Raw genomic sequence first — 279,414 nt, forward strand, 5'->3', positions numbered from 1 at the left:
ACAAGTTAAAGGTGCCGTGGTCTTCTGGAATTTACTGTGTCTGACGATCGAGGCAGAAAAACATCACTGCATTGGCACCCTTTCGGGCAGTTTGATTTCAATTGAATTGCAGGTAATCTGTTGTTGGCGATGAAAAAACGAGTCCTGTCTCAAAGCAATGCAAAGCACAACAAGACCGCGCTAAACAGATGAGCATGACGACTATGGCTTGTAATTAGTCAAACAGATTAAACACTTTTTAATCATTTGAGGCCCAACAAGTCCACTCAAGTAGTCATCAGGATGTATTCTGCTCCACAAAAGGGCAGAGACGTACAAACCTTACCCACAGTACTGTTAATTGGTGGGGATGTGGCATAAACGGTCTGCATGTCTCCTTGATTATATGATCCAGTTTTCCTTGGATCAGTTCCCCCCACCCACCCAAACGAATAAATATTTTTCACCTTTGTAATGTGCAACCCATTATTTTTCACTACTCTGATAGGTCAGCACTAGTGGCAATTATCTTCATGTTGTATATACCAGTGGATTTATAGCAACGAGTCCATTTTCTTCTCAGAACATGGAAAGTGACTTAATAGGCCCCGAAACTGTGCAGTGTAAAAAATAAGGGGATAAACACGCTCAAGTCTGCGTAGGTGGCGTTTTACAACATCTATGAAATGTGAGTCCACCAATAAGGTGCTGTCCATAAAAAAAAATATACGCAGTGAAATTTATTTATGTAAATGATGAGAGGGTTTCGAGTCACCTTAAGACATTGCGTTTCATGACTTTCTCCCACCCTCCACGCACTTTGACATAATTGCAAGCTCTTAAATCTGATGATGGCCTTTATGGAGAGAAAAAGTAGAGTTTCATTTTGACCTCCAGACAACAGCAAGCAAAGATTGGCCTGAATGTATGAAAAGCTACAGGATGAAAGTGAGGATTTAATGAGGACTTTTTTTTGCTGCTGTCAAAGGATGAAGACGTTCCAGTAAGAATTTTAACACTCCAGCTGAGGAGGTAGACACATGCGCGTAGAATACCTCCATCTTTAAATGATTTCACTTCACGCTGCACAAGTGCCGTAGTAACATGGTCATTTGAACTGACAAGGCGAGGAAAGGTGATCCAGAGATCATTTGGAGCACATTACAATGAAGCCAGGGGAACAAAATGCAACCAAACATATAACTCTGTTGTGTTGCTGGAGATTGTGTTGGGGGGCGTGTGATGGTCTTGGCAGAGCTATTGGAGCAGCTGGAGCATCTGTGAGCAGAAGCAGCAGCAGTGTGGGAACATCTGTCTTTGCCGCGTTGCCCTTTCCAAGCCCTCCACCACAAGTGTCCCTCTGAAGCGCTCCGATCCGAGCTAACTCCAACAGCGATGTGGCCTAATGGGATTATTCTGCAATGGTTCGACGGCGCTAAAAAGCTATCAACCTTATTGATAAGAGCGCACCGCAACAAATACTTTTAAGAAATGTCTCATGAGGGTGTGCATTTGGACCTAGTGCAACAAGCACAAAAACAAATTATGTTCTGAGTTTAGATCCCAAAAGTGCAGACAAATAAGATTTTAACTCTTTATTCGCCTAACATCGAGGGGCATAGAACAAACTTGACTAGACGAGAAAGAATGAGAATGTATCGAGAATCACGAGACGCCAAGCCCCCTTAGGCTGTGTAGATGCACAGAGGAACAGAGGTAATAATCCGACAAACACACACTTCTCGGTTTGGCTTTGAAGGGAGTTGGTGTGAGAGCAGAGGATGCAGAGGACAGGGTTAGATGGAGGCAACTGATTCGCTGTGGCAACCCCTGAGGGGAAAATCCGAAAGAAGAAGAAGAGACAATGAATTGATCGGATTGGCTGTGGCCAGACATGTGGCTAACATGACTAAAATGGAATTATCTGATTGTCTGTTGACCAGAAAAACATTAAAGATTCTTGACATCACATAGCTCATGACATCACATATTTTAAAACCAGTTGAAGCTAGATGCCGATTACATCAGTACAAAACAAACACTTGACCTCACTGTCCTGAACCCAAACTTAACCCTGGCGTGACCCAGTCATGACACAAATGAATATCCTAAATGTAACCTGATGAGAAGATAGCTGTTTCAATGTATTGGAAAGGAAAGGAAAAAATATGTGTGCATAAGGTGGAATTCTATTGTGCATACAGCTCAGGTCGCTATGTGTTGCTGTGATGTAACGCCACCATGTCAGTGTGCATGCGTAAAATATCCATTCATCTCTGTGTTCTACGTGAATGATCTGCGCTGCAAAAAACAAAATGATGTTCCTCTGTTCAGTAACAGTCGATGAACAGAGTCTGTAAAATTCTTTGAATGACTTCTGTCGGGTTATTCAAGATAGCCTGGCAAAGCCACACCCACATTCTTGAAAGACAGTGGGTCTGGACAGGCTTCCATTGAGCACTCTTCGGTCCGCTTCATAACCAACCGTGCAATCAAATTTGTTTATTTGCTGTCATGCATTATCCATGAGTAATGTCACTCTCTGGTGGCAGAAGCCCATCATGTATCATTCAAAATATTGTGCAAGAGAGACGATAATTTTCAATCAGCATTAATCTCCATTTGAAATGACCGTCGACCGTCTTGCCGTCATGAGAAGTCAAGCCACTGGTGGCCATTTTACATTGCCACTCGCTAAAGTTGCCTAACTTGAATACATTGATTTGTCTGCGGTGTTTTCACATTATTTCCTGCCTCTGTGGTGAATATGCCACCAAGAATGGCATATGATTGTACTAATAAGATAAGGAGAAGCGCGACATACCAAATTTGTTCGACAACTACAGCAACTACACTAGGCCAAAATATTTAGGAAGCGCCCACTCACTTTTCTAACATCCTGCCCGCTGCCTTTTAATCATCGTTTAAAAAAGGCCCAGTCCTGCAGTACAGCATCAGGACATCGCGGGTGACATATTTTGACGTAAATCAAACACATCAGACAAAATAGTTCATTCAACATGTATTGGTGTGAAAACCCCTTCTGAGGCCACGGGTCTTAGTCGTGGAACTTATTGACTTCTTAATTAATTTATTGAAGCATCCAGATCTCATTAGACTGCTTCACTTCATTGGAACACCATAAAGTCCAATGGCGCATTCCAGGTGTATATTTCTTGAGGAAGTGAACGAGCCAGCCTTCAGCAAAAATATTGCTTCTTTCTTTCTGTCTGTGGAAGAAATGGTTCCACTAAATTTGTAGCGGCGACCACATGAGTCAGAACAGCAGCTCGTTAAGGGTACAAGCTCTGTGAGGGGATTTGGGCCTCTCACGCGGCGCTTACTCACAGGTTACGATTGTGGTCATTGCTCAAAGCTTTTTTTTAGGGTGTGACAGTCTTGGTGGGAGGCCAGCAGAGAGGAAGTGCAGCTGGTGTCAGCAATTCCCTCGTTTGTACTTTCATCTGCTGTTGAACTCTCTTTGCAACAGGCAAAATCCTAACTATATATCTCTTCCATAGCAGGGTAGGTCAAAGAAATGTAATAGGAAAAATACATCAGACACACTAGTGCTTTAGAAAGGTATACCCTGGCACTTCTTGGTCAGTTTTATTGGATTAAGAAAAAAAAAAACAAGCGTGGCTCCAAAGCTTCCGGCTCTGTTGGCACACTGCATATACTGTGTCCTGCCAAAACATCCACTTAGCTCTCCAAGTGTCCCATTATAGAAGCGAGGCACCTTTAAAGTGCTATTTCAGTGTCACTTCCGCCAACTCTAAAAGTCGCTTCGGTGACTCTGGATGCAGTTGGCGCTGCAATAAATGATCACACTGCTTCCAAGCTACAGGTGTGTGCATCTTAAACATTGTCAGTGGAGGATGTACAGTAGAAATCAATTCTGGTAAATCAAATGGAGCTCTTTTTGGATTTTTATTCAAATTCAATTTTTTTTCATTTCATTCTTTTAAAAAAAAAAAAAAAAAAAAAGATGAAAAGGGACAGAAAGAAGTAAAACTTACGATATCTGCCCCTGATCAACACAATAAAATGAACAATGCAAAAATGACAGCAGCCAAGATGCTTTCACTATAAACAAAATTCGACAGCATGACCTTGTGCTACATTTTTCCAGTAATTGTGATTTTATACATTTTTTTAAAAATGCAAATGGACAGATGATTTAGTTTTATAATCCAGATTGTTCCTTGTGCTCTTTTTTTTGTTTGTTCTGTATTTAGGTTTGAAAAAATATGAGTCCCTCTTTTTCTTTTATGATGGGCTTTATACATTATTTTAAGGTGGTTAAACTGCATCAATTTTGTTTTTCTTCATAATATTGAAAACAGCTTTCCCCTCTGATTGCCACTAGGCAATCTCTACATGGACGCAAGCCTGGATGAAGTTTTTTGTTTGTTTGTTTTTGCCTTCCAATGTCCATGTGTACCCGGTGTAAGTGGCTATCCAGAGGAGCATTTCAAACAGACGACTGAAAACATCTTGTGAGTACATACCAGTACCAGTAGCAAGAAAATAGAGCTGGAATTATTGGCTCAATCGGTCTGTTTTAAGAGAATGGCATGCATCACTCATGTACATTTTGGCGACAATTTTAAAACCCGGAAGTGTATTTTTTGTCAAGTTGAAAAGATAAAAAGCAAGATCAAAAAGAAAAAAAAAGGCTTCTTCTAGAAGAGCTCTCCTTTCCAGGCTATTCCGCACCTGCCCACCACTCCGGGGCATCATCTGCCTCCCCTGCTGCCCCTCTTGTGCAGTCATCCTCTTTGCTTTCCACAAGAACAGATGTTCAGGTGAACATTTGCTCCACTTTGCCTTCTGGATTCATTTTCTGCTCTGACAACTTTCTCATTTACAATTGCAATTATGGCACTTTTTTTTTCTTTTTTTTGTTTTTTACTGTGTGCTGGGCATATCTGGCTGTGTGGGTCTTGTTTCATACCCTTGCCTTCCATTGCGTAACCTTTGCCAAGCGATCCTGGGCAATGTTCATGCATGATGTGTGTGCTGTGCCATGGAAGTGCGATAGCAAGTGTGATTCTGACTGTGAAGAGGCAAGGCAATTACAACAAAGCAACGTGAACGACGCAAACAGTGTTCTGTGAGAGCAAAAATGCAGGTGAGCGCTGCGAGAGTCTGGCGGTTAAATACAATTATCAGCGTGTTGTTCTTAAAAAGCTTACAAAGGCCAAATCTGTCTTTAGCAGTTATTGATGACAGCCTTTCCACATATGCAGTGCAAGAAAGACTGAGCCAATATCCAAGCTTAATGGAATTGTTACAAGACTACACTAGTTTGCATTTCACCAGAGCAACATCTGGCGTCAAAATACAAATAACGTGAGTACCGGTAATAACATTCCTGAAAATGTTCAACTCAAATATGACAGAAGCACGCACATTGTGGCACCGCGACTATGACAGAAGCACGAGCACTGTGGCAGCTCAGATTGACCACACTTCAAAAACCTACCACCAATTCTTATTTTGCATGAGCAAACTATTATTTTTGTGAGGGACGGTGACTTGGCAGACGGTGTGAAGCCCCACAAGTGACGCCGAAAGACCGAGGGAGCCGGATTGAGCCGGAGCAGCTAACAAGAGTGGCTAGCAGAAGTTAGTTAAAAAGCTAGTAAAAAGAGATCTTGAATGCTCACTATACTAATAACCAGGAGACTGCATATTCTCAGTTGAACTATTTACTTGATGCCAGCAAGAGCAAGTAAACAACTGTGGAGCCTTATCTGTGGAATATGGAAGAAGGTCTAATCTATTAAAATCGTCTCAACTGTTATACTATCTTGGTCGCCAACCCACACAGGGGATGGCTCAGCCTAGCCCATGTGAAAATGTTACCTGATGGTCTAAACTGGTTTCAACTGAATAAGTGTGCCAGAGTGCAGATAGATAGAAAGGCGCCAAGCCAGGACAGGTCATAGCGACACAACGGCCTATAGCTCAAGTCACCTTTCTAATCATTAACAGTCCTAATCTAATAGGAAGGTGACAAGCGACAGGCTCGAATCACAGCCTCTTGTGAGGTGAGATTACAACCATGTAATATAATTTGTGATTACTAGACACACAATTACAGTATATTAAAAAAACAAAAAAAAGTAAGTTGATGTGTTGGAACATGTTTTTTTTTTTTGCATATTATTGAAATCAGTAGTGGGTTTTTACATTGAATGAAATTTTAGTTCACCACTAGATGTACTACAAAAATACACACTGGGGCTTTAATGTTGATTGCTGTTCAGCAGTTTTACACCTTTGAATGATATTTTTTCCTGTGGTTATTTTTTATTTGGTTCAAAACCTCTGTGTTCAAGAATTGATACTTTATACTTGCATTTCAGATTTAAAATGTATTACGATGCTGTTGGCATATTGGTTCAATTAAAAAGGCAATATGCACATATTTTGTCTGGATCTGGTTGGGATTTGCGTGGTCCTACAGTATGTGGCCCCCAGTAGTGCTGATGAATAATTGTCCATCATTTAAGTTGCCCATCCCTGAATGAGGGTGAGGAATGAGAATTAATTAATTGGTTAAGTGCAATTGTGTGTTTGATCAATCATATCCCGATTCAATCAAGGCAATATGGAGTGCACTACTTTGGAGTGATTGATGGTTCATTTTCACTGTAGTCGATCAAGGACAATGCCATCCCAGCCCTAATTTATAAACATAATTACACACTCAAAGTAATCACTCACTTTACGCCAAAAGATTTGTTTGGTAGTTGAAGAAACTTGCTAAAATATGGCAAGATTGTAAATCTGAGTTTTAACAACCCTTTAAAAATGTCATGAATGTGTCCCAACTAATCAAAATAATATAAATCTACGAATCCAATTTATCATGAATTTTTATGTGCATGTTTATACTTTGTCTCTGTGTACGACTATTTATTATGGCAGTTCTCATTTCCAAGTTTTTCGTCACCCCTTAAATACACAACAGCACATTTTCAAGCATCCTTAGTAGTCCTGACTGGATTCAACTGCCATTCTTAATTTGTACTTCTCTCGTCTTGATCCTCGGATGCAGTCTTGCGCCGAGATCATTAAGGCTGCACCTGCAAGCCTGTGTGACTGACAGTCTTATAAGTGTAATTATAATGCAGAATTACCGCTCGCTCTGCCGTGAATCAATACCCCACCCCTCTCCGACCGCATTCATCCTCGAGCGGAGCAATTAATGTGGGGGAAATCAAAGAGTCCATTCCATGATACAGCCTACCTGTCAAAGCGGCAGTGAAGGTTCAGAAGCTGACTGACATGAAAGATTACATGTATCAATAATACATTCAGACAGAATGATTCAGTAGGGGGTGGGGGTGCGTCTAAATGAGGCGTCAGTGCCTTGTCACATTAGGGAACAGGTGTGCCGGCGCAGAAGCTCCTGTCCCGTGGCATAAGGCCCTTATATTTGGCATGTCAAACGAGCAGGTGTTGTGTATAATTCATCCGTGTTCCATTTTTCATGCTCGGGAGCAGGACAGAGGCTCTGGGAGTCAGCATTGTGAAAACGCTCAGTGTGGTGCACTACTGAGGCGAGGTTCATAAGCCCTCGAAAATCTTTCAAATGCACGGCAGCCTTTGAAGTTATTCTACAAAAAGACGCTACATGCTAATGCTAACCTGTCTCAAAAGGGCGAACCCAGTCATATTGCGGCTCGTTGCTCGCAAGCAGACAACAAAAGATAAATATGCTGTGTTTTATCGAACAAAAAGGAGGCAAACATACGTGAGATACTTACACACAAAAAACAACAGTAAATATCAATAAGAATAATAAATCGAACAAACCTTCCCGGTTACTAAAGGAGAAGGACTACGGAAGAAACAGAACCTTAATATAAACTAAACGTCAAGAGGAAATGAGGAATATCAAGATTAATGGTAGACCGACGGCCGTAAACAAGTACGGAGCTGGAATGAAAACGCCACAAAGCAACACTCACTGAAAGAAGCTATGGTGAGGTCAGTAATAGTAACTAAGTAAATAGGTAAGTCAATAAAGAAAGAATTCTGACGTGGAATCATCCTGACAATTTCAGATTTTGTTAGAATGATGCAGAAACTTCTGAATACAGTTTTCTTTGATTAGTCCGTTTTTTATTTTTGGTAACAAGCTAAGAAAAGCAAAAAAAAAAAAAAAAAAAAAAAAAAAAAAAAAGGGCTCACACGCTCAAATGTTTTCTGTATCCAGCCTTTTAAGGCTGGAGAATGAATATCTAATCTTACTTCTACACACTTTTACCAGTCTTTTTCCTGTGTATCCAAACTTCTTGCTGCCCGAGTGATCGTGAAACATTTAGAAACACTCATTGGAATCGTACGTACATATCTGCTTGGCTTCTGAAGCAGTTCAGTGAACCGAGAAAACTACAAACACTACACTTGTCAAATATTAATTCATTTCATAATTAAAGAAATCTAATAAAATATTGAGTCACATAAATTATAATGTATCAAATAAGAAATCAACAGTCAACTTTCCTTCCTCTTTGGCCAAACTCACCCACTTGAATGATACCAAACATATTTTAATGTTTATACAGAAGGCTAGTTAAGCTAGCAGATGTACATTAGATGACATTACATTGTTTAATTGAACAATTCTAACAATAACAATATTGATTCAACAAATAAACATCTTTGTGTGTAAGTAAGTAAGTTTAAAGTATGTGGAATGGGTGAAACTGTATTTAAAAAAAAAAAGGTCTATTATAAGTGGGTCGGTAATGTATTCCCACAACTAGCAGGGGTTCACTGTAATTCTAATTACAATCATGTATTCTCTGATTAAGCACTCCCAAAATTTACAAAGAGCTGCAAATTGTGCTTGAATTGCTTGGCATTGTGATGACATAACACGAATCTCCACTTTGCATTTGGAGAGCGTATATTGTCAAACGCACGCACGCCTTCATGGAGGCGCTGTGATTTCAATGGGATCAGACATTTACACAAACAACAATTAAAAGCTTAGTTAAGTTTGTTCTCTCTGATTACCAGTGAGTTCGCCGCGTGCATACAAAGCAGCGCTCTGCTGATGTGCATTTGTGATGATCAAGGCTTCATTGAAAAGGCTCGCCATCAATACAGCTCAGTCAACCAAGGACTTTATAAATGAGACCCGCCGTCACTTTCCACTGACTGATTATAACTCAGCAAGTCAGGGTCTGTTCAATGTTGCCACACTATACAGTTAAATGAGGTGATACAGTTTGATTGGTTGACACCAAAAGGCTGCCAGGGATCTAACGCATCATCTGGAAGATAAACATGGTCGCCCTCCTCCGCCAGTCACATCCATTCTTCACGCTTCCACGAGAGATGGGTCACTGTGATTGTGTCGCGAGGTGCTGCCGATGAAGACAAATGGAAGCCTGTGATAGGTTACGGTTGTTGCCGAGTGGCGCGCTGACAGGGACAGGCGTAAATGTCAAAGAGGGTAAAGGGACCCACTTCACAAAATGAGGACCGTTTGTCATGTGAGGTACAAAATGTGGACCCAAAAGCGGACACGACGCCTAAGTTAAAAACAGAGGGGCCTATTCACTAAAGGTGTGCGTCGTCTTTGCACGGCACTAGCCGGTAAAAATGGAGCAATCCGGGAGTGCCAAATTCACTAAACACGCGCAGATGGGGAAATCCTTCACTAAGTGCGCTGCCAACCAGATTGTGCACTGGTGTTATTTGTGCATATGTAAATTAGGTAATTTGCATACATTTGACGCAAAATATGTCCACCTCAATGCAAATGAGACTCATTGATATGCAGCGTCTAATTCACTAATGCCAGCGAAAATAGCCACACGGAGTTTGCGTGACGCAAATAATGTTTATGGAAAGCATGTATTAACCTGCCGCAACCACGATCCCGCGATCATGACAGCAGTGCACGTCCCCTGGCTGATCACGCAGAGCGAGAGAGCGAGAGATTTTTCTATGTTGGTTTAGGACAGATAATGTAACCCGGGCTGATCGGCAATGGCGGGAGGCATTTTACGATCATTTTTACGTTCCAGGTGCATATTGGACGCCCACGCCAGCCTCTGAAAATATATTTTTTTTAAACGATCGCACCAATAATTTGTACTTTATGAATGAATGACGTCGTCATCCTCTCTGCTCTGTACAGCTTAATGGCGCTATAAACGCTTCCTCTCGGTGCAACCTCGCTTTCTGATCATGTCATCTTTCTCGCAACTGTTACTATAACAACCATGTTCTTGACGAAAATCCATTGCCATGTGTGATAAATCAGGTGCAAATTTGCTCCTAGCTGTCAGTTTTGTGGGCGTGTTTGCGCCGGTATATGATTAGAGCAATACGAAGTAACAACAGTGAGCAGGGCTGGATGCAGATGGCCTTGAAAAAAGAACTTGACAAAGAAACCTCAACATACAAATGTTTGACTGAGCAACTCCACCTAGGGAACTACTCAGTTCTATATGACAGAACAAAGGTGTATATGACAAAATAAAGGTAACACAGGACTAGAGCAACAGACAACATGACAAGGACCCAACCCAAAACACAGTCACAATGATGTTTCTGATACACAATATTGTGCAAGCTGTTTGGGATCCAAGAAGTTGTAATTACTGCTCAACATGCAACATTAAGTCACCTTCGCCATACCTGGTCTTGGGCTTCCTCTACTCTTGTGTCATTTACCTTTAAACCACTATGGTGGAGACATTAACAAACTAACAAAATAGTTGAATATGCATGCTAAAAGGTAACAGTTCATGTCATTTCTTGTCTTGAATTCATGTGTGGGAATGAGCAAAATGAGATGTTTGGTCTATCAACATTACAGAAAATAAGAGTTTAAGCTTTTATTATTGGCTCAAAGCTTAATAAATGGTAAATGGTACTTCATTTTATATATCGCTTTTCCACTTTACAAGGCCCTCAAAGTGCTTGCATTCGACTATTCGCCTACTGATGACGCAGCATCAGGAGCAACTGGGAGTTCAGTATCTTTGCTCAAGGATCGTTCGACGTAGACACAATGGCATGGGATCGAACCCACAACCTCTGGCCACTCTACCAATGATCCACAGACACCCCCCCTCACACACACAAACTTAACTTCAGTGCCACAGTAGGAACGCACCGCTCTCGCAAAATCAAATGATAACAAAAACTTAATATGCAGTGTGATATGTCAATTAATTGAGTTTATGATGCTCTTTGACGGTGTATTGTAAACTGCAAATCGACTTTGTGTCCTGACGCTGTTGCTTGTAAACTGTTAATTAGCTCGCCGTGACCCCGGGGCCTCGCTGGCCGTGACTCATCTGCCTGGAATCGTAAACACAATTCCAGCGCCATCTTTCTCTGACACAGCAATGAGCGTGTGCTCCCTTGCTATGATGTGAAAATGGTGCTGACCTAACACTGCAAGGCCTCGGATATTATATTAAACAAACAATGCTATCCAATTTCTGGAAACGGCACACTGATCACTTTGTGCGTGGTCAGAAATTGAATTTCTCGGGAATGGGATATTTGATGTGGCGGGGAGCGTCCATAAATCATTCTTTGACATTGCTGCTTCATTACCCAAAACCACTTTCTCCCAGCCTCTCTCTGTCTCTCATCAAAAGTCTATCATCGCAGTCAAATCTGTTTGAATTGTAGCTTTAAAGTCGCTCACAAACAGGGGGCGATAGACTGGCAGAAGACGTCAATTATTTCTTTTTGCATGAGCTCCACACACTTATGATAATTACGTCTTGCTCTTAAGCAAAGGTTCCGCGTCTCCTTTATAGGTGCTGGAAGCGTGGAAGGGTGCAAATGGAACAAGCTCTTAATTCTAATGAGTCCACGAGCAAAGCTGAGCAGATGGGAGAGATGATCACAGGATATTTCTTTTTTTTTTTTTTTAAAGCTCATGTTCATCATCCTGATGGATTTAAGTCAAGGTCATGTCATGAAAGCGCAAAATAAAAGTGCAGTGGCTCCAACACGGGAGAGCAAAAAGGTGCATGGTGCCATTTCTTATACAAAGAATCTGTTCGGTGAATATTTTGTATCTGTAGGAAACCAAGTAACCGGCCCCCAAAAAAACATGCATCCATCCATTTTCTTAACCGCTTATTCCACATAAGGGTTGCAGGGGGGTGCTGGAACCTATCCCAGCTGGCTTTGGGCAGTGGGCGGGGGACACCCTCGACTGGTTGCCAGCCAATCGCAGGGCACACAGAGACGGAGAAGCACTCATACTCAAACTCACACTCACACTCACAAGCACACCTAAGGACAATTCAACCCAATCAACCTGCCAAGCATGTCTTTGGAATGTGGGAGGAGACCGGAGTACCCGGAGAAGACCCATGCAGGCACAGGGAGAACAACCAAACTCCACCCAGGAAGGCCGAAGCCTGGACTTGATCTTGTGTCCTCAGAACTGGGAGGCGGACATGCTAACCACTCATTCACCGTGCCCCACCCCCACAAAAAAAATAAAATAATAAAGCAGCTATAGGTAGACATGTGCAGCCACCTTTTTAGTCCAAAACAGGTCGCAAGACAATGCAAGGGAACACGACGGGCAAAGAGATCTTTAAATAATCAAAACTTTGCCATGGCAGTCACAGTGTGGATGAGAAACTGAATCACCTGTAGAAAAATGTTGTACACATGCGAAACTAAACTCAATTAAAATATTCAAATAATTCTGCTGAACGACAAATCAAAAGGCATGACTGTTTTTTAGTGATTACATTTCATGATATTTGTACAATATGTTTTCTTACTTTTGCCAGATTCAAGTTATTTCTGTCACCACACTGGGTACTAACAATTTGTTCCATGTGTGTATATGTCAAAATAGTTTGATTTTCTCCATAGTAGGTATTGCAACATTTACTCATTCAGCAATTTGAGAGGGAACTTATTTTTATATGCTGAATGACATTTTCTGCTACTCACAGCTAGATTTGCATGTTATTACCTAATTTTGATGGTTATTGACCTCATTTGCCAACAAGCATATTGATGGATTAGAAATCACTAGTTCCTATTAAACAATATAATGGGACTTCATTGATATTATAGAGATCATTCCAACCAGTTTGCTTGTTTGAGAATCAGAGAGAAGATCAGCTGAAGTGTGGAAGTACCTATCCATGGTGCTGAACCCATACACAGTATCTCTCCCATGACTCCCCCAGGCCGACGGTGTGAGCACACATTGCCAATATCCCACCAAACTGTCAAAGCAAGGATGTCTACCTGCACCCCATAGCTGCTTTTCACACAGCAGCCTGGTGAAATATAGGCACCGGCCGTCGATACGTCCTTTTTACTGTTTTAATAAAACCTGTAAAACTATCTTGGCAGGAGACGTACGACAACACAGCCGTGACCCATTCAGATGGGTGTCAGATCCATTGGCGCAAACATTGGCCTTTCCTATCAAACGCATCTCCCATCTTGGCGTGCGTGCGGCGGCTTATTCGATTGGGGGTGTCTGTTAAAAGGAAGCAGCTGAGTGACAGCCCGGCACTGTGGCAATCTGCGAGATATATTGTTCCATCGGCTCGCTGCAGTCAGACTGGGGAATGAAGACTTGAGACCTTTTAAATACGGCAAACAGACCAAAGCAGGGTTTGGAAAGAACAAAAATTCTCCCTCTGGTACAAAACACAGAATGCTAATAAAGCAAGCAAACCTGCCATTGTAAACTATGATGTGATATTCAAATAAATCTATGAGTTCCATCATATTTTCTATATAAAACTTTCCAACACGAGTGAACCGAAACCACAAGTGATAGCAACTTGCTGTATGCTTTTTCCATTTTATTCATAGCTGCACACACTTTTTTTTTCCTCAGCCATATTTTTTAAATAATTGAATTTTACTCTGCACAACTGCACATCCACTACTGTTGATTTTATCCCCACTGATTCATTAACTCGTCAAGAGCTTTCTCTTCCTGTCGTTCGCTGGAAAAAAGAAGGATGTTTTGTTTTATCTTTTCTTCCACGGGAAACAACGCTTTGTATTCATGGCGTGGAGGAACAATCATAACTAATGAAGTATTGCTTCACCACAGAGAAGAGAGTGGACTGATTTTAATTTATAGAGTGTCAACAGTTTTTGAGAAGCACGTCACAATGCGGCATCAGTTTAGCAATAAACAAAGAGGCGTTTTCTTACACTGCATGATTTTACATGTCACTTTAAATGTATGCCCGTTCCTATCAGTAATTCAATTGCATATTGCTTCACTAAGGACCTTTTATGCCTTTATATAATATTCATTTCACACATTTAAAAGGAGGCCCACGGCCTTTGACTGTTCTAACAGTGTGTTCCGCAGTTTTGAATTCTAATTCTCATCTTCACTGACTTAAATGAATCCTAAAATGTCCCTCTGGTATACTGGCATCAATTAAAGATGGCTGCGAGTTCAGTGCTCTATGCTCCGGCTTTTTAAGCAAGCCACTTTTCAAAGTTGACATGCGGCACAATAACTTGCACTTTTATGTGAACGTTGGATTTTCTTTGGTCAAGACTTGCATCCAAAGTAGGCAGGAAAGCAGCTCTGCTTGTGAAAGACACATAAGAAGAGTCAGATCCAGACTTGCATGGCATTGGCTTGCCTTTGCTCACAAAGTCCATTAAGGTAACGTGAGAAATAAGAATGAGCGCAACTCAATTATACTCAGAGATGTCCTGGAAGTACCGACAAATTGAACATCGCTGGAGTTGATTCAGGTAAATGGAGCGAATCTCACTGAAGTATTTAGGGGGGAGAAAACATCAGGAGGTAGACCATGTGTCCCTGTTAAGGGGGTGCGGCTAAAATTTAACGGTGAACGGGAATAAAGCACAAGAGGCCACGGGAGCGTTGCCGCAACAGCGTCCTCCTTGTCGGTGAAACAGGAGCCAGCCCGGCCTTGAATTTGTTCCACTCCTGAGGCTTTAGAGCCTTTGTTCACAAAAGGGAGATGACAGCTTTGATGTTGGGCCTTGTCTGCCTTCAGTTACGCTACCTACTCACTTGAATGTAAAACCGGCGCTTTTGTCACGGACAAGCCCAAACAATTCAGCAAAGCTCCGCTCCAAACTTGTGTCTACATGGACAGCAGAGGACTTCTCACTGGGAACGCAAAAGTACACGCGTGCCGTGCACACACATTGAATTAGATGGGTTGATTTCGAGTTGAGCTAAGGAAGGGTTCCAGCTCGGAAGGAAAGATGATACAGAGACGGAGGAGAATCTTATGGCAAGGAAATTGACGATGGATGGCCGGACTATAAAGAGGACTGATGTCAGATGTATGGAAGGCAGTATGGGTGGTCGGCCTGAAGAAATGATGGATGGATGGTCTCTGGAAGGCAGAAAGAATGGGAGGGAGGAAATAAGGGAAAGCACCGGGAACTGATTGATAGTGGAAAGACAGATGGATAGAGGGCAGGACAGGACAGGACAGGACAGGACAGGAAGTAACGGTGGATGGAAGACCGGAATGAAGGATGGAAGACAGGACTAAAAGAATAGTGGCTGAGTAGATGGAATGAAGGATGAACAGATAAGTGGATGGAAGAAAAAAAAATGCACCGGCAGGAATGACGGCTGAATGGGTAGATGGATAAATGGGGAGGGGAAGGAGAGAAATACAAAAAGATTGCTTGATGCAATAATGAATGACAAACTGATAAATGGCTTACAAGTTGAATATTTCTTTTAATATTTATTTTTATTTAAAAGAGGTGTGTGTGTCTATATTGTATGTATATAGAAAACACGAACACCACAAATGAAGATAGCATGCAGTTGAATGGCATAGACAGCACTCTACATATTGTCACATCCACTTTATTAGTGGTGCCGTGTTCCTGTGGGGAGCAATTTACTTGTTTTCCTCAGGGGCCCCAGCAGCAGGAGCACCGCTGATACCTTCCAGAGCACCCAAATGAAGAGGCCTCCGCTGGGGAAATCACCTCTCATTTCGGCTTTGCCACTCCCAGATCCCTCATCTCCGCGCCGTAACCTCTAAAAGCGCCCGCCGTGTGGCCATTACCCAGCTACTGAGGCTTTAAGCTGGGCGAAGATGGATCTAAAGGATGTCCCCGCCACCAAAGCCCCCACATATCCCTCGTCTGTATTCCACAACGTCAACTGCCTGCACCCGGCTTCCCGGATGTCTTTCACTCCCTCAAAGGCTTTTGCTTTGTTTTGGTGACCACTATGGCTGTAAAAAGATATAAATATCTTGAGGCGTGAGCCACATCCAATAAAGCAAACCGATGAGAGGGGCTGTGACAGGCGATCACACCATTTTGAGGAGTGTGACGGCAATTTATTCGCTCAGTTAAGACTCAAATCGGCCCACCGGAACCACATGACAAATGGTCATGGACTTCGGGGGGCGCTCAGTCTACTTTCACCATAAAAGTGTTTTGTTTTTTGTTGTTGTTGTTTTTTAAAGCAATTGATCATGTGACCAAGTCCTTAAAAATAGCAGTCAGGAACTTGATAGATACATTTAACAGGCTGCTAATTGCACAGCATCAGATATTTAAAAAAAAAAAAATGTGACTGGTGTTCTTTGGTATGCCAATGAGGTAGGTGGACTCAAATTTCAACGCCATTGTCTTATCGCACGATTTCCAATAGCTGCCTGACAACAAGACACCAAAACATCACTTCTCAAAAGAGGGACCTTAAGTCTAAACAGTGCAATTAATGAAAAATGTTCTTGCTTCAATTCCTTTCTAATTGTCACAATCCAGAATCTTCCAATGCAACCGTATGTTTATCGACTCAAATGAACCTGCACATCTTTCTGTGGATTCAATAGCTTTCCATTGATTTTGGTTGATCACATAATATCCCTGTAATACGCTGAGCAGCTTTCCTCATAAGCCAACAGTTGCTGCATGATTGCAAAGATACCGTCCGTTTCAGCTCTTGGTAAAGTCGGCGGAATTATCCCAATCAGCAAATGAATCACACAATCATAGGACATTATCCTCTTATGAATATAATTGTCCACACCAAATCAGAGTGAATTAACAATCCAGTGCTAGAATCTAACTCGCGCCTCTCTATGAACATCTAAAAATGAAAACTCAAAAGTTTGAAGCAAAGACGGGACCTTGTCCGATGTTTGGCACCTTCACCTGATTCCTCTGCGAGGAACAAAACTTCCACTCGTCTGACTCACGAAGCAGACACTTTGAAGAAGCTCAAAGCTGCAGACAAAAACACTAATGAAGGAAGTCAGGGGGAAAATGTAAGCACTGTACCACTAATTGACCTGACACACACCTCCAACGTGTCTCGCTGGAGACAACTGGTGGCTTAGCATGGCAATCTGCCGAGCTGAAATCTCTTCTCACAGTTTACCTTGCTTTTTTCACAACTTTCTCCATTTTTAAACACCATTTTCACTCTCTATTCTTGTAATTTAGTCCCACTTTTTTTTTAAACACATAAGCTCACATGCACTGCCCCATTTCAGAGGTTAGCATTCTGACCAGTTCCCTGGAGAGCTGTCCCCAAAAAGCCTCCTCCATCACACTGCGTTGAAGTGCTGGAACTGATGTCAGAGTGTGACGCTTGACCCTCAAAAGTAACAACAAAACCCGCAAAACAAAACCAGCAGTCTTGTGCAGATAGAAGCAATTGTCATGCATGCAAACCTGAGGGCAAACATTAAAAAAGGCAACAATAACAAGCAAGCTGTTAAAAGGGAAGTTAATTGACTTTGATTTATGTTTAAGTCTGCACTTGGCCCATGTTTTATGGAGAGATCAAGTTCCTTTACCTTCCATATTTCGGAAGGTATTGAGAACATTCATCAGGAAACCAACATCTGCCCCTGACACTTTTTTTTTTTTTTTTTTTTAATATTTGCATATTCTAAGAGGCCTTAGCTCACAAGACTGAGGGATGGCGTACTTTTGCTCGTGCATCACCACAGCTCTCGGGGCATAAGAGCAACGAGATGGCAGTAATTGGCTTTGATTTAATGCAGTAATGTATCCAACACAGCTGCCGTGCTCAACAAGCGTGTGCATAGAACCGCCGAGTTACCTTTGGCGTCAACGCGTTACCTGGGGGTCGCTTGTTTTATTTTCATTCAGTGATGTAAGGCATTGTGAGAAATTAAGCGTGGCTACATTTAAATTTAATGTAAGGATGACCTTTGTGGTATGTGGTAAACTCTACATGCATGCATGTTGTTTTTCACATCAAAACAATACAACGGATAACCATGCTGCTGATTTTTGCCAAAACAACAACAAAGCTCTATATTTACCCTGCTGCATGTACCAAGAACTATGAAAACTTTTGTCCAAAAGTGGAGACTGCAGGGTTATACAGTAGAATGTTTTCAACCAATGAGCAATCAAACAGTAATTTGCATGACACTGATTATTATGAATACTCAATTAAATAGGGAGTACAGTATGCTAACGGGCAGTAAGTTTCCAGATCTGAGCCTTCAGTGGGGACCTGGGGTAGGCCAGGGGTTGTTTTCGGGTGCTTAAAAACCCTGATTGTATGAAAAAAGATCTAACAATACTGGAGGCTAGGCAGCTAAGACACACTATGAAATGAAGATATAGGCAGCTAGACATAAACTGATATGATTTCATGTATTTATAAATGGATCTGGTCGTTTTTAGGCCAGCAAGGCAAAGCCTTGAAGGGCTGACTGCACACCACTGCATTGTAGCTACTGTGCAATGGAAAAAGTGGCACATGAAAGCACAGAAAAGTGATATTTTATTAAAATATGCTTCTCAGTCTCATCTGTTTAGTTGCAAGCACATCTCATGTACTACATATTGGCCGCTCTGAAATCCATTGTTAAAATAATCATGGACAGGAGTATGTTTAAAAAAAAAAAAAAAAAACATGCAGCAGCAATGTGATTACAGGACGATACGGAGAAGCTTGTCAGGTGGAATAACATCATCCTCAGCCCATCCTGAGCCACGAGGAAGTCACAACCCATCTAGCCTCTACCCGGTGAGACGCCACGTTAAAGAATACATCACGTCATGTCACGCTAGATATCCGCATCGGAGGGAGCGGACCTCTCGAGTGGAAATACACTTACTAAAAGTGTCGAGAAGCATCAGCAACAAAGCCCGTACCATTCATTTCCCCACCAAACAATGAATTTCATTTTGATATTTCACGCTTCCATTGCTCAGGTAGCTCCCAACGCTCAAGCGGTTCACATCAAATTCAGAAAAACAGGTGCATAAATGATGCGTGAGCTGACCTTTCAGCATTGGTAACGTGTAGTCACTTGACTCATTTGTATGTAGCGGACCGTAGCGTATGTGCAGGATTTTTAATCATCTTAGAATTACTACTGGGAAAAGCATGTAAATGTCTGCATGTGCAAATTTAATAATTTGGTTTGACCAGTTCCACACGCATAAACATTAGCACAAAGACAGAAAGCATGACACAGTCATTTATGGCAATTTTGCAAAAAAAAAAATCATTACCAAAGAAAAAATAGCATCTATTGTTTCTCCAACTGGCTGATTTTGGCCACTCTTTACCAAACTGTTGGATTCTTTTGGAATTCTTTCATGTAAAATGAGTGCAGTCCTTAGTCAACTTCCGCTGTGAAAAGGGGCTACATAATTAAAACCAAATTGGAACTAATAGGATGTGGTCATTTATTAAAGTCCGCCATGTTTTGCATTTAACAGTGCTCATTATCGGAGCTCTTCATTAAAGCCGTGCTGAAAATCAAGAGTTTGAGACAATGCGGGTACAATCAGAGCTGGTGCAAAACAGTTTGCACGTTGACGACCCGACGCCGCAAATAGCAACGGGTCCCCTGCTGATTATGGAAATAGCATCAGATCCTAATCTACAAAACACCATTAATCATGTCCATGTGGTGTAACCGTGCGTTTTGTTTTTTTCTTTTCAAGATCCTTGTGAGGGCCTGAATTGTGCATCATTATCACCATAACAAGGTAGACCTGCAACAAATATTTTCCTGTAAGGCAGAGCACGGGGTAAACTGCTGTGCATATTTGACCACACTTGTCAATGGAAATGATTAGGGACGCACGAATACCGGGTATCAGCATCGGTGCTAATGCCAACATTCTGTATTGGTACTCGCAACGGTGGCCAATACCACTATTGGCTGTCCTCTTGTGGCCGTTTTACGATCAGAAACTAGATTTTAGATATTCGAAAAATAGAACATTTACATTAATTTCATGCAATGTTAAGGAAAAATACATTATTGTGATAGGCAGGTCTTTCTTTTAAATTATATGTCATTGTTTTTGTGGGGAATTTAATGCATTGGTGGTATTGATATTTGATATCCTGACTACTCAAACATTGATTACTCATACTGGTATGAGAAAAGAACAAAAAAAAAGTGGCATTGAACATCCCTAGTTTTGATGACTCATACTGGTATGAGAAAAGAACAAAAAAAAAGTGGCATTGAACATCCCTAGTTTTGATGACTCCTTTATCCAAAAGGTGCTAAATAATCACTAGAATTCAAAGAGTTTCTTGAATTTTCATTCAACATCTTGTTTTTTGAATTTAGTTAATTTTTAGAGCAGGTTTGATATTTTTTACTCTTTGTAAATGTTTTGTTTTAGTTTAGTTGTATTAGTTTTGGTATTAGTTTGTCAATATATGGAATACTTGTCAAGTGCAAGATAAAAAAAAAAGGTATTGTGGAAGTAAATTGAGATTTTTTGTTGTTGTTTTTTAAAGAATTTTCATTTTTATCTTATTTGATTTAGGGAATGTTTTTGTTGTTGTTGTTGCTATTCGGTTACCGGTAGTTTTGTTAACTATAACTACTTCGTGTGTCTGTGCTTTGTGCTCAGGGCTTGGTCAGTCAAAACAAGCTCATATTTGGTGGTAAAGTTCATTATGTCAGCAAAATTTGAAACCAATAACGCATGCTTTCTGCATTTTATTCATTGTTATCTATAAATAAAAGTTAGCGTCATTAAATTAATTTGAACTAACACTTGTTTTGTGCATAAATCAACACAAGCATGGTTAAACACTGTTTAAATTAGAACAAGAAATAAATGTTACATTGGGCCAATACTAATGACACTTTTTCCTGATAATTGTGCAGCTATTTTTTAATTATAAACTGCTGTGCAGCATGCTTTTAATGGCTGTTTTAATAGAAAGGCAAATTAATTGTGTACACGTTGCCGCCATGCCACATCGGAATGATCCCGGGAATTGGAATAATGAAGAATCAATGGAGCAACATATTGGATGTAGATGTTCATCAATATGGATGTAACCAAGGAGCATGCGTGCTGCTTTGACATTCATGTCACAGCGACTGGAGTTTGTGTTTTTCATTAAGCTCAGATTTCCCATAATAAATAACAGCATTTATAATCAAGCTAGTAGGGCAAAAACATATAAAATAAACTCATGCTTTGCAGAGAGCTACTTTGCATGCATATTATGATTGCAACACATCCTTTGGCACTAAAGTCAAGAAGAGTGCAGCGTCTGGACGCAAATTATTCACATTTCCTATAAGACGGCCCAGGAGAAGAACATTTGGCCGCTTATCGTCCAGACATGTCTTCCCATTTCTCAGCCCGCCGATTGCTTCTCTCTTGATGGACAGCAAGGCCCACGTGTGAATTTACATCTAATCCGTCGCCTTGCAGACGGGCTAATTCAAAAACACGCGATTGGTGACATAGACGGAGCGAGCATGAAACGTCGTCTCAGGGAAGGCGGCATTGAAAGCTGAGGATTCCTTTGAAAAACATAGAGCGAGTGGGAGGAGATGCAGCTTTGTAGTGTGTATGCATATTTAAATTGTATACAATTTATAAACGAGTGATATCGTCTGCTATATTTTCACACTTGGACAGATGGTAATCGGTCATATCCTCTTATTTCACACATTTTGTGTCAATTAAAGACAGGATGTGCTCCCACTGACACGGTAGAGAGCCAGGAGACTTGGCACAGTTTAGGTATGAAATCTGACGGGCATAACAGATAAAGTGCAAAGAGGTGCATGTGTTACATTACTCACATCAGGCGGATTACTATGCCACGGGCGGTGACGGGGGGGGGCGGGTTGCCCGCATCTGCAGGGGCATGTGACACGGTGCGTGCTGCCTGCCTGCCAAGTTTGGGGGGGAAAAAAAAAAAAACATCATCAGGAATGAAAATGAATGCAGCAGTTGGTCATTTCAGCACATTAACACACGCCAAGCCCCAATCATATTTTCTCTGACTTTAATAACGAGCCTCTCTTAAAATGTGCCATTGTACTGCCAAATAGTTTACACTTGGATATGACCTGATGATTTATGTGATGTGAGCATGATGAAACTGGCATGCATAAATGGGTACGCCACAACCAGGGATGAGGTGAAATCACACAGTGTTAAATTATCTTGATGTGCAAATGAGTTTCATTAGTGCTGTAAAAAGATATAGATTTGGAAATAAAAAAATGGGGTGGTTGTGAATATAATCAGTTTTATTTGTCTAGATCTATGCTAAATTTTAAATCAATGCCGCTCTATTCTTTGTGCAGATACCTGTCATTGATTTGTCCATATTCGCACTGAGTATGCATTAAAAAAATAAATTCCAACTCATTTGCTGCCTAAACAGGCCCCAGTAGAAAAAGGAATCAAATTTTGACCATTTTGTCTTTACATTATTTATTTATTTATTTATTTTTGCTGTTGTCAGCTGTTGCCTTGAAAACAATGACTTGGTGACCATGGTTATACACAGTAAATCCATAAATTGCTTTTAATAAAGTACAAACCCAAATTTCTGTTACGTTAGGTTGCTAACTAAAATGTTCATTTCATTTCATTTATTTCAGGCAGCACCCAACAACAAGATAGAATTTTTCCCAAGCAATACTCAACTAAATCTAGCCTGAAAAATGAGTGGGAGGGAAGAAAAACTTGTAAAAAATAAAATAAAAATAAATAAATAAATACAAAATAAAAAGAACAGTTACTGATTTGCAAATCATTTTCAATCTATATTCATCCAGCTATCCATCCATTATCTGAACCGCTTATCCTCCTGAGGGTTGCAGGGAATTTAATAAAATTCATCCATCCATCCATTTTCTTAACCGCTTGCTCCTCACAAGTGTCAGGTAGTTGCTGGAGCCTCTCCCAGCTGGCTTCAGGCAGTAGGCGGGGTATTCCCTGAACTGGTTGCCAGCCAATCGCAGAATTTAATATAATTACAAAGATAAGGTATTTAATGTTCAAAATGATACATTTTTTAATTATGCTAATATTCATTCATTTTGAATTTGATGCTCGCTTTTTTACCACTGTGTTGCTGTACATCACCTTCCCTTTTAACAACACCCCAAAAGAGTTTGGGAACTAATGACGGTAATTGTTGAAGCTTTGTTGGTGGAATTATTTCACATCTTTGCTTTATGACTTTAGCTGCTCAAACGTCTGAGGTCTCCATTGTCATATTATGTGCTTCATAATGGGCCACATATTTTGAACTGGAGACTGGACTGCTGGCAGGCCAGTCGAGTACTCGCAGTCTTTTACTATGAAGCCACACCGTTGTAACACTTGCTAAATGTGGCATGGGACATCGCTGAATTAGAGATTGCTTCCATGGCAGGAAATTTTGCTTAAAACGTGTATGTAGCTTTAAGAAATTACTGTGCATTCACAGCTGTGTAATTTTAGAACTTTGCGCTGATAAACAATAAGTTTGCTCCTTTTCCTCTGTGGCCCAGAGGACACGACGTCCATGATTACCAGAAGAAACAATTTGAAAGGTGGACTCATCAGACCGCAACCCTCTTTTCCACTGCATAAGTCCATCTCAGATGGGCTCAGGCTCAGAGAAGCCAGCACATTTCTGGCAGATAAATTTGATGAGGTTGAACATTAAACATGATGTTTTTGAAGTTTATTCAATTGTATATAGTTTGAAAAGGATTTGGAAATCATTGTATTCTATAACATCCCAACTTCATTGCAATAGGAGTTTGTCGACGAGTGAAATTGAATACAGTTCAGTTCACCAAGATGATAAAGTCAGTGCACAATCCCTGTAACCGAGCCAAATTTGGAATATTTACATAATAGATTTCACCTACTTGTAGTGTTTTGACATGTGCTGCTGTGGCAGTGCAGATAAAGTTCATAGCAAAAACAAACAAACCAAAAAAAAGGCAGTCGTTAGTTGTCCCAAAATAAAACATGGTGGTTTGCATGTTCGCTGATGTGCTGGTAATCCTGTTTCATGCTCTCCTGGAGAGCAGTCCCACCATCATCCCGAGGCATGACAATCCCACCTACAGGAGTGTATCAGCAACCTCCGCAACACCACTATGACTGATGTGTTTACGCCTTTTCTTATCACATTTACCCCTCAGTACTCATGGGACTGACTCCTCAACATATGCAGCCAATGAGTCACAGCACAGCGAGAACAGGGTCGCATTATTTGAAAATGTCAAGCCGCTCATTTTTCTTCATACAGTGGCTACCAAGAAAGAAATAGCAATAACCTAGATGTGGATATTTACTTACCAAATTGTGGGCCTAAATACTCAAGAGGGGCGGTTTAAGTCAATCACACCTACACTCGCCCATTTGGTGAAATGAGAGGGGGGGAAAAATGGCAGGCCGGTCGTCATTTCTTACATTGTGGTAAGTGTGACTTTCAGTGCCACTTGATAGCCTAAAAATGTACAGCGACGAGATCAGCCTGCAGAGTGAGAGAGGCGATGATTTAGGGGATGCTCCCTCTTCCTGTCTCTACTGATGTACACTCTGAAAGAAAGGCAGAAAAAGATGGAGAGACGAGATGGAGATGAAGAAGTGGCGGGGGAGAGAAGGCAGGGAGTAGCTGTCTATTGACGCTGCTGCAAATGTTCCCCTGGCCGCCTCTGACAAAAATGGATGATTTTTATTAAGAGCCTTGGCTTTGTATCTTCCATCTCATATATCTCCTCTAACAGAGGAAGGCCATCTCGGAACCCGACATGGAAGACAAGTGGTGCAGGGCTTTTATTTGGAGGGCTGTGAGTGTGTGCGTTTAAAAGCATTTCACTTCCATTTAAAAGAAAGAAAGAAAAAAAAAAAGAGGGCAGTCGTTTTGGACAAGAAGTTTATAGACTTGCAATCAAAATGAACGGAAAGTAAGGAAAAAGTTAGAGAATATGTAAGCCCTTGCACCAACCCAATACTAAAAGTTTGTACCGATTTAGGTTGCCTAAATAAAATGTCTGGATCCCTGTGACTTTGCTTACATTTTCATTTTTAGGTCATCAATTCACCTAGTTTGTATTCAGTTCAGGTGAGCTCCAAGTAGATATGCAAACCCTTGCACCAAAGCCGAGCTGAAGACTAAACTCCGCTATGTCACTACTGTAACATGTTAAAGTAGGATTGATTTTATTAAAAACAAACAAACAAACAAAAAAACCTCAAACAGTGAGAAGAAAGTCCTCCAAAAATCAAGATACAAAGTAAGAAAACACTCACCACCAAAAGGTAGAAAGAAAACTTCAAATGATGTAAAAAAGCAGTAACATTGAACCACCACACCCATGGAATACAAACTAATTAACAAAACAAGGCACACCTGGGCAAGGAGGACTAATGAGAACAGGTGGAAACAAAAACCAAACAGGCAAGACATGAAATGGGAGAAAGGGAAAGCAAAACAATCGTGATAAAGTCAACAAAACAGGGGGTAGCCAATGGGGTGGCCGGAAAGCAGCAAATGGTTGGCGCCACGTTATTTCCGTCCAGCAACCAAACATGCCATACATTTTTTGTTTTGGTTTTTTTGCCCTTTCAACTAGCAAAACCACATTATTAGTGTGAGAATAATTGATATTGATTTGGACAGATTCGTCTAAATTTACAAAGTGGTCTGGGGAAGTAATATTTCCTCCAATTGACATTTTGCTGGAGCATGCAGGACTAAATATCACGACAGCTGTTGTCCTTTTGACACTTTGACCAACTCATCAATACAGCGACAGTGGCTACCAATTGTAACTGATTTGCCCTGTTACAACAACAACACTTCATTTGGGACCTTCCATTCGTGTTTGCAAAAGTGGAAGCTAATTAGTCTAATCATCATCACCTTTTGTCGTCCACGCCTGGCTCGTAAATCATCAGCAGGTGCACAAACTTCCGTGTATTTGTCTGACATTCCAGCCACCAGAGGTGTCACGAGTGCGAGACATGCAACCACGTACGGATTGCTCAAATCACTCACAGCAGCCACTAAAAATGTCGGCCCACACCGGCTTAACCGCCTGTGCGCATTTGTCAGCTTAACACAAATTGATGCAACTAATGCCCCGTTTCCACCATGCTGGATCGTACAGTTTACCACGGCACAATCTGGAGGGTAAACCGTCAGCCTGCCACCAAGGTGTGTAGGCAGGATGGACAATCAACACTGTTTTGTTTTTTTTAACATTTTGTACTGAGATCATCCCAACACAAAAACAACAACATGACTTGCACGAACACCCCCAATCTTCTTTTATTTTCATTCCTTCCTGAAGTTCTTAACGAATTGTTCTACAACCAGCCAGCAACCTTTGACACCCACCTCAACAACTCATCCTTCCCAGGGGACTCTTTGGGCTCAGCTTCTTGTTGTGGTACGCACTCCTCCGCATACCAATGACAGGTGCCATAAACCACAATCGAACAAGAAAGCCGAAGCACTACACACACGCACATGCGCGCGCACGCGCACTGGAGGGCGTGTGCAACTGCCACCGGACAACAAACAGGGACAAATCGGGTCTTGTGCTGATCAATAAATTACTCTCTGCGCCATCACTCTGTCACCTCCATTTCTATAAAAAAAACAACAGCATGAATAGCCGAGACTAGATTTGTTGCATCCAGTGAAGGATAATAGGTGATAACGTCGCCTTGGCAACTGTTCCGCAGCGTTCACACGCATGCCATAAGGGGCTCCGGCACTTGCAATTCACACCTGAATGTTTATTTTCATATTGGCAGACTGTCAGTGTAAACATCCTATGGATGAAGATAGATATGTTGAATGTTTCATTTCTACACAAACGCACGCAAAAAAAAATCCCTGCTTAGTACACGCAAATACTGTCAACGTTATTAGATTATATTGGAGGCTTTGAGGAGGGAAATATAATAGCATCACTCCTCTCATTTGTATGAGTCATCCAGCATGTCCCTGTGTCCCACATCTACCAGAGATGACACCTTGAATGCAAGAATTCCACTTGCTTTAAATGTTATATACACCTTGAGTTGAAAAATAAAATTTTTAAAAGTCTTTCAAGTCAATCAGAAATAGCATAATTAGATGAACAATTAAACAACAACAAGCATAAACAAAGTGGGGTTTTTTGCCATTATTATTCTAACTCAAGTCAAATCAAATAAATTCTCGCACTCTTATTTTAGTATTTTATCACAAACTATTTTTTTTGTATTAGCTTAAAGGAACGGTCTTCCGTTTTCACTCAGGAAAATGCACTATATAAATGCAGGATTTATACCCATGAACTTCTTCTCCATCTACACCTCTGGGCTTCTGTTAATGTGTGGTGGTGATTTTTTTTCCTAAACCAAAGCCTGTATTTTGCCATTTTGTGTTTGTTTTGTCAACAGCGGGACATTTCTGTGGACAGACAGTTGTTTACCCCTCCAGCCAATCACAGAGCGGGGGGGGTGGCGGGTGGGCGTGTCGCAGACGGGTCGGGTGAATTTGTTGGCTGCATGACGTCATTCCCGTGGCAACTTGACAGCACGCACGGATTTTTTATTTTTTTTCCCCCACTCACTCACTCACTCACTCACTCAGTCACACAGGCAAAATACAGGCTGGGAGGGTGTATCGGTTTAGGACAAAAAAAAAAAAATCACACACAAACAGAAGCCCAGAGGTGCAGATTGAGAAGGAGTTCATGAGTAAAAATCCTGTATTTATATAGTGCATTTTCCTGAGTGAAAACGGAAGACTGTGCCTTTAATAATCCTTTTAAAAATTATGACTACTAATCAGGTTTATTGTATGTACTTACCAGTTCCAAAATACTGTAGAGTCAGATTGGATGCTTTGTTTACTATACTGGTCCGATGTCATCCCAATGTTGTTCTATTAGGGAGCCAATTTGCTCCCTGGAGATGGTTATAAAATGCTGTGTTGTACCAACTAAAGCCCACGCCTTATCTGTCTACACTGACACGCTGTTTTTGTTTTTGTTTTTTTTTAGCAAATTGCTATGTCTGTGTGTGTATAAGGGACTCAGGAGGGGGGACGCTAATATGTGCTCTATGTGGATGTAGACAGCCCACCCAAAAGACAAAATGTCAAGCAGCGTTACACTGAAAGCAAATCAAACAGAAACGTGCATTTAGCTTCCCGCGGCGCTGCCATGCCTGGGAGAAATCAGTCACGGACGGCTCTTCCGGAATGCTTCAGGGACTGCCTGCTGTCAGCCTGAGACGAGCACTCAGAGAGACGTTACCTACAGCTTCCATGTGACTTGCTGTACCTAAAGTGAACGTTTAGCTGTCTGCCTGTTGGACAGGAAAGGGCAGACAGAAATAACAGACAGAAATGGGCCTATTAAGCTCGGCGTGGGTGTGGAAGCTGGGAGAGCTTTTTCTTTTTGTTTGTTTAGATTGAATCAAGTTCAAGTGGTGTTTGAACTTTTTCCCACATGCGTTTATATCAGTGGTTCTTAACCTGGGTTCAGTCGAACACCAGAGGTTCAGTTCTCCGGTCTCGGGTGTTTGGCGGACGTCAAGACACATACCTGACTCAAATCATTTGTGATGATACATACCGCTTGGCCATCATTGGTTGCAGGTGATCACGCAACATTGCTTGGCCTATCTGTGCTGTAGGAAATGTTGTGCGCTCAGTCGTCAGCTTGTCATGTGATTTCTTTATTATTGTAATCCCTAATATTATGTCGAGCAAAAAAAAAAAAAAAAAGAACATAGTCGGATGAATATGTGCAATATGAATGCACATGTATAACACAACAAATGGTGTTCCACATGGTTCAATTTGGGGCCTCTGCTGTTTTCATTGCATCTGGGTTCCATTTTAAGAAAACAGCAGTGGTTGGTTTTATACTGCTCTATAAATATAAAGTTGAATTTCTGGTCTGCTCCATGTACTTATGTTTCAAAGGGGAAAACTAATAGTTTGGACTGGAAATATATATTTTGTAACACCTGTCCTCAAGTTGTACATTCAGTTTTTTAGCTTTGGGCAAATAGACAGACTTGTTAATTATCATGTAAAAAAAAAATACTCTCGAACATCACCAAACAAACAACTAAAGTCTCCCTCTCCTTCTTATGATTAACTCATTGACTGCCATTGACGGAAAAAGACGTCAAATAATGCATTTTTGCTGGGCTGGCAGTGAATGTGTTAAACACAATGTGCCAATATATTTTGTGATTATATTGCAGCATCCTTTTTTCCTTTTTTCTTTTTTTAAGGAAAATTTTGCTTAGAAATCCGTCAATTTTGGTTACATCTCATCTAAACTCATTGACTGCCATTGACGGAAAAAGACGTCAAATAATGCATTTTTGCTGGGCTGGCAGTGAATGTGTTAATTCATTCACAGTTTGGACATCAAAAAATAAATCTGTAATGTTGTATTATTTATTTGGTCTGTCGGGGTGAGCCTCCATTGCAATGACTCCAAAAAACTGATGAAGTCCACTTTAATCAAAACATTATTTATCAGGAAACTGAAACAAAAATAGTAACTGTACATAAAGACAACAGCTCCTAAACAATTAGGCAATAATGTTTGAAAACAAGAAGGAGAAAAAAAGTGTTTGTTGTGTGTGAACATACAGTATCTAGTTCAGAAAACAGCTTGAAAGCAATTCTCCTGCTGTGCATCGCATCACAGCCGCTTGATTTGTGTTGAACATTAGATGTGTCTATAGCTCCAAAAATGAAAGTGAGCCCTCCAAACAGAACTTTGCTAAAGTGATTTTCCACAAGCCTTTTTAAAAGATCATCCATATGCTTTGAATGGGAGATATCCCCTGAGTGACTCATAAAAGTGCTTAATTATTGAACAGCGCCGGAGTACGCTGTTCAAACACGAGCGCTGGATTCACATAAAACTTCACAGACAATGCTCTCCTCGACAATTTCATTATTTTGCACAGGAACTCTTCAAATTAATTAGCGAAGATTAAAAACAATGAAGTCGGAATCGAGGAAAAGGAGCTGTTTAAAAAAAAAAAAAAAAAGCCAAGTTGTGTGGAATTCATCAACATTGTCAGTTCTCTTTGTGCATGAAAGTAGCTGTAAAGGGGCTAACTAAGCCTGGCGTCGAATAAGACGAAAAAAGGTTCTCCCCGCTTTCTTGACAGTTAAATTACTTGAGAAAATAATGAGTTCTAAATGGCCAACTAGACCCAAAGCAAAGAAATCGCTCGACTTGATCAGTCGATGGCGCCAGGTAAAAGCCTCAAGGACCAATTACTGAGCTGGTCACCTCACACACGTTGCTTTGCAATTGTTGTGCCTCACACTTCCTCTTGGCTAATATGCTCAAACTAAAATCCAGTTGGAATCAGCTTTAGCGCTCCAGACAAATTGATAGGAAAAAGGGTGTGGTGGGTATAGAGAATATCCACGCGATGGTCCAAGGAAGTTTGCACTTTAACTGCCACTTCTTTTTGGCTCAAGGACAGCGCAGAATAAGATCAAGTTGAGCCTAGAAAAAAAAAAGGACAGAAACAAAGATGGCAAGAGTACCAAAGGGTCGCGGGGGCTCAGAGAAAGAAATGAAAAATGTAGAGAGTTAATGGAGGTTGAGAAGAGGGATCAAGACAGAAGAGGGGAGAACAAATGGATTCCACGCCGTCCATTACAGCAGCCGCTGTGTGGTGGAGTGCCACAAGCCAAATGCCCTATTTATTCCAGGCATAATTACACGCCAATGAGGCCCCGCTGACGCCCGACGTGAGGTTAAGTCGATAGGTGACCCACATTTAAAGCAGCCGTGTCCTGTAATGGCATCTCCAGTCAAAAGATTCCAATAAAGCATCTCATCTGTCATCATAAAAATTTTGCTTGCCATTTGTGCGGCCCACTCTTGCACTGCTCACCATCCCTCCGACTTCCCTACATTACTTTGACTTACATGCAATTCCCGGTGACTTAATATATCCCTAAACCTTTACCTTACCTTAACCCTGAGCTAAGCCTTCACCTTGAAATGCGATTATTTACACAACTCCAATTGCTTTCCTTCCCCAAAAGGAAGGCAGGTCCTCCTAATGTACAACAGATTTATGTCCACAAATATATACACCATGTAGTTTTACTTTATGTCACCGGGCTCATATCGATTGCAGAACTGTACCCACCAATTTAATTACCCGTGCTGCATATAAAATAGCCCGCCAACTAATCATTAAACTGAGCCAAGTGAGCTTGAGGTATCTTTCCGAACAATCCTGTTAAAGCTTAAAGCTTTTAGTGCTTTGGACGACACTCCAGAATGCCACAATCCTTGACCCACTCGTTTGTCTTTTCTCCATCACCGCCCATTTTTCCATTTTGATCCATTACTTCCAACCGCAAGAAAACATCTGCACAGGGAGACTGGGCATTATTTAAATGCAAGTTTATGGAAAGTGACATTTGCGCTGGTCATTTAAGTAATTGGTTTTATTTTTTTATATACATTACAGTATGGAAGTATGGCTTTTTGTGTGGCCAGAGAAGCATCAGGCCAAGCCTGGCGAACAATATTTGTGTTTTCAAACCAAATAGAGTGGAACCTTGATTTAACGGACCAATTTGGGAGAGGGGTCATCCGTTACAGCCGATTGCCAGTTACATCAAAATACTTTTTTTCATGGCCTAAAAACACCAAATACAGTACATTTTAGATTTGAACTGTAGCCTACAAATGTCCAGCACAGTGCAAAATAATTGTAAATAAATGTGGAAAAACGGTTTGAAAAGATTATCCAAACTGACCTTACCCTCATTCCTTATACGATTTCTGTACCAAAAATAGCTTGTTCAAGAGACGTATAAACAACAGATAATTTATATGGAGATAAGACACCTGGTCATGGTCACCACCACTAACATGGCCGCCACATTGTTTTAGCCTACTCTAATTGACTGTATGACATGTCTGTTTATCTAAAAAGAGCACAGTGCAACTTGGAAACATGTGACCAGTTTCTGTTCAGTGGTGCCATCAATTGCAGCCAAAAGTGGTAAGTTTTTATAGCTGTATTGCACAAAGGGTGCAAAATGGCAACTAACAATGTTAATCATGAACATATCAATGATGTTTTCCATTGTACGTTAGCATTACGCTATTGGGGCCGTTCTTTAGTCAGTTGTTTTAAATATGTACACAATGTAGTTCTCTTTGTGGTTTGACACTAAACTTCGATTGCCAGTGGAATGGAACAGCAGGAAGCATTTTTGAAGAAGAAGAAGAAGAAGAAGAAGAAGAAGAAAGAAGAAGAAGAAAGAAGAAAGAAGAAAGAAGAAAGAAGAAAGAAGAAAGAAGAAAGAAGAAAGAAGAAAGAAGAAGAAGAAGAAGAAAGAAGAAGAAGAAAGAAGAAGAAAGAAGAAAGAAGAAAGAAGAAAGAAGAAGAAGAAAGAAGAAAGAAGAAGAAGAAGAAGAAAGAAGAAGAAGAAAGAAGAAAGAAGAAAGAAGAAAGAAGAAGAAGAAGAAGAAGAAGAAGAAGGAAGAAAGAAGAAGAAGAAGAAGAAGAAGGAAGAAAGAAGAAGAAGAAGAAAGAAGAAGAAGAAGAAGAAGGAAGAAAGAAGAAGAAGAAGAAAGAAGAAGAAGAAGAAGAAGAAGGAAGAAGAAGAAGAAGAAGAAGAAGAAGAAGAAGAAGAAGAAGAAGAAGAAAGAAGAAAGAAGAAAGAAGAAAGAAGAAAGAAGAAAGAAGAAGAAGAAGAAGAATTGTTCCTAATTTGCCAAAGTATTGTTTCTTGTGGAATTGTACTCAGTTGAGTTGATTTCACTACCACCATACTTTGCCCGTATCTGTAAGTTGGGTGCTCGTATCTCAAAGCGCCACAGTAGGACATTCCAGTCTGGTATCTTAACACGAGCTGCTATTTAGTTTGAATTATAAGGGAAACTAGACCACATTTCGCATAGCCATGTATCCAAGCAGACTGATGGCTTTAAATGTGTGAGCTTCCCGATTTAGTAGCACCCTAATTGTTTGCGTCCAGGTGTACTTTGTACTTTCCCCAACACCTAACTACCTTGTTAATCTCAGTCATCAAATGCAAAGTCATCACGGGCTAATGATGCACGCACAGCCATTATAAGCCAATGAACAAATGGGGCCATGATTCTTAACAGAATTCTCCATGCCAAGCTTGCAATTCCACTCACTCATGCAACCATCATTCCTCAAACTTTTTTGAGAAAAAAAAAGATGTCTGCGATTTTGCCAGTCAACATTTGACCAAACCAAACACATGCCACATGCACCAAATTCAGGCAAGAATAAATGTGACTTACTGCACCAGAATCCAGATTGGATCAGCAGAAAGGACCTTCATTGATTGAAAGATAATTATCTACTTAACCCGACCCAATCAAGGTGCATTTGCCTTATGAATATTTATGATGGCAACATCTTAAATGGGTTTTTCAGACTTTGTTCAAAAGCAGTACATTTTAAACTTTTACAACATTGATTTGTGGACAATTTGTGCTTGCATTGTATTTTGTTTATTTATCTGCCGCCTGTAGATCCGACTCATCCTTCTTTGCCTTTTAGAGCACGTTAGGAAGGGGGATGACAATAAATCAAATCCGCCCGTTACAGCTTTAGAGCTCCACAGGTCCGCGAGGACAGTGCCCACTTCCTTGCATTAATCTTTTAATGGACTCTCCTCCCTTCTCTTTGGCAGATGCACTTCCCCCGACAGGTCAGCAACGATCGCCGGGGTCATTAGTCCTGTGATAGGCTGAACGATAAGATCAGCAACAATGGGGACAAGGTGTGGGAGAGACAGCGCTGAGCAAGCTACACAACTCCGGGTTATAGAGGGGGAGGTGAGAGTCTTTGCAAGGTCGTTGCCACAGCGCGAGACGCTCCATTTAGTATCCAATGTTTGGGCTGGTAATGCAGTACTCATATTTCTCTTCGTGAATGCTTTATTCTAAAAATAGCAAGGGCACCACTGGCAGAATGTTTGTTGTTGTTGTTGTTGCAAGGTAAACCCGACTATTCAGCGTAAAACTTACATAACATGCTTTCAATATGCATCTGATATCAAGTTGATATCTTTTATATGGTCTTTATATGAAGGCTTCTCAGTGTTCCAGTTCATCTCACGCCGCATGCCAGACTTCGTCTTGACGATCTCACACCGATGTATTTCATAAAACAAAGGGCACACGCTTGGAGAACATTCATTCATCTGAGGAAAGGGGGGGAAAAAAAAGTGCTTGGTGCGTCCTCTGAGGCGGTTCATGCTCACCAAATTAACTACAGACAAAAGCAGTTCAATCCACGGTGTCCGAAGAGAACAAATGGCGTGGAGTTGATAGTTTGATAGCGGCGAGATGTATTTCTTAATCAAGGCTGGGGTGGAAGGCTAACACAGTAAATGTGGCCCACTACTCACAACAAGTCCCTTGAGAGATTATACCAATTGCCTTTTCAGAAATGAATTCAGTGACCTACTGTAATATGAAATTCATTTGCACACTGCCAGCCTCTGCCAGACAACTGTGTGTGTGTGTGTGTGCTTTCATATGTATTTGTGAGATTGCAATGCATTCTTTGCATATACTGCAATGCCTATTGAAACTCAACAATGAAAAACACCTGAATAGCAGTGCACATAACCAGGATTTATCTTTTTTATTTTGGCAGAATGATGACTTATTGAGAATTATATTATTATTTTTTTTCTGTGAATGTGATGTTTTTGCACCACAGTCCATAATATATTCAATTGTTTTTGAAATTGTGATGTTTTCCCTCAGTATCACCATTGCAATTTAATATGCGAATATATTTTAAAGGTCCATTTCCCATGCTTTTTTTTTTTTTTTTTTAACAAAGAAGCAATAAATTAATTTATATTCCAATAAACAATATCAGTTTTATTATGTGTATAAGATTCGTTCTTGCAGGTTAGGTTCATACAAAATATGTACTTCAACTAGAGTTACTTAGTTTCTAAACACTTTGACTTGCACTATTTTATACCGAAGTTTGGCACTGCCAGTATGGAGCAAACTGGCGAGTATATTCAAACGTAAATGTGAGAGTGCGTTTGTATGTATTTGTGAGAGTACATTTGAGTATTTAAATATGTGCAAACATACTCAACAATACGTTCAAATGTACTTGTAGGCTAAATGCTACAAACAGCAGATTTTCCCATAATGCCACTGGGTATTACTTGCACATGTCGTGTGCTGAAGGGTTGGAAACCAAAGCACAGACACAAATAAGGTTTTAACTATATATTCATATAACCTGACTAAACGAAAAATAACGAGAATGTATCGAGAATCACGAGACGCCAAGCCCCCATGGGCTACGGAGAAGCACTCAGGAACAGCGTTAATAATTCGGCCAGACACAAATTTCTGAGACAGCTGATATAGACAGTGAATCGATCTCAAAGATTGTGGCTAGACATGTGGGAACCACAACTGACATGGAATTATGTGATTGTCTGTTGACCTGTTGACCCAGTAACGCGATTAAAGATTCTTGACATCACCTAACATCACATAGAATTAAAGATCCTTGACATCACATAGCCTAACCCCGGGTTTTCACCGGATGCGGTTGCGGTGCGGTTGCGGTGCGGTGCGTCTTGACTGCGTGCTCCGGACGGGGTCAATTTTTTTGTCAATCCACACCGGCTCCGCACAGCTGCGGTCCGGCAGCTCCCTCGCCGCCCACTTCCCAACGTGTCTCGCGGGACATCGTGGCATTTCACAACGACAAACATACAGAAAGTCTGTGCTCAACAGAGAAGCAGAAAGAGAGGTGGACTTCTTTTGATTTAACCTTTTCTTCTTCTTCTGCTATGAGATTCCATGCAGCATCCTTTTTTTGGTTGTCCTTATAAAAAGGATGTGCCGTGTCATATATTATTTTGTGGTTTTCCACCTCCAATATAAACCTCTCCTCGTCCATGTTCGCTGGCGTCTAAACCGTGAATGAGCACATGGCCCGGCGACGCCCACGTCACGTTTTGCTGAAAAGCTTGCGAAATAGGAGCTGGCGAGTGTTTTATTCTGAAAGGTAACCGGAAATTTATTTTGAAACTGCGTCGGTCTTCCTGTCCCGCTCGATGTGTTTTGTGCTAGCTTGCCATTTGCCGGAGGCCTACCGCTGCGGCGTCCGGCAAAAATAGAAAATAGGTCTATCCTTGCGGAAGGCCTGCGGCACGCCGCAGCTGAGACGCAGTCGACACGCAACGCACCCGCAAGCGGTGTAAACTGCACCATTCGAATGAATGGAATCTAATTGCTTGCGTCGCCGGACCGCACCGCAACCGCACCGCAACCGCACCGCAACCGCACCGCAACCGCATCCGGTGAAAACCCGGGGTAAAACTAGTTGAAACAAGATGATGGTTACATCAGTACAAAACGGACACTTGACCTCACACCAAACAGGTCATGAACTCAACTCAAACTTAACCCAGGCGTGACCCCAGACATGAGACAAGGCCCAAACATTACTCCTGCATGACCCGAGTCATGACAGCACATGCACAAGTGAACAAAACAAAAACATAACAACATTAAGCATTTGGCCCACATTATAGCAATACGTAAAAAACATTGTTTATTTGTAACTTTTATGATTTATTATGATGTCTACAGTGCATGATTTAGGGTTTGGGGTATTGACCCCACGGCATTATGGGAAAATATGCAATGTTTGAGGCATTGAGCCGACAAGTACTTTTGAACATTCTCCTGAGTATGTTCAAACATATTTGCAAATATGTTCAAAAGGAGTTGCTCTTGAGCGTACTTGCGAGTATGTTTGAATTTACTCTGACAACTTTGCACAATTCTACCAAACAAGTGTGGTGTAAATATAAGCCAGGAAGACATAAATCCGATTATTGTTGGGGGGGCATACGACCAAAGCTAATTAAGGTTTTTATTCCCTCCACAACTGCAGCCTTTGTGACTTGAAATTTGCATTCCAATACAATGTGGTGTTGATTTTAATTTAATTGTTCCTCCCGACAGAGTTGCATGCAACCTTTTATCGTAAAGCGTTGCTATACCTATGAACGTCTTATCAGTAGCGGGTAGTATTTTGCAATTTGTAAGGACAGAACGATTTTTTGGAGAAACAGTAAAGCTTTCTCTTTTGGTTCATTTGGTAGCGTTTCAATTAAATCCCCTTCACAACTGTAATAGGCAGATCAAAACAAACCATCCATGTCGCAACTAAACGAGCTTGAGCATGGCTTGTTGAACTCTCACTTGAGCATCCTTGCAATGGCGTTATTGTTTTAGACGATACAAAACATTTGGACTAATTAGCCCAGGGTGTGAATGATCGCTAATTAGAATAAGTGCTTCAGAGGGAATATTTTAGAAGACGAGCAAGCCCCAAAAGGATCTACACACAAAGCAGGAGAGGGAGATAAAAACACTGATTGTTGTGTTTAGGCGAATACAGAGAGGCTTAGATACAAGGAGATTCCTGATGCATCCAAGAACAAAAAGGCTCCTGACTCATACAGTTAAGACTAAGAAACTATTAGCTAATAGCTTGGCAAGTTCAATACCACTTTTTTTTTTTTCAAACCAAGCCAAACCTGACACACTTTATAAAGAGAATTTACATTGAAATAAGCTGCTGTCAAGACTTTTGGATATCTTATCATAGATTAATTCCTTAACTCTTTAACTGCCAAAAACGTTTAATAACGATTAGTAAAATCACGATGTATGCTGCCATAAATGTGAAATGACGTCATCTACGTTTTTGTTTTTTTCGTCAATGGACGGAGCAACGTCTAAATGCCCGGTCAATGGGTTGTGGAATCAAAAACACCACCTAACTATGGCCAGCAGATGGCAGCATTGTGTCTCTTTTCAATGGGCTGCTGGTGTATGGAATTATAATGAAATGTGACGGAATTTGATGGAATCTGATGAATGCTCGTAATCAGCGAAATGGCACTGGGTTGGATTTTTATTTATTTATTTATTTTCATAACGTGTGGCAGTAAAAGAGTTAAAGGACAAATTTTAAAGAATCTTTAAGACTGAAAATATGTACATGTAGTTCATTCATGTGGGTTTACTGTATTATGTTCTTAAAGAGGTAGGCCTTGGTGTGACAAAACTTCAATTTCAAAGAAATATGCTTTCAGACAGCTCCATCTCCAAAACCGCCATTTTGTTTTACAGAGAAGACATGCTCCAGCTGTTTCCTGGCATATACTGGTTTAAGCTCTTAAAGCTTTTCCTACTGGCTTCAGAGATGGAGTAAATTGTTGACTCAGCCAGCTGAGCCTCTGCCTGTTGGTCCTCTTTAACCAAGACTCCTTTATACATCAAGGCAAGCGAGGGTGGTTTATTTATCTTGTAAACACACACGCACACACATTACTAATTACACCACATATCACGTTAAAAGAATTCCACCTCCGTCAAAGTCACGGCGGCTCGATAGAGAAGGATTTTTTTCCCTCTATTCTTTTGCCAGGACAGGATTAAAAGCTGGTTATCGTTCAATCCCTTTAATGTCGCCTCTCTCTCCGCTGTCGTTTCAAGTTAATTAAATTTCTTCCGGGGCAATGGCATATTGGCTGCCTGACAGGTAACATTATAAAGCATGACCTTCCCAGAGTTGTTATCCTTTTGACAGCACAGATACTCTGCGGTTGGGAATAGCAGCAAGATGCAAGCGGGACGGTCTGATATTATCTGTGCATCCTGTCCTGTCCAGAGAGACGTCTCTTTACTGCAAATGTCACTTTCAAACTACAGATTATATCACAATAGCATGTGAGTAGTATTAGGGAAGCGCATTTGAGCAAAAATGTCCTCAAGTAAAATGGCGATCTTTTTACAATTACAAATGGTCATCTGTCGTCATTCAAACATAGTCTTCTGCCCTTTGCCTTTTATCGCGGCCTTCTCTGCCGCCTCGCTGAGTGATCTCAGTTGCCTTGTGCATGTTTGAGTGCGATGTGTGAGGACAAGCGAGCACCATGTTCAATTGTCCATTCACAGAGCTCAGCAGGGTGTGAAGGCCCAGTGGCCAGAGCACCAAACAATGACTGAGTGTCACGCTTCTCTTCAGATCCTCAAATGATGTGCTTTGATGCTCCTTGTGGACAGCTGTCGCAATGACCAATTTGGTTTTTTTTTTAATCACTGCAAGAAAATTGTTTTAAATCATCAGTCAGGAATAATTTTCTTTGCTCCAGGGATCCCCCCCGACAGCTAAGTCACTGTGGTTAAAGCAAAATCAAGGGCAATAAATATGCTGTTTTGACACGTTTTGATGTATATACTGCTTGTGGATAGAACTGTTCCCAAGTAACTAAACAGAGTTTTTTTATTATTATTTTTTTTTTAATAGCCTCTGCGGAAAGGCGTGTGAAGCGGTTTTCGGGGCAAAGATGTCCATGAAGTGGAACTACAAGCCAAAAGGAAGCAGAAACAGCGTTGCTGCCCCAAATAAGGAGCTACAGCCGAGGGTTTTGAACTCAGACAAACCCCAATAGGCTCCATCCAAGCGTTCACATCATTTTAAAGGCACTTGATAACACTGTGTGACTGCAGGATGGGGGACTGAGAGAAACAACACGTGCGATGGATGCAAGATGTGAGAGAAAGGCAAAAAAAAAAAAAAGTCTGACAAGTCCGACAGACAACTTGGCCCAGGTTTCATTGCTACAGACTATTTGTTCCTGTGCACACATGACAACTGAATGTGATGTGTTCAGCAATGCCGCCTCAGGTTGATGGCTGAAAAAATGTAACCCAAAGTATGAAATTGTCTTCATGCTAAATTGCACATTTCACAAACCTCACTAGCCACACTGGCTCTCAGAGTGACTTCCTCGCAGCTTAGCCAGACAGACTTTATAATCCTTTCTCAGTTCTTTTACAACTTCAAATAGAAGAGTTTAGTTTGGAAACCTTTTACATACATTAACCTTACAAATAAATGGATGAAATACGACTCTCCATCGCCAATAATAAACGGATTATGGACTCAAATGTTATGGTTTTTACTGAAACGTGGCTAAACAATAGCTACCCGGACAATGCTATTGAGTTAGCAGGACGTCATTTACACCGAGCTGACAGGACAATAGACGACTCCGGCAAGACCAGAGGTGGAGGTTTGTGCATTTACACTAACAAAGCTTGGTGCATGGACTCTGCCACGATCGAAAGATATTGCTCACCTAGTGTAGAGTTTTTAATGGTCAAATGTAGACCTTTTTATCTTCCTAGAGAATTCACTTCCATTATACTCACTGTAGTATATAGCCCCCCGGATGCTAATGCTAAAGTAGCTATGAAAGAACTTTATGCTGCTATTAGCAAACACCAGGCCAAACATCCCGAGGGTGCTTTCATTGTTGCTGGTGACTTTAACCACTGCAATTTGAAGACAGTCCTCCCCAAATTCCATCAACATGTCTCCTGCCATACTAGAGGGGACAAGATCTTGGATCATGTTTACTCCAATTTGGCTGGAGCATATAAAGCAACACCCCTCCCCCACATCGGGCAATCAGATCATCTCTCCCTGTTCCTCACACCTCGGTATTCACCACTCATCCAACGTGTGAAACCAATTGTAAGGACAATAAATGTATGGCCAGTTGGGACAGATGCTGTGCTCCAAGACCGATTCAAAAACACAGACTGGAATATGTTCACCAACGTAGATTTGAATCAGTACGCCTCGTCTGTACTGAACCACATCTCCACCACTGTAGACAGCGTCACCACCCAGAAACAGATTACTATGTACCCTAATCAGAAGCCTTGGATGAATAGGAATGTCCGACTCCTGCTGAAAGCTCGCAACAGCGCCTTCAGGTCAGGGGATGCACAGGCCTATAGCACAGCCAGGGCTGATCTGAAGAGGGGCATCAAGAAGGCCAAACGCCACTATAAGGAGAAGGTAGAAGAGCACTTCTCCAACTCCAATCCACGTCTCATATGGAAAGGATTACAGACGATCACAGATTACAAGACCACCAGACCTTCCCCCGCTTCCTCTGATATCTCATTTCTCAATGAGCTCAACAACTTTTATGCTCGTTTTGAGAGGAAGAACTTAACAACTGCAACCAAGGCAGATGTGACTCCGGACCACCAACCATTGACTCTCTCCTCCAACGATGTAGGAGAGATGTTGAGCAAGATTACAGTATACAAGGCTGCGGGTCCTGACGGCATTCCTGGACGAGTTCTTAGAGCGTGTTCTGGTGAGCTGGCAGGTGTACTTACAGACATATTCAACCTGTCCTTGGCTCATGCTGTGGTACCAACCTGCTTTAAATCCACCTCCATCGTACCAATACCCAAAAACTCCATCCCATCAAGCCTCAGTGACTACCGTCCGGTAGCCCTCACCCCGATCATTGCAAAGTGCTTTGAGCGGCTGGTCTTGGCACACCTCAGATCTTGTCTTCCCCCCACCTTGGATCCCCACCAATTTGCCTATCGGCAGAACAGGAGCACAGAGGATGCCGTCTCCATAGCGCTGCACTCTGTTCTCTCACATTTGGATAATAGAAACACCTACGCTAGAATGCTGTTCATAGACTTTAGTTCTGCATTCAATACAGTCAGCCCCTCAAAACTCATTGCAAAACTTATGGATCTAGGCATCAGTCCCCTCATGTGCAACTGGTTACTGGATTTCCTGACTAGCCGGCCTCAACATGTCCGACTAGATAATTATTGTTCATCTACCATCACTATAAATACCGGCGTGCCACAAGGCTGTGTGTTGAGTCCCTTCCTTTATTCTCTTTACACCCACGACTGCAGACCTTTCAGTGGTTCCAATACCATTATTAAGTTTGCAGATGACACCACGGTGATTGGCCTCATCAAAGACAACGATGAGGCTGCCTACAGGGAGGAGGTGGATCATCTGGCTGAGTGGTGCGACTCCAACGACTTGCTGCTCAACACTGAGAAGACCAAGGAGCTAATTGTGGACTTCAGGAGGAATGCAGCCCCACATACACCCATCCACATTAAAGGGATGGTGGTGGAGCGTGTGAACAACTTCAAGTTCCTGGGAGTCCACATCTCTGAGGATCTCACATGGACAACTAGCTGCTCCAAGCTGGTTAAAAAGGCTCACCAACGGCTCTTCTTCCTCAGGGCTCTGAGAAAGAACCATCTGTCCTCACATCTTCTGGTGAACTTCTACCGCTGCACTATTGAGAGTATTTTGACCAATTGCATCACAGTTTGGTATGGAAACTGCTCAGCTATGGACCGGAAGGCTTTGCAGAGGGTGGTGAAAGCCGCCCAGCGCATCGCCGGTGCACCACTCACCTCTGTTGAGGACATCTATATGAGGCGGTGCCTGAAGAGGGCGAAGAAAATCACGAAAGACTCCAGTCATCCAGCACATGGACACTTTACCCTCATGCCCTCTGGAAGGCGTTACAGGAGCCTCCGGACTAAGACCACTAGATATCAGAATAGCTACTTCCCTACTGTTGTTAGACTCCTGAACACTGTCTCCTGATCATAATTGCACTACTGTAAATAAATATCTGTAAATACTGTAGAGACAGTCATATACAATTATTTAGCTGTTTATCAATATTATATACATATTCATATCCTGCCATAATGTGTACATACTAAATCGATCTTATTTTTAAAATATATAATTTACTCTTGCTAAAGGACTTCTGGATGGATGCAAACTGCATTTCGTTGTTCTGAACTTGTGACAGTGCAATGACAATAAAGTTGAATTCTATTCTATTCTATTCTACATCAAAAGCTTGTTTAATGCAATTTGGCCAGTTCATTCAAGGAGTCCCTGTCCTAAATGAACCAATATGATATTCAACAGTTTATTGTATCATTCTCTATGAACCCAGCGGGGGGGAAAAAACAAGATGGATAACTTGACCTTGACAATAACTTTCATGAGCCACTGGTTTTAAAACAAACCATGGTGGCCAAGGTTGAACATCCTGGTATGAGAACAGAGGAAAATATGAATGAATGAAGAACTTTATTGTCATTGCACAAGTGCATGGCAACAAAATTAGACCTAACAGGCTCAAAATGTCCAAGAAACATGAAAACCGATGACAAAACAGATGGAGGCAGAACAGAAAGGCCTGAGAGCACTCCGAGATCTTCGAGGGAAGGAGGAGACGTGAGGAAAAAGGGGACGGGGGGGGGACAAAATTCGAGCCATGTTCCTTAGGGGAGCAGAGTCATCAAGGGAAAAAAATCCAGTTAAGATGTTTTGGGAGCAGGATGACAACAATTTGGTGTGACCTATTTAGCTGCTAGCTTGTGAGGAATGTAAGGGTCACAGCATTTGACATATTATCTGAAGGGGGTGAAGTCCTTAACTACTGACATCACGACTTGAATATGATTCAGCACTTATCTGATATACATGTATGATAAATACAGCAAAAAGTCAGATACATTGTCTTTGCTATGAGTGCAATTCTACACCAATACATGCAACATATTCAAAATATTGCTGATTTAATCCATTTCTAATATTTGATCTAGCGTGGAAGTGTGAAAAATGACAAGATTCTTGACACTATGATACCCTTGGCACATAATCTGCTTCCTTCACAACTATGTCAGATTGCTGAAGTTAAAAATGCTTGCGTACGAGGATATCACGACACACTCGCAAGTCACTGACAAATTGAAACAGTATTGTGCTACACATACTAGACTCAAAAATATGAATAATTCCCTTTGCGGCGGCGGAACGGCGAGTGGAAATGCTTCAATCTCCAATCAATCTTGCACTATCTGAAAGGCCTCTAATATAAATAGATGGCTGCATATCAGCATTGGCGGGGGGAACACGTTAGAAAGCGGCGTACTCGCAGAACAGCCCGCTCACCAAGGAGAGCTGCGCATTTAAAAGGAGGTCGAGGCTGCCTATTTGTTGTCACGTCTGATCTTGCTGCGCATGCAACTCCCGACAGACTCGACTTTCGCTTGTCTGTAAACTTCTGAACTTGGCGTGAGGTTCGCTAATTAAGCAGGTAAGTAAGAGCATCGTGGAAAACACACAGCAGGCTGTCCTCTGAGAAATGAATATGATTAAGAACATCAAATGAGGTACACTACATGAATAAAATTGATCAATAAAGGTTTTAGTTCAGTAGTTCTTAACCTGGGTTTGATCGAACCCAGGTGAGTCAGTCTCAGGAGTTTGGTAGTCTCTCCAGCGTGTGCTGGCTCGTCGATACAGAGCTGTAAACACAACCCCAAGATACTTGATACTTGGGGTCGGATCTCAGCCCCAACCCGGAGTGGGCACACCACCCTGCACTGACTGTTCTGATTCTCATCCTAACAGAACCTCATCAGCTAAAAGCAAATATGTGTTTGTTATTTTCAGTGAGGGTTTACTTCGGCAAGGCTTCTCTTTGTCACAATTTTGTTCACGACGAATTTAGAGTTCAATGTACAGTTTTATTATGTTCAGATTGTCACTCAAAAACCGCTCCCCTCGCACACAATACTGAATCATCACCTTACTATTTATAGTCGCCCTAACACCAACCATTCATATTTCCCTCTCGATGCCCTGGCAGCAAGATGGAAGCATATTTTTGGCATCATGCTCCTGAAACACAATTCTTCCCCTGTCGACATGCCGTCGCCTGGCTCTCTCCATCGCACCACCATCCATCTGTCTTCCCTGTTTCCAACCACTCCCCCCTGTGGTCCCTCTTCTATCCTGTCCAAGCCACCATCCTCTTGGCTGACTCATCTGTGGCCAAGACTGTGCATTGTGCTGACTACAGATTCCACCTCTCCCTTTGACGCCCCCAACCGCTGCTTGACCATTATCCAATTCGTCTCCTCTTTGCCCCATCATTTTCCGACCCTTTTTTTTCCTGCATTCACCATGTTGTCAGGCCAATGGCGCCTTGAGAGCTCTTGTGGCCACTCACATGCACTTTGAACAACTTGAGCACCACCACACAAGCGCCCGGACGCTGCGGACTGGCAACAATGCCAATAATCACCTGTACTAATCCATTTAGCATCATTGTCATCGGTGCAAGCATGGAGAGCGAGGATTGAGTGGGATCACTCTGGCAGCCCCTCAATGCAACAAATAGTGAAAGGGAGCTGGCAAGATATGTCAAAGTCAGCTTACAAAACCTTGTTAAACAAAGCTAATCTTCGCCCGTGGATTGATCCGAATCGAGGCGACGCACGCCAGAAGTAAACACACGCCACACAACATTAGCGTGGCGCGACCTTTGGCGGCTGAACTGCGGGATGTCACGTCTGACCTTCAAGACTGCAAAATTAGCATAAGGTAGATGAAGGCAAGGCAAGTTTATTTGTATCGCGCATTTCATGTACAGGGTGACCCAAAAAGATGCGTACCCATATTTTATTCGATAAAAAATCCATTTTTTAACGAATGTCTTTTCTGTTGCAGGACGTGAAAGGTGAACCTATGGATGATCATTTGCAGCTATAGTTGCCCTGAAAATGTCTTGGACAAATCAGCAGAAGATATTCTCCCTGGAGACCTATTTTGCGACAAAATCATACCAGAGTGTACAGATTCAGTTTGGAAAGCGTTTCCATTGTCGCAACTTTCCATCAAAATCAACGATTGTTAGTTGGATTAAGAAGTAATCTTAGAAGTAAGCTTAGTTTTAGTTTAGTCAGTTTCAGTTTTATTTTTTTTTATTTTTTTTATGTGTATTACTTGTGCACAATATTTAAAAAACACCGTGGTTGCAACGTCATTATTCCGGTTTATATCAAAATAAATCTACTAAAAATCACATTTAAAATCATCCCCAAAGGCTCATGCATGAAATTAATTACCAAAGACTAAAACAAAGGACATTTTTGCTATAATTATAGTTAGTTTTATTTTTAGTTAGTTTTGCAAACATAAAATGTAGTTTAAGTTAGTTTTTTTTTTTTTTTAAACATCTTTGTTTTTATTTTATTTCGTTAACGAAATTGTAGTTTTGAATTTTAGTTTTTTGTTAGTTTTAGTTAACTAAAATAAATTTTAATAGCACCTGTGATTTTTTTTTTTAAACTGAGTCAAATGCCATTTTTTAGCATATGTCGCGGGCCACTAAAAATGGATGGCGGGCCGCAAAAGGCCCCTGGGCCGTAGTTTGGACACCCCTGATGTAGACTGTAGACACCATTATCACTTGTCATTTCAGTAGAGAGGCACCCTGACAGAAAAAGTTCTGCCCAAATGCAGGCCCATCTAGTGGATAAACATAAAAGTTAAAGAATATAATAACGTCCATACATTACAAAGACCTAATATTCGACATGCATTATTTCGTTTCCTACTAAATGGATTTCGTAAAGGCACACAAATCACACTTCGCTCGGAGTACTGTAATATTGATCTTTATTATTTCTAATTCTAACATTAATCACACACACTTCCCACTGCCCAGTTTGTTCTCAATGCTGCTTCGGCAAGCGTGATCAATAGAGTGCCACTGGCTTTGTATCCATCAACAAATAACAATGCAAATAAAAATCAATGGCCCAGCAACAGCAAAGTACTGGCTCGCCAATTAAAGCCAACGTAGCCCACAGGCTCCTTTAAAGAGGAATCATGGACTGACAAAAAAGGGGTGACAAGTCTCACAGTGCTCACAAATGATTGTCATTACAAAGTGACAATTTCAAGGACCATAATGGAACCGCCGGAGCAAAAATACATATTTCCAATTGATGGCTGGAAATATGAGGCGGTTCTGCGTGCTCTTAGTTGCTTTTACGAAGCCTTTATTCTATCAGCGTGATCCTTATCCTCCTAATCCTAACACTTGTCTATGTTCTTGTTCAACCAGCGTTTTTCTGTTTGCACAAACTGTGCAGCGCACGTCTTTTCAAGAGGTTTGCAAGCCATTAGGAGACTCTCTAATATTCACACGGTTACAGTCGACAAGGAACGGGAAGCACACGCTTACACACACACACACACACACACACACGCACAGATTGGCGCATTTGATTGAACCCGTTTCCCTGGCAACCACATGAAAAACGGCCACCGAGGTCTGTCATTTAGAAAGCCCTCTGGAAGGTATTATGACTTAAAGACTCTCTGCAGAATCTTTTCAACGCAATATTAACATAATCAAAGCATATTGTAAAAATACACATCTTTCCCCAAGCAATGTTTAAAGGTATTGGCTATAAAAAGCACAAATGGAAATGAACACACTAGGAAGGAAATTAGGCAAAGGGGGAAGGCATCAATACAGCCACATTTGTCACGCCGCTTTCATCACCAAAGAGGCAAGGTGTTTCCCATATATCACCGCACCCAAAGTGTTGTGACACCCGCTCAGCCGAAGATCTACAGTGCCGCACATACATAAACAGCAATAAAAAAATAAAAAAAATAAAAATAAAAGGCGGAGGGAAGGGCGGTGGGTGGGGTTGGGGGGGGGGGGGGGGGGGGGGGGATAGCGCCAACTCTCCCGTCAGACCTCAACCCCTAACGGGGAGGAAGATTTGCGATCGGGTTCTGGGATGCAGGGGTCCCTCTCCCATTAATCACTGCAAAGATCAACCTCGGATAGAAGACTGCAGGATCCAGCCTGGGGAATGAGAGGGGCCAAAGGTGAGGGCTCCGGAGATGAGATGATGGAAGTTGGAGGGGTTACACTTGCAGGAAGGCCGACCTGGGCTCTTGTGTTTAAGCACCCGACGAGTTCGGAATAGGATGAGGATTGGCGGTCGTGCGGTCTAAAGGTTGGCGGTCAAGGCTTCAGGGCGCTTGACCCATTTTTTAATAAAGAGTCAGCCGAAGGGAGTTGATCCAAGAAATGAGCAGTAAAGTCATGATTTGCACTGAAAATATGAAACATTTTTCTGGTCTAATGTAATAATGTATAACTTATCCTGAGCTCTGCAAAGGAATCAAAGCACACGGCTGGAAACAGACACACCCTGAAAGACTAATGTGTGAAGTAAGGAAGTCTGTTTTATGCCTCTTAAACAGCTTCTCAGAGCTCACCATTGAATAGAGATGTGTTTGATTGATTTGATGTCCAATTGCTATAAAGTCTGAAAGGCATGACAATGACACCAAATGGTGATGGTCCTGAAATACACTTCTACACAACAGCTTTATAAAAAAAAAAGTGAGTTGCCAAGTTGTCATGTTGCTCTTCAAACTGCGGATTCAAGTGCAGAAATGATCCTAACTACACATTAACTCATTCACTCCCAGCCATTTTCACAGAAGCAATCCCGTTCGCTCCCGGCTGTTTTACTGGATTTTGACTGATTTTGAAAGACCCACAGAATATTGTGTTTAATTGCTATAAAAGCATGGAACCTATCAAAAGAAAGATTTAAGTCTCTTCTTTCATCAGGGAAAAAAAAAGTATGTTTCTATCTGTTTCCGTTTTGCAGCAATTAGCATTAGAAGAGAGCTAAGTTTCATCAGTTTTCACAAATCTATTCAAAATTGTAAGTAATTTAGCTTTTTTGCTACATGGCTATGGTTGATCTCCTTTGCTATGCTGCCACGTGCTGGCCGTTTGTGTAATAACTACCATTTCTGCAACAGTTCTTTGCAGTTGAGAGGCTGCATCAAAGCCTTCTGTCTAGCATAAAAAATAATAATAAAAAAAAAAAAAGACCAAAAAAACGTATAAATACGTCTTTGGGACACTTAAAACATTAAAAAACAACGTATTTACACGTTATTGGGAGCAAATGAGTTAAACCCATTGCACCCCGTGTCTTCATATAATCGTAATAACTGTAAAGACATGCGATTCTTTCACAAATTAATACAGTACATATATCTGAAATAGTTTATATAGTTTTTGATGCTAAACAATATTAACTAGAATAGTGTGAAAGTCCATTTAGGAAGTTGAAGCACTGCAAGAAGATGTCACCAGGGAAGCGGGTCTTCATCCAAATCCAGCCCAGTAGGTGACAAAGGGTCTCCCCAGAGGCAAAAACAGTAACGACAGCTTGAGTGAAAAAGAAATGTGTAATTTGTAAAAGCAGAAAGAAATTAAAAAAAAAAAAAAAAAAAAAAAAAAAGATACTATGAAATCACTATGATGCCTTTTTTTTTTTTCATGAAAAATGCATGTTACACAAGAAAAATCCTACATATGTGTACAAAGCATCTTCAGAAAACATGCAAATCATGAAACTTCATTTGGAACACATTGGAAAAGACATTTTGACATTAAAAATGTTAACTTTCCTTACTTCTGAATAACTGCCTATAATTGTCATGTGCTGGAAGTTGGATCCCAAAGTGCAGACACAAATAAGGTTTTAACTATTTATTCACATCGAGAGGCGTAGAACAAACTTGACAAGACGAGAAACAAAGAGAGGGACAGAAAGGAATAATCCGGCAAGCACAAACACTTCTCAGACATTGAATCGATCTGATTGGTTGTCACTAAGTAAAGGATTAAAGATTGACATCACATAGGTCCTGACATCACATAACATCACATAGCGTTCCAGTTGAAACCAGATGATGGTTACATCAGTTCAAAACAGACACTTGTTACATCAGTACAAAACCCAAACTTAACAGGTCATGAACTCAAACTTAACCCAGGCGTGAACCCAGACATGACAATAATATATATAATATAACTTTTGAGCTTTGTTTGTCACTTAATTCATTTTAAAGATAAGAAAGCCATATGCAAAAAAAAAAAAATATATATATATGCTCAAACGCAAATCGTTAATATGTATGCTTACACAGATGGATACAGGACAGTATTAATATTCACACAGATGGTGACCTACTCTACAGATAATATTTTATTGCTTTAATGAATATCTGCATCTGCAACCAACAAGGGAGTATAAGAAGCTCTTCATAATAATGTGTGTAGCACACACACTCTCGCGTCCTTTCTTCTCATCTATTTGCTCCTTACTTTCCACAAAGTGGGAGGTGGTGTTGGGGTTTACTAAAGCGGAGCGAGGCTAGCATTGGCGTTCCCGCGGGAGCTGGCAACATGATGGAGCCATTATAGGGAAATGGGCTGGCGCTTTTAAGGGCCAAAAAGGGCCATGCTTAAGCAAAGATTATCCACAATGCACTTCCACGGCGCTCCACACAGTCTTTTGAAAATAAACAAAAAGACAGTGTCACTCCACCACCATTCTAATTTTATCAAGACATAAAAGTGTTTCACAAAAACTAGTTACCGTTATTCAGGGGCAAATTCAAATCAGCATCAGGTATTCTATTTCCCCCTGCACCGCTGTTTAAGGACTGAATGGATCTGTTGAGTGAAGCCATTTTCATTATTCAGAGCTATTGCGCGTCCTGAAAATGGCCCGGTGAGTACATTACGCGGGGCCATTCTTGCTTTCAAGCGGCATCGCTCTCAACACCTGTCGCCAAATGGAAGGTTTGTTGTACTTCAAAAAACGGAGTATTAAAATTGAATAATTTATCCAAGCACCTCAGCATCTCTTTTTACAAGCAGGCAGCCGAGCCGTACGCATGCAGCTCATTTCAACAGGCGCCCTCACCACGTTCCCTCTCCGAGCTCCCTTCACTGAGGCTTATATTGGACACAAAATGGACCAAATTAATGCTGCTTTACGGTTCACTATTTTAGAGCCATGTATCATACTTTCGCCCTGACATGATGGCCCATAATAAAGTTGTGATCTACTGGGAGTAATGAAGCACTCCGAGGCCGGGCCACAGTTGACCGAGTTCATTACTAAATAACCTGATGATATGCAGACTATACTCCAGTGGACACCATGCAGCTTATTTACACTCACTGGAAACTAAACCGGTTCTGGCTCTTATTTATATACAAAAGTATTGGGCCAACTTGCCATTACACAGACAGATGCACGGAATTGTCCGAGCTGAAGAATTCAAATAAGCTGCCCCATCACTTAGTGAGGGAGGACTCAAATAGTGGCTTGTGGTGATTCTGCGAGGATGGATCTAACCTTCAGTGACAAGACTGCAACTTTAGAGACAGTGGACCCTCACCATTCGCAGGGGATTGGGACCGGGCCAGCCCGTGAATAGCAAAAATTTGGGCATAAATGACACCCACTGAAATATGGATTTAAAGCCCAAAATAGGGGAGGGGAATAATTTATGCACGATATATATATATATATATATATATATATATAAATTTTTTTGTATTTTTTTTTTTTTTTTTTTTTACTTAATCGGCCAATTAACTCATTCGTTCCCAGCACATTTTCACAGAAGCAATCTCGTTCGCTCCCGGCTGTTTTACTGGATTTTGAGTGATTTTGAAAGGCCCATAAAATATTGTGTTCTATTGCTGTAAAAAACATGGAACCTATCAAAAGAAAGATTAAAGTCTCGTCTTTCATCAGGAAAGAAAAAAAGTATATTTCTATCGGGTTCCGTTTTGCAGCAATTAGCATTAGAATATAGCTAAGTTTCATCAATTTTTGCAAATCTATTTAGAATTGTGAGTAATTGAGCTTTTTTTTCAGCATGGCTCTGGTTGATCTCCTTTGCTCTGCTGCCACCTGCTGGTCGTTTGTGTAATAACTACTTTTTCTGCAAACATTCATTGCAGTTGAGAGGTTGCATCAAAGACTTCTGTATGCTCTAGCATAAAAAATAAAAAAAACGTCTTTGGGAAACTTAAAACATTTAAAAAAAAATAATATTTAGAAGTTATTGGGAGCAAATGAGTTAACTGGTAATGGACATTTTTTTTTCCCTTGCCAAAAATTGGTATTGGTATTGGCATCAGAAAAAAATGTATCAGCATTGGCATGCATGCTGTATATACACACATATGTATACACAAACTCATATATACAGTACATACTATATCTATACACTCACATATAGACATGTATGTAGGTGTATGTAAAATCCACCTTAATATCATGCAATGAATGGAAACAAATGGTCAGTGCTGTAAATGCCAAATGACCATGACAAATGTGTGCATACAATATTAGAGCTTATCTTGAGCAACAGTGCTTAGAGCGAGGGTCTGTCGGCAGAGGTTTGTTTGAACCCGGGACATTTTTCCTTGTCAGAAGTACGAGGACCTATTTTTATCTTTGCTTCTTGTTTGATGAAGCCAGTGGGAGAATAGCAGTTCATCCTTGATCCAGGCAGCTTGGGAGCTTTAAAGGAATTACAGTCCTTTTCCATATCTAATGGCATATTCAAGGTGACCTTGACCAACGTGCTCCATCATTTGTTCCAAGTTCCAACCAGGCTCCGTGTCTATAATATTTTTACTGGTGTACTACTGGCTCCCATCATATTTAAATTGAAACACTTGAGCATTAAAGTGAATTCCTGGGCCCCTAATAGCAGATTACAGCCCTCATAGACATGGCGCTCAGATGTGGAAACATAATGTAATGCAATGCAGCTTGAAAAGAAAGTAGCACACTTGCAAAGCACGACCACTGGGGTTGGAAAAAAACACAAAAAACGTCCAATGAACATCTCCCAACACAACATTGTGTATTCACAAAGGATTTATCTCACTTTCTCCACAGCCCCAAGTAGTTCTCTATTCCCTAACCCTCTCTTGGGTTCTCCCCAAGCTCCAGGGTGCATTGTTCTTGGATACGAGCATCATACTGGAGATTTAGAACTTGGTGGATTCAAGCAGACAGTACAGTCCCCGGTGGCTAGCGCCTTTTGTGCAGCCGTCCCAAAAATAAAGGTCCGAAGCCACTTGAGGATAAAGGAAGCAATTCATCATGCAGTGGTCAGTTCAATTCCTGCCTGAATCCTCCCGGACAGGCGTCGTGCACATTAGGCTAAAAGTGGGTACATAAGGGCTTTATTACAACAAGTCAGCAGTCATTTTCCCTCAACTAAAATGTCAAGGTGGCATCATCACCTTGGAACTGATTGCAGCTTGTATATCATTGCACTAAATATTATGCAGAGTGAGAACTTGACTTGTTTTTTATGTAGCATGTGCTCCATTCAAACGTGGCAAACAAGTGGTGCGTCTAAACACAGACCCTCACACTCCTCCATAACAGCATCCGACCTGATCACGCCACTTCAAGTTGTTAGACCCATAAACAACAATCACAGATACGCCAACCGCTGATTTTCGGAACAAATGCTCGTTTCTCAGCAAACGCAAAATAACATCTTGCTCAAGTGTCTTCATTCACGCACACAAACATACATATTTCAATGTCAGTGTGAATTAGTGTTGCCAACTTTCTCATCCCGAAACAAGGGACAGGTGCACGGCATGGTGTCATGGTGGTGTGAGCATGATGTGTGAAACAGTGTATATTCTGATTAGATTCGAAATGCACAAAGTTTGTACATTCCCTTTAATCCTTACTGCAGGCCATCATTATGTAACCTCATACTAAACCTCAAAGAAACCACAATTTGCCTCTTTACCAAAAAAAAAAAAAAAAAAACAGGTACAAAAAAAAAAGAAATGCAAAAGAGGAGCGTGACTCACCAAATTTACTTTTCCATGGAGACTTTTCTTTCTTTTCTTTCTTACAGGTTTATCCATTCTGTCTTCCTAACCGACCAGACAACACTACACATTCTTCTTCTTATTATTATTATTATTATTATTTTCTAGCCACTTGTGTCGTATAAACCGCTACAACAAATGCATGTGACGATGCCTGATGCCTGTGATTGGCTGCAGGTGGCGTTCTTTGTGACATTGCCGTTTTAGCTGATCTAGGACCTGTAGAGTGCGGTTTGCTGTGTTAAGCACTGATTGCGAAACTTGCCAGAAAGCTAAATTCTCACAGTATTTGTTCATAAATAGTACGAGAATACATCTTGTATTGCTCCCGCTGATACGTTCACAGCCGACGTATTAAGATCAGTGTTAAGAGTGTAGGCGACATGAAGCTGTGACGAAACCAGGAAGTGCCTCTCTCTCTCTCTCTCTCTAGTTGCCTCTCTTACCTTGCAAGATCTCCACATAACGTCACACCCAGCGACTCATTTTATTGGCTACGAGCAACTTCTTTGTCACTTGTCAACCTACGGGAGCAGCCATGGTCCAAAAATGGCAAAGATGCCGTTTGCTGCATTTCGTGTAAGAATTGAGATTATTTTATGGGACTTTTGAGGTCCTGTAAAGGGCATAACTATTTAGCCCAAAAAAACGGGGCGTCCCGGATAACACGGGACAGTTGGCAACCCTACTGTGAATGTCTGTCTCTCAAAGGAAATGTGTATTACTTCTGACTCAACACATTTTGTGAATGCTGCTCAGAATTTACACAGTGACCTTTGATAGTCTCTCAGCATTTCCATCCTGAAGCGTGAATGCTAGTCTTGCCACATTTACACGTCACATTTGAACATGTTAAAACGTGTTTTAGGCGAGAAATGCAGTCTTAGTGAGCGCTTGTCTCTCAGCATTTGCACCATAACAAGATTGCCAACAATCTCTCAGCACATTTTCATTGGAGTAAATGCTTGTCTTTCAGCATTCACACAATCAAAATGGCTTTTTGTTCCCTAATGATGCATGAGGCTAAAGTTAACATGCAACATTAGTGCAGTATCTCAGCATTTAGAGACATTCCACCTAAAGAGTGTTTCCACATTCCAGTCAGCTGTCATCTCTTGTATCCTGCACCTAAGCTGCTTTCCTTCCAAGAGTCGGGGATTAAGAATTTTGCTTGAGGCCCCTTCAACACATTACTTTGGTTATGGTTATTACTTTGGAGGCTGAGAACATTACTCATTTACTTCTCTGCCTGTTTTCAGGGCTGAAAAAGGCAATATTCCAGTATTTTTCAAGGCTGGCTGGCGCTGCATTTAAAAAATAAATAAATAAATACAAAATACTGGACTTGAGTATTTTTAGACACCCAAGGTATCTATTTTTCAAGTTGTTTTCTCACTCCATCACAGAAACGCAACATCTTTCAAGCTTTTTTGTGTGCACTAAAGCAAACAGGAAGTGGGTGCTTTCAGGTGGCACGCCACACGCAGGGAGGCGCATGCAAATATGTAAACAAACACAGGGCCAAAACAACTTGAGGTGGCAGGCAGCGCACCACAGGAAACGTAAGCACTATTCACAGGGGATGCTGTCATTCAAAGTGGCGTGAGGCAAAAGAGAACGAAGTCTGTGCTTTGAAAATAGATCCAACTAGGCAAACGCAGACTTGCGCGTCCTGTTGACGCTCACCCGCAGCACGTGAAGACAGTAGGGCGAATGGGGCGCAGCTGAAAATGTAGTTTGAGGCAGCGCGGGGATGAGTAATGCGTATGGAAGGCTGTCTGCGAAAAGAAGGATGTGCACAGTGATCTGCCTTGTACTGTCGAGGTTTGGAAATACCTGACATGTGACTGCAGGACAGCACCTGGACGGAAATCATGACTGACGTGCACCCCGGTGGAAGTTTTACCAAAACCATGTCAAAGAAAAGTCGCGCCCAATTTCTAACCATGCTACTCTAAAAGGCATAAGCATAAGAGGTGTTATCTGTAGAGGCAGGACAAGCAGTTGGAGAAAAATGAGAGACGCAATTGAATAAAAACTTGAATGCAAGGTTATAGTTCAAAAACAACAGCTGCTGCTAAATGCTCCCATGAAAGAAAATGTTGGTCAACACACCTGTAATACAAACAGGAACAAACTTTAGCAAAGAAAAGCAAGGTACAATTTTAAAAAATTAAGAAATGGTGACATTTTGTTTCTTAGATATGATTTGAATGAATGTGCCATGGATCACAGTTATGCAAAATGGTTTTGCCCGTCTGTTACAGTTTAGCATTATTATTTATATTAGGCAATAGCTAATACGTTAAGCTAATAAATTAAGAATGAAACATGTTTGTTTAATAATAATAGGATGTCAGAACAGTTAGGAACAAGATGACTTCATTTTTTTGTCTTCAAACTAGAGGTCATAAGATAAGATGTAATTTACCAAAATATAGTAATCTCCCTCCCTTGTGCATTTCTGGTTTACTGTTTTTGTTGTTGTTGTTTGTTTTGATTTTTTGCACAATTTGTTGTTGTTTATTTGGTCTCCCGTCTATTTTTGGTGTAATACCACTGTTGACCACTAGATGGCGGCACACCACTTTCCTTGTCACAGTGTAAATAATAATAAAAAAATAAAAATAAAATAAAATGGAGGTACTACTAGCTCAGTTTAGCTTTTGTGGAAGACGTATGTGAATGTCAATGTTTGGTTATTTGAAGACTCTTAAATTGTCCGCAGGTGTGAATGTGAGCATGAATGGTTGTTTGCCTATTATGTGCCCTGTGATTGGCTGTCAGCAGTCCTGCATTTCTGACACTAGTCTGCCTTAACGTTTTAAAATATATCTACTATACAGTGCTTTAAGGCAGTCGGTGGAATTTGACTGGGAGAAAATTAGGAGAGTTAATTAGCCTCACTTTTGCACCCACTGTGTCAATGCATTGGCTTAATTGTCTCATTGTGTCATTACCGACGTCGGCGTGATGAGGCGACTGACTTTATGGGCGCAAGCAGGGTGGAAGAGATGTCAACTGGTGAGCTAAAAAAATAATAATAATAATAAAAAGAATCACAGTACATGGTGGTGCTAGCAACATACATCAACGCTTGACTGGTTGGATTAATACAATAGAGTTTTTGTTTCTGATTTATCTTCATGTTGCTGCCCAACTTCTCCCAACAAAACTTTTGCGGGAAATTAAAATTACAAGGCTGAATAGACTGACTCCAAGCTATAAAAGTTCAAGTACCACTGATTGTCACACCCGCCTACGTTGTATTGTTTCTTTCACATCTTTCGCACAAACTAACACTATGCTGAAAATAAACAGTGCGAGGGAATATGCTTAAGCTTTTTACAGCATAACATGAAGTAGAAACAATGGCTGTCACTAAATTAAGTGTTAAAGATTACAAGAATTCTTTGCACAAACAAATCTTTCCACTTGCACAGTCTGGAACTTTGTGCATGTGTTAGGTATGTGTTACTTTGAGTTTGTGTCTAATTAAATCACTATCATGGATGCTTTGTTTTTCAGCTAAAATTCATTCGGTGTAGGACTGTAACTAATCAAATTCAAATAGACATTGCAATAAATAGTAGATAAATAAAAGTAAAGAATTAATCGACAAGATGATGAAAATGTACTTATGTATAAAAAAATTCTGATATTTTTTATTGTACTATATATTAATTTATGTTTCAGGGAACTATTCAGCAGTATCAATAATTGTTGAAAATTATTTATATAATAGAAAATATAAATTTCAGTTCTGTTTTCCACATATTAAAATAAGACATAGTACCTTAGAGTTGTCTTCCAGCAGCCTGTTTGCACCCTGAGCAGTGTTAATTTTGCAACCAATCACTCTTGAGCGCACCGCCGAGCACTTAAAAAAAAATCACTTTAATCAAACTTGGCTTCTAAATTGCTGCATTACCACTTTTAACACGCTCCATTTTATAAAAACCTTCAAGAGTTGAGAATCATGCAGAACATTTTGCATTTTCCATGAAAGTCTCATTAAATATTTAATACAGTTCTCAGTATAAATCTGAACCATGATGGTAACTCGAAGATGCAGTTTCGGGAGGGATTATGTGTGATTGTTGGAATGCTGAAAGGAAAAAAAAAAATATCATGACACAATATGGAATAATACTGAATGAAATTGAATCATATTGAATGATATGGAATGACATTGAAAGATATGGAAAAATGTGCAACTATATAATGACATGCAATGTTACTGAAAGATGTGGAATGATACTGAAAAATGTGCACTATGTTGGTGAAAATTGTGGAATGGTATTGAATGATTATGGAATAAAACTGAAAGATTTGGAATGATGTGGAATTATATTGATGAAAAATTTGAAATATGTTAGTGAAAAATGTGGAATGTTTGGTATGTGGGACTTGTGGGAATATTAAAAATCATTCCTAAGGTGAATTGGATGAACTGAACATTTGAAATTTTGAATCAAAATGATGTGAATCAGTTATGCTGAACGGGTCATTGGGAATGAACAGTGAATTTTTGCGTTAAAAATGTGGATTTGTGGAAAAATCTAGAAAATTAATAGCTCACACTGTGTGAATTTTTGGAATGTGTTGAAGTTGGAATGGAGGTAATTGGTTGAGGAATGTGGAAAGAGAAGCACGTCAAAATAAAATAGAATATCATGAAGTTAAATGGTGTATGATAAACTATAAATACTTCCAGCATTAATTAAGACGAAAATTGCACTATGTTGCCCACATGAAACACAAGTTGTGTACACATCCGTCATTTTTTTTCTTCAGGGATATGTAGAAATGTGCACAGGCTTTTAGGTACTAAATATTTCATTGGCGATAAACATTGCAGCAAAAAAACGTCAAGCTGAGTCAGAGAAACAGAGACGAGAGATAATGACTTAAACTGAGAGGGGAAGGTTAAACATGGAAAAAAAAAAAAAAAAGGATTACAGAGTGCATGTGTGGATTCCGTTTGTCATGTTGCTACAATAATAGAGGTTTAGAGGTCAATTCATGATTGAAGTGAGAACACTTTAATTCAACACTTTGGGGACCGCTTTTATTCTTAATGAGGCCCTTTGCCTCGTAATGCCAGCCACGCTAAAGAGAGGGCGGACGTTATAGCGCTGCAGCACTCACTCCTCCATTGGGCTGTTTAATCACAGCAATCAGGAGAATCAACAAAAGCAGCTTCGCTTAATGTTTACTGTGTGTGTGTGCAAAGAGAAAACATGGCTTTGTACTGCTTCCATTGTAATCATCTTATCAAGCCTTCTCAATGGGTAGAGAGGTCCTTGAATGCAACCCTGGTCATTTTAACGCTTTTGTTCAATAGTGCCGGCTTGAGAATGAATAACAACACAAAGCGACTTCCTTTTAAAGAAGGTTTGCATTCCAATGCGAGCAGTCTTCGAGTTGCTGCGCACAATTAAAATGATCATGAAATATTTCATGGAGATAAGCACTGCTGTAGGAGTCTGATAAGAAATACCACCTAAAAAGTGGAATATAGAGCATGATGGATTACGGTTTTACAGAAACACATTTACTACGATTATTCTTTCTTGTCAAAATAAACGGACGGAAATAAACAATACATACCAGTTAAACGGTATACACTACGGAAGCATGGAACTGCAAATGTGGTGTAAAATTTTGGACTGGGGAGTACGTTCGAACGTACTCGCGAGTATGTTTGAACGTATTTAAATGCGTTCAAACGTACTCACAAATATCTTTAAACATACTAGCAAGTACATTCAAACACATTTATTTATGTTATTATTGTTAGTAGTAGTAAGAGAAGTAGCAGCATCCTAGAGTAGTATTATATCCATCCAGTAATAAAATCAATAACATTTATTTCAATATACCGGTAATCGGCCATTAAACTGAAGTTTTTTGGCTAACCAATAGTTGTCATGTGCTGAAGGTTGGATCTCAAAGCACAGACACAAATAAGATTTTAACTATTTATTCACATCAAGAGGCGTGGAAAAAACGTGACTCGACTAGAAACAAAGAGAGTTGCACAGTGATAGTGGGAACAGAAGTAATAATCCGACAAAGACACAGACTTCTCAGGAGGCTTACATAGACAAGGAATCGATCTGATTGGTTGTGGCTAGACATGTGGGTAACAAGACTGACATGGATTTTTTTTTTTTTTAATTATCTTAAAAATAAAAATAAAAAATAAAAAAAGACTGCCATGGAATTATCTGATTGGCTGTTGACCAGGTAAAGGGATTAAAGATTATTGACATCACATAGCCTAAAACCAGTTGAAACTAGATGCTAGTTACATCAGTACATAACAGACACTTGACCTCATGGTCAAGAACCGAACTTAACAGGTTATGAACTCAAACTTAACCTTGGCGTGACCCCAGACATGACAACAGTGAAAGCTAAAGTGTACTAAAGGGAGGACCTGGATGATAATGTGTCAGGGGGATGGTTTATTTTACCTTTTTTTTTTTTTTTTTTTTTTTTATTTAAACAACGTACAAGTAGTTGTGCAACTGGGAAACTGCACTTTATTGACATACTGTTCTCGCTTTCTTGCAGTTTTTTTTTTATACATAAAAGAGCATTTTTATTTTTATGGAGTGGAAATAAAATGGAGCACTTCCACCTTGGATCATACATCATAAGCACATCCTCCACGTTATCAATCCCTTCAAAATTTATGACGCAGGAATGCGTGAGCCTCAACTCCGACTAGCTTTAGTGTATAGTCAATTCCGCCGATCGATGGGTTGTGTGTGGAGCATCCCGACTTCTGAACTCCCTGAAAAGCTACGAGATGAAGCCAACCCGCCCATGCGGACGCTGAACACCGTGGCTACTTTTGATTTGTGTTGTTGTTAATATTTGCATGTCTGCTCAGGCACAAATAAATAAATATAACGCAAAGTGAGAGTGAGCGAAAGAGAGACAGGGAGAGCATTATTTATTCATAAAGTCATTATGTCCAGTCAAATCACAAACACTTTAGGAAATATAAATATTAGCCCCTTTTTGATAGTGGAGCACTACGTTCATCATTGAGCATTAAATCCACTGTATTTTTAACACAACTAGTGGGAGTTAATACGCAGCATAGAGTGGAACTAGGATTGCCAACTGTCCCTTATTAGCCGGGACGCCCCGTATTTGGGCTAAATTGTTATGTCCCGTACAGGACCTCAAAAGTCCCGTAAAATAATTCTCAATTCTTACACGAAATGCAGCAAACGTCATCTTTGTCATTTTTGGACCATGGCTGCTCCCGTAGGTTGACAAGTGACAAAGAAGTTGCTCGTAGCCAATAAAATGAGTCGCTGGGTGTGACGTTATGTGGAGATTTTGCAAGGTAAGAGAGTTAACTAGAGAGAGAGAGAGAGAGAGAGAGAGAGAGAGAGAGAGAGAGAGAGAGAGAGAGAGACAGAGAGAGAGACAGAGAGAGAGAGAGAGAGAGAGAGAGAGAAAGAGAGAAAGAGAGAAAGAGAGAGAGAGAGAGAGAGGCACTTCCTGGTTTCGTCACAGCTTCATGTCGCCTACACTCTTAACACTGATCTTAATACGTCGGCTGTGAACGTATCAGCGGGAGCAATACAAGATGTATTCTCGTACTATTTATGAACAAATACTGCGAGAATTTAGCTTGCCGGCAAGTTTCGCAATCAGCGCTTAACACAGCAAACCGCACTCTACAGATCCTAGATCAGCTAAAACGGCAATGTCACGAAGCACGCCACCTGTCAGCCAATCACAGGCATCAGGCATCATCACATGCATCTACCTATTCATATCAAGGGCTGGTCGTTGTGGACAATAAACATTTGTTTATGATTAAGGCCTTATCAAAGGCATCTAATTGTAATGGAGGTGAATCAAGGAAGCGCTAACTTTTGGTGGTTTATGACCGCAAGCAGCTGCACTCAAACATGCTCCACAAACTTAAAAACTTTTGAAACAATTCCAAACTTTTGTTTAAATGTATTTACATATATTCGGTACTGTATTCTGTATTTTTAGGCCATGAAAAATACTACCTTGATGTAACGGACAATCAGCAATAATAACGGTAAAAAAAAATGACTTGGGCAATTATGCAGTAAAGCAAACGGTACAGTATTTAATGCATGCAGTTCAAAAGAAGTCTATTAGGGTATATTGTTTCTGTTGTTCATCTTCATGAAGTGAAACATGAGTATACTATAAGGGCTTTAATCGAACTTTTTCATGTATTTTAATCACTTCCTTTCAAATTGCACGCGTTTACACACCGGTGCGTGTGTGGCCCGTCCACCTGACAGATGAGAACGAGAAGGCCTACCAGGGACCAATTTCCCCCCAGTCTGTTCCCAAGGCCTGTTCATTACCACGAGCAGCAGAGAACAATACTCCGCCGCCCGCCAACTTCATTTGCTGCCATTTTCTCTCATTTTTCACAGCAAAGCACAACAGAGTGCCGCCGTGGCTCCCCGCAGTGCACCAGTGCACGCCTGCGAAGGCGAGATTGGTTGAGGCGAGCTCGCACGCTGTTTCAAAGTTAAAGCTGCCTGGAATTCGCTCCCCAAACCTCCATTTTTCATATGCCATGTTTCTTAAGAGTGAGGAAATGAGCCAGATTGTAATTGTAAAAGTTAAAAACTACATTTGAGGAAAGCAGGAATGTTCTACTCTGAATGTCACTAGCAAATACGTACCAATCAACCAATATACAGTGGAACCTCGATTTAGTGAACACAGAACCGACCATTAACTCATTCACTGCCAATGGCGACTATAGACGTCAAAAATCCAAGCAAACAGCCAGTGCAAATTTTGACAGGAAATTTGAATTTAGTTTTAGTTATTCATTGTTTTCATTCATAGTTATTAATCATTGTTGTTATGAATAACAACGATGACAACAATTTCATTGCTAAGTGCTACCATCGTGCGTAGAATGGATTCCTGTTACCCTACAACACGGGCGTTGACGTTCTTGTGATCGGTCTTGGTCTTACTGAGACCACATACTGGGTCTCGGCCTCCAAGTCCATTTTAGTAGACTAAAATTGCTCTTAATTTTTGTTGACTAAAATTGGATTAAAACTAAAATACAATCAGGTGACTGAGTTATGACTGCTCCTTTAATTAAATTTAGTCAGAAGACTATAACTAAAACTAAATTACAATTTCTTTTTCTTCTTTAATTAAAATTGTAATTTTAAAAATTGTCTTTTTTTTTCTTTTTTTTCAAAATTAACACTGGCTGTTTGCTTGGATTTTTTACGTCTATAGTTGTCATTGGCAGTGAATGAGTTAAACAGAAATTGATCCTTTGTGTTACAGGCTGCTCACATTCTGTCGGTGAGTCAGAGTGAAGCTGACTTATAATGGCTTCTGAAGCAACAGAGGTGACGTAGCACTTTTTTTTGGTAGCAAAATATATCTGTGTATGTTTTGGGGTTTTGGCTTGTGCTCACCTTTCCAGCATCAGGCTGTAGCTGTGCTGAATGGCAGATTTCCGAGGCTAATACACATCAGGAGCATTAGTATGCCTCGGAGGAGCCGTGTGCACTTTGTCAGGAGGAGAGGTGGTGATGTAAGGGGGGGGATAAATGTTTGCAGTTTGCTCACTGACCTGGAGCGCACCATCCCCCCCACACAGTGACACAGTGCCCCCTCTGGGCTGGAAATGAAAGCATATACACGCACAATAGAAAACACAGAACTGAATTCATCCAGGAAGAAAACATAATGAGGACTCGCGTAACAAGTCAGTATCAGACACTAATGAATAAACAAGACTATTTTGCATTTAAGGAACTAAATGAACACTTCCTTAAGATATATGGAGATGGGGGAATACGTGAACACAGCACTTTCTGTATTCAAGATGAAGACAGCCAGACTCATTAAAAAAGGCTATGCTCCCTGTTAATTTTGTTCACCAGTAAACTGTTACCTAGTCTTGAATTTGGGAGGGGAAGGGTTTGGTGAATGCACATCACAAAATAATGGGGCTCAGTGCCTCCAATAAGGTCAAGAACCACTGTTCTATATTTTGAAAAGAATAACAGGATGCCGTCCAAGTATATCAGGAGGTCGGAAGAAATGCAGCGTTTCATCCACAGAATTATCTAGCAAGCTGAAGAATTTCTGTACTCCCCGATAAATTGACATGCTAAAAAGTTGTGATGTGTCCTCAGTTAAACTCATCTGCAAATATGGCAAATGTTATTGCATTAGATTTAGATGTTCTTGTTGGAACGGAAAGAAAAAAAAAAAAGTCTGTGTTATGCTATAAACACTCCTTGGAACATATCGAGCTCCTTGGAAAAGATTTGAACAGAGAAGAAAGGAAAACAACTGGCGCAATCTTGTTTGGATAAGACAGATAGTTATCCGACGGCTTTGCTCCAATTTTTAAATGAGTCCGGTTTTTCAAGTCTCCCCTTGGGGGAAACAATAATCCGCAACTTTGGTTTTCATGAGAAAGCAACTGCATATAACATGCATGTAAAAACGGACATGCTGTATATATTAACCTCAAATTCCTTTCTGGTTGAAGAGTTCATGTGTCCTACCTGGCAGAGTCATTCTCACCTCAAGAGACGCTCATGTGTGTACACATATATGTGGTTGTGTATGTGAGTGTGTTTGCACCACTCCAACTGCCTCTTCACATCCATCCACTCTCTGATGACTGAACTTCACAGCGCATCGTTGCTGCGAGCGCATACCTTCCACCCAAACAGACGTTTCAAACAATGCTTCCTGGCACCGGACCCACAGATAGACACAATGAGAGGGAACGTGCACAAGGGAGTGTGTAGCGTTCACACACAACCAGGCTTCATCGCTGATACAAAAAGGACATTCTGCGGCTTTTTCCAAACAAATGTCCATCCACATCGTAGCGATTGCAACCTCACCAATAAATAAATAAAATGAAAAATAACATTTTTTTTTTTTTTGCACACAATAGCAGCGGCCCCGGAATTGAACCCTGTGGAACACCATATGTTGCATTATACACGTGAATTCATATTGCACATTCCTCCAGCCACGAGTCCACTACTGAGCGCACCAATTCCCAGCCAATGACAAATGATTTGAGTCGGGTGTGTGTCTTGACCACCGCCGAAACCCTGAGACTGACTCACAGAACCTGTTTTGAACCTGAATATTATCGCGCTGTTTCTATATTGATGAATGAAATAAGATAACATCCGTAACTCACGTCCACGGAGCTCAGGATCTGTCTGCCGGTGCCTCCAAAAAACCATCAATGTCGCATTCCACCACCTGCGCCACAATTTAGACCTCCTTTTCGCTATGCGTAGTCTAAAACGCAGACTACTGTCATGACCCGAGTCATGCAGGAGTAATGTTTGGGTCTGGTCTCATGTCTGGGGTCACGCCTGAGTTAAGTTTGAGTAGAGTTCATAATCTTGCCCCAGAGTTCACGACCCGGTACGTGTCTGTTTTGGTTCTGATGTAACAGCATCCAGGTCAACTGTTTTTTTTACTATGTGACAGTTTGGTGATGTTAGACCTTTGTGATGTCGCCCTTTCGTCTTTTACTTGCTACAATCAGATCGATCTGCAATCTGAGAATTGTGTGTATTTTGCTGGATTATTATTTCTTGCTCAACTGTTCCTGTGTACAGCTCTCTTAGGTTCTGCCTCTTAATGTGAATAAATAGTTAAAACCTTATTTGTGTCTGCTCATGTAAACATGTAAAAGAATACGCCGGTACCAATACTGTATGTACAAATCACCTCTGCTTTTCTCTGAGATAATGAATTAATTTGAACCCCCAAATACTTCCAGGTAATATTTACAAGGATATTTTTCAAGTGCTAATAGGCTCACATGATCTTCTCTGTGTGTGTGATGTTTGCAACTACACAAAATCTCGCCAAGTGTAAACCTGCGACTTCCCAGACCTTTTTGAGTATTCTCGTAAAGGAAGTGTTGACAACCTAACGTGGGGATTGAGCGGGTTTATTAACAGCCACCTCCCACCCACCGTTCTCAGCTTCCCCGAGGTGCCTCGACGGGTGGCGGGTGGGCGGCTGCTCGTGATATGTCGCACTTGTACGACGCGATAACTCTTGTGATGAATATGCATCATTACACTACTAGAGCTGTTTACGTGCCTTTGTGTGTAAAACAAATCAGAAAAGCAATATGTTCAATAAAGGCCTTGGTACTATTTAAATGGATTCAAATGTTTCTACATGGTTGATTTTTTTTGCCGCAGGTCTTCCTGATTCTGCTGTACGAATGCTATTGTTGACAGTAATAAATTCATTTCCAAGAGGTCGACCAATTGGGGCGCTGCCTAATTATAGCTGCACAACAAACTGCAGCGTTGACAGCATCTCAGTCCACAGCCAGTGCTTTAATTGGCCACCCGTCAAGTACAAGTGATCTTTGCACTTGCAGATCTCTGTGTGGTACTGCCGCATTTCTCCAACCTGAAGATAAGTCAAAGTTTTCACTTTCATTTGACTCGTCAGCATCTCTAATTGGAGCTCACGCGAGGTCAGCCGACGTGATGCTCCTCCACTTGAGCCCGCAAAACAACATCAGCAACCAGGCGCACGTCTTTAATGAAAAAGAAATCATTTTATTTAATTAGGCTGCACCTCTCGGGCATGTTATCGCGCTGTTGATGTTTAATAGTGAAAGTTACCGAGGCCTCGCCTCACTCGCACTCCACAGACTGTTGCATTTGAATGAACCCTTAGCGGATGACCTCCATTAGGCATGAGGGACTGTTTATAACCAGAATTACTTTCATGTATTGGATCATTCCACGGTGCATAATTTACATGAAATTTCAGTCATTGCAAGACGAAATAGGAATTTGTCAGTGGTGTTTGTTACGATGACAAAATATGTTACAGAGAACAGCTTTTTACTCAATAATCCAGTGATTTCTTATGATGAAAAATTCAGTCAACATGAGATGAACTTAAAACTTAAGAAACACGTCACATCACAGCCAGTATTTGAGCCTTGACTGATTCAAGTAATTCCGTCCTTGCAACTTGACATGTTTAACTTTATTTAAACTGATTTCAGAAGGTGAAGCAAACCAATTATTTCAAGTGGTTTGACATTGAAATCATTTAATTGGCTTGATCAAGCTATCAATTTTCGGAACCGCTTGCTCCTCACAAGGGTCGCGCGGGGTGCTGGAGCCTATCCCAGCTGGCTATGGGCAGTCGGCGGGGTACACCCTGAACTGGTTGCCAGCCTATCGCAGATTGGCTTTATAACTTAAACCAAATAATCCTTTGAGTTTAACCTGAAAGTTTCTACTTCATTTAAACCATTTTTTTTTTTTACTTTTGAAACAAAAAATATATTTAATTTGTCTCCAATAAAGATCTTTTTCAGTGTATGTTAGAAGCAGAAATTATCTATTTCAAACGCAAACAACAATACGCTTTTTTGAAGTCCGTAGTTACCATTTTAGTTGTGCTTCCGTTTATCTTTCCTTACTTATGTAGTCTTTAGTTGCCATTTATTGTTTTCCATGTCAATGTTTTATGGTGTAGTTTTTCATTTGCGTTTACTATATATTATATATACACTATTTATACATTTGTGGTTTTCTGCAATATTCAGTGTGCTCATTCATAACATTTTTTTCCTTCAATGTAATTGCCCAGAAGTATATTAACTGTGACCTTTAAACTTTGTTCTCCATGCTTCTAGAACCATATCCTTATTGTCAGGTTGTCAACTAATGAGCAGAGTGGTTGACGATAAGAACAATGAGACCAGATTTGCTCAGGAGAGTCATCAGTGGATCAGAAATCAACATAATTGTTGTGTTTTGGCCATCACACACTGGCACATGCTTCGACCCACTTTTGAGACTCAAAGATGAATTTCACCTCACATTAACTCCACAACAGATTTTTTTTATGTTTTTAACGTGTCATTTTCAGCTGCTGGGTCATGCAGAACTGTGGGTGGGTATGCCTTTTTATGCTGGACCAGTTTTTCTGTGCAATAGTTGGAAACGCTCCGCAACAGAGTTGATCAATCTTTAAACAGGCTGTGATTTAAGGATGGGAAATATTCCTTTTTTTTCTCTCTCTCTCCTTTTTGCAGCCACATGCGGTGCAGCATGATGGCTCTTTCAGCTCTCGCCAGCAATCAAGATTCTAGAGTGGAAAAGGCAACAAGCAACAAAAAAGGCCTGCTGCTAGCAGCATGGGGCGAAGGAGACCATGCATGCTACAGTGCAAATGATCTCCTCATGGGAACCATCGTGCTACTACTGCTCCTATTATGAGTACTATTACGACGACTACTACTATAAATTCAATGAAATTGTAACGTCGTGTAATATGGAAATAAAAGCACACAATTAATACATTGTTGTGCAAATCATTTTCAACCTACCTGTATATTCAATAGGGATGTAACGATATCCAAACATCACGATACAATATCACGATTTGAAGGTCACGATACGATAATTATCACGATATTGTGGGGGGCTTGGCGATAATTATATATTATATTAACAATATTGTTAAAAAAAAAGAACTCATACTAAAAAAACAGCAATGCATATAATCCACATACAATCTCTAATAATATTGAGGCACTTACTTGCTAATGCAAGCACACATTGACCACTTCACAAGCAAATTAGGTTTCCCATCATCTGACAATTAGCATAGATTTTAAACATAGAAGGCCAAAACATCCCTAATGAAAATTATATTGCACTAAGAAACTAGCCACTAGAGGGTGCTAGAACTGCATGATGCAAATCAACCAGACTTTTTTAACAGATGTGCTCCTTTTAAATATTGTGAAAATGACGACGACCATATTGTGGAATATAATATAATATAATATTCAAGAAAGGCAAGATAAGACAAGATATTTAATGTTCAAATAGCTAAACTACTGTTTTGTGAGCCGAGCCATATCTAATGAAAATCCCACAGAGTCGACCTGGATGGAATCGTTGCACTTTCAAATTGAACCGTCCTTGAATGGTACCACATGTGAGCGATATGAGATACAGTATGTATCGACACAAAGGATCAAATATTTGCAAATGCTTGATTTTCTACTGAACTTTCACATTCCCGATGTGAGAATACTACAGGGAAGCTGCCTTTAATGTCAGCCCAACGCAATATAAATAACGCTGAGCGGAACAACAGCTAAATTTAGGCAGAGCGTCGTCTCCGATGAGTTTACGCAAAGTACACCAATTAACATTTTAAAGGTTAGCGTTGCCATTGAATAACAAGTGTCAACCTCAGCAGGGCACGCTCACACGCCTCAGTCGCTTTCCTGTTCTTCATCACGTCAGTTTTGTTCAGTGCACGTCTGACACACGCTGGCTTCACATTCTGGGACCTTGGTGAAGTAGGTGGAAACCCCCCCCCAGAAAGATTAGAAGAAAATGATGAAAAAGCTAGTAACAGAAAGGAAAGCGGTGTTTCGTCAACATTTCAACATACAGTAGGTATAGAGCCATGGCTGTTCAAATGGGCATTTGGCTGGAGCGGGTCCAGTCAAAGAAAAAGAAAGTGACTGAGTAATGCTTGAACCAACACTCGTTTCATCTAATTCCAGTCAAACCATTGAAAGACGAAAAGAAGCACATTCAATGTCGCCATTTAGAGCGTAATGATGCATGTAATTCTATACAAGAGACTGTTTTATGTCTTAAGACTGAAAAATCTTTTTGGGCTATACTGTGTTATCACAATTTGGACTACATTACATTACCGAGATGGTAATCCAGTGTTGCCATGGCAATAACTGTGATGCAATTTTCCTCATTGCAAAGGATGTGAATTCACACACGCAACCGTGATAAGAGTGACATGACACCAAACGCGAACACCTGCGTCCCTTCATCTCCGCCACCCGCGGTTTCATGCCTCCTTACGACGGGCCAAGATGGCCACCGGGACATTTTCCTTTTGTGACCTGCCAGCTAATGTCTCACACACATGTTACGGGGCGGCCAACTCGTCCGCGAGCTGCTGAAAGCATCAAGACCAAAGCAGGGTGACATTTTATTATTTCCATATGATGAAGGAGATGGTAGCCAAAGGCGTGCAGTTTATTATTTTTGAAGATGGGTGTAAATTGAGGATATGTTTAAAACGCTTTTGTGGTTTTGGTGTTTGTAATCTTTCTTTCTTTTTTTGTCCTTTAAAGCAAAATAGTTTGTATTTATATTTGTTCATGCATTTAAACTAGATGTATCCGCAATGTGCCTTCAACTTCAACTTTAGCCCTTCATTCACGTCAGAAAAAAATCGATCATAACTTTTTTTTTTCTTTTTTTTTTACTAAGTTTTTGTTTTTTTATATTACGTTACCCTTATTGTTGGAAATCTATATAGATTTTTACTATTTTTACTTACTTTTCTATTTTTACTTAACTAATTTTTTGAGAGTAATTAGACTGTTAACCACTAGATGGCAGCACACTTATTCAGTTCAACAGTGTATATTTGAAGGAAGAACAAAACTGAAATATTTGAGCCTGGACTTTTGTGTATATATATATATATATATATATATATATATATATATATGTATGTATATATATATATATATATGTATATATATATATATATAATAAATGTCTTCTACTGTTATCCGCTCCTTTATAAGCCGACAGAAAATGACGACTGTAAGTCAGTTTTATATCGTGCATTTCTGGGTATGATTGCTGATGTCTATTGTGAGATTAATTGATTATTGAGAAATTACGGTAAATTTGTTCGTTTGGAAAAACATGATTTGTTTACTGTAAACAAAGAGATCAGTACACTACAATATCTTTATGTTCTCTATTGCTCCTTCACTCTCTCAATATATTGTTTAAACGTGTTTGTATTAAATTCAAACACGTTTTAAGACCCAACAAATTGAGTTTATGTAACACACTTGCTGTTCATTGTGCTACCGCAAACAACTTGCAAAAAAATGTACTTTGAATTCAAATTAGGCTACAATGAGTTGAAAGAATGTCTTTTATGTACATTTCCACAACTTTATACTCACTTCACGTGCATTTCCAATACAAAGAAACTGAATAAGAAGCTTGTAGGTGGGAAAAGGAGAAACAGAAGCACATTAGTGAGCACTAATCGCATTGCCATTTAGACCGTAATTGATTTCACTGGAATGAGAAGGACTCTTGGCTTCAGGGTTTCCACCAGGCTGGCGTCATCATTCGGAGCTCATGGTCTTATTCGATAGAACGCGACAGTTTAGAGGAGGACAATTAGCGTCAGGGCCTGCTAGGGAACAGCTTGTCATCAAATCAATGCAGTCACCAAAACACATGCGAATGGATGTGTCGGTTCGATACGCAATGAAAGTCACAGTCGGAGGTGGATTCCACCTGAAATCACCAGTGAATGATTGATGCGTTATCAGAAAGCTTTTTGGGTGGTCTATTTTTTTTTTTTTCCCAGTGAGAATTGGTGAAAAAGACTAAAATTACTGCCTCAAGACCTGGGAGACCCTCCGGTCTAGTTTGACTGTAAATATGTCCCACTCAGTGGGAATCAGCTAGCAGCTGGTGCTTGGCGGGATCCTGCGGGCCCCAGCCAGTACACGCCCCCAGCTCACTGATGAAGACAGATGGATCGGACGCGGTATGCCACAGACACCCCTTCCCCAACCCTCACACGGACCACTACCACCATCCTCTCAAAAAGATTACAGCCAAGCTTCCGATAGTCTTATAGCATGGTGAGAAAACGCGACTGAGAATTGATGCGAAAAAAAAAGAAGACATTTTAGCTGAACTTTTGAACCCATCATCCCCCACAGTTACATCACAGGTGATCGGTCAAAATTCCAGTTTCGGATAGATTCGGGAATAACTCGTTTACATGTGTGAGTAGGTAGCGCGACTCGATACAAAATTAAAGTTAATATTAATTATATTATCAACCTTTACTTTCAGAACTGTGCGTGACACAATCACACTGTTTTTGACTTCCAAGTGAATCTTAACTCATTTGCTCCCAATAACATGAAAATCCGTTTTTTAATGTTCTAGGTGTCCCAAAGACGTATTTATACGTTTTTTTTTGTTTTTTTTTGTTTTTGTTTTTTTTTTTATGCTAGAGGATACAGAAGGCTTTGATGCAGCTTCTCAACTGCAAAGAACAGTTGCAGAAATGGTAGTTATTACACAAACGGCCAGCAGGTGGAAGCAGAGCAAAGGAGATCAACCAGGGCCATCTAGAAAAAAAGCTAAATTACTTTTTTTTTCTGATGAAAGAAGAGACTTTAATCTTTCTTTTGATAGGTTCCATGTCTTTATAGCTATTGAACACAATATTCTATTGGCTTGCAAAATCAGTCAAAATCCAGTAAAACAGCCGGGAGCGAACGGGATTGCTTCTGTGAAAATGGCTGGGAGTGAATGAGTTAAAGATGATTAAGAGGAATACAATTTAGGGCTTTGAGTGAAACAGACACATAATTCATTCAAACTGCAATTTATTGTCTTAAAGGGATACTTTATTAATTAGACATTTTTGGCAGTCAAACATTAGTATTTTGCCTATAATAAATTTGATATTTTCAGTATTTTTCATGTGCAATTAGTACCTTTAAAAATAAAAAAAATGTTTTCTAGGTTTGGTCATGTGACATTCACAAGCTGAGCTGTGATTGGTTACCTGAGCCCTTGTGATGTCATTTTCAGTCGACAGCAAGTTGCAAAATGTGTTTTTAAATGTACTAATTGTACGTGAAAAATAATGAAAGTATCAAATTGATTATAGACAAAATATTAACTTTTTATTGCTATAATGGGATAAATAAGTGAAGTATCCCTTTATTAAATGTCTTGCATAATGTAGTGTAAAGGTTTAAAAATCCCTTTTACAAATACTTCACTGAATGCAATATTTTTATATTAGGTGTTGCATTTTCTTTGCATTCTCTGCAGTGTCCCACAACACGACAGTATTTCTCTCCTAAACAAACAGTTGCCACTTTTATAGTCAATTTCTTCCTCAACTTAGAGCAAGGAGCAAAAGAGACATGTCTATCCAGAAAAAAGCGAACACAACGCATTTGCGCATATCAATCAAAAGACGCGAATGAATAAAATTTTATCTTGATCATAAATCGAATAAACACGTAAACAACACAGTCGGGCATGAAAGTAATGTCCGACTAGGGCGTAAATGTGATTACGGAACGGATACGGTATATTGTAGAGTAAAGGAGTTTTCTAAAACAATTAAAAGAAAAAGAAAAAAACATGGTTTAAACGTGTAAAAGACCTTAATCAAAGGTACAGGAAAAAAAGAAGTTTTTAAACTGGATTTAAAAGCATTTACAATGACTTCACTTCTGTTGGCAGCTTATTGTGTGTAGCATAACAGCTAAATTCAGCTTCTGTTATGTTCTGAGGTTGGATCCCAAACACGCAGACACAAATAAGATTTTAACTCTTTATTCGCATAACATCGAGAGGTGTAGAACAAACTTGGCAAGACAAGAAACAACGAGAATGTATCAAGAATTACGAGACGCTAAGCTAACTGTGGAGGTGCACAGAGGAACAGAAGTAATCGACAAAAACACACATTTCTCAGACAGCTTATATAGACAGTGAATCGATCTGATTGGTTGTGCCTAGACATATGGGTAACAGGATTGACATGGAATTATCTGATTGGCTGTTGACTAGATAAGAAGATTAAGGATTCCTGACATCACATAGCGCATTACCAGTTGAAACTAGATACCGATTACATCAGTTCAAAACAAACACTTGACCTCACGGTCATGGCAAACATAACCCTTGCATGACCCTAGTCCCAGTAAGCATAACCCTTGAATGAACCAAACATAACCCTGGCATGACAGCTTCACCATGTTTACTTTGAACTCTGGGTACCACTAATTGACCCACGTCTGCATATCTCAGAGTTCAGTATTCAATCAGCACATGGGTATCAAACTCCTGGTGAAGAGGAGGGTCCATCAGGAAGTAGAATCTCAGATTCAGGAGGAGCAGTGTGAGACCAACCAGTCCATATATGCTTGAAGGACTTTGATAAGGCGCTTGAACATGTTCCTCAGGGGGTCCGATGGAGAATTCTTCGGAAGTATTCAGAATCGGCATCCCTTAAACAAGCTGTTCAGTCCCTGTACAACTGGTAGCAGGGTTTGGTCTGCATGACTGAGGCCATGGTCCTCACTTGAAAAAGGGTGGAGCTCGTCCTTTCCAAATCAAGGCCAGAGCCACTCAACCCGTGTTTATCTGCCACGTTGTTATACCAAAGGTGGAATTGCTCTGGTTTCCAATAACGCCTTCCTACGCACGAATACAGTATATGTCATCCAAGAGTTCCCATCCGCATAACAGCATTTCCCTGCTGCCTTTTTTTTTTGTCTTGATCTGCTTTCAAAGCGCTCAAAACAAGCTTGTCATCTCTCCCGTTTGGGGGTGAAGCGACGGCCCCTCTGAGGACTTGCGCCAGTCGAAAAATTAAAGTTTGCTCGCAACGCCGTTAAAAACAAGCGGTGGCGTTTGAAGCTGGCAGGTGAGGGGTGGGAAAAATCCCCCCAATAATCTGCAAGGAGACAACAGAGCAAGTCTCCGTGAGTGGAGAAGTCAGATAAGACATTTTCCATTCTCCCCGGAGAGATTTGCAGAACGAGACAAATACCTTCGGGTTTCTCCGCGGATGTGTGTTCTCCAAAATTCACCCCGGGCAGCACAGCATTAATACCCGGCGCCGTCTTCCTCGCACCTCTGATAATTTCGTATCATTATCCGTGAATGCTCTAAATGGAGGATGTTTAGCGCTTGTATAATGGTGCTGCAAAAACCTCACGCTGAATGTAATGAATGCCCTGAGAAAAGCGCTGAATGTGTGTACAATTACACGAGCTCTGCAAGGCTCATAATATTTACATGCTATTATGGCACCATACCTCGAGTCATAGCAACGCTTCTCTCTGCAAATGTTACCTGGTGTCCTTTTCTTTGGGCCTTTGTCAGTGCTACTCAGCAGCCATCCCTTGATAATGGATCCAATTGGACAGACGACTCCCCTTCGCTGCACAGAATAATTATTGTTAAAACAGGTATAGGATTATGATGAGCTTTGACAGGTGTGTCTGTTTACACACGAGACAAACCAACACATGCATGAAGCCCTCAAGCCAGGTTAAAAGTACACTTTGTTACCAAGACAGACATTTTGAGTTTAACTAAACTCTGGTGTGTTAATTTGTTTGAATCTAACCAGTGGATTTACAATATTGTTCACTTCATTTCACGCAGGAAAGAAACCACCAAACAAACAGATGAGAAAAGCAGATCAAGAAAGTAAAAACCCTGCCAGAGTTTGCCTTTAGCCAATGACCTCATGCCAGTTGAGTATAAGCAACTGTAGCTGAAGTCAAACTGTGGCAGTGTTTTTACTTTGCAGAACTGGATTTCCCATTGCTGCAAACAACCAAGTACAGTCATAGTATGATATAACCCGCAGCACCCACCACCACCCCAGTTCAGCCATGATCCTAGTAAGGATAATAAGTGGTACAAAAATGGGATGAATTAAGGCTGGAGATTTCATCCATACCGAAATAACATACCTTTGTTTGCTTGTTTGCTTTCTTCAGGTCGTTTGGCGGCCATTTTGGAATCATTTGGGCACACTGTGGCCAAATAACTGCCCACAATGACCATAATTTGAACGTTTTATTAATTAAATACAATAAAAACCGAAGAATGATAAGATGTTGATATATTTGACTTTATATTTTTAATTTAATAATAATGGCTGAGTTGTGAACTTCATCCTGTAATCACTTTCTACTTCCTGTCAAGACAGGAAGTAAGGTAAATGCCAGTGGCCAATTTAAAATTGGGCAGTCTAGCCAACGCCTGTCAGAAATGTCTGCTGTGACAATCTACTGCTTTTTTATTCATTAAATTTAAAAAAAACAACAAAAAACTAAAAATTATATGTTTACATATTTAACATAATTTTTTTTCAATAACAATGGCAGAGTTGCCAATTGCTCTGTACAAGGAATTAATAACCAGTGTCAAAATTGCCCTCAGTGTTGATCTACTTTCATGTTTTTATTAATTTAAAACATCATTATAATACTTTATATATTTTCTTTTTTTATTGAATAATAATGTAATTTTATGAATTAATAATTTTATGTTTTCCTTCCGGACAGGAAAGTAGGTGCTGGTCCTTTTGGAAATCATGCTTATTATGTGATTTAATTAATAAAGTATATACGCTATCATACATTTTTTTTTTTTTTGGAAATCCATTTAAAACATAATTAGTTCAAGTTAATTGAACCAAACCATTGACAAGCCGCTTGGGAGCAGAGAATGCAGGCTCTTTATAGGTAGCAGAGTCTAAACCATTTTTTTTTTCTCAGAAGCTTGCTTCACACTGACATTTATTTAATTTTAATTCAACGTCTAATAACACAACAAGCAACATTTACAGTGGGCAGTTTATTGAACTTGTAAATGTGTTAGGCGTCATGAAAGCATGACCTTTTATTTTTCTACACTCACAAAAACCATAAAAGTTTGCACAATTATAATAATCATTTGCTGCTTCAACATTACATTCAAAGCTGTAAATTGTTATAACTACATTTTGTTAAAAACACACTATTTACATAAATTGCAATACAATTATTTTTTTGTTTAATATTTGGCTTACTTACATTAATCTCATCACATAATTTACAGGCTCTCCATAACTGATTAATAGGAATATTTCATGTAAAAAAAAAAAAAAAAAAAAATCACAACTCAAACAACTACAAAAATGAGACATACAAACAATACTAAAGCTAATCCCCTCCCAACCCATACTCCAAAAATGTATCAGTGGACTCATGAATTTGATGCTGAATGTTCTCATGTGTATCCGAATGGACTGGCCATCAAGCAATAGCTCCACAATACGATGCCATTCAATTGGATCATTTGCTTAGTGCAGTCAAGAATCGTCTGCTTTTAAACTTTACAGTGAGTTCTGCTCCAATTATTTTGTCCAATAGAGAATACATAACAGTACATGTCGGGTTAATGACATCATTTTAGAATTGTGCTTAAAGTTACATATGATCAGTAGATTAGAGCATTTGGGGTCTTCAAAAATCACCTTTCTGACTCTGCTAGGATGATCATTTCCTCGGCTTATGGCACTAGTAAAAAAAATAAAAAATAAAATGCTCCATTGTGCATTATACTTTGGCACAATACTTGTACCCCACCCCTCTAAGGTCATGCAATATGGTCAAGGACAAGCCCAGGCTCTAAAAGCATGCAAAATGCCAATATTTGTTTGGTCCGACTTCCTGTTTTAAGTCTTCATTGAAAAGTGCAAAGCTGATTGGGAAAAAAAAAAAGTCTACAGAGGGCAGCGGGCGGTCAAGTCGACGAATGGCCTCGGACTAAAAAGTTGCTGGTCTTAAAACATTAAAGTTACCTTTGCTAAAAGCGCCCTGGTGAGGAAATGTCACTTTGTCGTACCATTGCTCAATGTGGATATGATTATTGATCTTTGTTGAACTACACTTTAGTCCAAGTGCATGCTCCTTCTCAAGCACCATTTTAGCCATACAGTGTACAAATGTACAATTGTCATAAAAGAAAAAAAAAAAAAAAGCGTGCAAGATTGACGGTTTCCAATACTTAAGGCAAAAACAATCCTCATACAGTATATACCAATATACATATATGCGAAATGATGACACCTATCAAAACTGTCGTTCTAAGTGTAAACACATGTAGTCAAGCTATATAAAAACTATGTTCAGTTTTTAAAAACGGCCTGTCATTTATCGGAGTGGAGGTACGGCATTCTAAGCTGAAAAAAAAAATCAACGAAAGTTTTGTGCCCAGTAGAAAAGTGCAAATAATGCCAGTGTGTTTTCTTCCCGCCACATTCCAGTCTTCCTATAGCTGGGAGACCTTCCGGGGCAGAGGCCTCGGTCTGGGCACGCGAGGGTCCGACGTCGCGTCCAGCTTCATGCTGCCCGTGCGCAGCTGGTGAGGTTTGGGGGGCAGGGCGGGGGGGTCCACCTGCGGGGGGATGGACAGGCTGTGCGGCAGCGGCACGGGCCTGCCGCGGGGGTTGTTCCTCTCGTAGACGCTGTACGGCGGCGGCGTCTTGTTCTCTCTGCGGACGGGCTCGTCGGGGGCGGCGGCGTTGGGCGTGGTGGCCGCCAGCGGCTCGCCGGCGGGCAGCTCGGTGCCCGACGCCTCCGACACGCTGCAGCGGCTGAGCGAGGAGATGCCGCTGCTGTAGCTGCCCGAGAGGACGGGCGAGTTGGAGACCAGGCTGGTGGAGTGGCACTCGGTTGGCGACGGGGTGAAGGGCGGCATGGTGGCCTGGCGGGTGCAAGACAAACACGCAGACGTTACTTCTCCTCTTCCCACTCTTGTCTCAATCTAATTCGATTTTCACTGAATTGACCACAGGGAATTTACGACCACATTCTGTTACCATTCGTCTTAATGTCATTTCGACAGCGGTTGCCACCAAACATCTGGTGATATGTCATTTGCAATCCTTTAAAGAAACTCTTCGAAATCTTTATTTGACTAGACATGCTGGATTGTTTCCCAACATTTATTTAGCTGCAGTGTGCATAAGTGTCTACACTCTAAAAACAGTTAGGTCAAAAGTAACCCAATAATGGATCAAAAATGGACTGATCTGAACATTTTTTTTTTTAATACAAAGTGACCCAAATTTTTGACCCAAGTAAAGGATCTGACCAATATTTATGAGCTGTTTTATACTAAAAGACCAATTTCTTGACTCAAAGTTAGGTCAAATAGACCCACGTAGAGGATCGCTCCATTTTTGAACCATAGTTTTTTTTTTTTTTTTGTGAAAAATATTTTAGAGAAATTGTGATATTGTGTGTGGAAGAAGTTTTCGATCTTTGAGTTCATCATAAAAAATGGGAGGAAAAACAGAAGTGTTGCGTTTATATTTTTGTTCTATATTAGAAAGCTATAAGGCAACATTTTCTCAAATTGCTAGGTAATGTTCTCAGACATCTTATATAGACAGGGAATCAATTTGATTGGTTATGGCTAGACGTGGGTAACAGAACTGACATGGAATTATCTGATTGGCTGTTGACCAGATAAAGAGATTAAAGATTCTTGACATCACATAGTTCCTGACATCACATAGCTTAAGACCAGTTGAAACTACATGCCGGTTACATCAGTTCTAAACGGACACTTGACCTCACGGTCATGACCCAAACATAACCCTTGCATGACCCAAACTTAACCCTGGCATGACCCAGTCATGACAGGTAACAGAGGCTTGTCGGGCGTCGTCGTCTGATTGGGCAGACTACGACGACACTACGAGTGTGCACTCCATCTCGCTGCAGACACGCCACCGGGTTGTGTGCAAACATACACGCACAGCTGTGATTGACAGCGCACGAGCTGTCACTCACACTTGCAGCGACGCTTTTTCCCTTTTTTTTTCTCCTCCCCGCAAGCCGTCACCTGCGACAAAAGCGGCACGCTTCGCGCTGTCGCCTGTGACGAGCACACAAAGACGACAGAGCGCGAGGAAAAAAAGTCTTTAGCCTCATTAGGAGCGCCGTCTGCGCTTCCTAAAGCTTTACAGGACATCTATTAAACTACTTAGAGGACTCCCTGTCAATAAACAGGGCTGAGGTATAAAATCACAATGTTTATACAGGAATTCCCAAGCATATTCATGGTTCAATATTTGGAAACTTTTTTTAGAGGCAACATATCGCTGAAAAAAAAAATATCCCCTATTCCTGTTTTTTTGTTTGCTTTCTAAAATGGCCATAAATGCTGTCTAAATAGCAAAGCAGTAGTCTCTTTTGGACAACTGCTATCACACTATTCAACGCAACACCTCAGTTGGATATTCAAAAGACTCGCAAAACATTGGCAAGACAAGGTCAAAAGAAAAACAACCAACCTTTTGCGGCGACCTGGACATGAGAATGGGGGACTGCGACCTCATGTTTTTCGCCGAAGAGCCTGCGTGGCGAGAAGCAGAGAGGGAGAGGAGCCGATGAAACGGAGGGCAAATTCAAATAGTTTGCGCCCACCAGCGGCGCGGCGTGACGCGGCGTGACTCATGCAAACACGGGTCGGCCCCCGTGGCTTCAACCGTGAATGAATCAAATGGTTGCCCATGTCGTGCGGGTCCTTGGGGTGGCCTTAAATGCTTTTTAGACGTGGAACAGCTGCTGTCGCCTCTTGCAACTCAAGCATCTGTTTATTACATTGCCGGGCCAAATAAGTAAATAACGGCTTCTCACAGGGGACTGATAAAATAAATATGGGAATCAGTTGAGTCTGGTTAACAAAACGACAAAAAATGGAGTCACAATCCTGCCACATTTGCATGTTCTTATATATTTCTGCTATTCTAATACTGTATGTTGGAATACATTTGGATTTTATCAAGCTAATGTCACATCTGATAGAAGTGTTCATTTTTTATTTAAGGTTAGTCAAGTTCAAATATGCAATAAAAATGCACAATCTGGACAAAAGTAATGAGACACTTCTAAATAAACTGATCCATCAATCAGCTATAGACGCCAAAGTTCAATGTTATTCTACATTAATCAGTCATTTTGGATGCAATCATCTCATTTTCTTGTTTTCTTTGTTACAGTTGAAAAAGCAATTCCAGTTAGATATAAAAGAATGTCTGCAAATATTTGTCCATATGTGCGTGTGGATTTTCTGGAATGGAATGGAATGTAATACCTGTGTAAGGTGGCCTGGGAGGGATGGGAGGGACGAGCAGCTTGCCAACAGGGTCAGAGAAGGACGGCACGCCCCCTTTGACGCTGTCCAGGCTCCAGCTACTGGGCGTGGGTCGCACTTTTGATGGCACACGGACACGTCACAATCACCACGACAACCAAGACAACAACAACAAGATGGCGAATGCATGCACAAACGTGACACGTCATGCATGTTGGGGAAATGCAAACACCATGCAAAGGAAGCATTGGGGATTTGTGTAACATTGTTGATATTATTAGCATTGATAGCAATATACTGTAAAATGTATGTTTTACAGTATAAAGTGTGACTATAAAAAAAATATAATAATGCACAATTTGCATAATCTAAAATTAAAGTAAAATGACATGCATATCAAATAAAATGATATTAAGTAGAATTACATTAGTGTACTAAAATATATATATATTTTTTAAATGTACACAACTATAATAAAGAAGAAAATGTTAAAGTGGAAAATATAACTAGAATTGCATTAGGACATAAATCAAAAATAACCAATGGAAGTAAAATTGCATGAATATAAAAATTTAAAGTATAACAAAATAATAATAAAAAAAATAAAAATAACTACAATATATATATATATATATATATATATATATATATATATATATATATATATATATATATATATATATATATATATATATATATATATATAATATATAAAAGGGAAAAATTAATGAACAATTATGTAAAAAAAAAGTAAAGAAAATGTATTTGTGTATAATAAAATAATCTAATAATATTGTAATGATAACAATAATAATGGAACATTTAGGAAGAATTATTGGAAGTAAATCAAAATAAATAGAGCATTATATTAAATTATATGTGCATAAAAAAGGAAAATAAGTATACATTTTTTGCACACGTTAAATATAATAATATTAATAATAATAATAATAATAATAATAATAATAGAAAATTTAAGTAGAAATATTTGTAGATAAAACAAAAATAAATAGAAAATTGAAGTAAACTTCATGTGTATAGGTGTATAATAAAGAGAAAAACATGGAAAATGTATTTATTTATAATAAAATAATCGAATGATGGTGATATAATAATAATAATAATAATAATAATAATAATAATAATAATAACAACAATGACAGAACAAAACAAAATTATACAAAAAATAAACAGAAAACTGCAGAAAAAAAAATTAAGAATAATTACACCATTATAAAATTTAAAAAATTAATTTAAAAAATTAAGGGGGTTTACTGAATGCGTAATATTTTCCCTTAAAAAACAATCACAATGAAAAAACTTTACTTTGGACATTTGACGTGACTGTTTTGCATTACGACATTGCGTAGTGTACCGTATATTGTTATTAGTTGGATGAAGGAAATAACGCATAATCAACAATAATTTTTTGTACTAATTTATCACCAAATGGATGATGCTTGAAATGTTGTTTTTCATTTGAAGCCAAACCATTTGAAGCTCATTGTCTGAAGTAAAACTAAAAACTGTCTACTGTAATTGCTATCCACAATTAGAAGGTGTCATTTCACACAGAACATGCGATCACAGATTTCCTGCAAATTGTCACGCGTGTGTTCCTTCATCGGAATTGCGGCATCGTGTACCAAAACGTGTCAAGTTAGCATATTGTGGCGCCGCTTCCTCATTTACATCCACAAACGCCGTCACCCAGGAAAGGCGAGGAAGCAACCCGGCCTCATCTCGAAACAACGCTTCCGCTGTCGTCGCTAATTATTTCACAGGCTGTTTCCTAGTTGTACTGTTGGTTTGTTTGTTATGAAAGGAAAATGCAGAGCTAGTTTTGTGAAACTTGTGCATTTAAAAATAAATAATTGTGGAACACAGGAGATTTGTATACTTCTGAGCTTATGAAGAAAAAAAAAAAAAAAGATAAGCCGGGTGCTTTTCTGAGAGATACGCATTTATATTTATGAATTCCACGCACATCAATCAGCAAAGGCTGAGCCTGCAATATGACTCATGCAAATGCCCACTCTAATTAGACATGCGGCTTCCAACACAATCGCTGTGATGTGCCTGATACAGTCAGAGAGCAATTCCTTAATTGAACATTCGGGAGGATCATTCCAAGAAACACGGCTCGAGTTCGATGAAGCGCGTTTGCGGAAAGTTGTGCAGTGTCAAGTTCTGCTTTTTACCTTTGTCTGGAGCTGAGAGGTTGGGGTCACTTCGGGGTAACGTGGTGTCACCTATCTGATGAGGAGCAGCCCTCTGCACACACACGCACAAACAAAGAGAGGAATTGGGCATGACACAACCTCCCCAGTATTAGGGATGTAACGATATACAAACATCAAGATACGATAATTATCACGATACTGTGGGGAGGTTGGCGATACTAATAAAGGTCACAATATTGTAAAAAAAAAAAAAAGAAAAAACAAAAAAAGAAAAGAACTTATACTAAAAAAAAAAAAAAAAGCCCACAAGATTGTGCTTTTGTAAATTACAGCAATGCATATAAACAACCTACAATCTCTAATAAGACTTAATATTGAGGCACTTACCTGCTAATTAAAGTTCCTCCACATATTGACTCGGTTAACAAGCATATTACATTCCCTTCACCTGACCATTGGCAGAGATGTTAAACATAGAAGGCCAAAACATCCCTTATGAAAATTAAATTGCACTCATAAAGTAGCCACCAGAGGGTGCTAGAACTGCACAAATGGAAATCAACCTAACTTTTTTTAAACTGATGTGTGCCTTTTAAATATTGTGAACATGACAGCGACAATATTGTGGCAGTTTTAATCTCACGATATCACGATATTGCCCATATTGTTACATACCTACACAGTATGCAAAGAATGCACATTGTGTACATAAAGTTGCCCTAATTACAGTAACCTGTGAGTTTTTTTTTTTTTTTTTTTTTTTAATCAATAGTGCATTAGTAGCTAATAGCTACAAGCAAGAACATGAAGGCCCTGCCACTATTTTTTTTTCCTGCACTTGTATGCAGGTGAAGTGCGGGGGAGTTAAACGGCCTTGCGAAGCAAACATATTTATTCTGCTGTTTTGTTTCTTTTCTTTAAACAAAATGTGCCACCAAGGCTCAAGTGTGCATACGCTGGCCTTGGGTGAGAACAGCAAGCACAACATGCTTTCCAAACGCTTCGACGCTCACTGTCACTTTTCAACAGCCTTTGGTGAAGGCCCACCTTCATAAAACATCAATAACGCTTTGGAAAAACTCATTTAAAAATCTGCAGCGTTCCTGTTTTGCCATAGATAAACGATGCCTGAATATTTCTTAACCACTAAATGCTAGGGACGTAACAATAACAGCAATATCATGATATTGTGATATTAAAACTGCCACAATATATCATCGTTGTCATGTCACGATATTAAAAGCAGCACATCTGTTAAAAATGTTGGGCTGATTTCCATTTGTGCGGTTCGAGCACCCTCTGGTGGCTAGTTTTTTTTAGTGCAGTTTAATTTTCCCAAGCCATGTTTTGGCCCTTCTATGTTTAAAATCCACACTAATGGTCACATGGCGGGGAACATAATATGCATGTGAACCGAGACGAAATGTGTAGGAACTCAATGTGTGCTTGCATTCAAAAGTGCCTCAATATATATATTAGGGGTGTGAATTGCCAAGTACCTGCCGATTCGATCCGTATCACGATTCATAGGTCACGATTCGATTCGATACCGATTAATCCCGATATGAATTTACAAGTCGATTGTTGCGATTTTTTTTTACTCAAATTTAGAAAATACCATTCAGTAAATTTGTACATGTATACTGTAAGATTTGTATGAAAATGTATTATTCATTGATCTGAAACTTCAGTTTTATAACTGTGAGCCAGGTTGTAACCCTTTTCATGTTAGAACAGCATTGAAATTAAATATTAAGGCTTAGTGTTCCATTAATATAACAATCTTCCATGCTTAAGGTATGAAAGTTAGACGTTTTGTTGAATACTTTTCCATCAAAAATGGATGTTAAAAAATCGATTCGGCTGCCTACTGAATCGATTCGAGAATTGCGAGCTGTAGTATTGCGATATATTACCGAATCGATATTTTTTAACACCCGGAATATATATTTTATTTATGTTTTTAATAATTTAATCATATTTTCCATTGCTGTATTGTACAAAAGCACAATATTGTGTGATTTTTTATTTATTTATTTTTTTTTTTACAATATTGTGACCTTTTTTTGTATCGCCAAACGCCCCAAAATATTGTGATAATTATCGTATCATGACCTTCATATCGTGATATCGTATTGTGATGTTAGGATATTGTTACATCCCTACTAAATGCATCCATAACATCTAAGATCCAATGCATACATGTAGTTGTTATGTGCGTGCATGTGTTAAATTAACCTGTGCAGGATCCAGAGGGTTGGGGAAGATGGCGCTGACGGGCCTCTCCCTGGGCGACAGGCAGGCGTTTTCTCTGGAGTGCTTGTGTTTCTCGGCCATCTGCGGCGAACCTGCAGTGGGCGGCCATGAGTCAGCGCGGGAACACACGCAGAGAGCGGCGGGTGGGAGGCGCGAGACTGTTACATGGCAAGACCCGGACATCGGCTGACTCCAATTCCCCTAATTCAAGCCTCCGCAACATGATGAATAGCCCACGTTCTCCTTCAGAGTGGACAAGCGCGACGGGCGGCGCGGCGTCTCTCAGCGTTTGGTGGCTGGCTCGCAGCCAGATAAGAACACACAAGCGATAAGTCACAACGGGCTTTACGGCAAGCCACGGGCCGCGTTTATAAGGGCGCCAGCTGCTCGCCAAAGAGGAGCGTATACGCGTCCATAAACGTCGCCGTATATTCGGTCTTTTTATGATTTGGATCAGGAAGAAATATAGCACGATAAGAGGAAGGGCGAGAGAAGACTTGAGATATTCAGCAGAGACTGTAATGAGGTCCAAGAGGTTTTGCTTGGAGTTGTCCTCTTTTACTCCAAGTTGCTCAGGATCTGCTCATTTTCGCTTTGCATTCAGACCATTTCTCAGTCCCGAGCTTTCCATTCTCCAAGCATGTCGCAGTTAATGCGCTACGTGCGGACTGAGCTGTCTGTCTCACCTCGAAGCGCGACAGTCGCGATGACATCGACGTTCAAGAGCGTCTGTTTCCTACACGTGGCTTGAAAGATAAACAATCAGCAACCAAAGCCATGTTTTTTATTCTATTCGGTTTGGCTTTAGAGTCACATTCAAATTCCATCACTATTTTGCCAGGGTTAACTTCAATGCAATCATAAACCAATGGACCCCTCAGTTAATGAATGAAAATCTCACATTGGTCATAGAAATAGCTTGAATCTGTAAGTAGTAATAATGAAGAAAAATTGAATGACAATTAACCAATTAAAATCAGACACTTCTTTTGAATTTGGTTCAATAGAATCATTTAAAAACAAACACAAAAAAAACCTAATCAAACAGGCCTGGACAAAAATGATACTGCTCCTAGAAAATATTGAAAATAATGACATTTTTAATGCACGGCGTGTACCACATTAAACATGGACCAGAGGAAACAAATGAGCGAGTTGTTGCAGATTAGAAAGGAAATTATAGACGTGGTGGTTAAAAGTAAAGACTATAAGATTGACAAGTATTTAATAATCGAGTAATCGTTGGGAGCCATTTTTTAATTTAAAATTGCCCAAATCTTCAGCATATCAATAGTAGTTCACTGATTTTTGTAGTTATTTATGAAAGAAGGTAGATTATCTTCTGTGTTTAATCAAAGTAAGATATGTGCAAACAATTGTTTCATCACGCTGTCCCTTTTTTTGTTGTAATCACTATACAAATACAAAGTACGAAATAAACACCAAAAACTGGTTAATAAGAGGTAATCAGTAGGGATGTAACGATAAGCGTGATATCGTGATATGAAAACTTCCATAATATCGTAGTCGTCATATTCATGATATTTAAATGCAATACATTTGTTCAAAGAGTCAGGTTGATTTCCATTTGTGCAGTTCTAGTACCCTCTTGTGGCTAGCTTTTTATTGCAGTTTCATTTTCACAAGGCATGTTTTGGCCATTCTATGTTTAAAATCTACACTAATTGTCAGATAACATAACATAATAATAAAACATAATAATAATAATAATAATAACAACATAACAACATAACATTGATGTTATGAACAAAAGCAGAATATTGTGCTTTTTTTTTTTTAGCATGAGCTCTTTTTTTTTTTTACAATATTGTACCCTTTTTTAAATATCACCAACCTTCCCACAATATCGTGCTAATCATATCGTGAGCTTCATATCGTGATAACATCGTATCGTGACGTTTGGATATCGTTACATCCCTAGTAATCAGTGAAATTGCTTTTGTAATACACTAATACAAAATTTAAATTAATCTGATAAGTCAATTAATCGATTGAATAATTGCTAGATTAATCGATTCTAAAAATATTTAATAGTGACACCACTAAACCTATTCAATATCTGTGGAAGTAGCAAAAAAATTCGGTCTGGAGAAAAAAAAAATCAAACATGGAGCAAAAGGAGCAGTTCAGCTTAACGCAGCATTGAAAGACCTTTTTCATTGCAGGAATTGCTTGAAAAAGTTGTGCAACGAAAGTGTTGCATCATTTTTGTCCTGGCCTTGCGGTGCAAAAGTTTGGACGCAGTTTTAGAAGACGCGACTCTCACCTCTGGCACTGGAGGGTGCTGAGCTGGTGACATTGGGCGAGGCAGAGTGGTTGGAGCTCAGGCTCGAGGTAGACGGACTGGGCTGGAAGACGGGATCCGAAAAAAAAAAGAAAAAGAAAAAAAACAATCACGCTATCATCATGAGCCATCAAACCAGTGTTCTTATATCCCCGAGATTGATGAGTCTTGCGAGAGAGTGCGCCTGACGTCAAACGAGGCCATCTCGCCTCGTGTTCTCCAAAAAGAACAAAGTCAAAATGGCTCAAGAGGCTTTAACGGCCGCAGAAAGGCACTTGAGCCCCTCGCCTCGTGCCTTGACGAGGGCTTTGCCTTCAAAGGAGGACACGACTGCGGGGCTCAGCGGCAACCGCATTCGCTCGTAACTAAAGAAATTGCGACAAAACGTGAGCAGTAAACCGAGGTTTGATTCACTGAAAACACTTCTTGCTCAGCGTTCGAGCTGATAAATGAGGCTCAACTGTGAAATTAAAACATGATGGCGAATGTAAACCTCCACCTAAGCTACGGGATGGTGCAACATGAGCCTACACTTGCTGCAGTATACGTGCATCCATGGCAACAGCTGTCAAAAAAACATTAATTTTTCATTTTACACTTTTTTTTCCAAGCAGCATAAAAACAAAGAACATTTTTTGGAGCGGTCTTATTCCCTCAGATCTGTCCGTCTGCTGTCATGCGATACAGCCCTCATTTGAAATGTTTTTTCCAAGCTCTAGGTGCCCTATCAGGAGTTTGATGCGGCAAAATGGGTTTCGGAATCTGCAGATGTGAATTCTTCGCATGGTGCGTTCAAGTACCTGCATGTTGAAGACTTCATCCGAGCTCTCCGACTGCCCCGTGATATTGCTGACCTCGTTGGACGCCTGAGAGGACAGCGACGACGACGAGTAGCGGTTCACCGCCGGATAGCTGAGGAGACTAGCGGGGATGCAAAATTGTGTGTCAAAAACCAGGAAAGAATAAAGAAAATAATAAACTGTTTTAGCTATTAGAGTGACTCACCGAGATGCAGCGAGAGCCGCAAGGAGAAAGAGGAAGAGGAAGGAGGACAAAGAGAGACATAAATGGGAGGAAAATGTCAGATTTGAAGATAATGACAGCTTCCTCTGATGGAGGAAACACAAAAAGGTTTGTTTGAAATCGCCACAAAAAATGAATAAATATGAAATTCAAAACTCAAAGTGACGAGAGGGGAAATGTCAAGAGGGAAGCGGATGCGACGCAGGCAGCATCTTCCTGTGTGCCGCCGCCACCGCCGCCCCCTGGGATCAAACTGTGGAGTCAGAATGTCGCAAGGAGACAGCGTGGCAGGGTCACTGAACACATCAACTCACACACACGCATGCACACAATTTAACTGCCTCTCAGACATTCATCGGTCGACCCCTCGGCGGCCGACTGCATACTCAGTTGCAAGGCAAGATGAGCGCAAGGTGGCGTTTGAGGTGAAGAGAAGACGTGGACAAGTTTCCAATAAAACAGGGAAGATGAAGTGACATTTTGACAAAAGACATTCATTATTAAAGTCACGCTGCCACCGAGCACTTCAGTTCACAATTCGGTTTTCTTAGTCCTCCCTTTGTCAAAAGTCTTAAATCGATGCCTTCTTAAAATAAATCGCCTAAATCATGTTTTTTCTTCAAAATTTTCAGAAAACACAAAAAATTTAACCATTTGCATCACGAGGAGATGATTTTGGTCAAAAAATAAATAAATAAATAATATTTTTTGGAAAAAAATGACTAAACTCATTTGCTCCCAATAACATGTAAATACGTTTTTTTTAATGTCTTAAGTGTCCCAAAGACATATTTATACGTATTTATTTTTATTTTTTTTAAATGCTAGAGCATACAGAAGGCTTTGATGCAGCCTCTCAACTGCAAAGAGCGGTTGCAGAAATGGTAGTTATTACACAAAAGGCCAGCAGGTGGCAGCAGAGCAAAGGAGATCAACCAGGGTCATCTAGAAAAAAAGCTCAATTACTCAATTTTAAATAGATTTGTGAAAACTGATGAAACTTAGCTCTCTTCTAATGCTAATTGCTGCAAAACGGAAACAGATAGAAACACTTTTTTTTTCCCGATGAAAGAAGAGACTTTAATCTTTCTTTTGGTAGGGTCCATGCTTTTATAGGAATTGAACACAATATTCTGTGGGCCTTGCAAAATCAGTCAAAATTCAGTAAAACAGCCGGGAATGCTTCTGTGAAAATGGCTGGGAGTGAATGAGTTAAGAGGATTTTAAGAGAGTGATGAAATGGTACCTAAATATTACATCCATTTTTATTTTTTTTATTTTTTATTTTTTTTAGTATTCAATTAAAAGTAATTGAAATAAATATATACATATTCAGGGTTTTCCTGGCTCAATTTGAGGCACAAGGTGGTATCATCCTGACTATGGGCAACTACCGATATCAGGTATCGGTATCGGTGCCAATACCAATCTTTTTTTAAAGTATCTGTACTCGTGGTGGTGACTGATACCATTATCGGTTGCCCTCCAGCTGTTTTACAATCAGGAACTAGAAATGATAAATTATCTGAACATAATGTTGCAATTAATCTCATGCAAATATATTAAAGAAAATTAATTTATTGGGGTATGTAGGTCTTTCTTTAAAATTATCTGTCATTTTTGGGTGGGGAATTTGCGAGCGTTATCGGTATTTGGTATCAGTATTGGTGACTACTCAAGAGTTGCGTATCGGCCTGGAAAAAAAAAGTGGTATCAAACATCCCTAATCCTGACCATGCGCCATGACGTGCATGTATTCTGAAAATTATTCACTGTTTTTTCGTTGTTGTTTTTTTACAGGCAACATATAATACTCCAATGTTTGAATAATAATAATAATAATAATAATAATAATAATAATAACAACAACAACAATAGTTCCAATAAGAATATGACTATTATCATGTTAAAAGGGTTCTGTCATAACATTTCACGAGGGTTCAAAATATGAATTTGCGTTGCATGATGTGGCGACGTCTTAAAGTACGGCCCATCAAAGGCACAGAAGCTTTCATATATAAATGAAAAATGCATTCCAGCTTTATCAGCAAGACAACCCAGACGCCCGACAGACAGCCAGCGTCGTTGTCAAAAATGCACAATATATACAAACTGCAAATATTTTGCATTTCCACCGTGGATGAAATATTGACATCATTAATTTCGCTACAGGCACGCAAAACTCACCGCAAGTGCTCAAACGGAACAATGAGCGGAGACTTCATGCTGGATGGCCCAGCTGCAACACGCTTTTCTTTTTTTTTTTCTTTTTTTTTTTCAAATATAGTTCAGTGTTAGACAGATATTTATGGGTTTGTTCACCTTCGCCTGGCGACCCCTCTGCTGCCATCTGGGCTGATGATGCTGGGCACCGAGTTCCTGCATGTGCGTGGGCTTCCATTGGTGAAGTGCACTGGGCTCGCCCGCACATAAGCTGGAAACTCCTGGAGTTTGGATCAAGAACAAAATAAAAAATACATTGAAGCCGTGTTTAATGAGGGTAATAGGGACATTCATTCTTGTTAATTATTTGAAGAAAAATAGCATTATGCAAGTGACCTTCATTTAATCTTGCAAATAAAATGAGTCGTGATCGTGACTAACTGTCTGTTGAAGAAAAATGGAGGCAGCACCAACCTGTATGCCCAGACTGGATTTCATCAAATGGAACTGGTCCACTAGCTTCTTGTGCAGAGGCCTCATGTCTTGAGGTACGACCTTTTCGTGCACCGCCAAGCCGTATTCCAGAATGTGTGCCTGCAAGACAAAAAACAGCTGCTTTATTTACGTGTTCAGAAAGACAGAGTGGCACGTGTCGATTTCTGGGGGATTTTGAGCCGCAGCAAGCACTCAAGGTGTTTCATCCTTCACCTCCGCGGACTTGATTCAACTTTTTTTTTCTCCAAAGTTTCTACCAAAGAGGTCATGACGATGCGCAGTCAAGCGTAGCGAGCACCGCGCCGCTTCCTTTCTCCTCCTTCCTGCCTCGTTTGTTTCTTTTCCACGTGACCTAGCCGTCCTCCCCTGTGGCCATTCTTCAAACACGTCTTCTGCCCTTGCCAGCCGCCTATATTTCAATATTCATATTCAACATATGCCGCCTGCGCATCATCATGCCAACAGATGTGTCCTGTTTTTATTTCAGCGCTCTCGGTTTAGTGCACCTTTATTGGAGCAGTCAGACATCCAAAGCGGCGGCATTCAAGCAGTGCAATGTGCCTTGTTTTGTTTGGATGGTGTCCAACGTGGCTTTTTGGCCGCTTCTGCTCAACATTCACACAGTCATGTGTCACTGCCATTATAGTTTTTTCATTCATTACAACCACAGCTTAAGGTTTGATTTAAATCACCCCCTCTGGAATGCAACCCATTGTCACCATTTTTGAGAAACTGTTAAATGACACCAGTAAATGTTCAGAAAAGACAATTTTTTATGTACAGAAACAGTTTTTGGTGTTAACTAGTGTAAATTGATGGCTATTTTAAAATTCCTAGTCCAGGTAAAATAAATGTAGAATAAATTGGTGGACAAGTCTCGACGTTTAAAGTGATATTTTTCAATCAAGCTTATTCTTATTTTGACTATTTGATTAAAACACATTCAAAACATTCTTTAGAAATTAAAATTTAATCTCCTGACTGTTTGAACCTCACGACTCTGGCGAGACTCTGAAGTATCTGTTTAAGGTGAAGGGTAATGGGATTTTTATTAGGTTTTAGGTGAATTAATGAGTATAAATTTATACGTATAAGCACATACGCACACACGCAAAAAAAAAAGAGAGAGCAATGATGATAAGACGTTGAATCGGTAAGACTACCAAATGAACAATTCTGAGCTCTCTATTGAAAAAAAAATAATAATAAAATAAAATTAAATTTAAAAAAAAAAAAGAAGAAGAAATTAAAATTTAGTCCATTAAAAAATATTTAATTAATTTTTTTAATTAAATATTAATTACCAAGTTAGTTTTTTTTTCCTTTTTTTTTTTTTTAAATAAATTTGTATTTGGGTTTCAATTACAATTAAAATTAAATATTACACGGTTTAATATTTAGGTATTATTAAAGTTATTTAACAGTCATTTTTTTATATACAGGCCAAAAAAAACAACAAACAAACAGTGCTGCCTTGACAGACAAGACTAATTTGTTAAAAATTATAATTGAATATAATGTAAAGAATTCAACAGTTTGTACATCAAGATTTCTTGATCAAATCCAATTGGCAACCATAAGGCAGTTAATACAGTAATGCACACAAAGACAAAAAAAATAGTACATCTTGCACCGCCATTTGTGTTATACCCATTGCTTCAAAAATTGCAATTGTCGATTCAATGATAATTGCTAACATGTCAATGACGGTTTACATTGTTTGTTAGCATTAATCTAAGTGGGCTTTCCTAGGGCAAAGTAGTTAAATGTTGTCAAATAAGTGCTGACTGAATAAAAAGTTGCCTCCTGTGGTTGGTGGACAAGCCTGGAAATCAAGCATTTAGCATCCACGCTAATATTTGTGTTCAGAGTTGTGGTCAATGTTTGTAAAAAAAAAAAATTGTCTCACGTGAAAGAAAGCAATGTTTACTTCTTTTTCAAGCTGTTTTGTTTGCGTAGGGGGAGCCAGGGACACCGCATAAATAAACAAACAAAAAATACCTTACTGTGGCTTTAATCTATTGTTACCAACCTGTTCAAACATGAGTTCTCTCAGGCGCCCGATTTTCTCCCCGTCCTCGGGGTGATTCATCATGTAGTCCTTCACAAAAAAGGCCTGTGTGAAGACAAAACATCTGTTAGGCACAAACATGGAACAGCAGGAGGGTTTTTGTTTTTTGTTTTGCCTCCTTTGCCTTGTTACCTGAATCCCCACTGGGCCGACACATTCAAAAATAAAGTTTTATGAGCAAACTGACAAAGGAAATAAACATCCCAACTCAAACGGAGAACAAAAGTCCAGTGTGTTCATTGTTTTATTCTATAATTAACAAGTTCACGGATCAGAATTAAACAAGTGCAAGTTAAAAATAAATATGAAAAAAGGCCGAAAGCTCTTGATTTGTGCTAATTTGGTCATCGATGTCGCTCATTAGAAGACTGTGGTTCAACAAAAAAAATAATTGAAAAGAGGCAGCAAAAATAATCAATAGACGATGAGGTTTAATGGGAATTGCAAGGAGTGAGTGAGTGAGCGAGCGAGTAGCTCAGTCAATCATGGGAAAAAGTCCAATTAGAAATGGAACGAGAATGGGGAAGAGGTAAAATGAATCAGACAGCATCTCCTCCGCCGCCTCCCAAAAGGGCTCAAATTAAAGCAATAAATCTGAATATTAATAAGCACAATTTTGCCTTAATTTGTCGTGGAACGAAACTCCACAGCTGTCAATCGGAATCACGCTGGGAAATTAACGTTTTTTTTGCACGGCAAGGGTGGGCGGCACTTGCCGCGGGGTTGATTCAAGTTCCCGCAAAAGAACCTATGGTGAAAGCGCCGCTTATTATAAAAGTTTTCCCTCACTGTAAACATCTACGCGAAGGCCGCGCGCGCTCGGCACAAACGCCCGCCCGCCGCCGTGCCTCTCTGTGAAAAAGCCGGTTGCTATGCGACACCGTGAGTGAGTCCACTCGCGGCGTTGAGGATGAAAAAACATTTTCGAGATGGTCTTTTTCCTCCGCCTTGTTAAAAGACGGCACGCTGCGGCTCGAGCAATGAATGTTCCCTGCAGGATGATGCAGTACAAATGCTGTACTTCACTGGATTCATCCAGACCTCCATCTCCCCCTCTGGCCCCCATCTATCCATCTGCCGGCCTTGTATGCACTCATTTTTCTATATTCTTGGACTGCAGCTACGGAATAGAGTAGAACCTCCAATGGACCTGGAGCCAACAGACCTCTCACAGTGTCCAGCCCACTCTAAACAACCTCGAAGTAGCGGTTAAAATATGTTAATTCTCTCATTGCCGCACTTTGCCACTAGGCCAGTTAAAAAAAAAAGAAAAGAAAAAAAAGAAAAAAAAAAACGTAACTGGTCATGTTCCCAGATTGTACTGTTCTCATCATAGTTTGACATAAAACAGACTAGAACAGGATAAACCACACGTCAATGGGGCAGCCATGTTGGCAGAGGCAACTTTCCCATCAAAACAATAATATATGGAGCGACATGGCGGCTATGTTAGCAGGAGAGAGAAGTCGTGTGCATGTCTCTCGACCATGTTATTTTTTGGTAAAATACAGTTTTGTTTTGTTTTTTGTATCTATGGAATCAAATTGTAACGGAGGTGAAACAAGAAAACGTTAACGTTGTGGCTAATTATCCTACCCCCAAGCACCAACAAGATAATTAGAACTAAACATTTTAAGAAAAACGTCCCCTGATGCAAACGACAATGCGCTCTAATGGATGAGCCCTTGCTCCAATGAGTCTGATAACTGGCGGTTCCAATATTGGTGAGATTTTGCGCTATATGGCTATTGTGCAGAGTCATTTTTTCCTTTTAAACTGCCTTTGATCTCTAGACTTGAGGCAAAACCTTGATGCAAATACGTCTCAGGAAGAAACTAAAGCAGCGATGTCATCTATGCGATCAAGGAAGTCGCCTGGGCCTGATGGGTACTACCTCCTAAGTGTTATCAGGCCTGTATCTGTCTGCTGTCTATGGAGGATAGGACCAATCTTTATGAAACACTAATCAAGTTTTTGGCTCGACAATTTGAAAATACACTTCCTTGTTTTATCTCAGACAAGTCAACCCAGTCAGGAACAATTTGTGACTAATTTGACTTGTATTCTTGACAGTGTACACCAAACAACGGGTACCCAAGGCAGAGAATAATCCTCAAGCATTTTTTAAAATTGAGGTATTCAAACTATTCGAGGACTCATTTCACCCCTCCTCCAGTATATTCCCAGCTCCTATCACCTCCCCTCAGTCCAACCTTCATCCATCCATCTGTTTATCCCCCACTCACGCATCAATCAGCGCTCCATATGGCACCGCCACCCTCAAACCCTTCACCTTACATTCTCACCATCCATCCTGCCATACCTCTTGGTAACGGGCCAGCCCCCCGTTGACGGCGGCGTCGATGACCCCATTGAGGCACATGGTGAGGGGGTTGACGTTCTGCATCTGCCGGCTCTGGCATTGCGTGATCAGCGTGCGCAGCTGCAAGTTCTTGTTCTCGATCACCTCGATGGCGTTCTCCAATGGGCTCACCTCCACCTGGAATCACAATTACATTTTTCAGATCTGAGGATATGTTACATAGTGACTCATGTGACTGGAATCTCCCACCTCCACTGTTCCTATACAGTATATGCCAGCGGTTAGACTGAAGTTCCTTGTGGGCCACTTGGGTGCAGTAGTTGGAAGCTATCAATATCCTTAATGTGGCCTTTTAGGTGGCAAACAACTACTTACACTCAGCAAATTGAAGTCAGCAATTACTTGAGGTTCTTTAATGTGTGATCGTGTTGCTAATTTCCAATTTGAGCTCACTGCGCCTTATGCTCACAGGCTAATTGCTAATATGTCCTGGAAGCAGAGGTGTTTTTTTTTAACCTAGGCTCCATTTTTGGCACATTTTGTGGGCAATAGTGGGTGTTTACTTGAAACGTGCTGCTGTGCAGTTGCACATTGCAGGGTGTTTAAAGTTGGTTCAATTAAAAAGCCAACTGCCTGCATGTATTGTTAACAGAGGAGTCATTTGCGGGCCGCAAAACCAACACAACGTGCTTAAAGACGATAAAATGCCTTTCATCACCTTTTGCATTTATAATCTTTATATTTATTGTGTCTATAAAGAGCACAGCGGCTTTGAGGATGAAGTGCAATGTTTGCAAGAGCTAATTAGTATTGGGTCACTCTTGAATATGGTGCTTAAAAAAAGGTTCTTCCACTCACGCCGCATTTATTTATTTTTTATTCCCGTCACAACGATGCCTTAATCCTCTTTAATAGAGCTTTTGCCAGTGCCATATTTCATGTGCTATTGCACCACCGAGCTGTCATTGCTGCTTTTGTAATCCACAATTTCACACCACACTCTTAATTGTGCATTGGATATATCAGCACAGACATATGTTTCAGTTTGCACATGCTACTCACTAAGGAAATGCATTTAACAGCAGCCGTTGAGCGAGGAAAAGCTTTTTACAGGGAGGAAAAAAAAATAAAAATTCTTTCCTCTCAAAAATTGGATATTTGTCATGATGAAAGAAAAGCAATTAAATGTTTAGTACGGGATCCAATAGAAGCCGAGATGATTAGATGGAGCCAATAAGACCCAACTCATGACTGGGGTCATTACTGTTGTTCGGATCAATACGGGGGCTGTGCTCTAAATGGCAACCTGCAAACTCAAAAGTAGATTACGGGCGTCCTCTGAATGAGAACATTGTTGTTGTTGTTGAAGCTCACCAGCTCTCGTTTATCCACTTCAAACCACCGCGAGATGCCGGGAAGGCTCTGGACAAGCGTCAGGGTCGTCCTCTCCACCCACAGGCTCTGCACCAGCACACAAAACCACCGCCGTGATTGGCACGTGTGCTTATGTACAGTGAACATGGCATTTATGCACGTGCAACATTAGGAAATACACTTCTCGCCGGCCAAGCATCCACTTAAAGGGGTAGGTCACACGTCTCGTCTTATATCTGCGACCATCAATTGACGTTGCAGCACTTAGCTCGTCGGCTAGCATGCTCGTCAATATGTCAAGGTCGCTGTGACAGCACCGATTGCTATGGAAAAGCTATAAAAGCAACAGCAACTGTAAAAGCATAAAAAATAATGGCGATAATAAAATGGCAAAAATTATGGTAAATAGTAACTGTAAATATTAAACTGTACGATAAATCATTTATAACAGTAACAATTAAAAATGAGTTAATTTTAATAATAGAGAGAGAGAGAGAGAGAGAGAGAGAGAGAGAGAGAGAGAGAGAGAGAGAGAGAGAGAGAGAGAGAGAGAGGAGAGAGAGAGAGAGAGAGAGAGAGAGAGAGAGAGAGAGAGAGAGAGAGAGCTTAATTGAGCATAGCGCGTTTTGCTCAAGGACACTCCAGTAGCCAGCGCTGTGGATCAATGATGAAGGAGGCTCTCCTGACTCACTAGACAACCCACATGACCTTCATTGATTTTGTGCTTTTTAAGGCCACAAAGCCTCAATATGAAGGTACACGAAAACAACATGTAATAAAGCACGGCTGACAAGTACAACATGACCTTTGGCCGTTTTACCACCAACGATTGAAACATCTTAGCTCGTGCAGACTTAATCAAGGCTGATGGAACTCCATATAACTTGCGCGAGCAGCTTTTGATGCACTAAATAAGATAACATGCATGTTAATTCGAAGCGTGTGCAGCTGCATGCTCGTGCTCATCGTTGCTAAGCTGCACATGACCGCTCCATACTATAATTAGTTCAACAGGAGTCTGGATGAATAATACATATGCAATATACACACTCAATTAATACCGGTGTGTGCACATTCAAGCTGTGGTTGATGAGCAAGGTTTTAATGGAGGGAAATAGAAGCGTCACATCAGTGGGCAACACAAAAAGGACGCATTATCATAAAAACAGATATGACTGGGGATATAAATTCATATCATGTTTCATAGTCAGTCTGTCTCACTTCTTTGATTAGTGTAAAACAAGGCAAGGCACATATTTTATTTTACATTTTAAAAAAATCTCACGGTACGCGACAAAAAATAAAAAAAGTATATATACTGAAACGACACCCCTGAATCAATTTACTCACAAATTAACTTCCTCAATGCAAAATATGAGTGTTAAGTTAGCTATTGTGTTTTTTGTTTGTTTTTCAACATGTGGATCCACTTAACTCATTGACCGCCAAAAACATTTAATAACGATGAGTAAAATCATGACGTATGCCACCATAAACGTTAACTACGTTTGTTTTGTTTGTTTTTTAATCAATGGGCAGTGCAACGTCGAAGTGCAGCGCTGTCTGGTCAATGGGTTGTGGAATCACAAACACCCACTAACTATGGCCATCAGATGGCAGCATTATATCTCTTTTCAATGGGCTGCCGGTGTATGAAATTACAATGAAAAATGACGGAATCTGATGAAATACAACATTTTCAACGACGACGTGAATGATCAATGCCTTTGTCACATTAAACCTAATTCACATATTTTTCGGCACTCAACGAAAAATATTAGTGTCAAAGTCACTGTTGTGGAGAAAATGTATCTTTTCACAAAAAGCTTGTTTTTTCCTTATTTTTTCAATTTTTGCTCAATGTCACTCAAATGACCTCTTTTCAAATGGTAAGTACTAAAGAACGGAATAAGGTAGGTACCCACATTGTAAATATAGTAAAAGCTCACAATATTCTGTTTGCCTTGAAAGAGGAGTTAAAATGCTCGAAACTGGCTGGCACTGTTTTTTTGTTTGTTTTTTTTTAAATAACGTGTGGCAGTAAAAGAGTTAATGATTCTGTCATTAAATAAAAAATAAATAATCATTTGTGGACCAATTATGTGAAACTGGATCATTTTCCTCAGCATACCCGAGATCGCAGCGAATCGCTGTCGTATTAGATTACCTTGAACTCGTTCTCCTTGTCTTTGGTGCCCTTGTGAAAGGGCCGATCGTAGCGAAACCTCCAGATGTGATTGAACTTGTAGAAGCTCTTGATGTTGTCGGGCACGCCGTCACGCTGCAGCACGTCCTGGCTCTCGGGGATCGGCGTCACGGCGTAGATCTGCAAGTCTGCAAGCGCCGCGTTTTAAGGGAGACAACTCAAGACGGGAAGCAATAGCATCATTGTTAGAAGAGCTTCGCAGACTATCTGTCCAATCAGATTTCATCTCACCTCTTCAAATCCATCCAATCATTTTCTACTGCCCTCTTTTGGGTCACGGTAGCCAAAAGCCAAAATCAGACGTGCCCTATCAAAGCTGTGTCAGAATAGTTCCAAGACTTGTGTTACAAAAGTTGTATTCGTCTCAGCCAGGAAGTGTAGGATGCTCAGCATTTTAAGAGTAAAGTGGGATACTAAAGAGTGAATGTCTAGAATGTCTAAAGATGAATAAATAAATAATTAAACAGTATGCTATACATTTAATGTAAAAGTGCCATCTTGGTATTTCTTTTTAAACTGAAACAGCAAAATGAAAAATAATTTGTAGTACAAGAACAAACGCAACAAAAAATGCAATGACTTCAAAGTAAAACAATACAAATTGTCAACCCAAAAAAATAATGATGTAATTAAATAGAGGTCCTTGAAAAAAATGTGACAAAACTGGTTTAGGAAACAAATACAAACTGAATAATTGCCTCTTAAATCTAGTTAAAAATGTAAATAAATTACGAACTTTAATCCTAACATTGAATTGTTTTAAGTTAAGGAGTAACTTAAAATAATAATATTTTTTTCCCCCAATCTTTTCCAGGAATATAATCATTTTTGTGCAGACCTGTGTCAATCTATTACGAAACAATTCAGTCTACATGTGAAGGCCGTTATGTCAGGAAATAGTAGTCGCAATGCATGCAAAAGCAAAAGAGATAATTTGGAAAGGATACACTGCGCATCCGCCTGGTAGATGGTCTGGTCCGGCTGGTTGACGTGCTGCATGGCGATGGCGTGCGGGAACTCATTCAGCATCCGCTGCTGGAAGGCCTCCAGCCTCTCATAGTCGTGGCCACGGCACACAAACTCCTTGTTCTGAGGAGGGACAGCATGCGGTTAGATTGACATCTGGTGGAGGCATGCTGCTACTGCACAGCGGGACACTGAACATCACCTCACACTCAAGGACGCTCCTCTTGGAAAACGGGATTGTCCCTTTGGGCTTATTACTTCTTTGGGGACTCAGGAGGACAAATAAATGAGGAGTTTATAGTTTTTTTTTTTTACAGCTTTTCCAAGGTCAAGCATTAGTTCTTAAGATTTTGCAACACCTTGGAGCTGCAGTAAACATATTTACGGCACACGGGTTTACATACATTTCCACCTCATAAAAGATTTTGATTGTCCTATGAATAAAGTCAAATATGTTTCAATTATGTCAATGCGAAATGCACAGTTAACCCAATTTGCATAAGACAGTTTCCCAAATTTTACTGAGCCAAGGCACATTTTGCTTCAGAAAAATGTCAAGGAACACTACCAAACTAAATTGTGATAAAAAGTACAACAGTATACAGATAATGACATTTACATTATGATATCTATGGAGGACTTAAAAGCGCCCAAATAAATAAATACATAAATACACTCTGCCCTCACATTTATTTATTTCATGGTGCAGACGCTGTCAGCATGAAATGCGACATGAAATGTTATTCAAATGAGGGGGCGGTCCAAAGTGAGTCTTGGGTTGGACTATATATAGTAAATTTCTATCCCAGCACACCAGATGATTTCTGATTGCACACTAATGTGTTGTGGGTGGGCAGTGGTTGGAAATCACTTTTTTTTTTTTTAAATGAAACTGTATGAGTATTACTAATTTACTGTATTGAAAACACTTTTTTTTTTCTTTTTTTTTTTTTTTACCCGTAAGAAAAAGGGGAACTTCTTTCCATAGAATCCGACCCTGAAGAATTCTGGCTCAAGCCGTTGCTGGTCCATGATCTTGTCGTATAGCGACGCTTCCATCATCTAGCGAATCAAATGCAAATGTATGAATACCAAAAAAAAAAAAAAAAAAGACAATTCAAAGCCAATCTAATCATATTTGGCATGGGTTTCTCACCCTCATCTTGCTGAGGTTCCTGTAGTCATAGTAGGACTCGTACTGGTCAGCCAGCTCTCGGCATAGGATGATGCCGTTCTCCCAACACTGATGACAACAAACACATCGACCAATCTTCAACTCATTTGGTTGCACAGCTGAACTGAGTGCACTAGGAGGCACTAGTGGGTCAACTACAAAGCAAGGGAGCCAAAGTCTGTGCAGGGTCACGTTACATCTTGCTTATTAAATGGAAAGCTCTCCTTTCCGCTGCTGACTAATCCCTGTGCACGGGCAGCCTGCATCGAGCTAATGTACGTCTTTCTATCAGGGAAGTTAACAGGATTTATTTTGTGTGCGCCAAAGTTGAAGAGGTTCTTACTCCTGCCCTGATCATACTCGGCAGGGAAAGCGGAATTCAAGGTCAACTCCAAGTTGTTACCAATGACAGTTGCTGCTTCTTTTTTTTTTAACAGAAAATGAGATTAAAAAGAAAACAACAACAACAACAACATCAACCTGGATAGTAATGAAGGTTTGTACCGCTCACCTTGCCTCTGTCAAAGTTCTGGACGATGGTGAGGTGCAAAAACTCCTTCCTCTGCCACTCGCTCTGCATGGGGTAGTTGAGGAACTCCCGCAGGGGCCTGTCCGACCACTCCAGGAGCTCATCGTATAGCAGCAAGGTGTACGACGCCTCTGCATCGGTTAGGGGTCAGGGTTATTGTAGTACTTTACGAGCAAAATAACAAACTAAAAATTGAAAAGAAAAAAACAAAACAAAACATAATACATTTATAAAAAATGAAATAAAAATGAGACAGCTTTTGAGTATTAGCTCTAGCTATAACCTCGATATGCATCACATCAGCTGCAAGTTTGCAACTATGTTTGACTGCATTGTCCCTGTCAAATAATGATTTGAATTTTGAATTTCAATTTAGTTTACTTATAATTAGTGGCAGTTCTTGCAACTCAACAAATACACTATAAATAAAAAAAAACTAAAACTAAAAATACAACGAATAAAAACTAAACTAAAATACTAAAATGAAACATTTTCTAAAGAATAAAAAACAATGCTGATTTTTTATTATTTTTTTTGCTGCAGGTATAATTTGATTGATTGTAATCCATTCTTACTATGTCGAGCAAAAAAAAAAAAAAAAGGAAAGTGGTCAGACGAATGCGTGCAATATGAATTCACATGTATAACGGAACATATGGAGTTCCACAGGGTTCAATTATGAGGCTTCTGCTGTTTTCATTGGGTTCCATTTTAAGAAAACAGCAGTGGTTGTTTGAATGACGCATGTTTTGTAATGTTGAGCAATTCAAGTCTAACGAAATAATTCAACTTACGAAACACTTCTTTTCAATAAAGAAAGGTTGGGCGACGGTGTAGAGGAAAATGTTGGGGTTTAGTACCTCCAAGAAGATTAAGAAGCACCACATGAGAATATTTGGCAATATGCGCGTTAAGTTGTTACCTGTGTAGTTCTGTGCCTTAAGATGCAAGTCATACAGTTTATGGATGTAACGGATGTACATTTCCTCCTTGTTCAGTTCTGTTTTGTAGAAGTTCTGAGCAGAGATAACACATCAACCAGATTTCTTGTAATCACACAAATCCCAATCCAGAGTTTCACTGCCGCATACTCACCAATAAACTGACAGTGCATCCAATTTTCTTGCCATCCACTTCCCCCAGCTTCATGCAGTCCCTGACAAAAGTACCAAAGCAGGGAGGAGTGAAAACCCCCCAACATTCATTAACTTTGATTTAACGATTTGAACCGATCAGGCCCTTTCACCTGTAATCCAGCAACCGCTCCATTAATCGGGTGACGGTGGCGATGAGGGAGATGCCGCTCTCCCGCCACGTCTCGCGCTCAATCTTCTTCAGCAGGCTGTGGAAAGACAGATGTCAAGACGAATGAGGTCAGAAAATGCAAACGAGCGGACACGACGACACTCGACCCAACAACAAAATTCATTTTGGACCACAACGTCCTCACAAAGACGACAGCGAGAGAACAGAAGTGAAGAGCGTCTTACCTAGGGTACGGACCAAACAGAGGAATTCTACTCCAGGCGGGAAAGCATAGGCGGGATAAATTAATACCATTAATAGTATCACACACACACAGTGGTTAGTTTTGGGGTTAGTAGCGCGCGGAGTAGGAAATATCGCTGCCGTCTAAATAATAACAAGAAACCAAACACTAAATATGAGATGCTATTGCAACCAGGCTAAATTAAAGCAATTTAGAATGAAGGACATTATATATCTACTCATTATTCTACTACTGTATATATCGTGTTTAACATGAATAACGTGTAAACGGCTCACTCTTGAGGACTGACCATGAAAAGACTTGCGATGCTGTACAGGATGCACAATTTTTATTAAAATTACACCGAATGGAAGGCGAAATCCGTTAAAAGAGAACATAATCAAAGAAATGGGATGTACACGCACACACGCACACACACAAATTAGGCATGCAGGAGCACAAACCTGGAAAGACAAGGACGGAGTGGACCAAGACTGGACACAGACGCGTGTGTGAATATGAACACTGACCCAGACTCACCTTTGTATTAGCGACCCATAAATACATCAACAAGTCAATCAAACCGAACAAAGACTGTGTTTTTTTGTTTTGTTTTTTTTTGCTGTGGTGGCACGCACACACTGCTTTCTAGCAAGGCTTATTGTTGCTAGGATACCAAAGCTGTCTTCACACATCTCTTTGTTAGGCTTGACAAAAAAAAAAAAAAAAAAAAAGAATCATTTTGTGACATTGTTATAACTGTAAACGTGAGATTAGCGCATCGCTACGGCTGACAAGTCTCCGCTCCTTCTTGAATTGATCAGTTGATAAGACGCGAGCGACCCAAAAAATAATAACAATCCCATTCATGGTTTTGAGGACATTTGATGTTCTTTGCATTCAGCTTATGCAAGGATGACACTTGCACAATTTTGTGGCACGAATTGGCACGACTCGAGTCATGCCAGTGCGCGAACTAGTCGTAAAGTGGCGTGAAGTGTGCGTAAACCCGTTGTGACTGCGTGCCATGAAAAATTTTTGTCACCACAAAATTCCGCGACCGGGTCGTGACCTATGCGCAAAGTCGAAAACTGTTCATGAACTCGTCAGGATGATGTGGGAACGATGCACGCAAGTGCGCGCTAGTGCTGTGGCAGTGAGCGGCATGCCACGACTGTCACGAAGTGCCACGAATATATTTATATGTCATGCCCTAGGGATGTAACGATATCCAAATGTCACGATACGATATTCTCATGCTATGAAGCTCACGGTACGATAATTATCACGATATTGTGGCGGAGGTGGGCAATATTTAAAAAAGGCCACAATATTGTAAAAAACATGAGGTCATACTAAAAAAAGCACAATACACACCATTGTTATGTTATTATTATTATTATTATTATTATGTTATTATGATTATTATTATGTTATGTTGTTAATGCATGCACACATTGAGTTCCTCCACAGGCATATAATGTTCCACTCATCTGATAATTAGTGTAGATTTTTAAACATAGAAGGGCCAAAACATCCCTAATAAAAATTAAATTGCACTAAAAAACTAGCCACCAGAGGCTGCTAGATCTTCACACATGGAAATCAACCAGACTTTTTTAACAGATGTGTTGCATTTAAATATCGTGAACATGACGACGACGATATTGTGGCAGTTTTAATATCACGTTATTGCGCTTATCGTTACATCCCTAGCGTGCCCAATTCAGCACGACACCGTCCGAATCGCGCGAACCCGTCGTGCAAAAGTGGGAAGTGCGTAAACTATGCTCAAAATATGCGTGAAGTCGTCGTGCCAATGTGGACACGAATGGTTACGTATCGTGAACTATGTGTTGAACAGTGTGGGAACCTCCCAGTTCGTGCCCCAAAATGGCACAACTGGCCACGGCAAGATGGTGGCCAAAAGTCATGCATGTGTCAGCCTTAAGGTCCATGTATTGTACTCATATGCTCCTCAGTTGGAAAACAATTCAGTACAAACAATTTTCTAGTATCTTTTTTTTTTTTTTCCCCCCACAACTTCCACTTATATCTGACATTACTGAACACTAGAAAGGCAACTTCAGCATACTAGTAGGACGACTACATGATGTTACTACACTCCTAAAACTGTGTAACCCAAATCAATAAAATAGTGGTCCAAAAGAGACCAAGACAACGCTGGGTTATTTCTACCCAGTTTATTAGGTTGAGGATTTGATCTACCATGCTGGAAAATGCAAATTTTATTAGCAACATTTTAGAAATGAAGCAGCAAGTCAGGAATTGCCACATCAAGTCGCTCAAATGATATATTTTCCATTGTTGGGACATCTTACCCAGAGTGGGACATGAACCGTGATCCCACTTTAAAAAGTCTGTCGCGTTACCTTCTAAGCCATCCAGCCGACACCAACATTTGCTGACAATGTTACATTAAATTTACTTGAAATTCTTCAGTTTTTCCACAACTCACATGCTGTTGAAGAGCTCCCTATACGTCTCATCTCCTTTGCCTTCTGACATCAGGCTGTCCAGCTTGTCGATGAGCTTTGCCTCCACCTATATTTAAAAAAGATTTAAAGCTTCACCTTGCTTTTATTACTCAGCTTTGCGGGTTCAAGTTGACTTTATAAATGTGTCCCCACTTGGAGTTTTTCCATCAGTACCTGTTTAAAATTGCCGCTGCGCCTCTGCTCCCAATCCATCATGTCGTGGAAGATGGGGATCATGACATTCCTCAGGTCGGGCTGCGGCACCAGCGTCACCTCCAGGAAGGGACCAATCATGGCCGGGATGAAATTCAACTTGTGCTCCCCTGCAGAAGGCGTAGCCGTCAGCGGGTAGGGGGCAAGCACTCCATCTCACAACACTTCCCGGGATCAGCTCACCTAAATTCTGCCACATGCTGAAGATCTCACAGCCCATCATCACCCTCATGTCGCCGTACCTGCGCGGTGCAAGAACATGACGTGACAGGATGTTGGCGTGCCACTTGTCCACGCGAGACTTACTTTTCCAACGTCTTCTTCCTCTTTGAGGGAGAGAACAACTCCAGCTGAAGGCAGGGCTGGTTGATAAACAATACTGACAGGTAGAAGTACGAATCCCACACCTGAGAATCACACAAAAACTCAACAGACAGGCCGACAGTGAACATCAGTTTGATTTAAGGCCCATAAAAAAGCTTCTTAGTGAGCTTTTTTTTTTTTTTTTTTGGGAATGTATTTTTACTTTACCTTGTAGTCAAACTTGTCATTGAGAAAGTTTTTCCTCAGGGCTTCAGAGAGGTAGAGGACAGTGGTGATAATGACGCTGGAAGAAGCACCACAGAGAGTCACTTACAAGAATGTGTCACCTTGGAGTACAAAGTGCATCTAGACGAGAAACTTCTAGAGCGGGGATGGGGAACACTCGGAGTGGCCCCTGATTTATTTTTGGAAACAAAAATGTTTACTGCCGGGAGCTGTTTAAAGATGCAGTAACAGTGTTCACCACTAGATGGCAGACTGCACTTCTCCACCAGAGAAGACACTAGCAGGTCTGGTAAGAAGCCAGGGACAAATTGAATAATGTGTCTTTCAGGCAAAATAACAAGCAAATGATATTTTCACTGAATTTAAACTCAAACCTATCAGCCTAGCTTGCTTTAAGATGCTATCATCTATGAAAGCTTTCAACACTACAACACGGATCTCAAAAGTACATATACAGCATTTTTATTTTCTTCCCCAAAAACTATTGACAGTTCATTTGAAGCACATGAGTTACTAAATTTGTGTCCTCCAAAACCATGGATACATTTAACACTCAAGAGCGTATGGTGGCTTAACTGGACAAATGACATGTTTGTTATACTGTAAATCTAGTTATGAAGTGCACAATCTTGCAAGTGCTAATGGAACATTATGCTCCTCCAAGTTGCCTAATCCTGCTTTAGAGAACCAGAGGGATTCAATTTAGCATTAAACATGCACAAAATAGAGATTTGGTTTATAACAAGCAACAAGGCGGGCACGCTTACTTGTTGGTAACCAGCCTCATGACAGTCCAGTCTTTAGGGAACATCTCCGGTCGGATGAGAATCCTGAAGACCGTAAAGATCTGAAGGAGGAAGTCCTGGACACACCGCAAGGAAACATTCCAGTCATTAGTAACTTGTGCTACCATAGTACAGTCAGTACAGTAAGTTTCAAGCTTGGAAACAACTTTACTGATGCAAAATCACCAGTAGATGGCAGCACCGTTTTAGATATAAGATCAGGCCACTTTGTGTGTCCACTGGAAGAAATGACAACATTTTGTCAAACCGACCATACTGCACTATAGTCCTTTATGAAACGAGTGATATTATAAATAAATAGAATGTAAAGTAAATCATGATTGCTGATGTGCACAACTTGACCACCGGGGGCAGTATAATCACACAGACACAAATAAAGACATTGAATCTCCTCTTCTCCTACTAGTGTAAATAATTCTGTTCCACAATATTAGTAATTAGGCATCAAACAGCTTGAAGCCTCTTTTTCAGCTAGAAATGTTCACAACTTGCTAAAAATAAAAATAAAAATAAAATACAGTTCTGGAAATCTGAATTTGAATCCATTTTTGACCCACATGAAAGCGAACTAAACGACTGCCATTTGGTATTCCACTCAGCATTGCTGGTTTAATCCACCACTGCAGTACTGTCTGAGTGAGTCAGGGATGCGGAGTGAGCGCACGTACCCTCAAGTCGTCTTTGCTGCCGAACGCCTGCAGCAGCTGCTGGTAGTGTCTGTCACTCATCTGCCGCAGCAGCGCCAACAAACACGCCACAAACTCCCCCTGGCAAGATGACACGCACACACACGCACGCGGTCATCAAGTGTCAGTGTTGTAGCCTATACAGTTTTGTTGTTGTTCATTTTTTTTCTGCAAAGTTGCCAAAATAAATGAAGTATTTATCAAGTGTGCCCTTAATTAACTTTGTTGGACAGCTGCAAGATATGTGGAGACATGAGTGCCCCTCCCCTTCTTCAAGTATCCTTCAGGACGGAGTGATGATGAGCTCATCGTTGCACATCGCATCCCCCCTCTCCTGTGCGTTGCATTATAAATCTTAATTACTGCCATTTGTGTTAATGATGTTGGCACAATTATAGTCGCCACTGCAGCAACTTCATTTAAAATCTATAATTACTTGCCAAAAAGGAGAGCACGCCAACACACACACGCGTACACACATACATACAGTGACATCCTGGAATTGAAGTCTCATGGCAGGACCGGCAGGCTGCGGCCGGTTGCTGATTTCCAGGATGGTCCTTAGCAGCACTCCCAGCAAGCTTTCCACTATCAGGTCCACTTCTTCCGAGACCAACGCTTCCTGCCAAGCAAATGACACTATTTGCATTGTTGACATTTCGGGACTGAGTTTAAAAAACGCAAGTTATGTAGAGAAGGTGACAGTGGAAGTTTAAAATAAGCTTGCAATGTGTGTGCGTGCGTGTGACAAGAGAGACAGGTGACAGGTTTTGGACAGAGTGATAATGAGAAGAAGCTCTGGGCAGGCCCATTGACTGTCACCGCTGTCACGTTGCTTTAGATGTGGTGCCTATCTGCTGCGTGTATGCGTGTGTGTGTGCGCTTCACCACGTTCCACTTGCCCCATACGCACACGCATACACACACAGCCCGAGTGGCACAGCGCCCACTTTCTAAATGGATGCTTCTCATTAGCGGAGTGCGCGGCGGCCAGCGTGGTTCTGACAAACTGACCGTAAACGAACAAAACAAAGCAATCGGCTAGTGCAGCCTATTGGCCGGGAAATTGCCGAAAGACTAATTCCTGCAGCTTTAAGGTTATTTTTTCCACGGTTATGATGGCCATAATTCACTTGTGCACTCTTTGAACTGAATAGCAAAGGCAATTCACTGCTGATTTACAGCATAATAGTGTGTTGTTGCCTGTATGAAGATATAGAAAACGACGCTACTCTCAAATTGTTCGGGATATTTGGCTTTCGGGTGAATTTCAGAGTCAAGCTAAAATGTGCTTTACAAGTAAACTTCATTTAACCTCTGCTAAACTTCTTTTTTTTTTTTTGCATTTTAGATCCATCCTGTAATTTTACTCAAAAGCACAAGATGTCTAAAATTTTGTATATGTGGTTGAATCAGTTGAACGGACTTACAGGCTGTTTGGAATCACCCACTCATTCCCAAATCCCTAATCCCTCATCAGTCAAATGAAACATTATTTCTAAACAAAACTTGGATCATCTTATAGACCTTCCATAAAAAAAATATTGAACAAATTGTGTAAATTATGTAAATAATAAAACAAATACAATTAACTCATTCGCTCCCAGTCATTTTCACAGAAGCAATCCCGTTCACTCCCTGTTTTACTGGATTTTGACAGATTTTGCAAGGCCCACAGAATATTGTGTTCTATTGCTATAAAAACATGGAACCTATCAAAAGAAAGATTAAAGTCTCTTCTTTCATCAGGGGAAAAAATAGTATGTATCTATCTGTTTCCGTTTTGCAGCAATTAGCATGAGAATATAGCTAAGTTTAATCAATTTTCACAAATCTATTTAGAATTGTGAGTAATTGAGCTTTTTTTCAACATGGCCCTGGTTGATCTCCTTTGCTCTGCTGCCACCTGCTGGCCGTTTGGGTACTAACTACAATTTCTGAAACCGTTCTTTGCAGTTGAGAGGCTGCATCAAAGCCTGCTCTAGCATAAAAAGAAAAACAAAAAAACCATAAATATGTCTTTGTGACAATTAAAACATAAAAAAAAATATATAAGTTACTGGGTGCAAATGAGTTAAACAACCCAGAAGGTTGGATCAAATTCACCCAAGTATTGGACTGGTCAATTTTTGTTCCCAAAATTGGCTCATTTTACACCCGACTGCTTTTAGAGTGAGTGATTTCAAACCCAGCCAGAGATTGTCAAGGCAGTAAACATTCCCATCCAACTTCATTTGAAGTGTGAAACCCTCACAGAGGTGCCGTTCTCCTCCTTCTTGATGAGCGACAGCATGCTGGTGAGGATTCGTGCGCACATGACCAGATCTCTCTGCTCCTGCATGTGAGCCTGAAGAATGCGCAGCACCACCGGCAACAGGATGCACCTCGATTCTACAACGAGCACAAACAAAGTCGGGTTGTTGCTCTGAGGCGGCAATGTGAAGATGAGTACTCTGAGAATGTGTTCACCTGGGTTGATGTACAGTTGGCTCTCCACCGTCTTGGCAAGGCACTGCAGCTTGACGGCCTCCAAGGGGCAGTCGGCGTGGACGATGGCGGGCAGGCTGCCCAGCGTCTCCCGGACGAAGGCGGCCACTTCGCGCACCGTGAAGATCTTCAAGAGCTCACCGTAAACGGCCGGGAAAGTTCGCAGGAACACCGCCTGTGTGCAGAACCACGTAATGTTAAGTATGCATGCAAAGGGAAAGTAAAGATGATCTTTCCATAAAGACTGAGCTACAAAGCCTGAAATAGGTATTTAAGCGGGGGGGAGCAGACTGAAGATCACAGATGACTATTTCTTTTTGTAAATTCATCATATTAAGAGTTATTCCTTCAACTGATTAAAAAAAATGGATTCTTTATAATCAGAATGTAGGACTGCAACAACAACAACAAAAAAGTGATTTAGTGGCAATACATGTGATTGTTGCTTGGTGCTTGCCTCATCCCGACATCAAGTTCACAGAAGTTGGCTTCTCTTTTTTTCTTTTTTAGGCTTGATGAAAAATGCTGCCTTACTGCTGTCCTAAATGTTCTGATTACAAATCTGCATGTATTGGCCCCATGTGCATTACAAGAAACCTGAGAGCGTCCTCTAAGAGCGAAGAATAACAATTAGGAACTAGAAAATGCCATTTCTGCAAAAAAATGCGTATGGATGCTGAAAAGCTGAACAGAAAAATATGGAATAATCCGACGTGGAATGGTACTAAATGAAATTGAATGAAGATAAGCGGTTCTGAAAATGGATGTATGGATATTATTTGATATCGAATGATAGCAAAAAAAAAACAATGAATGATGCTGAATGATATGTAATGATGTGAAATGATATTGGTGAAAAATGCGGAATGACTGAATGACATGGAATAATATTGCTATGGAATAATGTGGAACGATATTGACTGTGATGTTATGATACAGAATGACGACTGTACAAAGACATTGAATGATATTGAATAATGTAATGGTGAAAAATGTGGATTGATGTTGAAATATAATGGAATTCTATCGAAATGATGTGATGTGGATTTGAAGAAAATGGAATGATATTGAATGATGTGGAATGATTCCGGTGAAAAATGTGGAAGGATATTGAATGAATGAGAATGAGATTAAAGTTATGGAATTATGTAGACTGATGTGTAATTACATTCGTATAAAATGTGCAAGATATTGGTGTAAATTTTGTTTTGTTTTTTTTGGTGGGAATTGTGAGAATCTTGAAAACAAATCAGGTGAATACGAATGAGCGGAACATTTTGAATTTCGAATGTGAATGATGTGAAACTGTTATGATAAATGAGTCATTAGAAATGAAAAGATTTTTTTGGGGGGGTGAAAATTTTGTATTGTGTGAAAACTGAATTGTTGGAATGAGAAATATATATTAAAGTTGGAATTGTGACAAACAGTGAAGATGCAAAAGGATAAGTATGTTAAGTAAGTTGGATGAATAAAATATAATAAATAAATATGTTTCCAGCACAACAATAAGTTGAGATTAATTAAGGGCCGATGCAGCACTTTGAAGAGGCCACCACTGGAATAGCCACGATCATTTCAGTGCCAATCATATTCTCATGGTATCTCACTCGCTAAGGGACGATTTAGGCCACACGATGATACTAACAGAACACACACGGAGCGGAGGCAATCATTGGGAGAGCTGTTTGGAGTGTGTAATTTCCATTATCACTGGCGTCCTCATCCTGTTTGTTTTGCTCTTTCTTGAAATCCGTGAAGTCGTCTATTTGCGGATCTCCCAGCAGGGAAAAGGAAAGACGGTGCAGCGCAGTTTGACTCCAGACCCACTGGGAGCATGAAATTATTCAATTACAACTGCATCGAGTGTGAATCCCTGAGCGAGGAAATGCGTTTGTTTTTGATACGCATTCCACGCGCACTGACATATTTAAAATGCACATGCCTGTGTTTGTGCCACCGGGCTGGTGCCCTTGTTTTCTTGCGAGAGGAAGAAGCGAATGGACATGAAGAGCTCGTGGATGCACACGCGGAACTCTTCCTCGTTCTGGCCTCCCGTTGCCAAGGAGAAGAGGCGGCGAGACTGGATGATGTACTTGAAGATGTACTCGCTGGCCTGGAAAACAGCAAGGCCAAATCTTTATCAGGAAACTGTCAGTCAGAAAATACAGAGAGAAATTCTGGTTGCTGTGGGGTCAAAAAGCAAAGAAAAACACTGAGATGCTTGTGATACGCATCTAAATCTAAATACTTATTAAAATATGACACTCGTCCTCCTGTCAAGCCAAGTGTCAATCAATCGATGGCGTCTCACCTTGAGCACCTGCTGAATATGTTCCTGATGCTCGGCATCCACAATGCGGTCCACGTACCACTTGAGAACTTTGATCAAGTCCCTTAGAAACACAGCACAGCACAGCACGCTTAATGGCTGGCAAGGTTAACGATGTGATGTGTGTGAAACGGCAACATCGGCTCAATCTTAGCAGGTACACCAAGTGTGAAGTCGACAGCCAGACGGAACAGCGGGTGAGGAAATGGAGTGCACCTTTTTTTATTTATTTTTTCCTTTGTGTAGCCACAAAGGGGCGCTAAAGCATTTTGCAGGCATTCTCGGAGACTTCTCGCCCCACCTGCTTGACTGTGATGAGTTCTGCCAGTGGAATACAACATTCCACTGGTTTTGAAGTACACACCTGTATGACAGAGCTCCTGCAAAATGGCTCTCGATGTACGTGTCCATGACTGGCTTGAAGTGCTGAAATTTGCTGTCTTGGAGAAGGTTGATGATGTGGACCTGCAGGGAGACACAAGATGACAGAAAGGACACTTTACAGGAATTCGACTCATATTTCCAGTAGAAATTAGAATGATATTTTATCATATACAAACGTATTGATTTTGTCAGACCATTTGGGTTGATCTAAAAAAAAAAAAAAAAACTGAATCGAAAACTTGACAAATGCGTCACATTGGCAGATCTTTTCATCACTCCGAGCACCTTGCCGAACACGTGCTCCAAGACAAAGATCTATCAGCGCAGCGTGGCGTGACGGTGGCGAGATTGCTTCATGGAACTCTCATGTATTACATCTCTCCATCTTCCAACAGCAGGTGCCTTTTTATTCTTGTGTTTGTGAACCAATGCCATTTCGAGAAAGCACTTACCAGGGAATCAAACACTTTCAGTCCGTATCTCTGGGAGCTCTCATCTAGAATTCCAAAAAGTGTGTCCAAAGTGTCTTGCAGAAACTGAAAAAAAAAAAAAAAAGGGGGGCAGAATTTTTTGATGTGAAAGGTCGTCATCACGACATGAGCGAGCAATCAAACAGTTGTGATCGGAGGCCTACTTTGACAATCTCTGATCCGTCAATCTCCTTCAGTTTAGAGAGGCTGTCGTTGATCCGCTCGGGGTGCGCTCGCCACTTCAACAGGTCCAGCATATCACCTGAGGGCATATATCAGCGGTTCTTAACCTAATACTGAAACTAAACTAAATCTAAGCATTTTTAAATTAACTAGAACAAACTACATTGAAAAAAACAAAACCCAAAATGAAATAGAAACTAACTAAAATGAAAATTCCAAAACTATAATAACCCTGGACTGAACACCACCAGTTAAATGTACCTTTTAAATACAGGATTTAAACAAACAAACTACTTCTTAATTTACAGATGTGGGCTTCTCTTAATTTCTGGTGGTGCTTTTGTCCTAAACCCCCACCCTCCCAGCCTGTATTTTGCCATTTTGTGTTCGTTTTGTAAACAGCGGGACGTTTCTGTGGAAAGACAGTGTTTACACCCCTCCAGCCAATCGCAGAGCGGGGGGGGGCGCGTGTCGCAAACGGGGCCGGGCGAATTTGTCGGCTGCGTGACGTCACTCCCGCGGCAATTTGAAAGCACGCAGGGATTTATTTTATTTTTTTCACCCACTCACTCACTCACTCACTCACAGAAGCTTACATGTGTAAATTCGCCCAGCCCCGTTTGCGACACGCCACCCCTCCGCTCTGCGATTGGCTGGAGGGGTGTAAACACTGTCTTTCCACAGAAACGTCCCGCTGTTTACAAAACATGCACAAAAGGGCAAAATACAGGCTGGGGGGTTGGGGGTTTAGGACAAAATCACCACCACATGGTAAGAGAAGCCCAGATCTATAAATTGAGTAGTAGTTTGTTTGTTTAAATCCTGCATTTAAAAAGTGCATTTTCCTGAGTGAAACCGGCAGACTGGGCCTTTAATAAAAAAAAAATGTGACTTTTTTCCAAATTTAAGACATATGTAACTTAGCTATATTTATAGAGCACAACCCCCCGCCCCCCCTCCCTTTTTTTTTTTTTTTAAGATGGAACCAAGGGTACAGCAGATACAATAAAAACAGCAGAGGCCCCAAAATTGAACCCTGTGGAACACCATATGTTTTGTTATACATGTGAATTCATATTGCACATGTTCGTCCGACCACATTCTTTACATAGTATTAGAGATTACAATAATAAAGAAGTCACATAAGTTGACTACTGAGTGCACAAAATTTCATAAGCCAAGCAATATGGCGTGATCACCTGCAGGCAATGATGGCCAAGCAGGCCGTATCATCACCATCATTTGAGTCGGGTGTGTGTCTTGACCTCTGGCCAACCCCGGAGACTGACTCGCCAAAACCCCGGGGTTCAATCGAACCCAGGTTAATTAAGACCCGCTGGCATACTGTATACACTGTACATGTACGTACACAGTTAAACTTGAGATTTTTGAAAAAGCTACATGTGACAAGATGCGAAAAGCAAAGCGGAGTAATGAGAGCGACATTGACAACAGCGCCGTCTTCAATTACGTAGGCACAACCAAACAAATGTTGACGTTTTCAAGTTAAGCCGCATAGAAGAGATAAGAAGTCATTTCCCGGCGTCTCCAGACGTACGCATGAATAAAACATAATTCTGCTGGAGTCTTTTAGCTGTCTCTTCAGATTGGGTTTAAACTGAAGCATCTTTTTTTTTTTTTTTTCTTGTCGCACTTAAGCGTTGTTCTGTACATAAGACGTTTACCTTTATAGTCTGTCAAAAGTAGTCACCATTCTTTGTGCATCTTTTAAAGTGAAATGATGTAAGAAGTGAAGAGCGGGGGTCAGTAAGTGGGGTCCAGACATACTGACATATACAAGCACAATTACCTTCAGAAAGCAACTTTACTGATTTTGAAAGTAACTAAGTTACATTACTAGTTACTTTATTAGACTAAGTTTCCACAGACGCCAACCACCCTGCTATACAAAACCGACAACTGGTTTTGCCAAAACTTTACTGGTAATGTTTAAGAATATATATATATATATATATATATATATATATATGCATTTTTTTTTTACTAAAAAAATAATAAAGACAACATATTTGACTTGACAAATACTTGTTTTATATTAAAAAAATAGTCTTTCTGGATTTCATTAAAAAATAAATGCCATAGTTGTTTATTTATATATATATATATATATATATATATATATATATATATATATATATATATATACATATATATATATATATATATATATATATATAACTTCTTTTTTTAACTGACATACTGAACTGTTAATACCATAACAGTAAAACTCAACATTTATAATTGTTTACATTGTTTCTAAATAGAACTACAAAAAATAAAAAAAAATGTAATGTGCTGCCACGCCAAATGTTTCTTCAAATTTTATGTTTTTTTTTGTTTTTTTTAAAGCTAGATATTGTTTCCATTATTGTTTTGCCACCATTTGGGTGCAAATATCCGTTGCTTTGATTCTCTTTGTTCTGTTTAGTTTGATAGTAAGCTTCAACTACCAGATGACATAATATTTAAAGGCACCACTGATGTATTGTGTGAGCATTTTTATATGAATTTCAAGATTCAGTTCAGTTTCCCAAAATAAGGAAAACCAAAGCAAAATGTTTATTTCAACCCTTTTTCCAGCTTGGAGAATATAGTCACTTAGTGATATAATTTCCAGTCCTTTTATTTGTGACTATTAAGTTCAATGCAGACTGAGCTTTACCACAATTCATCAGGCAAAGTATAAAATGTGGAGGGAAAAAAATACAAATAAATAAAAAAGCAAAACCCTAAAAGGACTTTTTACCGTTTTGTGTGAGTTTGGTGGAGCAGAGGAAGCTGGTGATCCAGAAAGATTCCTTGGTGCCTTTCAGCGTCTGGTTGTTGGATGGGATGGCGGCCTTGGAGAAAGGCAGCTTCATATAGCGCGCGTAGTCTGCCAAGCTAGCGTTCTCTTCACACTGGACACATTAGGCAAGAACGTATTAAGTCACATGCAAAAAAGAAACCTTGCTTGGCCTGCTCCTTACAAAACTATCACAGTCCAAATTACACCTGTCGGCCTTCTCACTCATTTGCTACCTGATGGTTTCATTTAACGAAAGAGGTTACCTTGCTGGTTGAAATATGGATGAACCTTTGATATGGACGGACTTTTATGTCGTTACATAACATAAGTGGATGTCAATCATGTGGCTACGATGATCATGATCAACTGGTTATGTCATTACTCTGCTGCCTTTTTTTGGGTTTTCAATGCTGCCAGTTGGAATTACACAATCACAGAAGGGGGCTGTTGTTGTTTTATTGATTCAGCGTGCAGCCGCCTTAACGCTCGGCTGAGGCTGCTTGAGCTCCCAAGCTCGCACACACTTTGGACTGCTGCTTCAGCATCTGTTTTGGGTCTGACGAGAAACTAGGCCATGTAAGTTTTCATTGAGCTCTTCAGCAACTTTCATCTGACATTAGCCCCCCCGCTCCCCAACACCCAACCAAGGAAGGCAAGCAAATGATCTGACAATGCTACTGATGGCCTGTAGCGAGCAGAAGGGTAAAAATAAATTAAAAATCAGACGTCGGGTGACTGTTGTGCCCGATGGCTGACAAATGAATCGATGCGCTGTGCGCGTCTTTGTGCACGGAGCCTGAGGTTTGCGCACACACAAACCCTTTGCCTGCAGCTGAGGACACAGTCTGCAATTACAGTCGAGCAGGACGTTTTTAAATGACCATTTTGGCTGGGTTATTTGCTCCGGGCTTTTGATGTGTCACGAGCAAAAGGTTTGAAGCGATGAGTACGCGTCTCTGCATGTCTCTAATATGGTCAAGCAGGATACAGACAAGCTTTTCAAAGCACGTCGATTCAGAATTATGTGCTTATCACGGTTTTAAAAGTCGTCTGTGTGGACATTGGTTGGCTTTCTGACAGCCCGTGGCGCCAAATAGTGAGTGAGAGGACAACACGGATGCTCTTTGAAGGCGTCAATCACATAATCATACACTGTGTGATCCCTTTTGGGAGGAAACCTGCCAGACGCACACAAATAGCTTGTGTGCATAAATAAGCTGGAACCAAAAGGAAGTTGGAAATTAAATTGCTGCATGATTTCAAAATAAGATTCAAGACAATTATAGAAGCTTTGTCAACTCGGTCAGGTTTTTTTTTTCTTCTTCAGAGGGCAAGAAGGCCAGTACCTTATGGATAATGAGCTCATGGGTGCCATCTGGCAGAGTCCTTCCGTTGTCCTGCATCAGCGGTACAAAGGAGTAGCCAAACAGCTTCTTCTCTCCCTTCTCTTTCGCTGCAGAGAGGCCGACATGAACGAAAACATGATTAGATATTCTCTTGCCGTTGCGCAGAATACATTTGCAAGCTCAAATCAAGCATTTAATGCAGCATCACTGCAGGAGGTGGAAACTAAGATGTCAGGGGGCAGTCAACACACCACAAACACACAAATTATGCCAAACAGCAAACAAATCGATCTCCGATGCTAATTTTTGTCATCCGTTGACAATGTTTACCACTATAGATGACAGTAGTGCACAATGTGCTGCATCATACTGCAATCTTCAGACCGTACATCATCAAACAATGGGCATTGTATTTTGTTTTAATTAAATGCAGCAGGTTTTGTACTTGGCAGTTTGGTGTCAACACAGTCCTAAATTGGGCTCCTAATGAGAAGCCCATGGGTGGCGCCAAGAGTAATAGGGCTGCAGTGGGATAAGCTCAACTTCTTAGCAGGCGTTTTCTACCCCCAAAGCCTGAAAATTGGGGTCCTCATTAATATTTCATCTGAATAGTAGGTAAAAATGTGCAAAAAAAAGTATAAGAAAAAGACACATTTAGGCACTACACACATCTCGCCACTTACTGGAGCAATGTCGGAACTCAAAGCGCACGTGCGATCCCCGGAACATGTCCACAGGGATGGGCAGCTTGATCTGCTCCACCCAGCGTGGACTGTTGTTGTGGTACAGCACCAATGAGTGGTACTCGTCCCCGCCTGGTTCCCCCGAGCCGGCGGCCACGTGACTCTGAAGGGAAGGAAGAAAAAAAAAAATGCATTGAAATGTGAATTGCGTGGTTTCCATGCGTTTCTATTTTCTGTCCGATATGGAAACCACACAAGCAGAAGCACTGAAGATGAGCAACATGCTGGAGGTACTACTCTCATCTGGGTCAGCCATATTTAAATGACAAGTTTAGCTCGAAAATAGGATGCTCTAAAAATAAGAATCCATTAAGGGACAAGCTAAGTTAACTAAGGACTTAAATTCAAGATGTTTAGTGCTTAGTAGTCTGTATTTCCCATTGAAAATTACAAAAATGGTCATACACTATGATTCGGTATGTCAACTGGAATTGTCTTTTATACCTTGAGGATTTGTCCATCAATGTCCAGCAAGTAGATAGTGATCTCCACATTCCTGGCAACGCTCTTCCCACCCTTTTCAAACTCTCCTTTCTCCAGTGTGACGTAAAGGTCATTCCTCATCTCTCCTAAGGTAAAAAAATAAATAAAATAAATAACAGGCATTGATTATGTAAATAAGCACATAGTTGTAAATGACCTCCCAACAGCTTGGACACTGGTGCGTGCACGCATGTGTGTGTGTGTTAATGTATTCTGACAGGGTGCGGGCAGCATTTACATTAGTAGCACTTAGCGACAGCACAAAATGTGTCATTAAATCAAAGCCAGTGACCTGACATTTAGCTGCTATTATGTCCATTTGAGCTGAGATGTCAGCCAATCCTGCATTAAAATAAATAAATAAATAAATACATTAATTAATTAAAAAACACTTCATGTCAGTTTTATTTGCCCTTTTATATTTCATTACAAGATGAGGGACACTAATCTAATAACAGACCTTATAACGTCAAGTATAATTTCAAGGTTAGTCTGTTGTCGTTGCCCTTAGAATGTTGACGAGCTAATGCAGCCAATCCAAAAGGCTCAGAAATAAGGCTAATTGCCTCCAAGGTAAGTAAGGTTACTGTTTAAAGAGATTACTTGTACTCTAATGTTCAGAAAGGCGATGAAAATTGGAATAAATTAACTGATCCTGGAAAACCACCAAATATGGCTTTCTTCTACAGTTCAATGTATGTTCGCTAGCTCCACTATAGGTGTGCATGGTGGTTCATAACGCATCTCTAGGGTCAACATTGATTTCCTGCCCTGGACAGTGGTAACCATAGCAACAAAGAGCATACTATAGACTCCCGTACTGTAACCCCACACACACAAATGGGGGGATTTTTTTTTTTGGGGGGGGGGGGGGGGGGGGCGTGCAGGTAAGTATAGACTCAATTATCTTGGGTACAATGGCTAAGATGAGCAAAAAAACAAAAAAACAAAAAAACAAAGAGAGAGAGAGAACGAGAGAGCGAACGATGCAGTCATTCACAGAGCAGTACGCGAGACGGTTTCCTTTGCCCAGGGGCAGACTTTCTTGGTCAGAAATGGGGAATGAGAGAGAGAGACAGTGAGTGTAAAGGGTTTTGTAGTGAGACGGAGACAAAGAGAACGAACATAAATCTGTGTTAGTGAGGCGCTGGGGGACCTCCAGTCTGCGCTTGCTCTTTATCTGTGTGACCAGACAGTGCACCTCGCTTATGTCAAAGGGAAGCTTTACCAAGGATTTTACACGGAAAAAAATACTTGTCCCTCATGTCCAGCCATGCTTAGAAAAAAAATACTATTTAAGATTACAGCATTTTTTTTTTTTATGATATCGTATTCATGTAGTGCATGACAATACGGGCGCTGTACTGCTGAGGCCTGAGGCATTTGCATCATTTGACAGGCACCTATCTACACTTTGTGCACCTGAGAATTAATATGAATATTTCATCAAGAATGTCATTTGCACTCAAGCAGAGGATGTTACCAGGCTACTGTTGTGGATTTTAAGAGGTAGGTGAACATATGCAAACAGAGGAGTGACTATTGTGTACAGTAGTCACTTATAGGCAAAAGTTGAAATATCAGATGTCTAAATCATATTAACATGTAATTCTGCACACTATAAACATGTAGTAAAGTATCTGATGTTTTTTTGGCTGCTGTTCAAACCTGAAGCCATGTGGTAAGTAGCTCTAAGTGTATTTTAGAGGCAGTGGTGTGCAGGAGACACAAAAAGCAACACAAGCAGACGTCCAGAAGGGAAAACATTTAACCACAGCGGCCCTTCCCTGAGCACGCAGACACAGTGTCATGCTTGAAAACGGACGTAAGACTAATTTGTGTGCTCCTTTTTGGCGGGCTTGGTGGTATCCCACCTGGCATGATGACATCAGAGAAGCCAAGTTTCCTGGTGATGGACACGCCACGTGTGAAGAGCACCATGTACTCCCGCCTCAGCTGATCGATGTCACCGTGGAGGAGCTGGAGAGCCACCGCCAGCCCTAAAAACATCACACATGGATTTCTCTCGCTCATATATTCAATAGAATTTTAAAACAGGGATGTTATTGGCAGGGTGCGGGTTCACTGCAGCCTCACAGACCAGCAAACTTGACACCTACATTAATAACCACAAAGCGCTGCGGCTGTGTGTGCAACCAAACACCCACTGCACACATGCACAACAAGAGAACAAAAAAAATGCCTGTGATTCACTAGCAAGTCTTTTTATATTAAAAATCACACTCTATACGAAGCTGCCCTTATGGGATAACTTAGAATGTCAGCATGAATAATAGCACATACAGAAAAGGTCACGCTTGAGTTTTTTTTTTTTTTGTTGGCGAGATAAAAACGGTGACGCTGAAAGAGACCTCTGAAGTCATGTGACGTGACGGCAATATTAGTAAAATACAAGAAGAAGGAAGTAAGTTGCGAAGTTACGGAAGCGTATTGCATTCAACTGAAAAAAAATAAATAAATCCTGTTTTTGTGTCTAATTTTGTTGGGGTGCTTTGTTTTACTTGAGGGGGGGGGGGAAAGTGCTCAGAAAAACAGAAAACTAATCAGAAACACAGGGGGGAAAAATATTTAAAAAAAACAAACAAAAAAATTACTCAGGAAAAACAGAAAATTAAAAAAAAAACAAAAAAAAAAACAGGAAAACAGAAGCTGGTGCACTGTTTTTCTGAGTATTTTTTATTTTATTTATTTTTTTACCTCTGAACTCCAAGTGACTTGTTGCAAACTCGCTAATGGCGGACACTTTTACGCATGCCTCCAACGTACCTTCAACTATATCACTTACTGGCTCAGTACTGTATACGAACATGTCAATCGATCCGCATGATTTAAGCTAACAGTTAAGTTTCTACGGTCCATTAGCGAGTCTGCAATAAGCCATTTGGAGATCAGAGGTCAAAAACAAAATTTACTCTGAACATTTTTTTCTCTGTTTTTTTTTTTGAGTAATTATTCCCATTTTTCAGATTTTTTTTGTAATTTTTCCTCCTGTTTTTCTGCACATTTTTCCCTGCTTTTTTTATGACAGATAAAAAATGTGCAGAAAAACAGAAAAAAAAGTACATACAAAACAAGGCTCCCCCAAAAAATTGCTAGAAACACATAAGTTTTGTTTTGTTTTTGTTTTTCAAGTGAATGCAACACACTTGCGTAAGACGTAAATGCAAACAAAAACATTTTGTAGACAGTTCTTGTAAAGTGCCAATATTGTGTATTATTTACTAATGGACAACTGCACCATTCTAGCACAACTAGTGAACATGTCAACAGGATCTGCCTGTTTTATATTTTGAATGTAGTTGTGACTCATTTTTCTGCAGCACTTCAAGTCAACAGGCAGCTACACAACAGTTTACATAAGAGTATGTCGAATAGTTTTCTCTGTGGCACTGAAGCTTGATTGGGAATTCAAACTAAAGGGCGAGTCATTATTTTCCCGACACGCGGTGGGCTCTAAAAGCGTTTGCGGTGAAACATTTAGGCAAGCGAAGCTCATTACTATTTGGGCTGACAAACCGCTGGCCTCAGCCCACCCGGCCCGCCTCCTCTTCGCACAAACACAAGCCGCGAGTGTGTCGAGAAGTCCAAAACAAAAGAGATGAGCTGTCGTAGAAATCGCCGGCTTGCTTGTGCCTACGCTGGCATGGAGGTGAGAGCTGAAGTAACTACCTGGCCTGACTCATCGCTTGCACAAACACTCTTATGAAACCTCTTTCAATGTCATCTTGTCAATGTGATGGTCCCACAATAATGCGTGGCAACATCACTCCTGGCCTCTTGACATCCTGAACAGCCCTTTTCTCCATTTGACAGGCTTTCTAATTGGCCACTAATAAGAGGCTCCTGGTGCCGTGCCAGGTCTGTTTCAAGCAAAACAAAGATGACACACACGCGCAACATTTTCTCACACCGTTGCACCCTGTTTAATTGTCTCCCTGGCATTAAGTGTTATAAATCAAGGGTCTTAAATTATGCATGGAGTTCCGCAGTTCCTTTGTAGAGCCTCTGTGTCGAAGGAGACTGAGAGAAGTTTCACATTTTGCAAAGCATTTTGGGTCCGGAAATTGCCATGTCCAATTATATCAATACATAGCTTGAGTGGGAGTCCTTTTCAGAGGATAAAGAATACAGTATATTGCTGTGGGTGCTGTTATATTGTCTTTCTACTTGTGTTGCTGCATGTTTTGTGTGCGTGTTCAAATTTACCCTTGCATAAAGGATTACAACTTTCTAACTGTACTAAGATTTGAAATTTGCATATAAGCTCATACACTAAAGTGTCATGTCACACGCCCATTAATGAATAAGTACACCACAGAATCTTGTGACAAAAGACATAAATCTGCCCTACTAATGCACTTTGAAAAGGAAAAGCGCCGCAAATAGGTGCCCCTTGGTTGCTTTCAACGTCTTAATGCGACATCTCCTTTCATAACTGCTCTGCCGCTTCAATAACTGTAATCACAACCCTCAACAATGCGGTAAAATAATTAACTTGTGTGCAATCAGCATGCGTGGGAACAAGACTGCCTTGTGAAAGTCTGATGCAAACACAACAATCTGTGCTTCTTATTTGGAGACGGGATAATAGATTAGGACCCACCTTAATGGTCATTAATCTACAAATAAATCAAGATAAGCAATCTAGATTCCCACTGCGTCTTTTTTATATTAGGCAGCGAGTGGCAGCGAAGTCATGCACAAGTCTGTATGCTGCGCTTCAACAACATCAGATAACGCACCGACTGTGGCTTCCAGCATAATTGCCGCATCCCTCAGATCCAACTGAGGGACGGCTCATGATAAATTACCACTCCGCAGTTCTTGTCAAGTCATTATTTGTCCTCTGGGGAAAGGTGGAAAGAAATGCTGACTCAGTACATTCGTCGATTGTGAAGACAGCTTCCCCTCGCGGGTGTCAAACGTCTCCAGTGAGGACAACGTCCTTGTGTTTGAGGATCAACTACTGCAAAGTGCACATGTGCAATCTCAGGTCGAGTGAATGTTTGTGAGGGCTTGCATTTGACACGTTTTTTTTTTTTACATCTCTGGCCAACCTGTTGCCATGGGAAACCGCTGATGCTGTTGTTCTCCGTCTGCGCATACGCGGCTATTTATATCAATGGTGCGAATGCGTTTTGCAACCCCTTGCAGGCTTCCTGTGGAGACGGCCACGTGAGGCTTTTAAATTGCTCCTTTGGAAAGAAGAACTTCATGTGCACCATGAAAAATAAATAAATAAATAAGAATCACTGAGACTCAGACAGACAGGAAACTGACTGATCTCACGGCAACAGACTTGTGATGACACAGGCTGAGGCAAAGCTTGATGATGGAGACAAATTAAATCAATTAGTGCTGTCACAATTTGAATATTTTTTAGAAACTTACCTGTGTTAGATCCGGATAGATTATATCTGGAATTGGCCTTTTTGATTATGTTGTCGTGGATTTGGTACCACTCACTTTCTGTGTTGCACCTGAGACACCAGAGAAAGCAATAATCACAAATTCAGAGTTAAAAATACAAACAACACGAATAGTGAAATGAAATAAAGTTGTGAAATATAATCATTCTCTCTAATTGGTCTTGCAGTCTGTTGTCCTACAAGTTGTTCAAGAAACAGGTGGTGGCGCGTCGGCTGTTTACTTACGCATAAACCTTGAGCAGGTGGTCGTCCTTGGAGTCTGCCGTGAGCAGATCGGCGATGCTGACGACAGCGCACCCGAACGGACGGCGGTACTGAACGCTACACTGGTTCTTCTTCTCCCCGGCGCCCATTCTCCCTGCACAAGAACAATGACATGGAAAGCCGTTTGAGCATTCATTCAATATTCTCCATTATCTTGAGCTTGATGTCAATGTATTACTAGTATGCGCTTTGTTTTCACGAGTACATTTTTCCACTACTAGTGCCACTAATGTTGAACTAGCAGCATTATAAAGTAGCCACCTAAGCCCCACTTGTAGCACCAATAATTTACTGGTAGTTTTGTCTCATTAATAACATGTACTGTAGCTGTCCTACTAGTAGGGTTGCACGATATAAGTACTGTGGTACCTCGTCATCAAAAAGTGAATATACCGTGTGTGTTTTTTTAAAGCGTAGCAGACCCCTGCAGCACTTCACATATACAAAACATTTTTATCAAAAATTATTTTTATATATTCGAGAACCCCCTCCCCCATTTTTTGTGGAAAATGTAAGTTAAATATTTCAGTATTTTTGAAGAATTTTAGAGGGCTTGCCGCCTTGTCCCATAATGCATTTCAATGAATGTTTATATTCAGATTTTCATTTTTCCGATAATTATAGTCCACAGACAAGAAATGGCAACCAAATTACCTGTAAAATAATGTATAAAAAGAAAAAAAAGGAGAGAAAAAAAACCACACACAAAAAAAATATATCTCAAATGTTCAATAGTGTTGTGTGTGTCAAATGGTCACAATATTTTTTAATCCAGTGTATCCTAATTATTACAATAATATTTTTCATTAATAAGAAGAAATTAAAGATGTTTTTTTTTTGTGTGTGAACCATCTTTTATGATTAAGGGCTATATAAATAAATTTTCACTTGACTTGTTATTGTGACATTACATACCATTAGCCAAAGTTGTCCTACTGTTTCTGCAAATGTGCCCCGGTCATTATACTAATGCGTTAACTTGTGATGCCCACCTATTCTTATGATGTGCACGACAATGTAGACATCTTTCCGTAGATCGCTGCTTCCCAGATCCTGATGAAAACATAAAACAACATTTTGACACACTTTAGGGATTTATGACAATGTGTGGCATTCAGCACTTACCACAAACAGTGTGCACTGTCTCTCCGTCTTCTCCGGCGACTTGGGCAAGCCACTCTTATTCAGCCTGACAAAGAACCTTTCACTGCACCAAATTGGAAGACAAACACGATCAGCAAGCGTCACTGTGAAATTTGAAGCACTCGTTCAGAGCAAATAAATGAGTTGTTAATGTAGAAAAAAAAATCAAATGGAGTGCTATGAAAGAGAAAAGAGAGAAAGGATCATTTTTATGTGCATTGGACATTGGACAAAAATAACTAAAAAGTGCAGCGAGCTGTACAACACGAGCTGTGACGCTGCTGGAAAATGCGAACTTCATGCTGGAAAAACACATGGGATCATATTTCAAGTCAGTACAAATGACCAGAACATTAAGCGCATGACGGACAAAAGCAGAAAGGACGGCTCACATTTGCACTGCCGGCTGAAAAAAAAAAAGCGGCGGAGGCGTCCTGCTGGGCCCTGGCGAGGCCGCGGGGCTAATCCAGTTAGGTGACTTTCACAGTTGGCGCGATAAGCGCAGAGAAACCCTTGTAATGCACCACAGCGCCTGACAAGCAGCCAACTTGCTGACGAGTCGCGCAAGGGCACAACGCACCAAAAACTGAAACTTACAACTCTGTGCTGTGGCATCTTCAACAAGTTTTCTATTAACGCTCATGTTTGATGTCAATGATGCCAAAATCTCAACAAAGCAATTTCAAACAAATGCACTTGTTGCCCATCAAGGTTTTCGGATGAACAGAAGGTTCGTTTAAGAGTTCTTGCCTTGTTTTATTTTCTTCCAGCTCATTCCCAGATGGATTTTTGGAACCAGCACTTTGGAGAACCGAACCAGCTGGTGTTTTTGGTTAGGTTGGCATGCACGTTTAAATGAATTAGCCATCAGATGATTTATTGTGCTGAAGGCATTTACACGTTATTCCTATTTTTAATTCAGCCCACCTTATTCACACACTTCTTCTTCAACATTATTCATTCGATTCACATCATTACAATTTCAACATATTCATGCTATGGATGCTTCAATATTCCAAAAATTCACAGTTTATCCATAATTCAACATTTTTCAGCTAAAAATTCCTCATTCATTACAATTGAGGCCAAACGTCCCCCAAAACGTTCCATTGGTAAATTCAAAGTAAGAGATTCAGATAGCTCCCATTTGAAATGGAATCATTCGACTTATTCAATTTACCTTGTGAATGATTTTCAGCATGCCAACATTAGGACATAGTCTACGTTATTCACTCCTTCCTCAACATTACTTGACTGATTCAGTCTATTCCAACTTCAACATGTCCACATCATTCAAGCCATCTCATTTATTACTCACATTCACAAAATTTTCTACAACCCAAATTCCAAATATTGTCATATTCACCTCCATCTTGCACGTATATTGACCGACTAAATCCATTCCAATTTCGACATATCAGCTCATTCCATGTCATTCTGTATTATTTCACGTCAATTTAATATCATTCCAAACTATTTCACATGCTTCAATGTATTATTTTTTTTTTAATTCAACCTTTTAGCCTTCAAATGCAATTCCTCCAGAAATTGCAAATGTCTAGTTAAAATAAAAATCCAAAAGAAGCTTCAATGTCAGACTAGATGTCAGATTTCTTACACGTATTCCTTTACTGGAATATATTCCCTTCTTTTATCTTCAGTTGGGAATTAGATGTGAATGCTTTTTCTCCTCATTAGCTGCTCCCTGTAACTTTCCACGCCATTTATCCGACCATACAGACAGATTCCTGTGCATCAGACACCATGCTCTCCTCCACCTTAATTAGCAGTCTATTGTAAAAAAACGGCAATTAACAGCTACTCATGCACACCCACACACATGTCCTCTCCCCGTCCCTTGCCAGCCCTCTCTCACAGCTCTAGTGTGTTGATCACCCGAGCTTAGAGAGCTGGTGTTTACCCCCCAGTGGGACCTTATCTGGCTCAATCAGCTCTCGTATTAACACAACATGAACGGCCGGGTTTCCTTCCCTCTGGGCCCGCTGAGCACTCGGCGTTCCCTCTCCTGATATCGATAATTGCATTTGGAGCCGTGCGCTCACCCCATGGAAGAGGGAATGGGGCCTGTTGGGTAAAACATTGGTTCTTTTAACTAGCGCTACCGTGATCCACTGGAGACCAAAAGAGTAGTATAGTGAGAAAACGTTGCTATTAAAAAGAGAAAAGGTCACAGTTGTGCATTAACAGTACAGCACTGTGCTCCCGAGGCCGCGTTCAACACAAAAGAAAACGTCGCGGTGCAAGGGAACGGTTGGTGTTGGCATGGTGCTGAGACAACGGGTCGGACCCCCATCTGGTCGACGACACACAGAAAGCACCAGCTCCGGAGTCAAGCAGTGAAATGGCTCTCTGCCAGGTGGCCAGTGTAAATGTGTGTGTCTGTTTACTTGCGCCGCCAGACAGTGAGAGACAACGTTGGCAAGGTGCCATGGTGGGATTTTTTTTCCCCCTCCTCGAAGACAACTGATGCAATGGTCGCATCGACACAAACTTCATTCGTAGCTGAATGCATCACCCATGACCCAAATACTAGCCCTAAGTGGAAACCTAACCTACATAATTTCTATCAATGAGTTTTACAACACTCCATCCATCCATCCATCCATCCATCCATCCATTTTCTGAGCCGATTTTCCTCACAAGGGTCACGGGGTTACCAACACTCCATAAAACCTAAATTCACCAAACAACACACAATTACAAATGTGTTTCTGAAGCTGCTTTAATGCTGCGTTCTCATCAAAACCGAAAAGGCGAACTGAAATGCGAGTGTTTCACCGTTTTTTGGAACGATTGCCGCTCATTCGTGCTTTCGTGCACACCGGAGCGGAGGAGGCGTGTCCCTTGGTGAACAAGGAAGTGGAGCACTTTAGCGAGTCAACAAAAAGTGAGCACCGCGACTACTATTTTCTCCTTTTTTGAGGTACGTGATAGCACTTTCGCTTTTTTAGCGGCAATCTGGCGGCCAGCATTTGCGCAAAAAATAGCTTTGGCATGGATGATAAACACTACTGCTACCTTGGTACAGTTCAATAGCAAGTAAACAGACTTATCAGCACTTCCTTGCTCATCATTCTGTCCCAGCTGGCCATGTTGTTGCGCTCGGGGTGACAATAGAGAGGACGCTGTGTGTGATGGAGCCCGTACTCGAAGCCGAAATGCGAAAAAAAGTTTGGCGAATATGCGAGTGGGCGGATTTTCGTCACGAATGTGCGGATTTTCGCTGCTGCGCACCGCGTCCCAGTGGGCCAAATGCGTCCGCGCCACCCCACGCACTTTCGTTCCGGTGCGCACGAACTCCATTGACTACAATGCGCCACCGAACCGCCTCCACCCGCTTTTGGTGTGAACCCAGCATAAGACATTTTGATAAGAAAAATGATATATAATTACTATATGGGTTGTTTCAGATGAATGAAGAACATATTTTGTGTAAGCCCTAAAAAATAAAAAATAAAAAATAAAAATAAAAAGTTGTCCTTGGCAAACCGTGTGTCGCCTTGACAACAGCATTCAAAGAATTAAAAGGTTTTGATAAATAAGATTTTAACTCTTTATACGCATAACAACGAGAGGCGTAGAACAAACTTGACTAGACGAGAAACAACGAGAATGTATCGAGAATCACGAGACGCTAAGCTAACTTGGGCTATGGAGGTACACAGGGGAACAGAGGGAATAATCCAACAAAAACACACCCTTCTCAGACAGGCTTATATAGACAGTGAATCGATCGGATTGGTTGTGGGCCTTGTGGCTAGACATGTGGGTAACAGGACTGACATGGAATTATCTGATTGGCTGTTGACCAGATAAAGAGATTAAAGATTCCTGACATCACATAGCTTCTGACAACACATAGCATCTTACCAGTTGAAACTAGATGCTGGTTACATAAGTTCAAAACAGACACTTGACCACACGGTCATGACCCAAACATAACCCTTGCATGAACCAAACATAACCCTGTCATGCCCTTGCATGACCCAAACATAACCCTGGCATGACCTGGCATGACATGGTATGTAGTACCTACGTGAAATGTAAAACTGAGCTTTACAAAGTTTCATGAGTTTTCACTGATAAACCATGAATCAAAAATATCAACAACATATGGAAATTTTCTTTTGCTCAATATATCTTTGAGCCACAATGACTGAGTTCACTCTATAGTGAAAATTCAGCCTTGTGTCCTGTGTTTGACTTGCGAGAAAACTAAAAGGAAAAAAAAAATCCTCTTCAAATACCTGTGAAGCCCTCAAGGTGTAATTATGTTTTAAAGATGAAGGTAGTCACACCCTCGAAGAGCAGCAAAGAGAGAAATCAACAGATAATGGAAATGGTGGAGTTGAGAAAAACAAAAAGGCTTTTAGCAGACTAGCGCTGCATTCTTATTACTTACATCGTGGAGATGCATTAGGAAATCAAGACATAGCCACTTTACATACTTATGTATTCAGTGTATACCTGCGCATAGTCAGCCCATACCTAAGTGGTCGGTTCTCCCGCCCGTCATATATGTGGAAGAAGACCTCAAGCTCCTCCCCCAGATTGGCACTCATCAGACTCTTGACGTGGACGAACAAGTGATGGGTGCTGGCGGGTGTCGGCGTCTCCTTCTTGCGATGCCGATGCTCCATCTGCGACGGCGCGTGAAAGTAAAACAGGGGAAACGAAATCAATTTTGGAGACAGGCGTGGGAAAAATATTTAAGTATACAAAGGGATGGATTTGTTGAGGCTAACAAAGCTAAATCTATAAGCTGTAAATCCTCAAATACAGGATGAGAGCAAATCAAACAGAGTTAATCCGATTGAAGGGACAATCTCGACAACCAGCCAATCACATTTGAGAAATGTTGTATTTAACAAATGACTTGTGCTTAAATACTGTATGATGTATATGTACTGTATTATGTGTGTGTGTATTACCTTAACAGAATACACACCATTACTGCCCCAAAGGACACAAATTGACACTGGTTGCATAACACTGGCCGAAAAAGAAGCGCTACCCTAAAATTCACACTGAATATTTGAAGAAATGAAACACTCAAAATGCAAAATGGAAGCCTCCTCACATCACTGACGAGGTGATGTAACATCTATTTGGTTATCGCTGCCATTCGCTCAACTCTTTGAGCGGTTCGTCTAGATTCTGGACACACGCAAAGAGCAGCAGATGGCTTCATGGAGCTGCTGCCAAAATGTGTATTCCACATTCATTTGTGTAAGAGGATGCATAGATATGGTGAGGGGGAGAGTAAAGTAAAGTAAGGAGGACCAAAAAAAAATACCAAAATAAAAATAAGTAAATAAATAAAAATAAATACATAAAAACGCATATAGAAAATATAATTCAAAAATTAAAATTATACAGCAATTATTTATTAAAATAAAAAAATAGATAAATGGAATATATAACATACAGTATAATAAGCCTGATTTGCTTTTATGGTCTCCTCTATAATCTCTAATCATTCCTAGAAGCTAGAAGCAATACAGTCATCATGTTCCCACAATAAGACCCCCCATAGACCTTTGTAGCACACGTGATCCCCATCTCAATTTAATTAATCCACTCCACTGTGGTGCGGACCACAGCAGAATTGTTCACTAAAACAAGGATTTCAACTAGCGAGCTGTTGACTTGGGCGCGGGCCATTGTGTCTGCATTTCTCTGTGGGCGAATGCCAGGTCCCCATCCCGCCTTAGTCAAAAGTGTTCATTTTGTGAACGCCATTTCGCGGGAGGTACACCGAGGCTTGCATCCTGCTGCGCTTGCTTTTGTTTGCGCAGACGACAACAACCAAAAGAAACAGATGGATGAAGCGCTTCAATTACCCCTGCGAGAGGAAAGTCATCTCACTTGTGTGTGTGTGTGCGCGTGTGTGAGCGCAAGATACAATTTTCCCTACACTGTATCAGAGAGGTGGTTGTCATGGTAACAGCGCTCTCAGAAGATGTGAAGGAGAAGCAGGGGAGAACGCAGAAGTAAGTGTAGTACTCGCGGAAGCTTCAAACCATGCACCGATGTGATTTTTCCGCTCAAAGGCCGCTGACAGAATTCTTGAATTTTAAAGGCAGCTACATTTTGTCGATAATCAATTTGATAACGATTTTTCATGTACGATTAACACCTTTATAAACACGTTGCTACTTGCTGTGGGCTGAAAATGACATCACATGTGCTCAGGGTTCAGGTAGTGACCAATCATGGCTCAGTTTGTGAACATCACCTGGCTACACCCAGAAAACCAATCGGCCATGATAGGTCGATTTTTTTGTACTCTTAAAATAGCATTTATTGGGGGATTAAATTGGTCATTGAGAAAATGTCTTATTTCAGAAGACTGTATCAAACTAGTAGCCTTTTACATTCTCAGCATCAAAAAGGTTGGTGACCCCTGCAAACAGTCAGAGCAAACATCGTGTGCTCATTAAAAGCAAACTTTAGCCAAAAATGTCCGCCCTGTCATTTTCCTCCCTGTCAGCAAGCTCCCTTGTTTGCTGTACAATGGAAAATGACAACGTTTTGGGAAGAAATCGGGATGTTTCAAGGGCATCCGACGATGATATTGACATAGGAAGCACTCACCAGTCTGTAGAGCTCCGTCACACTGATTTCATCTGGGTCCACCATGCTGAACTCTTGTCTTGGGACCAGATCCAAACCCAGTTGTCTGCAGAGAGGAAGTGAAACAGTGAAGTGTTTTGGCCAATATTATCTGCTCATAGTCTTCCAACTGCCTGAGAATTCATTGGACAGCGTTTCACATTTGCAGATGGACAATCACCCCAAGCATGTAAACAAAGGTGAAGCACTTTCCCTTTTGTTTCATTTTATTGGTCTATGTCCCAAAATGTATGGACCTGACTGTACTTGTCTAAATCTAAAGTTTTCCTGTTTGCTGTTCTTCCACATTCACAGCAGTTTCCAACTGTTTCTTACCGTTTATCCTCAAATGTCCCAGAAAGGCCCAGAAGGGCTGTCACTAAATATAGAGTGAAGGGTCCAAAGAGAGTCACAGAAGTTTTTTTCTATCATTTATTTAGCGCCCTGTGGCACTGAGGGGAGGGCAATTTAAAAAAAAAAAAAAAAAAAAAGACAGGTGGAAGACAGGAGCGTGCACACCGAGGAGTTTATGTGACAACAAAAACAAAGAAAAGGCAGAGCGAGTGTCTTTGAACTCACTCGTTACCCCAGTCCAATCGGGCCGTGATGTGCTGCTTGACGTCCCTCATGCGGTCGTGGGTGAGGTGGCCCACCAGAACCTGCCTCCTCAGGTCCAAAATTTCATTCATCACATGCCAAAGCCGGTGGAACAAATCCCCTTCGTTCTTCTGCGGCATGGGATAAGAAGCGAGAACTCTTGTTACATCAAACACGGCAGATCGTGGGAAACAATCTGCCGCAAAATATGAAACTTTCATGTGAGCGAGTGACTGAATCCAAAACGTACAACTTGGAAGGGATTTGTGCAAATTAGCCTCGGTGTCCTGCTGCTTTTCAGCCTCAAATGAACGCGCTCTGATGTGTAAGTATTCATCAGCTCAGTTTAATCAGCGCCCCAGATAACTTAATGGGTCACAAACATAATCAATCCGCCTAATGAATGTGCGTAAAATCGCTTTTGGTGATTGAAATGAACAGGGTCAAAGAAAAACTCCTTTGTGGGAATACTGAAGCAAAATCGTTGCATGTTTGTGTGTGTGCGTGTGTGTCTGTGGGTTGGAAAAGGAATTTCTAACCACATAGAGCTGCTTCCACATGGCCCCCCAGTCTCGTAGCGTCGAAGTCATCTCGGTAATGACCGAGTCCTCAACGGGGATGACGGTCTCGAATTGCCCTTTATTCTTGACGTGGGCATTCTTCAGGTGGATGTAACTGCTTGGGAAGATACCCTGTGGGCACGGAACACGCTTGGTCACAACATCAATTATCGGCCATGTCAAGGGTTTGGGTTAGGGTAGATGACCGGTAGTTCAATGTTAGGCAGACGAAAAAGAGCCCACAAAGACGACCTACCTTGACATTTGGATTCTTCAAGATGAATCCTCGGTACCAGCCTGCAGAGACCAAGTGGCATTTGCTATTAACTCATTCATATATAAGCTGCCTCCCTCTAACGAGAAACTTTCTCGTTGGGATGATAACAGTCCATTCCATGGTAATCACGGGAGACCCTATATCCACATTTTGGTTTACATTTCTGTGAGAAAATGACAGCGCAGGAGCTAGTTGGGCTATATTTTCACCTGGGACTTTATTACAGGTATATCCTCATATAGCCATTGCTGCTTTACTTGCAGTCATCAGCATTATGTTGTGTCTGGGAAATATTTAAAACATCTGAAGTGTTGAAGTTTGCTGGATAAGCTACCGCTCGCAGGTAAAGAAGATTCTCATCCTAACTAGAAGGTTTCTCACTAGGATGAGAAACAGGGAGAAATACTTTTTTTTTTTCCCTCCCATGTCACTTTAGTGGTTACATAAAACATCAAATAGACCAAAATATTGGAATGCACAACTTCAGATAATTACTGTAACTACAGCGATATTAAATGAATCCTTATCAAATAAAGAAATGAAATCATTTGTTTACTGTACACTCGTAAAACAGCACAATAGGCTTACCAGGTAATGATTATATAGAAAAACAGGAACAAAGCAGCTCAGGACATGTTTTTTGGGGGGGAAGTTGTAAGGTTAACAGGTGTTGTGCCTTTTTTTGACTAAGTCGCACAATGTGTATGAAAAAGTTTTATGAAATGTCAAATGTAAAGGTTACTGAGGTTCTTGTGAACGAGTAAATGAACACGTGTCAAAAATTTTTATCGAGGATCGCACTGGAGTTACGTTTTCCTGCGGAGGGCCATTAGAAATGTTTAAGTACATGGTTGTATTCGTTTCCCCTTTTGTTTTGTGTTGTTTTGTTTGCTGTGTTGAGTAAACCTCCGTTTTTTTAAGGAAAATGTATATTGGTGTCATGTATGGGGTCACGCCAGTGTTAAGTTTGAGTTTATGACCTGTTAAGTTTGGGTCTCATGACCGTGAGGTCAAGTGTCTGTTATTTACAGATGTAACCATCATCTGGTTTCAAACGGAAGAACGCTATGTGATGTTTCAACTGGTTTTATGCTATGTGATGTCATGAGCTTTGTGATGTCAACCTTTAATCCTTTACTTAGTCACAACCAATCAGATCGATTCACTGTCTGTAGTAGCGGTCTGAGAAGTGTGTGTGTTTGTCGGATTATTACCCACTGTCTCTCTGTGCAACTCTCTGTTTCTTGTCTAGTCAAGTTTGTTCCATGCCTCTCGATGTGAATAAATAATTAAAGTCTTATTTGTGTCTGCGCTTTGGGATCCAACTTTCAGTACATGACAATTAGAGGTTTTTCAGCCTTATTTTTAGACTAGTTGACTATTTTAATGGCCATCAATTATACACAGATTTTCACTATTCGCGGACCAGCCCAGTCCCTATCCCGCATGAATAGCAGGTTTCCACTGTATAGCTTTAAGTTGTAATATTACCATTCACCACTAGATGGCAGTCAGCGTTGTGCTTGCACCAGATCTTATACCACATCCTATGTCATCCTTGAATAGTATTTTTTTTTTAATTGTTCAAACCCTTTATTGATGAACCCTGGATCTTTTATACATTGAGAAATGTTTTGTGAAAAATGAAAAACAATGACAAGCATGTCTGCATGTACTTCAGTTGCCCTTCCCAGATCTAGACAGCAACACATCTGCAAGCGACAGCTGACGATTTAAAAAACTGCATCAACGTTGTACTAAAACGCAGCGAGGGAGCGCCACTCAAAGTCCAAATGACGCCGCTGATGCAAGTAGGCGGGGGACGCGCGTCAGCGTCAACACTTTCGCGGTGTTTTGAAGTGTCGACGGCGTCGTCGACATGAGGCAGAGCCATTAGCCCGTCTCGGTGAGTGTGGCGCCGCACGTCACTCAGCATCCTCGCTGCTGCTGATCTTGCGACTGCCTTCTGGGCAAAAGGCTTCCACTGGCTGGGCTACTGTCAACTTCCTACCGATGTGTGTGCACTGTGCAGTTCCGCATCCCTCAGACTGGCTGCTTTCTCAGTGTACAAACAGGAAGGGAAAGCGTGCGCGTGTCAAGAGGCAAATGGGTAGAATAGGTTTGGTTGACCTCACAACTTAAAATAGTCTACCCACATTTATAGTGTCATGCTGATAATTCTGAGAAGAAAATTGTGTCACCATTTATTATAAATTAAAAAAATGAGGGAGTATGGTACCACAATAACAATAATATTATTATTATTATTATTATTATTATTATTATTATTATATTAAAAATTTATGAAAATTAACCAATGAAAATCTGATATTGTTCTTGTTGTTGTTCAACGGAATTTTTTTAACCGTCCTGTTATGTTTGCTAGGGTCAATCTAAGCCATGGGGTATTTTATCAACCAAAAATATCAAACTCAAATCCAATTCTTAAAATTATTATCCTATTATTATTATTATCCTATTATCCTAATGCTATTGTTTTTAGAAATATATTTTTATTTCTAGATTTTGTGTCATAGGAATATCAATGTTGTCTCTGGTTCAATTTGACCTCGGGTATATTAAAGGCACAGTCTGCCGTTTTCACTCAGGAAAATGCACTATATAAATACAGGATGTTTACCCATTAACTCCTTCTGAGTCTACACCTCTGGGCTTCTGTTAATGTGTGGTGGTGAAACAAACACAAAATGGCAAGACACAGGCTGGGAGGGTGGGGGTTTAGGAAAAAAATCATCACCACACATTAACAGAAGCCCAGAGGTGTAGATTGAGAAGGAGTTCATGTGTATACATCCTGTATTTATATAGTGCATTTTCCTGAGTGAAAAAAATCTGAAACAAGTTTTCCCCAACTTTAAAATGGGTCAGTTTGAATCAGACATGTTTAATAATTAGCCATAAAGTGTCAATAATAATAATAATAATGATAATCAAAAACACAATAATAATAATAATAATAATAATAATAATAATAAGGAATACTGCAAATGCAAATAAGGCCAGCAGAAGCTTTATTCAAATTAAGTTAAAAAAAAAAATGCAAAAATTCTCAGGTGCAGGTATGACGTTTGCGGACCCAAACACATTTAATTGCCCCAAAGTGGGCAACATTAAAAAAAAAAAAAAAAAAAAAAAAAAACAGCTTTCCAGCCTTATTTATTAATTAATATGCTTTAAAATGGGTCAATTTGACCAAGGTCATGTTAAATGAGCCAAAAGTATCGGGAAAAAAATTTTTCAAGTTTTTTTTTGTTTTTGTTTATCACATGATTAACTGAATGAGCAACCATTAGAATTCAAATGTATAGTTGATTACACTTAAGCCCTTACACTTGTCCTTTAACTCTTTGACCGCCAAAAACGTTTAATAGAGATTAGTAAAATCACGATGTATGCCGCCATAAATGTTAAATCACGTCAACTTTTTTTTTTTTTTATCAATGGGCCATACAACGTCTAAGTGCAGCGCTGTCTGGTCAATGGGTTGTGGAATCAAAAACACTCAGTAACTATGGTCACCAGATGGCAGCATTGTATCTCTTTTCAATGGATTGCCGGTGAATGAAATTACAATGAAACATGACGGAATCTGATGAAATAGAACGTTTCCAGGAGGACGTGAATGATCAAAGCCTTTGTCATATCAAAGTTTTTTGATAACATGTCTAAATTGGTCTTAAATGGGTCTTTTTGGTCCAGGGAATTTTTTTCCTCCATATTTCAAAGTAGAGATAGTGTTCTTTTCTTGGTATGCTTCATTTTTGCATCTGTGAACACAGCTCCCCAAAAAAAAAAAAAGTCTTGCGAAAAACTTTTTTCTCGTTTTTCCATAGGACGTTCTCCCACTTTTTTTTAATGATTTATTTTCAACAGTGGTGTCCCACTCGGTCGTGCGATCTGACACTGGTGTGCCTTCACCACCAAAGAAATACAAAATTAAAATGTGACCATGCATCATGACATGATGATGCAGCTGAAATTGGAATGTCAGCAAATCAGCGTGGGTGTGCATGGAGGAGAAAAGCAGACTCGGCGTGGGCCGCATGGCTGAAAAAGCATTCAGCTCCCTTGCAAGAAAGCAGCAGCGGGTGCGATTTGATCCCAGCGCTCATTTTGTGCGCCGTCCACCAAGCAAGTCCCTCAAGAAGCTTCTCCGGCGAGCTGTGTGATATTAGCTGGAGTGGAGGTCCTCCGGGTGCAAAAACACACGTTGGAGCTTCCGTGCCAGGATCATGCCCGAGCGCGTTTTTGCTCGTGTGACCCTTCAACATGAATTCATTTCATTTGAGGACATTTGGTGCACGCGGTATTTGCGAGGGGCCGCTGCCCAAGCAGAACCAATTTATTTTCCTTCCTGCATTAGTTCTCACATCATTCCCGTAGAGAGACACTACATACAATATGTGCTAACAGGCAAGACTATATGACAATTACACATTGAGGAAGTGAAAATGAGAAGAGCTGCAATAAGATTGGGACACGTGTGGGAATTGTCACCCATTCATCCAGACGATGAAAAAAAAAATCCAGGCCAAGCCTCAGTTGAGTCATTATTGATTAGGAGGTGTGGCCCACAAATTGCACCCACATCATGTATTGCATCATGTTGTATTATTACCTTCACATTTTTCCAGGATCTGCACCGTGTCGCCAATTTCCAGCGGGAGGCCATGTTGGACGGTGCCTCGGAAACTGGCCAGCACTGTGAACAACAACAAAAGCGTCTTCAATTAAATATATGCATCCTCTTTATGGTGCAAGCATAACCGCACAAGATGATCAAGAGAATGCGCACGTAAGGAGAAAAGTGTTGTAATCTTTCTTCAGCTCCAGGGACCACAGAAACAATACCAGCTAATGGGATGTAAATGTGCATGAGTAGGTCATGATTACAGTATATGCATTCCTGGAGGTAAACGTGGTTAGAATGAAAAGAAAGGAAGGACAAACGATTTTGAAAAATAATTGTGATGGTGCTTACACATTTTAAACCAGCATGTCCGTCAGGGCAGCCTAAAGTTCACGCAAACATATGCTGACAAGTCTGGCCAGACACACAAACGCACACACTGTTAAACGTGTCCATGCGGGTGTTTTGCAGCACTATAGGGTACAAGTGGGCTGATTCAAAGTGAACATTAGCACCTGGATGTGCAGGCAAAGAATGGACGGCTTCACTCTTGATTTTGGAGTGTCACATGACAGATTCATCCAGTTTACCTCAACACACACTCCAAACAGCAGTAAACAGGATTTGCATGTATAGAAATGGGATGTAGAGGTGTACAGTGGTAGCTGCCGGACACTTAAAAATACTTGGAATGGGTTCAAGTGAATCATAATTTGTATATATTAAACCATTTTTACTTTGGTTTAGTGTTTAGTTGGTGCTGGATTTCACTTTGATTTATCTTTTTTTTCTTTGACCTTTCCACTGGTCTGCTGACCTTCTGAACTTCACGACTCTGGTGAGACTATGAAGTATCCGGTTAAGGTGAAGGGTAATGGCATTTTTATTAGGTTTTAGGTGAATTATAAATATAGACAAATTCACACGCACACACATACGCGCGCACGCGCGCACGCACACAAATAGGCCTAAGGAAAAAAAAAAAGAGAGAACAATGATGATAAGATGTTGAATCGATAAGACTGCCGAATGAAAAATTCTGAGCACTCTTAAAAAAAAAAAAAAAAAGAAAACTAGCAACTAACATCCACATTCTAAAATCAGGTTTAAGTATTTTCATATTGCTTGACACTATATTTAGAAGTGTGCCAAAAAATTAAAACATTTGCATCATTTTCGACTCGAGATACCCATTTACTATGATTCCGATATAAAATGTCACAAAATCAATTTATTTATTTATTTTATACTATAAAAGCTATAAAATTGATAGCTAGTTGTGGCCCGTGCTGTTTTGGTGGGGAAAAAAATGCACTTTCCTCTTTACAATTCCAAACTTAATAAATGTAAAATAATAAATAAATAAAATAAAAATGACACTTTGATGTCTCCATTGGTCATTCTGTCGTGCAAAGCAGAACATGACGGAACGTCGGCAGATTGAAGCAGAAATCATTTGTTAAATCATTTTGAATCGAAAATCGCGTCTGAATCAAATCGTGAGACAGTCAAGGATTCCCACTCTTACTATATTTACAATTGTAGCAAAAAGCAGATGAACAAATCAGTTCAGGTTCCGATTAGAATGACTGCTGAGATTGCTCTGAAATATTTCTTTATTTTTGTGTTAACATGTTGTCCCACTTTTTTCCCCTTCTGCTTCTTTAGCTTGCTTGCTATCCTGAAGCGCTCCTTTCGGATTTTTCTTCGTTGCTGTCACCGTGTACATCTGATTTTGTAATCATTCAGAAAGAGCAAGTGCTTTCACGTGTAGTACACACAAAAACACAGCCTGTTTTTTGTTTTTTGTTTTTTTTTAACCCAACCAAAGCACACGCACCACAGCAAATGCTTTATCACTTGCAAAGCGTATGAATTAACCACTTTGCAGTGAATTATTCAACTTTGAGTCTTTTTTGAAAGTCTGCTGCATGTCAATCCACGGCGTGCCCTTAAATGACTGCTCAGCATCAAATGATGCACCGAGCCAACTTTTCGTCCCATCAGGGTCCCAAAACAGAAAATAAAAACCACTCGGGCCACTAGCGAGCACATTTTTGTCTTGTGAAAGGTTGCGTTTCCATTCTTGACCACATTGCGACAGGTACTCTCCCGTGGGAACAAGTGAAGCAATAGATGCTGACAAAAGTGTCAAGAGAAGAGACGGCAGAGATCCAAGAAGCTTGAATAAAATCCGACGGGTCACAAGCAGGGAGGGGGACGGTGGTCTGACAGAGATGCGGCTTGTCGCAGGGGTGCGCGCAAGGTTCACATGTCAACATTTATCCTCATCACGAGCCGTCACCACGTCACTCGGGCACTTCATGTCAAGGTTGCCACAAGAGATATGCTGAACTTGTGAAGGAAAGGACGGTCGACCATGACTCGGGTCTAGCAACAAATCACGTCCAAGCTTATTAAATATGCATGGTAGGTGCTAGGGGTGTGAATTGCCTAGTACCTGACGATTCGATTCGTATCACGATTCACAGGTCACGATTCGATTCGATACCGATTAATCCCGATACGAATGGTCACGATTCGATACCGATTAATCCCGATACGAATTTATAAGTCGATTGTTGCGATTTTTTTCCATTCAAATTTAGAAAATACTATCAGTAAATTTGTACATGTACACTGTAAGATTTGTATGAATATATTTATCTAAAACTTGAGGCTTATAACCGTGAGCCACTGTACACAAACAGTTTGCAATCTGTTTCACATTTGAACAGCATTAAAATAAAAATATTAAGGCTTAATGTGCCGTTCATATAACATTCTTCCATGCTCAAGGTGTGAATCCTAAAAAAAAAAAAAAAAAAAAAAAAAAAAAAATCGATTCTGCCGATTATTGAATCGATTCGAGAATCGCGCGATGTAGTATCGCGATATATCGCCGAATCGATTTTTTTTTAACACCCCTAGTAGGTGCCAACGTCTGCACTAACACCTCAAGTGTCAGTACTGAGTGTGGTGGTTTATTTAAAGACGATGTGTTGAGGCGGTTAATATATGGCGTCGTTTTTTCAAAGATGAATGTGTAGCTCAGAAATAACAATTTGCAATATTTTCCCGTGTGCTATTGCGTGAATGAACATCCTGGCGCTTCACATCACAGATCCCTCTGGTGTACTGCAACAGTAGAATGAGGTGCCCTCCAGTGGCAATAGATGGACCATTTGGAAAAGAAACAAAAAAAATGAGTTTATTTTTTCTATTTTTCATGGAAAAGGCATATTTAAGTAATAGAAGAAAATCCTATAGATATAATTTCATTTGTGAGACATAAGATTAGTCGACGGCTACTTTAAATAGTGGACTAGTTTTGCATAATATATTTGAGCTTTATATTTGTCTTTTCTTCCAAAACTGCCTCAACCACTCGTTTGACTGCCTGCCGCTCGTCCTCCTGCCTGCCGCCTGCTCTTACTGGACGCACATGCGCAGTAGCATTAATCCGGGCCAGATGTGACGTCGCCGGAAGCTATATACTCTTAGCGCCAGCTGTACACAGTATGCTATCATGGCTAACCGACGTTGGACTTCGAAAGTTTGGGAACATTTCTACAAAGACGCTAAAGCGAATAATGTTCAATCAATGTAAAATATTCAAGACCGACCTTGCCTTCTTATGGCAGCACATCGGCAACGCGTGAGCTTCAAAATTGCATTCAGGGTCTTTACCCTTACTGATCAAATTATATGAATATAACCCCTAAAGATGGCTTTTATTACATTCTAAACCCACTACTCTATTGAGACATATATCCAAATACAAAATATAAATATGCAACATTTCTTTGGTGTGAATGCTCAGATAATGGAAGCAATTGTGACAGTAATAAATAATGAAAATAGTCATTAACTCCGTATCCAGAAATGGAATATTTCAATTGTACTCGCATTTTGACCCTGTCAACGTGCTTCTCACTGCTCGCGACTGCGCAGAGGAAGTGGAGCAGGCGACGAGGCCTCTTGTCTCAAATGGGTCTAACAGGTGTTCTCCACTTCCACGCTGAGTGCAGGCTTGTCAAACCGCATTAAGCTGGGCTCGCTCGCAGTGCGTTGACGCTCCTTAGAAGAACAAACACAGCCGGGGGCTTGGAAAACGCGCGACATCAGCTCGCCCCCTTCGCAAAGAGCAAAAGAAACTCTTCAAAGCGCATGAGGCAGGTATGAGAACCTAATAAAACCTTCGTATTGTAACTGCTGCTAAACTGAATTTGACAAATTCAGTGTTGAAACGTACAGTATTTTAAAAGCTAACATTCCACTCAAAGTGTATATTAAGCAGCATTTCAACCTAATCAGCTTGACTTTCTTCCCCCTGACTGATCTGAAAATGTTTCGTGTGCATAATCCACTCCCATGTGTTCATTATACAGCATTTATATCATTAATATGGTAATTTGTTAACGCAGCAACTGGTGGCACTCCCCTCGCCTGCATTGCTGCCAAATGCACGCTTCATGAATATTCAACTATTAAGTGGGAATATACATGTGTGAGCGTTATGAAACATGCCAATAAATGCTTGCAATGACGCATTCAAAATGACCATAAAACGGCAGAAAAAGGAAGCTGCACTTCTTTAACACTGTTTCACAAGATTAGTTTTTGAGAACAAACAGATTCAGCTAATGAAGAAAAAATATATATCTTCAGTTCCTCATATGCTGACGTTCTGTGCATGTTCATTGGCCACATTTTCAGTCGGACCTGACACGTAAAAGCAGCCGAACCACGAACACATTCCGACTCAAACCAAAACTAGCTGAGCTATGTTTTGTCTTCGCCAACACTGCAAACACTGTTTCCCGAATCAAAGGCACATGCACATTTATCTCGCACTCTGTGGTCAAGTCAAAAAAAAAACTTTAAATACATGCCACAACTGTAATCGCCTCATGGATTCGAGGCACTGAGTCAGGGACTGCGGTTAACGAAACAAGGACTTACTTCACGTTCAAAATACAAACTGCATGACACACTCGATTAACATGTTTATTGGTGTTTAAGGCACATCGCAAAGGTGATTTTTTTAATATTAATCCAAGTGTTGACATAAACTCTTGTAGCAGCAATATTGCAGCGTTAGCGTGACAAGCTGCCACCGTACCAGTCGGGGGTGGAAAGCACAAATATTTCCATCAAGAAAAGCATTCTGTGTTGCTTTTTGCTGTTATTTTGCATCCTGTTCTACACTCACTCCTCTAAGGACACCATTTTTTTTTTCAACACATTTCTTAACCTTCCACAATTGAATTAGCCTGACGACATGCGTGTGCTCTTGCCGCAAGGTTACGGAAGGTCGGACTCGGTAGTGAGCTTTGCCTGGCGCTAGGAGAAAAGTGGAGGCAGACGTTGGCGCGGCAGAGACCTTGAACGCCGTTCAACTTGGCACACATGAGATTAACCAAACCACTGGCGAGGAAGCGCGATAGGCAGCACGTACAAAAGCAAAAATGGTGGAAGCGAGCAGCGGAACGAGGCTTTCATCTGGCCTTCTTCATTGCCAGCTGCTGGGATCTTTTCACCTCGCCTCTGCGTGCTAAGATAGCGACCTGGCTGCCATCGTGCCAGCCACTCAAATCACAACAACGGGTGCGAAATCACACTGCAGAAGCGCAACCTTTGAAAGCAGAGTGGTGCGAGGAAGATGACTATTTGGAAACTGCTGTAAATAGCATTCTGGCAACTGCAAGACTTTTTTTTTTTTTTCTCGCCTTGTGAATTTTACGTTTGAGTGACTTTACTGATTCAATGGAATGATGAGGTGGCTTCCCTCTTTTACACAAGAGGTTTGAACATTATCAAGTGAGATTGTATAGAAAAAGAAGGGCAATGGTGGGGTAGTGTTATACAGTGAAACTTTGATTGAAGACTATTGAAAACTGAGACTTATAGGGGGACTGATCGTCTGTGAGCCATCCAGTACAAAATTATTTTGTACTTTTTTGTGGCCCAATTATTTAAATAAATATTACCCCCCCAAAAAATCAGAAAGTTTCGCCAAACTTCATCAGAGGAAGTCCAATGGTGTGGATCCAGTTGAGTTAATGAACCACGATTCTAGTGCTTCCTTTTGCACCTCTGCTACAATAAAATCTCATAGATTAGGGCTTTACAGTAAACCAACTGTGTACTGCACCAAAAATAGCATGGTCGAGAGACTTGGACACTACTTGCTCCAGTAAAAACAACAGGCAATGGGTTGATACGATACTTTTATGCTAGCTGTGTCCCTAAGGCAGATGCTAAGCTAACATCCAAGTTCCATTACAATTGAAGGGGCTCCCTCCCCTACTAACCACATTTACTCACTTTCTAGCCTGCTCTAGTCCAGTGTAAAGTGTGCTTATCTATGACGAGAGAGCAGCACAAGTCAGAAGTCAAGTCTCTGTTGATGGCACCATAGCGCTGTTGACTGCCGATCTTTGAAAGGTATTGTACAAAAGTTGTGTTCTGAGCGAATGGGACACAGTTTTCTGTTGGATAAATCTGGGGTCCATCGGTTTGTGGTTCGGTCAATCAAGGTTCCGCTGTATATAGGTCAGTGAAATGGATAACATTCATAGACGTTAATCTGATCGTGCATGTGTTCTAAAAGCATGTTGAATTTACCAAGATTCCTAATCCCCCATAGCGTGAAATCATCAAGTTGCTTTCAAACATTTGTGGAAAAAAGCATCCAAAAAGGAAGTGTGAACCAATAACTGAGTCTGGACATCATATGGCACATGATGAGCATGTGTTGCCTCTCGTTCATACGCTTGCAGATGCTCCCACCGGGGAGTTGCAGCTTTGCAGTTTTCGGGCCGAGGTCACGCTGACACCGGCGCCTCCCCACCTTCCCACCACGCGGCGAGCGTGATGGAGGTGAGGGAGAGAGAGGAATTAAGATGGAAGAACGAGGAGGCTGTCAGAAAGCAAAAAGACGCAGACAACTGAACATCTGCCTCGCACTGCCACCCAACTGTTAAAAGTGGGCGTGTTGATCCAAACCCACCGCATTCTGACTCACAGAAAGCCTCTCCACTTCCTTCAGCAAGTAGGTGGCACCAACCTCTATCTGCACTTCAGGCTCTCTTGAATCCAATTAAAACAAATTATGCCTCATGCAAATATAAACACACATACAGGCAAAACAGTGAACAGAAGCCACCTCTGTGAGTGTGTGACCTGCCTTCGTGAGCGTGCGCAGCGCACACACAAGCAATCTGGCAGGCTGTATATTTCACCGTCGGCAGGACCTGTGAACGCTTGCCTTACATCCCGTCTCGCCGATTTAACATCACCAAAAAGCATACACCCGTCACTGGCGGAGGGAAACGCAGCCACTCATGTTTCCATCGCCTCAGGCCATAGCAACACAAGTCAGTATGATGAAAACACTGATGAGAAAATGATGAAACAAATTTTACAAAGATTACAGCCCTGCAAAAACAAAAACTATGGTCAAGCAGTTGAAATGCAATCAGGCAATCTGAAATAGTCTATGATTCCGTATATAAGACGCAATGAAAAACAATACAGTCAAAGTACATGCCAATGGCTGAATAAGGATTCTCATTTAGACATATAGTGTGCGTTAATGTGCCGGTAACATGCCATTCCATTATATCAGATCGTTGTGGACAGCTGGTGCTTATCACCTCATTATAAATCCATCCCTACCCCATTCTGGTTCAAAGCATGCAGCCATGCGCAGCATCTAAACATGAACAACCAAATAGCATTCTTCTCTCGGTCGGAAGTTGCAGGTTGTGTTGAGATAGCCGACTGATTTTTTTACAGAAACCTGACATGCTAACATCGCCATCACACTCTCAATTGTGGCTTGGGGAGGCTCAACACACAAGCTCACACTATGAGGTAGACCACAAACACATCCTCAAGCTTATTCAAAGCAGAATGACCTAAGTCCATTTTGATGATGTGGGTGGACATGCAAAATGTTACCATGCATACACGGATAATAACAAGGCCTTTAGAGTTTGATTTATAAGAAAATTCAAATGTCCCTGGTAGTTAAACTTTCGTTCAGTCTTGACCACTTCTAACAAGTCTGGTTAGGTTAGCATTTAGTAAAGGACTGTCAACCCAGCTCAAAAGTTGTTAAGTTCTGGCCGAACGTCAGACAGATCTTTGTCTTTAATGCTTGTATATAAAGGACCAGAATTGAGAACCAAGAATATATAAAAAGATGGATACAAGAATGAGCGACACACAGCTGTGGAGCTTTACCAACCACACAGATGCGGAAGAGTGTCTACCGGGTCCAAAGGCCCAAATTTCACACTAATTACATTTGTGTGATAAAGAAAATCACATTTTCTTGTTTGTTTTTATTTACTGGTGTTCTGTGAAATCTTTCTCATGTAAAACATGTGCCTTGGCCCAATTAGGGTTGGGAGCCATTTCTCAAAAGACTTCCATCCTTCTTTCAGTCAAGGACAAACGCCGCTAAGCCTCCCACAAGTTCCAGTAGAGTGCAACAGCCGAGACAGAAGTCGCTGAGAATGCAAATGAGAGGAAGACAGCCATTGCCAAATTTTTTATTTCATGTTTCCATGTCTCGTCAAATTTGGCACGTCTACCGCCAACCACCAAGAGTCTTATTTAGCCTAGTTTGCCGCAAACAAGCTCAAACACAAAAAGGGGAGGATGAAAGAAACATCACAGACAGCGGAGAGACAGCACACTGGTCCCGGAGGATGAGAATCCCAAATTCTGTGTAATCGTTACCCCATACATTCACTTCACATCCTGGCCCAGTAGCCTTCATTCAGCGCTCCTCCCGAACAGATAAAACAAAGCACTCAGTGAGAGGCAGACTGTATAATTGTGTGTGTGTGTTTTCGAGACAGTGAATGAAAGGACTGCAGTGTTGGCGGTCTGCGTTGAGCTGGAGGGGCTGCTGGGTGCAGGTTCGGATGTTAAATGCGCACTCGGATTCGCCGTGGGAGGCCGAGACGCGGAAGGAAGTCCCGATTGAAACAACCGCACGCAAAGTGATAAGGGTACGCTCGCTCTGACAGACGGTGGTAGCCTCAGAGCACAGCCAGAGCCACTGAAGACGTTTCACCTATGCACACACAAACATGGGCTCCACTCAAGGACACGCAGATGGCAGGTGCTTCACAAATACAAGCCAGTGGAGCGGGCCTCATTATCAGCGAGGCCCGTCGGCCAGTGAGCTCACAGGGGCGTGCTAGAAACTTACAGTTTCACTTTGACTGAAGAGGGCTAGCGAGGCGCTCAATGCCAAACATGATGCCGAGAACATGACTACTACCAAAAATCAAATTTCTCAACTTTATGTACCCTTGAAAACAAGGAGTTCCCTTGCAAGAATGAAATGGAATTTGGCACACTTTCACTTTTGAATGATGTTTTTCTTTAGAAATACGCCAAACTCCAACTGCTTCAAACTCTCGAGATGAGACCATTTTGAAATGAAAAACAACACTGACGGCTGGTGGAGATAGCAAGACCTCTAAATGGACTGCAGTGCGCGTTTGTGGTGATGTGTAAAATCACCTTCAAAAGGTCAACCCCCTTTTAACGGTTAGTCAACCTGGATCATCAAAAATTAATTGTATCCATTTTACACGAGATTTAGTGCTTTTTAGTTTTATGTCTTGAGTATCTGTATGGCGACAAGGTCATATTTATACAAAAGTAAGTAATTAAGCAAGGACCACAGCCTCTCATAAACTGAGAGAAACTACGTGGAAGACCTGACCTGAAGCGAGGTATTCAGCAAGTGAACTAAGAAACACAGAGTGGACCCAGGCAACAAAAACACAATAGCCTGAGTTCTTGCCGTGTCTCTCATCTGAGAACACTGTGACTCCTTCCGAGCTCAGGAGGGCTATTTCTTGTCAAGACAACAATGGAGAGATGACAAAGTAGTGCCAGTTGGAGACGGATGAGCAGAGCAGGACCGCTCTGACCGCCAGCCCAAGCCTCAGAATAAAAATAAAACGTTTTCATGTGATATGCATTTGCCTCTTCATGAGCCACAACATATGGAAAATGAAGGAGTGAGTGTGCAGCTCTGACTATACTGGCACTGATTCTCATTCTTTCCTATAAAAAGGAGCCTCATGGGTTGAATTTTGTGGTTTGTCATCTTGCCAATGCTACCAACATCTGCAAGAAGTGGAGATCAATAGACTGACACGAAAAGTGCACAACACAAGAATGACTTCCGATGGCCGGTTGCAGTGTTTAATGCATTTGAAAGAGACAAAAGTGCATGCTTCCTGGTCAGTTCTTTAGTTGTCTTGAATGTTGCTTACTTTCAGTCGACAAACTTGCAGGCACGTTCAGCTCAACCGCGAAAGTGGTTGAATGATTCCTGATCAGCAAACGTACAGAGTGAACCAATGCTGTCTGCTTGTATGTTTGGATGTATGGCCTTCATGTGTGCACGTACTCCCGCATTCCAGCAGGATAAAGGGGGTTCAGCTGTTGTCTAGGCTATTTTGCTGTACCCGGCATGCCACTCGAGGATGGTGGAGGATTGTTCCACTGGGGCGAGGAACTTCTGGCATGGCGGGGTGGATGATTATCGCGACAATGAGGTATTGGAAAGCTTCTTCCTAGAATCCCAATGGATTGCGGAACATAGCAAATTGCACAACCCAGGGAGAGTAAGGGAGATGTCACTCAATCCCTCTCACAGTGTAAAAATAATTAACCAATACTAAACCATCACATGGCAACATCCCCCGTGTCTACTTTGAATTTTGCTCCGACTCGAGGAGCTGCTCCACACTAAATCTTGCCCATTACCGAGTCGACATATGCGGCAACAAAAGAGGCTGCTCTCCAATTTGTTTCATAATGGCTCTCTTCCTGTTACGCACCCGCAAATGCAAGAGAATCCCAATTCCCCGGCACGTCCGGCAGATTAAATTGGAGGAAGTGGCGCACAGCTCCGTGCTGGTTAAACTAGGCTAATGCAGCATCAGAAGCAAGACAGACCAGCAGGCTGGGTGGTTGCTAAGATGATACCTCTGCTCAGCTAATTTTCTCTTGCTAAAGTCCAACACAGACAAAATCAATGCAGTAGAGTAAGACATTTGTAGGGGTGAGGAAAAACAAAACCGTCCCAGTTTCTCGATTTAGGTCAGTGGCAGTTGTGCGCTTGCACCAAGGCTGTCGGTAATTAAATAAAACTATTCCGAAAAAAAGTCTACAGGAGGGAGATGTAGATGAGGAGGAGGGACGCACAAGGCTGGAGTGATTAATTTCTTCTTTGTTTTTCTCCTCCCACCATTGTACGAAGCAGAAAACGTAACCTCATTTGTGTGCCCATTCCACGCTTGGCGCTAGCTTGAGGGAAAGAAAGTATAAAATACGCTAATGAGCTGCGGAGAAACACAAACATTGGGATGCTGTTCGGCCGCCCGGCTCAAAGGAGGGATACTTTGCGGGACATCCATTGACAGCCCATCACATTACTGTCTCCGCAGTCTCCTTCCCTTGTTCTCTTTGTTGATTGCATGGAATCATTTACAGTCTTGCTCCATCCAGATGCAGTGATATGAGCTGACTACACAACAAAACTCATGAATTGTCAGTAAACCAACAGAGAAATGTTTCTACTCTATCAAGACATATTTAACTCATTCAATGCCAGCCCAGTTCAAATGAATAGTTTGACGTCTATAGCCGTCAATGGCAGTCAATGAGTTAATCAATCAATCGTGGGAGAGAACCCTCTGACACCTGATGAATATTCATTCCACAGAGTAGTAAGACAATTCTGTCATTTCAGCTTTGTCGGCACTTGACTGACCCACACAGTCATGACTTCATCCCCATGAAATAAAAATACCCACAGACGCACTCCAAAATCTTGTCGGAAGTTTACATGGCGGAGTGGGAAGCTGTTCTAGCCACAAGGTTTTCCATTCACCATTCTTGCAATGGCATGTATCCCAAGCCCAATAACTCAAAAAGCGCAAAATACTACGGACGGTACCAGTAAGGTTGATTTCAAGACTTCTGGTTCCCAAGCCTATAGACTGTAATTTAAAAGCAAATAAAATGTGGTAAGCCCAGTAAGAGATCACCACTCAAGTCAGACGGTGCACATTTCAACTGATGATGTTTACGGAACGAAAAGACTCAGTGGAAGGGATCAGAGGAAGATATGATATACCCAGGTTACGTTTCTTTAATAAACGAGCAACCTACATAAAAGCTGTATTTAAAATAAAGATGAAGAAGAATTACTCATGAAGACATTAACAAATCTGTGTCACTTCATCAAATCTTCAGACGAAGAGAAAAATCAATATAATCGGCCACAAAAGTGGCCCACTGGCCCAGACCCTGTATTCCTAGGTGGCAGTGGTGATGGTGAGGTTATTGGTGCATTAGGGCAAAGAGGATTATGGCTGCAGTCCAAATCAGGGTCCCGAGGGAGCTTACGGGTGATGCATCATCACTGATGATGTCTGGAAACAGTCCCACTCCAAATCAATGGCTGCTTCCTGGCCATTTCAATCATTCCCATTATTGCCGTCACAGGTGATGTCAGGAGATGCCGACAGCTAAATCTAACAGTAATTGAGGATACATGCATTCCATGCACTAATACCAACTACATTGTACAAGAAGAAGTGCAGTATCATCAATTTGCGGGTCACTATTTATAGATTCTCCACACTCATTAGGTCAGCATGGCATAGCAGTGGGCCCAAAATGGCCCAAATAAGCAGAAAGACGGAATAAGGGCATGATCCAGCAATACCAGAGCTTACATGCGCAAAATATGAACAATTATAAATGTTTAGCTGAACTATTTCAAAGAGTGACAGAAAACATATCAGTCTCATTTCATGGCATCGCTTTGAACCAACGAGCCCTTATTGTGTGAACAATGTCCATGAGGGAAGGAGTCCAGTTTCAAAGACATAAGGCACAAATCACTGACTTGACACTTTTTCTGCGAGCTTTTTCAGTGAGCATGAAAGCAATGCTCAAAGAACTGAAAAGTGATACAGAGATTTGCGACCATCAAGGTCAAAATGGACCCACTGACAGGCCATTACGCGCCAGATAAATAACTACGGACCATATGAGCCAAAAAGATTTCCATTATTGATCCATTAACAGTGAAGATTACTCAATGTGAAGAAGTGCTATTTTTACATTTCCAGTCCCCTCAGGGAAGAAACCCCCACAACACGATCTCTCTCGCTTGATCAACAAAGCCATCTGTCGTCAAACAGAATCTGGCCATGAATCCCAGTGAAACGTGGACGTTTGCTAAGTGGCACATGCTGGATTATTTCCATGCTAGTGTCTGTATATATATTATCTGGGGCCAGCTCTCAACACAAATTGCTTGTTAGCAAGAATAGCCAAGGGGACTCACAGGGAATGTGAACCATCTGACGGTGTAGGTTCCTGAGTTGTGCTGGTGTTGTGGTTATAGCATGCATGCAAATACGGAATTGTTTGTCATATTTTCTGCCTTATTGAAGTCTCCATGTGCCATGCTCTGGCCAAACAAAGGCTCCCACGGTGATTTCCTTCCCCTCTCGTCCACACAAAGGGGATATGTTTCGGCTACTTTTAGAAGCAACACTTGACGCTTAGAGGTCCTCAGACTCCCTCCCCTGAGGGTGGAGAGTGATTGAAGTCGGAAAATAAAGACGCCAGGTGGACGCTCGGTGAGGTTAAGCTTGTGGCGAGCAGGGGCCACTTCAAGTCAAAGTGGATGGATTTTTCAGTAACACCAAGTAGGAGAAAAAAGGGTACTGACATCATCGTCTTGGGTGAGATTGCCACTAGATTGACATACTGTCTGGGAGTTGTGCAACATTACTTTTAATAGCATGTGATTCAGTTTATATTTCAGCTGAAACAAGGGAAATACGCTCATTTATAACACCGACCGATCATGACGATGTCCACAAACCTGTTTTAGGAAAAAATGTTACTCAACAAAGCTCACAAGCCTCTCGAATCTGTCTATATCTGCTAAGTCAATGTAAAAAAAAAGGAATGCAAACTATTGTGTATTTGTGAAGCTCCTAAAAAGACCACATTCAATCTAGCATCAGACGAGAGACGCTCAGACACTTCTTCCCAGAGACAAACAAAACTTCAAAAAAAAAAAAGAAAAAAAAAAAAAGGAAAAAAATCCAGCCCGGGGCTTATTAATGCAAATATTTAACTAACAAATCTCTTTTTATCTCTGTGTGGTTTGAAGGCTTTCCTTTTCACAAGATAAACACTTTAAAAAGGGGGCAATCCCTGCAGACAGGTTGGCTTGAATAAGCAAAGTGGGTCGCAGCAGGAGGTTTAGTAAACCTGATCAATTAAACAGTCTAAGCACTCCACAAAACCAATACAATTAATTTAGAAATGTGAATGAAACATTCAGCGTAGGGTAAGTTGTTTACAATCATATTTTGGTGCTTTAAATTCATCTAATTTCAGAGTTACAGTATCTGATAAAGGAATCAGTGCAGGGACGATGCATAAATCTATAGCTCTTTCTTCTTCAAGTCAAACTATTTCAATGAGTTGAGCACTCATGTGTACCAAGAATCAATTGCAATTGGGCTTAACATTCTTCAGATTGACTGGGAGGGGAAAAAAAATGAGGCGTGAAAAGCCCTTCTTGCGCAAAAGGTTTGGGGAGGAACTGAATGCAGCGGGCAGAGAGGAGATGTGAGGTGAGGCGGGCAGGCAGAGTGCCAACCCGAGATCGACCATCATCAACAAAGAGGAGCACGCAAAGGTCAGAAAAGCTGCTGCGCTGCGAGCTGTGATGGAGACGAGAAGTCCGCCAAATCTCAGCTGTGATGGAAAGGTGAATTAGGCCGATCGATATCATCGTCACAGCTCTTGAATTTACAGTCAATGTACACAAGCCGGTACGGCAGCCATTTAGTGGGAGTGTGCAAGGGCAAGACAGAGAGCTGAACCAAGGATGCACTTGTTCTGCAAAGCAGCCAATTTTAAAGTCCCTCCCTAACTTAAAGAAGCCACTTCTTGTGGTATATTTAAAGTAATCCCCATATTGACAGTTAACACCTTTCTGTGTGGTGCTCTGTGTTGAGTTTATCGGAGCAGACCACACACAAAACGATGAAGAAAAATGCCTGATTTGAATCCTAGAATTGTCGTACTATTCATCTCAAATGTATCCCAATGAGCATCAGCCAATATTCTTAAGATACTGTGTAGCTTTACTGTAACTCATAACAATGTGTTTGGTCCCTGCACTGATGATTCCAATGAAAAACTAATTAAAAGCATAAAATTGTAAATGTGCAAGTTGAAAAAGGAGCTAAGATTCATTCATTGCTAATCCTATTTAACAGCATTTGTATACTCAAAAAGGACAATATTACATCAGAATTGCATAAAAAAGCAGTTTACAGCCTTTTTCAAATCTCATTGCAGCGTAAAACACGCCTCCAAAGGAAGCATAACATGGTTTGTAAGATTTGACAGGAGGCAGAGCAAGTCGCACACCAAAGATCCTCTGTGGTTAGAGCTGCTCTCCTAAGCCCGCCGAGCATCTGTAGTGCTTTATCATCTCCAAGACGTGAGATCCACCGAGGCTGCCGCCTGCACATGCATGCGAGCTACAAATAAACACATTATGCAGAGGCAAACACACACATAACACGAGAAAATCTGGGACAGATGAGTATGGATAGAGATAAAGAAGGCCGAGGCTTGAGAACAAAACGTATTGGGCGAAGTCAGGAGAGTCAGGTGTGGGGGAAAGAGGCAGAGTGTGAGAGAAGGGTCATGCTGGTGTAGTCTTCTAGCTTGGAACACACAAGACAGAGGCAGGAACTGGGACAGGAGGAAACAAGAAGCAAAAAGGGGCAGATCAGAGACAGTAATGTCTTCTACATACTACTGTATGTGGAAGGGAAAGGATACAAAATCGGAGCACATTTTGGATTTCTGTCCATTTACCGAAATCCTTGCTTTGTGAACTTTCCCCTGTGTATTTTTTTTGAAGAAAAAGATCCAACAACCTTCTCCACCAAATTTGAAAACGGAATTAAGGGTTGAATGACAAGTCAAGGTCAAACAGCAGGTTTCTTAAGCGCTATCAGTACGAAGACCTTTCAGGCCTTTCCTCCATCCGTCTTACTCTGAAATTAATCCTGGCAAACCCAGTGACCTAGCTGCACCGGAGGACTTGCGAGTGAAACTGAACTTCCACGCTGACCTCATGCCATTTCCTATTGATGTTATTTGCCCAAAGTGTCCATTTAGGTCACATCCACTAAAGCAGGATTAGTATTCTGCACATCTAGTTTTTCAGATACGCTAAGTAGGTGATGTATATGTGATCATCTAGAAAACACTTCTAATATTGGGCTTTAAAGCATGCTGATTTGCATGAGAGTTACAGTTTACATTGTACAGTGGAGTTTTGCATACATATCTACATATTTCAGTATACTCTTTGTGTCCACATTGAAACAGCTTCTTGCAATAAGACATTTAAAGCATTTAAGGGTTGGGGTTAGCCTATACTCTAGGACCTAGGACCAGAGTTTGAGACCTATCTCGGTCCTCGAGGGCCGTAGCCCTACAGGTTTTGGATGTTGCCCTTCCCCAACACAGCTGATATATGATCCGCTATCAGCAAGCTCTGCATTAGACTGATAACGATCCCATTGATTGGAAACAGCTTGTGTTGGAAGAGGGAAACCTGCAACACCTTCAGGCCTGCGGCCCTCGAGGACCGAGATTGCCGATCCCTGATCTAGGATCTTGAGCATTAGTCTCAAACTCCGACCCTCAAGCATCGCAGTCCTGCATGTTTTCAATGTTTCCCACTTCCAACGCGTCTAATTGAAAGGATCAGCTCATCAGCAAGCTTTGTTGAAACCTGATAACGATGCTAAGTTTGAGACCTAAGGCCTAGAGGAGAGGGGCAATGCCAGTCCTCGAGGGCCGGAGTCCTACATGTTTTCTAACACACCTGAATCAAATGATCAGGATTATTATCAGAGTTCACAGAGGTACTACCTCATACTTGAAAAGTCAAGGTTCAGCAAACAACAAAGTTCTTGTGGGAACACAATCCCACAATCCCAACTCCAAAAATGTTGTTTTAAATTGATCAGCAAAAAAACAAACAAAAAAAAACAACAAAAAAACAAGCAAGGTTATAAAGTCAATTGGAACTCCGAACCCCTGTTTACGCCACAAAAACCTCTGAGGGAGGTCCACAATTGCTGGAGTGTGCATTTGTGACAGCCACCTTTTATGGCCAAAAGTGTCATTTTCACAGCAAACACACATTTTTCCGACACCCTCTCATTTGACTGGATGGATAGCATCACTGCTGGATAATTTTGAACTGACAAACGATTACAAAGAAGACACGTAAAGCCAAAAACAATGGCAACAATTTATAATGTCACATAATCACAGGACAATTTGGACTTTGGAAAGTCAATCATAACAAGGTTTTGTTTGTTTGTTTGTTTTAGAATCTAAAACATTGTCCAAGCTAGCTGGGGCATCTATCTAAAATTTAGATAGATGCCCCAGCTAGCTTGGACAATTGTATTAGCCATCAATTATTACCACATCTCTCCATTTTCACGACCAAATTAATAATGAATTTAAAACAACGGCTGAAGTAACTTGAGGCTGAGCAGAAATAGCTTTGACTAAAACCAGCATTGTGGGCAAATGGAAGCCTTGAGGTCATTACCATTACACTGGGTCACACACAAGCGCTCCCACAAATCAATGTACACTTCCTTTATGGTCAATATGGGCTCGTCGGGATTATGGCCACAGGGAACAGAGAACTGTCACTCCACCAAGCCTGTGCAATCTTTTTTTTTTTTTTTATACAATGTATGAGCACAAAAAAACAAGTGTCTCCTGGCACATTAACAGCGCCTCTCACCTGCCAATCACAATGATTGTCATGGGCAGGCACCCCTGTTTTGTGTTTTTTTTTCTTTTATGAAAATTGCACGCCAGTCATATTTCCCCCTAGTCCCACACAGATGACAAACACTTCTGCTGGCAACACTGCAGGAGAATTACAGACCAGTTAAACCGCCAAATTCTTAATAGGACACATCCCAAACTCAGAGATCACTCATTGATATTAGGAAGCCGGTTTGGAACTTCCTTGACATTTTTATGGTTCTTTTCCAGGCCCATTGTCTTCATCCTTTCAAAACGCAACACGCAGATGACTTCACGTCAAAGCAAATGTGAAATATCCCCAGAAAACACGCAGGGGAGAAGCTCCCGCCACTGGAGTGGAAAAGCAGGAAAGCCCTTGTCGCCGCCGCTGCCACCAATATACGCCTGCCCCCACCCCCGGTGGCCTGTCATAACATTATGCATAGCTGTGGACTAATGCTGCATGTGGGCTTGTCTGTGTTACCAGCAACAATGGGATAAGCTAGCGAGAAGTGGCAAAGGGGAGAATTTAATTCCCCACAATCCATTCATCTCCTTCTCCTTACATCTTCGCGTTTACAGATCGAAATAACCAAGCTTGTTGATAATATCATTGAAAGTGCAGGCTGAAATAAATAGAGCATGGCTTCATTGAACAATGAACCAGCAATGACATTTTCACACATTTGTGTAACAATGCCTTCATATTATTCCATGTGTGGCTCACGTAATGTCTGCACAAGGGACAGCTATAGTGAACAGAAGTGGGCAGGGTGGTTAACGCTCACTTACTCTATTATTTTAGTTTTCATCCATTGTCTTCAACATCTGTTCAACTCACAAGGGAGCCGCCTACATGCTTGTGCTCCATGTTGACGACGACAACAACGTTGGTGAAGGGGCGCCATCTTTGCAGATTGAGATGAGGCGGCGAGGCGAGGAAGCAATTACAAGCTGGTAGGCTTCACCTCGACACACACCCTCCCCCAAACCTCTATCCGTATCTCACCCTTGGGTTTGCTGCCTTATGGAATCATGGCTATAATGGTGGAATGGGCCTTTGGGGCGCCCCGCTCCAAAACAACCTGCTAATCCCCTGTGGAGTGAACTGGGAGAGTCTGGAGGTAACAGGGGAGGGCGGGTGCCCCGTGACAATGAACCCGCCCCTGACACGCGCCATCACCCACGGTGACATCCCCCACGGGAGGAGGGGGTCATGGGAGTGAAGGAGGGGGTCTCGACATTGGTCCTCCTTCCCACAAGAAATAAGCCAGTAAGCTCTTGTGCCACTCCGATAAATCACAACTTGCATGTCTTTGATACAAACCAGCTCGTTAAAATAGTCTAATTATGTGCCTACGTTGTGATGAGCAATGACACGCTTGATTGGTTTTATCAAAGGGTCTTAATGAGGAGAGGAGGAGTCTGTCTGCGGCATAATATGTGACGCTATGTTGCCTTGAGTGACTTATGGAGCAGATTGCTACTTATTTTCATTTTTTATCTGATCTCATAAATTACTCTTTGCATTCAGAAACAGCACAGACTGTACCATACCACCCCCCACCCCCCCAAACACACCCACACACACACACACACACACTCTTGGCTTAAGTCACTTTAGGTATCAGATATGAACATCTTCTCATCTATCTTCTAAGCGTCTTGCTCCAGGTTAAAAACCAGTAATCACTCAACTGGTGGGTTAATGGGCGCCTGAATACCAACTCGCCTGGAGTCCATTCATATTTCATCATTGGCGGCGGCCCGGGCTTTCCTAAATGAGTACGGCTACGTCGGTGAGATGAATCGACATCAAACAAAACCGCCGCCGTCCAATTAAGCGGAGAGCCATTTTGATCTTTATCTAACTGGTCCGACATCAAATGAAACCCGAAGCACTCAGAGTCGCTTCCCATTAGCTAACCTTATGGTCAAATGAGGATAAAAATGGCTAACAAACTTGTTCAAACACAGCCTTGTGTTAACAGACCGAGAACCAACGGGCCCCGGATTCAACATACAGAAAACAATAGTCCAGTCCAACAGCTGTTCTTCCTGGTATGAATAATTTAGGATTTCTTGTTATTCTGTGACCACCTAACCCAAGGATCAAAGTTCAACTCGCGATTCGTCGGATCAGAAATTGTTGAACCAAGTCCCACGCACAAGCCCAGAATTAGAAGACCTGTAAATCACCAAATTCCTTCATCAAATCTGAATGGCTTCTTCCACAGCGTAAGGTACTGGTGCGGGATGAGGGATTGAAATCAACCAATCAATTTGACGTAAGATGATGTAGTATCAAAGGGGCCGGGACCTCAATGTGAAGTTTCTACCATAGAATCACTGCCCACTTTGCTTTTTCTTAAAAGCAAGTGTTGCTGGTGTTGACATCGCCGCAAATCTAATTATTTGAATGAAGGAAACCATAACATTGTCGAAATATATGTGGAATACATTAAGTTTTACTCCAATGGTCCACCCACAACAACAACAAAAAAATACAATACAGAAGTAAATAAACGTGTGCTAAGCAACAATAAATGTTAAGACGCTAACGACAATACATGCTGCTAACACCAAAATGTCTTCATGTTACCATGATATCACTGAAGTAGATATTCCAAGTTCCCATGGCAACCATATGTTGTTCAACGACAGCCTGTTATTTAAAAGGTCAAAATCCACCTGTGAGTAGAGTTAGACACAAAACTTACTGAGGATTAAATTCAATTTAAAAAAATTTGCACTGATGCACGACACAACTGTGCACCTAGACTGATGTCATGACATCATGAGAGAAGCCAGCCTCTTTGTGGTTTGGCATTTCACAACAGGAACACATTGGTTCCTTCCTCGAAAAAAAAGAAAAGAAAAGAAAAGGGGGGTACAACAAAAGACAAGCTCTGCTGCCAAAGAACGTCTTAAAAATTAAATCGCACTTACTGAGGGGAAAGGGATACAGCGCTTTTAATCCAATTAACAGCAGTTTGGGGGGGACAATGGCGACTATTGAGCTTTTAAAATAAATATCCTCCCTTTAATCCAGCCCAAGTGGAGTTTGAAATTGGATAGACTGCAATTAAAATGTAGATCCCTTTGCCCGGATCAAGGATCTCTGACGGGTGACACAGGACAGGTTTTTGGCACTGATTCCAGGCCAAGGAAGTTGACGCTTAGGGGGAAAATCTAACAGGAAAAAGTCCCGCGACCAGAACGTAAGCTGTGACAAGAGGAGGCCAGGGGCTACTTCCTACTTCCATAAGCTTCACTGATTTTAGGTCACGGTGGAAAGGTGGCCTCCAAGTGCATAAGCAGGGCAGGATGGTGCATTTGGATGAGGCATTAACACCAGCACAAAATGTGTTGAGACGACACAAAAAAAAAAAAGAAAAGACATTGATCATGGGGGATTTAAGGAGGCTGGAGCATCAATCCCACACTGCAGATTACAACCTCAAGGGAATATTATTATGAGACGTTTAACATGCTCACAACTCAATGATCATGTCATTGTGAGGAGGAGGAGGTGGAAGAGGAGACGTTGGTGGAGGGGGCAGCAAATAGGAATTCTCACCACACAAGCAGGAATAAAAGACTGTGTTCCAACACCCCCTCTTGCTTCCTACATTCGGTTTGTTGTGGCTTGTTTGTCTCACTTTTCTATTTCACAACCCTCGACAACCTGAAACAATGCACTAGGATAAGGATGCACACATATGAAAGAGAACTATGGCATGGTTCTTCCCTGAAAACAAATCATATAAAATATTAAAAACAAATAATAATAATAATGAAATTTAAAAAAATGAAATAAATATGAAAAAAGGTGTCAAATCCTAAACAACAAAAAGGGACAAATAATTAAGATGCTGTTCATTTAGCAACCCGTGGGGGGCGGGGGGGGTCACAGCGACAACACTGCTTTGCAATGTGGCAGTCAAGCGCTCATCATCAGCTCGGATGCTTCCTATTGTTGTTAAGGGAGAGAAAAAAACAAAAACATCCCTAATAGTAAACAATCAATTGCGGCTTAATTCCTCCAACACAAACAACACTGTGCCAGTGAACGCACCGCGTGTTTTCCACTTTCACACATTGAACAACAAAAAAATGCAATAAACTTACCGACGCCGTATTTTTCCTGTTCCGTGGGTATCCACATGTTTACGGCGGGTGCTTTTAAGTTTGGCGTGGGAATAGCGGCGAAATTAGTGCCGTTAGAGTCATTCTACTGGCGTGCTTTCCTCCGCTCCGTAGTAGGAGTCATTGTTTGGATTTCCGAGGCGAGAATGCGCCACAGCTGGGAGCGGGACGGAGACATGCTGCCTTCATGGCTTGTCGGAAATGAAGATACTTCGCCACATCAATTCACATTTAAATTCGAAAATAGACGACTTGGTGCCGATGACGTCTTCCATTTGTCCTCATTAATTTATTGAAATTTATTTCTATGTGAAAGATGGCTACTGGCCAGTCAGTATTGTGGCTTGTTCAAACTTAGTGGTGTTTTTCGAGGCGTGGCTAATGAAGCAATTAAATTTTTATACAATAGAAGACATTCAAACACGAACGGTGATAAATTAAACAGGATTTTTCTACTTTTACCAAGAACAAACCGAAACATGTTCATAAACGTTAGCGCGAAAAGACGGGCTTTCTAACAATCGGATTGTTGTATGTCCGAGGTGTCATTGAATGCTACTACAAGGCCAACGCAGCCTGAAACAATCGTGTTGCATTGTGGGGGTTGTAGTCACACGCGGTGACGTCAATGTGGTTAGGAAGTGATCCTTTTCGTGATTCGAAAGAAAGAAAGAAAGAAAGAAAGAAAGAAAGAAAGAAAGAAAGAAAGAAAGAAAGAAAGAAAGAAAACCCAAGCTCTAATTTATTGCTTGAGGTGTACAACATGACCTTGACCAGGACCATACAGAGCTTCAAGTGGGACAAGTGATGCATGAAAAATGTATGAGCCTGTATGAAGAAGGAAACTGAAAACTGGAGGGAGTTGCACAGCGTGGCTGTACACGCACGTACGCATCTCTGTGTGCATAAGTGTGTCTATGTGGGTGATGTGCACCAAATGTCACACATTTTTTATGAGCAGGCTGTGTCCTCACTCGCTAATATACCCAATTTCACTCAATCTCTCTCTCTCTCTCTCTCTCTCTCTCTCTCTCTCTCTCTCTCTCTCTCTCTCTCTCTCTCTCTCTCTCTCTCATCATCTGTTTGAATATGGCTCAAGGTGCGTTTGAGTCCGAAGAATTGTGGTTGAAACCTGTTCTTTTGAAAGTGTCAGATGTGCCGTGCTGTCCCATCAGCGCTACCACGTCCGTTTACGCATCTCCCTTGTCGTTTCCAAGGTGAATTATGAATGAATATACCATGGAAAAAATTAGCTGTTGGATGCTCAGTGTATCACAGCTTGGTTGTCAATCACCTGTCTTTTGCAGTATACATTTCTTGCACAGAAAGATACCACAGGGCATTTTTAATTAAAAGAAAACAGACTGAATGGGATTAGTAGTACAGAAGACGTTGCCGAGCTTCAGTCATTCTGATTGGTGCTGTGGGGGTAAATTGTTGGATTGTAGAATGTTCTACTCTGCATATGAATAAATCATAAGCCGAACAGGGGGTGGGGGTATTGGGGTGGTTGAGCACAGTAAAACAGAAACCCCGCAGATTCATCCCTTGGAGGACCAGAGGTGGTCTTGTTTTACAGCAAGTGCCAAACGATGTTTTGCAACTGTGAATGAACGCGCTGTCAACATAATGGCAGTGCAATAGAAGGGTACAAATATAAACATGTGAAACAGAAGCGGGACATGGTACTGCTGAGAAATAGGAGTGAGAAAAATGTTTGCTTTAAAAGCCTTCTCTCCAATTGTCATTTGTTTTTCTGCCTGTTGATTTGCCACAAAGCAGGAAGTGTTGGTCAGATAGTAAATGAGTATAAACATCCACCAGCTTAGACACAGCAGGCAACATCCTCACCTACAAAAGCAGCGGGCTTTGAAATATAGCCATGAACAAAAACATCTTCGTAATGGATTACATTAAAGACACACAGTTTTGTGTGTGAAAATAGGCACACAAATAAGCGCCTTTCAACTGTTTCTAGATCCGTAAACTCTTATTTCTGATTAATAATAATAATTTTATGCTTGTAACTGCGTGGGAAGAATTTGGAAAAGGCAAATCTGCCTGTGTAGCTGCCAGGATTCCCAACACTTCATGTCAAACAAGGCATTTCATCTAAAACCGTGCCCCACTGAAGGATGCGTTACCACCGCCAAGCGCAGATGAAGTTTAAGTCTAAAGAGTGTGAATGCAAACGCTCATGTCGGATTATGCACATTCCTCGTTAAGCCTTTGAGCTATTAAAACATATAAAAAGATTTCTGGATCATGTGTTTTAGCGTCAAATGGAATGTCATTTTTAGTTGACAGAAAGCAGATTTTCCCCACTGGTCATCTTGTGGTGGAAAAACACCAGCGCGGGGCTTTTTCTGCATGGGACTTCTAAGTAAACAGGAACAAATGAGTAGATTTGTGGTCTGCGAGTTCATGGTGAGCATTTATGTCAGAGAAATGGGCTAATGAGAAACTGCAACCGGACCGGTCAAGTGTTTTCACTTGTGTCATATTACCACTTAAAAAGTCATAAAACCAGAAGCCTTCTTTTTCTAAGGTTACATGGTTTGCTTGGTGACAAGCAGGTCCAGATTGAGAGTGTTTTTATGACTCACATGCTCCGTGCTGTTGCACTCTGTGGGTGCAAAATTACAGTATACAACCACCTGGACCCCCTAACACCCATCGTCAAAAAACACGATTGTGCCCGCAAGTGTATTACCACACACATACACACATGCCGGACAGATGGCAGTCATAAATGGCTTTGCTTTATCACATTGAACGTATCCCGTCCCATCCCTACACCAAGCCAGTAGAGCTGAACGATTCTGAAAAATAATTTCTTTTTTTATATTACGCTTGTCATGACTGGGTCATGCCAGGGTTAAATTTGGGTCATGCAAGGGTTATGTTTGGGTCATGACCGTGAGGTCAAGTGTCTTTTTTGAACTGATGTAACCATCATTTGGTTTCAACTGTAAAAACGCTACGTGATGTCAGGAGCTATGTGATGTCAAGAATCTTTAATCCCTTTACTTGGTCAACAGCCAATCAGAAAATTCCATGTCAGTCCTGTTACCCACATGTCTAGCCACAGTCAATCCGATCAATTGACTGTCTATTTAAGACAAACCGAGAAGTGTGTGTTTGTCGGATTATTACCACTGTTCCTCTGTGCATCTCCACAACCCAAGGGGGCTTTGCGTCTTTTGATTCTCAATGCATTCTCATTGTTTCTCGTCTAGTCAAGTTTGTTCTATGCCTCTTGATGTTATGCTTTTGGGATCCAACCTCAGAACCTAACAACCCTAAAATAGAGGCAAATGAACTATGACGCAATATAAAAGAAACCATTTATCGTCCTTATAACACACTGTAAACTTTATTGATCTCTATATAAGGACAACCACCACGACCCCCCCCCCCCCCCCTCCCAGTCACAACTCTTCCAAGAAACATGAAAACAACAAAACAACAATGACCAACAGGGGGGAGACAGAACAGGAAGCCTGGCTGGTCACAAGAAGAAGAAGAAGAAGAAGAAGAAGACAAAGAAGAAGAAGAAGAAGACAAAGAAGAAGAAGGAAGAAAGAAAGAAAGAAAGAAAGAAAGAAAGAAAGAAAGAAAGAAAGAAAGAAAGAAAGAAAGAAAGAAAGAAAGAAAGAAAGAAAGAAAGAAAGAAAGAAAGAAAGAAAGAAAGAAAGAAAGCACAAGAGGGCACAGTATGAACCTGGAAAAAAACAAAAACACTAAAACTATAAAATTTGTACGTGTGGTCGGGTGGGCGCATTGGTTAACACTGCTCTGAAGTTATGGAAACATTAAAAGTTATAACAAATTTAGAAAATATATTGGATACAATGTTTTCAAATCATCATTTTTTTACCAGACCAACTCCTGTATAAATGAACTAAAGTGTATCTAAAGAAAAGAGGAAACACTGAATTATGCGTTTTCCTTTTTTTTTTTTAACTTCACTGTACTTGTGGAATGAGCGATTGCGCGTCGTGAGCAGCGTGCAGACAGGCAAAGTTTTGTTTCTCGGATTTAGTCACGAGTCTTGCTCATATGTGTAAAAACCACAGAGAGTGGCGAAAATGGCCGAGCGGCTCCCCGTGGCACACTTGCTCTTTATCTGCCGAGGCCGTTCCATCAGCACGTCGGCTTGTGGGTGTTGGTGTGAGTGCCACGAGTCACCCTACCTACCGGCTGGTGTGAGTTGATGTGTTGAGGCCTTCGTGAGCATCTCAGCCTTCACTAATGCCATAAACACACGAATAACTACTGTGCTGTGATCTCATCTTTTGGTGCCTGCGCAAAGAAACTGTAATTTCTAAGGCTTCGATTCAAGTTGAAAGCAGCAGTTTGGCTGCAGGAAGGATGATTCATGTATTTACACTTACTGGCTAAAACACGACATAGATGCAGTTCAGCATAACATCATTCTGCCTTTATGAAGAGTATCATAGTTAATTTATGAAACTGTCAAACAGTTCTTCATATTTCATTTTGTTTGACGGAGAGATAAGCCAAGCTGGTTTAATGAAATCCTGCTGGTGATCGCAATCTGTCATTTCCTTCCTGATGCGATTAGCTTTGTCATTATATTGGGTTGATGATGATGCTGATGGTTTGGTTAGATAAGTCAACGAGATGGCATGACAAATAGTAGCCGGATGCACGCCAGTCACGAGATGACTTTACTGTGTGCACTTATTAACAACAGAAAACAAGAATAACCCAATTTGTGTCAATTATACATTTAATCCACTATATCCAACTTTTTGGGTTATCAATTTGATCCAAAAAGTTGGGTCAAAATGAATAGGATAGTCAATCTTTATCATGAGAATCTGGTTCGAAAGTGTGCGATCCTATTGATTACCCCCACCCCCCCCACCCCCATCCCGCCTCCGTAGCATTGATGCAAAATTGTGGCCTACTCTGCAGCATTTATATTGCCCATCACTGGGTTTATTGAATAACCCAAAAAGCTGACCCATATTTCACCCTACTGTATTTCAACTAAAATACATTTGTGGACATAAGTTGTTTACATCAGGGGTGTCATTTGAGGGCCACATACAGAAAATCAGAAGGACGCAAGGGCCACATAATGTTATGAAGAGAAATTGTTTAGTCCTAAAAATTGTACAAATAATTTATTTGTGCTTTTGCATATTTAAAAAAATGCTACAGTATATAAACCCAATTTATTTGTAATATGGCAGTAGGGTTATTACAGTTTTGGAATTTTTCATTTTAGTTAGTTTTTATTTGTTTTCAGGGTGGTTCTGTTAGTTTTTATTAGTTTAGTTCTTTAAAAAATGCTTAGTTTTAGTTTAGTTTGTTAGTTTCAGTATTAGTATTTTATTTTTTTTTAAATATGTGTATTACTTGTGCGCAATATTTAAAAAACAACATGGGAGCAACGTCATCTGAAGGTGCTTTTCTATTGGCTGCTGCTAGATGACGTCACTTCTGTGTGGCATACTTTCAAACGTCATTATTCCGGTTTATATAAAAATAAATCTACTAAAAATCACATTTAAAATCATCCCCAAAGGCTCATGTATTAAATTAATTACCAAAGACTAAAATGAAGGACATGTTTGCTATAATTATAGTTAGTTTCAGTTAGTTTTTGTTTTTTAAAAAGCATTTTCGTTTTTATTTTATTTCGGTAATAATATTGTTTTTTTTATTTTAGTTTTTTCATTAGTTTTAGTTAACAAAAATAAATAACCTTTAATGGCGCCTGTTTTTCGATCCCCTCCCTTCTTACTTTGACAAACATTTTTGTTCTGTTTATTTTATTTGAACTGATTCAAATGCCATTTTTAGCATATGTCGCGGGCCACTGAAAAATGGACGGCGGGCCGCAAATGGCCCCTGGGCCGCAGTTTGGACACCACTGGTTTAAATTGTTTATAGTAAATTGTATGCTCTAAGCGAGCATGTCCTAATGGATGACAAGTGGATAGAAATTCAGTGTAATTCAGTGGAAACGCTATCAATGAGTGGTGGCTTTCTTGCGGACGATGAAAGTCAGTAGAGGGAATGCATGTGCTCAGTGGGAGACGCACTAGACTTTACTATGATAACCCCCCATAGCGAGGTGAAATTTTCTTTTTCTTTTTATATATGTGTATATGTGGATAGCAGATTCGCTCATAGCCAACAGCGGTGCAAGCCTGTGATATCTCCACATAAAAAATGCAAACAGTTGGATAGGTGGCAGGAGAAGGCAAAAAAATGAGAGAAAGAGGAGCAGGATGATGACACTGACAGATAAGGAGGCGCAGCAAGAGAGATGGATTGATTTGCAGCAACACACAGGCAAGGCAAACAAACAGAAAAAAAGTCAAACTCATCTCGCAAATGTCAGACCATCTGATTGGAAACTCAACCAGAGTGTGGTTATTTTTGTATTTTGTCCATATTTGAGCACAGATGAATGGCTTTACTCTGAAGGATGAGAGAGAGGCTCCATTTTCATATGGATCAAACACTGTCAATCAAAACTGAGAATTATTATGGTTGTTAAATTATCAGGGTTATAATCGTTTGGGATTTTTCATTATACTGTACATAGTGAGCGCTGACCGCTGCAAGCTAGGTCTCTATTGTTTTTAAAGAAACTATTATTATTATTCTCCGAGGGCCTAAATATGTCAAACTTTGCACACACCTGTCCTGGTGGAAAAAGTAAGTGTATAAATGACACAAAAATGGCTCTGTACTGTAGCACGCCCTACAGAGGTCGATTTCATTTTGATTTTTGTTTTTGAAATTCTGTTAGTATAAAGGATTTTTTTTAAAGCAGGTTTGTTAGTTTTATTTTCAAAAATGCTTTCTTTTAGTGCACTGAAATTATTTCCGCCAGCCCCTTCCATATAAATTGCTTTGATAACGTTACGTTCTGGAGTTGGATCCCAAAAGCGCAGACACAAATAAGATTGTAACTATTTATTCGGATAACATCGTGGGTAACATGTGGGTAACAGGACTGACATCGAATTATCTGATTGGCCGTTGACCGAGTAAAGAGATTAAAGATTCTTGACATCACATAGCTCCTGACATCAGATAGCATTTTTCCAGTTGAAACCAGATGATGGTTACATCAGTTCAAAACAGACACTTGACCTCACGGTCATGACCCAAACATAACCCTTGAATGACCCAAACTTAACCCTGGCATGACAGATAAGTGCAGTGTGAAAAATGCCTTCATTGTAGTCTTCAAAGGCAAAATCCAAATGTGGAAGTTTGTGAGACTGTCATGTTCCCGTTTTCTACCTGTCCGTTCTGACATTTTGTTTGCGTTTCTGTAGCTTCCTTTGTGATTGTTGGTGGGCGGAGCCTCCTGTATCACACTTGTAGTCCATGACAATTAGAAGGACGGTGCTGGATTATTGTCTTGTATAGCTTGGATCTGGGGAGGTTTAGTTGAGGAGGGGAATATTAAGCTAATTAGCATATTCAATGATTGTCCTATGTGACATTTTGTCGCGATTCACCTTGAAGCTGCAGTCAAACATACGTGAAGACTCGGCAACGCCCTCCGCCCCCGGCCTATTCGCAGGCGCTTTTGAAGACTGTTAGCAGCTTCACGTACATGTGCACACACCAAAATGCACTCGAGGTATCTTTGATCTTCGACCGTCTGCATACATTACCAGGTTGGAATCATGAGGGAGGGGAGAGGAAAGATGCAAAATTATGAATTCTAGAGGAATCCTCTGAAGACAGTTTGAGGGTAGACTATAAAATCATGCGTTTTCATTTTGTTTTCAGTTCAGACAATTGCTGTTCCCTTAACCAATATCTGGAATTGAAATTGTTATTCTTCCAAGGTTGTCTGAGTGTCTGACCTTGGTTCTTTGTGACTTTATGTGTCAATTAGAGGCTTCTCAAGCCTGGCACCCCAAGCAGCAGCCAGAGGTCATATATAACAATCATCATAATAATAATTCCCAGTCAGACGTTGCACACACTCATTTACATCCCACTCACTACGATTTTTAGCTTTTGGCATTATTGCGCTTCTGCTCTCACTTGTCCACATGTTTCTACTATTTTATTTTTTGTAGTTTTGTTTATTGCTGTATTAACTTTGTATTCAACATTTTACAGGATTCTGATTGGCTTTATTTTTGTTTGTTTAGCATAAGATCCATGAATGTTGGGAACAAGTATGTCTCATACTTCTGATAGATTCCCCAGGCACACTATTAGGTACACTTCCACAATGACGACTGTTCCAAATACTCTTCTACTCTCATCTATTGATTGAGTGCAACAGGTAAATCCATCAACGGGCACCCGCGGGGTCTGTGTTTATCCGCAGCTCTGAGCCCAAAAGGCGGGCAGGCGAGGGAGAGTAGAACCCCCCCCCCCCCCCCCCCAGCGTGCCTCGCTACAGGTTCACAGGAGCTTCCCATGGCTTCAGTGGGCTGCACCCCCGCAGAGCACAGTGGGTGGTGACCTATTGCAACCAAAATATCACCATGGAAGAGGGAGGGCAGAGATAAGAGCATCGGATTTGATTGCCCGTTTGTGCTTGAAGAGGAACGGTGAGGCGAATGTTGCCAGAGAGCAGAGTGTGATTGTGGTGGAGCAAATATTACTTTCTATGTATTACCTGCCTGATTTCATGTTATGTTGTTTCTATTACTTGTAGCCTTATGCAACCTGTGCTTACGTAAGGTATTCATCAGTGCCAAACTTCCCCCTCTTTGTGGCCTCCAAGGTTGCCAGGCAACTCAACAAGGTCTACTTATTGGTGTCCCAGCAACTTTTTGTGCCAAGACGCACACACATTGAAACCCGTAAAATAGTAGAGATAGACCGATAAGGTTTTTTCGGGCCCGATACCGATACCAATTATTAGTAGTGAAGGATGCCGATAACCGATATTTGGAGCCGATATTCATTTTCACTAAAAAGGGACATCAAAATTTGGAAAAAATACAAACTCCAGCTCTTATCTTTTTTTTTTTTTTTTTTAAAGCATATGTTTATTGAGCAACTTTTAGGGTTAGTAAAATATTTTTAAGGGGTTTTTTTTCTACACGAAATAAAAGTCTTCCAAAATTTAAAAATATCCAAAGTATTAAATTTTTACTTATCTCAGTTTTAATTTCAACCAAAAACAGAAGGTGCAGAGAGTTCCCAGGGTCGACAAAAATGAAAATAAAAACATTTACATTTAAATTAGTTTCCTGAAGTTAACACTTAAAAAAAAAATGGATCTATTATCGGCCATATGATTCGTCAAAATGGCCGATGCCGATATTTCTCAAAATGCTAAATATCGGCGCCGATAATCGGCCCAGCCGATAATCGGTCTATCCCTAAAAATACGTTGGATCATTTTGAGATTGGTTTCATATTGTTTGGTTATCAAGTTGCTAAATAATTGCTCAACAGACACAACGGATCCTGATTTTCGTCTCATTTGGCAGACCGGTCGTTGCCAAACTTAAGCCTGCACAGACCATGTCTAAATATTGGCGCAGAGATTTTCGTGAATTTGATCAGGCGCAGGCAGAAAGATTTCGAGCTCCGCGAACATGCGTGCTGTATGTCAATTAAATTAAATTAATTAATCGTATGTATATATATACTTAAATCATATGTATGTCATCAATATGTGAACAACAGGCATCAAACCCTCTGAATCATTGGATATTTTTTTTTTAACCCTCTTGCTAGGTTGGTTCCTCAGGAACTACAATAACAATGCTCCCGGGTCAATTCGATCCAGGCTATTTTTAATGATGAAAATGCATCCCATTAAAGGGATACTTCACTTATTTAGCCCATTATAGCAATAAACAGTTAATATTTTGTCTATAATTCTGTCATGTTGCTGGGCTCTCACCCCGGGTTTTCACCGGATGCGGTTGCGGTGCGGTGCGTCTTGACTGCGTGCTCCGGACGGGTCAATTTTTTTGTCAATCCACACCGGCTCCGCACAGCTGCGGTCCGGCAGCTCCGTCGCCGCCCACTTCCCAACGTGTCTCGCGGGACCGCGCGCGCGCGATCATGTGGCATTTCACAACGACAAACATACAGAAAGTCTGTGCTCAACAGAGAAGCAGAAAGAGAGGTAGACTTCTTTTGATTTAACCTTTTCTTCTTCTTCTGCTATGAGATTACATGCAGCATCCTTTTTTTGGTTGTCCTTGTAAAGTATATTAATAACGAGAGTCGGGTCAGTGCGGGTCCACTCTTTATTTCTGTCTTCCCCGTCCGGCTGCCGCTCAGTACGGCAAGCGAGACGGGCACAACAAGCAATCACGAACATCAAACTCACAATACATTACAGTCCTTATAAAAAGGATGTGCCGTGTCATATATTATTTTGTGGTTTTCCACCTCCAATATAAACCTCTCCTCGTCCATGTTCGCTGGCGTCTAAACCGTGAATGAGCACATGGCCCGGCGACGCCCACGTCACGTTTTGCTGAAAAACTTGCGAAATAGGAGCTGGCGAGTGTTTTATTCTGAAAGGTAACCGGAAATTTATTTTGAAACTGCCTCGGTCTTCCTGTCCCGCTCGATGTGTTTTGTGCTAGCTTGCCATTTGCCGGAGGCCTACCGCTGCGGCGTCCGGCAAAAATAGAAAATAGATCTATCCTTGCGGAAGGCCTGCGGCACGCCGCAGCTGAGACGCAGTCGACACGCAACGCACCCGTAAGCGGTGTAAACTGCACCATTCGAATGAATGGAATCTAATTGCTTGCGTCGCCGGACCGCACCGCAACCGCATCCGGTGAAAACCCGGGGTCAGTGTGTTTTCCTTGTCTCACAGTGCCTGATTAATGAGAGGGGCGTGTCCCCTGCACCACACCTGCAGTGCATCACCTATTAGGCCTTCATAAGGACTGGGACTCCTTGCAGCCACTGTCGGGTCGTTGCTCCGTCTGCTCACAGCCATCGTCTAGTGTTTCTACTAGTGATGTGCTTCTCGGTTCGAATCCCTGAAGCGTGTGCAGAGTAATGCAGATGAGTGGTTCATGAACGGCGTGTCAATGCGTGTGTTGATGACGTACGTGGTGACGTTTGAAGCCCCACGAAGCAGGTGTACCACGTGACTGATTCAGGAAATGATTCGCTAGGTTTGAGTGTAGTTCGAAATAAAAGCGGCAAAGAAACGCTATGGATTCCCCTTCACTTTTTGTGTTTTCGGGTCCCTTATAGCGCTACTTTTTTTGCTTTTGGCATTCGATTTGACGAGCCTCTTTTTGCGATGGAACCAGCAAGAAAGAGATTTTCCCTTGTTTAGGAGCACTTTGAGCAGATCTCACCTCAGAAGGTAATGCACTGCAATTACGGTACTATTTTAACAGATTCCAATAATAAAATAAAATAAAATGTGACAACACATAAAATTCACATTTTTCTGTTCACAGTTGAAAGTCCCCTTCAGTACTGGGAATCACAGAAATATACGCGTCCAATTCTATACAAACTTGCTATCTCATATCGATGCACCCCTGCTTCATCAGTACCATGTGAAAGAGTTTTTTTCCAAAGCAGGTGAAATTCTCTGCAAAAAAAAGAAACCGCCTGAGTCCAAAAACTTCGGAAAAAATTGTTTTTAAATAAAAATGAATAAGCACTTTATTTTACCTCCTTATTTCACATTTTCACTTGTTGCATAAGCACAAACATAGACAAAGTAACACAGAACAATTCATGTTAAAACACTCTTCAAATATATATTCTTTTGTATTTAGAGCATGATTTACACCCCACCATTTTATTGCATGCACCAAGCATGTTATACATTTTTCTGTCCACATGATGGCGTAGTCGAGGAAATGAATCATCTTGAAGCCCCTACGTGTGTGTGAAGCATTTAACTGCAGGGCTTCACTGCTTTACGGGGCTTCATTTTGCCATCACTAGTTTCTACTGTTTTTCGCCTTCGCTAATTATTATAGTCCAAGATTCTCGATTTTCATCTACGTAAGTTTTGCTACGTCTCTTTTTGTTCCCACTTTTATGTGGCGTGTTTCATAGCTATAGTAAGTTGTTGCTTTCTTGTGTTTGCGGTTTGTAGCCTTCGGGTCTTTTTGTGTTGTGTTAATTTCCCTCCTTGCAATTTGCAAGCACTTTTTGTTAACCTTTTTCCTGGCTGTGTCCAGCGCTTTATGTTCATATTAACGTGTTTTGGTGAATAAAACCTCTCGCTTACTCCTGTGTTCTGTGATTCTGGGATCCACTCTCCGGTCGCACCGGAACCTTAACAAATTCATTTGATACTTTCATTTCATTTCATTTGTCACGTACAAATAGTAACTTTAAAAACACATTTTGCAACTTGCTGTCGACTGAAAATGACATCACACGGGCTCAGGTAGCCAATCGCAGCTCAGCTGTTTTCTTGGTTTGGTCATGTGACATTCACAAGCTGAGCTGTGATTGGTTACCTGAGCCCGTGTGATGTCATTTGCAGTCGACAGCAAGTTGCAAAATGTGTTTTTAAAGGTACTAATTGTGCATGAAAAATGATGAAAATATCACATTTATTATAGGCATAATGTTTGACTTCCAAAAATGGCTAAATAAGTATCCCTTTAAACATTAACTTCTTCCGTTGAAACAATTTTAAATTAACAATTTTTAACAAGTCCCATTATGAAATACTATTTGTTGTTCTTTAACTTTAAAATGGGTCACTTTGACCCGGCCTATGTTTAATGTTTTAAAACATTTCGTTTAACATTTAACTGAAAATATGTCAAAGTTAACAATTTTGTCTGCTTGATGAAAAGTTTCATAAACAAAAACGAATACTTGTATTTTTTCACCAACTAAATGGGTCAATTTGACCCAGAATGTGTAATATTCCTTCACAATGCAATATATATTCTTTTCATTGCACATATGTCGTTTCTGATTATGTGAAATTTAATATTGTGGGGGGGGGGGGGGGGATATTTTCTTTTTAACTTTAAAATGGGTCAATTTGACCCCGACTATGCTCGATGTTCCAAAAGAACCCTGAGAAATATTGTTAGAACCCATTGTTAACTGTTTTCATTGCCAATATGCTAAAATTAACCATTTCTTACTGTTGTTACCAAGTTTAATCGACAATTTTATTTCCTGAGCCTCATGACGCTGCACAAAAGTAGTGGAATCTGCCTCACCAACAAACTTGGAGCCATATTGTCTGTGTCGTGTCTTATTTTAGCCTCACATCCACAAATGTGTCAAACGGCAGCCTTTTTTTTTGAGTGCCATGCTGCCACTTTGACACATGATTTGCGACGGGAGGATCGCCGGCCCTTGCCAAAATGGCAAAACCGAGCTTTGCGAAAGAGCTGCCAGGAGGCCTCACATTTGCTTCTGTAAAATGCGACTTTCCGCCCTGTGATGGAACAATCCGCGCGCTGTGCCGCATGTCGCGTGCCAAAATAAACTCACACTAGCCGCCTTCTGTATGTTAAACGCAGCTGTAGTGCACAGAGGCCGCCCTTATAACCTCACACAAAGCGCATGGATTCAGCGCACATGCCCTGCCTCCGCCTACAATTTGTATTTCTACACATTCCACAACCCGTCTACATTTATTTGGGCACAAGGCATAAAGGGTCAAATTAATATTCAGATCATTTCTAATTCAATTTCTTCTTTGGTTGCCCCCAATCCTGTAGAGCAGGGCCACATCCAGAAAATCAGAAGGACGCAAGGGCCACATAATGTTATGAAGAGAAATTGTGTTTAGTCTTAAAAATTGTACAAATAATTTGTTTGTGCTTTTGCATATTTAGAAAAATGCTACAGTATATAAACCAATTTATTTGTAATATGGCAGTAGGGTTATTATAGTTTTGGAATTTTTCATTTTAGTTTTTTATTAGTTTTCAGGGTGGTTCTGTTAGTTTTTATTAGTTTAATTCTTTAAAAAAAAATGCTTAATTTAAGTTTAGTTTGTTAGTTTCAGTATTAGTATTAGTTTTTGTTTTTTTTAATGGGTATTACTAGTCGCACCATGGGAGCAACGTCATCTGAAGGTGCTTTTCTATTGGATGCTGCTAGATGACGTCACTTCTGTGTGATATAATTTCAAACGTCATTATTCGGGTTTATATCAAAATAAATCTACTAAAAATCACATTTAAAATCACCCCCAAAGGCTCATGCATTAAATGAATTACCAAAGACTAAAACGAAGGACATGTTTGCTATAATTATAGTTTTAGTTAATTTTGTAAACATAAAATGTAGTTTCAGTTAGTTTTCGTTTTTATTTTATTTCGGTAACAATATTGTTTTTTGAATTTTAGTTTTAGTTAACAAAAATAACCTTTAATGGCATCTGTTTTTCGATACCCTCCCTTCTTACTTTGACCATCTCCAAACATTTTTGTTTTGTTTATTTTATTTGAACTGAGTCAAATTCCATTTTTAGCATATGCCGCGGGCCACTGAAAAATAGACGGCAGTCCGGAAATGGCCCCCCAGGCCGTAGTTTGGACACCACTGCTGTAGAGGACGACATCTGAACATATTTCAAGTAGCAAAGATTTATCAGCTACAAAAGAGGAAGGTGAGCAAATAGAGGACATTCCTTGAATAGGAAAGGGACTTTTTTTTTTTTTTTTTTTTTTGAGGAATTGGAACAGAACCAGCTGTCTAGTAGCTTGGCTCACAACTGATTGGAAACCCATCTGTCTTTGAAAGTGGGCAAAATGGGACTCACATCCAACTGGCTGCTTCGCTTCGCTTCCACAATGGAAGCCAAACAAGCAAAAGGCGACAATCAAACGGGTTTGTTTGTTTTGCTTGGCGAGAAAGTTGCAGGTAACGAGGTCACAAGTAACTATCAATGTGTGTTTAATCTACTTCATCAGATGGATGGTTGACAATAGCTTATCAGCTTCGTGTGCGCACCTCCAGGGTTTAATGGATTTTTCACGGGCCCGAGATAAGTGAGCGCAAAAAGCATTCAATGCAGATTTTTCTCTCAGATTCTGCACGAAATCGACAAACGCAGACAAACGGCAGTTCTTGTTAAACGTTTAAAAAATGGTTTGCACTCGGCGCTGCGGGAGTATGATGAGGTTTGAAGTTTGAGATGAAAAGGAAGAGCAGAGTTGGGACTTTTTGACCGACCTTCCTCTCCCTCCCCCGCCGCGTCTCTCTTGGTTTCGCTTTGATCAATTCAAATCCATGTCGCAAATCACGGCGAAGGGCGTGTTGCCGACAAAGGCCTCCGTCACCCTTAAAAGATGAATAGGAAAAAAAAACAAAAAAGCACAAGGCTATCAAAAACAGGAGACAGGAAGTTGCATGCAAATATAATGAAGACAAATCACTTAACCTGATGCAATTAGAAATTCAAAGGGAGGTGCCTTTTTGATTTCATCCACGCAAGACTGGATTTTAGTCGTTGATGGTCAGCGGCATTGAACGGGAGCCAGAATTTCATGAACGTGGTGTTTAGCTCACAAAATGAAATGGCAATATCTCTCAACTAGAGTGCACATTAAAGCATAATTCAAACTTGAAATGGAACCACCTGGTTCATTTGGAGATTGTCATCGCTCTTGTTGCCGTGGCGACACAGAACTATTTTAAACTATAGACTAGCATGCAAACCTCTGATGTTGTGTTAGCACTAGCGTGACTGTTAACTGAATTGTTGCGTGCCTGGCCTAATAAAGAACATGGCAGCCCATAAGTTGTAATAACAGTGTTCACCACTAGATGGCAGACATCGGTTCAGCCTGCCTCCAAAGCCAGGACTGTACTTTTTCATCAAAGAAGAAAAGCAAGCAGGGCCACTAAATTAGCTCAAGCGAACAGCGTTTTTCAGGTAAAATAGGAAGTGGGTCGTCACCAAATTCTGCCTAGTCGCCACGACAACATCGATCTCAACAGTACACAAAGAGCCATTTTGTTTTTTCACAAGAATCGTTGACAGTTTGTTTTAACTCAATTTGTGTCCGCCAAAAACATTCAATGTTTAAAAAAAAAACATGATAGCTTAATTTGACATCTGATCTGGGTGTCAATCTCCAAACCTGCCACATAATTTTGATAACTAATTGAATGTTTTCTTGTCATTTTTGTGCACATCAGATCAATATTATCAGTTATAACATCCCTGTGATGAAAATAATGCGGCCTGCGATTAAAATGAATTTGACACCTCGATTCAAGGACAAGTCAAAACACGTTAGCTTTAGCCATTTAGCACGAACCATTTTTGCTTGGAAAGTCAATTTCAAAACAGTAAGGAGGGAAAAACAAAATAACTACCATGTGTCCAGACAGTGACATAAATACTTGTAGATGTCTTAAATGCTTGCTCATCGCTATAAAATAGAACAAGTGAGTCACTTGAATTCAACATCCTGAGTCTCGGTTGGCCTTTAGGCCTCAATATTCATTCCCTGACAACCTGCAGCCGCGGGACTCGCCATTTATGCATTATTGAAAAACGAGGCAGCGCGACGATTAATATTCACACCATTTCTATCGTCTGCTGTCAAGCAGGCGCCTCTCGCTGCCATCTCTGCCTTGGCGCCATCATCTGTATTCCTGTGGCATCAAGTTGATCGGGGCCCGTGCCCACCCATGCAACGTGCACAGCATGCCGAGCGGCCATCACACTGGGCTTCTCTGTGTTGCCTCTTTCTTGAGGCAGGTGATTATCCACTGGCTGCTTCTTTCCTTCCTGTTATTTCAAATAAAACTTCAAATCAGCATTAAAACCACGTGCGTAAATCCCTACTTTTGCCATCTAACGTGGTTGCAGTGCACACTCCTGTTTATTAACCACTCAGCGCAGTGAAATTAAATAATGCATCACAGAAACATATCTGTGGGAATTTCACTCGCTCCATTGCAATTGAAGCCGACTGTGAGGGAAGGCCATTTGAATTTCAAACAGAATGGCTCCCCCTAGTGTGCCAAAGACGCTCTTTGCGAGTCCTCATGCAGTGCCAGCCTACTGAAAAATGTGCCTGGTATAATCTCAAGCATTTAACTAATTGGAATCACTGTAACACTTAATGCAATGATACAGACCTGGTTAGTGACATGCACAACAATTAATTCAGCTCCCATTCTTTCTGACTGTATTTTTTTTACAGCGGAGATAAATGGGGGCTAATTTGACTATGCTCCACAGTAAATATCAAACTTGGAAACAACTTTACTGATGCCCAACCACCGGTAGATGACAGCATTGCCCCATTTTATACGAAATAAACAGTTTCAGAGTCCATGGTAGAAATGGCTGTATTTTGGCAAACCTCAATAATAAAAGAACGGGACGGGACAAAATGTAGGCCAGTCTATTCTGTTATTTGGTAGATTCGGTTTTTATATAATTATTGAACATAATATCACATTGGTATTAAAAATTTTGAAATTTTCTGAAATGGCTGGCAGTGAATGAGTTAAAATGCATAGACTGCAAAATGATTTAAATCATATATTTAAGAATGCATCCAATGTGGCGTTTAAATATCTGTTTGCATCTGTGCAGTCATGGGAAGGAACATGAAGTGACAAGTATACACTTACTAGCCATGGCACAACCTGCACGTCCTAAAGAAATACGAAACAAGAATGAACAATGTCGAAAAGTGCATCAGCAAACATATATAATCTAACCGCAACAATACAGAATAATATAGATATATGGGGCTAATAGCTAATAGGGGAGAAAATAATCTAAAAAAATTATTATGTCCCGACGTCCTGGAAGAGGACTTTATTGTGAAAAATGAGAAAAATGAACTGCACTTTTTTTTTTTACTCTTGAATTAATTAGTTTTAGACTAGCAGAATCCAGTGAAGATTAACACCATATTCAGACTTTGCTCTTGAGGGTGTGGATTTGCATATAGTGCATCGATAATTTTAGCCTGGGGAGAATACACGTTTGTTTATAGTACATTCGACAAAAAATAATAAAGTACTGTAGAGTTTGAAAACTGGTGTGCAATTGCTGAGCTTTTCCTACATGTGGCACCACAAAACATCGCACCTTACTGTTAAATGCCTCGTGGTATAAAGTGAGTACATTTCGAAGAGTATGCAAATAGAACTGTGGTGAAAACGTGACCGTTCAAGGAGACGCCCACAAGTGCGCACAAATACGTCACGCGCGTGTACACGCGACTGAGATCCTGTCCGCTGATTGGTCGGCTTTGCCGGTAAAAAGTGGTAGTGTCGCGTGATCGGCTCAGCACTGGCGTGTATGAGGGAAAATGTATCGTCTCGGACAACAGTGTACCTCCCAGATCGCTTTCAATTCCTTTTTCTTCACAGTGCCGCGGGGGTATTTTCATTTTGCGAGACAACACAATAAAAGCTGGTCGTGTATTGGCTGATTTTTGATCAAATCCGGTGGATTTTTGGCAAAGAAAATGCGAAAGGCCAAGAAGAAGAGTGGCAGAGGTGAGTAAAAAGAACGGGCCTCGGTGCGCGCGGCCTTGTTTGACTTAGCGAGGCGTGATGGGGGTTGTAGTTTTTTGAGGAGGCGCTTGGCCGTTGAGTAGCGATAAACGTGTCTCGCGCGCGGACTACAAAAATGGGGTTGTATTCGTCAAACCGCATCTTGTCGCTATCTTAGCAGCTAACACAAAGCAGTAGAAACGTGTGAGCGCGCGATGATATATGTTTTGTTTTAATATTATTATTATTGTCAAATCCCGGAGGCGTTTATGTAGGGATGCTGGCAAGGCTTAAACTGTAATGAACGTTCATTTCCACACTTTGCAGCGTTCGTCAACATCCGGTAGTTAAGCGTCGGTTAGTTTACGTTAGTTCACTTGTTAATCTAGAGTAACTTCTTTGTAAATAACAAGCCAAGACGCAAAATGTCTTGGAATGGCCTTGTTTTACGTAGTTCTGATTATTTCTCAGGTGTAGAGCCGTCCCGCCCTGTTGTAGGATCAACGTTACAACAATGTGGCGGGGCTGATGAATGCGGACATTCTTCGCTCATTGTTTTGGGCGTGTTAAAGGCGGTGCTGGCTTCTTCCCTAAATAAATCAGCTGTTCAGTCCACGTCAACACATGCACTCAAATGGCCTCAGCAGCTGAACGTGCTCAAATCCACACACCACGCGTGTATCATCTTTTAGCAACTATGTTTGAATCTGAAAGATGTGGGGTTTAAGGACCTAAAATAAATAAATAAATATATATATTTTTTTTTTAAAAAGGGCAGGTTATCATGCTCTGTCACTGCATTTGTGACCCATGCCCTTCCGAACTGAACAGTGTGTTTGCACAGCCTGGAAAATAAACCTGAATCACCCTGACATGTAATCTGCAAACCAGCAGCATACGGGAACAGATTAGATAACTGTGCAGTTTGCTGCTGTGGTACCTGTGCTGTGCCAATATTACATAACTGAGTCACTCGTGTACTTACTGTATTATTTTTTTTCCCCCCTCCCTGCCTTCTTCTTCAGGGGCGCAGCATGGAAACGTGCAGCCTTTCAGCGACGAGGACGCCTCCGTGGAGACGCTCAGTCATTGCAGCAGCTTCAGTGATGTTACCAGTGTAGCAGACGAAGGTGGGCATCCCTTCTGATGTTGTATTAATGACATATTTGTGAAAGTACTAATAGTGGTTAATTTTTTAGGTGGCGAGGTCAGTGAGGATGCAGCCCAGGAGGATTTCCAGTACAAGCTTAAGGGGTTCATCGATAGCACGGTGGACAAGAGGTATTTCTATCCGGCATGATTTAATTATTGCAATGAAAAGATGAGCCACAATCCACATTTTTGTTTTTTCTTTAGTGCTAAGACCAGACAGGGGGCGTTGGACGGGCTAAAGACGGCAATGGCCACGCGCATCCTGTACGAGTTCATCTCAGAGCGAAGGATGACCATCACTGATAGCATTGAACGCAGTCTGAAAAAAGGTGAGTGGTGTGGAATTTAATTTTACCCGTGTGTGCATCTTAAAACGAGTTGCCACTGTTAGGTAAAAGTGAGGAGCAGCGAGCTGCGGCGTCTTTAGCGTGCCTGCTCTGCATCCAGCTGGGCTCTGGCATCGAGAGCGAGGAAGTGTTTAAGACCCTCAAGCCGGTTTTCAAGAACATCCTGGCCGACTGCTCGGCCAACATGCAAGGCCGACAGGCGGTGAGTTGTTCATATTGTTGCTACAAAGCAACTTTTGGAAAAGAAGCTGAAATAAAGCTCTTATTTTAGGTGGCGACGAGTTTGGGCCTATGTACGTTAGTTGCGGAAGATGATGTTTTGGTAAGTTCCTTTTTTTTGGTTAGTAGTCGCATGCTGTTTGGACTTGGAATGACCTCCGCCGCTTACGTTGTCCAGGACGTGCGCGCCACCATGGAGTGCTTCGAAAACCTCTTCAGCCGCTCCTATGCCAGGGCAGACGGCACGTGCGCCTCCATCAGCGCTCCGACCAGCCAGCTCCACACCAACGCCCTGCTGTCCTGGGCCCTGCTGCTCACCATCTGCACCGGCAGCCAGCTCAAAGACATCTTGCACAAGTACGTCACGCCAGATCTCCACCAGCCAATTCCAAACAAATTGAGAGCATTTTTGTTGTTCAGACATCTGCCCAAGCTTCCGAGGTTGCTGGAAAGCGACGACGTCAACATGAGAATCGCTGCAGGCGAGACTATCGCGCTGCTCTTCGAGCTGGCCAGAGATCTGGACCCTGTGAGTGTCTCGTGCTAACCACTTTGATAATGGTAGAGATTTATGTTTTTGTAAATAAATTATGAATTTACAAAATTACAGATTGGCTATTAATAGGGAATATTGTTAGGGAAAACATTTTAGCATAATACACACACAAAAAAACCATTCAAGACCAGAAAATTGCTTTAAACTAATCATTAATTAAAAAAAAAAAAAAAAAAAAAAGAAGAAAACATTAAATATTTCACCATGCAAAAAAAATATATATATTGCCGCCACCTTTCTGCTACGGATACCTGAAAGAGAACTTGGCAAATGTAGTGTTTGCAACTATTGTCTGACCCAATGGATCGACCGCCGCTTACCTTCCACAGCTGGGGTCTGCAAGTGGTTGTCGGACTCCCGCTGCGTGTCTCCCTCCGCTTTGCTCTTGCTAGCTTTTGCTGGCTTATCCCACTAACTGCGCTTGTTAGCCACTCCAGCTCTTAATTCCGCCACTCCTGTATTTGTATTCTTGGATGAGCAGTATTAAAGTCAACATTCACGTTTTGGTTCTGAGGGTTGATCGTTTATTTAAAAAAATTTAGGTTTATAGTAGTTTGCAAAAAAAAGATACCGCTAATTTTGCAATCTAGTGTGAACAATTTTTTAATTTACCAAAATGTTCCACCACTTTGGATCTTTAAACGTCGCCATTGTCTTGTAGGATTTTGAGTTTGACGGCTGGGACGAGCTGTGCGACAAACTGAACGCGCTGGCCACCGACTGCAACAAGCACCGGGCCAAGACGGACAAAAAGAAGCAGCGCTCGGTGTTCAGGGACGTGCTCAAGGCCGTCGAGGTGAGTCCGAACCCGGATTATTGCGCTTTACAGTTGGCACATTTGCGAGTCTGATCATGATCTCTTCCAGGAGGGCGACTTCCAGTCTGAGATCATCCGCTTCGGGACAGAACGCATGACCATCGACAGCTGGCTGAGGAAGAGGATGTACGATGCCTTCAGGGAGTTTGTAGGCTCCGGAATGAACTACCACTTACAGGTATGTTTATTTATAGCCACCATGATGCCATCAACTGACACGTGATGGTTGAACTTTGCCCTCGCAGGCCAACGAATTCATCCGAGACGTGTTCCAACTTGGACCCCCCATACTGGTTGACTCAGCCACAATAAAGGCCATGAAAATCTCCCGCTTTGAGAGGGTGAGGAACAGGTCGCTTGCTCAGATTGCGCCGAAAAACGAAACGTTGCATTAAAAGCCGTCTCCCCTTTTGACAGCATCTTCACAACTCTGCCGCCTTCAAAGCTCGGACCAAGGCAAGAAGCAAGTTCAGGGACAAGAGATCAGATGTGGGAGACTTCTAACATTATTTATGTTATTGTTTTGCGGACAACTTATTTACAAAGATTCCCTGCTCATAATCACTTATTTTAATACACTTTGTGGGTAACATTTACACAGTATATTCCTTTTATTATAAAGACACTACATGTATGTACCGTAAGTGCGTCCGCATAGTTGTGATTTTGTACATAGTGAATTTGTTGAATATTCCAGTTAAATTATGTCAATTAGTCAAAGTAGTGTTGACTGTACTTGTATTTTTGCCTCACTTTTTTTTTTTTTTTTGGGGGGGGGGGGGGGAGTAGAGGGTAGAGGGAATTTGTTACCTTGCACTACAAAGCTGACAACAGGAAGTCTGTGTGGAACCTGATGTTTATTGTATTGGGTGTATAATCTGAAGAAAAATATGGTGGGATAAAAAAAGTGCAAAAAAATACAACTTGTGTTTAAAACGTTTTTATCACTGTGTGAATCGAGACATTTTACATGATGCCAAGCTGCATTTCCTCGACAGAAAATAAATTTAAGTTCTTTCTTCCAGTACCTTTTTTCTTTTTGAGAAATATATTCACCTTGGGAATAAAATATTCGCACCAATGTCAGAAACTTCAAGCTATATAGTATAATACATAAAGGCTTGTCAAATGAATTTCCCCAGGATTGGTAGAATATATATTTTTGCTTTGCTTAGCACGTTTAAAGAGAAGAAAGCTTCCACTGGGAGAAGGTCACAGTGAGCCAATGGCATGTGTGTGAATCTCTTTTACGACTTGGTATCAGAGTGAGGAATCTGCTCATAAAGGGTACCCAGCAGAACATTGTGCCCCCGCCACCTTCCTAAACACACTAGTGAAATCCCCAAGGTTGTTGTTATTGCGAGTTTGTCAGAGCTGCCGCAAATAACGGAGGCGGACAAAGAGTAACCATGAAGCGTGTTATCAACAATTAGCTGCAGCGATTCTGTTAAGCAAACATGATCATCCTGATTGGATTTGCAAAAAGGAAAATGCTAATGAGCTATTACGTATTCTAGATGGTGTTATGCAAATGCGTGTAAAATAGGAATGAAACAGTAAGAGCTGTGCTGTCTATTGATCATTAAAATATGGTTAGGAAAGTCATCACATGGTGGAGTGACTGCATGTAATTAAAGACTACGCACATAAAAATATTCAATAGCAAACTAATTGAACTCACTAACAAGAGTTTTCCATCCCATGCATTTTCTACAGCGCTTTCACCTCACTCCCAGGGAACATGTAGACAAATGACCATTAACAACTATGGACAATTTAATTAAAGCAGTGATTATCATAGTGGGATATTAGTATAAATAGAGGTACGCGAAAGATAGCGCAGGTAGCTAGCTAGCCATATAGCTTGCTCGATACAGTGGATTTATAGTTTTAATTCATACATAGTGACCCTAAAATGTATGTACACGGGGTAAAACCAATACCAAGCGCTAATAAATTTTTAATTCCTCAAGAATGCCCCTAAAATAGAACACACACACACAAACTCTGAAAGTTTGCAGTTAAATCTAGGATTTCTGTGAATTCGTGTCACCTGCAGGTATAATCCCGCTCCTCGCCAAGTGGTGGCGCTTTTCCTCCACCTGCCTTGCTGCTGCAGTGTCACTCGCATTGACGCTAATCATGCCTCCACTTGAAAGTGAGCATGAGTGATGATACTGAGCAGCAGCCAGTTTGGAGGTTAAAAAGGATTCCATTACGCAATTCTCAAATTGCTTCATTTTTCTCCCCACCCCCTTGATCGCAACCCTCAATTCCGCCGTGACTAAGCGAGCACACTTTACAAAATAATAATCATCACGCAGTAATAACAACAGCATGCATTTCCTTCACGTGTGAGTGGAGGCAAAACCATATGGAAGGTGCTCGCAGCTTTGAAACACGGTGCAGCGATGCACATTTTGTCGTGCCGAGCGCAGATGCAGTGCAGCCCCCACACGGTGTGACTCATTGCTGTTATGTGTGCGCACCCAGACACACACACACACACACACACATGAGCACATAGAGAGACACATCATACCGCCCCCTCCTTTCCATCCCGCCTCGCCGCGATGTGGGCCACTGATGATGGCGGACCCCCATCAGGGCCGACAACTGTTCTCCGAATGAGGCCAGAGTCGTGAAGGTTGGGGGCTTGTTGGAGGAACACACCTGCCACCAGTGGTGGAAAGTAATTAACTCATTAGCTCCCAAAAACATATTTTAAATGTTTTAAGTGTCCCAAAGACGTATTTATACATTTTTTGTTGTTTTTTATGCCAGAGCCAAGAGGCCATGTTAAAACTCCCACAGTTTTCCCACAGTTCTAAGCAGAATTGTGAACAACGATGAAACTTAGCTTTGTTCTATTGCTAATTGCTGCACAGTGGAAACGAATAGGAATATACTTTTTTTCCCCCTGATAATAGAAGAGGCTCTAATCTCTGTTTTGGTATGTTCCATATTTTTATAGCAATAATATTTCGCGGGCCTTGAAAATTCAGTCAAAATCCAGGAAACCACTTAAGTGAAAATGGTTGGGAGTGAATGAGTTAAGTACAAATTTCACGAGTGTGATTTAAGTGATTCGAACATGAATTTGGAAGTAAATATGAAAGGATGTAACAGTTAAATTTCGACATTTCTGCTAAACTGATCGCATGCCATTTTGAATGGTGAAATGAGGCTACATTCAAATGTTGCCATCATTTTGGCATTGGTCGTGCCAGGGTTGTTTTGCCCCTCGTAAACGACTTGCAGAGTACATCAAGTCTCCCGCGGTTGCCAGGAAACCAGCATGATGTCACCAGCACCCAGCCAAGACATCAACACAAAGTACAAAGTGTAGATTTATGCCCAGCGAGATCTGGATGGGCTGTCACTGTTCCATGCTAAACTCACATAATTGGATCGAAAAGTAAGACAATACTTCAAAATTGCGAAATACAAAAATTCAGCCATAGGCAATTGGTGGCATAGGCCAATATAAGAATTTTACATGTTTTTTTATTTTATGTTACCTATAAAGAGCTACATGTATCCTAATGTATTATCATGCATTCCCACGCTGCCAAATAAAGGCAGAATGCACCATTTTTATACGTGCTTCAATAATTCATAAAGGTCCATTTTTAGGGTCGAGTAGAATCACACAAGGACCTTTGCGAGCATTTTAAGTTTAGACTGTTATTTTAGATGAAAAAATGCATGCTTGGAAATTTTATATAAATATTTTATATTTATCTACATTTGATTTTATATTCATCCATCCATTTTCTTGACCGCTTCCTCCTCACAAAGGTCGCAGAGATTTATTTAAATGTTATTTTACACATACACGCATGAGGTGCAACGTAATCGATTAGCAAAATAATAGCTAATTATTTTTGAGAATCGATTAATTATCCGTTTAGAAGAGACATAACTTGTGCAAATTCTTGTTATTTCAGCCTCTCAACAGTAAATATTCTCAGATTTCTGTCGTCCTTCATGAAAGCAGACTGATTTTGTTTGTGTGTTTTTCAAAATAAGACATTTGCAAACAACTGCATTAGTCAAGTCATCTGTATTTCATATCTGCTGTCACAATCAAATGTTTTTAGAATCGATTAATCTATCCATCATTCAATCGACTAATCTGATTCATTTTAAAGTGTATTACAAAAGCTTTTTTGACTTGATTACTGTTTATTAACCAGTGTTGATTTCGTACTTTATAATCAGTTTTTGTTTTTTTTAAAGGGGGTATTGATGTTGTACTATCTTGTTTGTCAAAGTAAAAACAAAAGTCTTATTTCATGATGTACTCCAGAAATCAGTGAACAATTACTGCTGATATCAAACGATTTGGACAATTTTGAATAAAAAATGGCGCCAAATGATTACTCAATTATTAAAATAGTTGTCGATTAATTTGATAATCGTTTACTTGTCGATTAATCAACTTTGACAGCTCTAAACTTAACTCTAAATTTACTTTGAAAACAAACATTTTTTGCCGATTTTCTGACTGACGTTACGGACCAAACCCTCAAACTGAAACATGCATGTCTTTTTCTGCACTGTCTATTTGAAATATCCAGTTTTTTTCAATAAAGAGATGAAAAATAAAACTTTTTTTTTTTTTTAGAAAATAAGATTAATCAATTATTAAAATAATAATTGTTGCAAACTAATGTAAATATACAGTACAATAAATTACATTGGTGCAGTCTAGTTAAGTAATTCAAACCCAAAAACGTATAAATATGGTTTTTAATACTTTGTCCTTCACTACCAAAAACGTATTTATACGTTTTTTATGTTTTTTCCTATGATAGAGCACACAGAAGGCTTTGATGCAGCTTCCGACCTGAAGAGGTAGCTTAAAGTAAGGGCAGTTATGACAACAACAAAAAAGGCCAGCAGGTGGCAGCAGAGTATAAGAGATCAACCAGGGCCATGTTCAAACGAGCATAATGATTAAACTTAGTTATATTCTAATGCTTGTTGCTGCAAAACGGAAACAAGATACAAATACACTTTTTTTTTTAACTTATAGAAAGGATAGACTAATCTATCTTTTGGTAGTTTCTATGTCTTTTTTTTTTCGGGGGCAATGACTTGTTGATGCTTGTCATATTTTGACCGAATCATGCCACAGACTGTTTGAACACAAAAGAAATTTCAACATCTCCGTTGTTCATTTGGATTCTTTTCCACTATTTGGTCCAATCAAAATTGGAATTGAATTACATTTGTATGGGCCAGGGGGGACATTTATCTGTACATCAGCTGTTATAACAATCAATTTCCCTTCCGTTCTTTACTTCGATGAATCTTGCGCTCAATTCTAATTATGCGGGCACACACCTGAGTATCTGTGTGTGTATCACACGGACTGACGTGCACGCGTGTTTTTGAAGGCTATAGATTCGATTGTAAGGAGAGAAACGACAGCGATTGGAACAAGACATGGCATTGTGTGTATAGTGTGCGTGGGGCCAGTCAGTTCACACACATACACACAACAGAGCTGAATGCAAGAGATTCAAGACACATTTTATACGAGACGCGACGAACCAAACACACACAAAGACACCCTCCCTCTCTTTCCACACATCACACTGCTGTTTCTGCTTTGCCGCGGAGGTTGTTGCCAAGGCTCGGAATGAGCCACTTGATTGGTCGAGCGGGCTCATCAGTGTGCTAACTCGCCAGTGGGATTGGCTGCTCCCATAAAGGAAGCTCCTCAAGATGCTTTCGCCATCTCATTATCACAACATGCTGCTCATGCGATTTAATTAGCCCGGACTTCAAATTAGCACATCTTTTGGAGGTAAAATGGAAAAACAAGGCAGATGAACCGCACTTCATCATACTATTGAGGATTCTAGATAGACTCATGGTGATGAGATGGACTGTAAAACCGTGAGTGATATAATCACGGATGCGCTTCCACAGCGGCCTTTTCACCGTCTGCACTTGATATCTGTTGATAAACAAGGCAAAAACATGTCCTCGGCCTCAAGGTGAGCACGCTTGCCAGGGTAGCAGGCCGCTGGCTGCGTGCGAGCCCGAGCGCTGCAATGCATGCGCTGAATTAAACAAGGTCACTCGGCGCAGGATGTGCACGCACACACATGCATGCGGGGCGGTCACGTGAGAAACAAGGAAAAAGGGTAGGTCTGCAAACAACTACATGCTAACGCTGCAGCACACTTCACGAGGGTTGATTTGTGAGGCCCCATGGATGTACAATCAAAGATGTACAACTATAGTATAGCATTAGTCTAAATATGCTACTTGAATTTGGCTGTGGAAAAGTGCACAAATTACTTGAGATTTCTCCAACAAGCATCAAGCACATAAAACTGGAAGTAAAACTACCTCTTGTCCGTGTCTGTCCAATTACAAGTTTAGCTGTAGGATTTAGGCTGTAACAAAAAAGTAAATAAAATTGAGTTAACTGATGTTTTGTTTTTTAAGAATTTAAAGACTTATAGAATTTAAATTCATTTCCATAGTTAATGTTTGAATTTTGACAGTGACTAAACTATATATATATATATATATATATATATATATATATATATATATATTATATATAGTAAAAATAAATCTAAAATAAAAACATGGATAAAAACGGATGAAGTAAAGCCAAACATAATATTACCCCCGGTGTGAACCCCACCCAAATTATTGTCACTGTATACTAGGGATGTAATGATATCCAAACGTCACGATACGATATTATCACTATATGAAGCTCACTATACGATAATTATCACGATATTGTGGCCAGGTTGGTGATATTTAAAAAAGGTCACAATAATGTAAAAAAAAAAAGAATGAGCTCATACTAAAAAACAATTACGTTCCCCTTCATCTGACAATTAGTGTAGATTTTAAACATATAAGGGCCAAAACATGCCTTGTGAAAATTAAACTGCACTAAAAACTAGCCACCAGAGGGTGCTGGAACTGCACAAATGGAAATCAACCTGATTTTTTTTTCTGTGAACATGACGACGACTATATTGTGGCAGTTTTAATATTGCGATATCACGCTTATCGTTACATCCCTACTGTATACCCGCCGCTCATTTTACATTTACTCAGGGTTCAAATGTACGGCATCATCATTTTTGTTTATCATGTTATTTACAAGCAACACAAAGTAGGGTTTAATGAAAACATTTTTTTGTGACCTTACTGGAATAGGAAAGGTTCAAACTCAGGGTCAGGAATCTGGTTCACTTTTTGGCAGGCCACGTCGCTATGGCAACCTGGGCTGAGAAGCTCTGTGAGAGATTTATATTATCTGAGACTAGATTCCCTTGTCTTTGTTCCTTCAATCTGGCAATTCTAGGCCGACGAGCGACCTTTTAAAAATGGACATATTAATTTTAAATACATTTTATACTGATCTTCACTCTTCCTGGCGCTTGAAGACATAACAGTAACACAGCGCCTGTGAAGGGGGCTTGAGAAGGGCTTATGTAAAAATGATATGAAATGATAATGACAAAGAATACGTCAAATCGTAGCACTTCAAGGCCTTCTGTGACCTCATTGGATCTCCAGATTAACGGTAAATAGAATTGGTTATGAGGCTGTCTGAAAAGATATAATATGGGGCCTGAGGTTTAGGTAGCTGTAGCTCCACCTGAATAAAAATATCATGCAATATAAACTATAATATGTAACCAAATGACAAAGGAGCGACAGTTGACATTGACTGTTTGTGTAAAAAAAAAAAAAAAAAAAGAAAAAAAAAGAAGATAAGTGGCAAATTTCCAGTTTTTGTTGTCAACAAAGAACAATAAATAAAGTTTTCTGAAACGGAATCTAAATGCCTTCGCCATGAATCACGCAACTTGTCTCTCAGGCGCGCCACTTTTCTCTACACAGAATTTCACGACGGCTTTGTCTCCGCGTAAGGTGTCTCGGCTGCCAGTAATCTCGGTGATAAATTCTCGTCTTTCACAACAATAAACCCCGGCCCCCGGCGGAGAGATAAAAACGCCGGCGATCGTCTCAATCGGAACGCGGGTTGGATTCCACGCAAGGATGCTTCTTGCCTGTCTGGGTGTGTTGTGACGCACGGGAGATGAAGATGAAGTGTTTTTGATTATTTAAAGCAGTTTGTAAGGTACAAACTCATTTGCATAACAACTATATTGTGCTGTTTGTTGTTTATAAACAGTTAGCCTACTTTACATTCAATTCTTTAGTCTCACTCAACTGGGACTGTTTTGGGGGGGGGGGTCCAGTTTCATGCAAATGAGCCCCAATTTGCCCCGCCCACCCCAGAGTGGCCATTTTTTTTTGTTACCGTGGCGATTTATATTATGACAGTGTTTACACAGTCACTTGAAAATGTTGGATCTTGGAGAAGGCATAGCGACAGCAAAAGCGCAATTCTCTCGTTTTTATTTTCTACCTAGCAACCAAAGTTGAGCAATGGAAGCCATTTTAGCCTTCAGCATGTGATGAACACACACTGATGTATTTATCAGCTGTCGTTTTAGCTTTTACTCCATTCCCAGTGACCGATACCGATACCCACAATATGAAATGTACAGCGGCTTGAATCTGCATGTAGGGAAATAAGGCCAGTGGTTCGTTTCACAGCTCATTAGGCAGTGATGATACATGCCGAAACTCACTGGAGCCTTTAAAGACTAACAAGCAGCTCGTGTCACAACAACGTAACACATGCAAACATTTCACAATGATGACATTGTGACTTCTTGTCAAAGCATAAGGAATATAAAGGAAGCGTTCTGGGGGGGAAAAAAAATACTCTATAAGAAGAACCTTTGCTGACCCTGCTTTACTGCTGCTGTTACCATGGTAACTGTGCAGCGCTAACCTGGCGGACGCAACAGCTCTGAATGTGCCAGTGATGATAAACGACACTTTCATTACAGAGTAGATTTATAGAATATGAAGAGTGGCATTGCTATGTCACAGAGCAAGTATTCTATTATTTTGCAGTCTAAGTACTTTATAGTGTGTGGATAAAAATATAAATAAATCTCATCATTCAAATAAAACAATTACATAAAAAAAAGATTGATGGAAATTGGCAAAAAGCACAAATTTAGATAATATAAAAATTACAATGAATTGGAAACTTCAAAAACTTTGAAATAATACTAATTAAAGAAAAAAAAAAAAACGCAGGTTAACACTGTCAGACATTTCTTCGCCTTGAGTGACAAGAGGCAAACTGTGCCTCTTGGAAGAGTCTCTATGACAACAGCTCTCGACAAATCAGCATGTAAAAAAAGCCTGACTCTCACTCGCCCTCTCTCTCGCTCATACCGACCCTCTGCAGAAAGGTGGCGCCGTTCGGGAGCCATTATAAATAACAAGCTCATTGCATATTCCCTCACAATGGGTGTCAGTGTCAACTGTATGCACTGTCACTTCCTTTCCATCTATTAACCTCTGGACAGGTGGTCTACAACCTGAGCCCCCCAGCAGCACCACCTCACTATTGATGCTCTCTAATTAGTCTTTAGCTTCACTTTGATCCCCCAGCTTGTTATTCACCGCCTTGACTTCTTTGCCCTTTGCAAATAGCAAAATCATTCCTTCCCACGCTGTGATTTACAGTTATCGTCGGCAAGGTAATTTGGAGATGAAAATGAGCCGGGACAGGAAGGATAGCTCCGGTCTGTAACTCATCTCACCTCCTCCTCCTACATATGAAATTCATAACTCAATTCTTTGTGTCCACTGACCACGGAGCTTCAACGATAAGCGTCGGAACGTGAGGCTCAATTAAATCGATCGCAACCGCGGACAGATGGCTGTTGGATAACAGTTGAAACTCTTGAGCCAGACACACAATCACATCAAAACACACACACACACACACACAAAAAAAGTTGCAAATGAATGTCTGCTTAGCCGTAAAAGATGAATCATAGATTGCAAATGAAAATTTTAAAATCCCAGTTAAACGGAAGCACAGCAATAAAAAGCTCAAAAAGGGATTTTGTCAATACTGTTGTTTTTGTGATCTGGTTTTATACGCAACGTGCCTTTATAGTACTTCCTGTTCACGCTACTTTACTTTAAACTCCTCAGATAGCTCCAAAAAAGTGGACATTGGCCTCAGGACATGTGGAAAGCAAACACGAGCACACCTTGGAAGTGCCCGACTTCGTTATAATGTCCTTCTTCGCAGAGGATAAAGAATTAAAGCCTGTGATTATCGCTATGTTATCTGACTATGTGCTACTACATTGTTTGTGATCACATACTCAATCCTGAAAGGGTAACAACACCACCAGATAATAACACTGGCCAGGAAAAAAACAAAAAACAAAACAAAACAAAACATGATGTGTAATGACTGCCGTCATTCATGAAGAATACTGTTTGAAAAGATGAATGATGAGGACACCAATGTCAAAATTAGTTATCAGTTAATTTTTAAAAACAAAAATACGGAATTGCTCAAAAACTACAGCCAATTCAGAAAAATCAATTGTCGGAGTCAGTGACATCAAATACCCTAAACCTGTTCAAATTTTAGTTGGCAACCCTATCAGCTGATTACAAAAAAAATTAGAAAATGGAGAAAAAAAAACTTGTTTTGGACCCTTAATGTTTAGAACAACAAAGTTAGAACGTTTAAGAGTTTTACAATATTTTGTCCCTAAGGGGGAGGCGAGAAAAAAAAAAGGGCAAAAATCAGCCCATTATTTTTGCTGATTTTTGTTTATAGTATATATAATATACTGAGTATATATATAATATATATATTGAGTATATATATTTGGGCAATGTTTGAATGTCACATGTTGTCTTTTGTTGTAATGTATTAAAAAATAAAAAAAAACAAATAAAAAAAAAATTCAGCAAATTTGAAAGTGCTAATATTGTCTGTTTAATCAGCAGGCCTTCGTTCCAATAAAACCAAACAAAATCAAAAAGGCCTTGATCAGGTAGAGTGCTAATGTCCTTTTAACAGCAACTATAGTTGAATTACAGCCTTTACTATTCAATGAAATCCCGCTTGTGTGCATGCGTGTGTGTGATGCCGACGAGCAGCCTGCCAATACAACCATCAATATGTGTTCATCTAATAAATGCACACATTTTGCAAAATAAAATTGAGTTTGGCTGACAGTCGCCAGCAGAGCCATATTGGATACTATTGATTGCCCGCTGAAGGAAGGGGGGGGGTTCGCCGGTTTGGGGATGAGATGTGATCACAGCCAGTCCGGACGCGACTCAGCAGAGTTTCGCTCTGCACGCGCCACTTAACCTTGAATCGCTCCTACCGGGAGCGCCCTTGGGAAGGGGGAGGGGAAGCTTCGGGATGGGATTTGAGCAGTGTTGGTTGGGAAGGTCGTGCAGGAGGAAGTGTGCAGAGCGGGAAAAGGAATGCCAGAAAGGTCACTCGGGAAAAATGATGAAGTCATCTGGATTAGATTTTGTGTGGCCGCAGTGTGGACGAGAGCTGGCGACATGCCCGCACCTGCAGCCAAGCATCAGTACTTAATCACTTGTGTGGATACACGCGCAATCTTAATCAATAGTGAGGGCTCGGGAATTTATAGAGGCTCTTAAAACATGCACTTGAAGAGAGAATTCATGAACAAATACAGTGGAATTTTGATATGGAAAAATTGGTGGGGGGAAAAAAATTCCAAAAAAAAAGGATTTAATATGGTTATTGACACCTAGGGTTACCAAATGTCCTGTTTTAGCCGGCACGCCCCGCATTTTGGGCTAAATTGTTATGTCCCGTACGGGACCTCAAAAGTCCCGTAAAATAATCTAAATTCTTACACGAAATGCAGCAAACGGAATCTTTGCCATTTTTGTACCACGGCTGCTCCCGTAGGTTGACAAGTGACAAAGAAGTTGCCCGTAGCCAATTAAATGAGTCGCTGGGTGTGACGTTATGTGGAGATCTTGCAAGGTAAGAGAGGTAACGAGAGAGAGAGAGAGAGAGAGAGAGAGAGAGAGAGAGAGAGAGAGAGAGAGAGAGAGAGAGAGAGAGCAAGAGAAATAGAGAGAGAGAGAGAGAGAGAGAGCAAGAGAAATATATATAGAGAGAGAGAGAGAGAGACAGAGAGAGAGAGAGAGAGAGAGAGAGAGAGAGAGAGAGAGAGAGACAGACAGACAGACAGACAGACAGACAGACACTTCCTGGTTTCGTCACAGAAAATAAGATTTTTTTTTGTGTTTTGGGGGAAGGCTTGAACGGATTAAATGCGTTTACATTCGTTTCAAAACAAAATTAGGCATCAGAGCTTACATTGTGGTTGTCTAGGCAACAGCTGTCTCATCATACATCAGATATAAGAAAGGGAGAGTTGGCAAAAATGTGCCTAATGTATCAAGAAAACAGAAAAACAAGTAAGACTGAAGAAACTATTACACCCACCAACATGTCATTGTTCTGTATTGTCGTCGACATGTCTGACAGACAGAATCACTTTGTAAAAGGAAAAAAAAAAAAAAAAAACGCTAATCGTTGCCAAGAGTGCTGAGTCTGACGCTTCCTCGAGGGCTTGCATCCACTAAAGCACTGATGCAACAAATAGGCAATGTACTCCCCGATGGCTCCTGGACATCTCCGGCAACCTCTGTGGAGATGTGCTTTTTAAAAGCAAAATGTAAGACAAGCATGCAGCACTCATCATCACAACATCAATAGCAAGACTTGTATAAAAAGTTATGGACTCTCGCGGCTTCATGTACCGGATATGTGTTTTGGCCTTATATCCAATCTCTCTTTTGAACAACCGTTCGACCAGTGGTTATTAACCTGGGTTCAACGGAACCCCCCAGCGGTTCGTGAGTCAGTCTGAAAGGGTTTGGCGGAGGTCAAGAATCACATTCGACTCGTATGATTCGTGATGATATGACTTGTGACTGTTGTGAAGGTACGCCGTGTGATTTCTTTATTATTGTAATTGTGTCATGCTACCAAAAAAAAGTGGGCTGACGAATATGTGCAATATGAGTTTACGTGTAATGGAACGTATGGTGTTCCATAGGGTTCAATTCTGCGGCCTCTGCTGGTTCATTTCCTAAATCATCTGTTATATTTCAATAAAGAAGTGTTTGGAGAAACTGGTAGAGTTCATTACCTCCAACAAGGTACCCTGACTGTCCTTTGCATGAATTAGTGTGACTTATTTTGAGTTGGCGCGGTTCAATCAGTGTTATTTTGACAGTTAGCTATGGTGGCCGACCACGCAGCAACTCGCGGGTTGAATGTAGATTAGTAGCGATATTGATGGGTTCACAATGAGAATGTAGGGCTGGTCTCATGGCAACAGGAAGATGGTTTGAGAAAAAAAAAAAAGTTTCAAATGTGGAAATGGAGTCGAGCGAGAAGCCACTCGGTCATGCTGTCATAAGCTTCCATTACAAAGACCGCCCGGCACGTCCACACATATAAATCACCTGGCTAATATGCGGGTAGCATGGTTACTGACCACAGGGCCTTCTCGGCTCCAAAGCAGCACTCCACTTACACAGAAACACCTTACGCCGTCCTGCGGTCCAGTTGACCCCAAAGCAATTTCAGCCCCACGCTTGCGAGTACAAGCATTATTCCGAAGCGTGATGGAAATGAATGTCGGTGTGCTCGGTGCGACAAGGATAATGCTTAACTTTGCTACAACTACTTTCTGGGTCAGGTGTTTGCCTCCCAGAGGCTGCTCCACTGCCCACGTACAATATATGCGTGCTGACGGGTAGGATACTTTCATGGTTACCGGTAGTTATTTCCTTGTGACTTTTGTTGTTTAATTTCAGTTTGTTTTTAGAGAAGGTTAGTTAGCTTTTTTTGTTTTAGAAAATGCTTCCTTTTAGCTTAGTTTTTTTTTTTTTTTTAATATATGGCGTATTTGTCAAGTGCAACATAAAAAACGGTTACTAAGTAATGTGTACTAAAGTAAACTACATTTCCCAAATGACTGTTTATCGGCCAGGGCCGATAATCTGTGCTGATGCAGCGCATTTTGACGAACACCGTTATCGTCCTTTTTGATAGCCGATAATGGATCAATAGAAAACTGTTAGCTTCAGGGTACTACTTATGTTTAAATTTTCTCTGCAGAGATTTCGGAAAGCTTTACAGACTGTGGAAAACATTTTTTAAGACCTGTTGATGCCCCTGGGAGCTCCCAGAACTACTACTTGGAATTTTAAAGTTAGCCCGTGTACCTTTGTTGTTTCCTATTGTATGTTAGCATTAACTTAGCGGAGGCTATGCAGTTGAACATTTACTAGCGTTATCTGCCAAACTGTTGTTGTGTTCTGCCACTGTATATGGTTGACCCCAAGAGCGACCAGAACTTCTTAGAATTTTAAGGTATTGTCTAGATATTTAATAGCCCGTGTGCCTATGGTGTTTCCTGTATATTAGCATTAAGTTAGAGGAGGCTATGCAGTTGAAGAGCATTCATTAATGTTATCTTCCAAACTGCTATTTCTTGTGTTCTTCCACTGTATATGGTTAAATGTCCAATTGTACGTTAATCCATTGATATCGTATTGCCTCCATTCATTATCAGCAGATAATGAGGTTCCTGGCAGCAGTGCCTTGCTGGCAATTGTCATGCATGGAAATAAGATGCAAGTTCTGGATGAGGCAACTGTACGTGGTGGGGTGGGGAAGCGATGTTGAATCAGGGGAAACTGTCAGCAATCAGCAGAGGGGAACGATAAACACTTGGCCTGTGGTGGTATTGATAGGGAAATGTGATCATTTAGGCGTAGTTCTACGTTAATTAATCACCGTGTTTTAAGGCAGCACGGGCTGTTTTGACATGGGCAGTGTACGAATTAATCACCGTGTTTTAAGGCAGCACGGGATGTTTTGACATGGGCAGTGTACGTGTCCAAAACACGCAAATTAAATACAGTCCAGCAGTGGTGAGGACCATGTCTGCGAGTGCAAGCTGTTTTAATTAGCACTGTGAGAGTTGCTCGGTCACTGTATGTGTGTGTATGTAACATCTGGAAGGGCATAGCCACACAGCGTAGGAATGAATAAATAAGAATGGGAACATAAGATTTTTTAAGTCATTTTGCCGCTGATGCACTCCGCAGAGAACGCATCACTGCTGTGTCCAACTCCGCTCGGAGACGATCAATACAAAGCTTTTATTCCACATCGTGGCTAGCCGCAAGAACCAAGTAGCAGCATCACCCACCCCCACCCCTTTCTCCTTCCACCTCCACCTCCACCCGGGGGTGATAAAAGTCAGTCCCTGATGTCGCACCTCCAATCTTCAGGCCACAAGTAAACATCATTGATGAGTAAATAAAGAAAAGATGAAGGGTGGAGGACCCCGTAGGCAAACGTCTGTCTCGCCGGGTTGAAATTCGGATTTCATTTATCTTGCACTGATTAGAAGATAAATAACAATAAAAAAAGATGTCAACCTGACCTGGGGTGACAAACAGGCGTCGTATGTCCCAATTGTGCAGCCGTGTTCATGACAAGCCAACGGCGGGAGATTGCGGCAAACTTGCCACAATATTAGAAACATAAACTCTATTTGTGTCGTGAGGTAGGCTTTTATTGTCTCTTCAAAATGAATAATGTTGCAACTTGCATAAGGCAAGGCAATATTTGTAGCTCGTATACACATACAGTAGGCTTCATATTACAGGTCAAAGCGTTGTGTTCTTGTCTTGTCCTGCCCATCTCCATGCAGCTCAAAATAACTACCGCTGTTTTCTTAAGATGGAACCCAATGAAAACAGCAGGGGCCCCAGAAATGAACCCTGTGGAACACCATACGTTTCATTATAGGATACAAATTAGTTGGGTGTGCCCTGAGACCAACTCATCAAACCCTTGAGATTCAATCAAACCTAGGGTAAGAAACACTGCCATAGGAAACGATTAAAACTCAAATTGTCAATTTAGCACTGCCTGTCACGTATGTTTCAAATTTTGTCGCAATCGGATAAAACTATTTGACAAGTTCGTCCAAAGAAAGAAAATGACAACAAAAATGTCTGTGTACTTTTAGGACTTAAAAATAACACATTTACAATAATAGTGTTTTGTTTTTGTTTTGTTTTTGTTTTTTTGCTACTTTGAGCTTGACAGGACGGCCCAATTAAAATATAATTACAATTGAGCTGTCCTCACATGCTTCTAATTCCTTTTCATTCTGTCTTGTTTGCGCCTTTTCCTCAGTCGGAGCCCGCTTCAAGGCTGCAATCAAACAAGCTCTTGATGGACCCCCTGGGGTCTTACTGACAACGCGCACGGAATCACACACGCAAACACAGTAAATGGAGGAATATGACGACACACAGCTGGCTGAAATCATGTGGAATAAATCAAATCATGGCATACGTTTGGTCCCTGTCAAGTCAACCTCTCAATACTGGAGCTTGCTTGTTTTCCAGGAAGTAAACATATAAAAGTCCCGACTAGTCGCTGCCTGAGTGCCTTGTTGTGTCACGGTTGAGAAGACACCTCCGTTAACACTGTGTCGCTGTCTGACAGGCAGCAGATAGTTCAGCTCGTGCTTGTATGTATGTGAGTCATGCATAGGGAGGTTTTTGTTTGGAGACAATGTATTGAGAGGGACCGCCGGCAGCTGACAGACGAAGTACGTCGTCAGTCTAAATTGATAGTAAGAAGGTTCGGTAAATAGTAAGTAGTGTAGGTGGAAGTTTTTGCAGGGTGTTCATATTTGTGTCAAGAATACATGGTACAATAGTCAGCAGTCACTGGCAACCCACAGTCGTTCAGTTGAAGTTTTACAAACAAAAAAGAAACAATTGATAAAATGATCTCTATTCACAAAGGCCACAAATACGACTGAAAACACTGTTAACTCATTCACTCCCAGCCATTTTCACAGAAGCAATCCCGTTCACTCCCGGCTGTTTTACTGAATTTTGACTGATTTTGCAAGGCCCACAGAATATTGTGTTCAATTGCTATAAAAGCAGGGCACCTATCAAAAGAAAGATTAGTGTCTCTTCTTTTATCAGAAAAAAAGTAGGTTGTTTCCGGTTTGCAGCAATTAGCATTAGAAGAGATCTAAGTTTTATCAGTTTTCACAAATCTATTTAAAATTCTAAGTAATTTAGCTTTTTTTTCTAGATGGCCCTGGTTGATCTCCTGTGCTTTGCTGCCACCTGCTGGCCGTTTGTGTAATAACTACGATTTCTGCAACCGTTCTTTGCAGTTGAGAGGCTGCATCAAAGCTTTCTGTATGCTCTAGCATAAAAAAAACACAAAAAAACAACAACGTATAAATACGTCTTTGGGACACAAAAAAACGTATTTACACGTTATTGGGAGCAAATGAGTTAATACATGTAACCCAGGTTTTACCAACTGTAGTCCTCGAGGGCTCCCATCCAACATGCTTTGGATGTGTCCCTCCTCCAATGCACCTGATTCAAATTATCACGATCAGGCAGAGTTTGCTGATGAGCTGATCATTTGAGCCAGCTGAAGTGTAAGAGGGTAAACATCTAAACATTGCCGATAGGGTCCGTAGAGGACTGTTTTACATGTTTCCCCTCTTCCAACACACCTGATTCAAATGATCAGGATCATGGTTAAGCTTCTGCAGAGCTGGATGATAAGGTGATCATTTGAATAAAGTATGGTGTAGGAGGGGCATATCAAAAACCTGCAGGATTGGTGCTCTCGAGGACCTCTGATGTAACCAGTAGGGGAAATACACTTCCCCTCTTACAAGAAAGAACAGATGGAATGAAATCACCGATGGTACGTTGTCGAAGCTAAACACACAACCCTTACAATATGTTTTGAAATAGACAAATTAGAAAGACTTATTTTCTGTGCAAAATTCCGGTAAATGACCGTGAGGCTAGTACAGCAAAGCAAAGCACATTTCCCTCTGACTCACGTTAACTCCAGATGCAGAAACACAACGGGAATCTCGCCTCAAGTCGCCGACTGTGACACAGCCGCTAATTAGGAAGCACTCGCATCCCGCAGAGCACGATGTCTTGTTAGTTTTCCATTTACACTTTTAATGCGATCAGGCGAGCTCTTGCCTGGTCTGCCTCACCCATAGCGTGCTTACGATATCTTTGATTAGGGACGACTAATCTATTTACACTGACACCTGTAAGACGACATTTACAGCAGCTATTAACAAGGTAATCTGTACATTTTCAAACTAATTCAGACTTAATTTAACACAGCCAGTGTTCTTTTCCCCCCTTCAAGTCGACTGGGATTAATTGTTATACATGGTCAACGATTCTTTTATATTTTAATAATTTTGACCTTCACTTGAGGCACCACATCTTACAAGTCCTTGTCAAAAGCCTGGAGTTGCAAAACCAGAGTGGTTCACGATACAACCAAGCACCGAAGCCCCACCTGGTTCCGAACTGCCCCCCAAAAAACAGGGTGAGACTCAACCATCTACAAAAACACACACTTCTCAGAAAGGCTTATATAGACAGTAAATCGATCTGATTGGTTGTGGCCAGACGTGGGTAACAGGACTGACATGGAATTATCTGACTGGCTGTTAACTAGATAAAGAGATAAAAGATTCCTGACATCACATAGCTTCTGACATCACATAGCTAAAGACAAGTTGAAACTAGATGCTGGTTACATCAGTTCAAAACAGACATTTGACCTCACGGTCATGACCCAAACATAACCCTTGCATGACAGTAAACATAACCCTTACGTGACCCAAACATAACCCTATCATGCCCTTGCATGACTCAAACATAACCCTGGCATGACCCAGTCATGACATTTTCCATGTTTACCTCCTTCAACACACCTGAACCAAATAATCAGCTAATCAGCAAGCTCTGTAGAAGCCTGACAATGATTCTGATTATTTGATGCAGGCGTGTTGGAGGAGGGAGACATCTACAACAGTCCTCCTATCCTTCATGTTTTATCGGTACTCGTGATACCAGTATCTATTGTGGCTGTTTTACAATCAAGAAACTGCAATTTACAAATGAGAAGAATAGAAAATTCTGATTTTCACAGATTCATATTCAGTAGTTTCAAGTGATTTCAGTGACCGTAGTTGCTTTTTCCTTCTCGGGTCCCAACAATTCAATCCACAAACGCTGCCCTGAATATATACCAAGAAAATGCTTTATTTGGCCATCATTTAAAAGTATTTGGATTACAGCGTTAGGGAATATTGATTTTCAAATAACACCAGTTTTCAATGCCTTTTTGTCAATATCTTATTAAATTCTAGAGACGGCGACATAGCTGTAATACAAAGAGGCTTACCGAGCAATCGACACATCCATCCCTTAGTGATTTAAGGTAATAGCTTTGACATTTCATTGTCGGGGATAGTAGAGGCCTACTGGGCTCAGTAATGCCCTCAGAACATAGGGACAAGACGGTAATCGCTTCCCTCTGGTCTGAGAGGACACGGAAATAAAATCAGGAAATTCAGCATTTATCTTGATGTTCATTTCTAGTACATTTAGCTTAGCTCATGTGTGAAAGAGTAAAACACAAAAAGCCATCCGCTGAGCTCACTCAAGGTTCATTCATAGGCATTAAAAAGCAATTATCACCACAGAACTGAGTCTTCCTTTACCGAGTTCATACACCCTTTGCAATTTTAATGAATGGACCCGCGGTAATGCACCAAATTACTGGAGCAAAACTCGCAAGCGAGAATTGTGTTAAAGGGCATAAAATTGCCCTCCACCCTCGCTTTCGCTTTGCCTTCAGAGAAATGTTCGCTGTCAGATTAAAAAAAGAAAGCCCATAAAAGCACATTTATTTCCTCAAACAACCGCAGTGAAGCGTTGCGTCACTTTGCCGGTATTGGAAGCTAACGCTGCGTGACAAGTGATTAGCCACAGACGACGTGTGCAGCAGTGTGTGTTTGCACACGTGCGCGTGACCGGCTGACTCTGACTCAGCACATCCTCATTGGGCCTCAAGAGGGGGACCGGTGCTTTTTATTACCTAATCCAGTTTGGGAAATGAATCTGGCCCGTAATCTAATATTGTGGTGAATGATTGTTGGCGTATCCACAACTGCACTGTAATGTTTCGCTGCCATTCGCTGAGGTTGCAGCTTATAGGAGATGGAATGAAAAAGCAACCCTCCCTACACATAGAGGACCCCATGTTTAATGTTTATATTATTACTGTACTGAGAAGGAAATTTGTCTATTTTTTCTTAAATTTCCCAAACTAAAAAAAATGTTTCCTTTCGATCAATCCATTGTTGCATGTCTTTATTATGTTTTGTTGTGACATAACTCCAGAGAGGCACTCATTTGAATTATGAAAGACACCAATCACGGAAGAAGCACATAGCTGTATAATTATCTACATTATATACAGTTTAGCTTGGTATTACTAAGGCAACAAAATCGGAATAATTGTGGGCGTATTATTGCCTGTTTCTACCAAACTTTAGTATGCTAATTATATTATTTTTTACTTTACTTGACATTATTATCATTATTATTATTTGCAGTAGCTGGGAGAAAATCTTCATTCTTCTTAGTCGCCATGACGATATGAAAATGAACATCTCAGCGTTTTTGATTGAAACTGACAGCACAGAGTGTGTGGTCTGCTAAGTGGTTATGTCACATATTTCTTAGCAGGCATCATTGGAGGCCACTCCTGTTGCTATAATAAATTCTCCATTGCTGTAGTTTGCGAGGTGTAGTATAACACAGGACCTAATTAAGTCCAAAGTGTAAATAACGTAGCAACAAAAAGGCAAAATAGTATAAAAGAGAACCTGCACAATAGTAAGGCACTAGAAGCAACAATGGGGCAAGAAAATTACCATAAATGGAAAGAAATTACTCAAGAATAATATTATTTCAATAATGGTAAACAAATGAAAAAAAAAATGCCTTGAATCCCATCCTTTTGTTAAACATTTTAACCCACATGGCTTAGCAACATACTGTATTTAAGGTTACCCAAATGTTGGGGTTGAGTCAATTACCCAAAAGACATGACCCAGTGTTTTTTAGAGCGATGTGACTGCATTAATGTCTGTATACACACATACAGTACTGTATGTGCTTAAAGGTGCCCAACTAGTCCCTGGAGTACAATTACGACTGCACCAGTTTAAGACCCTGCCCAGTGTCCAAAACAGCAGGTGGGAACCAAGCCAGTTTGCACCTCCTGAAGCAGCGCAGACACACGTTGCAAAACCAAAACAGGTTGAGGCCGCAGCACCAGTTGGACAGGTGCACCATGGGATAGGTGGCCTTGGGAAAGTGGGTCTTCCAATGCTTGGCCACGTCGCTGCCGGTGGGAAGGTGCAGCGTGTAGTCGCTCCAGCGTTTTGACACGCCGTAGACGGCTGTCACGCTGCGTCCCTTCTCCGACCACTGCGTGTCGCTGTTTGGGTTGCAGTTGAACTCCACCCATTCGGATGTGAAGTCCCCGAGTGCGGGGGCCTCGCCCACCTCTGGGTCGGGCTCGGCGGCGGACAGCTCGGCCGTTTGAACGGCTACGTAGACCCCATCCACCCTACGTACCTCTTTGACCCAGGGGAAGGAGTTTTCCGTGTCCAGGACCAGGATGAGACGTGAGCAGTGGCCTGCATTCTTCTCCTTCCACAACTCCAACAGCTGCCCAAGATGAAAACTCTCTCCTCCTATGAAAACAACAGTGTGGTGCTGTCAATTAATCCGATTCATTTTAATTTTGCATTAAAGTGTATTACAAAAGCATTTTCTTCCTCGATTACTGTTTATTAACCAGTGATTGGTGGTTATTTTGTACTTCATATAGTGATTAAAAAAGCAGGATTGATGTACTATGTTACTGGTTTGGTTATTATTTTCCAATGTAAAAACAGATGTTTGCAGATACAGTGCACCCTCGTTTTCTGCTGAGGTTCGGTTCCAAAAAATACCCGCAATAACTTAAATCCGTAAAGTAGTGAGCTTTATGTTTTACATTTATTATAAATGTTCTGAGGCTCTAAAACCCCTCACTACGGAGTTTATACACTTTTCTCATCAAGGCATTTACATTTTCTCACATTTTTCTCTTGCTTAAACATTCTCTATGTTCAAACCTTCATAAATTTGATAGAATGGGTACATTGCTGTTTCAAAAATGCATGCAAAATTGTACTAAAAAAAAAAAAAATAAAAATCTATGATTCAGCGAGGCCCAAAAAAAGTGAACTGCGTTATAGCGAGGGAACACCATCTTATTTTGATTAAACACAGGAAATAATTCATTTACAATAACAATTACCGGAACTTTCGGACTATAAGTCGCGACTTTTTTCACACGCTTTCAACCGTGCGGCTTATACAATGATGCGGCTAATTTATGCATTTTTTTTTATAACAGCCACCAGGGGCGCTCGAGCAGAAAAGGTAAGAGTGAGACAGGTGCAATATATGTGTTGAGGAAGACGCAAGTTTATTGTACCTTGGCGATTTGTGCATGAATAAAATTAAACAGACCCTCATCATGGAAAATACAAGAAGTCTCAGTCTCAGTGACTTTTACCGGTATGTTATTTTTAACCAGCTCTGTTAGTGCTGTGTTACTACCGTATTGCTGCGGTGTTACTGCCGCGTCACAGGCACTGTTTGGAAAGAAAAGCTAAGGTATATTATTAAACCTTTGAAAACTCTTTGTGTACCGTCTTTCTTTGTAAATATCTCATGTTTCAATGTGGGCACATGCGGCTTATAGTCAGGTGTGTCTTATGTCTGTACAAAATGCTTTTTCCTTTAGAAATGTACTGGGTGCGGCTCATAAACAGGTGCGCTCTATTATTAAAATAGTCGATTAATTTGGCATTCAATTACTTGTCAATTAGTTTTGACAGCTCGACAGCAGTGATAAGTAAATACAGTACAATGTTGCTTGGCCTTACTCACCGGGACACATTATAATACAGTCATGTCGACACAAAAGTAGAAGTAGTTCTATGTCTTTTACCACTACTGTAAGGGACTATCTTGAAGGCCCTCAAAGTGCTTTATCACTGTCTCTTCCTTCACTCACTAATGACACAGCATCAGGAGCAAACTGGGGGTTCAGTAACTTAAACATCACATCGCAACCTTTACGGTTAATGTTGATGAGTTTGCATTTTGGGGGCATAGTTTATAAAATGCATTTTTTTCCCCCCACAAATCCCAAAGGATTAACAGTCGTGGTGTTGGTGGTTCAAGGACATTTCAGCGTGACACTCTTGATGGACAGAATGTCTCTGCGTGGATCAAACCTGTCAACTTCCACTTGCCCGACTGTCCGTCTAACCACGGCAGATGCATAAACTGCACAAACACGGCCGGCTTGAACAGAGTGGGGGCGGCCAAAATGACAGATTTAAAAGCACAGAGTCCGGAGCTGTGTTGCCCTGCCAACAAACGTGCAATCAGTTGCGTGAGTTAAGGGCATGATCTGTAGTGCCATGTAGGTAAATTATTATTGAGGATGCTGACATAAAGACAACTTTCATTATTTTTGCTCAAAGGCAGTGTGTGAAGTTGTCATTAGTGAACATCCGCAACTTTCCCAGAATCCTTCGCTCGGCTTCTGTCCTTCACAGCAATTTCAACTCCTTTGGCTCACTTGTCTGGACTGTGACAAATCAGCCTGTGAATGACTGACGGAGGAGGGAGAAAATGCAAAAGCGGAGTGGGATGAAAATGGCGCTTGCAGGGTGGAGGCAATCTCGATCCAAGTGTGTGGCGTGTGGAGGGGAATAAGTAGATTTTTTATTTATTTTTTGGTCTTCTAAAAAAAAAGGTGCTCAATGGGTATTTATACATTGCGAAGATTTCTATAACAGCATTAAAAATGCATGGGAAAGAGGCATATTAAAACACAATATTGAAGAGACAAAAGAAAAAAAAAAACTCACCAGCTAGCGCCCATGCTCCGCTTTCTTTACGCGTGTGCCCGCTGTAGAAGATCAGGTAGGTGTCGTGGCGCGGCCCGTCCGCCGTCCGCAACTCCAGGAAGTTGCGCAGCTTGGCGTGCAGCGTCTCCAGGCCGACGCCGCTGGCAGAGTAGTCGCAGCCGAACGTCTGGATCATGTGGTGCGAGAAGAGCCGCTGCACGTTGTTCAGCATGCCCGTGGAGCGCAGGTTCAACTGCTGGACCTTCTCCGGGGGCAGCAGGGTGGGCTGGCCGTCAGCACTGAACCGGGAGAAGAGTGGAAAGGAGAGTTGATAGTTTAAAAACACTCAAGTGGCTTTGTGGAGGGTGCGGGGATTGCATCGCCAGCGGGTTGACGACAACCGAGATTGAAAAGCAAAGTTGAGGGCAAAGTAATTTTATGGTTTTAACGTGTGTGTGGATGGCAGCTGTGTGAGCAACATTGGGGGGGGGGACGCACAAGCAAAGTCAAGGCTGGCTGCAAATCACACATTCCACTTCAATCTGCTGGCTTGATGTTATTCATGACCAAACGGTTGCAGGTGATAGCTCAAGCCTTCACTCCAGACATCTGCATAACGGGGGTCGTTATATTACACATGGTGATCCCGACAAGGCCAGGTGAAAGTTGACTTTGCAGTATGAGGGGGTGCTCTTCTGGCCTTTACTCATCAAATGTGCCGTTACATTACAACATTTCTAGGTTTTCTTTTTTTTTTAATTTATTTATATTTACTTATGCTACTTGGAATTGACATTTTCTGTCCTTTAACTCATTCAAAGCCCAAAATGTGTAAATATGATTTTAATGTCTTTTTAATGTTGACCGTCACTCCCAAAAAAACGTATTTATACGGTTTTTTTAATGCATGAGCATATATTGGGTTTTGATGCAGCTTCTGACATGAAGAGGTGGCTTAAAGCAATGGCAGTTATTCCAAGAAACGACCAGCAGGTGGCAGCAGAGTATAAGAAATCAACCATGTTGCAACAAGCCGTTTTTCCCACTGTTTTAAATTGATTTGTGAATAATGATGAACCTTAGCTATATCCTAATGCAAATTTCTGCAAAATGGAAACACATAAACGTGCTTTTTTTCCTGATGAAATAAGAGACTCTAATCTTTCTTTGGGTAGGTTCCATGTTTTTATAACAATTAACAAAAAACTCTGTTGGGCCTTGCAAAATCAGTCAAAATCCAGTAAAACAGCCGGAAGCGAAGGGGTTTGCTTCAGTGAAAATGGTTGCAAGTGTATGAGTTAATGAGTTGTTTCCTGATCTCAGTGCTTCTGTCAGTCAACTACATAAATGATGTAATAAACCACTAACACTCACAAAGACTACAGAATTATTAATCTCTCGAATCATTACATTAGTGTTGGACAATTAATCTATTTTAATGGTGACTTTGACTTTGGCTTCTCAGCATTATCATGAACAAAAAAATTATTAATGTGCCACATGGCTGTCTGGTTGTTCATTCAATAAATACTATGTTTTGGACTCAATGAATAATTGTTCATCGTGATTTCGATATAAATCTAAATATTTGTGATTTTTTTTCTTGCATATTTGCTCAGCCCTATTAAATATTGTCTGAATAGTGCAAAAAAGTGGCGTCCCCATGATAATACTGACTGAATTTCCTATTTATGGTGGGGATGTGAGGTTTTGTTTGACCAGTTTTAGCAGTGATTCAGCTCGGAAACAATTTTTCAAAAAATAGGTTGTTTACTCTCAAACTAAACAAAGAATTACACCTCATGTATTTTAAACACCCACATAAGCTTCCATTCCACTAGCTTAATGCTAATGCTAAATAGCATCCATGCTGTATGCAATGGATTGAAGACAAACAGTGCGCTGCCTTGGCAAGCTCATCTAATCTTTTCTAATCACCCAAAGGAGGAAAGGCTCGTCGTTTGAGATTCACGTTGCATCTTCTCGTCTCTCTCTTTCATCCTCCATCTGACCCCCTCCCTATTGTCAAAACGTTGTCCCTCCTCACTTGCTTTACAGCCTCGCCTTGTGTTTCCTCCCCGCCGTCGCGCCCTCTCGTGTTTTTTATTTATTTTTTCCAACAACCCCTTCTCACCCCGATTGCTATAATCTCCCTGTGGGGCTCTTGTCATTGTGGCAACACGATCCGCAGCCATCAAACTGCCTATTACACACCACTGCATTCTCATCATGCCCCCAGTTGTCCCCGTGGGCCCGGCCGCGTGCCGCCTCGAATGCAGAGAGGCGACGGGACGGGGAGTTTGACGCGGAAAGATTCCAAGCACAGGAGGCACGAGCATCACTGGCTTGTTTGGTGATGTTGATCATTTATATACGACGACGAGCTGCCACGCTTTAGGCGAGGGAGGAGATCATCAAAACTAACTGGCCTATTAAAAAGATGCCGGGCCAGCTGAGAGCAAACTGGGGGAGGCGTTGGGAGTGGTGGCTAATGGCTAACCCCTGCACGACTTAGTATTCTACACGGGGAGCGCCAGAATAATCCCTTTAGGGGCCGAACATTAGCTGCATGTTTATGCATCGTTATTGGCCTATTTATCTAGTTGATTTTGCGTTAACGGAGATGGGAGATCACATTTGCAAAAGCCAGTGAAATGCTCCACCAGCGTGTCAACATTTGTTAACTCGAACTCCTACCTGCAGTACGTGGTGGGGATGACCAGGGCGTAGCCGACGCAGGTTCCCCCAAGACAGCTGCCCAGCTCGTGGAACAGCCCGTGAGCCAACGACTCCAGAGGTAGCACAATCAGCAGCGCGCTGAGAAAAAGACCATTGGCCGGCTGCACGCAGAGAACAGAGCGCCGCAAAGTCACTTCCTTCCATTTGTCACTTGCGCTTTGCGCAGAAGCAATCACAGGCGCTTAATTGGTGGTGACAGTCTGCAAGATAGTTACGCAACACGGGGCCGACTGCAGGATCATGCTCGAAGAGATGCAATTCATGGCACTGTTAGGACTGTCTCAACACGATTAAAAATCCAAAACAAAACACTAAGAATGAAAATTGAGCCGTTCTCCCATCACGTCATCCCATCAACTCTTTTGTGTTGTTGACTTATCACACACAGCCGTGACACAGCACATTTGCTTCAGCATCTCTGAAAGGGGAAGTGGAAAAAGCTAAACCACTTATATAAGACGCTATAAATATCCTATAAATTATAAGGTCTGCTCTCAATTATTGCCCAACCTTGAAGCTTGACGAACAACAGAATTGTGAGAATGTCACAGACGTGATGGCAGAAAAGTCCAAATGGTGGAAGTAAAAACAAACACAAACTTTGGAGTTGTTTCATTATAAGTAAAATCAATTTCATGAGTCACTGGCACGCAGTCTCATTAAGCATTCTCAAGTGGACGTGTTGATTTCACCACATGCCTACTGCTGTTTTGCAAAATGCTGATCAATTCCTAAAAAGTGTAAGTGGCCAAAACTAGAGATAGACCAATGTATGTTTTTTGTTTTCCAGGGCTGATACCGACACTGATTATTAGAAGTCAAGGAGGCTGATAATCGATATTTGGAGCTTATATTCATTTTCAGTAAGAAGGAAAAAAAATTTATATGTTAATTCAGCAATAATGTAACTTTTTTTTTTTTTTTTTTTAAATCGTGACACTAGACATCTTTGTTTTAAAATTCTAACAAAAACACTCATCCATATGGCTTAAAAAGTTATTTGCAAACTTAAAGAACACCGTAGGTCCCTATAGTTTTATATCATTCATAAATATTTTTTCCCCAAATTTTAAAAACAACAGAAATGTTAACCTATGACTGATAATATAAATAAATAGTTGAGGTTATTGGCCATCAGATTTTTCTAAAAGGCCGATGCGATACTTGTTCAGGCCGATAAAATCGGTGATTCCGGTGACAACCGCTAACCAGTGATTCCCAACCACTGTCTCATTAGTGAGCAGAGACAGATTATCGTGCCACGTGAAATGATCCAATTTCATGTTATTGGTCTGAAAATTAGTTATTTACTACAAATAATGTATATTTGCTGCTCATATATCTATCTATGCCAATGATATATTGACAGCCACAAAAATTAAATGCTGCTAGCTGTTACCCTTCACTAAACAGAATTAGTTTAACAGGCCAAGATTTCACTGAAGTAAAAAGTCCTTTTCGGATGAAAAAGTTACGCAGCTGCACGGAAAACCAAAAGCCTGGCCATATTTGGAAGTAAATTTGCCAGTTTGTTCTTCGTCTCCTACCTGCCAGGATACGGCCCCCAAAATGACCGTGGACAGCAGGCTGAAGAGCACCAGCCGCTCGGAAATGAGGCAAAAGTGTCGGATGCCCCTGGAGGCCATGACCTGCTCCAAGCTGCGGCTGCTGGAGCGCTGCGCCCGCCAGGCTTTCTGGCACTCGCTCAGCTTGCTATGGAAGCCCCAGATCGTGATGAGGAGGATGAAATGGCAGATGGACCAGAAGAGGCCAAAGAGGCAGAAGCCCGGGATCACCAAGTACCACAGTTCCAAGTGGCCGAGCTGTGGAAGAGAGAAATCATTCAATCTAAATGCAATGCCTATTATTAAAAGCAGTCCATGTGGATTTTGCAGGCTTTTTTTGTGTATACCAAAGCAAAAGGAGGTGCGATATAATTGAAATGGATTAGTTTTTAACTTGACGTATCAGTACACTTAAAAACCATTACCATTTATATACACACTGCACATGAACAGTGTTGGGGAAACTTTTGGCCAGTTCAAAGTCCTCAAATTCCGTAAATTTATGAAAAAAATATATATAATGCGTCAATGGAACAAATGTCCATCTATCAATTTTATTAACATGTTATGTAAATAAACTAAAGCATACCAACAGATTTAAATGAAGCATAGGTTGTTAATTGCAAATTGAAGCCTCTGCCATTTGAAAATTGCACTGTACTAGAATGTGATGTTGATTTAAATTTGATGAATGTGTTCAGCCCTGATTTTGTCTGACGATTGATTCACATAAAGAATCATGAAAAGTCCTGAACTCATTTGTTGTACCTTAAAAGCAGCCAGGCAGATGAAGGTCAGCTCCAGCAGGCTCAATGGCAGGAGGGACAGCCTCCTCCACATGTTCCCTAAAGTCAGCACGGGCATCCAGCGCTCGGTGGCACCCAGTGCACTGAAGTACACGTCCAACACGGGCTCGCACAGCAGCCTGCCCAGGTAGCACCCTAAAGCGAAGGGGTTGGCCGCGATGCCCAAGGCTTGGAAAAACACCAGCGAGGTGACCAGGGCGAAGCTGACCAGGTTGGGCAAAGCCAGTAGCGACTTCATTCTCAAGTCCACGATGAGAGCGCCCAGAGCCACCACGAGGCCGATGATGGCGAATGACTTGTTGAGAAGCATGGTGGTGCTGGCGATGGCAAACCCCAGCAACTCGAGGAACTCGGTGGACTTCAACAAGATCGGTTTATAGCGGATAGAGCGGCATATTCGCTCCGTGGCGGCCCATACGGCCTTCATGACCACGCTGGCCAAGAGGAGATAGTTGGCAACCACTTCCTTGACATTGGAATCCAAGGCGGGACTGTTGAGGAAGCACAGGAGACCGAGCAGGAAGCCAAACCAGAGATGGAAAAGGCTCAGGCTGGCTTGCTCCATGCCAAAGTAATAGTGGAGGATGCTCGCGATGCCCAGGACGAAAAGACCAAGGATGAAGATGACGAGGATCATCGGCTCGCTCGTCACTTCCCAGCGCAGGTACATACCGATGCACACCGCCACTAGGAGATTGAGGCTTGACAGGTAACCCAGGCAACGTATTGATGTGATCATGTCCACCTCCTTGCGCTCACCGACGGTCAGCTCCTCTTCCTCTTCGTCGTGAGCCATGGCTGACCCAACCGCAGCTGATGGTTTGAATACTAGCAAGTCTTTTGTGTCATAAAATTAAGAAATCACCCCCTGAGGACAAAAGAATACAAAATAAACAGCACAAGTTATATAATTTCTTAAACTTATTTTAAATATATTTATTTTTCGTGACACAACTTCACATGAGATTTGCTGCGAATGCTGAAACTAAAACAACGTGCCAACCACATAAGATAAACACCATATAAGATTATTAAAGAACACTAGTTTTGGAAGTGTTGTACATTTAGACGGCCAGCGTGCTGCTGACATTTTTTTCTGGCTATGTGGCAGTCCAATGGAAGTTAGCTGAATGCTAACTAACGTTAGCATACGCTAAGGCTGATTTGCCGATCGTCCTGAGCTAACTCGCTGCTTTTTATGCAGACAGAGAGAGAAGACACATTGGGACATATGACGGAGTCAACCGCTTCAAGTATTGGAGCTAACCTTTAGACAGTACAACAATATTTATCGTTGAAGTGAAACTTACATGTTGGCGAGGCAACTGTACTTCCGGATTCTAAACTACAGCAAATCGCGAGGGTCAAACAATAAAAGGTTCGCTCTTCCTTAGACCACGGACCGATTTAATTAATTTAATTTAGAAACATATTATTGTTATTATTATTATTATTATTATTATTATTATTATTATTATTAGTAGTAGTAGTAGTAGTAGTAGTAGTAGTAGTAGTAGTAGTAGTAGTAGTAGTAGTAGTAGTACACTAGTAGTAGTAGCTGTAGTAGTAGTAGTAGTAGTATTTTTAACACAGTCGTTTTTATATAAATATTATTTGTTAATAATATATGTTTCTTAAGAAATACAGTACTGACGATGTCTTGCAGGTTATATTAATACTGTGAAATACATTTATTTGACTTTGATTACCATGACATTTGTTTCTCAAACTCTTGTATTTCAAATTGATTATATTATTGCTGGAATGGTTCATCTCAGAAGTATTGACCTCCATTTACAACATATGTATTAATTGATTCCTGGCAGTCTATTGTATTCATTCAGGAACAATTCTTTAGGTTGAACTGCTTCTAGTACATATAGGTGGATGTTTATTTAATTTTATACAATCATATTTCAACCTATATGTGCTGGCACACCATTTTTAAAACCCCTTATCATTAGGGCAATTTTGCCGAAAACGACGAAAAAAGGTACACCAAAAGTAAGTTTGAAGCTGTTCCTAAACCATGTGGATTATCAACATAGTTTTTGTTGTTGTTGTTGTTGTTGTTGTTGTTGTTGGTGGTGGTGGTGGTGGTGGTGGTGGTGGTGGTGGTGGTGGTGGTGATGGTGTTGGTGTTGTTGTTGTTGTTGTTGTTTGAAGACAACCCACAGGTTAAACTTATTTTTATTTTTATTTTATTTTTTATTAATCTACTCATGGCCTTCAAAATCAGCAGTGCGGGCTGATGTAATTTAAATTGCTGTTTGAACTACCTATTCTACAATGTCAACATTTTTCCATCAACTGATTGGTTGGTCAGAGCAAGTCAAGTTAAACTAGCAACTAACATCTGTTGCGATCTGCAACATTAGTATATTTGATTATCAGCATCGCAAGTGTCTAGCCAAGTCTCCAATATTATATATTTAAATTTGTTAAGTTGTTGTCATGTTATTAAATCAATAAAGCTTCTGAAGCTCTCACGATGATGAATGTGGCACGCACAGATGCGTGCTGTTGAACTAAATTGCCTTTTTGTATAGTATTGATGGTTTCTTTAATTGCAACGTGACAGTGGTGGTACAAAAGAGATGGATTAAGTCAGTAAAATCCCCAGTGAAGGCCAATGCACGTAGTGTTATGTGTTCAATAAATAAACCACACCATTACAAGAGAAGCTCGAGCTCAGGTGATGTTGACAATCCTGTATAAAATATTTCCAAGTATAAAATGAACTAACCTTCTTCACGACTTACTCAATATGAGTAGACAAAAATCAAGATTTTCCTAATCAAGATAGGACACTCCTGCTCAAAGGTGGGGGGGGGGGAAATCTCATTAAGGTTCTGTTCATCCTAATTCATCATCTCCATTCATATCTGGTTGAGTAACAAGATCGCTAACACAATGAAGGAGTCATCACATTTATCCAATTAGACCTTAATGTGACATCTCTGAATAATTAACCCATGTGGTGATGAAATCATTTTGTGGTGCGTGTCTGTGTTTGTGCGTGCGTGTGCGAGTGCAGACGTACACCTTCCAAAGGGAAAGGAATCATCACAGCTCCTTATCAGAGCTTGTAAAAATGATATGTTGGTTTTTCCTCTGAAGGTTAAAGTGCTGAAGGATCTCAGTGGGAGAGAGATTTGAGAGATTTTCAAGGAGGTTGCATGAGGATATAGGAGTGAAAGCGTGAGAGAACGAGAGACAGAGAGAGGAAGGAGAGGGGATGTGGTGGGAAAAAAAGGAGACAGGTCCACCTGAATTATGCAGAAGGTACCGTCATTCTAATGTCAGACATACCTCCACCAACACTTGCATACACTGTCAAGAGAAAAATGTTGTTTTTACGGTAAAATGCCGGCAGCTGTGGTTGCCGAAAGTGTACCGTTTTCTAAGTTTACAGTAAAAGATTGTCTTGAAACTGTTGATTTTACAATTCTAAAATGGATTTTATGTTATAAAAAGGTTTGATATTTAAAAAAACAATGTTTTACCGTAAAATTTACATTTAAAAAATGCTATTTTGTTTGTAGAATATGGTAATGAAGCACTTTCCTACCTTACAATGCCCTCAAAGTGCTTTGCATTTTGACTACTCATTTCACCTGATTACACATCATCAGGAGCAACTGTACTTACATTACTTTGCTCATGAATATTTGATACCATCACACTGCACTGGGATCGAACCAACAACCGCACAGTTGCAAGACGAGCACTCTACCACTGAGCTACTACCTGTTGCTCTATAATCACTAAAGGACTGTTGGATCTACAAGTTTAAGATACAAGTGGTTTTGTTTGTTTTTGTAATTATTATGGTTACCACAGCTTCCAGTTTTGTTTCAGTAAAAATAAATAGTATTTTTCCACATTGTTTTACTGTATATCCAAATATTCTAATCTGTGATAAGAATTTGTAAAATGTTTCTTTTGGCATAAACAAAATGTACCAAAGAACTTATATTGACAGTGTTATTCTAACACTTCAATGATGTAATTTTAACTGTATCCCAATATTTTGTTTTACAGTTAATATGTTTAAATTACAGTAATTTGTGAATTCTCCAAAATAATTTGATCTTTTTCACATTTTCTTGCTGTCAAATCAACAGTTGTTTGTTTCAGAGTTTTAAAACATGTTAATGTAAATTTCAGAAATTCCCTGTTAAAACTACAGACATTATTTACAGTGTATACGTCACTACACAAACTATTGGCATAGACACAAACACAGGCTAAGGATGACCCGACTCTGTTTCACACATATTGTCGAATCAGTACTTAAGAGAGATTGTGATTCAACAAAGAATGAATTCAGAACTTGAGCATGGAGGACAGAGGAGGTGAAAAGCTTTAACTTGGTTCAAAAAGTCAGGATTGGATGACTTTGGTGAAGAAACACCTCAAGGATGTCCATTGTCACTTTCCTTACATCCAAATTTCCCATTTTGAGTATGCGCTCAAGCATCATTGTTGATAATCAGGATTTAAATTACAGTATATATATAGTTTAGTATGTGTATTTAGCTTTATGAGCTGCTAACTATGGATGATATGATAAACAATGTCATGATCTCAGTTGTGAGCTTCCGAGTTCACTCGTGTCATATTCTGGCCACACCTTAGTGAGTGCAATTGTCACATTCGCCACCCCACTGAAAAATTCTTGGGCTCCACCCTTGGACAAAATGTAATCAATGAAGAAAAAAATGACCAAATCCATTCTATTTTGGGTGACTTGATCCATCAGTGTGTAAACGCGCACGACGTAAAGCCATTAAGTGCTTGTCACGGACACAGAGTTTGGTTAAGGGGAAATGAGATAGAACTAATTACACATGAAAGAGTCATTTGTAGGCAGCTGATAGAAAAAACGTCGGTTCATTGGAGAACGGTAAAAATCTTGCATTATCTGGCAGGTGATTGGCTGCCTTCGGTGGCCTTCTTCACATGCCGCTGACAACTTGGTCATCAGACTGCCCAATCACTGGTCACTTCTTCACAGCAGTCTGAGAGGATGTTACAAGGAGAAGATGAAGTCGGAATCAAAAGAGAAAATGTTTTTGCTTTGAATGAAGAAAAAAAAACACAGGATAAGACTCTTGACTTTTATTTGTCTCTCAGGAGGAGAATAAAAGAGATGCTGGAAGCAAGAGAATGAGAATGAAAGAAACAATGCGAAAGATAAGAAATGTCTCTAATCACCTTCATCCCCCAGTAGGAGACTGGTGCCAACTTTTATTACTGGAAAGAAGATCCATATGTCATTGCAACTTTGATTCATTTGGTACAGCTTGACAATCTATCCAGATTTATCACGAGAGCTGTATCAGAAATTCTGTCCTTGAAAAAAAGTACTCACAAATCTAAAAGTCAGTTGTCTATAAACACTGAAGAATAATTCATTATTTTGAGAGCAAAATCAAACAGTGGCTCACAGGATTTTATGGGTTCTATTCACCGTTGGAACATCTAGTGTTCCCTCGTTTTCCGCTGGGGTTAGGTTCCAAAAAATACCCGCAATAAATTAAATCCGCGAAGTAGTTAGCTTTATGTTTTACAACTTTCATAAATGTTTTAAGGCTCTAAAATCCCCGACCGCACAATTTATACACTTTTCTCATTGAGGCATTTACATGTTCTCACATTTCTCTCTTGTTCAAACATTGATAATGTTCAAACCTTCATAAATGTTATAAAATGGGTATATTACTGTAAAAAAATATGCAAAATTGCACTTAAAAAAAATCCGCGATACAGCGAGACCGCGAAAAGTGAACCGCGTTATAGCGAGGGAAGACTGTATTTCAGCTTCCTCTCATGTTAGGCTAATCAAAGACTAAATTGTGCAGATTGCAATTAACTGGTGACCAGTCTATGTACACGAATGTGATTAAAGCCGAGTCGACTAGTTTGCAATGCACAGCAATTGTATGATGATTAGTCCAGGGTAAATTCCAGTTATCAGCAATCTTATGGAGGAGAAGCTGTCGGGGTTTGCGGACCCAAGTAAGGGGAGGCAGAGTGAGGAGGCCGAGGCAATGTCCAAACAAAAAAGGGTTTTATTACTTACATAAAAATAAGGTGGCGCACAAGGTGCGGACAGAAAACAAAAACAAAAGTCCTCCTAAATCGAAGCAAACTCAAATAGCAAGGCAAGACGGGAGAAACTGCAAAACATGGAATCGACAATAGACCAACAAGAACAGAGCTGGAAACAGGTGACTAAATACACACAAACTAATTACACAACAAGGGACACCTGGACAAGACATACGTGAGTGAGGGAACTGATTGGCTGAACACAAGGGTGTGGGGTGAAGCACAGGTGAACATGATCACACTAAAACTGACTCACACTGACAAACAAGGAAAACAACTGAAGTGATCAACAAAGACAAAACATGACAAAAACCCAACCCAAACCATGACAGAAGCAGTACAGAAGATGTATACATACAGTATTATTGTTGGTAGCTCTGCAAGGCATCATTGTGTTTTTCACTGTGCTCGATAAGATGGCCATCATATTGAGTGATTGTGCAATAAATGCTTTTCATTAGACTTTTGGATTAGCTTTTCCATGACCTTGAATTTATGAACCACACTGAGTTCTTGATAATGAACTTCAACAGTGCTGACAGGAGGAAAATTTCCATCCAAACAACTACGGTAATCTGTTTTCGCCCCCACGTGAAATGCCGTACACCCCCTTTAAAGCCAACGGTGCAACGCCACCTAATGGACCTCCGTCCTGTGATGAAGCGCGCCGATGATGACGGCATCGTTCGTTAAACACACCGTTTCACAAACGAGCGATTTTGATTTCCGTCGCCGTCAGAACTTCCACACGCTCATCCCGTAAATGGGCCGGATTAGTCAGCGTTTTGTCAAAGTGCGAACGCCGCCTGGTTGCATTGAGTCTCCCGTCGCCAGATGGATGAGAGATAAAGATTTGGCCGCTTGCGATTTCCCGCCGCCCTGTTCTGCTGCGCTATACATGCGCCGGCTCATGGAGCGAAAATATGGATCCTCGCTGTGCTTTCTCAGGTTTGACAAATCAGCATCTGTTGGCCTGTCTGCAAGCCAAAAAAAAAAACCCCATCGAGTCCAACATCGATAATAGAGAGAGGACACATGGAAGTGCTGAGATGCTCTTTAATTGGGAGCTCTCAGGTGCAGAATTAAAATGGGTGAGAAGGAAATGAGTCTGACAGTCACTCAAAATGAAATACTATCTTTGGCTTCGGAAATAGCCGCCCTCATTAGTTTTCCCCTGCTCAGTCTTTATCAGCAGTCTGTAACAATTAGTTTTCGGGGAGTCTGTTGCTCTTGTAGCCTAGCTCGGGATGTTGGCCATATTTGTGGAGTGAAGACACAGTTTTTGAGTGCACTTATATATGTTTGTGGAACGTGTTGCACTTTTTGCTCAACATGCCGGCCATGTTTTCCGTGTACCACGTCGGCCATGTTTGCATGGCCATGTGTTGTTCCTCAGTGTGACATCTAGTGTAGATTGTCAATCGAGAATTTCGTGAGCTTTCCGAAATTATTGATAAATAATCATTGTCACATGTTTTCGGCTGCTATATGCACAGTCTCAAACCCGGTGATGAACGGCGGTGGATATTTTCACAGGCCAAAGATTGTTCCCAGTCAATCCCTGGTGGAGGGTAACCCCCATCCATCATGGGGTTACATTCCAGAACACTTCCATACTTTACAGCACTTAAATATATTTTAAAGTATTTAAACACACTTTTAAACTAAATTCATGAATAAAAAATGGTTTAAACATGAGAGTGAGAGCGAGAGAGATCCAAACGAACTTATCATCTCAGACAAAAACAAGGATAATCATGCACAATTGTGTACGTTTTTGAACCTATAGTTGTCACTTTCCATCGGTTTAAAAAGCATTGTTAAAGAAAATTGACATTCTAGGCCCGGGGTGTCCAAACGACGGCCCGTGGGACATTTGCGGCCCGCCATACATTTTTTAGCGGCCCGCAGCAAATACTACAAATAATTTTTCAAAGCTGTTTAAAAAAAAAAAAAAAAAAAAAAGACGGTGGATTAAACATTTCTAGTTACGCAGACACACATTTGTAGCTAATTATTCAGTTTCAGAAATAAAAATAGTTTCATCCACTTGTTGCTTAGTGTCAAGGTCCAATTTGTGAAAACATCACATTAAATTAGTGGTTCTTAAGTGTGGTTAAGTGTGTTACTACCGATTGTTCTTGTGGTTCAGAATGTCAAGTTGGGGTTCAGCTGCTGCTCAGTGGAGAGGTGTATCTATTATAGTGGCACACAGGGGTCACTATTTGTCTTGTGACTGTTAGCAGTTTTCAATAAGTAACTGTACATTATATCAACAATTTATAATTGCTTCATTGATTTTTACCATGTTTAACTCATTCACTGCCATTGACGGAAAAAGACGTCAAATGATGCATTTTTTGCTGGTCTGGCAATGAATGTGTTAATAAATAACTTAAAAAAAAATCAAAGTGGCCCTTGCAGCTTTCTATTTTCTGTATGTGGCCCTCAGAGGAAAAAGTTTGGACACCCGTGTTTTAGGCTATAATACTGCTGAAATGCAGTACTCCCTGTTTCATTCTTTGAAATGTACAAGTTAAATAAGTGTACCACCATCTAGTGGTCAAAAGTGGAATTACATCAAATACAGTATAAAGCAGAGTTAGACCAAAATAGAGGAGTACCAAAAAATCCTCAAAATAGCGGGACGGTGAACCTGGAACTCGCGATGGAGCGCCGTTCACTGTATTGTTTATTCGTAGAGCTCATCGGCCAGATATGTACAGTACGCTTTTTTCTTTTCATGGCTAAGAACAGCCATTGTTTTAATGCAATACCCATGAGCCTTTGCAGTTGTAGTTACACAAACCTCAACAGGAAACACTGTTCATCTGACAGTCCAAAGTGTGAGCAACAAGAAGCCGCGGTGACTCATGATCAGAAGCCGAGAGCTGACTAAGTGTGGGCACACAGGCAGGATCCTTGTTGGTGCCGAATGAGACTACAATGTAGCCGCGACCATCCCCTGCCACAACTTGGGCACATTTAAACGTGCGCACACCTTCTGCGCGCAAGCTGATGATTCATTCACCGTTTTGAGTTCTTCATCTCGTTGCCTCTCGCTATCACCGTCACACTCTTCCAACGTGTCAATCACTCCTCTTTTTTGCTGTCACTTGGTCTCCCGCTTGCACCTGCAAATCGCTTGCGTTCTCCTTCGCTTAACTCCCCATCCTTAGCGCGACACGTGCAGTATACTCATGCAATGTCAAGGTAGGGGAGTTCAGTCAGCACTTTCACGCGTCATTAGAGCACAGATAAAAGCAGAGACTTTAAAGGAGAAACGCCTGATTGAGGACAGAGTGTCTTTTACAATACATTTGCTTCAATATAATTTTACTGGGGAAATATTATATGGTTGTATTTGTGAGTAAGCTGCAGTATATAATTTGCGAAGTTTTGTTGTCCATAAAAACAAGACGTGTAGTCCTAATGAAAGTATATTAAAACACGTTCATGTATTTTACCAGCTTATTTTCTGCACATATTTCATACGTGTAAAGTTTTTCTTTGATGAGAAGGCAATGACGGCATTTGGCAGGCAAACAACGCATCTACTCAATTAGAGATACATTTTAATTGGTGTGATCTAACTTCTCATTCAGGATCACATTTGTTTTCATCATATTCTTTTTTCATCATATTCTTTCATCATAGTGTTTGACCTATTATATTATCATAAGCCACAGGAATGTAGCTGAGCGTGGAAGTGGTGCACAGCCAACTGACCTTATTCTCCATTTACATGAAGGTCAATCCTGTCTCACACTTATATCAGTGTAAGGTTGCTGTTTTTTTTATCGAGCTGTAAACCCCAACAGAAATCTAATAGAGTGAAGCTATTATAAATTTTGTATATTTTGCTTCAGGCAAAGTGCAATTACGCTCCATTTTGTGTGGCCCTTCCACCCTGACTGACCGGGCCAAATATTCAACCCATTTGCATGGTGTCACATTGCAGTTAGGCAAAAACAACACAACACTGGGAGAGGAGTAATATTGAGGAATATCAAGTCAGTATTTGTGAAACACACAGGAAATAATAATAATAATAAAAAGGCTCGTGATGTCTTCTCCAGAGAAAAGGACGATATAATAATACAATTGTCTCCAATGAAAATGTGCGCAACTCAATTTAGCTTTAAGACATTTTGCTTTTCATTCAAGTCAATTCTTTGGAGGAAATGAAGCTATTTGCCGTATATATCTGCTCATTATGTTGGTCGTTGATACCACTTGGCTGAATCGTTGAAGCCACTGGATATGTTTATGTGGATGCATTGAAAGCAAGAAGACACTGCAACGTAAACAACATTTTCCAATTAACTAAATCCAAACGGCGCCATTTGGAATAAGCTATTAAGACAAGTATTGTGGTTTTAGGAGCAAGTATTGGACAGTATACATCTTAATGTACGCAATTGGTAATCTTGTCTTTTGTCTATTAAAATGCTTGGCTTTTATGGCTTTAATAAAAAAATGACAATTGGTTGAAAGGTACAAAAGTCACCTTGAATTGAATAAAGAGCCCCATGGGATACATTAGACTTTATAGATAGACAAGGTTACTTGTGGGGGATGTATCTCCCCAATAAAAGACCATTCGATACGTAACTTGATATATGGGGTGCGATATGATTTGAGGATGGTTTATTTTTAGTGATGTGTTGGTCACGAACGAATCGAGTCTTTTTAAACGGCTCTTCAACGTGAACGATGGGAACCGAGTCTTTATCGAGAGCCGTTCATCCCCCTACCCCCCCCCCCCCCCCCCACCCCCCCCTTCCACCACCTCCCGCCCCCACCGCAGGACTTGATACCTAGTAGAAGTGAGCGGCTAAAAGGTAGATTTGACTAGAGAGTCAAAACATCACTGGTGCAGTGTACACATGCACATGCTGGCTAATGTATGTAAAGTGTTATTCACTACATTGTTATATTTTCTTATGTTTTAAGAGAATAAAACTTAATTGAATGTTTTTTAGTCTATTCCATGCGTCATTGCCATGCAATGCCATTTAAAATAAAATGCAAAAAAAAAAAAAAAAAAGAGACAGTCTTTTGAACGGCTCTTTTACGTGAACGGCTCCCGAATGAACGGCTCCCCTGAAAGAGCCAAAAGTCCCATCACTAGTTTATTCTACATGTGACTCTTGTCTACATGTGACTCTTGTCATTTTGTTGTCCAGTATGTGTTGTTATTCTCGAAAATTCATATTCACTTCACCATATTTCCCAACATGCGGAGTCCCCCATGGCTCCATTGTTCGCCCTCTGTTACTATCAAAGATGAAGGCTTTCGACAAATTAGTTGCAAACGATGTTGTACTCAAGTTTTTGTGAAGAATGTCTCAGTCGATGAGCGATGAACTAGAAGAAAGGACTTGACACAATGCCGGCAGCACGATAAATCAACCTTTCGCTTTTAATTGGGTTTTCTCAGCTCTTTTGTTTGGGACTTTAGCGATGAGATTGATTTCCTCCGTTGCTGTCATTTCTCTCTGTGTAAAAAAAAAAAAAAAGGCAAATTTGTCTTCTCTATGTTATATTACACTTTTTCAAAAAACCTATCAAGCAAGTAGAGGCGAATCATTGTGGTATTCGTCTAAAACTCGTACACTATACAGCTCATTTATCCAAAAAGTCAGAACACCTGCACAACATCTTAAAGACATTTTTCCTCACCATCCAAGTTGGGCTCCTCCTCATCTCCGCAAGGCCACTGTTTGATAATGACATTTCCATCTGTAATGTACTCTGGTCATGACTCACCCACAGACAGATTGGCCAAATGCACTTTTTCTTCGCCTGCAGTGCCCCACTTCCCAGTAAAGAGCTGTCCGGGGCTGTTAAACTATGCTCTTTCTTGTGGTATAATATTGAAATGAGATCATTTAGATGCCGGGGAGCAGGGCAGACGCTGGCAAGTCTCACTCATAATTTACGACGCGGGAGTTTGCACATGGCGGTGATTAAATGCGGCAGACAAACCTTGAAGGGTTCCAAAACGCTACAGAAAACATTGCTTATTGTTTGACTGAATCATATGGAGGACACTCTTATCGGAAATGGACATATCTGCATGAAAGCAACTGCTTTTATGACAATGCAGCAGGTTGTGCCGTAGCAGCGCAGATATGTCAGCCGTCCGTTTGTCGTAAACAAACCTGCGAGTAGCGTGAATGGCAAATGCTGCGAGTCAGCTACAATGCAGAAGCAGCATCAGGCTGGCGACCGCTCGTCAATCAATATGGAGTCGAGGCTATTATAAAGTCCCGGCCACGGTCAGATGTGTATATTGAGTGTTCCATTTTACAATGAGAAATGTAGGGGGGGATAAATTGATGGATGAGCTATAAATGAATCCAAATAATGCAATGCAGTGTAATTAGAAGTTAGAGTTAACATACAAATAGTCAAATAATTACTGGATTTATTTTATTTTATTTTTTTGCTTACGTCCACTTCCCTGTTACAACTCATCTTTGTCCTCAAACTTGGGGTCCGCTGGCTTGTGCATATGCTCGCTCTGCTTTGGTTTGGTTGATTGTAATTGGTTAAACAAAAAACAAAATCCCGCTCTAACTTGCCAAGTGGATGTTTTTTTTTTCTTTTTCTTTTTTTTTCCACATTTTCTATTGGGGCTTGTAGAGCTGTTAAAGTTAATCGACTAATCGACAAGTAATCAATTATCAAATTGATCGACCACTATTTTAATAATAGAGTTATCATTTGGAGCTAGTTTTTAATTTTAAAATTTCCAAATCCTCTGATTTCAGCATATCATCAGTAATTGTTCACGGATTTCTGTAGTCCTTCATGAAAGAAGACTGATTATCTTCTGTGTTTAATCAAAATAAGAGATTTGCAAACATCTGTTTTGCTTTGGAAAACAACGGCCAAACCGGTAACATATCACAACATCAAACCCGCTCACACGCATACAGTTTTTGTTTTTGAATCTCTATACGAATACAAAATGTGAAATAAACACCAACCACTGGTTAATAAACAGTAATCATGGGATTTTTTATTTTTATTTAAAAAAAACAAACAAACACTTTTATGCTAAATTAAAATGAATCTGTTTAGTCAATTAATTGATAGTGATAGCACTAGGGGCTTGTTTTGTTTGTGTCACAAACAGAAGTGTGGTGGTTACTGAGAAAGGAAAATAGTTTTTGCCATTGAGAGAACACATTTTTATCCCAAAAAGAAACAAAATGGAATTGGGTAAGTCATGTTTGGTTTTATTTTCCACAGAACCCTGACAATAGTATACAGTAGCTAGTAAACTTGTACGGACAAATCCTTTATGTTCTTTGTGCCCAGTTGGATCTTCTGTGCCCCAACACAGCGGCAGTAAAACAAAAAGTTGAAAGCATTTTCAATTTGAACACCTGTCCATAGTCCATGCCAAAAAAGCCAATCAAAACAATTTGCCCCATTCAGTGGTAATAATGGCTTTGTCTACAATCAAGAAGAAATATATGCTCGAAAAGTCACTTCAATCCAATATCCAGGTTTTTATTCTTGTTTTTTTTTTCTTGGATTTGCACAATTGGAAGCCAATGTAGGAGCAGCGTGGGCTGCAGTGCCTTGGTAATGCTCTCCATGCGCTGAAGGGCAATCTTATTTTGCCACTTGGACAAAGCACATATATCTCGTAACGAACAGACGACGCAGCTGGATGGCGTTCCGTGCTTGGGTGGTTTTGTTACAGGAACACGCGTGGTAATGGAAGCAAAAGGAGCGTCAGATGTGCTTTGAGACAAAAGCAATGTGTCACAGCCTGTTGACTCCGATAAGCATGTTTAGGTGGAGACTTTTTGAGCTGGTTTGAAAGCAACCGGGAACATAATGACTGCATGGATTGGACTGCACAGCTATAATGCACACAATATGTCATGTGTTGTTATCTATCTATCATCACTGTGACCAATTCATCCTCTGCATACATCTGATGGCTTTTGGAACTCACTTGAATGTTGTTGTTGTTGCTATGTGCATGGATGGCTGCGTCGGCGTCTGCATAATGTGTGTACCATGCACTTTGTGAGCAGTAAGCAATCTGTCTGTTGTTGTAAACATTTATTTGCCTCCAGTGTCATGAGGGAATAACGGTGGTAGAGTTTTGCTGGAATGCAAATGAAAACAAAGAAAGACAAACGTGGGGAGTTGATTCATCTATGTCGAGCGTTTGATGTTTTTCTGGTATAAGCCCGTTGGGCAAAGGTCCTAATTCTTTGCCTGATCTAGTCAATACTGTATTATCTACAATATGTCGAATATATATACTTTATGGTTGCAATCACCATAAATGCATCATAACTTCATTAACCCTCCTATTATGTTCGCTAAGTCAATCTGACCCATGGGGTGTTTTATCAACCAAAAATATCAAAACGCAAATTCAATTCTTAAAATTATCTAATTTTTAAAGAAAAATGTTTCTTTTCTTTTTTTTGAATTTTATTGTTGATTTATTTATTTTTAAAGCCCAGCAGTACAAATTTAATCCTATGTTTTTTGTTTATTTTATTTTATTTTTTATTTTTTTAATATATATTTTTCTATAGGACAATCAATATTGTCTATGGGTCAATTTGGCCTTAAATTAATAAATCTGCAACACTTTTCACCCCAACTTTAAAATAGCTCAGTTTGACTCTGACATGTTTAATTAGCCATAGAATGTCAATAATAATACTAATAATAATAATAATAATAATAATAATAATAATAATAATAATAATAATAATAATCCATCCATCCATTTTCTTGACCGCTTATTCCTCACAAGGGTCGCGGGGGGTGCTGGCACCTATCTCAGCTGGCTCTGGGCAGTAGGCGGGGGACACCCTGGACTGGTTGCCAGCCAATCGCAGGGCAATAATAATAATAATAATAATAATAATAATAATAATAATAATAATAATAATAATAATAATAATAAAGTAGAAAGTTAATTAAAATTAAGTTAAGTTTAGATATTCTCATGTGCAGCAGTTATGTTTGCGGGTCAATTTGACCCAAAGTATGTAACATTTAAAAAAATAAATAAATGTCCATGCATAATTAAAATGTTCCAAATGGGTCAATTTGACCCAGCTCATGTTTAATGAGCCAAAAGTATCGGAAATAAAACAATTTTTTGGTCTATCACATGATTAACTTCATCATTAGAATTCATATTTATAGTTGAATTACACTGAAGGCCTTACACTTTTTTGTCCTTTAAATTGGTCAATTTGACCCACGGACTTTTAATTATTTATAACTTTTTCGAGGCTTGGCGTCATTGAGCACTCGTCAAAAGGTGGCCATCTTTATTGATGGAATTGACGACCTGTGGTGATTTGTATGTTTGTTAGCAGTTTAGCTGTACACAAACACAATTTCTATTAACTTTCGCAGAGGAGTGAGACACGATTAAAGGAATAACTAAAACTTCTGATCCACTTTGAAGTTATTGCACCTGTCTGTGTGCATGTTTCCATATTTGACCTCTATTTCATTTTAAACCGCACTCAGTGCTCTAACTGGCTCCGGCATTGTTCAGAACACAATGTGCAATAATTACATCGATGATTTATGTGTCAAACCAGGCCCGTAGCATGCCGCCTGCACCTGTGTGACACAGTACCTGCGGGAAGTGTGGGTAGACGCAAAAAAAGGATCGCTTTGTGACAATTTATCCATGAATCAACCTTCCCAGTCTGGCTGCACCTGTCACAGCAGAGAAGCAGCGCTGCCTCCCACCGGGCTCTGGGGAGGGAGAGTCGCAGCAGATGGTTAGGCCGATACAGGAGGGATCTGCTTCGCCCGATTGCTTTCTATATGCAGGCAGAGAATATAGGTCAGTAACGCATTTGCCGCCTTTTATAACGCGGTGCATTTGTGCCAAATGAGCGACTCCCACTCGCTTGTCACGAGCACTTTGTTGCCGCTGTGATGAATCAGAGACAGATTAGAACAGGAGGATCGTTGCCTTGACATCACATGTCTCCATCTCTCTTTGGTGAGACGGAGAAGGGTTACAGACAGTGGAAGAATGAAGGTGATGAAAGGAAAACAGTTCTTGTTAAAGAAGGGCATGGCCAGGGGCAGGGTTGCTATAACCAAACACAAGTATCACTTAAATATTACATCTCCCTTTGTGTCTTTTTCTAAGATTGCTGACCTCTTGACCTCTGTGTGATTCTGCAGTTGCAATTCAGAGACCACCTGCATCCAGATTTAATAACATGGAGGTCAGGATTTAAAATGCTCTACACCGCTGTGCCTCTAACCCTGTACAAAACAGGATTGTCATGTCTAGGGTCATGCCAGGGTTAAGTTTGATTTCATGACCTGTTAAGTTTAGGCTCATGACCGTGAGGTCAAGTGTCTGTTATGTACTGATGTAACAAGTGTCTGTTTTGAAGTGAACTGATGAAACCAGCATCTAGTCTCGAATGGTTTTAGGCTATGTGATGTTATGTGAGCTACGTGATGTCAAGAATCTTTAATCCCTTTACCTGGTCAACAGCCAATCAGATAGTTCCATGTCAGTCCTGTTACCCACATGTCTAGCCACAACAAAGCAGATCGATTCCTTGTCTATATAAGCCTTCTGAGAACTATGTGTTTGTCGGATTATTACTTCTGATACCACTGTTCCTCTGTGCAACTCTCTTTGTTCCTCGTCTAGTCAAGTTTGTTCCACGCCTCTTGATGTGAATAAATAGTTAAAACCTTATTTGTGTCTGCGGCAACATCAGCTCATGACAAGGATGACATCTGCACTGGCATGATTGTATATTTAATACAGAGCACTGATCCAATTATGAAATTGTATTCATCATCTTTCAGTGTTTTTGGACTCATTTCTTTAGTTTGTATCTGTCCGCCTCGTCCTGTTCGGTCCTAGTGTAGCTTAGGTTTTTCTTTAGTCTCTAGAAAGAAATATGCAAAACTTTTGTTGTATTTTGCCTGCCTGAAAGGAAGACAAAGTCCAGTCTCTGTCCAAATGACCTGGGTGTGCCACAGAGCTCTGTTTTAGGTCTGCTACTGTTCTTGATAAATGACCTTACGATTGTTGTCGGGGTGTTAATTGTCAACTGTATGCAGATGATTTACATACATGCATGCAATTATATTTTCACATTTGCATCGCCTCATGGTCAATAATGTAATAAATTAAATACATAAATGAAACTGTTAAAACTACTTTTGTTACATTTGGTTGCTTTGGGAATTCACTTTCAGCGTTTGTGGCATTCTTTCGGTCAACATAGCTGCATCTCCTAGATAAAAAGCACATCACACAAGAGATTATAGTATGTTGGTGATATAGCCTACCAAAATCGTCGATGGTCGGTCCTAAAAAGAACACCTGTGACCCCCACTAATCTACCCACCAACCTCACAATCCTATCTCAGTTTGTTTCTTGTTCCCACCCGACACAAATACAGAGTTTCTAAAACGAACTGCCGCCTTCTCTGCCGATGGACATGAATAATTCATAGGTTGCCACTGCGGTGCGAGAGTGGAAATTAAACATAGGTTTTAGTCTGCCATGCTTGGCCAAACCTTACAGTCTATTTTTTTTTTTTTTTTTTTTTTTTTTTATGACTACAGTAAAGCATATTGTCCCTATGAGGTTTTGTGGTCTGTGGAAGAAAAAAAATAATTCCTGGAAATCCTCACCTTGTGTGTTGGTGAGCTGGTTTTTGCCATACTCCTCTAAGATTTTTTATTTTTTATTTTTTTTTAAATATAAATTTGTTAGTTAAAAGAAAACAATATTGGGATGGGAGTTGATGGTCAGTGGGGTTGGAACAAAGGCAGAATCGCTGCGAGCGAAAATACACTCGAGGGGGCTTTGCAATCCGGCCTGACTGGCATGATAGCGAAACCTTCACGTGAGGGGGCCGTGAAGCTGATCGAATTTCAGCCCTGTGACTCCAACACAAACTCGGAGCGCCGTACGGAGACTGCCAAATGGGTTTTGGCGTCGCTGCCAGTCCGGTTTTCCGTTGCGGCATCATCGGGACGGCAAACGCTCGTGACGTGCCGCCGCCACAGGAAGAGCTAAATTAATCATGGGTGGAAAATTCACACCTCCTGTCAAGTCTTTCCTGTCTTTGGACAAAAACTAGCGGAGACACACAAGACAGGCCGCCGCCCTTCGGCCGGGCATGACACGCTACGCAAATTGACATTTGGGACGCATATAATAGACTTAATGATGAAATGCTAATGGTATTTTGAGCTGGTGTCTCTCCTTCTGACGTGCTCTGAGGAGACAGTGCCAAAGCGGTGACCTTCAGGTGTGAATGATGATATTTGCAGGGAAGAGTCTCTCCTTGTCCCTACCCCTGGCTGGAGCAAATTTTTCAAGACGGAGGGGAAACTCACTGACGGGGTTTGTCAGAGGACTGTCAAAAAAAAAAGGGGTGGGGGGGATAGAGACTTGCAGATAAAACCTCTCGTGTAATCCACTTTTCTCGCGGGCAGCTGTCACATGGTGATTGTTCATGACCCCCAAGCATGGAGCCAATGTATCATCATTCATCAGACATTCTGCTGAACTTACTGCAAATCTGCTGCAAGGGGGATCTCGTTCTTTTAGAGGAGGGATTGCAAAACTGCGGTGCTCAAGCCATGGAGGTATGCAATAGATAGAATTTACACATTTGGTTTTGTGGCTTTTTCACAAATTCGGGGTGCATGGTTGAGAAAGTCAGGTTTGACGCTCTGAGCAAAACTAAACAGAATTGCGCAGAGGCAGGTTAGACCCATTCTTGGTAATTTTTCAGATGAGTACATGCTGGCAGATTTGCGACAGGTAAAGCTGCACCATTGTGGGTGTGGTCACAGCGAACAACAGTCATGGCCAATCAAAGTGGCTCCTTTCATCTCCTTTAAATGCAGTGTGCTAGTCTGGAAGGACATTTTCGTTGTGAATTGGTAAAAAATATAATGCACTGATTCAGAGGGTTTGATGCTTGCTGTTTTTTTTTGTTTTTTTTCCATGAATAAAACACATTATGTTAGACTTGGTCTAAGGTATAGATCAATTTTCTGCCCCCAATTTGACATATCTCAAAGTCAATCCTTTGGCTATGCTAGCCCGCCCAGCCTGATGGGGAAATTACCAAAAAAAAAAAAAAAAAAATCAGCAAACCTCGAGCTGATAATTGCAGGAAAATCTGCAATATGCTATGTACAGTATACGTTTGTGAAAATATGGAATGATATTGAATGATATGGACAAGGTATGGAATGTGGAATAGAATTGCATGATATGGAATGATATTGAAAAACATTGAATGATGTGGAATATTATTGGTGAAAATGCATGTGCAATAGGATGAAATTGAATGATGTGGAATGACATTGACAGATAAATAACGATGTGGAATGATTTTGAGTGATTTGAAAGTGAATTGAATGAGCTTTTTATGTTTTCAAATGATCACTACGACAACATTCAGAGGAAATCACAATCTCTCATCGCTGATGAGCTAACTTTAGAACAAGCTGACTCATCTGGTTCTTGAGGGGCATGTTGGTGATCTTCGATCTACCGGTAAACTAATTTAAAGCCCCACATCTATCTTTCTGCCGTTTATGTGTGCAATCACATTGGAGTGTGGGTGGAGTCTGATGAGGAAAGCAAATGGGGGTGCAGGGACCGTGTTTAGCACACATGACTCACGATGCATTAAAAGGACAAGCTCCCCTTTTAGATTTAATGTTGCCGAAACATACAGTGACGCTTCTATAAACAATGAATATTTCATCGTGCCGGCTATTTTAATTGAGTTTTGCAATCACAAAACACAACAACCTATTAGGATTCCATTCTTCATTCAACTAAAGTCCATTAAAGTTAACAAGGACTCATAACCTTCATGCTTTCTTATGCCGGATATCTTCTGGTTGATTCCGCAGCTCTTTGGCCTCGGCCTCCGTTGTCAGCTGTGTGCTGTATCACCCATGCTTGGCAGCAATTCATAATTATTTTTTTGGAGGGGGAAAGCAGGTGTCTGGCCTTGCGACTGGCTCCTCCTTCCCCACAAGGTGTCCAGACAAACCTACAAGCTCCCATATGTCATTGAAACTGGGGCAGCGACACAATATGCAAATATGTAGTCACAAACTTTTGGGGGTGGCATAAATTATTTGCAGCTTTAATTAAGAAATATAAGAAGTATAATTTTATTATATCCCTGGATGAAAAATGTGCTCAGCCCTTTTTTTTTCCTTCATTCATTTTCTGAATAATTCGTGCAGTTGGTGCCCTTTTTTTTTTTAGCTTGAGCCCCCTGCTCCTAAAATATCCATCCATCCATCCATCCATCCATCCATCCATCCATCCATCCATCCATCCATCCATCCATCCAATCCACCCACCCAATCCATCCATCCATCCATCCATCCATCCATCCATCCATCCATCCATCCATCATCATCCATCCATCCATCCATCATCCATCCATCCATCCATCCATCCATCATCATCCATCCAAAATCCATCCATCCATCCATCCATCCATCCATCCACCCATCCAATCCACCCACCCAATCCATCCATCCATCCATCCATCCATCCATCCATCCATCCATCCATCCATCCATCCATCCATCCATCCATCCATCCATCCATCCATCATCATCCATCCATCCATCATCCATCCATCCATCCATCCATCCATCCATCCATCCATCATCATCCATCCAAAATCCATCCATCCAATCCACCCACCCAATCCATCCATCCATCCATCCATCCATCCATCCATCCATCCATCCATCCATCCATCATCCATCCACCCATCCATCCATCCATCCATTTCCTTTACCACAGTTGCAAAACACATATTTACACACATCAACCATACTGACTGCATCCAAAATCAATTGAATGTACCACTTCACCATCATAGAATTTATTTCAACATGTATTTTTACATATTTTCTTTCTTTCTTTCTTTTTTTTTTATTTTATTGATGCTTTTGGAATGCTCCACCCTGGTGGGTAAGACATCACATCTCGGGGTTCCTGATGGCAAACGTATTTCTCTCAGTGTGTAAGTGTCAGCGCCTGTAGAGCAAAGCGGTCGTTTACATGCATTTTTATCTCCATCCATAATTCAGCGCCAGCCAGTTGTGGTGCATGTGCATTTGCTTCCCAGGTATCTGCCAGACAGATTGTTTATGAAACAATCATATGACGCCTCAGTCACACAACAATAGGGCACCATCACCGTCTAAGGGGAGTGCAATTAGGGTGTGAAAAAAATGTGGGTGATGCAATTTATTGAAACCTAACATTCATATTCAGGCACTTTTTTGTGCGTCTGTGTGATTTTTTTAAAGGTCTTTACTAAAACAGGTTTTTGTAGCTTGGATGGATATTTAATTAGGTACACCTAAACAACTGCAGATTTGGGCCTGTCTATTGCAAATATGGAGGAAAATTCAATCTGAGTTGTTTTAATCTACATACTAAAAAAAAAAAAAAAAAAAATGTTGGGTTGTTTTTCCTAACCCACTCTCTGGAAAGCTGCAAATTTTAATCAGATTGGGTTGGGTTAATTATTTTGACTCAGGCAAGATACTGCATGGGTCAAATCCTCAACCCAGTGGCCTGGGTATTAATTAATTTAGGATTAGCTCGGTCACTTTCAGACCAGGTTTGCTATTTCACTCGATTTGAGTTTCTTTTTGAACCAGTTGTGAATTAAAGTGGAGATTGCAAAGATGCATTCAAAAAACAGTTGGGTCAAAAATAACCCAATGCATATCAAAACTGGTCCAATCCATTACTTGAGGCAATTTGACTAAATTTGCTTTGTGCAAAACTGATCAATTTGACCCTTTTGGGGGTCCCCCATAGTATTGAGTCAAATAGACCCAAATCGTTTTTTTTTTTGTTTTTTTTTAAGAACTCTTTTTTTAATTTTATTTATTTTATTTTATTTTATTTTTTTAGGTAGTTTTAGGTAATGATTTATGTGTGTTTTAATGGATTTTCAATTAGACTACTTGGTTGTATTCTGCCCCCTGTTTGACTGTAATGAGAAAAAAATAGTAATAAACTGACTTTCTATTGTGAATATTATTTCCCCAACCTTCATGGCAGTACTCTATTGAGTGCTATTCTAGGCATCTTTGTAAAGCCAGCATTTGTTATTTTTTTTTTCAAATACCATTTGCGTTTGTATTCAAGATGTGTTTTGTGGCAACGTGTGTGAACACAGCATGTGTGCTGCTGATTTCGTTCACTTCTTTTTGAATTATCTCACTTTTTTTTTTTTTTTTTTTTACCTCAACCCAACACACACTGTTCAGTTAATAGCTTCTCCGTGATACACAACAGATTGTTATGTGCAAGTGTGAACTCATGGGTGGGGGGAAAAACATATGAAGGGAGAATTTGTGACATTTTTTAGTATAATTGTGAAACAAATATGCCCTGCTTATAATGCACAGTATATATTTTTGTGCTTCTACAGGTTGGAACGCAACAGCACGGCCTGACTGATTGATTTAAGGTGGTTTAGCCCTTTCTCGTTTCAAAACTGAGCAACACTGCAGGTATGATGGAGCTCTGTGAAGAACCATATTGGATTTATCAAGTAGTCTTCTTTTTAAATAGTCTTTGAGCTTTAGGCTGTTGACTGACAGCCAACATGAAAGACGAAGACAAAGCCAGCGGTGACAAAGTGTGTTATTCTAGGCCGTCTTCTCCGAATCCATTTGAACGGCGCCCACTCAAGACACCTACGGGGCTGGCTCATCCATAGCCAGATCCAATACAGCGCTCATTCCGTTACCTCCGATGGATAGCGGCCATGATGAGAGAAAAATGGAGGAGGGTGGACGAGGTAAACAAATGGACGGCTTGGGAATGAGGAATGACAGAAACCGAGGACAGATGGATTGGAGGTGTGAAATAGAAGAAATAAGTTGGTACAGTGTAAAAAAAAAAAAAAAAAAAACAGAAAAAAAAGAAAAATTTGTTCCCTGCACAATATAACTGTATTGTTGCTTTTGATTTTGAGTTTGCAACTCTTGTTTCCAAGTTACTTAAAATGCACCCTGCAACGCAAGCGAATAAAGACCTTTGGAAATTGTATGGTTAAACACTGTGAAGTATTTTTTTGTAAAAGTAGGCAATTAGATAAAATACAAACCAAATTCACCATACCAAACCAATTTAGCTGAAATATTTAAAGTAACAAATAAAATATTTCTTTCCTCAACTCTAATTATCTTTGCATTTGCATTACATTCTGTAGTAGTACACCAGTTTTAACTAACTTGTTTTAACAAACTTTACCTGGTTTATATGTGATACAAAACAAAACACTGCATCATCATTATGTTAATAAATCTGTACTTTTTCCTGTCGGAATTGTTTTGCGGCGATGCCTTGAGATATGACTGACCTGGCTTAAAAGTTTTTCAAGGTACGAGCCATTGACTGTGAGTTATGTTTTGACATGTAACCTGCTGCAAATTCCTTCTGAGAAAATGTTAGTCGTAAAACTAATAACCACATTCTTGGTAGCTTTAACTCATCAGTAAGAGTAATTGGATCATAATCTTCACCCAACATTCTGGGCAAAATCCACAACCCAATGCGTTGGGGTATAAATAACCCAACATTGGCTTGGTACACTTTATTTTGCATGCAGCACTGGGTTAGCTAGTATACCCAATTTGGGCTACTTTGACCCAGCAATTTTCAGAGTTAGTTAGTTAGTTAGTTAGTTAGTTAGTTAGTTAGTTAGTTAGTTAGTTAGTTAGTTAGTTAGTTAGTTTTGAAAAATGTAATAAAATTACTAACCCGTATCTTGGTAGTATAATTTAGCTAATCAGTATGGTAGTTTTTACCCCTCAATATCTTGCATGCAGTGCTGGGTTAGCTATTGTGCCCAATTTGGTTTACTTTGACCCAGCTGTGTTAAGATTTAGTTAGTTAGTTAGTTAGTTAGTTAGTTAGATAGTTAGTTAGTTAGTTAGAAATAAAATTACTAACCCGTTTCTTGGTAGCTTTAACCCATTAGAATGGTAGTTTTTACAAGTGTTGTTCCGATACCGTTTTTTGGCCCCCGATACCGATACCCAGCTTTGCAGTATCGGCCGATACCGATACCATACCGATACTTAAGATTTTTTTTTTCCTCAACATGAAAACGCTGTCCTGCCATTGGTTCAGAGCATTCAAGGGCCAATAGGATATCTTAGATCGGCATGCAGTGAACATGTCACATACAGGTGAATGTCGTGCATGAGCAAGACACAAGATGCTGCATCCAAAATCCTATATTAGAGTTGGAATTAATGGTATCGGCATGTTACGTGTCAGTAGTCACCGATACCGATACCACTGTTCTAATGCATTATCGGCACCTCTGTCGATACCAGTATCGGTATCAGAACAACACTAGTTTTTACCCCTTGTTGGATCAAATTCTTAAACCAACATGCTGAGGTAAATCCACAACCCAATGTAGTGTGTATAAAGAACCCAACACTGGCTCAATCCCGTTTGTTAGGACCCAGCCCTGGGTTAGTTATTTCACCCAATTTGGATTACTTTAACCCAGCAATTTTAAGAGCGTATGTGTCTTGCAGTTGGATCCAGGGTGTACCCCACCTCTTGCCAAGAATCAGTTGGTAAAAGCGCAAGCTCACCCGCAACCCTAATGAAGAAAAGACTTTAAAATTAGACATTTAATAAAGAGGTTTCAAATCCAGGTCTAGAAACTCCTGCCAGAGATTGGCTTTAGCCACAGGTGCTTCAATTCAACCTGCAGGTAAACGAGCTCTGAGCTACTTTCTGGATTAGGATTTGACATCTCTGCTTCAACAGAACACGCACAGCTTTGACATACCGAAGCTGACTTCCTTTGGGACTGTATAAATTGTGAAGCCAAGCTGAATCCCACTTTGGCGGGAAGCCTTCTGGGATTCTCGTGTCGCTGTCTTTTCATTTCGTTTTTGCTTTGCTCCAAGATTAAGGACAACGCAAGACAAACTCTTTCCTCAAGAAACCTTTTCTCCATTGCAAATTCCATCTGTTATTGTAACTGCAGGCTAACTTCATTTTTTTTTCCCAATTACGTCTTCATCTTGTTGCCGTCTGAAGACACTGAAACAGTTTTCTCTGCCAGAGCTGCTCCGCCGACCAAGAGATTTTCCAGCATTAGCCGCGTTCCCTTGTGGTGCTCCGCTTTAATCTGCCTTTGGCTGGCTGTCTCTACAAGCTCAGGTAGCATTGGATCAAATGAGAGGAATGCATCCAATGAATGTTTCCAAGTGCCAGAACCAGAGCGAGTCCAAATTTTCTTGCCAGTGTGGTGAATGGGGTCCCCTTGTTCGTCCTTTCATGGGCTTTTTCAAGGGCGCTGTATCGGACATGAGCGTCCACTTAATTTCAGTCTCTTTAAGCGTAGCCATCCTTCGTTTCTTTCTTCCAAGCGCTCCGATTCACTTCCCCTTGACTGCCCGTGTCACATAGAATTATAGGCGCATGCACGCGTAGATGTTTTTGTCGTGGGAAGACACTCGAAAATGACGCTTCCTGCTTTGCAGCGGTGTTTGTCGTTCTTGCTCGCACATCGGGTCGTACACTTGCAGGACTTTGGTGCTCTCATTAGCCGCTGACGTTCCTTTTACATCATTTAAAACCTCTCAGAGTGAAACAAGAGGTGCCGTGAATTTGCAAAAATAACATCGGTGCACTACGACTGGAGCCGTTATTGTGCTTTGCCGGAGAATGAGGTGGGGGTTGGTTAGTCTAAATACTTCATCAGGCTTTCTCCCGACAACATAATCCCAAGTTTTCCATTTCAGCTGGCATTGTACATTGCTAACTACAAGTGCATCTGCACTCCATACTCGAGGGGAAAACAAACATTGCATGTGGGCTGCAGGTTGAGCTTGGATGGAGAATCGGAGAAGAATAGCATGCAAACTGCTTCCAAATAGTCTTCTTAATAGAAAGTTTGTGACTCCACAAGATATCCATCCATCCATCCATCCATTTTCCTGACCGCTTATTCCTCACAAGGGTCGCGGGGGCTGCTGGCGCCTATCTCAGCTGGCTCTGGGCAGTAGGCGGGGGACACCTTGGACTGGTTGCCAGCCAATCGCAGGGCACACAGAGACGAACAACCATCCACACTCACACGCACACCGAGGGACAATTCAGAACGTCCAATTAACCTGCCATGCATGTCTTTGGAATGTGGCAGGAGACCGGAGTACCCGGAGAAGACCCACGCGGGCACGGGGAGAACATGCAAACTCCACCCAGGAAGGTCCGAGCCTGGACTCGAACCGGAGACCTCAGAACTGGGAAGCGGACGTGCTACCACAAGATATCATGTACACAAATTCAAAGCAAAGTTTGTACCCTTCCTTGCCAATTGGACAGACCAAGGTGTGATACTAATTGACAAGCCATTGTCATTTCCAAAACCATGGGTTCAGTTTATTAAGTATCCAGCAAGTAACAAGTCAAGTTGACCCCCTCTTGAATGCAGTCTTACACACACATCTTACACACACGTCTTCAAGAAGAGAGAAGACCCATAAGATTGAGTCTTAAGTCTTTCAGTTTTTGTAAAGTCACAAGAAATCAAACAGTGATTGGAGGCGACTCTAGTCCATGTTGTAATTACTGTATTTGCCCATAAGTTAAGAGTTGGTTCAAGTCCTAGTTTATTGCACTGCTTCAGGGTTGGGCTTAGACACAAAATAATCACATAGCTAAGATTCTACTAGTTGATCTAAAACTTTTACAGGAAATGAGGTTTTGATCTCACTATATACCTGTAGCTGTTAGATTTGTGACCTGAAGTGTCTTTGTTATTCCTAATCCTGACAACATCCTGGAATTGCCAAGAATGCACTTCAAATGCCAGAGTATTATAAACTTTAAACAGGAAAGCCTGATTTGAACCGAGTCCCGGCTTGGCAGATCCACGAACCACAAGTCACTTCTCCGTGTGTTTCGTTCCCGTTTTGCCTCCGTGCAGCAGCATGTCCCAGTCATCGATTGGCTCGGAACGGCTAATTAGCTCGGATCTTATCGCCGCCACTCGCTTATCTGCCGCCAAATAACACGACGGGATTGGCGCCGCATGTTAAATCCGATCGCCCCCAGAGTTGCTTCTTTGGGTTCTGCTCTGGCATACATCCCCGTCTCCAATGCCTAACCGCAACGTTGTGCCTTATTCGGTGGCTCTGGGGTATTAAGTTACCAGAGCTTGATGTATGCTGTCAAAGGCGAAAACGAGAAGGCCGAGCCCGGAGCTTGTACGGGCCAATTCAATTACCGCCGGGCGTCGTCTAATGGAGAATGAACTAAGCAGGCGAGGGCTTACGTTGGAACGTCGCTGCTGACGACCGCCTCTTGTCTACATGATCTTATTTGCTAAGACACGCACTTATTGATCGCCTTCCGCATGCCAGCACTGGAAAAACCTTTTCACATGCACTTTTGCGGCTGCCCCGGCGACACGGGTGGAATAATGCGCCGCGGGCGGGCTGCTCATTGACATTCAGAGGCGCGGACACACGCAGGTGCGCTGCCGTTTTCTTAACGCCGCGGGCCACGGCCACCAAATTGGCTTGGGCATCACCGACAAGGGTCAGTGAACACAATCAATGGCGTCCACTGTGAGACACAAGGGGAGGAACCATTTTTGTACCCTTATATTCATAACTTATTGAACTCTAAGTCTTTCGCACCCTCACATTCCTTCCTCCCATTTCTAGCTTCAAGCTGTGGACACAACAGTCTTATCTAGTGCTGCCTTGCTGTCAGCGAGAGTGCTCTATTTTGGGCTTTATCTCCGACGCGAGCCGGGGCCCGAGCGGCGGGTCTTGAAGCCGAGCTGGTGCTGCGGGAGATAAGACGGACAGGGACACTGTAACCTGCGTGTCTGCGGTCAGGGTGGGAACCGACGGGGTCTCGGCTATCAAACGGCTTCCACTTTGCGCTCGATGGATGGGATGGGAGACAAGCTTACGAATGTCAATAAGGGCGCAGGTTGTTTGTTTCCTTGCAGGGCCTGCGGGTAGCATCTACTTGAGTTCTGTGATATGCGAGGGCAAAGGGTTCAACATAATCACAGACATGCGGGCGAGAAATCAGAAATCAGGGACTACCTGTCTTGCAGCTGGAGTGAATAAATTTAGTTCAACAGTGTCCAGCAAACATCATATTTGCACTGTTTGTTGATTTCTGCTTTTTTTTTTTTTTTTTGCGTAAATGGATGAAATGATATCAACAGTCCAAGTGAAAAAAAATATTTACCTGAATTACTTTTTTTTGTTTTTTTTTTTTTTTTTTTGGAGGATTAGTGCTGCTTGATGACTTTGCATTGTAGTCGTATGAATATCATCATTTCAGTGGTTCTCTACTTTCTTTTTCATTTATGTACCTCAGTAAATCATTTAGGCTTCCCCTAGCAAGTGCAAAGCATTTTTAGTTGACAAACGGAATAGAATTACAATAGTGTTGTGCCATCATCATCTCAATGATTAAACTTTGGAACCTCGTTCCGTTCATCTCTTGAACTTTTTGGAAATAAAAAGCAACTAATAAAAGCAGAAAGAATTAAATTAATGATAGATTTGTGCATATCAAAATTATAAGATCTGTTGTAAAAAAAAAAAAAAAATCACTATCTTAATTTTAAATAAAGTTTTGAAATGATTGACAGATGATGCTAGGTGGCATATGACAGACTGGGTTCATCCATTCTGAATGGAGAGAGTTGAATAACATTTATTTTACTAACTTCAATTTTACTGAAATATTTATATAATTTAGTAATTATTTTTAAAGCATTTTTGCTTGGATGCTACATTTTATTGTATTTTTAAAAATTAATTCCTTTATTTATTATTTTATTTTTTAAATCTCGCATAGGCCTACTCTCTGGAATGCGTTCAAATACCCCCATTTGAGAAACAGTGTAATAAATTTATATTTTGCAAGAAAAAGACACAACTAAGCCATGGGACTGATCGGAGAATTTTTTTTTTTTTTTTTTTTTTTTTTTTTTTTTTTTTTACAAAAACATCATAGCCTGCAGAGAATTAGACATATTCCAATCATCCAATCTAAAAATGATCTAAGGCAACGACAATGCTGACACCTCAGAAACGAGCAAGTATATGCGGCCTAAGGGAAGAATTTCCTTGTTATTTCATCTTCAGTGTGTGCCAGTGTACAGGAGAAACCACAGTTGTCTAATGCTGGCTCTGTTTGGAGAAACAAAAGCCAAATTGGTCCTGTTATGTTACTGCAAATGATTTAAATGAAATGAAAAGTGAAATCCCAAATTGACGAATTCAACTAGCCGAGGCAGTGCACTTGCCATTTTAATGAAACAACAATGACTTAGTGATGGGCTGAAAATTGATTTGTTATTCACGTCTTCTGATGAAATGATGCAACACATTTGCAACTCAGAAACCCAAGCATGAAAAACTATTGATTATATTTGAAATGTTCCAAATGTCTTTGTCTGGCAACTCACTGTAGATGGCTCATTTAATCCATTTGTGGTTTTAAAAACTATTCTTAGTTCGTTGGCACACGTGATATTGGTAAAAGTTTGTGTGAAAAGCAGCCTACAAGCGCTCATCATGCGACACAAACAGCTTTTACACGTCAAACGAGGAATCCGCCGCATTTGACCTCTCTTGTTTTACACATATAAAAGAGATACCGTCGTGCATTTCCCTATGGAGTTTTGTGCAGGCTTTGAAGATAAAAATATTTCACATTTCTGGGAAAAAAAAAAAAAGGCAGGCTTCATCAAACTGCCTTTCTGGTTGTTGCTAGGCAACAACCCGAGCTAAGAGTGCCATTGCCCCTATTTGGCACAGTTAACTTTCAAACAAAAACTGGAAGAAATGTTCCTCAAGTGAATAATGTCGAAATGTGACATATTGAAATCAACCAGGAAGTCAAACTTCCCATCACCTCTCTGATAGGGTACAATGAGAACCTATCAGACTGTAATCAAATCAGTGACACGCCAGAGCTTTTAGCAGCCAAGCAACGGAGGTCATCATAAAAAAATCTTGTCCTCTGAAGAATTTTACGAACTGTTCCCAAACGGATTTCATGCATATGAACCACCTCATTGCCCACTTTACGGAATTTGTTGGCAGGCAAGGGTCAGGATTTGAACAGCTCTTTAAGCCCTCCATGCACACCGCAGACAAATACCATCAATCACGTCTTACACAAAGTACATTTGGGCTTTAAAAATTAGATCTCATGTGAGGAGAAACAACAGTAGCAAGGAGAGAGGTGATGATCAATAGTGTTGTTATCACCACCAGGGAACCTCCTCACAAAAGACACTGGAGAGAAGAAGTGAAAGGAACATCTCCAAATCACAAACTAGAAGAAACCAAGGCAACATAAACTGAACTCCTCGTAGCTCCTGACATAATCCATCAAAAATAGTGTGCTCCTCTTCATTAAAATAACAAACGACTTATGAAAGTGTCTCTTCTATGCACATTTTTTTTTTTAGGTCAGGAGGCTGCGGCCCAGAGTGGATGGAATACTAAGCGGATAATTGGCTATGCGTGCACAGCTCCGGAAGCACTCGCAGTGCCATAAATGCTTAATTGCAGAGCAGCAATGTGATTGTTTTAAAGATGCATTCACTCCATGCTAAGTACTCGCTATGCTTCGTGATGGAGGACGCACAACAACACTTTGTAGTCTCATCGTTTAGTTTAATATCATGCCAGACTAATTGTGACGAACGACTTTCCATTAATGTTTGGGAACAAGCACTAGTGTACAAGTGTGCAATTCAATTGTTTTGTTGTTGTTTTTTGTGTCAAAAGTTGCAGCTCAATTTGCAAAATATTGCCAATGAATATATATGAAAAAATGATTTGTTGGGCTAATGCCATTCACAGGCTCTTCCCCCCGATTTCATGACGTTTCATTGTCATAAAGTGTTTGGTATTTCCTTAGAGGAAAAGATGCTGCCTTTTAAAGTAATACATAACCATCGGCAGAGAGTGCCACCTTGAAATGAGCTTGATACGTTTCTCCTCAAAACTGAGAAATTGTCTGCTGGACTCAGAAAAATGACATAGTAAAACAATTTCAGTGTATACAATATCATAAATTGACTCCATCGATAATGGTAGTGAGCCAGTAGTCATCAGAAAACTGTTGATAGAAATGCCATTCCAATGCTAACATACCAATTAGCATGTCCCTGTTAATGGAAAATGAAAATGGGTCATCAATCAGCACCGCCGTCAATACTTGCTGTAAGATCGTGATTGATTGATCAGTGCAAGAATGTGTTAGCATCACGTAGCTTTGCCTTCTCCAACACGCTCCATGTGAGGAATTGCTACTTGTCGTCTTTTCCAAGCAACGCATCAATCTGTTACCTGCCATCTATCCATAACATTAACAGTCACGAACCATTAATTATTCGAGCGCGGGTTTTTTTCTGTTCTCGGAGCACAAACAGCAGTGAGGAGCTGCAAGAGATGAGGCCTGACTCACAAGAATGACATGTTTCCAAAAATAAAGTCAGGATGAGATAGGTTTGGGGGTGGGGGTGGGGGTGGGTGGGGGGCTATGAGAGTGCTGAATAGGCTGGAACAAGAAACAAGTGGATTAACTCATTTCCCTCTCTTCCCTTCCCCCACTTCCTCCAAAAGCCATCGGATTCATCAAAACAAGCCGAATTAGTGAGAACAAATCACCCGTATAAACAACTTCCCCGGCTGTAATGATGCGAATATGGGATAAATAATCAAGTCATGACGAAATAATAAGTCAATAAGAGAGCAGGAGACAACGAGGGGATTTCTTGCGCCACACTGTGAGCAGATGCAAGCCCTCGGCTCCGTGTTGTAAATAAGCTCTGTCATGTACACGTTTAGCGTTTCCATCCATGACAGATTGCCCTGCGCAAATGCACCATGCGCAATGAGAGCGTGCTATCTTCCTTGCTGCGGTATCGGGCTTTCAAAGCAGCACCCACCCGCCGAGCCCCTCTTATAAGCCAGATAGCATATTTTGAATATTTCAGCATGTTGGCAAAATGTGTGCACGTGCCAGTTCAAGTCTGCAAATTTAAAGGGAGTTGCAACCATATACAGGACAAATTCATGTCTTCCTGGTGACACAAATCTACTTTCTTGCATGACTTCGGCTCTGTGAGCATCCAAACAGGGGTGTCAATGTCATTTTCATTGAATCATATAAATGTACAAAATAAGAAGGGAAAAAAAAGAAGAAAAACTCATCATGTTATTTAAAAAAAAAGAAGAATTTCCTTGAAACTACTATGGCCCGTTTTAGCTAGGACAGTCTCCTTTTTTGATTCTTGGGTTCATTGTTTGGGCCCGCTATTACGCTGGTCCCGCCCCGCGTCCCATTTTTTTGCCATATATATATGCCAATCACCGAGTTGTCGTAGCGATTCATACGATAAAACCATTCAAAGGAAATTTAACTGTTAAATTCCTTCATTTTAACTTCCAAATTTACTTTTTCTGTCTCATTCGCATCCGCATCTAATCGTGAGCAGGACGACCTTACGTAGCAGGTGGTGACCAGAACTAGAACTACTTTGCATCTAAGAATCAAGGGAAATGTAGTCCCACCATCTACTGTGGTCGCCAATCACTGGTCAGACAATGCTGAGCTTTCTAGCAGCATATTTACAATGTTACAATGCGTGACCGGCGTGAGATAAACGACCGCCAGCTCTCCCAAAAGCTGTCGGGACCGAGCAAGTTGTGGCAAATCCAGGTCCAGAAAGTAAAAACCCTACCACAGTTATGTCATGTTTCGGTTTTGGGTTGGGTGTGTTTTGATTTAGTTTGTGGTGTTTATGTTGTTTGTTGTCCGGTTTTGTCTCCCCAAGTCTCGTTATAGTTAACCTCGTCCACCTGTGTGTGTCTCCCCTCCCTGTCTGTGTTGCTACTTAGTGTACTCTGCCTGCTGTGTTTCCCAGGTGTGTCTTGTTAGTGTCTCGTTAGTGTTGTATTTAGTCAGTGGGGTTTATTCACACGTCGTGGTATCATTGCCTTGTCTTGTTCTGTTGAGGTGTGCTGTGCTGTGCTGATACTGTTACGTCTAGTCTAGTCTAGTCTAGTCTAGTCTAGTCTAGTCTAGTCTAGTCTAGTCTAGTTAAGTTTCTCCAAATATAGTCAGGTTTCTCCACGTCTAGTCAAGTTTCCACATCTACTCAAGTCTCAACGTCAACCCATGTCTGTCCATGTTCTGCTAAGTTATGCCATGCCAAGTCTATCCACGTCATGCCCAGTCTGTCCACGTTCAGTCCAGTCATCTACTTGGTTCCAGTCAATAAAGTCATTCTCATTCCTGTTTTTCTCCCTGCCTTGCTTTTCCGCCATTGGGTCCATCTCCCCTCAACCACTCGCTCCACCAGTCATAAGTTTGGCTTTAGCCCCAGGTTCTAGCTAGCAAGCTCCCTCGCTAGCTCCCTGGGTGCAGATAGCTAGCGAGCTAACCAGCTAGCACAAGGGGCTAAAACCAAACTGTGGCAGGGTTTTCTGCCTCCTTTGCGAGTGTGTGCATCCATTGTTTCGCGCTAAACAGTCAACCAAGATAGCATTTAGCACAACTTTAGTACAAACCCCCATCCGTACCGCTGACAAAGACTGACTAGCAATGAAAGGTCCCCGTTTTTAATTTGGAAAATCTAGTCATCCTTAAATCCAGCACCAAGGGATGGATTTGTTCACCTTTGGATGCTCTGCTGTATTTTTTCTGCATCATCTCAACACTGCCGGGATTGGTGCGGCTATCTAAATCCCAGATTAGAGATAACAAAAGATTTTGACATGCCCAAAAAAAAAAACAAAAAAAAAACTTATCTACAACATTGATTGTGAATCGGGACCCATGAGTATCATGGGATGCTTTAATCTAGCATGGGTAATCCTTGTCAGTGGCAGTGGTGGGGGGGATTATGCCTCACCAGTTGTGTCTCCTCACATATTCCAATTTTGGCATACATGTGCTTAAGTACTCGCCCGGCCACCAATCACATTTGATCCCATGAAGCGCCGTCACTTATCCTGAGACTTAGCAGCATCAAGGACATGTTTACTCCCTAGCCAGCACTGTGAGGATTTACCACAACCTATGTGTGCATTTCTGCAGCTATATCCGCCACGCCGTTATGTAATTCTGTTGCCGTAATATATTTTTTAAAAAGCGCACTCCTGGAAGATTGCTATAAAGCCACTGCACCAACTGTCCAAACATAGATCGTCGGAGTTCCTCTGCGCTGAGAGGAATAAGCAAACATGGGACTTCATCCCGAGCATGCAGCGTTTTGCAAACAGCTACTTGGATGAGATGGAATTTTGTACAGTTAAACCTCTGTTTTTTTTGTTTTTGTCCCCCCCCCCCCCCAACTGACAGGGATAAAATGGCATCCAAAAATCAATGACATTTGTCCATACTGTGTATTTAGGGAGACACAATTGATCACAGGCCTCTTCACACAAATGAGCATGACAACATGGAAACACAACCAGTCGATAAGCGTTCTCTTGTGGTTGACATAACTACATTTGTTTTGGTTACCATAGCAACACCAGATGATAATCGTTTATGTTCCATTTTTGACCAGGAAGAACCAAGACTGTAATATGTTACATTACAATGTGTCAACTGAGCTCATCAGTCGTCCAGGAAATAGCTAGACCCACTGATATTTTGTGAAGCAACACCATTTTCATCATTTAAAGCACTGCTATTCTTTTCGATTAGCGGGACATGGTGGGGAGTCTGCATCATTGGTATTCCGAAGCCAGTTGGGTCTGTAATAGCTTGTCTGACAATAAATGATGCAGCCTTTCATTTTTTCTTCCTCTTCTCCTTTTTTCCCCCCCAGATGCAATCAAACCCCCAAATGATCATTACAATCTTTTTTATTGGACCTTCTGTTGTTGTGCATCTTTGCTTAATGCGATGCTGTTCTTCATTTTCCTGGCTGCATATTAGCAGACAAAGAATTAGTTGTCGGACATGTGGTCACATTCAGCACACATTAAAATTGGCATTTTTGAACCTTTTGTTATTAATCTTGGGTTCATTTGATGTTTAAATCCATTATGGGTCAAAGAGGGAGTGGCACAACGTTTTGGGCGACTCATATAAACCCCCCACCCACCCCACAAAAAAAGAAAGAGAGAGAGAGAGAGAGAGAGAGAGAGAGAGAGAGAGAGAGAGAGAGAGAGAGAGAGAGAGAGAGAGAGAGAGTAATAGATAAAATGCACACCAACAAAACAGAACCCCAAAATTTGCTTTTTGTATAAAACAACCCCAAAAATTGGGTTGTTTGTTGGTTATTCATTTGACCCAACATTTAAATGGATAATTCATGTTTGACCCAATTTTTTGGGTTAAATGGAAAACCCAAAAAGTTGTGTTGGTCCCTCGCTGACCCATACTGTTATTTATTTTTTTTAATTTTTTGTTTTTTTTTGTTTTTTTTTACCCATATTGGGTTATTTTTTGCCCTCCTGTTTTTACAGTGCTTGAACACCACAGGGTTTGGTTGGTATTTGAGTTTTGTCAGAACTCTGCTTTTTGCACACTAACAATACCCCAACACAAGACCCAAATAATTGACTTGTTCTATTTTTATTATTATTATTATTAATATTATTTTTAAGATACAAGTGTTGTTGATTCTTAACACTGATGGGCCAAAAATTGGACCAGCCCGCTAACTTGAATCAATTTGACCCACTAACTTGGGCTAGATTGACCCGAGTTAATGGAAAGTTGGGTCAAACTGACCAAGTTAGTATGTCGGTCAAATGTTTTACCCAAATTGGGTTGTTTTTATGGTCTGTCTGTAGGGCGAACTGTTTTCACTGCTAATTAGCAAACTGTAGAGGAAACAGAAGCAGCAATTGATTGAAGTTTAATACAGTAACTCAAATAACTTAACTATTTTGAAAAAAAAAAAAGATTTGATTACAAATAACCTGAATGAAATTGATTTACTGTCACTTATAGTGCTTTTGTTACTTATCATCGGCTTCTGTTTCTGTGTACTTAAACATAAAATACATTATTGTGGGGGGGATGGATATTATTAGTAGGCTAACTTAAAATGTGCCAAAATGTTATTATACTCATAAGAACTGAGTTATGACCAATAACCAATAAGTCATTTTTTTTATCTTTTTTTTTTTTTAATGAGTGATTCTAACTGGTTTTAGTTGCATTGACTTAATTATTTTAGTTGAAACATAGCGTCAAGTTTTACTGTGTAAAAAAAAACAAACATGAATCAAGATGCAAAACACTTGCGTTAAACCGCAGCATTAGCAACCTAGCATGTAGCTGTTCCCCTTGAGCACATTTTCTCACAGCAAACAGTAATTTCATGTACAGTATATCATGAAATCTAAAAGCTGTGGATATTGAAAAGCATGTTGTACTTCAATGGCACCCTTATGCATTCCAGCCAAGGGTGATGCGCATACAAAAAAAAAAAAGACCTTCTTTATCTCGTCAGCGCCATTCCACTCCAGGCGGGCTTTCATCACAAAACACAACTGCCCTTTTAATTACGCTTACAGGAGGCCATTAGATGTTACCCACTCAACAGATGCTATTTGCTCAAATTATCCACCATGAATAAAAAAGCAGTGATGTTTTTTTGTTTGTTTTCTTTGTCCAAAGGTGCAAAAACTTATGGTCCTTACTTGCCACGCACAATTGAAAGGTTGGAAAAATTGCCCATTCCCTTGTTCTGTGGTTCAAACATTGGATGTAAAGCAGACCCCTGCATGCTAATTGGTTTGATTGGGAACAATCCTTGATACCTTTGTGGTCCTACTTGAAAGGCTCACTCGCAAACCAGTTTCTTTCCTCGCTGTGCCAAGAAACAGGATATTCAAAACCCCACCATAAGCAATCCTGCCCATCTTGGCGCTCGCTTAAACGGGAATGAAAGACTTGCACATCATCTGCATGGGGCCATAGAATGATCAATGTCCTGAACAAAACAGTAATTGCCAAGCTCATAATGGAAATGGTTGCCTAATAGGAGTTTCCCATCAGCCGAACCTGCAGCCCGCCATGCAATTACCTGCAGTGTTTACAAACCCTTTTTGCCATCATTTTTTTTTGTACTCGTGCACCCCGGAAAAAGGGTCTACTTAATGAAATGCTTTCTTTTAGGCGGGGTGCAAGTCAAATTCACAAGCGACAAGCAAATGTCGAATAAAACGTTCAAAATCATTCTTTATATGAGCGTTCACGTGTCACATTTTATACCAACTTAATATCATAAATCCCCGTTTAGAGTAGAATCTTAACTTGCACTTTCCATTTAAAGACCCTTTTTTTTTTTTTTTTTTTGCACAATAGAAATGGAACCTACCCCAGCTAACTTTGAGTGAGAGGTGGAGTACACCGTGACCTCAACAGATTCAAACCCGGTTTTGATGACATTGAGGCAGACATATGAACCACTAGTCCACCAACCAGCCCAACAGAAATCAATTCACATTGCAGAAACATCTATGATATGAAAATAAGCATAAGTGAACTCTGCACGCTTCCCCATAGGTATCGGATGAACCATGTTGCAAAATGGAAACTTTCTTTTTTTTATTATTATTTTTGAAAAAAAAAATGAAAAAAAAAAAGCAACAGGTTACACAGTTAACTTTCAGCGAAATGCAATCCTAACTGAAACTGTACTCACATTCGGGACTCCAAAAAGTAAATAAAAGACTCACATACTTACACACCATTTATAATTTACAAAAAGGAACAGAGTAATTGTTTAGAAAAAAAATGGCGCGAGAGCGAGAAAGAGAGAGAAGAGAGAAAAAAACAAAAGGATTGAAAGCAATTTGTCGAGAGCAAATGTCGGGAAAGTAGAAACAAGACTGTGTGCCTTAAATGTCCCCTTTTTTTGTGTTTTGACTTTTTTTTTGTTTTTGTTTTTTTTGTTTTGTCCTGTGTTTTTTGTTTTGTTTTGTTTTTATAAATTGTGCAAGATATCATACTAAGGCTCTGGTCTTGAAGTGTTTGATGCACTCATCCCACACACACTCATTGCCTGTGGGCAGATAAAACTGTAAAAATAAAATAAAAATAAAAATAATAATAATAATAATAATAATAATAATGATAATAATAATAATAATAATAATAATAATAATAATAATAAAGTGGACATGCACTTCATGTGGTTTAAAAAAGTAATAATAATAATAATAAATAAATTCCCCTTGCATCCAAGGAATGACTTGATAGGAGTGCATCGAATGAACTAAGATGACAAATAGCATTGTAACCATTAAGGCAAGAACACCCGGAGTGGCATCGGTAACAATTGTGATGGTGTTTGGGGTACATGGATATGATGACACATTTATCTTCAAATGTCTTTTTATAAGCACAAGTTTGTTCCCAAAAGCATCTTTTTCAAAGAAACATCCGCATTTTCTAAAAGGTGACAATAAAATAACAATGGCAGACACTATTATGGACATACGGAGAAAACTACAAGAGATCCATTCTAGTTGAAACTTGAAAAAAACCACACTCAGAAAAATCCCCCACCCCCTTTTTTTAAGCCCCACCCCCGACCCCATTGCTCAATGAAAAAAAGTTACCACTTACATGAAAACCATTTTATCCTCTTGTGATGGTGTCATTCCAACATGTTTGCCTTACTTACAGCGATTTTTGTGTGTGTAGTCTGTTGCAAATTAAAGCATTCATCGTTTAGTTTGGAGAAAAAGGAAGGGCGGGTGGGGAAACGTCCAAAAATCTTTACATCTTCTTTTTTGTAGTGCAACTCTGAAAACTGTAAAACATTTCCAGTGATTCCTTGAGAGGTATCATTTCTTTGTCGTATTTTTTCTCTCTCATTTTCTTGTATTTCACACCTCACGGAATAATGCATCTTGAAGAAAAAAAATGAATCCAAAGCGTTTTCATTGTCTGCGTTTTTGCTTCTCTGCACGGGCATGGCCTTCCGCGAAACAACAAGGGGTGAAACACGGAGCCCTGTGGTACTCCATCGGCCTCCTTTTTTTTTTTTTTTTTTAGGGGATACGATCAATCGCCAACAGTGGTTGGCTGCTGGAAAGGAGGGATGAAGAAAGAAAAGCTAGCAGAGAGAGAGAGAGAAAGAGAGAAAGCTGTACAAGAGGAAAAAGCCCAGATGGATGGGGGCCAAAGTGAAGGTAAGGGAGGCGGGGTTAAAAACCCTTCATATAACGCAGTAGGGTTCCCTCGGTAACCTGGATTTTCGGCAGTAGAGGAGCGTGGTGCTGAAGCAGCGCCGCAGCTCCCTGTTGGAGAAGATGCAGATGAACGGGTTGACCCCGGCCTGGGCAAAGCTCATCCACACGGCGGCCGTCAGGTAGCCCGCCGGCACCACGGGCCCCCTGGCGAACACCCGCCAGTAGCACGCCACCAGATAAGGCCCCCAGAGCGCCAGGAAGAAAAAGGTCATGATGTAGAACATCCTACTAATCCTCTTCTCCGTTTTGAACTCGTCCAAGACCAGGAGACGCCGGCGGCCCGCCGCGTTGCTGTTCTGCCGGATGCCCAGCAGAGTGGGCGGAGTCGGGCCCCGCCCGAACCCGGCCAGCCAGTTGGCGGCCGCCTGCCCGCTGGCGCCGGGCCCGTGGAAGGTCCAGTTCTGGCTGACGGCGGGCACGAACTGGACGGGCTTCATTTTTCGCCGGTCGTGGACGAAGAAGATGAGCTTGAGGTAAACCAGCTGCGTGGCCAGCAGGATGAGCGCCAGGAGGAGCATGAAGCCCAGCGAGTCGTTGGCCCGGAAGGAGCGGTGCTGGAAGGTGCACTGGTCCTCCTCCTGGATGAAGGAATACGTGCCCACGTCGAGCACGGGCGGGAAGGCCATGGCCACCGACAGCGTCCACACCATGCAGATGACGGCCAGGCACGTCCAGAAGGTCAGCCGCTTGGTGTAGAAGCGGTGGTGGGCGATGGCCAGGTAGCGCGTGACGCTCACGCAGAAGAGCATGAAGGCCGTGTGGAAACAGGAGAGCACGCCCAGGAAGGCGATCACCTTGCACGTCAGCGTGCCGTAGCTCCACGCTGAGCCATTCTTGACCGAGGTGAAGACGAAGGGGAAGCAGATGGCCGAGCGCAGGATGTCGGAGGCGCACAGGTCCAGCAGGAAGTAGTAAGGCGCCCGGTGCAGGCTCTTGTCTTTGACCAGCAGGATGGAGATCAGGAGGTTCCCCACCACGCCGACGCCGATGATGAAGCCCAGGGAGGTCAGTTTGAGGAAGGTGGCGAGAGGAGAGACATTCTGCAAGATGGTGTGGTCCCCTGCATGGCTATAGTTCGCCATAGATGGAGGAGGGATCATAAAGATAAGCGGGGATAGCTTCAGCCTAGTATCATGATCTGCAGGAGGCGGCGGCGGCGGCGGGGGGAGACGTTAGATCCATTTGGCTGCTGCGGTGGGCTTTGAGGAGCTTTCCGGGCATGTAGGCAACCTCTCCTCTAAGGCATCCTTTGTTCCTTTGTCTCATCACACCTAAAGGAAAGCAAAACGAGGGGAAGAAAAAAAAAATCATCCGCCTATCAGCCAACTCAGCCACTGCAATGTCTCTGTCACATTCTATTCAACTGTCTCACATTCGTTGCATTTAAACAACCACACTGACGCCTCATTGCATTCAACCTTCTCGCACTTGCGAATGCGCAGTGAAGGAAATGTTTCAAAAGCGACGTTTTTTTGTTTTGTTTTTTTTCAACGCAAGAGCGAGCAGGACATTGTAAAGCCCCCTCTGAAAAAAATAAAATAAAACAATAAGGTGCTCTCGATCACACCCTACAGCCTGCACAGCACACACAAGCTGGAGTCCGATTTCATTATCCAAATGCACCTGCACATATTTGACAGCATTTGCATATATATATATATATATATATATATATATATATATATATATATATATATATATATATATATATATATATATATATATATATATATATATATATATATATATATATATATATATAGACGTTCGAGAAAAGCATAATCAGCGCCAACAAAAACACAATAGCACGTCTGTTGTCTCGTAATTTCGTATATATGAAGCAATGTCGCGTTTGTCGAGCGGTGTACTTACGGTTTATTTATATCTTTAATTAAAAAAAAACAGCCTCCTTCGTTTGTCACATGAAGCAGCTGTACTGGACGGTCAAATATCCCAGTGTTTTTGTCACTGTTTAGATAAAACACAACAGCGTCGACGAGACCAGAATCATGTCAAAATCCTCCAGGAACCACAAGAAGAAAAAAAAAAAGAAAAAAAAAGAAAAATTTGGGAAAAAAATGGACGAGGCGATCATGGGCGATTGATCCAAATCGTACCTGTTGGTAAGTGTCCGTTTTCACATCCCCTGGAGAATATTTCGTCGTGTTTTGTCGCAGGTTTAAAAAAAAAAATCCTGATTGTTGCCTGCCCCCCTTTTTTCCACCACGGCGAATATCATACAGTAAACGGGGAGCAGTGCGCATGCGCCCTGCATCCCTATTTGTGATCCAAGACGCGTCCTGTCTCTTGTTGCAGCAGCGGTAGCAGCATGCAGCAGCAGCAGCAGCAGTTCTCATCCACTCAACTGGGCCTCTGCTGCTCTGCACGAGCCACCACTTAAATATAGCCTACATTTACATGACATTGTCATGCACACCGGACACTAACTCTGGCATCAAAACAACACATTTCAGCAGTAGCTATAGCTACCTTTTGAAGTTAGGCTTTAAAATGAAGGCATATCTATCACATATATACATTACACATTTTATTCATAGTCGATATGATAGCAAAAGTAAACACAAATCTTTGGAAACTGGTTTATTTATTTATATACAGTATATCATATAAACAAAAATAATAATAATAATGTCCTGTCATTAGTAACTACTACATTGCGTTTAGGTGGGTAATTTTAAAAATAAACAATATTCATATTTGATTTAAAAAAAATAATAATGTGAATCACCACGTCAACATGTGCACACCTTTAAAATAACAATTTGTCACACTAATTGCGTTTCTTACACTACTTTTATATTTACGTACTGTACAATCAACGAAACCACCATTTGTGGGGTATGCCGATTAAAACGCATGAAACAAATAATAATGAGCACTAAAATTTATTCAAAAAAAACCCTGAGAAATACTGAATATAACATGCAATGTCTTCTTTCATGGAGCTGATGAATAACGTCATTGATCAACTGAGCAAATTAAGACAATACAGCTGATCACAATTTTGCATAAAATGCCAAATATCATCCAATCCTGATAATCATATCTATCTATCTATCTATCTATCTATCTATCTATCTATCTATCTATCTATGACATATTTGGTGATAATGTTGTTAGCATGGACCTTAACAATAAAAGTGGCACACAGCTTGGTCGCAATAGTGCCTAACTGGTTTGAGTCAGGCTGACAAGTTCACTTGAGGTAGAAGGCATCCCATGTACGGTAAATGCATAATTGACAAGCACTTTGCTCACTGTTGTTCTCTCATCCTGGGCAGCGCATGACAAATTCATAGAATTGGTTTTCTCAAGCATGCAGCCGTCATGTCGCAAGCGTGTGGGACAATGTGCTTTTTCTTCGTAGCTTGGCTATGAAATGTGCTCCTGTTGGCGAGGTGATGGCATTTCTAATGGACGCTTTTCATTCTCATTTTATGACACAAGTTCTTCAGGGCAGCATGGTACCCTAGTGCATGTGTGCCTCACAGGTTTGAAATTTGACTTGTGTACGATTTGCTCATTGTACGATCTCTACTTAATTGAAGACAATTGACCATAGGTGTGAATGTGAGTGTGCTTGTTTGCTTCGAAACCAATGCACCACCCAAAGATGCTGCCCCTTTCAAGTTGGCCTCTTGCCTCTGCTTTTATTTTGAAGGATATCGAGCCATGCAACAAAAGCATATCGCTGGGCTAGGCAATAACTTGTGTACATATTCTTCACTGTGGAACGCCTTGGGATCCCGCCGGAGGAGCTGGTTGAAGTGGCTGGGGAGAGGGAAGTCTGGGTTTCCCTTCTGAAGCTGCTGCCCCCGCGACCCGACCCCGGATAAGCGGAAGAAGATGGATGGATGGACATATTCTTCATTTGATTTTTCTCTCTTTTAATGTTTTTTTTCTGTGTTGCTCTCCCCAAATTAAGACGTAAAAAGTAAACAATCACTTCAATGTTTATTTATTTTTCCCCAGTAGCGGTTGCAATGCTTTTATTTTGACAGGACTGGGGATAGCTTCCGTCTCCCGTTTGTCAAGCACTTAGAAATAAAGTTACGAAAATAAAAACAAGTAAACACTGAGCATTTGAGTATTTATATGGAGGCAACGACAGTGTTTGGTCCTTTTTGACAGCAGAGCAACGTGTTATTCTTCCGGACTTTCGCTTCTTCTCCACGGCGTTTCCGGTCATGGCGCACTCTTGTTTATCGGCCACTGTCACCCAAGCTTTATAGCAAAACCACCAAAAAGGAGAGCAGGTACAACATGTATAACGTATACACAGAAATATGTTGGCGAGACAGCAGAAGCGTAGAACAAGTGTCCCTTTCCTCCTCACAGCAGTCTGTTCCTCTTCCGCGCGTACCAGCCCAAGCAGGCGCAGAACCCCACCATGGCGACGACGGTTCCCAGCAGCAGAGCCACCGCGTCGCCGGCATCGAACGCTGCCGCGGGGGGGATCGTATGGAGGAAAGTCAGACAGGTGTACGCCGCCGCAACGCGTGAAAGTTGCTTTTTGGGGGTCATGTTTTGAGCTCTCGAGTTAATTCGCCGTCCGCTTCCGGGTAAGCTTCTGTCAAAGTCATGTGACAGAAGGGTGGGACTTCCGAGAGTGGTCAGCCAATAGCAATGTAGCTTTTCTGTCACAGACATGTACGATTATAAAATGTATTAATATTCATACATGTAATATGGATTATATGTTTATTTACATAATATTGAACTGTGAAAAATAGTAATTCCACCATTTTGTCCATTAACATCACAGATATCTGTAACTCCAATATGAGGTAGCTACAATTTGAGTCTGCCCAGTCATCCAGTTCATCATATCTTTAACTCGCCTCAATTCAACAAGTCACATTTATATATCTTAAGTTATGAAAAGGGAATTGACATTGCAAATATATGTAATTGGAATTATGAGCTGCCAAAACAAATACTGTCTCTGTATCTCAAACAGGTTTTAAGATATCTACAATTCTGATATCCACAGTTTATGATCATATAGAGAGACTAGACTAACCTAAACATCATGTTGAAGATTTCTTTAATTAATTTACAGATATTTCGATGTGTTGTTTTCGACTAGTCACAATTATATTACAGATAACATGAATGCAAATTCCAAATATCCCAAATGTAATTACTAGGCCTGGCTGATTAATCAGCCGATATTATCTCTGTTAAAACCATCAAAGAGCAACCAATTATTTGTTTTTTTTTAAAGACAACTTGCCAAAAAATAACAACAACAACAACAACAACAACAACAACAACAACAACAACAACAATAATAATAATAATAATAATAATAAGAATAATAATAATAAATAAATATATATATATATATAATTTATTTATTTTTCCCTTAAGTTCAACAAAAATTAAAGGACATAGTTTTTTTTGGGAAAAATAGTCAAATGGGCTTCCTGCAATAATTCATGTAGGCTATTTATTGCTCTAAGTGATAAGGGAAAAAAACATTTATTTTATTCAATCTGTTTTTTTGTTGTTGTTTTTTTAAACATTAATTGGTCATTTAATTGGTTATCAGAATTTTATTATGCTAACTATTGGAATTGGACTCAAAATATATATTATATTGGTCAGACCTTTGAACTTCTGACTTTCCAGAAATATGTTATCTACATCATTCGTCAAAAAACACATTTTAAATGTTAAAATCACTTTTTATTCCAAAATACATCGCAAACCTGCACACATGACGCAGTGTAACGATGTATTCATGCCAGAGGCAGGGAGACGGTGAGTCTTGAAGGTGCACGCTTGACAAGCACGCACGAGTGTCATGATGGCTGATTCTTTCAATGCTAATCAATTCATTTTTTAATTTGGAATTTGAAGACGATTCCACACAGTGACTCATCGGTGTGTGAAGTTGTTGTGTTGCACATCAGAGTAGTAAACGTCCATCTGGGTGTGTTTACTTCAAGAGCAACTATGTTGTCATTAAATCCCCCACCCCCCTACCTCACCCCCCCAATTTAATGAGGGCGTCTGCTGGGACTGTAACCCTGAGCAGAGCAATAATGTGCAGCTGTTGTCTACCTGCCATTTCATGAGAAGCCGTCAATTACCTTGCATGACAACAATGTCTTTCTATTTTTAATGATTAGCATATGTGGGCATACCTCCATTCATCACAAAATTAATGCACCTGTCTGTGCAAGGCATTCAAAATGTGATGGTTCAGCCACTTTTTTGGGGGGCGTTCCATTTCATTTGGGCGGTGTCGCTCTCAAAGTGGAGCGTTTCCAAAATTGATGCGCGGCCGTGGAATCGATCTAAACGAGCGTTTACTCAAGGTGATCAAGTTTTCTTCGGATGCGTGCCGATGTGAACCCTGCATCAAATTTAGCTGACAGCAAAGTGCATGGCAGTGACTCACGCCCATGTGTGTGTGCTCGCGCAATATATGCAAGGAGGATTGATAGCTCATCACATTTCATTTCATAGTGTAAATGTCACCCCTCTGCCTTTCTATGATGAACACAATCATGTGGATGCTTCATCATCTGCGCTGTGCACATAAGATGGCAGCAAAAAAAAAAAAAAACCAGAAAGCATTTGCATTTTTACTGATATGAGGCGAGATGCTGTTTTCATTGTTTCCGTATGTATGCTTGAGTTGCTGTTGTATTATCAGGTGTATACTATATTATGCTTCCTTAAATATGAAAAGATAGACGTTAACCTCATTGGTGGAGGTAAAAGCCTGAGTGCCACCTGTGCTGTAATTTAAAGTGCTTTTCCATTAGCATGCTATTCATCCTTTTTATTTAGCCTGTCAATCGTATAAGAAGGCGTATGTGGAAACTGTAGAGAAGAATTACAGTGAAACATTTCAATAGGGGAACACAAAATGGATATGGATTGTTATCGTTACTTTAAGTGCTCTATTGCATGTAGTAAAACTGTTCCGAATCATGCGCCCTGGTGCAAAATGGTATCTTGAGAAGTATCAAGTAACATTGCTGATGTAAACAACCTATTAAGCGACTATCTGGGCCATTTTTTTTTTTTTTTTTTTGGCTCATTCACTTCTGTCTGCTCTCGAGCTTCCACAGAATCATCAAAGAGAAGCCATTCAAATTGGGACGATGCCAGTTAGTGCATCCGAGTGCAAGAATAATAATAAGTAGAATATGCACTTTTCTCTGTGCAGTCTCTGAGGCCAAAGACTGCTCCGAGACGTCAGTTCCATTTACTTATGAAGTTGTACCAGTGCATTCTCTGCAATTGAGCCGTCAGCTGCTGCCAGTCAGGGGAAATTAACGAGGCCGCTGATTGCACTGTTGGTAATTACAGATTGCAGCAGGAGGTGCTCTGTCAAGCCTTGGAGATATTTTCCAGACTGCGTCCGTTCTTTCTCCCCCTTAGCCAGGTCAAGGAATTCTCCGCAGAGGACTTTCTCTCTGCTGACCACACAGTGGCTACAGATAAGAATTACCTCTTGCAAAATATTCTTACATTGTCCCGGGATTTGGGTAAAACCATCGCAAGCGGAAGCCAGCTGACCAATCTTACATACCAATGAGCCGGCATCTTTGAGCGGCATCCAAGCCAATCAATCTACTTTAGAGGAAATAGGGAAAAGAGCCAAGTCCCCTGTTCTCCTAGCATGCATAAAAACACAACTGATCTTCTTTATGATATAAAAATCTATTCCCTGATGTAGAACGCAGAACGGTGAGTTCACATTTGAAGTGACAGTTGGCCTTAGTTGTTGGATAAGCGTTTCAGAAAATGGATGGATGGTTTACGCTAGTTAGTGTTCGAGGGGAATAGTGTAAGAGTTCTGGGTAATCATAGTTTGAGCCTTTTTTTTTAAACCCTCCACTGTCCATAGTGGTTTTCTTTCCTAATCCAAAATCTTGGGGGCACTATAAGTGGCGAATCGATCGTCTTTACCGATTAGTTTTACTGTTAGTTGTTGTGTTTGATCTTTCTTGGATGGGTTGTGCCTCTTTAATCAAATCTCATTGCTTTGTACTTGTGTACGGTATCCGCATTGACTATAAGATAAATTCCATTCTATCCATGTCTCCCTCCACCAACACGCCTGATTTGATAACAGAATCATTATCAGGCAGGACAGCGGCTCTCGAAGACCAAGCTTGCCTACTCCTGATCTCGGGCCTGTATGTCAAATAGTCCTTAGATAGAGGAATGTGGGTTTGATGTATTTGAACCTCAACATTCAACCAAACCCAAACCTAAAATCCATTGTAAGTCGGAGAATTGTCACGATTATGTGGCATGATATATTGACACAAGGGCTTGCATAGGTCCCAAACTGTGGCTCTCGAGGGCCGCATGATTTATGTTGCATGTTTTAGGTGTTTCTCTCTTCTAACACACTTGCTTTAAATAATCAGCCAATCCACAAGCGCTGCAGGAGCCTGATAATGATCCTGGTCATTTGAATCAGGTGTGTTGTAGGAGGGAAACATCTAGAATATGCAGGACCTATGGCCTGGTTACAGGTTCACGGTTCAGCAACCTTCATCAACTAATTCCAAATCCATGTCAAATCGGACGAGAATTTTCCCCAGGAAGAAATGTCATCCCTGGTTCTAATGGGAGCCTTAGCCTTATATAAAAAGCAGTCCATTTACCATTTAACCTGAACCCAAAATATCAACCAATCCCAACCTCAAATCTTGAGAAGTGATTGTTGTCCTCAAGTGTTGGATTGGCCGAACCAACCTTCTTCTGAGTCACAACCTCATTTCCATGGACTTGGGCCGAAGATCTTTCACCCTTGGGTCTTGACCTCAGTGTTGGGCCAACTGTTAACCAATCATCAAACCCAAATCCATGGGCGATATGGGGAGGACGTTTTGCTCAAGAGTTGTGAGTCGTGACCGAAAGAACAAGATCCCGGATACAAGTGGTCGAAATGCGTTTCCACCGCAGGGTGAATATGAGCAAATGTTACACTTCAGAATTCAGTCAATAAATACAAGGGGAACCGGTTCTGTTGGCAGCCATACAAAAAGATGAGAATTGTGGCGATGTCTCAATATTTATGACCCCGACTGCAATTATATAAATGTACACAACAGTCTGAAGTACACTTGCAATCCATGTAATGGTTGTCAACCTTGTTCCTAACAAGTCGTGACAGTAGACAAAGCTGACTGCTGCAACCGTGGCGCTCTTTCCTGGAAAAAAAAAAAAAAAAAAAATGCCATTGGCTGAGGGTCACTGCTTTTGCTTTAAAAAGTCTCACTCAAAGATTACATAATCGTCGGACGCGCAGTCGTCTGGGTGTGCGTGCTAATGCTCTCGCTTGGGGATGTGTGGACATTTTTGGGTCTGGCTCAAGATGCTGCATAAGGTTTCCAAAGATGTCAGGGGGTTTAACATAATCCCAACAACAACAGCAGCAGCAGGGGTTTAGCAAATTTCTATACAATACAACGGGATGAAATCATGTCTCTTACCTCTCTTTGCGTGTGGTTTGTTGCCTTTACTATCGTGATTTTTGCAGTCCAGGCATTTATTAGGGATAATAATTTACTACGCTTTTAAAAGGATACTTGACTCATTTAAGAAAGAGTTTCATATTTTGTCTAGAATGAATTTGATAACTTCATTACTTTTAAGGTACAATTAATACCTTTAAAGACCCAGTGTGTAGTCCATAGCGACATCTAGTGGTCAAAGAATAGTATTAGAAGCACACAGTAGCACGCACACTACGGTGGCTCAGAGAGACCACATTTCACAAGCCTCCCACCAATTCTTATTTTGCGTGAGCAGACAAAATCTCGGCGAGCAACCGCGACTTGGCAGCTGTTATAAAGCCCGGTGAGCAATGCCGAAAGACTGAGCGAACTGGAATTAGCCGGAGCAGCTAACAAGAGCGGCTAGCGTGAGTCAGAGGCCTATTCACTAAAGATTTGCGTCGACTTTGCACTCCGCTAACCAGTAAAAATGGAGCAATCCGGGAGCGCCTAATTCACTAAACACGGGCAGATGGGGAAATCCGTCACTCAGTGCGCTGCCAAACAGGTTGCGCCACGGTGCGCCGGTGTTATTTGCGCATTTGACGCAAAATATGTCCACCCCAATGCAAATGAGACTCATTGATGTGCAGCGTCTAATTCACTAATGCCAGCGCAAATAGCCACACGGAGTTTGCATGACGCAAATAACGTTTTTGGAACGCATGTATAAACCTGCCGCAACCTCGATCCCGGGATCATGACAGCAGTGCTCTCTGGTTGTTCACAGAGAGAGGAGAGAGTGGAGAGAGAGAGAGAGAGAGAGAGAGAGAGAGAGAGAGAGAGAGAGAGAGAGAGAGAGAGGGAAGGGGGCATTTCTCAATGTTGGTTTAGGACACATAACGTAACCCGGGCTGATCGACAATGGCGGGGAGGCATTTTACAATCATTTTTATGTGCCAGATGCATACTCTACGCCCACGCCAACCTCTGAAAATATATTTTTTAAAAACGATCACACCAATAATTTGTAATTTATGAATGAATGACGTCGTTGTCGTCCTCTCTGCTCTGTACAGCTTAATGGCGCTATAAACGCTTACTCTCGGTCCAACCTTGCTTTCTTATGTCATCTTTCTCGCAACTGTTGCTTTAACAGCAATGTACTTGGTGCAAATCCATTGCCATGTGTGGTAAATGAGGTACAAATTTACTCCAAGTTGCTAGTTTTGTGGGCGTGTTTGCGCCTGTATATAATTAGAGCAATATCCTTAGTGAATAGGTGGGTAACTGGGTGCAGACTGCGGGTGCAGTTGTGGGGCAATATTTCGCGCTATTACCAGACGCAGCACATTCTTAGTGAATATACCCCTCAGTTTTTAATATGAATTATTAGTCCATCACTAGATGGCGCTAGCGATCACTGAATGTCCCTTTGACCACATATTTTGAAAACTGAAAACGTCATCACAGGTGCTCGGAGCTAACAACCATCATGGCTCACTTGTTTCTTGAGTTTGGTCATGTGACTTTCATAAACATTGGTCGTTACCTGAACCCTATGCACACATGATGTCATTTTCAGTTAGCAAATGCCAAAATGTTTTTTTTTTTTTATATAAGTTATTAATTATACATGCAAAATAATGAAATTATCAAATTAATTCTATTTTCTTTTCAACTGGTGTGGTGTTGGAATGTTTTTTTTTTTTTTTTTTTTGTTTAATGATGGCACTGGAAATGATTGCTATTACTCGGCGGAAAATTGCTCTAAGCTCAATTAATACCGGAGCACGTAGCAGATTTGTAATTGGAAAAGCTGTGGTGAGAATTGAATAGAAAGGGAAGCAAAGTTAGTAAAACTCAGCCGAGCTTCATTGAGTTAGTGTGGGAAAGCAGCCTTAGCTGGTTTGGTTGTCAGACAGCGTGAATGCACACAACCTTGGGATGTTTGTGTAAAATCGCCATCTTTTATTATTTCACAAATAAGACAATATGTATTTCCGTTTTTCAGCTCGCATGCCAAGTTACGCGGAGAACGTTGTTCACCAACAGCTGTTGACCCCCACCGCTCCCTTCCTTGCCTCCCCCATCCACCCACTCCCATCTGACCTGAGAGACTTGTGATGGCCGCCGGCGCTCGGGCAGTGTCAGCACACACACACACACTAGCATGTTTTGCTTTTTCTATTCCCAGCGTGAGGGGAGATATCAGCCTGCCTGAATGTTACTGAGACCCAGAGGACGACATGCACACACTCACACACACATAGCCGTAGCCAATGGAGGAGGACTCAACCTTGAAAACCCCCACCACCCCCCTGGGGGGTTTCCCTAAATGGCCTGTTCATTCACTCATTGCTTTCTCTGTGTGTGGGGCATTTGTTGGTGAGCCATTTATTCTGCCATGTTGACCATTCGTGATGGCGGTGAGTGAGTTCAGGCTTTGTGTTGAGCTGTTTGTCCTTGTGGTCATTATTGATAATCCCTGCCATTCCCTGACTAACCAATGAAAAAGAGAACACGCACCAAATTAATAACTTAATGTTACTGCAGTCTTATAAAGGAGTCATGAAAAATAAATTCACTTGTCACCAAGCGTTACAAGGTAGCTAATTTTTCAGTTTTTGGCACCCTTCCATTGGGTTACTACTGCAGTGTTGTGCTACCTTAAGTGCCTTGTCAATAAACCAATATGGGCACGGATAGAACAGGACTGCAAATAGAACAATTGGGTCCATTTAATTGTGTTTTACGTCAACTCAATGCAGCCAGGTGCATAAATATTGGGACAATAGCTAAAAACAAACGTGTAGAATGTCGCACCGGCCAATCAGCTGAAATTATTGTACAGAATGTCCCGCCTTTTTCCGATGAAATTACTGTAGCGGTACCAGATGGATATGTAATATCCATACGGCTATTGCCAGGTTAGCACAACATATAGTAGACTTAGGTGAGACTGGGGCTAGTTGTATCACTTTTTAGACTTTGATATATTTCTTAGAATCAATACATCATATATAAACACAATATATAGCAAATAAAAAAACAAAGTCTTGGGTATATTTTTCGTATTCATGTCATTTTTGTAGTTTGTGTCAGTGCAGAGTTATAAGCCATGAAATAGAGGGAGTGAACATGTGACGTTACCCTGCCAATGGGTAAGTTGTCACACTATATGGGGTAAGATGTCACGTTGGATTTTGCAACCAAGGAAAACAATTATCCTTGTTCTCCTGTTTTGTTTTGTTTTTGTTTTTACAGCCAGATAAATTGTTTATCATTGATCTTGACAATTTACTATAGTCATTGAGCAAACTTTAACATAAAATATTATGAAATAAATTCAAGTCCTTAGGAACTGTTGGCATGTAGGTCATAGCTCTCAGCCTCAAATGTCTGTTTTGCTTCCCTTAAAGTGGAAATTTGAGATTAAATTTAATTTAAAAATTTTTTAAAGCATTTAATTTAATGGATGGGTTTTTCATGATGAAATGTAAACCAGTCCTGACATGTGGACATTCTGTAGTTACAACAACTGGAAAATCCATTTTTATAAATGAAACAAAACTATAGCAAACTAATTTCCTCACTCTTCAGACTCATCATCTGAAGAACAATTCTGGCATACGTAAACAGAGTTGCCAAAGGTGCATTTTTAATTGGCCCATTCTTTGCATATGTGACAACAAACCCCCAAATGGCTGAGACAACTTGCCCCAAACGACCATGCTGGCTTATACTTGCACTAGTTTAAAGTTAGCTTAAAACAGAGCAGTGACTGAGGCATGACAAGATGCCTGAATCTCTCCTCTAACGAGTCCACAAAATTTTCTGCTAGAATTTGTCTATGTACGACGCCTGTTTCAAAATATATGAAGATGACAAAATGTACTTTTGGTTGTGTAAAACAGATAACTAGCACTCAGCTCATAATGTGATTTTCTCTTCTCAGACAGTACTAAGGGGCTGTCCCTTAGCATTTATAGGAATAAAATTAGTATTCCACTTTTTTGTTGCGCCCTCTGGTGGAGAAGAAAATTGCAATGTGACAACTTACCCGTGATACAACTAGCCCCGGTCTCCCCTACTTTATTTATCGAGATCGATAAAAGCAGAAAGTGTGAACAACTTATTGGGATTTTATGCATGTATCTAGGATATAAACGGCAGTACAATGGATCAACTTAAGTGATGCTGAACATGAGAATGACCCCGACCCAAACCTCGCTTCACCTCTTATAAACTCTTTTGGCACGGGTTCATCTCAGAAAGTCATGCGAGGTTATCACCGGCGAGGTACAATCCCAGCCGTAATGAGGCTGAATAAGAAGGGGCGGCGTGCTTAAGCTGAACCCTCATTTGGCGGCAAACCAGCTCCGACTCCCACATTTGCTGCTTCTTAAGAAGCTTGTTTGACAATCCTCGCTTTAAGTAGGACATCTGATCAAGAAAATGGAACGCTCCCCACTGGATGATATAGATAGGTGGATTTTTAAAAAAATTTGTATTCTTTCCACGTCCTGCGAGCGTTTTCTTTTTTCACGTTGATGTTGAGCCAACTCCTGCTTCAGGTGTATCGGACCGTGGCGGGATGTGATACGCTCTCACTCTCTGTGTTGCCGGCTAGCTTCTGTCCTTGGCTCAACCTGCCCCCAAAACGAGTATACATTTGCATGCATTAGCGCTCTCCCGTGGCTCACCCGTTACCCGCCGCGCCGTCGAGCCTGATTAATGATCTGAGCGCACCACTTGGCGTGGCAGCCGAGTGGGCCGCCTGCCTGCGCTAACATCAAGGTAAAAATCTCAATTTTGGCTCTGACTGAAAGGGGGAGAAATGCAATGGGTGAAGTAAAAAATGGATAAGAAATCACATTAGCGTGCCGTATATTGTTGATAAATGACACGTCTGGAAAGCCGTTTTAGGTTGTGTTCGAAATACCTTGATATGCAGTGCAAGGTCGAAGTACTAGTATACTCTTTGTCCACTATATAGTGGAATGATTATAGAATCAGTTTCTTATTAGTAATGTTTTTTTTTCTACTACTAGCACCATCTTTGTCCTAATACAGTGGTTCATAACCTGGGTTCCAGGGAATTTGGTGCACTCAGTAGTCGAGTTGTGACTGTTGTGATGGTACGTCGTGTGATTTCTTTCTAGCTGCAGGCTGCAAAATGCAAGCTGCATGGGATCGTTTTTTTCAGTGGCATATACTGATCACACACATATCAGAATCGGTGGCTGATTCGGTGGCAACATTATTACTATTAGTAAACTACTGCACATACTAGTAACACTAGGCCCATCTAATAGGCATGTGTCATGCAATTTTATTTGAGGATTGCTATAAATGAAATGGACAGCATCTATCAATAGAAAGACTAATTGATATATTTTGGTATAAAAATGGCATGCATTAGAGTCATGCAGCGTGTAACATATTATCATGCCAGTACACATAATACATTACACAGCATTGAGCACCATTCTGTATGTAAACATGTTCCTATTCACATATACAGGGTCAGACAAAATGATCTGACATATTTGTAGGTTTAATAAAAGACAAATAAAGTAAAGTTGTTTCTGTATAGTGCCATTATTTTTTGGCCGGCCCATTGATTTTCGTTTCAGATCCAGTAGCTCTGAATCTGATCGTGTTACGAGCTGGTACGGGATCATGTTTACCAAATTTGAAGTGCAAACGGAACGCTCGTTGTGTTGCACATACAGATTCGTTTGTTTTGATAAACGTTTCCACAATGAAAGCGCAATGTTCACCTGTCCAATTCATGGCATCAACTGAAAAAGAAACAAAAAATAATGCCACTATACAGAAACAAAACAAAAAGGCATGATCCGTACTTTTCAAAAACAAAAACACTTTTTTTGTTTCTTTACTTTATTTGTCTTTTATTAAACCTACAAATGTGTCAGATGATTTTGCCTGACCCTGTATGAAGACGAATGAATAATGATGTATGCTAATGCCGGACTAGATGTTCGAATGCGTGCACATTACAACACGCGTGCATCGACGCACACACGCTTGCAGGTACTGATAATGAATGGACATCTTCCACACGAATGGTCGCTCCATCACGTCCTCGCATGCAGGCAGGAGTCGCCTCAGGCCTGTCACGATTGGCATATGTTTGCACAACGTTTGCTTTGATTGATCTCTTGTTGCCATTAGACGGAGCAGAAATTCAGAACCAAGGACAGAGACAAGCAGATGTAAGACTGGCAAATGGGCTGCATTTTTTTTTAAATTTCATCATCTTAATTGATCGAAGAAATGGGAATGAAGAATTTTGAAAAATAATGAAAGTGCCTATCTAGACTGTATAATTAAATTAAATATACAATACTATATTAATATTAGGGGAGTAACAGAATCCCATTTGAAATTGGAAAATCATTTGTTTTAAAGATGTGAATTCAACGAATCGACCCTAATCAAATCAGGGGCTGGCGATATTTAAAAAAAGATCACAATATTTAAAAAAAAAAAAAAAAAAAAGCTCATACTAAAAAAAGCACAATATTAGAACAATACTTTTGTACATAACAGCAATGCATATAAACCACCTACAATCTCTAATAACAATATTGAGGCACTTACTTGCTAATGCAAGCACACATTGATCGCTTCACAAGTAAATTAGGTTCCCCTTCATCTGACAATTAGCATAGATTTTAAACATAGAAGGCCAAAACATCCCTAATGAAAATGAAATTGCACTAATAAATTAGCCACTAGAGGGTGCTAGAACTGCACAAATGGAACTCAACCTGACTTTTTTTAACAGATGTGTTCCTTTTAAATATTGTGAACTTTGATGACGACGATATTGTGGCCGTTTTAATATCACAATATCAATCACGATATTGCCCTTATCGTTACATCCCTAGTATTTATTATTATTATTATTTGTTTGCCACTCACTGGCCTATCAAATTATAGCTCAAATGCTTTGACAAAACAGTTGCCTTGGCATGGCGGGTGCAGCTGGAGAGCAGGTGGAGGGAGGGGGTGCGGGGTGTTGGGTGGCATCAGTCCAACAGTGCAGTCTGACATCACACGGCGTAACTCACTTGAATGACATATAAAGGACCTTTTCAGCACAATCTGTAATCCACACTGCTCCACATTTGTACCAAAAACTGCATCGTTTTTATTATTATTATTCAGCTACTGTTTCTTCAATGATTGGCTATTTTCTTTTCCTGGCTGTGTGGCAAATGCTAACAAATTGATCCACACTGGCGCTCATTAACCATTTGACATTTATGTTTGAGAATGAGGAGGAAGGAAGGTTTGGGGTAGCCGTGCATACCCCTGGAATGCGCCGGGCGCTGCGTGCAAAGCCATTGGCTGGCCGTTCTCTTGCTGAGGATTTCATCATCTGCTGCGCGGAAGACACCTCGCATGTTCTTTCTCTCAAATGGAATCCCCATCCCCCCTCCTTCTCTCGCTCCCTCACCCCCTCCACGCATTTCTGAAATGAGGGCATACAGAAAGAAAGAGGAGGGAGGGACAGATTTGGGATATTAATATATTTAATTTTGTCTGTGTGGTGAAAGTAAATGGGAGTCTCAGCTTATTTCTCCCCTGTGTTTACATGTGCAAGCTTGTGAGCACTTGTCCTCTATTCCAACTGGCACATTTGCTGCCTGGACTGATTTGAACCCACTCAAATAAGTCAAGGTTGTACATGTGCCATCCATTAAATGAGATGTTTCACTTATTTCTGTACCTCTCCAAAAATAAAGAAAAACCGGACTCACTGTGCTCCCAAGTTATATTGGGGCGGCATGGCTCAGTGGTAGAGTGGTCATCTCCCATCCGTGAGGTCATGGGTTCATCACCCTTGGTGACCATGTCAAAGTGTGCTTGAGACAGTGAACCCTGATTTGCTCCCAGTGGCGGCGCCCTGCATGGCAGCAGTTGGCCATTGGTGTGTGAATGTGGTGGGTGAATGTGAGGCATTGTAAAGCACTTTGGGCACAATATAGTGTAGTTAAAGCACTATATAAAAAGTAGTCCATTCAACATACCAGTTAAGGCAAGACAGAAAAATATTTAAGGAGATCTTCCATCACAGTTGCAAGATATAATTTAATCATCTACAAGAAAGGATTTGGCTGATTTATGGACTCATCTTGCGGTTATCTCTATATTGACAAGTCATTTCACCCCGAAAGGCACAATAGTGTATCCCATAACTAAGGACTGAAGGAAATGTGTAAAGATTTAAGAACTGATAGGCCTATTCACTAAAGGTTTGCGTCGCCTTTTAACCGTGCTAACCCGGTAAAAATGGAGCAATATGGGAGCGCCTAATTAGCTAAACATGCGCAGACGGGGAAATCCGTCACTAAGTGCGCTGCCAACCAGATTGGGCCACGGTGTGCCAGTGTTATTTGCGTGTATGTAAATGAGCTAATTTGCATACATTTGATGCAAAATATGCCCACCCCAATGCAAATGATACTCATTGATATGCAGCGTCCAATTCACTAACGCCAGCGCAAATAGCCACACTGAGTTTAATGTATTAACCTGCCGCAACCTCGATCCCGGGATTATGACAGCAGTGCATGCCATTTGCGGCACAACATGCACAGCTGATCACGCAGAGAGGAGAGAGCGAGAGAGAGAGAGGGAAGGGGACATTTATCAATGTTGGTTTAGGACACATAACTTGGGCTGATTGGCAATGGCAGGAAGGCATTTTATGATCATTTTTACGTGCCAGGTGCATACTGTACACCCACGCCAACCTCTGACAAATATATTTTTAGAAAACGATCACACCAATAATTTGTACTTTATGAATGAATGACGTCATTGTCGTCCTCTCTGCTCTGTATAGCTTAATGGCGCTATAAACGCTTACTCTCGGTCCAATCTCGCTTTCTGATAATGTCATCTTTCTCGCAACTGTTACTATAACAACCATGTTCTTGGCGCAAATCCATTGCCATGTGTGGTAAATTGGGCGCAAATTTGTTCCCAGCTGTCAGTTTTGTGGGCGTGTTTGCGCCGGTATAGATTAGAGCAATATTCTTAGTGAATAGGTGGGTAACTGCGCGCAGACTGCGGGTGCAGTTGTGGTGTAATATTTTGCGCTATTACCGGAATATACCCTGGCCTGAGGGTCCAAAAATTGACTCCTTCTGATATAAACTAAAACTCAAATCTTATGTGGTTGTTTTAAAAACCTAGTTCTTAAAGAATGCAAAACAATTACCTGTCACTGTATGTTATTATGGAAATAGGCGTTTAAGTGTCAGTGCTGGGAACGGTCCGTTACCATGGCAAAGAGTTTACTTAGCCGCATCGTGTTGATAGTGACGGGAGATGGGTCTCACACATACACACACGCTGATAGTCCTCGTTGGATCTGTTCATTCTACTTCAGTCTCCCCGACCGGCACATTTGATTACAGGGTAACTGGACTGACTGACACATCTTTGGAGACTTTTATTATCTCCTCACAGAAACCGTAAATGAGAGGGAACCGGGGGTCTTTGATGATTGCGACGCGAGGCGTTGAATAATCATTACCACCTTGCCGTGTCTTCATCAGCATTCTGACGGGATCGGTGCACCTGATTTATTTCACACCCTCCCGCCTGCGTGTGTGTTTGTGTGTGTTACGCAGACGGGGAGCAGAAAAGCGAGGAAGGGAAAAAAAAACATCAAGTAGAAAATGGAAAGAAAGATAGGAAAAAAGAAGCAGTGGGAAGAGGACATAAAAATCTCTTCTTATGGTTGCGATGCAAAGACAGTCGCCATGGCAACACAGCAGTCCCACTGTAGGCGCCTTTCCCTCTACGCCTTCTCTTTGCCTGCTCTGCTTGCCAACAAGGTATACAGGCAGCCACCCCCAACACCCAGTTATTACAATTTGTTGTCTCTGGCACTGTTTGGCAATCACAAAAATACATTTGGTTTCGCAACAAAACCTGGACTATGACTGGTAGAGCAAGGAAATATTTAAAGGTTTCAAAAAAATATATATTGATTTATTTTGTGACCCCTAAAGTAATAAACTTTAATAACATATACAAACAAGCTGGATTTTTATGTATTTATTGATTAAATAATTTCATGCCCTTCACAGTAGATTAATATAAAATAAACATCTATCGACGTTTTAAAAGGGACGTCAACCTTAAACATTCCTTGACAGTGACATGTTATATGTGACCTGACTAGTTTAAACATGACATTCTGATTAATATTACATTTGTGGAATATGAGTTAAGCAGCAAAATCCAGCCGTTTTCATCTCTCTCAGGAGGGGAGGCCATTTTGTCACTGACTGTCAACTGATGATGACATCACATTGGTCAGGGCTCTGGCTATGACCAATCACAGCTCACCTGTTTTCTGAAGCTGAGCAGTGATTGGTTGTGACGTCATTTTCACTCGACAGCAAGTGGAAAAATGGTCGCCTTCTGGTACTGATTAAAAAAACTGCTGGATTTTGCTGATTAACTCATATTCCACTAACACATTATTAACCATGCCTTATTAGACTAGTGGGTGTGAGTCGGTATTTTTTATTTTATGTTTCGTTCAAAACAAAAAACATGGGTCAAAATGATCCAAGCAGTCTCTTGTTTGTTTTGTTTTGTTCTGTGTGTGTGTGTATATATATATATATATATATATATATATATATATATATATATATATATTAGGGGTGTGAATTGCCTTGTACCTGACGATTCGATCCGTATCACGATTCATAGGTCACGATTCGATTCGATACCGATTAATCCCGATATGAATTTACAAGTCGATTGCTGCGATTTTTTTTACTCAAATCTAGAAAATACCATTCGGTAAACTTGTACATGCACACTAAGATTTGTATGAAAATGTATTATTTATTGATCTGAAACTTCAGTCTTATAACTGTAAGCTCCTGTATTTAACAAACAGGTTGTAACATTTTTCATGTTTGAACAGCGTTGGAATAAAATATTAAGGCTTAATGTTCCATTAATATAACATTCTTCCATGCTTAAGGTATGAAAGTTAGACGTTTTGTTGAATATTTTTCCATCAAAAATGGATGTTAAAAAATCGATTCGGCTGCCCGTTGAATCGATTCGAGAATTGCCTGCTATAGTATCGCGATATATTGCCGAATCGATTTTTTTTAACACCCCTAATATATATCCTATGTACATATATATATATATATATATATATATATATATATATATATATATAGGAGTTTGCATGTTTTCCCCGTGCCCGCGTGGGTCTTCTCCGGGTACTCCGGTCTCCTCCCACATTCCAAAGACATGCATGGCAGGTTAATTGGGTGCTCCGAATTGTCCCTAGGTGTGCGTGTGAGTGTGGATGGTTGTTCGTCTCTGTGTGCCCTGCGATTGGTTGGCAACCAGTCCAGGGTGTCCCCCGCCTACTGCCCAGAGCCAGCTGAGATAGGCGCCAGCAACCCCCGCGACCCTTGTGAGGAATAAGCGGTCAAGAAAATGGATGGATATATATATATATATATATATATATATATATATATATATATATATTTTTTTTTTTTTTTTTTTTTTAACCTAACTGTTGTTAGAGTGCATCAAATTTCATTGTATTTATGACCAAAAAAATTAAAAGATTAGATGTAAACAACATATTTTATAGGTTTGCCTTGAAGATGATTAAAAAATATTGCTTTTATTGATTAATTGTATGCCCTAAACTGGCATGAATTTTGTACACTCTCAAAATAACCCAATATGGGTCAAAAATGGATGGACACAACTTTTTGGGTTATTCATTTAACCCAACACGTTAAGTCAAGATGAATAACCCACAAAAGTTGGTTAAAAATAATCCAATATGTGTCCAAAAGGATCAATCCAACTTTTGTGGGTTATTCGTTTCAACGTTAGATCAAAGGATTGATTAGAGTGTAGGATTTAATTAGAATAAATAAATACAATTTGGTAAAACCTATTTCCTAACTTAGCTGAATTTTTGGGCCACTATTGTCTCGTCAGCAGTGAAAGATTGAGCTCGAAGGAAGTGCAGAAGTTGTAAAATAGTGGTTACTCCTAAATTCCTTCAAGTACGCTACACATTTTACCTGCCTGCGTTTTAATACACACTTCTCTTGATCTTTTGTCCTTTTAATCGTTCTAATCTGTCTAATGAACAGACGAAGCATATGTAAGGGTGTTTGGGGTTCAGTTGGAGTGTGATGCGTCTTAAAAAAAAAAAAAAAAAAAAAAAAAAAAAAAGATTAGTGGAAAGAAACAGCAAGAGTGGAGAAGCACTTATTCCCATAAGCTGACAACAGCAGGCTGAGGTGCTGTTTCCCCTCACCTGTCACTCAAAGTCAAGCCACTGGACTTACTGTAGACTTGCTCTGTCTATCACACACACACGCACGCACGCACACACACAATTCTACTTACTGTCACGCATACGCACACACAATTACAGTATATCGCACACTGGTCTTCCCATTCCACCAGACTTGAAAGCAGTGAACCATAACAGGCCTGTCTCTCCTCTCGCTCTCCTTGTTAGTGCAGAGAGAGCGAGACAGAGGAGAGTTACTATATCTTATATAGTGTATATATAGGCAGTACGTATGTGTCACTTGTGCACCGTAATCATTCAAGTGTGCCGAATTGTCCGGCAAGTGACAACACGAGCATACCAGAACATGAACCAGAAGCTTGACATAAATGCCGACTTACTTCCTGACTCCCCCTCGATATGTCATTCCTTCTTTAGAGCGCCCCCTACAGCCGTGGAGTGTAACTTATTGAATGAACGCAAAAGCCATCCCGGCTCATCCACTCATTGCGATTCTTCTTATTATTCAAGACTGTTAAAGTAGGTTACACGTTGCTTGAATTCGCATTATTTCAAGCTTGCATCACATCCAATTGATATTTTAAAGTGGAATTATGGAATGAAGCTATTCAATTCGTATGCAGGTAATCATGATGTTTTCTTCAAAGATGAGATGGAGAGTGCTTGGATGAAGGTCATTCGAGTTGCGCTGAACATTGATTGATTCAAGTAGCAAAAAAATGCATCTGTGTATGTATGTGTGGACGCAGAAAGAGACGTGTTGATTTACAGGGGCCTTGCTGTAGAAATCGATTCAATTCAGGTCACCCTCGTACACAGGGACGCTGTGTCACTATCTCATCTGTCTCTTCCTTCTTTTCTTTACATTGCCTTTTGCAGACATCCATCTGCTCCCCAACTGCTTTTGTCCTTTTCATTCACCTATTTGCCTCCTTTTATAGCCGCTCATCCATTATCTGTAGCAAGGTGGGCAAATAGAGCGAGGAAAGAGACACACGTTGAATTTAGTTCTCAATAAATACCAAAGTACACATTCCGCTCCATCTCCTAATTAAAATGCTGACTGACTGTCTTCTCCATTGGTCGTGAGAGGAATGTCCGCTTGATTAAAACACATTTTGATTTGTTTTGACGCCTCACAAATGTAGTTTAGAAGCCTCACAGCAAAGTGAGGCTACCGCTGGACGGAAGAGGAAACTCGAGAGACGGGGAAGAGGAGGGGAAGTTCAAGTTGATGTGAGGCAAAAAAAAGATGAAAGTAGAATCGGATGAAGATAGACACAATCTGCTCCATGCGTGACCTTTTTGCGGGAAATAGACAGGAAGGGAGAGGAGTTTTTATGAGCTGCCAGCAATATGGTGGATTTCATTATTGGTGCACAGAAAAAACATCCTAAATTGGAGTGCGTGAGGATACAAAAAAAAAATAATGCACGTGATTTGTGAAGAAGAAGAAGAAGGGCGTGACACTTCTTGCTCTTTATCCAATAATACATTCCATGTTGAACCACAGTAGCCTACGCCTCTGTACATACACCCCCACACGGCCTTGTTACGCTTCGCAACATGTGAATCGAGGCGTCACAAACACATACGTGCATATGGTGCCTCAAACATGACACAGTTACTTGGCAGCACACTCTCCCAATGAATCACTCTCCCACTGCCCCCCTAAAAAAGAAATCAACAACAAAAAATCTGTGCCTTCTGCTTCAAAAATCCACAGTGGAGAATAAGTGGAATCATCAACCTCTTGTGTGAAGGAATCTTCTTTAGTGCTGGGAGAAATGACGGCAATTTTCCTAGTGTGCAGCCTTATTGTGGGAATGCTGAAGCATTCCCACATATGTTATTGTGATTTTTATTCTCCACACTTTTCTTTGCTGCGTAACAACTCCCACATAATACATCCAATTTACACTGTTCAAATTTCAACTAGCTTAACTCATTGACTGCCATTGACGGAAAAAGACGTCAAATAATGCATTTTTCCTGGGCTGGCAGTGAATGTGTTAAACACAATGTGCCAATATATTTTGTGATTATATTGCAGCCTCCTTTTTTCATTTTTTTTTTTTAAGGCAAATGTTGCTTAAAAATCCATCAATTTTGGTTACATCTCATCTTAAGCCATTGACTGCCATTGACGGAAAAAGACGTCAAATAATGCATTTTTTGCTGGGCTGGCAGTGAATGTGTTAAAAAATTCACGCCTCCCGGGGTATATATCGTCTGATTCCACATTACTTACAGTATTTGCAGAATTTAACTTGCAATATCAACTTTTCTCCATTCATTTTCAATGGGACAGACATTGAACTTTTTCTAAGTATCACTTTCCACGCCCACTTCTAAACATATAACTTATCATTATCAGGTTTCTTACAGAGGTCATAATTTCATATTTTGTCTCTCAGTTTGCTTCATGCATTCAAATCTTAGCATTCAGCTATTGGCATTCAGCATTCCCATGCAATTTCTCCAGAAATTGCACTTAGTCTAGTTTCTTCATATAAAATCACCATTGGGTGTACCTAATGATGTGGCATCTAAGTATAGGCTACGTCAATGCCGTTTACAGCCATATGGCAGCACAGCGACGAATCCCCAAACAGGCTGCAATTAGCGTTGGTTGGGAGGTGTTGGACTGTTGGTATCCCACCATCCAAATGCCAAGTGTCAGGAGCACCAGCAACTGGAAGCTTGCCTGACATAAGATCTAGAGGACATCTGGGAATGCCGAGTGGCCAAGTATAGTTTGTCGGATTGCATAGGTGCAAGGGTGAGGGGTCAGGATGTTGGATGGACGGATGGGATGCATGGCGGCGGTGGTAGAGTGTGTTGGACAATTCAGTCTTGTCAGGCCTGCGATCTGTCAGCCCAGTGCCTCTGGTCCCCTCGGGCCTCACAGCAAGGCCCAGCCTCCACTAGAGCGCTCATCCACTCACGCACCATGTCCTCATTCACCCTCTTGTCCCCGGCAGTGCACTTCATTGCACGCTGATTTTTTTTCCTCTCTCTATTTTTTTTAGTTTTATTTGCCACAGGGAGAGAGAATGGGGGGAGGGGCAACTAGATTGTTTGTCTGTGTGTCGCTCTCTGCGTCACACAACTGCTTATTATTTAGAATGACATCTCAAGTCCAGGATTATGTAGATGGTGTCAAATATTTGCTTGAGGTGATTTTTTTGTTTGTATCACACGAAAACATTTAGCATTGAGTGTGATATAATAAATGAGGCTGCAGGGACATCTACAGGAAGATAGTGGAGTTGCAACATTAACCCATCCTTCCCTGTGATCCAAAGCCATACATACATATATATATATATATATATATATATATATATATATATATATATATATATATATATTGCAATAAATTATCGATACACTGACCGTAAATATCGATGTCATGTGTCCAGTTGTGCAGTGTTATGTTATAAATGTTTATGCACTTTAATTTGTCTCACTTTACAATGTTTACAGTGAAAAGACTAAGAGGCAGTGAGGCACAATGCAGAACGTTGTACATTGTACAAGTTTTGCCATTAAATAAATGCATAATTAGACATTTTCCTTTTTATGGGCATTTGCTTGGCTTTTTCAGTCACATATCGTGATATATTGCTAATTTTTTTTGGACAATATATCAAAAATATATTGTGTATCGTGATATTATCGATATCGTGAGTCAAATATCGTCACAGTATCGAATCGTGGTTTACCCGTATCGTCCCACCCCCAATATATATATATATATATATATATATATATATATGTATATATATATATATATATATATATATATATATATATATATATATATATATATATATATGTATTCAAATCTTAAATGACCACTAATATTTTTTGTAATTAGTCAAAGATCCATTTATTGAGGTCAGTCAGTCCACATGCAATAACGACAGTAATATTCAAATCAAAATGTCCGTATTCGAAACAGCAACAAAAATGCAAACTAAGGCGAGCTGTCATTTCAAAATGACATCAATTAAAATAGTTGAAATAAAACAAAACATGAATTCTGTCCTGAATCCAAACAAACAAGATGCATCAAGAGGGAATTAAGAACATTTTTCTTAAAAAAAATCTAAACACAAAGAAGGACAAAAGGAAGGAAATGTGAGAGAAAGTATAACCAAGTACAGATTGTTAAGTGAACCTGAATCTGCCAAGAATGCTGGTAAGTCAGCAACATGTACACAATTAACATAGCACTTTCTTTATGATGCTCTTATTCTGAATATAGCCAAAAATGTAATTCTATTCTGGAATTTATTGCCAGTGCCTATATACTGAAAGCATTAGATGCACATCTGAAAATATCACTCACTCACATGATCCTTGATATACTGTTCCTCTATTTTAACTCCAAAGATCTTGCCAAAGCACCCTTGTACAAATGCACTTGCATGTGATGCCACGCTTCACCGTGCTCGAGATCAGACCACATCATGACATCATTCAATTATAAATACTGTGGAATCCATGTGTGGCGGTGCACTCTTGTCACATTCACTTCGACCGAATGATTGGGTGTGATTTGTGAAAAACAGGAGCCGGGTGCCCTGTGAAGCAGCCTTCTGCCATGCCAACGCTGGCGGGCGGCCACCTGCTTGGAGGCTGCCAGCGTGGGATTGGCGCCCATTTTACAAAAGGTCGCCATACCCCAGATCGGATCGAGTGACTTGCGCTGAACTGCTTCACCGCCCACAGTGTCGGGTCATGACGCACTAGTTGAAACATGAGCCCGTTTTGAGTGTGTGTGATGTCATAACGAGACAGAGATGGATTAGATAGACAAACCGGTGATGGCGGTAATACGTTTTTACAGTAACGGTGAGTAATCTGACTAAAGTTTCTTTGAAAAGTCACAATTTGTGACAATTAATGTGAATCGCTGCTCATTTAAACTTAAAGAGAAAAGACCCACAAACTCTGCAACCTGTATGAGATCCCCAAACTCGATCATTATATTTATAAACAATGTACATTTTAAATATTAAGTTTTGTCGTGACTATTTTAACAGTTAGGCCTACGTAAGGCCAAAGCAGACTGCCTTAAAAAGTATTTTTGATAAGTGAATTCTAGAAATACTTTTTTATTAAAAACAAGTAGCCTGTTTAATAAGTAAAATCTATAAAGACTCATTTTTAAAAATACATTTAATTACATATGTTAGCTAAAAAATGGTTATCTTTTATTGTAATTTTAATAAAAAAAAAATCTTGTTAACTGTTACTGTTAAAAATACACTTCCAATTTAGTATTGGCAGAAGCGGTTGTCGGCGTCTGTTGAATTCAACAAACAGTAACTTCTAATCTAACTTAGTGACATTTAAAACTAAGTAATCAGTAAAGTAAGGAAGTTACTTTTAAAGTCAAGTATTCAATCAAGTAACTAAAGTAATTGTGGCCATACTATTGATTACTAGGGATGTAAGGATAATGGCAATATCGTGATATCGCAATGTTAAAACTGGCACAAAATATATCGTCGTCGTCATGTCACGATATTAAAAGCAGCACAACTGTTAAAAAAAAAAAAAAAGTCAGGTTGATTTCCATTTGTGCAGTTCTATCACCCTCTGGTGGCTAGTTTTTTAGTGCAGTTTAATTTTCATGGGGCATGTTTTGGCCCTTATGTTTAAAAGCCACGATAATGGTCAGATGAAGGGGAACATGCTTGTTGAACAGAGTCAAAATTGGTACCTCATATTTATTTATATATATTACATTTATATATATAATATTTATAGTTTTATATTATTTATTGCTGTAATGTACAAAAACAATATTTTTTATTTATTTATTTATTTTTTTAGTATGAGCTGCTTTTTTATAATATTGTGACCTTTCTTGTATTGCCAACCTCCCCACAATATCGGTTTAATTATCGTATTGTGACCTTCATATTGTGATAATGTCGTATTATCGTGATGTCTGGATATCGTTACACCCCTATTGATTACTAACCAATATTATATGACACGAAAGTTTCACATACTTGTTAGAACAAGTTGAGAACTGGTGTGGTAATTGATAGGCATGTAATGTCATACAACAGCTATTTGCTTCTTAAAGGAGAGCATTAGACATTAAAAAGAAAGTGCAAGTTTTATTATGAAGTGATGTTATCATGAAGCCCTGTGATGTGTTGCCTTCAGTGGCTCCCACGAGAAGCCGTGATAAAACGGTGTGCTGTTTGCCGGGCAAATTTGACTTCCTTCCAAGTCTCGTCGACAGGCACTTAAAGTGAAGCGATGGATAGCTCCGCAGAGACGGAGGCGAGGAGGGAAAAGCGGCTTTCTCATTCGGAGCCGCTGAGGTTCACAGAGTTTATTCATGTGAATGGCGGCGGGGAGACAGCAGCAACACCGTGAGGCGAGATGTCCCTTTCTTGTTGCTAGGGAAACTTCATTGCGGGCTAAATGTAAATCAACGAACCAGCATTCAACGAAGACAGAGTATTCTGTCCTTCCTTGATTTGTTTTGACTGCCAAAAGTGTTGTTATATTATTGGATTTGGTGTTAAAAATGGTAACTTGGCAATAGCCAGTTGGATATGCATCGCAATATCCATCTGGTACCGCTCCACAGTTATTTGGTCAGGAAAAGGCGAGACATTCTGTACAATAATTCGAGCTGATTGGACGATGCGACATTCTACACGTTTGTTTTAACCAATCACGGTCATGGGTGAAAATTTCAAAAAGTCATCTCCGTTCATCTCGAAGGGGGGAAAAGC

The 279,414-nt window shown here is 40.8% G+C and overlaps 6 protein-coding genes across 14 annotated transcripts in view; 1 reads left to right on the forward strand and 5 right to left on the reverse strand.

Moving 5' to 3' along the window:
• LOC144003168 (uncharacterized) overlaps window positions 1-26,799 on the reverse strand; it is a 199,899-nt gene extending 173,100 nt beyond the window's left edge. For all 5 annotated transcript variants that reach the window (XM_077499095.1, XM_077499098.1, XM_077499097.1 and 2 more), the window contains exons 1-2: window positions 26,630-26,799; window positions 22,074-22,163 (exon numbers count right to left, since the gene is read on the reverse strand). In XM_077499095.1, the coding sequence (XP_077355221.1) occupies window positions 22,074-22,163; window positions 26,630-26,763 (224 nt within the window). In that variant the 5' untranslated portion in view covers window positions 26,764-26,799. The remainder of the gene's footprint in view (window positions 1-22,073; window positions 22,164-26,629) is intronic.
• A 49,517-nt stretch (window positions 26,800-76,316) lies between these two features.
• Window positions 76,317-161,017, reverse strand: dock4b (dedicator of cytokinesis 4b). 4 transcript variants are annotated; one of them, XM_077499950.1, is made up of 52 exons: window positions 160,830-161,017; window positions 138,741-138,824; window positions 134,081-134,121; window positions 133,804-133,956; window positions 133,247-133,395; window positions 132,650-132,734; window positions 130,541-130,692; window positions 126,014-126,095; window positions 125,881-125,941; window positions 124,850-124,982; window positions 124,587-124,675; window positions 121,049-121,174; window positions 119,136-119,260; window positions 118,632-118,794; window positions 117,949-118,055; window positions 116,561-116,714; window positions 113,775-113,872; window positions 113,593-113,676; window positions 113,121-113,221; window positions 112,739-112,820; window positions 112,370-112,540; window positions 110,407-110,599; window positions 110,192-110,328; window positions 108,425-108,559; window positions 107,920-108,018; window positions 107,213-107,307; window positions 106,428-106,503; window positions 106,203-106,303; window positions 106,080-106,138; window positions 105,858-106,006; window positions 105,665-105,750; window positions 103,187-103,213; window positions 102,943-103,038; window positions 102,792-102,852; window positions 102,619-102,712; window positions 101,679-101,827; window positions 101,150-101,236; window positions 100,951-101,055; window positions 99,975-100,116; window positions 98,989-99,155; window positions 96,822-96,908; window positions 95,448-95,624; window positions 93,086-93,169; window positions 91,033-91,152; window positions 90,718-90,839; window positions 88,173-88,284; window positions 87,355-87,436; window positions 85,050-85,159; window positions 82,830-82,902; window positions 80,629-80,745; window positions 79,826-79,887; window positions 76,317-78,228 (listed from the first exon to the last, which is right to left on the reverse strand). In XM_077499950.1, exons 1-52 carry the CDS (start codon window positions 160,864-160,866, stop codon window positions 77,794-77,796), a joined length of 5,916 nt encoding a protein of 1,971 aa, XP_077356076.1. In that variant the 5' UTR covers window positions 160,867-161,017; the 3' UTR covers window positions 76,317-77,793. The 4 variants fall into 4 exon arrangements, with proteins under 4 accessions (XP_077356076.1, XP_077356075.1, XP_077356077.1 ...); XM_077499949.1 differs by having other exon boundaries at window positions 88,173-88,293; XM_077499951.1 differs by lacking the exon at window positions 103,187-103,213 and having other exon boundaries at window positions 88,173-88,293.
• An 18,023-nt stretch (window positions 161,018-179,040) lies between these two features.
• On the forward strand, window positions 179,041-183,391 carry ifrd1 (interferon-related developmental regulator 1). The gene is made up of 12 exons (XM_077500861.1): window positions 179,041-179,279; window positions 180,302-180,406; window positions 180,476-180,557; window positions 180,633-180,757; window positions 180,820-180,977; window positions 181,047-181,097; window positions 181,173-181,351; window positions 181,415-181,523; window positions 182,212-182,346; window positions 182,417-182,545; window positions 182,613-182,708; window positions 182,785-183,391. Exons 1-12 carry the CDS (start codon window positions 179,249-179,251, stop codon window positions 182,869-182,871), a joined length of 1,287 nt encoding a protein of 428 aa, XP_077356987.1. The 5' UTR covers window positions 179,041-179,248; the 3' UTR covers window positions 182,872-183,391.
• A 19,185-nt stretch (window positions 183,392-202,576) lies between these two features.
• On the reverse strand, window positions 202,577-212,680 carry tmem168a (transmembrane protein 168a). Its single transcript, XM_077500929.1, has 6 exons — window positions 212,628-212,680; window positions 211,280-212,185; window positions 210,494-210,769; window positions 208,905-209,047; window positions 206,229-206,506; window positions 202,577-203,987 (listed from the first exon to the last, which is right to left on the reverse strand). The coding sequence occupies exons 2-6, from the start codon at window positions 212,111-212,113 to the stop codon at window positions 203,437-203,439; spliced, it is 2,082 nt and encodes a 693-aa protein (XP_077357055.1). The 5' UTR covers window positions 212,114-212,185; window positions 212,628-212,680; the 3' UTR covers window positions 202,577-203,436.
• Window positions 212,681-250,124: 37,444 nt separating this feature from the next.
• gpr85 (G protein-coupled receptor 85) lies at window positions 250,125-253,088 on the reverse strand. Of its 2 annotated transcripts, none has more exons than XM_077501256.1 (2): window positions 252,892-253,088; window positions 250,125-252,045 (listed from the first exon to the last, which is right to left on the reverse strand). In XM_077501256.1, the coding sequence occupies exon 2, from the start codon at window positions 251,872-251,874 to the stop codon at window positions 250,741-250,743; it is 1,134 nt and encodes a 377-aa protein (XP_077357382.1). In that variant the 5' UTR covers window positions 251,875-252,045; window positions 252,892-253,088; the 3' UTR covers window positions 250,125-250,740. The 2 variants fall into 2 exon arrangements, with proteins under 2 accessions (XP_077357382.1, XP_077357381.1); XM_077501255.1 differs by having other exon boundaries at window positions 252,647-253,087.
• Window positions 253,089-254,737: 1,649 nt separating this feature from the next.
• LOC144003758 (small integral membrane protein 30) lies at window positions 254,738-255,388 on the reverse strand. Its single transcript, XM_077500304.1, has one exon. It carries the CDS (start codon window positions 255,317-255,319, stop codon window positions 255,128-255,130), a length of 192 nt encoding a protein of 63 aa, XP_077356430.1. The 5' UTR covers window positions 255,320-255,388; the 3' UTR covers window positions 254,738-255,127.
• Window positions 255,389-279,414: the final 24,026 nt, after the last annotated feature.

Source organism: Festucalex cinctus, chromosome 16 (assembly GCF_051991245.1).
Source record: "Festucalex cinctus isolate MCC-2025b chromosome 16, RoL_Fcin_1.0, whole genome shotgun sequence".
Lineage (NCBI taxonomy): Eukaryota > Metazoa > Chordata > Actinopteri > Syngnathiformes > Syngnathidae > Festucalex > Festucalex cinctus.

Coding starts and splice junctions, on each gene's coding strand:
- LOC144003758 (XM_077500304.1), bottom strand. CDS start 255,319: ATGACCCCCAAAAAGCAACTTTCACGCGTTGCGGCGGCGTACACCTGT.
- gpr85 (XM_077501256.1), bottom strand. CDS start 251,874: ATGATCCCTCCTCCATCTATGGCGAACTATAGCCATGCAGGGGACCAC.
- tmem168a (XM_077500929.1), bottom strand. CDS start 212,113: ATGGCTCACGACGAAGAGGAAGAGGAGCTGACCGTCGGTGAGCGCAAG. Junction 210,770..211,279: donor TCTGCCTGGCTGCTTTTAAG/GTACAACAAATG, acceptor TCTCTTCCACAG/CTCGGCCACTTGGAACTGTG. Junction 203,988..206,228: donor CGGAGCATGGGCGCTAGCTG/GTGAGTTTTTTT, acceptor TTGTTTTCATAG/GAGGAGAGAGTTTTCATCTT.
- dock4b (XM_077499949.1), bottom strand. CDS start 160,866: ATGTGGATACCCACGGAACAGGAAAAATACGGCGTCG. Junction 112,541..112,738: donor ATATTCAGCAGGTGCTCAAG/GTGAGACGCCAT, acceptor GCTGTTTTCCAG/GCCAGCGAGTACATCTTCAA. Junction 103,214..105,664: donor AGGGAGCTCTTCAACAGCAT/GTGAGTTGTGGA, acceptor CGCCTGGAGTAG/AATTCCTCTGTTTGGTCCGT.
- ifrd1 (XM_077500861.1), top strand. CDS start 179,249: ATGCGAAAGGCCAAGAAGAAGAGTGGCAGAG. Junction 180,407..180,475: donor TACCAGTGTAGCAGACGAAG/GTGGGCATCCCT, acceptor TTAATTTTTTAG/GTGGCGAGGTCAGTGAGGAT. Junction 180,978..181,046: donor ACATGCAAGGCCGACAGGCG/GTGAGTTGTTCA, acceptor CTCTTATTTTAG/GTGGCGACGAGTTTGGGCCT.